Source organism: Pseudophryne corroboree, chromosome 1, assembly GCF_028390025.1.
Source record: "Pseudophryne corroboree isolate aPseCor3 chromosome 1, aPseCor3.hap2, whole genome shotgun sequence".
Lineage (NCBI taxonomy): Eukaryota > Metazoa > Chordata > Amphibia > Anura > Myobatrachidae > Pseudophryne > Pseudophryne corroboree.
In genome coordinates, this window is record NC_086444.1 from 655,490,654 (window position 1) to 655,779,011 (window position 288,358).

Sequence of the window (288,358 nt, forward strand, 5' to 3'; positions counted from 1 at the left end):
GATCACTCGACTTATTCTCCAGTACCACTGGAATTATACGGCAGTACCACTGGAATTATACGGCAGTACCACTGGATTTATACGGCAGTACCACTGGACATAAATGGCAGTATCACATACTGGACTTATACGCCAGTACCACTGGAATTTTACGGCAGGATCACTAGACTTATACACCAGTACTTCTGGAATTATATAGCAGGATCACTGGAATTATACGGCAGTGAGCGGGTTCGGTTCCTCGGAATCTGAACCCCCCCGAACTTCAGCCTTTTTACACGGGTCCGAGGCAGACTCGGATCTTCCCGCCTTGCTCGGCTAACCCGAGCGCGCCCGAACGTCATCATCCCGCTGTCGGATTCTCGCGAGGCTCGAATTCTATTGCGAGACTCGGATTCTATATAAGGAGCCGCGCGTCGCCGCCATTTTCACACGTGCATTGAGATTGATAGGGAGAGGACGTGGCTGGCGTCCTCTCCGTTTATAGTTACTGTTAGTAGTTAGTTGATCTGATTGCTGCTTAGCTTATTGTGGGGAGGATTGGGGAGAGCTGTTAGGAGGAGTACAGTCAGTGCAGAGTTTTGCTAGTTTTTTTTAATCCGTTCTCTGCCTGAAAAAAACGCTCCATACCATATCTGTGCTCAGCCTCAGTGTGCTGCATGATATATCTATGTATATCTGACTGTGCTGAGTGCTCACTGCTCACACAGCTGAATTGTGGGGGAGACTGGGGTGCAGTTATAGCAGGAGTACAGTGCACACTTTTGCTGCCAGTGTGACTGACCAGTGACCACCAGTATATTGTCTGCCTGAAAAAGTTAAACACTCCTGTGGTGTTTTTTTTTTTAATTCTATAAACGCATTCTGCTGACAGTGTCCAGCAGGTCCGTCATTCATTATATTATATAAATATTTACCTGCAGTAGTGTTATATTTTTTTTGTTCATCTCTATCATCTTTATCATCTCTATATTAGCAGACGCAGTACGGTAGTCCACGGCTGTGGCTACCTCTGTGTCGTCAGTGCTCGTCCATAATTGTATACCTACCTGTGGTGGGGTTTTCTTTTTCTATCTTCTTCATACTAGTAGTTTAGGAGTCTGCTGACAGTGTCCAGTAGGTCCGTCATTATATTATATATATACCTGCAGTAGTGATATATATATATTTTTTATATCATTATCATCTCTATACTAGCAGACGCAGTACGGTAGTCCACGGCTGTAGCTACCTCTGTGTCGTCAGTGCTCGTCCATAATTGTATACCTACCTGTGGTGGGTTTTTTTTTTTCTATCTTCTTCATACTAGTAGTTTAGGAGTCTGCTGACAGTGTCCAGCAGGTCCGTCATTATATTATATATACCTGCAGTAGTGATATATATATATATTTTTTATATCATTATCATCTCTATACTAGCAGACGCAGTACGGTAGTCCACGGCTGTAGCTACCTCTGTGTCGTCAGTCACTCGTCATCCATAAGTATACTAGTATCCATCCATCTCCATTGTTTACCTGAGGTGCCTTTTAGTTGTGCCTATTAAAATATGGAGAACAAAAATGTTGAGGTTCCAAAAATAGGGAAAGATCAAGATCCACTTCCACCTCGTGCTGAAGCTGCTGCCACTAGTCATGGCCGAGACGATGAAATGCCATCAACGTCGTCTGCCAAGGCCGATGCCCAATGTCATAGTACAGAGCATGTAAAATCCAAAACACAAAATATCAGTAAAAAAAGGACTCAAAAATCTAAAATAAAATCGTCGTCGGAGAAGCGTAAACTTGCCAATATGCCATTTACCACACGGAGTGGCAAGGAACGGCTGAGGCCCTGGCCTATGTTCATGGCTAGTGGTTCAGCTTCACATGAGGATGGAAGCACTCAGCCTCTCGCTAGAAAAATGAAAAGACTTAAGCTGGCAAAAGCACAGCAAAGAACTGTGCGTTCTTCGAAATCACAAATCCACAAGGAGAGTCCAATTGTGTCGGTTGCGATGCCTGACCTTCCCAACACTGGACGTGAAGAGCATGCGCCTTCCACCATTTGCACGCCCCCTGCAAGTGCTGGAAGGAGCACCCGCAGTCCAGTTCCTGATAGTCAGATTGAAGATGTCAGTGTTGAAGTACACCAGGATGAGGAGGATATGGGTGTTGCTGGCGCTGGGGAGGAAATTGACAAGGAGGATTCTGATGGTTTGTTTAAGTCAGGCACCCGGGGGGACACCTGTTGTCCGTGGGAGGAATATGGCCATTGACATGCCTGGTGAAAATACCAAAAAAATCAGCTCTTCGGTGTGGAAGTATTTCAACAGAAATGCGGGGCAACAGGTGTCAAGCCGTGTGTTGCCTTTGTCAAGCTGTAATAAGTAGGGGTAAGGACGTTAACCACCTCGGAACATCCTCCCTTATATGTCACCTGCAGCGCATTCATCATAAGTCAGTGACAAGTTCAAAAACTTTGGGCGACAGCGGAAGCAGTCAACTGACCAGTAAATCCCTTCCTCTTGTACCCAAGCTCACGCAAACCACCCCACCAACTCCCTCAGTGTCAATTTCCTCCTTCCCCAGGAATGCCAATAGTCCTGCAGGCCATGTCACTGGCAATTCTGACGAGTCCTCTCCTGCCTGGTATTCCTCCGATGCATCCTTGAGTGTAACGCCTACTGCTGCTGGCGCTGCTGTTGTTGCTGCTGGGAGTCGATGGTCATCCCAGAGGGGAAGTCGTAAGACCACTTTTACTACTTCCACCAAGCAATTGACTGTCCAACAGTCCTTTGCGAGGAAGATGAAATATCACAGCAGTCATCCTACTGCAAAGCGGATAACTGAGGCCTTGGCATCCTGGGCGGTGAGAAACGTGGTTCCGGTATCCATCATTACTGCAGAGCCAACTATAGACTTGATTGAGGTACTGTGTCCCCGGTACCAAATACCATCTAGGTTCCATTTCTCTAGGCAGGCGATACCGAAAATGTACACAGACCTCAGAAAAAGACTCACCAGTGTCCTAAAAAATGCAGTTGTACCCAATGTCCACTTAACCACGGACATGTGGACAAGTGGAGCAGGGCAGACTCAGGACTATATGACTGTGACAGCCCACTGGGTAGATGTATTGACTCCCGCCGCAAGAACAGCAGCGGCGGCACCAGTAGCAGCATCTCGCAAACGCCAACTCTTTCCTAGGCAGGCTACGCTTTGTATCACCGCTTTCCAGAATACGCACACAGCTAAAAACCTCTTACGGCAACTGAGGAAGATCATCGCAGAATGGCTTACCCCAATTGGACTCTCCTGTGGATTTGTGGCATCAGACAACGCCAGCAATATTTGTGTGTGCATTAAATATGGGAAAATTCCAGCACGTCCCATGTTTTGCACATACCTTGAATTTGGTGGTGCAGAATTATTTAAAAAACGAGAGGGGCGTGCAAGAGATGCTGTCGGTGGCCAGAAGAATTGCGGGACACTTTCGGCGTACAGGCACCACGTACAGAAGACTGGAGCAACACCAAAAATGCCTGAACCTGCCCTGCCATCATCTGAAGCAAGAAGTGGTAACGAGGTGGAATTCAACCCTCTATATGCTTCAGAGGTTGGAGGAGCAGCAACAGGCCATTCAAGCCTATACAACTGACCACGATATAGGAGGTGGAATGCACCTGTCTCAAGCGCAGTGGAGAATGATTTCAACGTTGTGCAAGGTTCTGCAACCTTTTGAACTTGCCACACGTGAAGTCAGTTCAGACACTGCCAGCCTGAGTCAGGTCATTCCCCTCATCAGGCTTTTGCAGAAGAAGCTGGAGACATTGAAGGAGGAGCTAACACTGAGCGATTCCGCTAGGCATGTGGGACTTGTGGATGGAGCCCTTAACTCGCTTAACAAGGATTCACGGGTGGTCAATTTGTTGAAATCAGAGCACTACATTTTGGCCACCGTGCTCGATCCTAGATTAAAAACCTACGCTGTAACTCTCTTTCCGGCAGACACAAGTCTGCAGGGGTTCAAAGAACTGCTGGTGAGAAAATTGTCAAGTCAAGCGGAACGCGACCTGTCAACATCTCCTCCTTCACATTCTCCCGCAACTGGGGGTGCAAGGAAAAGGCTCAGAATTCCGAGCCCACCCGCTGGCGGTGATGCAGGGCAGTCTGGAGCGACTGCTGATGCTGACATCTGGTCCGGACTGAAGGACCTGACAACGATTACGGACATGTCGTCTACTGTCACTGCATATGATTCTCTCACCATTGAAAGAATGGTGGAGGATTATATGAGTGACCGCATCCAAGTAGGCACGTCAGACAGTCCGTACGTATACTGGCAGGAAAAAGAGGCAATTTGGAGGCCCTTGCACAAACTGGCTTTATTCTACCTAAGTTGCCCTCCCACAAGTGTGTACTCCGAAAGAGTGTTTAGTGCCGCCGCTCACCTTGTCAGCAATCGGCGTACGAGGTTACTTCCAGAAAATGTGGAGAAGATGATGTTCATTAAAATGAATTATAATCAATTCCTCCATGGAGACATTCACCAGCAGCAATTGCCTCCACAAAGTACACAGGGAGCTGTGATGGTGGATTCCAGTGGGGACGAATTGATAATCTGTGAGGAGGGGGATGTACACGGTGATGAATCGGAGGATGATGATGAGGTGGACATCTTGCCTCTGTAGAGCCAGTTTGTGCAAGGAGAGATTAATTGCTTCTTTTTTGGTGGGGGTCCAAACCAACCCGTCATTTCAGTCACAGTCGTGTGGCAGACCCTGTCACTGAAATGATGGGTTGGTTAAAGTGTGCATGTCCTGTTTATACAACATAAGGGTGGGTGGGAGGGCCCAAGGACAATTCCATCTTGCACCTCTTTTTTCTTTAATTTTTCTTTGCGTCATGTGTTGTTTGGGGAGTGTTTTTTGGAAGGGCCATCCTGCGTGACACTGCAGTGCCACTCCTAGATGGGCCAGGTGTTTGTGTCGGCCACTAGGGTCACTTATCTTAGTCACACAGCTACCTCATTGCGCCTCTTTTTTTTCTTCTTTGCGTCATGTGCTGTTTGGGGAGTATTTTTTGGAAGGGCCATCCGGCCTGACACTGCAGTGCCACTCCTAGATGGTCCAGGTGTTTGTGTCGGCCACTAGGGTCGCTTAGCTTAGTCACACAGCTACCTCATTGCGCCTCTTTTTTTCTTTGCGTCATGTGCTGTTTAGGAAATGTTTTTTGGAAGGGCCATCCTGCGTGACACTGCAGTGCCACTCCTAGATGGGCCAGGTGTTTGTGTCGGCCACTTGGGTCGCTGAGCTTAGTCATCCAGCGACCTCGGTGCAAATTTTAGGACTAAAAATAATATTGTGAGGTGTTCAGAATAGACTGAAAATGAGTGGAAATTATGGTTATTGAGGTTAATAATACTTTGGGATCAAAATGACCCCCAAATTCTATGATTTAAGCTATTTTTTAGGGTTTTTTGAAAAAAACACCCGAATCCAAAACACACCCGAATCCGACAAAAAAATTCGGTGAGGTTTTGCCAAAACGCGTTCGAACCCAAAACACGGCCACGGAACCGAACCCAAAACCAAAACACAAAACCCGAAAAATTTCCGGTGCACATCTCTAAGTACCACTGGACATACACGGCAGTATCATTGCACTGGACTTAAACGCCAGTACCACTGGAATTATACGACAGGATCACTGGACTTATATGCCAGATAACTGGAATTTTATGGCAGGATCACTGGACTTATACGCCAGTACCACTAGAATTATACGGCAGTACCAATGGACTTATACGGCAGTATCACTGGACATATACAGCAGTATCACTGGACTGGACTTATACGCCAGTATCACTGGAATTATATGGCAGGATCACTGGATTTATACGGCAGTACTACTGGACTTATATGGCAGTATCAATGGACATATACGGCAGTATTACTGTATATATACAGCAGTACCCCAGGACATATAGCAGCAGAGGAAACCACCACTGTGACTGGACTGATGCAGCACAATACACTACCACTGAACTAATGCAGCACAACACAGCACCACTGGACTGGACTTATACAGCAGCACTGGACACAAACACTGTGACTGGACTGATGCAGCACAAGACACCACCACTAAACTGATGCAGGACACTTAGGATGGAGACACGTCCTTTCTCTACACTCTCCAATGCCGGACTGAAAATGGTGGCGAGGCGCGGCTCCTTATATGGAATCCAAACACCGCGAGAATCCGACAGCGGGATGATGACGTTTTGCCTCGTTCTGTTTTCCGAGTCAGGCGGACATACCCGAGCCTGACTCGGATTGTGGTGAAGTTTGGGTGGGTTCGATTCTAAGTGAACCGAACTCGCCCATCTCTATCCAAAACCTGATTACAATGCCCCCCTGATTCCTATTCTGGGGGTTCAAGTTCCCTTTGAGCAAATAGGCATGGACATGGTGGGTCCATTGGAAAAATGTAGCGTGGTGTGCAGGGGATTGTAGTGTAGTGATGTAGTGTGATCTAAAGGGGGATGTTTTATAGTGATGTAGTGCAGCGTATGGAGAGTATGTAGTTTAGTAATGCAGTGTAGCCAGCAGCGTCTGCTGCCCCTGGGCTGCAGCGCCATCCAAATTGTGCAGGTGGAGTTGGCCAGGACATATGAACATTCATGTGAATATGTATGTAACATATGTCCTGGCTTCCTTTCCCGGGAATCAGTGGGTGGGGCTGGCAAAGGGTGCACTGATGCCCTCTTATGGCACTGGCTACATGCCTTTGGCACTCCCACAAGACAGAAGATCTATGTGCAATAGCATTTTCACTGTCCAGTTCTCACCCTGCAACACCCATTTCACAGAAAGATAGATCCAGCCAAGATCCATACTGCTAAGAATAGGATGGAGGCATTCAGAAGTGCATAAATTTACATCTGCGCATGCACTATATGCTAACATTCAGTGGCCCATGTGCACCCTGCACCATTACCTCCCAACTTTAGAAAGGGAAGATTCGGGACCAGGTGAGCCAGTGGCCAAAAAAGGGGAGCGGCCTCTGATAGAGTGGGCAGGGCCTCGCGTCATGACCCCTGTGATCGTTTTGTGTTTGGGCAGCTCCCCGGCTCACCCCCCCACTGCACTGTTAGATGACATGCACATGGGCATGACATCTATTCAGTGATCACAGGCTGCCTTGCAGAGCAGCAGTGATTACAGGCTCTCCCCAACCCACGGGACACTGCGGACCATGGGTGGGAAAGCGGGGCAGTGTCCGCCATTGTCATTACAATGCCCCTGAGGAGAATAGGAGACAGAGGGGCAGATGTATTAACCTGGAGAAGGCATAAGGAAGGGATAAACCAGTGATAAGTGCAAGGTGATAAATGTACTAGCCAATCAGCTCCTAACTGTTAATTTACATATTGGAGCTGATTGGTTGGTGCGTTTATCACATTGCATTTATCACTGGTTTATCACTTCCTTATGCCTTCTCCGGGTTAATACATCTGCCCCAGAGAGTGAGGAGAATGAGAGACAAAAAGGGTGTCAGGGGGAGAGAGAGAGGAGCAAGAAGTGAGAGAGAGAGAGAGAGAGAGAGAGAGAGAGGGTGGGTCAGGGAGAGAGAGGGTTTCATGGAAAAAGAGGAATGAGAGAAAGAGATAGAGGGTGTCAGGGAGAAATAGAAAGGGATGAGAGAGGAAAAAGACGGCAAGGACATCAGGGAGAGAGAGGGATCGGACAGAGAGAGGGTGTCAGAGGGAAGCAAGAGAGGGAGGGGAGTGATAGGGAGTGATAGAGAGATAGATACTGTCAGAGAGAGTGAGAGAACAAGAGAGAGAGGGTGTCAGGGAGAGAGAGAGAGAGAGAGAGAGTAATAGAGTATCAGGGAGAGAAATGGTGTCAGGGGAAGAGAGTGGAAGAGAGAGAGAGAGACAGTGTCAGGAAGAGGGAGAGTGTCTGAGAGAGAGAGAGAGAAGGGGGAAGAGGAAGAGAGGGAGGGGAGCGAGAGGAAGTGAGAGAGATAAAATGTGCCGGGGAGGGAGAGAGAAAGAGGGGAGCAAGAGAGAGTAAGGGAGAGTGCCAAGAAGAGAAAGAGGGAGAGAGAGACAGAGAACGAGCTGAAGCTTATTTAGACTTGCTGTCAGACCCAGACAACCGAGTCCAGGAAGTCTGCGTCCAATGACAAAATGGGGGCGACACGCTCTTCATTATATAAAATGGACCCTGTCACCACTCCTCTCCGTCCTTGAAACACTGCAGCATGTCAGTCCAGTGAGTAGGACTGGCTTTGAGTGATATTGCAAGACCCATTCTGCACATGTGCAGGCCCAAAAACATCAGATATGTATGTACACCATCTGGGTTGCTTTCAAATCTGAATCAGACCCTAAGTACATACTGTAGATCTTCCCATAAAGGTTGGTAAGTCTACATGAACTTTTTTTAAGTTATTCCTTGTAAATGTCCCACTTTCATATTGTAATAAGTGCAATGTTATGTGTACTAATGTACAAAAATCGCATTACAATTTGAAAAAAAACCATGGCAATATAAATTTACATTTTGTCTTTCTATGAATAATTCGGCCAAACATGCACACTGCACATAAATACATTTTTAAGTATAGCTAGATCAAAACTATAACTAATACAATATTGTACTTATCTTCCAGTACTGATAGCATTGACACATAGGGGTATATGCAATTGCGGTCGAATTCCCGAAATTGTCGAATTTCGGGTCATTTTCGACCAAAAAAAAAAATCGCCTATGCAATTCAGTGCTTTCCGACCAAAAAACGGACTTTCAAAATTCGACTTTTTGAAATTCGACTTTTTGCAAATTCGACTTTTCTGCAATGATACAAGTGCTGCAATTCGACCAAAGCATATTCAATTCAAGTTTGGAAATTCGACAGCAGTGCTTTTAGACAGCAAATTCGTCATTTTCAATCCGCCACACTTTGGAGGGTGAAAACAAATAAAAAAATTTTAAACATGTTTTTTTTTGTGTTTTTTTTTGGGGGGAATAGCAGATCTATTTATATTAGAAGGGATTAGGTACTTTTTTTTTTTTTTTTTGGAGGCACAAATATTATTTATATATTTTTTAAAATATTTTTTTTTTTTTTTTAATGCTGGAACGGTGAAATCATCAAAAAAAATGGCGTGGGGTCCCCCCTCCAAAGCATAACCAGCCTCGGGCTCTTCGAGCTGGTCCTGGTTCTAAAAATGCGGGGAAAAAATTGACAGGGGATCCCCCGTATTTTTAAAACCAGCACCGGGCTCTGCGCCTGGTGCTGGTGCCAAAAATACGGGGGACAAAAAGAGTAGGGGTCCCCCGTATTTTTAACACCAGCATCGGGCTCCACTAGCTGGACAGATAATGCCACAGCCGGGGGTCACTTTTATGCCGTGCCCTGCGGCCGTGGCATTAAATATCCAACTAGTCACCCCTGGCCGGGGTACCCTGGGGGAGTGGGGACCCCTTCAATCAAGGGGTCCCCCCCCCCAGCCACCCAAGGGCCAGGGGTGAAGCCCGAGGCTGTCCCCCCCCATCCAATGGGCTGCGGATGGGGGGGCTGATAGCCTTTTGTGATAATAAAAAGATATTGTTTTTTCCAGTAGTACTACAAGTCCCAGCAAGCCTCCCCCGCAAGCTGGTACTTGGAGAACCACAAGTACCAGCATGCGGGAGAAAAACGGGTCCGCTGGTACCTGTAGTACTACTGGGAAAAAAATACCCAAATAAAAACAGGACACACACACCGTCGACAGTAAAACTTTATTTCATACGTCGACACACACATACTTACCTATGTTCACACGCCGACATCGGTCCTCTTCTCCATGTAGAATCCACGGATACCTGAAAAGAAAAGATCAATATACTCACCTCAGCCATGGTCCAGAGATAAATCCACGTACTTGGCAAAAAAACAAACCGAACACCCGCTCCATGCCGGACTGAAAGGGGTCCCATGCTGACACATGGGACACCTTTCCACGAATGAGACCTGTCAGTGACAGCTGTCACAGAAAGGTCTCTAAGCCAATCAGGAAGCGCAACTTCGTTGCGCTCACCTGATTGGCTGTGCGCTGTCTGTACTGTGACAGCACATCGCAAAGCCGCTCCATTACTTTTAATGGTGGGAACTTAGCGGCTAGCGGTAAGGTCACCCGCCGGTCAGCGGCTGACCGGCGGGTGACCCCACCGCTACCCGCAAAGTTCCCACCATTGAAAGTAATGGAGCGGCTTTGCGATGTGCTGTCACAGTACAGACAGCGCACAGCCAATCAGGTGAGCGCCACGGAAGTAGCGCTTCCTGATTGGCTGAAGGGACGTCAGTGACAGGAGTCACGTGATGTCCCGGCATTCGGGAGAAAGGGGTATGACGTGAAAGCATTGGACCCCTTTCTAGTCCGGTATGGAGCGGGTTTTTGCGTGTTTTTTTTTTTAAACAAGTACGTGGATTTTACTCTCTGGACGTGGATTTATCTCTGGACGCTGGAAGGTGAGTATAATTTTTTCACAGGTACCCTCGGATCGTCGGAGACCGTGGCAGTCGGCGTGTCAACATAGGTAAGTATGTGTGTGTCGGTAGTGTGTAATAAAGTTTTACTATCAAGGTGTGTGTGTCCTGTTTTTATTTGGGTATTTTTTCCCCAGTAGTACTACAGGTACCAGCGGACCCGTTTTTCTCCCGCATGCTGGTACTTGTGGTTCTCCAAGTACCAGCTTGCGGGGGAGGCTTGCTGGGACTTGTAGTACTGCTGGAAAAAACAATATCTTTTTATTATCACAAAAGGCTATCAGCCCCCCCATCCGCAGCCCATTGGATGGGGGGGGACAGCCTCGGGCTTCACCCCTGGCCCTTGGGTGGCTGGGGGGGGTACCCCTTGATTGAAGGGGTCCCCACTCCCCCAGGGTACCCCGGCCAGGGGTGACTAGTTGGATATTTAATGCCACGGCCGCAGGGCACGGCATAAAAGTGACCCCCGGCTGTGGCATTATCTGTCCAGCTAGTGGAGCCCGATGCTGGTGTTAAAAATACGGGGGACCCCTACTCTTTTTGTCCCCCGTATTTTTGGCACCAGCACCAGGCGCAGAGCCCGGTGCTGGTTTTAAAAATACGGGGGATCCCTGGCCAATTTTTCACCTGCATTTTTAGAACCAGGACCAGCTCGATGAGCCCGAGGCTGGTTATGCTTTGGAGGGGGGACCCCACGCCATTTTTTTTCGGGTTTTTCACGTTTTTTTACCGTTTTTTAAAATCGCGGCAAAATCCGCCAAATCGGCCGATTTTCGCCCGCGACTCTGGCGAATCCGTTTTTCATTGAATATGGTGAATTCCGGAAGCCACCTTCCGGGATTCACCTGTCGAATTGAGTCGAATTAAAAAACGGCGAAAATTGCCGCGAATTCGACCGCAATTGCATATACCCCATAGCAATATTAATTTAGTGACAATATGAATGCATGATAGTTACTGGAAAGATATGCTGTCCTTGTCCAAGTGATTGTACAGGTTTAACAGACAATTATCTGATCTTGTACAATCACATCTACTGTATCTTGTGACGTTTCTTAGTAAATGCAAACCGTTTTTCTCAGGAACTTCCTTAACCAAATGCATTGTATATAAATATATTCATGGGAAAATTCTTAGCTATTCATATCTTAGAGATAAAGTGGATAATAGGACTGGTAAATTCCACCTATATATCATGCTTATTATTACTTTAAATATTTACAATTTTTTCAACTACATTGAAAAGTACAGTGTGCAGCAGTTACATTTTCTCCTCTTTTACACTCCTTCCATTACCTGCTGCCAGTGGTATTGCAAGGTGCCAGCACACCTCGGAGACACATGGTAAAGAACTTCAAGAGGGAATCCAATTGAGAGAGAGTGGTTCCCTGTGCAGGGTCTAGCTCCGGGTTTCATGCCCAGACCTACTAAATAAACCCTTTTTCCTTGTGCGGTAAACTAGGGGTTAAGACTTTCTAACCTATTGATTCCACGGTAAATGTGGAATCTGTGGGTTTTCCAGCATGTTAAACCCTATCAGGGTGCCTTTTCCCTCTGACTTTTTCTTGCAGGTCCTGAAGCTGCAAGGAAAAGTCCATCTCTGTAGCGTAACACATGGAGTTAACCCCACTAATAGAATAATCGGTCATTACTAATTAGCCACAGGGTAAACCCAGCGACCAGGGCCGGACTGGCCATCTGACACTTTTGGCAAACGGATGATTCAAGAGCCACACCATCAAAGACAGACGGTTCAGGTCTGGATGTAGAGATGCCCTTGAAATAGAAGGTCCTATTGCTGAGGAAGTTGAAGGAGTTGCCCTACTGAAAGGCTATGTAGGTTGGAGAACCAGTGCTATCTGGGTCACGTGGGGCTTCTTGTTTGAATTTACTTATTACCCTTGGTAGATCGGATATTGGGGGAAATATGTATGGTAGATGAAAGGTCCATTGTACTGCTAGAGTATCCACGACTATTGCTTGCAGATCCTGTGACTTGGATCCATATACTGGGACCTTGTGGTTGTGACATGATGCCATATGATCCATGTCTGGCCGGCCCCACCTGTTCACTAGTAGTTGGAACAATTCTGGGTGGAGAACACATTCACCCGTGTGCACATCCTGACGACTGAGAAAGTCTGCTTCCCAGTTAAGGAGACCTGGTATGAACACTGCTGATATGGCCGGTAGATAACGTTCTGCCCACTTTAGCATTTTGGCTACTTCTTGCCTTGTCCTTTTGCTGCGAGTGCCACCTTGGTGATTGATATATGCCACTATTGTGGTGTTGTTGGATTGAATTTGTACAGGCGTGCCCTGGAAAATGCTGTGTGCCAGTGTCAATGCTTTGTATACTGCCCTCAGTTCCAGTACATTGATTGGTAACTGAGACTCTGCCAGACTCCATCTCCCTTAAACGAGTGGTGCTTGGTTACAGCTCCCCAACTGTAAAGGCTGGCATCTGTAGTAATAAGCATCCAATTTGGGAACCAGAAGGGTTAACCCCTGTCTAGGTGATTGCTGTGGAGCTACCAAGTTAATGATAGGTGAACCTCTGGAGTCAGGGTTATTATCTGCCATTTGATCTGATGAGGCTGGCCGTTCCATTTGGCTAGAAATAACCTTTGTAAAGGGCGAGAGTGAAATTGGACAAATTCTACCATGTCAAATGTAGATGCCATCAGGCCAAGGTCTTGCATTGCAGAGTGAAGTGACACCTGAGCATAGTGAAGGAACACTGTGTTTTGTCCCTTAGGTTCAATATTTTGTTCATTGGTAGAAACAGTCGTTGATTTTGAGAGTCTAGCAGGGCTCCCAGATGTACCATCCTTTGGGATGGTATGAGTGTGGACTTTGTCCAGTTGATAAGCCAACCGTGGCTTGTAGGAAAGCTATTGTTGCTTGTAATTTGCTGTGCAATACTTCCTGTGAACTGTCCAGGAGCAGTATGTCATCCCGAAAAGGAAGTATCCTGATTCCCTGACGATGCAGGTGTGCTGCCATGACTGCCATGACTTTTATAAATATTCTGTGCGCTGCAGCCAGGCCAAACGGCAGCGCCTGGAAAGGATAGTGTTGGGTTAGGATAGCAAACCTGTGGTATTGTTGATGTGACAGCACAATAGGTATATGCAAATATGCATCTTGTATGTCAAATGACACTATGAAATCCACTGACTCCATTGATAGAACTGTGGAGCATAAGGTTTCCATGCAAAACTTGGAAACTTTCACAAATCTGTTGAGAGATTTGAGATGGAGAATATGTCTGTATGTCCCATTTGGCATTGGTACAAGGGACAGGGACGAATAATAGCCCCTTCCTTTTTGAGCCTGAGGAACTGGCACTATTACTCCTGACTGGAGAAGTGATTGAAACACTTCTTGTAGTATCCAAGACTTTTCTGTGTCTGATAGAAGGCTTGTGCGAAAATACTGCTGAGGGTGACGTCCTTTGAAAGAGATGACGTACCTGTGAGAGACTATCTCTTGCACCTAAGTGTCTGAAGTGGTCTTGATCCAGACTTGTGTGAAGTGAAGAAGTTGGCCTTCCACTCTGAGGCCCCCCAGGGGGAGGCCCACCCCGTCAGGCTGTGGGTTTATCAGGTTTTGCTGGGGTTTGTCCTGCTGCCCATGGCTGCTTAGTCTTGAGCTTAGTAGACTTTGAGGCATTTGATGCCTAGGAAACGCTTGTCCTTTCGCTTTTGTTTGTGGGTGGAATGTACGAAAAATTTGAGCTTTGAAGCCGTGATGTAGGGACTGAAGGGAGAAAAGCTGTTTCGGCAGCCGCTGAAGATGCTAATATTTTGTTTAGTTCTTCTCCAAACAGAACATCTCCCGTGAAGGGTAGTACTTTCAGAGTTTTCTTGGAGTCTAAATTCGCTTTCCAAGTACATAACCAAATAATGTGTCTTGCAAGCACTGATGTTGCCAATGCTTTTACTGCTAAGTTCTAACACACCGGTTCAGATAGTGTTTCCCCAATGTAAGAAGTCGCTTTCTTGATACAATCCAAATATATTCTGCACTCTTCTGCTAGAGGCAATTCCTCCTCTATTGACTGCAACCAAGATTCAATAGCTTTTGCTGCCCATGTGGCTGCTATTGTAGGTTTATTTACAGCACCCATCAATGAAAAGATAGTCTTGAGGCAGGGGTGTATCTTCCTATTGGCCAGGATGGCACTTGCCAGGGGCGCCGGCCAAGGGGGTGCGCCGCCCGGGTGTAGAACGACATAGTAGTTCTGAGTACATCCCTTAGCAGTGCTCATCCACTGATGGACTCTCAGAAGCGTATTGCACTCTGACACTCTCTGTGACTATGGTCACAATGATGGTGAATATAGCCAGGGGCACTTTCAGGTATAGGGAGGGGCGAGGCACCTCCTCTTCCTCATCCGCTCCCCTTCTCATTGGTCCCACGTGGTCTGTCACCATACACCAGCCACTACAATCAGCACCAGTCAGCAGTGCAGCATGAGCATACCTGTACATTTTCTGCGGTACCGTAGCTGCACGGCATGGTCTATCCTGGCAGTCTGGATCACAGGTTACAAAGAGCTCTGTATGGAGAGGTATCTAGACCAGTAACTGCCTGTCCAGCTGTGTTGAGACTACATGTCCCAGCACACCTGGTCAACTGGATTTGCTGGGACATGTAGTGCCACCACACCTAGAGAGGGGTTTTTAACTGTATGTATGTGTGCATATATCCCCTCGGTGTCCCTGTCCACACCCTCTTTGTAATTCCCCCTCAGTGTACTTGCCCGCACCATCCCTGTAACTGCCGCCTCAGTGACCCTGCCCATACACTCCTGTAATTCCCTCTCAGTGTCCCTGTCCACACTCTTCCCATAATACCCCTTCAGTATCCATGCACCCTCCCTGTAATTGCCCCTCAGTGTCCTTGACCTCAGCCTCCCTGTAGCCCCTCCCTCACAATTTCACTACCTGAACCCTTCCTGTAATTCCCCCTCAGTGTCCCTGACCTCAGCCTCCCTGGGACTTCCCCCTCAGTGTCCCTGCCCACTGTTAGGCGCCGAGGGTCCGCTCGTCAGTGCGGCCCGGCGCCTAGCAACCAGGGACGCCGTACGCGGACAGCCGCCGGCTCCCTGGCAACGCTAGACGCCGGGCGCACGGAGCCGCACAGACCCTAGCAACGGGGACGCCACTGTCGGACCGCGTTCCCCGTTGCTGGGTCCAAAGTTAATTACCACACTTGTTTCCCGGCCGTGCAGTATGGCAGCTGCACGGCATGTTTGTAATTAGCCCTGTCTGGCACCTGATTGGAGGGCTTCCATTTAAAGGCACTCTCAGGACTTCTCACAGACGCCGGTAATAGCTTCCTGTTTGCTGTATCTGTTGCAGAGAGTGTTTCCAGTCCTGCTCTTTCCGGTCGTTCCTGTCCTCAGTGGTCCAGTACTCGGAAGTTGTCATCTGTTCCTGGAGTCCTGACCGAGCACCTTTAACATCCTGTGGTGTTCGTGAGTCGCGGCGTAGCCGTGTGTTGCGGCTTGACCGCTTACTATTTATTATTTGTTATATTGAGTCTCGGAGCTTTTGCGGAGGATTTCGCTCCCACAAATCCACTCTGGTATCCAGCGGTGCTGGGTAGGAGTAACGGATTAGTGGATTTTGGTTGTCCTTTTCCCTGGCGGTTTGTCCGCACATACTTCTGGTTTAAGTTTAGTTAGCTTGTAGCCCCTGGCCTGGTTGTTTAGTCAGAGGGCCCCTTGTTATCACCCTGTCTCGGATTTCCCTTTGTCTCCCATTAAGACCTGAGGGGGCATCGGAGTTGGGCAGACATAATCCGCCCTTCAAACGCGGCTGCCATGGGCTCAAGCAACCATAGTCTCGCAGGGGATTTCTGATAACACGGGCGAGACAACGGAGTTAGGGCGCCAGGGGTTACTAGGCTTTCCTGCTCCCGTAACCAGCATTCCCTTCCAGTACTCTGGCCTTTGTCATAAGATCTCCTCTGGTCAGAAGTACTGGAATCATAACACCCACACCCTCCTGTAATTCAACCTCAGTGTCCCTGCCCGTACCCTCCCCGTAATTCACCCTCAGTGTCCCCGCCCGCACACTCCTGTAATTCCCCCTCAGTGTCCCTGCCCACACCCTCCCTGCAATTGCCCCTCAGTGTCCCTGACCTCAGCCTCCCTGTAAGACCTCCACTTCATTGGCCCCACCACATAGGCAAACGCAGGGGGGGGGGGGGGTGCCCAGAAACCCCCCTCCTCTTGGCAAGTGGCTCAAATTATGAAAACAATAGCAATGGTATATAACACGATAACTAGAGCTACCACCACATAATGCAGTTTAAGGGACAGAGCAGAGCTGCTGCACATGCCCAGTGGTAGCATCTTCTTCTACCAAGTTTGCTGTGTGAATCCTCAATCAGTATACTGGACAAGAGAGTAGCTACCAGGAAGAAAAGACAGGAGCCTTACCATGAGGTGGGAGAATGTGTGCTTAAAACGTGCAGGACTGGTTCTATTATGTTTGTGTATTTATTTATTATGGTATGTTTAACCTCTTTCCTGACCACTTATTTATATTATTTAAACGTGTGATACAGACTGTACTACAGACCATTTATAGTGTTAAATATTAATACTGTATTCCATACAGTATACATTAATGTCCAGGGTCTTTACTAGGTTCTTCTACTGCTCCCCCAGACTGTCACAATTACTCCAACGTTCCACAGAGTGGGAGATTGTGTACTGCATTTGGAACCCCCCCTTTAGAAATCCTGGATTTGCCATTGTACCCGCACCCTCCCTGTAATTCTCCCTCAGTGTCCCTGACCTCAGCCTACCTGTAACTCCCCCCTCTGTGTCCCTGGGTGGTGGAGGTAGGGGGCGCCAGTTCCTTACTTTGCCAGGGGCGCTCAGACCCCTAGATACACCCCTGTCTTGAGGCAATTTTCATGCATCTCTCTGTGGCAGTGCCGTACCTAGACATTTTAGCGCTGTGTGCAAGATAGGGCATCGGCGCCCCCCCTCTGTGGAAAAAGGGGCAGTGCGTGCCGTAGGCGCACACAAAATATATAGGGGTGTGGCTTCACGGGGAAGGGGTTTGGCAACAAAATAATACCAATTCACATTACATATTATAGTAATCTCCATTATTCAAATTACGCCGCACAGTAGTGACACTACACGAGGTACAGCCCCTCTTACACATTACGGCGGACAGAGTCCCCTTTTTAAATATTACGGCAGGCAGCATCCCCTTTTACACATTACGGCAGCCAGTCCCCCTTTTACAAGTTACGGCAGACAGCTTCCCCTTTTTACACTTTACGGCAGACAGCGTCCCCTTTTTACACATTACGGCAGACAGCATCCACTTTTTACACATTACGGCAGACTGCGTCCCCCTTTTTACACATTACGGCAGACTGCGTGCCCTTTTTACACATTACGGCAGACAGCATCCCTTTTTACACATTACGGCAGACTGAGTCCCCCTTTTTACACATTACGGCAGCCAATCCCCCTTTTTACACATTACGGCAGATAGTCCCCCTTTTTACACATTACGGCAGACAGCTTCCCCTTTTTACACTTTACGGCAGACAGTGTCCCCTTTTTACACATTACGGCAGACAGCGTCCACTTTTTACACATTACGGCAGACTGCGTCCCCCTTTTTACACATTACGGCAGGATACGGGCCCTTTTTACACATTACGGCAGACAGCATCCCTTTTTACACATTACGGCAGCCAATCCCCCTTTTTACACATTACGGCAGATAGTCCCCCTTTTTACACATTACGGCAGACAGCGTCCCCCTTTTTACACATTACGGCAGACAGCGTCCCCCTTTTTACACAATACGGCAGACAGCATCCCCTTTTTATACATTAAGGCAGACAGCGCCCCCTTTTTTACACATTACGGCAGACAGCGCCCCCCTTTTTACACATTACGGCAGACAGCGCCCCCCTTTTTACACATTACAGCAGACAGCGTCCCCTTTTTTACACATTACGGCAGACAGTGTCCCCCTTTTTACACATTACGGCAGACAGCGTCCCCCTTTTTACACAATACGGCAGACAGCATCCCCTTTTTATACATTAAGGCAGACAGCGCCCCCTTTTTTACACATTAAGGCAGACAGCGCCCCCTTTTTTACACATTACGGCAGACAGCGCCCCCCTTTTTACACATTACGGCAGACAGCGTCCCCTTTTTTACACATTACGGCAGACAGTGTCCCCCTTTTTACACATTACAGCAGATTGCATCCCCTTTTCTCTGACGTTCTAAGTGGATGCTGGGACTCCGTAAGGACCATGGGGAATAGCGGCTCCGCAGGAGACTGGGCACAACTAAAAGAAAGCTTTTGGTCTAACTGGTGTGCACTGGCTCCTCCCTCTATGACCCTCCTCCAGACCTCAGTTAGAATCTTGTGCCCGGCTGAGCTGGATGCACACTAGGGGCTCTCCTGAGCTCCTAGAAAAGAAAGTATATTTTAGTTTTTTTATTTTCAGTGAGATCTGCTGGCAACAGACTCACTGCTACGAGGGACTAAGGGGAGAAGAAGCGAACCTACCTGCTTGCAGCTAGCTTGGGCTTCTTAGGCTACTGGACACCATTAGCTCCAGAGGGATCGAACACAGGGCCCGACCTCGATCGTCCGGTCTCGGAGCCGCGCCGCCGTCCCCCTTACAGAGCCAGAAGCATGAAGATGGTCCTGAAAATCGGCGGCAGAAGACTTCGGTCTTCAACAAGGTAGCGCACAGCACTGCAGCTGTGCGCCATTGCTCCTCATGCACACCTCACACTCCGGTCACTGATGGGTGCAGGGTGCTGGGGGGGGGGGGGGGGGGGCGCGCCCTGAGCAGCAATATTAATACCTTGGCTGGCAAATAATCACAATATATAGTCCCAGAGGCTATATATGTGAAAAATACCCCTGCCAGGATCCATAAAAAAGCGGGAGAAAGTCAGCCGAAAAAGGGGCGGGGCTATCTCCCTCAGCACACTGGCGCCATTTTTCCCTCACAGCTCCGCTGGAAGGATCGCTCCCAGGCTCTCCCCTGCAGTTTCAAGCTACAAAGGGTAAAAAAGAGAGGGGGGGCACTAAATTTAGGCGCAGCAGTATATATATATAAGCAGCTATAAGGGAAAATCACTCATTATAGTGTTACTGTGTTATATAGCGCTCTGGTGTGTGCTGGTATACTCTCTCTCTGTCTCCCCAAAGGGCTTCGTGGGGTCCTGTCCTCTGTCAGAGCATTCCCTGTGTGTGTGCGGTATGTCGGTACGGCTGTGTCGACATGTTTGATGAGGAGGCTTATGTGGAGGCGGAGCAGATGCCGATAAATGTGATGTCACCCCCTGCGGGGCCGACACCTAGGTGGATGGTTATGTGGAAGGAATTACGCGACAGTGTCGACTCCTTACATAAAAGGTTTGACGACATACCAAATATGGGACAGCCGGCTTCTCAGCCTGTGCCTGCCCAGGCGTCTCAAAAGCCATCAGGGGTTGTAAAACGCCCGCTACCTCAGATGGCAGACACAGATGTCGACACGGATACTGACTCCAGTGTCGACGACGATGAGACTAATGTAACTTCCAATAGGGCCACACGTTACATGATTGAGGCTATGAAAAATGTGTTGCACATTTCTGATGTTACCCGAGGAACCACAAAAAAGGGTATTATGTTTGGAGAAAAAACTACCAGTAGTTTTTCCTCCATCTGAGGAATTAAATGAAGTGTGTGAAGAAGCGTGGGCTTCCCCCGATAAGAAACTGGTAATTTCTAAAAGGTTACTAATGACGTACCCTTTCCCGCCAGAGGATAGGTCACGTTGGGAAACATCCCCTAGGGTGGATAAAGCGCTCACACGCTTGTCAAAGAAGGTGGCACTACCGTCTCCGGATACGGCCGCCCTAAAGGAGCCTGCTGATAGAAAGCAGGAGGCTATCCTGAAGTCTGTATATACACACACAGGTATTATACTGAGACCAGCTATTGCTTCAGCATGGATGTGCAGTGCTGCAGCTGCGTGGTCAGATTCCCTGTCGGAAAATATTGATACCCTAGACAGGGACACTATATTGCTAACCGTAGAGCATATTAAAGACGCAGTCTTATACATGAGAGATGCACAGAGGGATATTTGCCGGCTGGCATCTAAAATAAGTGCAATGTCCATTTCTGCCAGGAGAGGGTTATGAACTCGGCAGTGGACAGGTGATGCAGATTCTAAAAGGCACATAGAAGTTTTGCCTTATAAGGGTGAGGAGTTGTTCGGGGATGGTCTCTCGGACCTCGTTTCCACAGCTACAGCTGGGAAATCAGCTTTTTTACCCCATGTTCCCTCACAGCCAAAGAAAGCACCGTATTATCAGGTACAGTCCTTTCGGCCCCATAAGGGCAAGCGGGTTAAAGGCGCGTCCTTTCTGCCCAGAGGCAGAGGTAGAGGGAAAAAGCTGCAGCATACAGCCAGTTCCCAGGAGCAAAAGTCCTCCCCCGCTTCCTCCAAGTCCACCGCATGACGCTGGGGCTACACAGGCGGAACCAGGTACGGTGGGGGCCCGTCTCAAAAACTTCAGCAATCAGTGGGCTCGCTCACGGGTGGATCCCTGGATCCTTCAAGTAGTATCTCAGGGGTACAAGCTGGAATTCGAGATGTCTCCCCCCCGCCATTTCCTCAAAACTGCCTTGCCAACAACTCCCTCAGGCAGGGAGGCAGTGCTAGAGGCAATTCACAAGCTGTATTCCCAGCAGGTGATAGTCAAGGTGCCCCTCCTTCAAAAAGGACGGGGTTACTATTCCACAATGTTTGTGGTACCGAAACCGGACGGTTCGGTGAGACCCATTTTAAATTTGAAATCCTTGAACACATATATAAAAAAATTCAAGTTCAAGATGGAATCGCTCAGGGCGGTTATTGCAAGCCTGGACGAGGGGGATTACATGGTATCACTGGACATCAAGGATGCTTACCTGCATGTCCCCATTTACCATCCTCACCAGGAGTACCTCAGATTTGTGGTACAGGATTGTCATTACCAATTCCAGACGTTGCCGTTTGGTCTATCCACGGCTCCGAGGGTATTTACCAAGGTAATGGCCGAAATGATGATACTCCTTCGAAAAAAGGGAGTTTTAATTATCCCGTACTTGGACGATCTCCTGATAAAGGCGAGGTCCAGGGAGCAGTTATTGGTCGGGGTAGCACTATCTCGGGAGGTGCTACAACAGCACGGCTGGATTCTAAATATTCCAAAGTCACAGCTGGTCCCTACGACACGTCTACTGTTCCTGGGGATGGTTCTGGACACAGAACAGAAAAAAGTGTTTCTCCCGGAGGAGAAGGCCAAGGAGCTGTCATCTCTAGTCAGAGGCCTCCTAAAACCAAAACGGGTGTCGGTGCATCACTGCACGCGAGTCCTGGGAAAAATGGTAGCTTCCTACGAAGCAATTCCATTCGGCAGGTTCCATGCAAGAACTTCTCAGTGGGACCTGTTGGACAAGTGGTCCGGATCGCATCTTCAGATGCATCGGCTGATAACCCTGTCTCCAAGGACCAGGGTGTCTCTGCTGTGGTGGCTGCAAAGTGCTCATCTTCAAGAGGGCCGCAGATTCGGCATACAGGACTGGGTCCTAGTGACCACGGATGCCAGCCTTCGAGGCTGGGGGGCAATCACACAGGGAAGAAACTTCCAAGGACTATGGTCAAGTCAGGAGACTTCCCTACACATAAATATTCTGGAACTGAGGGCCATTTTCAATGCCCTAAGTCAGGCAAAACCCCTGCTTCAAAACCAGCCGGTACTGATCCAGTCAGACAACATCACGGCAGTCGCCCATGTAAACCGACAGGGCGGCACAAGAAGCAGGACGGCGATGGCAGTAGCCACAAGGATTCTCCGATGGGCGGAAAATCACGTGATAGCACTGTCAGCAGTGTTCATTCCGGGAGTGGACAACTGGGAAGCAGACTTCCTCAGCAGGCACGACCTCCACCCGGGAGAGTGGGGACTTCATCCAGAAGTCTTCCAACTGATTGTAAACCGTTGGGAAAGGCCACAGGTGGACATGATGGCGTCCCGCCTAAACAAAAAGCTAGAAAGATATTGCGTCAAGAGACCCTCAGGCGATAGCTGTGGACGCTCTAGTGACACCGTGGGTGTACCGGACGGTTTATGTGTTCCCTCCTCTTCCTCTCATACCCAAGGTACTGAGGATAATAAGGAGAAGAGGAGTAAGAACTAGACTCATTGTTCCGGATTGGCCAAGAAGAGCTTGGTACCCGGAACTTCAAGAAATGATCTCAGAGGACCCATGGCCTCTGCCGCTCAGACAGGACCTGCTGCAGCAGGGGCCCTGTCTGTTCCAAGACTTACCGCGGCTGCGTTTGACGGCATGGCGGTTGAACACCGGATCCTGAAGGAAAAGGGCATTCCGGAGGAAGTCATTCCTACGCTAATTAAAGCTAGGAAAGAAGTGACCGCAAACCATTATCACCGCATTTGGCGAAAATATGTTGCGTGGTGTGAGGCCAGGAAGGCCCCAACGGAGGAATTTCAGCTGGGCAGTTTTCTGCACTTCCTACAGTCAGGGGTGACTATGGGCCTAAAATTGGGTTCCATTAAGGTCCAGATTTCGGCTCTATCGATTTTCTTCCAGAGAGAACTGGCTTCACTACCTGAAGTTCAGACTTTTGTTAAGGGAGTGCTGCATATTCAGCCCCCTTTTGTGCCTCCAGTGGCACCTTGGGATCTCAACGTGGTGTTGGCTTTCCTAAAGTCACATTGGTTTGAGCCACTTAAAACCGTGGAATTGAAATATCTCACGTGGAAAGTGGTCATGCTGTTGGCCTTGGCTTCGGCCAGGCGTGTGTCAGAATTGGCGGCTTTGTCATGTAAAAGCCCTTATCTAATTTTCCATATGGATGGGGCAGAATTGAGGACTCGTCCCCAGTTTCTCCCTAAGGTGGTATCAGCCTTTCATTTGAACCAACCTATTGTGGTGCCTGCGGCTACTAAAGACTTGGAGGCTTCCAAGTTGTTGGACGTAGTCAGGGCCCTGAAAATGTATGTTTCCAGGACAGCTAGTGTCAGGAAAACTGACTCGTTGTTTATCCTGTATGCACCCAACAAGCTGGGTGCTCCTGCTTCAAAGCAGACTATTGCTCGCTGGATCTGTAGTACGATTCAGCTTGCACATTCTGCGGCTGGACTGCCGCATCCTAAATCAGTGAAAGCCCATTCCACGAGGTAGGTGGGCTCTTCTTGGGCGGCTGCCCGAGGGGTCTCGGCTTTACAACTTTGCCGAGCTGCTACTTGGTCGGGGTCAAACACATTTGCTAAATTCTACAAGTTTGACACCCTGGTAGGAGGACCTAGAGTTTGCCCATTCAGTGCTGCAGAGTCATCCGCACTCTCCCGCCCGTTTGGGAGCTTTGGTATAATCCCCATGGTCCTTACGGAGTCCCAGCATCCACTTAGGACTAGAGATGTGCACTTGAAATTTTTCGGGATTTGTGTTTTGGTTTTGGGTTCGGTTCCGCGGCCGTGTTTTGGGTTCGACCGCGTTTTGGCAAAACCTCACCAAATTTTTTTTGTCGGATTCGGGTGTGTTTTGGATTCGGGTGTTTTTTTCAAAAAACACTAAAAAACAGCTTAAATCATAGAATTTGGGGGTCATTTTGATCCCAAAGTATTATTAACCTCAAAAACCATAATTTCCACTCATTTTCAGACTATTCTGAACACCTCACACCTCACAATATTATTTTTAGTCCTAAAATTTGCACCGAGGTCGCTGGATGACTAAGCTAAGCGACCCTAGTGGCCGACACAAACACCTGGCCTATCTAGGAGTGGCACTGCAGTGTCACGCAGGATGGCCCTTCCAAAAAACACTCCCCAAACAGCACATGACGCAAAGAAAAAAAGAGGCGCAATGAGGTAGCTGTGTGAGTAAGATAAGCGTCCGTAGTGGCCGACACAAACACCTGGCCCATCTAGGAGTGGCACTGCAGTGTCACGCAGGATGGCCCTTCCAAAAAACACTCCCCAAACAGCACATGACGCAAAGAAAAAAAGAGGCACAATGAGGTAGCTGTGTGAGTAAGCTAAGCGACCCTAGTGGCCGACACAAACACCTGGCCCATCTAGGAGTGGCACTGCAGTGTCACGCAGGATGGCCCTTCCAAAAAACACTCCCCAAACAGCACATGACGCAAAGAAAAAAAGAGGCGCAATGAGGTAGCTGTGTGAGTAAGCTAAGCGACCCTAGTGGCCGACACAAACACCTGGCCCATCTAGGAGTGGCACTGCAGTGTCACGCAGGATGGCCCTTCCAAAAAACACTCCCCAAACAGCACATGACGCAAAGAAAAAAAGAGGCGCAATGAGGTAGCTGTGTGAGTAAGCTAAGCGACCCTAGTGGCCGACACAAACACCTGGCCCATCTAGGAGTGGCACTGAAGTGTCACGCAGGATGGCCCTTCCAAAAAACACTCCCCAAACAGCACATGACGCAAAGAAAAAAAGAGGCGCAATGAGGTAGCTGTGTGAGTAAGATAAGCGACCCTAGTGGCCGACACAAACACCTGGCCCATCTAGGAGTGGCACTGCAGTGTCACGCAGGATGGCCCTTCCAAAAAACACTCCCCAAACAGCACATGACGCAAAGAAAAAAAGAGGCGCAATGAGGTAGCTGTGTGAGTAAGCTAAGCGACCCTAGTGGCCGACACAAACACCTGGCCCATCTAGGAGTGGCACTGCAGTGTCACGCAGGATGGCCCTTCCAAAAAACACTCCCTAAACAGCACATGACGCAAAGAAAAAATGAGGCGCAATGAGTTAGCTGTGTGAGTAAGCTAAGCGACCCTAGTGGCCGACACAAACACCTGGCCCATCTAGGAGTGGCACTGCAGTGTCACGCAGGATGGCCCTTCCAAAAAACACTCCCCAAACAGCACATGACGCAAAGAAAAAAAGAGGCGCAATGAGGTAGCTGTGTGAGTAAGATAAGCGACCCTAGTGGCCGACACAAACACCTGGCCCATCTAGGAGTGGCACTGCAGTGTCAAGCAGGATGGCCCTTCCAAAAAACACTCCCCAAACAGCACATGACGCAAAGAAAAAAAGAGGCGCAATGAGGTAGCTGTGTGAGTAAGCTAAGCGACCCAAGTGGCCGACACAAACACCTGGCCCATCTAGGAGTGGCACTGCAGTGTCACGCAGGATGGCCCTTCCAAAAAACACTCCCCAAACAGCACATGACGCAAAGAAAAAAAGAGGCGCAATGAGGTAGCTGTGTGAGTAAGCTAAGCGACCCTAGTGGCCGACACAAACACCTGGCCCATCTAGGAGTGGCACTGCAGTGTCACGCAGGATGGCCCTTCCAAAAAACACTCCCCAAACAGCACATGACGCAAAGAAAAAAAGAGGCGCAATGAGGTAGCTGTGTGAGTAAGATAAGCGACCCTAGTGGCCGACACAAACACCTGGCCCATCTAGGAGTGGCACTGCAGTGTCACGCAGGATGGCCCTTCCAAAAAACACTCCCCAAACAGCACATGACGCAAAGAAAAAAAGAGGCGCAATGAGGTAGCTGTGTGAGTAAGCTAAGCGACCCTAGTGGCCGACACAAACACCTGGCCCATCTAGGAGTGGCACTGCAGTGTCACGCAGGATGGCCCTTCCAAAAAACACTCCCCAAACAGCACATGACGCAAAGAAAAAAAGAGGCGCAATGAGGTAGCTGTGTGAGTAAGCTAAGCGACCCTAGTGGCCGACACAAACACCTGGCCCATCTAGGAGTGGCACTGCAGTGTCACGCAGGATGGCCCTTCAAAAAAATACTCCCCAAACAGCACATGACGCAAAGAAAAATTAAAGAAAAAAGAGGTGCAAGATGGAATTGTCCTTGGGCCCTCCCACCCACCCTTATGTTGTATAAACAGGACATGCACACTTTAACCAACCCATCATTTCAGTGACAGGGTCTGCCACACGACTGTGACTGAAATGACGGGTTGGTTTGGACCCCCACCAAAAAAGAAGCAATTAATCTCTCCTTGCACAAACTGGCTCTACAGAGGCAAGATGTCCACCTCATCATCATCCTCCGATATATCACCGTGTACATCCCCCTCCTCACAGATTATCAATTCGTCCCCACTGGAATCCACCATCTCAGCTCCCTGTGTACTTTGTGGAGGCAATTGCTGCTGGTCAATGTCTCCACGGAGGAATTGATTATAATTCATTTTAATGAACATCATCTTCTCCACATTTTCTGGAAGTAACCTCGTACGCCGATTGCTGACAAGGTGAGCGGCGGCACTAAACACTCTTTCGGAGTACACACTTGTGGGAGGGCAACTTAGGTAGAATAAAGCCAGTTTGTGCAAGGGCCTCCAAATTGCCTCTTTTTCCTGCCAGTATAAGTACGGACTGTCTGACGTGCCTACTTGGATGCGGTCACTCATATAATCCTCCACCATTCTTTCAATGGGGAGAGAATCATATGCAGTGCCAGTAGACGACATGTCCGTAATCGTTGGCAGGTCCTTCAGTCCGGACCAGATGTCAGCATCAGCAGTCGCTCCAGACTGCCCTGCATCACCGCCAGCGGGTGGGCTCGGAATTCTGAGCCTTTTCCTCGCACCCCCAGTTGCGGGAGAATGTGAAGGAGGAGATGTTGACAGGTCGCGTTCCGCTTGACTTGACAATTTTCTCACCAGCAGGTCTTTGAACCCCAGCAGACTTGTGTCTGCCGGAAAGAGAGATCCAAGGTAGGTTTTAAATCTAGGATCGAGCACGGTGGCCAAAATGTAGTGATCTGATTTCAACAGATTGACCACCCGTGAATCCTTGTTAAGCGAATTAAGGGCTCCATCCACAAGTCCCACATGCCTAGCGGAATCGCTCCGTGTTAGCTCCTCCTTCAATGTCTCCAGCTTCTTCTGCAAAAGCCTGATGAGGGGAATGACCTGACTCAGGCTGGCAGTGTCTGAACTGACTTCACGTGTGGCAAGTTCAAAGGGCAGCAGAACCTTGCACAACGTTGAAATCATTCTCCACTGCGCTTGAGACAGGTGCATTCCACCTCCTATATCGTGCTCAATTGTATAGGCTTGAATGGCCTTTTGCTGCTCCTCCAACCTCTGAAGCATATATAGGGTTGAATTCCACCTCGTTACCACTTCTTGCTTCAGATGATGGCAGGGCAGGTTCAGGCGTTTTTGGTGTTGCTCCAGTCTTCTGTACGTGGTGCCTGTACGCCGAAAGTGTCCCGCAATTCTTCTGGCCACCGACAGCATCTCTTGCACGCCCCTGTCGTTTTTTAAAAAATTCTGCACCACCAAATTCAAGGTATGTGCAAAACATGGGACGTGCTGGAATTTGCCCATATTTAATGCACACACAATATTGCTGGCGTTGTCCGATGCCACAAATCCACAGGAGAGTCCAATTGGGGTTAGCCATTCCGCGATGATCTACCTCAGTTGCCGTAAGAGGTTTTCAGCTGTGTGCGTATTCTGGAAACCGGTGATACAAAGCGTAGCCTGCCTAGGAAAGAGTTGGTGTTTGCGAGATGCTGCTACTGGTGCCGCCGCTGCTGTTCTTGCGGCGGGAGTCCATACATCTACCCAGTGGGCTGTCACAGTCATATAGTCCTGACCCTGCCCTGCTCCACTTGTCCACATGTCCGTAGTTAAGTGGACATTGGGTACAACTGCATTTTTTAGGACACTGGTGAGTCTTTTTCTGACGTCCGTGTACATTCTCGGTATCGCCTGCCTAGAGAAGTGGAACCTAGATGGTATTTGGTAACGGGGGCACACTACCTCAAGAAATTGTCTAGTTCCCTGTGAACTAACGGCGGATACCGGATGCACGTCTTACACCAACATAGTTGTCAAGGCCTCAGTTATCCGCTTTGCAACAGGATGACTGCTGTGATATTTCATCTTCCTTGCAAAGGACTGTTGGACAGTCAATTGCTTGGTGGAAGTAGTAAAAGTGGTCTTACGACTTCCCCTCTGGGATGACCATCGACTCCCAGCAGCAACAACAGCAGCGCCAGCAGCAGTAGGCGTTACACGCAAGGATGCATCGGAGGAATCCCAGGCAGGAGAGGACTCGTCAGAATTGCCAGTGACATGGCCTGCAGGACTATTGGCATTCCTGGGGAAGGAGGAAATTGTCACTGAGGGAGTTGGTGGGGTGGTTTGCGTGAGCTTGGTTACAAGAGGAAGGGATTTACTGGTCAGTGGACTGCTTCCGCTGTCGCCCAAAGTTTTTGAACTTGTCACTGACTTATTATGAATGCGCTGCAGGTGACGTATAAGGGAGGATGTTCCGAGGTGGTTAACATCCTTACCCCTACTTATTACAGCTTGACAAAGGCAACACACGGCTTGACAAATGTTGTCCGCATTTCTGTTGAAATACTTCCACACCGAAGAGCTGATTTTTTTGGTATTTTCACCAGGCATGTCAATGGCCATATTCCTCCCACGGACAACAGGTGTCTCCCCGGGTGCCTGACTTAAACAAACCACCTCACCATCAGAATCCTCCTTGTCAATTTCCTCCCCAGCGCCAGCAACACCCATATCCTCCTCATCCTGGTGTACTTCAACACTGACATCTTCAATCTGACTATCAGGAACTGGACTGCGGGTGCTCCTTCCAGCACTTGCAGGGGGCGTGCAAATGGTGGAAGGCGCATGCTCTTCACGTCCAGTGTTGGGAAGGTCAGGCATCGCAACCGACACAATTGGACTCTCCTTGTGGATTTGGGATTTCGAAGAACGCACAGTTCTTTGCAGTGCTTTTGCCAGCTTGAGTCTTTTCATTTTTCTAGCGAGAGGCTGAGTGCTTCCATCCTCATGTGAAGCTGAACCACTAGCCATGAACATAGGCCAGGGCCTCAGCCGTTCCTTGCCACTCCGTGTGGTAAATGGCATATTGGCAAGTTTACGCTTCTCCGACGACAATTTTATTTTAGGTTTTGGAGTCCTTTTTTTACTGATATTTGGTGTTTTGGATTTTACATGCTCTGTACTATGACATTGGGCATCGGCCTTGGCAGACGACGTTGCTGGCATTTCATCGTCTCGGCCATGACTAGTGGCAGCAGCTTCAGCACGAGGTGGAAGTCGATCTTGATCTTTCCCTAATTTTGGAACCTCAACATTTTTGTTCTCCATATTTTAATAGGCACAACTAAAAGGCACCTCAGGTAAACAATGGAGATGGATGGATACTAGTATACTTATGGATGGACGAGCGACTGCCGACACAGAGGTAGCTACAGCCGTGGACTACCTTACTGTGTCTGCTGCTAATATAGACTGGATGATAATGAGATAAAATAAAAAAAAAAATATATATATCACACTAGTACTGCAGCCGGACAGGTATATATTATGTAATGACGGACCTGCTGGACACTGTCTGTCAGACTCAGCACTGCAGACTCCTAAAGTAAGCTACTAGTATCAAGAAGATAGAAAAAAAAAAAACGGGTAGGTGGTATACAATTATGGATGGACGAGCGACTGCCGACACAGAGGTAGCTACAGCCGTGGACTACCGTACTGTGTCTGCTGCTAATATAGACTGGATGATAATGAGATAAAATTAAAATATATATATATATCACACTAGTACTGCAGCCGGACAGGTATATATTATGTAATGACGGACCTGCTGGACACTGTCTGTCAGCACTGCAGACTCCTAAAGTAAGCTACTAGTATCAAGAAGATAGAAAAATAAAAATAAACCACGGGTAGGTGGTATACAATTATGGATGGACGAGCGACTGCCGACACAGAGGTAGCTACAGCCGTGGACTACCGTACTGTGTCTGCTGCTAATATAGACTGGATGATAATGAGATAAAATTAAAATATATATATATATCACACTAGTACTGCAGCCGGACAGGTATATATTATGTAATGACGGACCTGCTGGACACTGTCTGTCAGACTCAGCACTGCAGACTCCTAAAGTAAGCTACTAGTATCAAGAAGATAGAAAAAAAAAATAAACCACGGGTAGGTGGTATACAATTATGGATGGACGAGCGACTGCCGACACAGAGGTAGCTACAGCCGTGGACTACCGTACTGTGTCTGCTGCTAATATAGACTGGATGATAATGAGATAAAATTAAAATATATATATATATATCACACTAGTACTGCAGCCGGACAGGTATATATTATGTAATGACGGACCTGCTGGACACTGTCTGTCAGCACTGCAGACTCCTAAAGTAAGCTACTAGTATCAAGAAGATAGAGAAAAAAAAATAAACCACGGGTAGGTGGTATACAATTATGGATGGACGAGCGACTGCCGACACCGAGGTAGCTACAGCCGTGGACTACCGTACTGTGTCTGCTGCTAATATAGACTGGATGATAATGAGATAAAATTAAAATATATATATATATATCACACTAGTACTGCAGCCGGACAGGTATATATTATGTAATGACGGACCTGCTGGACACTGTCTGTCAGCACTGCAGACTCCTAAAGTAAGCTACTAGTATCAAGAAGATAGAAGAAAAAAAAACCACGGGTAGGTGGTATACAATTATGGATGGACGAGCGACTGCCGACACAGAGGTAGCTACAGCCGTGGACTACCGTACTGTGTCTGCTGCTAATATAGACTGGATGATAATGAGATAAAATTAAAATATATATATATATATATCACACTAGTACTGCAGCCGGACAGGTATATATTATGTAATGACGGACCTGCTGGACACTGTCTGTCAGCACTGCAGACTCCTAAAGTAAGCTACTAGTATCAAGAAGATAGAAAAAAAAAAATAAACCACGAGTAGGTGGTATACAATTATGGATGGACGAGCGACTGCCGACACAGAGGTAGCTACAGCCGTGGACTACCGTACTGTGTCTGCTGCTAATATAGACTGGATGATAATGAGATAAAATTAAAATATATATATATATCAAACTAGTACTGCAGCCGGACAGGTATATATTATGTAATGACGGACCTGCTGGACACTGTCTGCAGAATGCGTTTATAAAAACACCACACGACGAGTGTTTAACTTTTTCAGGCAGACAATCACAATATACTGGTGGTCAGCAGACAATCACAATACTGGTGGTCAGTGGTCACTGGTCAGTCACACTGGCAGTGGCACTCTGGCAGCAAAAGTGTGCACTGTACTTAAAATATGTACTCCTGCTATAACTGCTCCCCAGTCTCCCCCACAATTAAGCTGTGTGAGCAGTGAGCACTCAGCAGTCAGATAATGATATACAGTATATGATGCAGCACACTGGGCTGAGCACAGATATGGTATGTGTGACTGTGTCACACTGTGTATCGTTTTTTTTCAGGCAGAGAACGGATTAATTAAACTGGTGGCACTGGTCACTGGTCACACTATCAGCAGCAAGTAGTACTCCTCCTATATGCTCCCCAAAATTTGTGTCTCTCTCTCTCTAGTACTAGTCACTCTAAACGGAGAGGATGCCAGCCACGTCCTCTCCCTATCAATCTCAATGCACGTGTGAAAATGGCGGCGACGCGCGGCTCCTTATATAGAATCCGAGTCTCGCGATAGAATCCGAGCCTCGCGAGAATCCGACAGCGGGCTGATGACGTTCGGGCGCGCTCGGGTTAACCGAGCAAGGCGGGAAGATCCGAGTCGCTCGGCCCCGTGTAAAAAAAACTGAAGTTCGGGCGGGTTCGGATTCCGAGGAACCAAACCCGCTCATCTCTACTTAGGACGTCAGAGAAAATAAGATTTACTCACCGGTAAATCTATTTCTCGTAGTCCGTAGTGGATGCTGGGCGCCCATCCCAAGTGCGGATTGTCTGCAATACTTGTATATAGTTATTGTTTAACTAAAGGGTTATTGTTGAGCCATCTGTTGAGAGGCTCAGTTATTGTTCATACTGTTAACTGGGTATAGTATCACGAGTTATACGGTGTGATTGGTGTGGCTGGTACGAGTCTTACCCGGGATTCAAAATCCTTCCTTATTGTGTCAGCTCTTCCGGGCACAGTATCCTAACTGAGGTCTGGAGGAGGGTCATAGAGGGAGGAGCCAGTGCACACCAAAAGCTTTCTTTTAGTTGTGCCCAGTCTCCTGCGGAGCCGCTATTCCCCATGGTCCTTACGGAGTCCCAGCATCCACTACGGACTACGAGAACTAGATTTACCGGTGAGTAAATCTTATTTTTTACACATTACAGCATACAGAGTCCCTCCCCCTTTTACACATTAGGTAGACAGACCAATAGATAGATAGATAGATAGATAGATAGATAGATAGATAGATAGATAGACAGACAGACAGACAGAATAGAATAGATGATACTTACCATCAGCCAATTTGGCTCCCAGTGCGAGATTTAAAAATTCGCCCCCCCCTCCCCATTCACATAAAATAAATACGCCACCGCCAAAGATATAAAGAGTAAAAGCATGCGCGTGCCTGAGTTGTGCGCGCTCCCGGCAAGGGGGCATGGCCTCGTTAAAATGGGCGTGGCTTTGTTAAGATGGGCGTGGCCTCATCTGATCTCATCATCACGGCTACCACAGGATAAAAAGAAAAAAAAGTCCTCATTTATACATTACAGCAGGCATGCGACCCCATTTTACACAGCACGGCAGGCAAGTGTCCCCATTTTTCACAGCACGGTAGGCAAGTGTCCCCATTTTACACAGCACGGTAGGCAAGTGTCCCCATTTTACACATTAAGGCAGGCAAGAGTCCCCATTTTACACATTCCGGCAGACTGCGTCCCCATTTTACTCATTCCGGCGGGCAAGAGTCCCCATTTTACACAGTATGGCAGGCAAGAGTCCCCATTTTACACAGTACGGCAGGCACGTGCCCCCATTTTACACATTACAGCAGACTGCGTCCCCATTTTACACATTCCGGCAGGCAAGTGTCCCCATTTTACACATTCCGGCAGGCAAGTGTCCCTATTTTACACATTAAGGCAGGCACGTGCCCCCATTTTACACATTCCGTCAGACTGCGTTCCCATTTTACACATTCCGGCAGACAGGTGTTCCCATTTTACACAGTACGGCAGGTGGTGGTGGTGGGGGTGAGGGAGGGGGAGAAAGAGAGGGAGAGGGGCTGACCTACAATTGAAGCAGTTCTTCCCGCTCTTCAGCTGCCTCTCCCTCATCTGCGTGGCTCCGCCGCCGGCCAGCTTGGCTCCCCCTTCTCCCACCTCCCGAGTGCCCAGCTCGGGGGGCGGGTTTTCGCGGAATGACGCATTTGCGTCGTGATGTCACGACGCAAACGCGTCATTCCGCGAAACCCCGCCCCCCGAGCTGGGCACTAGGGAGGAGAGGGGAGGGGGGATTCAAAGTCCTCAAGAAGTGCCGCGGCGTGCGCAAGAAACGGCACTGCTTACCATCTCCTAGGCAGTCAGGCTCCTCGGTGCTGGCAGCTCCGGGGGTAGGGGAGAAGGAAGAGGAGGGAGGGGGAGGAGTACCTCTCCTTCAGCATTGGCTGGCCGCCGCTGCTGTGAATGCTGGGATGAGGGAAGCGCATCCCAGCATTCGCAGCAACGCCGGGCCAGCCAATGCGGAAGGAGAGGGACTGCTGCAGGGGCGCCGCTACCAATTACATAGCGCTGCTGTGGCAAACTTCTCCCCCTCCCTCCTCCTCCTTCTCCGCTGCTACCCCTCCTCCTCTGGCACAGGCGGCTTGTAACGAGTCAAATTGACTCATTACAAGCTGCTGGCCGTTGCGCCCTCAGTGCAACTGCGCTGTGTGCCAGGCCCACCTGGCACACACATAGTTACGGCACTGCACATCCTAGATCTGAATGAATGAAATATTCTTATTAAATACTTTGTTCGTTACATAGTTGAATGTGCTGACAACAAAATCACACAAAAATTATCAATGAAAATCAAATTTATTAACCCATGGAGGTCTGGATTTGGATTCACACTCAAAATGAAAGTGGAAAAACACACTACAGGCTGATCCAACTTTGATGTAATGTCCTTAAAACAAGTCAAAATGAGGCTCAGTAGTGTGTGTGGCCTCCACGTGCCTGTATGACCTCCCTACAACGCCTGGGCATGCTCCTGATGAGGTGGCGGATGGTCTCCTGAGGGATCTCCTCCCAGACCTGGACTAAAGCATCCGCCAACTCCTGGACAGTCTGTGGTGCAACGTGGCGTTGGTGGATGGAGCGAGACATGATGTCCCAGATGTGCTCAGTTGGATTCAGGTCTGGGGAACGGGCGGGCCAGTCCATAGCATCAATGCCTTCGTCTTGCAGGAACTGCTGACACACTCCAGCCACATGAGGTCTAGCATTGTCTTGCATTAGGAGGAACCCAGGGCCAACCGCACCAGCATATGGTCTCACAAGTGGTCTGAGGATCTCATCTCGGTACCTAATGGCAGTCAGGCTACCTCTGGCGAGCACATGGAGGGCTGTGCGGCCCCCCAAAGAAATGCCACCCCACACCATTACTGACCCACTGCCAAACCGGTCATGCTGGAGGATGTTGCAGGCAGTAGAACGTTCTCCTTGGCCTCTCCAGACCCTGTCACATCTGTCACATGTGCTCAGTGAGAACCTGCTTTCATCTGTGAAGAGCACAGGGCGCCAGTGGCGAATTTGCCAAACTTGGTGTTCTCTGGCAAATGCCAAACGTCCTGCACGGTGTTGGGCTGTAAGCACAACCCCCACCTGTGGACGTCGGGCCCTCATACCACCCTCATGGAGTCTGTTTCTGATCGTTTGAGTAGACACATGCACATTTGTGGCTTGCTGGAGGTCATTTTGCAGGGCACTGGCAGTGCTCCTCCTGTTCCTCCTTGCACAAAGGCGGAGGTAGCGGTCCTGCTGCTGGGTTGTTGCCCTCCTACGGCCTCCTCCACGTCTCCTGATGTACTGGCTTGTCTCCTGGTAGTGCCTCCATGCTCTGGACACTACGCTGACAGACACAGCAAACCTTCTTGCCACAGCTCGCATTGATGTGCCATCCTGCATGAGCTGCACTACCTGAGCCACTTGTGTGGGTTGTAGACTCCGTCTCATGCTACCACTAGAGTGAAAGCACTGCCAGCTTTCAAAAGTGACCAAAACATCAGCCAGAAAGCATAGGAGCTGAGAAGTGGTCTGTGGTCACCACCTGCAGAACAACTCCTTTATTGGGGGTGTCTTGCTAATTGCCTATAATTTCCACCTGTTGTCTATTCCATTTGCACAACAGCATGTGAAATTGATTGTCAATCAGTGCTGCTTCCTAAGTGGACAGTTTGATTTCACAGAAGTATGATTGACTTGGAGTTACATTGTACTGTTTAAGTGTTCCCTTTATTTTTTTGAGCAGTGTATATATATATATATATATATATATATATATATATATATATACACAGTGCATCCGGAAAGTATTCACAGCGCTTCACTTTTTCCACATTATGTTATGTTACAGCCTTATTCCAAACTGGAGTAAATTCATTTTTCCCCCCAAAATTCTACACACAATGGGGGTCATTCCGAATTGATCGTAGCTGTGCTAAATTTAGCACAGCTACGATCAGGCACTCAGAGATGTGGGGGGACGCCCAGCACAGGGCAAGTCCACACCGCATGTCAGTGCCCCCCCCCCCGCAGAAATGCAAAAGCATCGCACAGCGGCGATTCTTTTGCATCTCAGGAGTTACTCCCGGCCAGCGCAGCTCCTGTGGCTGGCCAGGAGAACCACTTCGCTGCCCCGGGTTGCAGCGGCTGCGAGTGACGTCACGCAGCTGCTATGGCCCGTCCCCCCAATGGTCTGGCCATGCCTGTGTTAGCCGGACCGCACCCCCTAAATGGCAGCTTAATGCCACCACCCAGCCCCCTCCTGCCCAGCGACCGCCTCTGCCTCAGAAGCAATTGCTAGGCAATGACGGCTGCCATGCGCCGGCGCACTATGGCATAAGCGCATGCGCAGTTCCGACCCGATTGCTGCACTGCGATAAACTGCAGCGAGCGATCGGGTCAGAATGACCCCCAATACCCCATAATGACAATGTGAAAAAAGTTTTTTTGTGATTGCAAATTTATTAAAAATAAAAAACTATGAAAACACATGTACATAAGCATTCACAGCCTTTGCAGTGAAGCTCAAAATTGAGCTCAGGTGCATCCTGATTCCACTTATCACATCCTACAGCTTAATTGGAGTCCACCGGTGGTAAATTCAGTTGATTGGACATGACTTGGAAAGGCACACATCTGTCTATATAAGGTCCCACACTTGACAGCTTATGTCTGAGCACAAACCAAGCATGAAGTCAAAGGAATTTCTCAAGGCACAAATCTGGGGAAGGGTACAGAAAAATATATGCTGCTTTGAAGGTCCCAATGAGCACAGTGGCTCCATCATTCGTAAATGGAAGAAGTTCAGAATCACCAGGACTCTTCCTAGAGCTGGATGGCCGTCTAAACTGAGTGATCGGGGGAGAAGGGTCCTAGTCAGGGAGGTGACCAAGAACCCAATGGTCACTCTGTCAGAGCTACAGCATTCCTCTGTGGGGAGAGGAGAACCTTCCAGAAGGACTACCATCTCTGCAACAATCCACCAATCAGGCCTGTATGGTAGAGTGGCCAGATGGAAGCAAAAAGCACATAGCAGTCCGCCTAGAGTATGCCAAAATGCACCTTAAGGACTCTCAGACCATGAGAAACAAAATTTTTTGGTGTAATGAGACAAAGATTGAACTCTATGGCGTGAATGCCAGGCATCATGTTTGGAGGAAACCAGGCACCGCTCATCACCAGGCCAATACCATCCCTACAGTGAAGCATGATGGTGGCAGCATCATGCTGTGGGGATGTTTTTCAGCGGCAGGAACTTGAAGACTAGTCAAGATAGAGGAAAAGATGAATGCAGCAATGTACAGAGACATCCTGGATGAAAACCTGCTCCAGAGCGCTCTTAAACATCAGACTAGGGCGACGGTTGATCTTTCAGCAGGACAACGACCCTAAGCACACAGCCAAGATATCAAAGGAGTGGCTTCAGGACAATTATGTGAATGTCCTTGAATGGCCCAGCCAGAGCCCAGAGTTGAATCTGATTGAACATCTCTGCAGAGATCTGAAAATGGCTGTGCACTGACGCTTCCCATCCAACCTGATGGAGCTTGAGAGGTGCAGCAAAGAGGAATGGGCGAAACTGCCAAAGATAGGTGTGCCAAGCTTGTGGCATCATACGCAAAAAGACTTGAGGCTGTAATTGCTGTCAAAGGTGCATCAACAAAGTATTTAGCAAATGCTGTGAATACTTATGTACATGTGATTTCTTAATTTTTTCTTTTTAATAAATTTGCAAAAATCTAAAAAAACCTTTTTCACGTTGTCAGTATGGGGCGTTGTGTGCAGAATTTTGAGGGGAAAAAAACATAAATCAGACAGCAGAACTAGCACAAGTCACATACAATGCAGATTAATACACAATAATTTTACTGCAATGAGCACTTGAATCAGCTGTTTTTGAAAGCAGGTAGGATATAAGTGTTTGTAAACACCTGGCTCCTTGGAGACGTTTTTTACAGGGAGACTGAGCCCAGCATTCCCGGAGACCTTGCTTGCTGCATGCTGAAGATGGCTGCCCTGGTCTCTGAGGGAAGGAGGGAGTGTTGTTTACAGCTTAAGGGCAGTAAATCTGCAGTAGACTGACACCCAAAGCTGGGGGAGGGGCTACAGTAACGCCTCTCCTTGCTGGTCTTACATCCCAGGTACTAAAGGCCTTTATAAATTTAGTGTATACACTAAAACATGTGCCTTATATGCTTTGGTGGTTTAGTGGAATACCTGACTTGAGCCAGTGTCCATGCCAGCGCTATGGTCCATCTCCCAGGACATGCATTGGACTTTGATTTAAATGCAGGTCTTTTAAGGTGGAAACACTCTTACCTGCCCCCATATGCCAGCTACTCAGTCCTGGGCTCCCAACAGTGAGCGGTGCTAGACGCAGTGTGCGGCCACTGCCGCAAGTACTCGCCTTGTCATTGGCCGTGCTGGAGTTTCGGCGCCAGCAGGGGGTGACGGAGCTGTAGTGCTGAAGTCTGCAGACTTAAAGCCCTGACAAGCTCAGAGAAGAAAAAAAAATGTTTAAAATTGAAATCATTGGGCTACTAAAGATGCATCCAAGCTTCCAACTGGCATCAACAAAAACTGACCTGCCTGAGCATGGAGGCGGGGTTATAAGGGAGAGGAGCTGAGCATTCTGGGAAGCCAGAAATTAGGCTGACCATACTAGCCCTTTAAACTGGGACGCTCATGAATTACAAAAGTTCTGTGGCTGATTAAAACCAGATGACATGCAGGCTTGAAGTCAGCAAGCCACAGAACCTGTGTAATTTATGAGTGTCCCAGTTTAAGGGGCTAATATGGTCAGCCTAGAAAGCTTAACTATTTGGTGCCCAGACTCTTATCCACCACCTACAACCCCGATGTTCTCCCTGTGGAGCCCTATGAATCCTTGACTAGTTCAAAGTCAGTCGCATTTGCCAAAGACAAGCTGCGACTCCCTCCTCTTGATTGCAATTCCCTCACCTTGTCGTACCTGTATAATATAAGCCTGGAATGCAGCTGGAGACATGGGTTCATACACAGTGCACGAAGGGGGACATTCCGACCCGTTCTCATGCAGCGGTTCTTCGCTATGGTGCGAACGGGTCGGAAATGCGTATGCGCGGTGTCCGCAATGCACATGCTCGTTGTTGCCCAGCGACGCAATGACCAGAAGAGAGAAAAAAGTGATCGCTAGCGTGATCGCAAGAAGATTGACAGTGGGGAGGCGTTCCGGGCGGATACTCACCGTTTTCCTGGCAGGCGTGTCCAGTCGTTTGGAGGGCGGATGTCTGACATCAATCCCGGGACCTTCGTCGCTGGATCCGTCACACAGGATAAGTAAGACTGACCCTGGTCTTGTTTTGCAGGAAACTTTTTAGCATAGCAGGGCTGCGCAAGCGATCGCAGCCCTGCTATACTAAACACCCATAGGCGGCGTCAAGTTAATCACACGAGCAGCAAAAAGTTGCTACGTGCGATCAACTCGGAATGAGGGCCGAAGTGCTAAAAATTGCAGCACACAATATAAATATATTGAAGTTAGTGGCCGGACTGTGCTGCTAATTTTCATTTAAAATCTTAAAAACATATGTGCAGACTAGAGATGAGCGGGTTCAGTTCCTCGGAATCCGAACCCCCCCGAACTTCACCCGTATTACATGGTTCCGAGGCAGACTCGAATCTTCCTGCATTGCTCGGTTAACCCGAGCGCGCCCGAACGTCATCATCCCGCTGTCGTATTCTCGCGAGATTCGTATTCTATATAAGGAGCCGCGCATCGCCGCCATTTTCACTCGTGCATTGGAGATGATAGGGACAGGACGTGCAGTGTTCTCTCAGTTGTGTTCAGTATGCAGCAAATGTCTGTGCTCAGTGTGCTGCAAATATCTGTGCTCAGTGTGCTTGCAAATATCTGTGCTCAGTGTGCTGAAAATATCTACGTTCTCTGCCCGAAAAACGCTTCATATCTGTGCTCAGTGTGCTGCAAATATCTGTGCTCAGTGTGCTTTATTGTGGGGACTGGGGACCACCAGTATTATATAGTAGGAGGACAGTGCAGAGTTTTGCTGACCAGTGACCACCAGTATTATACGTTCTCTGCCTGAAAAACGCTCCATATCTGTGCTGCATTGTAGTATATAGTAGGAGGACAGTGCAGAATTTTGCTGACCAGTGACCACCAGTATTATATCAGTATGGTACAGTAGTCCACTGCTCTACCTACCTTTGTGTCGCAAAGTATACTATCCATCCATACCTGTGGTGCATTTTAGTTGTTGTGCGCAGTATATATAGTAGGAGGACAGTGCAGAATTTTGCTGACCACCAGTATATAATATATAGTAGTACGGTACTGTAGGCCACTGCTCTACCTGCCTCTGTGTCGTCAAGTATACTATCCATCCATACCTGTGGTGCATTTTAGTTGTGCGCAGTATATATAGTAGGAGTACAGTGCATAAATTTGCTGACCACCAGTATATAATATATAGCAGTACAGTACAGTAGTCCACTGCTCTACCTACCTCTGTGTCGTCAAGTATACTATCCATCCATACCTGTGGTGCATTTTAGTTGTGCGCAGTATATATAGTAGGAGTACAATGCATAATTTTGCTGACCACCAGTATATAATATATAGCAGTACGGTACAGTAGGCCACTGCTCTACCTACCTCTGTGTCGTCAAGTATACTATCCATCCATACCTGTGGTGCATTTTAGTTGTGCGCAGTATATATAGTAGGAGTACAGTGCATAATTTTGCTGACCACCAGTATATAATATTTAGCAGTATGGTACAGTAGTCCACTGCTCTACCTACCTCTGTGTCGTCAAGTATACTATCCATCCATACCTGGGGGGCATTTTAGTTGTCCGCAGTATATATAGTTGGAGTACTGTGCATAATTTTGCTGACCACCAGTATATAATATATAGCAGTACGGTATAGTAGTCCACTGCTCTACATACCTCTTTGTCATGAAGTATACTATCCATCCATACCTGTGGTGCATTTTAGTTGTGCGCAGTATATATAGTAGAAGTACAGTGCATAATTTTGCTGACCACCAGTATATAATATATAGCAGTACTGTACAGTAGTCCACTGCTCTACCTACCTCTGTGTCGTCAAGTATACTATCCATCCATACCTGTGGTGCATTTTAGTTGTGCGCAGTATATATAGTAGGAGTACAGTGCATAATTTTGCTGACCACCAGTATATAATATTTAGCAGTATGGTACAGTAGTCCACTGCTCTACCTGCCTCTGTGTCGTCAAGTATACTATCCATCCATACCTGTGGTGCATTTTAGTTGTGCGCAGTATATATAGTAGGAGTACAGTGCATAATTTTGCTGACCACCAGTATATAATATATAGCAGTATGGTACAGTAGGCCACTGCTCTACCTACCTCTGTGTCATCAAGTATACTATCCATCCATACCTGTGGTGCATTTTAGTTGTGCACAGTATATATAGTATGAGTACAGTGCATAATTTTGCTGACCACCAGTATATAATATATAGCAGTACGGTACAGTAGGCCACTGCTCTACCTACCTCTGTGTCGTCAAGTATACTATCCATCCATACCTGTGGTGCATTTTAGTTGTGTGCAGTATATATAGTAGGAGTACAGTGCATAATTTTGCTGACCACCAGTTTATAATATATAGCAGTATGGTACAGTAGTCCACTGCTCTACCTACCTCTCTGTCATCAAGTATACTATCCATCCATACCTGTGGTGCATTTTAGTTGTGCACAGTATATATAGTAGGAGTACAGTGCATAATTTTGATGACCACCAGTATATAATATATAGCAGTACGATACAGTAGGCCACTGCTCTACTTACCTCTGTGTCGTCAAGTATACTATCCATCCATACCTGTGGTGCATTTTAGTTGTGCGCAGTATATATAGTAGGAGTACAGGCCCTCATTCCGAGTTGATCGGTCGCAAGGCGAATTTAGCAGAGTTACACACGCTAAGCCTACGCCTACTGGGAGTGAATCTTAGCTTCTTAAAATTGCGACCGATGTATTCGCAATATTGCGATTACTAACTACTTAGCAGTTTCAGAGTAGCTCCAGACTTACTCTGCCTGTGCGATCAGTTCAGTGCTTGTCGTTCCTGGTTGACGTCACAAACACACCCAGCGTTCGCCCAGGCACTCCCACCGTTTCTCCGGCCACTCCTGCGTTTTTTCCGGAAACGGTAGCGTTTTCAGCCACACGCCCCTGAAACGCCGTGTTTCCGCCCAGTAACACCCATTTCCTGTCAATCACATTACGATCGCCGGAGCGAAGAAAAAGCCGTGAGTAAAAATACTTTCTTCATAGTAAAGTTACTTGGCGCAGTCGCAGTGCGAACTTTGCGCATGCGTACTAAGCGGATTTTCACTGCGATGCGATGAAAAAGAACGAGCGAACAACTCGGAATGAGGGCCACAGTGCATAATTTTGCTGATTACCAGTATATAATATATAGCAGTATGGTACAGTAGGCCACTGCTCTACCTACCTCTGTGTCGTCAAGTATACTATCCATCCATACCTGCGGTGCATTTTAGTTGTGCGCAGTATATATAGTAGGAGTACAGTACATAATTTTGCTGACCACCAGTATATAATATATAGCAGTACGGTACAGTAGGCCACTGCTCTACCTACCTCTGTGTCGTCAAGTATACTATCCATCCATACCTGTGGTGCATTTTAGTTGTGCGCAGTATATATAGTAGGAGTACAGTGCATAATTTTGCTGACCACCAGTATATAATATATAGCAGTATGGTACAGTAGGCCACTGCTCTACCTACCTCTGTGTCGTCAAGTATACTATCCATCCATACCTGGGGTGGATTTTAGTTGTGCGCAGTATATATAGTAGGAGGACAGTGCATAATTTTGCTGACCACCAGTATATAATATATAGCAGTACGGTACAGTAGCCCATTACTATTGATATATTACTGGCATATAATTCCACACATTAAAAAATGGAGAACAAAAATGTGGAGGGTAAAATTGGGAAAGATCAAGATCCACTTCCACCTCGTGCTGAAGCTGTTGCCACTAGTCATGGCCGAGACGATGAAATGCCATCAACATCGTCTGCCAAGACCGATGCCCAATGTCATAGTAGAGAACATGTAAAATACAAAAAACAAAAGTTCAGTAAAATGACCCAAAAATCTAAATTAAAAGCGTCTGATGAGAAGCGTAAACTTGCCAATATGCCATTTACGACACGGAGTGACAAGGAACGGCTGAGGCCCTGGCCTATGTTCATGGCTAGTGGTTCAGCTTCACATGAGGATGGAAGCACTCATCCTCTCGCTAGAAAAATGAAAAGACTTAAGATGGCAAAAGCACAGCAAAGAACTGTGCGTTCTTCTAAATCACAAATCCCCAAGGAGAGTCCAATTGTGTCGGTTGCGATGCCTGACCTTCCCAACACTGGACGGGAAGAGGTGGCGCCTTCCACCATTTGCACGCCCCGTGCAAGTGCTGGAAGGAGCACTCGCAGTCCAGTTCCTGATAGTCAAATTGAAGATGTCACTGTTGAAGCACACCAGGATGAGGATATGGGTGTTGCTGGTGCTGAGGAGGAAATTGACAAGGAGGATTCTGATGGTGAGGTGGTTTGTTTAAGTCAGGCACCCGGGAAGACACCTGTTGTCCGTGGGACGAATATGGCCATTGACATGCCTGGTCAAATTACAAAAACAATCACCTCTTCGGTGTGGAGTTATTTTAACAGAAATGCGGACAACATGTGTCAAGCCGTGTGTTGCCTTTGTCAAGCTGTAATAAGTAGGGGTAAGTACGCTAAACACCTAGGAACATCCTCCCTTATACGTCACCTGGAGCGCATTCATCAGAAGCCATTGACAAGATCAAAAACTTTGGGAGACAGCGGAAGCAGTCCACTGACAACTAAATCCCTTCCTCTTGTAACCAAGCTCCTGCAAACCACACCACCAACTCCCTCAGTGTCAATTTCCTCCTTAGACAGGAAAGCCAATAGTCCTGCAGGCCATGTCACTGTCAAGTCTGACGAGTCCTCTCCTGCCTGGGATTCCTCCGATGCATCCTTGAGTGTAACGCCTATTGCTGCTGGCGCTGCTGTTGTTGCTGCTGGGAGTCGATCGTCATCCCAGAGGGGAAGTCGGAAGACCACTTGTACTACTTCCAGTAAGCGATTGACTGTCCAACAGTCCTTTGCGAGGAAGATGAAATATCACAGCAGTCATCCTGCTGCAAAGCGGATAACTCAGGACTTGGCAGCTTCGGTGGTGTTAAACGTGTGTCCGATATCCAGCGTTAATTCACAGGGAACTCGAGAATTGCTTGAGGTACTGTGTCCCCGGTACAAAATACCATCTAGGTTCCATTTCTCTAGGCAGGCGATACCGAGAATGTACACAGATGTCAGAAAAAGAGTCACCAGTGTCCTAAAAAATGCAGTTGTACCCAATGTCCACTTAACCACGGACATGTGGACAAGTTGAGCAGGGCAGACTCAGGACTATATGACTGTGACAGCCCACTGGGTAGATGTATTGCCTCCCGCAGCAAGAACAGCAGCGGCAGCACCAGTATCAGCATCTCGCAAACGCCAACTCGTTCCTAGGCAGGCTACGCTTTGTATCACCACTTTTCATAAGAGGCACACAGCTGACAACCTCTTACGGAAACTGAGGAACATCATCGCAGAATGGTTTACCCCAATTGGACTCTCCTGGGGATTTCTGACAATATTGTGCGTGCATTACATGTGGGCAAATTCCAGCACGTCCCATGTTTTGCACATACATTGAATTTGGTGGTGCAGAATTATTTAAAAAACGACAGGGGCGTGCAAGAGATGCTGTTGGTGGCCCGAAGAATTGCGGGCCACTTTCGGCATTCAGCCACCGCGTGCCGAAGACTGGAGCACCAGCAAACACTCCTGAACCTGCCCCGCCATCATCTGAAGCAAGAGGTGGTAATGAGGTGGAATTCAACCCTCTATATGCTTCAGGAGATGGAGGAGCAGCAAAAGGCCATTCAAGCCTATACAGCTACCTACGATATAGGCAAAGGAGGGGGGAATGCACCTGACTCAAGCGCAGTGGAGAATGATTTCAATGTTGTGCAAGGTTCTGCAACCCTTTGAACTTGCCACACGTGAAGTCAGTTCAGACACTGCCAGCCTGAGTCAGGTCATTCCCCTCATCAGGCTTTTGCAGAAGAAGCTGGAGAGATTGAAGGAAGAGCTAAAACAGAGTGATTCCGCTAGGCATGTGGGACTTGTGGATGGAGCCCTTAATTCGCTTAACCAGGATTCACGGGTGGTCAATCTGTTGAAATCAGAGCACTACATTTTGGCCACCGTGCTCGATCCTAGATTTAAAACCTACGTTGTATCTCTCTTTCCGGCAGACACACGTCTGCAGAGGTTCAAAGACCTGCTGGTGAGAAAATTGTCAAGTCAAGCGGAACGTGACCCGTCAACAGCTCCTCCGTCACATTCTCCCGCAACAGGGGCTGCGAGGAAAAGGCTAAGAATTCCGAGCCCACCCGCTGGCGGTGATGCAGGGCAGTCTGGAGCGAGTGCTGACATCTGGTCTGGACTGAAGGACCTGCCAACGATTACTGACATGTCGTCTACTGTCACTGCATATGATTCATTCACCATTGAAAGAATGGTGGAGGATTATATGAGTGACCGCATCCAAGTAGGCACGTCAGACAGTCCGTACGTATACTGTCAGGAAAAAGAGGCAATTTGGAGGCCCTTGCATAAACTGGCTTTATTTTACCTAAGTTGCCCCCCCTCCAGGGTGTACTCCGATAGAGTGTTTAGTGCAGCCGGTCACCTTGTCAGCAATCGGCGTACGAGGTTACTTCCACAAAATGTGGAGAAAATGATGTTCATCAAAATGAATTATAATCAATTCCTCCGTGGAGACATTCACCAGCAGCAATTGCCTCCAGAAAGTACACAGGGACCTGAGATGATGGATTCCAGTGGGGACGAATTAATAATCTGTGAGGAGGAGGATGTACACAGTGAAAGGGGTGAGGAATCGGACGATGAGGAGGAGGTGGACATCTTGCCTCTGTAGAGCCAGTTTGTGCAAGGAGAGATTGATTGCTTCTTTTTTGGTGGGGGCCCAAAACAACCAGTCATTTCAGTCACAGTCGTGTGGCAGACCCTGTCGCTGAAATGATGGGTTTGTTAAAGTGTGCATGTCCTGTTTATACAACATAAGGGTGGGTGGGAGGGCCCAAGGACAATTCCATCTTGCACCTCTTTTTTCTTTAATTTATCTTTGCATCATGTGCTGTTTGGGGACTATTTTTTAAATCTGCCATCCTGCCTGACACTGCAGTGCCACTCCTAGATGGGCCAGGTGTTTGTGTCGGCCACTTGGGTCGCTTAGCTTGGTCACACAGCGACCTTGGTGCACCTCTTTTTTTCTTTGTATCATGTGCTGTTTGGGGACTATTTTTTTAATCTGCCATCCTGTCTGACACTGCAGTGCCACTCCTAGATGGGCCAGGTGTTTGTGTCGGCCACTTGGGTCGCTTAGCTTAGTCACACAGCTACCTCATTGCACCTCTTTTTTTCTTTGCATCATGTGCTGTTTGGGGACTATTTTTTAAATCTGCCATCCTGTCTGACACTGCAGTGCCACTCCTAGATGGGCCAGGTGTTGTGTCAGCCACTTGGGTCGTTTAGCTTAGTCATCCAGCGACCTCGGTGCAAATTTTAGGACTGAAAATAATATTGTGAAGTGTGAGGTGTTCAGAATAGACTGGAAATGAGTGTAAATTATGGTTATTGAGGTTAATAATACTATGGGATCAAAATGACCCCCAAATTCTATGATTTAAGCTGTTTTTGAGGGGTTTTTGTAAAAAAAACACCCGAATCCAAAACACACCCGAATCCGACAAAAAAAATTCAGGGAGGTTTTGCCAAAATGCGTCCGAATCCAAAACACGGCCGTGGAACCGAATCCAAAACCAAAACACAAAACCAGAAAAATTTCTGGTGCACATCTCTAGTGCAGACCTCTCTGTCCACAATTATCCATGAATCATTCTCGTTGTAAAAAAAATAAATCTTTCTAGACGTGTAATTATTACAACGTAATAAATGGGTGTGTTTTTCACAGTCGAACACAAGAGTGTATGCATTAAGCCTTGCAGAGAGATAAAGTGGATGGAGATAAAGTACCAACCAATCAGCTGCTAACTGCCATAATACAGGCTGTGTTTGAAAAATGACAGGAGCTGGTTGGCTGGTACTTGATCTCCTTACACTTTATCTCTCCCCAAGACTTTGTACATAGGGGATCATTCAGACCCGGCCACATCAGATAGCGGCACACAGTGGCTACCCGGCCACAGACATTGCGGTCGCATCCCTGATGCAGAGGCGGAACTACCGCCAGTGCAACCTATGAGTTGCACTGGGCCCGCAACTGTCCAGGGGCTCAAAGCATGTAATGAGTCAAACTGACTCATTACATGCCGCTGTGTACTGCAACACGGCCGCCCGCAGCACACAGGACAGGAGAGGAGGGCAGCTGTCATGGGGGGAAGGAGGCGGAGGGAGGTGGAGAAGGGAGTCGCAGCAGCGCTGTGTTATTGGTTGAGGCGCTGCTGCTGCTGTCCCTCTGCTTCACCATAGGCTGTCTTCCGACGTTGTGAAGCGCACCCCAGCAATTCACAGCGGCGGAGAACAGCCTATGGTGAAGGACTGGGACAGCAGCAGCAGCGCCTCCACCAATAACACAGTGCTGCTGCTGCTCCCTCCTCCACCTCCCTCCTCCTCCTTCTCCCCTGCTCGGGAATCGGGATTTCTAACAGAAGCTGCACCGAGGAGCCTGAGCCAGCGGAGATAGTAAGTATAATTCTTTCTTTCTTTCTTTCTTTCTTCTTTCTTTCTTTCTTTTTTTCTTTTTCTATCTTTCTTTCCCGTAATGTGTAAAAGGGCACGCTGTCCGCCGTAAGGTGTAAAAAAGGGCACGCTGTCCGTCGTAAGGTGTAAAAAAGGGCATGCTGTCCGCCGTAAAGTGTAAAAAAGGGAATCTGTCTGCCGTAATGTGTAAAAAAGGGAATCTGTCCGCCGTAAGGTGTAAAAGGGTGTCTACCTGGTGTAGTGGTGCTACTGTGCGGCGTAATTTGAACAATGGAGACTACTGTGCACCGTTATATGAATTGGTATTATTTTGTGGCCACACCCCTTCCCCACAAAGCCACGCCCTATGTATTTTTGCGCGCACCTACGCCGCGCACTGTCCCTGTTTTGCATGCAGGAGTGGGGCTCCGATGCCGTTTCTTGCACACAGTGCTAAAATGTCTAGTTACGGCACTGTTGCTAGGTATCCATTTCTCTGGCCCTGAGCAGGTCCCCCTCACCAGATCCTCTCCAGGGGTGAGGGGGTGGACTTGGATGGGATGAGGGGGGTGGGGGCCCAAAGCATTTTGTCGCACCTGGGCCCACCGCTTGCTAGTTCTGCCACTGCCCTGATGGATGCGACTGCAATGCTTTTAACAACAGTGGGTGTTTGCGGGGTGGCGACACAACGTTGAGCGGTGGGGAAAATGGGGGCTGCTGTGACCATCTTTGGTGTGCGGGCTGCATGATGTAAAAAAAATGGCTGCCGACTGCCTGACAGCGCAGAAAGTCTTCACTGCCAGTGCTCAACCTTAGTTCTGATGCATCCTCAATTAGATTGCAGATGCATCGGGAGGCGGCCTCACACATGCTAGGTGGCCTTGTGACCATCGTGACTTTCAGTTTGCCAGCGACTGCAGCCACCATCAATTTACATCTCCCCAGTGGCTGCTAATATCTGCAGCCACTGGGTGGGAGGATCTTCTGTGCGGTCAGCGATCAGCTGTGATCGTCAGCACGGCAAACACTGGGGCCAGATGTAATGGAGTGCGAAACGGCTGGAGCTCTGAGATTCCGGCTGGACTCATACATTTTTTTAAAGCAGCAAACATTAACAAGGCAAAACCAGGTTGGTTTTTCCTTGTAAATGTTTGCTGCTTCAAAAAAGTAAGAGTTCGGCCAGAAACTTGGAGCTCTGGCCATCTCGCATTCCAGTACATCATGTCCTGGGTAAAGGTGCAAGGAAGCAGAGGGATTGGGAGGTCCTTCTGAGAGCAGCAGCTGCAGGAAGATTCTCTTCCTGCAACTGAACAAACTGTATATCCGACTGGTTGCATCACTTGCAACCAGATAGGTTAACGCACTGCCTGGTGTAGTCACAAACAATGCAACCATGCCACTTTGCAGCAGAGGTCACAGGAGTAGCAGGGAGCCCCGATGACTGGCAGCCCACACTTGAGCCCCAATCACCGGACCCTTGGTGTGAGAGGCGTGCATTATAAAGTGAGGCTTGGCTTATTAAGTGAGTTTGAAACAGTAGCAGGTGAGTTAGAATACAGCAACAGGTGAGTTTTAAAATACACCAAGTAACACACAAATTTGCAATACCATTAACATCTGATACAATGTTTGGCCTTGTGCAGTGCAATGGATGTAAAGCATTTGTTTGGAAAGAGGCAGCATGGAGACTCAGCTGCTGTCCAATCTGTGAGCAATTTTCTCTGCTGAAGGAGGAGATAGCAAAACTGCATGCTGAGATTTGTAGGATGTCTGTGTCTTTGAAGCCTCCACTGCCTCAGAGAGCCACCAGAAGACATTCTGCCTGGACTACTGTGGGCTCTCAAGGGCAGAGATTTCCAGAGGGACATAGACACCTCCCGCAAGCGGTGACACTGCAAAACTCGTATGCTACTCTTGCAGGGCTGGAAGATACAACTAATAGAGGCACTACAGAACAGGAGGATATGGGGACATCTACCAACTATAGGAACAGGAAATGGAACGGGAAAATTGAATCTCCAAAAAGGACTGCACTTCTCTTGGGAGATTCCATTATTAGAGGAATACATCTGGGAAATGCAAATGAAGTAGAGAAACAAGTAAGGTGCTTACCTGGAGCCACAGCTCCAAGGGATAAAGAGCGCATGCTAAGAATTGTGAAGGCAGCCAGAAAAGATGGGGAGGTGGATGTCATTGTCCACCTAGGGACAAATGACCTGGCAAATGCTGAACTCATGGCTGTAAAAGATGAATTTAGGAAGTTAGGGACTGCTCTGAAGCAGGTGGCAACCACTGTATCTTTTTCAGAAGTATTGCCAGTACACAGAGGGGAAGACAGAACTCATTGCATCAGAAACTTCAATGTTTGGCTAAGAACATGGTGCAATGAGGAGAGATTTGGATTTATAGGCCATAATCACACCATCTGGCAAGATAGGAGCTTATACAAAAGTGACGGCCTGCACCCATCTTCAAGGGGAACGAGAATACTAACTGAACAGTTTGGATGCTTCATCAAGAACTATTTAAACTAACAAAGGGGGGCAGTGAACCAAATAGGAATAAAGAAATCTGCTCCCCCAACACAGAGGTATTGTTTCTGCAGGCAAAGGGAATAGGAAGCATATCCACAACAACAGAAGATAATTCAGATCAAAACCAAATAAAAATAGGCAGAGAGAAGAACATAGCTAGAAACAGAAAAAGCACAAACAAAACTCTAAAAGCTATGTGTGCAAATGCTAGGAGCTTAGGAAATAAAATCCCAGAACTAACTGCAATAATGACAAGGGATGATCTAGATATTGTGGCAATTACAGAGTCATGGTACAATGAAAATCATGACTGGGACATAGCTATACCGGGATATACTTTATTTAGGAAGGACAGAATTGGAAAAATCGGAGGAGGGGTAGCAATGTATGTAAAAAATGCCATAAATACTACATTAATACAAAGTATTGAAGAAAAAACTGAGGCCCTTTGGGTGACCATAGAAACAGGGGAAAAGTTGATTATTCGTATTGGCGTGATATACAGGCCACCAGGTCAGGAAGAGGAACTTGACAAGAACCTATTGCAGGACATAACTAAAATGGCATTAAAAGGAGAGGTAATAATCATGGGAGACTTTAATCTTCCTGATGTAAACTGGGAGGTGTCTGTTGCTAGTTCCACTAGAAGTAGGAACATTTTAAATTCCCTTCAGGGAGCATCCCTCCACCAATTGGTGAGGGAGCCCACTCGGAAAGACGCAATATTAGACTTAATACTTACAAATGGAGACAGATTATCGGACGTAAAAGTGGGTGAAAACCTGGGATCCAGTGATCATCAAGCAGTATGGTTCAGCATTAAGACAGAGACTGACTCGTCCCATACAAAAACAAAGGTGTTGGATTTTAGGAAGGCTGATTTTGTAGGGATGGGAAAATGTGTAAGCGATTCTTTGGCAGAGTGGAGGAACTTGGAAACAGTGCAGGAGAGGTGGGAAACATTCAAATGTGCAATATTGAAGGCAACAGACCTTTGTATCAAAACTGTTAGGAAAAACACAAGGAAAAGGAAGCCAGTGTGGTTTGCAAAAGAAGTAGCAAATATTGTGAGAGCAAAAAAGATGGCTTTTAGGAAATATAAGCAGACACAAAATAATGAAGACAAAAAGATATATCTTGTTAGACAGAAGGAGACAAAGAAGGTAATCAGATGTGCAAAGGCACACGCTGAGGAGAAAATGGCCCAGTCAGTGGGTAAAGGAGGCAAAACTTTTTTTAGGTATATAAGCGAAAAGAGAAAAACAAAAGGCGGAATTATAAAACTAAAGACGGACACTGGGAGTCTTGTTGAAGGAGACAATTTAATAGCAGATCATCTTAATGATTATTTTTGCTCAGTATTTACTACTGAAAGAGAGGGGAAGGGGCCACAGTTAAGTTGCAGGGATATTCAGGAAAATGAAACAAGTACATTTACAGAGGAGAAGGTCCTAACAGAACTCTCAAAGCTGAAAGTGGACAAATCTATGGGGCCAGATGGGATACATCCAAGGAGATTAAAAGAACTTAAAGAGGTGCTGGTAGCACCATTGACAGAATTATTCAACCAGTCATTAGCTACAGGAGAAATTCCAGGGGACTGGAAAAGAGCAAACGTAGTCCCACTGCACAAAAGTGGAAGCAAGGAAGAGGCAAACAACTACAGACCAGTGAGTCTTACATCAGTAGTAGGGAAATTGATGGAAACACTCTTAAAAGAAAGAGTTGTAAATTATCTCAAATCCGGCAATTTACTGGATCCCAAACAGCATGGATTCACTGGGGGGAGATCATGTCAAACAAATCTTATTGACTTTTTTGATTGTGTGACTAAAGTGATGGATAAAGGTGGAGCCATGGATATAGCTTATCTAGACTTTAGTAAGGCTTTTGACACAGTTCCACATCGCAGACTGCTAAATAAACTTGAAAGTTTGGGATTGGATAGTAGGATTATTGAATGGATAAGATCTTGGTTGAAGGATAGAAAACAGAGAGTTGTGGTAAATGGAGTGCATTCACAGGAGGGAAATGTTACCAGTGGAGTACCCCAGGGATCTGTACTTGGACCAGTGCTTTTTAATATCTTTATTGGTGACATTGCAAATGGCATTAAAGGGAAAGTATGCCTTTTTGCAGATGACACAAAGGTATGCAACAGGGTAGACACACCAGGTGGGGTAAAACAAATGATTGAGGATCTAGGTAGACTAGAGGAATGGTCAAGAGTCTGGCAATTACAGTTTAATACCAAAAAATGCAAAATCATGCACTTGGGTCTCAAAAATCCTAAAGCTAAATACAGTATTAATGGCACTATACTGGAAACTACTGAGGCGGAAAGGGATCTAGGAGTCACTATTTCAGATGACTTAAAAGCAGGTAAGCAATGTAACAAGGCAATGAGGAAGGCTAGTCAGATGCTTAGCTGCATTGGGAGAGGAATCAGCAGCAGAAAGAAAGAAGTAATAATGCCACTGTATAGGTCATTAGTACGGCCTCATCTAGAATACTGTATTCAGTTCTGGAGGCCATATCTTCAAAAGGATATTAATACATTAGAAACTGTACAAAGGAGGGCAACTAAAATGGTGCATGGCCTACATCACAAAACATACCCAGAAAGACTAAGAAATCTCAATATGTATAGTTTGGAGCAGAGAAGGGAAAGGGGGGACATGATAGAAACTTTCAAATATATGAAGGGTTTTAACAAAGTCCAGGAGGGAAACATTCTCCAAATGAAGAGAAGCAATAGGACACGGGGACATGCACTGAGACTGGAGGGGGGGAGGTTCAGGGGAAATTTGCGGAAAAATTATTTCACAGAAAGGGTAGTGGACAAGTGGAATAGCCTCCCATCAGAGGTGGTAGAGGCTAAGACAGTAGAGCAATTTAAACATGCATGGGATAGACATAAGGATATCCTTACAAAGAAATAAGGATCAAATAAGGTTAGTGATAAAAAATAATATAAAAAAAAAAAAAAAAAAAATAAGGGGCAGACTAGATGGGCCAAGTGGTTCTTATCTGCCGACAAATTCTATGTTTCTATGTAACCACAAGCAGTGGTTCATTCCTGTTTGCTTTCTGTTCATGAATTTTATGTTATATTTCTGTTTGTATGCCAGGATTTCTCATGTACTTGTTTGGAAGACTCTTGTTGGCCGCCTGTGGTGAGTCTGTGTAACTGCAGCCTGTTTTCTATGTGTTAAGCCTCACCTGTCAGATAATTTGGTCACTATGTGGTGAGTCTATGTACTGCAGTCCGGCTCTTGTCTGTGTAACCTCACCTGCCAGTATTTTGGCCATTACCTTGTGCCTGGCTTCCAGCCATCCTGATTGGGGCATGCTTCCCATATTACCCAGCTATCCCTGCAGTCTAACGCTGGTGATAGAAGTTTGTTATTGTACCTGTATGTTCCAGTTCTTGGTTACCCTCCTGCAAGCTTGTTCCTGGTCCCTGTCAGCAGCTTCCTGTGGAGTCTGTCTTCCTGCCTCTGGTGTGTTCCTGCATCCAGCTTGTGTACTCCAGAGTCCAGTTTCCTGAGTCCTGTCCGAGGGATCGTTTCCTGCTGTCCTCCAAGTTGCCTTTCAGTAGAGTGGTCTGGTATCCAAAGCTTCTGGGATCCGGTCGTTTCCTGTGCACACCTGTCGTGGTGTCGTGAGTAGCGGCTCTGCCACACTTTATGGCTGTAGCCGTATTGTCTTTACCTATTTTTGGTTGTGTCATTTTTGCGGAGGTTTCCGCATTGCTGTTCTCGCCTTGTTAAGATGAGTTTGTACTTGGCAGTTAGGCTGCATGACTTGATCTGCTGTTGTTCCAGGTGGCCGCGCCGCACATAAATGACTTTGTTATTTTTTGTATCCTTCTCTGTTTTAGTCGTGTCAGTCTTAGTTAGTTCTCCCCTTGTTTTCCTTGGACCTCGTTAATGCCTTGTCTCCTATTAAGACCGGGGGGCATCGGAGTCTGGGCAGACCTAATCCGCCCATTCAAAGGTGGCTGCCGTGGGCACAAGAAGCCATAGTTTTGCAGGCGTTAATCGACCACTGGGAAGGACAATAGAGTCAGGGATTTTTGTTAGGGGAAGCTGCGTATCTCAATTCTATCGCAGGTTCACGTATCTGTACTCGGAACCCTTCTATTGCCACCCAATCTCTTGGGTTCCAAGTACGTTGAACATAACAGTGAGTATATATTTTTTTTATTTAACACAGTGCTGATCACACTGCCAGTTCCCTGTACAGCTTTCTCTACATAAACACAGGATGATTCCTTACTCACTATAAAAAAATACAAGAATTTTTTTTTCTTTACCAGGCACAGCACACTGGTTTTCAATTAGCAGACCTCTCTCACAGAGGAGTAATTTAGACTGCATTGCTGCAGCAGCAGCAATCGTAGTCTGAATTACTTTGTGGTGTGTGCTTGCGCAGTGGCCGCACTGCGCATGCGCATCCCGGGAGCCCAGTGAGATGCTATCAGCATTGACAGGCAGAGGCAGTCGCAGGGTGGGAGGTGGCGTGCCAAAGGTGTTAGAATGCCATTGGTGTGGAGTGGCCCAGATAACGGAGGCGTGTCTGGAACGTTGGGGAGGAGGACGGCGGCGGCTGCGTGATGTCACATGCAGCTGCAGTGACCCAGAACATGGAAGGTAGCTCCCTGCTACTGCACAGTAGCTGTGCAGGTAGGGAGCTGCTCACCAGGTACAAAAGCATACTGTGCGATGCTTTTGTACCTGTGCGGGGGGTGGGGGTGTTTTAGGGCCTGATATGCGGGCACACTAGCCCTGTGCTGGGCATTCCCCCGCATGTCAGAGTAAATGGTCATAGATGTGCTAAATTTAGCACATCTATGATCAACTTTGAATTACCCCCAGAGACTCCATAGTCTCTCCTTTACAAAGGCAGTGTGAGCCAGATGATCAGGCTGACAGGATTTTTTAACAAACACAGCTGAAAGCCCTAATTACCTTTATGTGATACTAATAGCTCAAAGACCTGCCTCCTCTTCTCACATACAACCATGGGACCCTTATCTGGCTTTTACCAAAAGCCAAAAGCTCTCAGCAGAACCAACACAGTATTCCTGGGGTTTTTAGGTAAAAAACCTGGGCAAATATACCTGCCTTGCACCACTATTTCAGTGACCTTGTTACACATCCCTCACCCCAGCATTTCAACCTAGTGGGCAGAACAGTTGTAGCCACTAAACAGAAGATGCAAGACAATGCATCCACATTGGCTAGTTGAGCCCTGGATCTATGTTCCACAGTAAACCTAAAGTCTTGCAAGGCTAAAAACTACCTTGTTACAATGGCATTCTGCCCTTTATCTACAGACATCCATTTTAATGGAGCATGTCCTGTCACTAGATTAAACTGTCTGCCCAAGAGGTAAAACCTCAAGGTGTCTAATACCAACCAAATGGCCAAGGCCTCTTTTTCAACAATAGCATACCTCTTCTCATGTTCATTGAGTTTTTTACTCAAATAAATGATGGGGTTTCTTGAGGGAACAGGGCTAAAATAATACTAAACCAAATCTCGGTTTTGGTACAACAGGGCACCTACCCCTGCCTCTGAGGCATCTGTCTGAACCACAAATACTTTAGAAAGTCTTTTAATCCAACTTTTATTGCCTGAATTTTATTTTCTGTCTCAGGGTTCAATTTTAACATATTTAATTGTTTACCTTTGGTAAGGTCTTATAAAGGAACTGCAGTTGTGGCAAAATGAGGAAAACAATGTTGCTTTTACCTGGTGATCCCCAAGAAGGCTCTCACCTGTTTTTTTATTTACTGTACAGGGCCAGTTTTGGATAGCCTCAAACCAATAGTCTCAATAGTTCACTTGCTTAATCAGACCTCTAACTATGGAAACTCCAAGTATTTAACCTCTTCCATTGATAAGCAGCATTTCCTTGGGTTGGCTGTTAGCCCTGTTGCACTGATTGAGTCCAACACTGCTTGGCCTCTCACTAAGTGAGATCCCAGTCTGGACTGTGGATTACCAAATCATCCAAATAGGCAACTGCATACTGCCTGTGAGGTTTCAACATTTTATCCATTTCATGTTGGAAGGTTACTCGTGCCCCATGCAACCCAAAAGGCAACATCCTATACTGAAACACCCCTTCTGGAATGGAGAGAGCTGTTTTTCCTTTTGCACTGTCAGTTTATGGGATCTGCCAGTAACCTTTCTCAGGTCCAGTGTAGTGAGATATATGGCTGTCCCTAGCCTTACTATCAACTCATCCACATGCGGCACGGGGTACGCATTAAACTTGGATACTGCATTTAACAGGAAAATCATTGCAGAAATGTAGGCTGCAATCTGGTTTTGGAATTAGAACTATGATCCTGGACCATAAACTGTTAAACTCATTGATGACACCAAGTTTTAGCATATTCTTAATCTCTTTAGATGCAGCCTCTCGCTGTGCTTCAGGAATTTGATATGGCATTATGTTGACCTTGACCCCTGGTTCGGTGACTGTCATTCTTTTCGGTGACTGTCATTCTTTATGATGGCCATTTGGTAAGGCAGCGCTGAGAACACATCCCTGTTCCTAATGAGGCATTATTTAGCCTTGTTCTTTTCAGTAGCTGACAGTGTCTTTGACATCTTTACTTCGGGAACAGTGAGTATTGAAGTTACTGGTGGGCAAGGATTAGCTGACAGACCTACCCTATCCTTCCAGGGTTTAATTAGGTTAACATGGTAAATTTGTTCAGGCTTTCTCTTGCCTGGTTGGTATACGTTATAGTTAACCTCATTCACTTTCTCCCTGATCTCAACTGGACCTTGCCATTTAGCCAAAAACTTGTTTTCCACTGTGGGTCTCAAAACAAGAACTCCATCCCCAGGGGCAAATGTACGTACATGGGCATTCTGCTTATATACTCATTGTTGAGCTTGTTGGGTCTGCTCCATATGTTCCTTAACAGTGGGCACCAGGGCTGCAATCCTGTCCTGCATCTGGGATACATGTTAAATTAAATTTTTGTAGGTTGTGGATTGCCCTTCCCATGTCTTTTTAACAACATCGAGCAACCCTCTGGGATGTCTCCCATTCAACAGATCAAAAGAAATCAAATATGGCAATATGTAATCACAGTTTTCCCATCCTTATCAACAACCTTTTTGAGCTTACCTTTTAAGGTTTTGTTGAACCTCTCTACCATTTGGGGATGATAAACTGAGGTTCTCAGATGAGTAACTTTAAATAATTAGCAGAATTTCTTCATTTTTCTAGACATAGGTGGGGTACCTTGGTCTGTCAATATTTCTTTTGGTATTCCCACCCAACTAAATACATGCACCAGCTTTCTAGCTATTGTCTTCATTGACACGCCTCCACCCCCCTGCCTCATGCCGTGAACATCTCAGCTTTGCTTGCATACTGCCATCAGGCTAACTCCCGCTTGCCTGCACCTCTTGTCTTCTGTCTGTCGCCCCTCCCCACTAGATTGTTAGCTGTTCAGAGCAGGGCCCTCTTTCCTCTTGTTATCTAAGCCCTCGTCTCAACACATTTCACTCGTAGCTCTCCCCTACTCAAAGACCATCTTTACCCTGCAAGTAAAGGCTCATCTCCATCTATGGCCACCAGTAGTACGATGATCAATCCCTCAATACTTACATCTTAGCTGTATTATGTCTTGAGAATGTGTGGTGCTCTGTTACCTGTTACCTGTACACTATTTCTGTTATTTATTTACTGTAATGCTATGTTTTGTCTCCCTATACTGTCCCTTGTACGGCGCTACGAAACACATGTGGCGCCTTATAAATAAAATGTAATAATAATAATAATATTATGCAAAAAGTTTGCCTCAGGATATCGAGTAGCATAATCCACTATTATGAGAATATAATGATGGCCCCAAGCAGACATTAACAAGGGCCCAACTAGATCCATGGCTATTTATTGGGCATAATTATTTTCATGGTTGTGTATTGAACAGTTGCTGTGTATATTTACAGGCCTGCAAAGAAACAATTGCCTAAAAACAAACAGCTGATTACAGGGCCAGGGTTTACCGCTAGGCAACCTAGGCACAGGGGGTCCCTTGGATACTGTCTGCAAGTGAGGATCAGAGATCACTAAGCTGCTATCAGCAGGGTTGGATCAGGGGATTTCCGGACTGCTAGTTGCAAGGGAGGATCAAGGCCGGTCCTCGGGCTTCCGCTCTCACAGGAGGGACAGAATGGTCAGGCCTCTCCGGGGAATAGCTGAGTTGGGGGAACTGGGGAGCACCAGCACTCTCAGTCGCCATCTCCTCTCTACCCACCCTGGAATCGTAAGTGTCGACCAAAAGCTCCCAGCCGCAGCGGTACTCCATAGTGTATAGGGAAGCAGCGCAAAATCTACATATCCCAGAATCCCTGCAACCAGCCCGCAGTGGCCGGAGATTTTGGAAGATGGAGTCTGGTCAGCGCTGTGGAGCCTCAGTCTGATCGGATAGGATGCAGACTACCAACCTGGAAAGTCTGAGGCTGCCATGTATAAGGGGAATTTTGGTGCGAAGTATAAAGTGTAGTGGGCATTACGGCATAATGCTTAAGGGGCATTATGGTGTGTGTCACAATGTGTAATTGGCATTATGGTGTGTGTCACAATGTGTAATTGGCATTATGGTGTGTGTCACAATGTGTAATTGGCATTATGGTGTGTGTCACAATGTGTAATTGGCATTATGGTGTGTGTCACAATGTGTAATTGGCATTATGGTGTGTTGCTCAGAAGCCACCATTCCCTGCAACCTGGCCAGTGTATACAACATGCATGTATATAGGGCGGAATGGAGGTGCTGCACACATACCTCCCAACATGACCATCTCCAGGAGGGAAATAATGCTCTGCCCCTGGACTTCCCTCTTAATTCATGAATGCCAGCACCTGTGGTGAAACACCTTTCTTATCCATTAAAAACAGTATACCAGCGCTGGCTGAAAATAAAAAGACGGTTTGCTAATATAAAAAGATAACAATTTATTATTACATTTAAAAACACAGGAATCGATTCCTATTACCCAACGGTATTAGCATTTGCAAATCATTGCTCCTGAGGAAGCTGGATTACACTGTTGCCAGTGAAACGCGTTGAGCCTACTCACTTACCTGGATACCATCCTCCGACGTATTTTTTTTTGGGACTCTGTTACCCTTGGCTACAAATGGACACTTCCAATCACTGAGGAAACTTCACAAACAAAGACCAGATCCACGTATACAGCTAGCAATGGACCTTTCCTAAAGCTGATGCCATCTCATTTACTTACTGTGGAATCGATAACTATTCTTGTGTTTCAGTGAATGCTATCTGGAGATTGTCCTAGCTATAAGGATACAATAAACGTCATAAAGGAGAGCCGAAATACAATATATTTTATCCAGTGAGACAACATGATTTGCAAATGCTAATACCATTGGGTAATAGGAATCGATTCCTGTGTTTTTAAATGTAATAATAAATTGTTATCTTTTTATATAAGCAAACCGTCTTTTTATTTTCAGCCAGCGCTGGTATACTGTTTCTTTTCATTCATATATATTGGAGGACCTGACCATCCTCTTACCAGCTGCTGCTGACTGCGCACTTACACATTTCTTTTATTTCTTATCCATTAACCTGTTCAACACAGGTGCTGGCAATCACAAATCAAGAAAAAAGTCCAGAAGCAGAGCAGTTTGTCACTCCTAGAGAGGGTCATGTTGGAAGGTGCTGCACAGACTTTCCTAGTATGTATGTATGTATGTATGTATGTATGTATGTATGTCTCTGTGGATCTGAATGCTCAATTATCACACAAGAGAGAGAATCCGGTAAGTGGCTTATCATGATCACTGGGCCTGTATATGTCTGAAGTACTCTATTGCACAAACTGCACTTTGTTTGGGGCAGACTATAGCTTGTTATAGTCTAATTATGCACCCTTTGTTGGATGTCAGCAATCGCTCTAAAATCAAACATTTTTTTGAAACCCCCCTCCAGAGATCCTGCATATGCCCCTAAGGTTGTATTGCACACTAATAGCATACTGCTCATTTATCAATCTGGTCTGCTTAGACCATGCCCAGCAATGTCATGCTGCTATGGAATACAGGACAATAGTGAGCGCTGAGGAAGTAGTGCATTGTCTCTGTTTAAGCAGCAATCAATCAGCAGACTAATAGGTTTCACTAGCCATTAACAAGTTAACTACATGTCTAATCTGAGCAATTGAAAAAGATCAGGTTTCATGAGGGTATGAGAAACCTGTCAGCTATTACCTGGCAAGACTAGTGGCTGTTTGTCTTAGTAGATCACTTTTCATTTGGTTAAAAGAGTCACCGAAAGAAAGTCAGACAGTGGTGTCTAGATGCAGAGATTTCAGCATCATATTATTTACTTACCTATTTCAGGTGTTAGTATATCGTTGGGACATGTCCGGAGCTCAGCTTATCGGTCCTGGCCCCTGCTTTGTGACATGAATGACATCACAATGTGGAGGGTAGGGCGGTGGTGCTACAGCAGTAAAATTCTTTTACTTTGGGTGTTTAATTGATTACCTACTGTTTTAGCCCTTAAAACGGGTATTCAACATTTGGCCCTCCAGCTGCTGTGGAACTACTCATCCCAACATGCCCTGCCACAGTTTTGCTGTTATGGCTTGCTAAAACTGTGGCAGGGCATGCTGGGATGCAGCGGCATATCAATAGTGGGTGCAGGGTGGGTGGTACACACGTGCCTCTGGGTCCTGGAAGGCCCACACTGCTTACTCTGCACCCATGTTCTTCAATACTTACCTCTTTTGAGTCCCGTGTCGGCAGTGTTACACAAATCATCAGGAAAATGGCGTGGAAGCTATTTTCTTGATGATCTGCACAAGTGCAGTGGCAAAATCGTCCAAAACTGGTGCATCGGTCATTTTCCTGCCAATTTTTCTACTGCGCATTTGTAGTAGACTCTGGTACAGCACTAGAGTCTACTCACTTGTGCTGCTGGTTAGAGAGGTGGGGGCCCTGATGGAAAGTGCACAAGGGCCCCCTCCTCCCATAATACACTCCTGCTGGAGGGCCGCATGTAAAATACCGACACAGAAGCAAAACACTGCTTTATCTGACCTCCTGGTCACAGGATGCGACCAGTCAGATAGACAGTGTGTGCAGCTGCAGGAAAGGGAAAGTTCTCTCTGCCATGGTAGGATTCAAACCCCCACAATGGCTGCAGACAATAGCAAGTGTAAATTAGTCACCCCTGTGTATCTGATGGGTGTCCCAGTATCACAATTGAAAGTCGCAATGGTTTCGATGTTCCAGATGGTTTCAACTGATGTTCTGATGTTTTTTTGGGGAAAAAACTTTTTTTTTTTTTTTTTTTAAATAAAATCATTCTGGATAAGATTAGATATATGTTCTTCACCTCATACAGTCATAAAAAAAAGCCAACAATTTCTGAGCAGTTTTTTTTTTACATTTGTCCATGGTTAAAGGAAAGAGTATATACAGGTACTGTATTTAGATATAGAGAGAGAGGCTTGCACCAATTAATCCTGTAATGTTGTAGAACTAAATTGGACAAGATTGGTGAGTGCCTATTATTCCACATTGTCGAACAATACCTATATTGATATGGACTTTCTTTGGGATTTTCCTTAAAAGTGCACCCCAGTGGGTGGCCATTGTGCTGAGGAGAGTGTAGGATATATGCAGGGCCGAATCTAGACCTTGTGGCACCCAGGGCGAAAAAATAGGGGTGTGGCTTCATGGAGAAGGGGCGTGGTCAACTATGCCCCCTGTAGCTGTGCCCTCAGTAGTTGTGCCTCCAGTACTGTGCCCCCTGTAGCTGTGCCCCCAGTAGTATTGCCCCCAGTACTGTGCCCCCTGTAGAGTTATTCCCCCAGTAGTATTGCCCCCAGTAGATTTGTGCCCCCTATTTGCGCCGCTTACAAAAAAAATTAATAAAAATAAATTAATACTCACAATCCCCGCTCCTCCATCTCCGGCCGCCGGGACAGCTCCTCGGATCTATGGGAGAGACCGTAACGTCATGATGACCACAATGCAGTGCGGTGCGCGATGACTTTATCGCGCACAGCACAGCACTGCATTTACACAGCACCGGGCGGCACCAGTAGAGGATCTTGCCACGGCGGCGGCGCCCTCCGGAAGGCGGCGCCCCGGGCAAAAATCCTGCTTATCCATAGCAAGTTCCGCTACTGGATATATGTATATCCACACACATACACATACACACACACACACACACACACACACACACACACACACACGTTTACATATCTATCTATCTATCTATCTATCTATCTATCTATCTATCTATCTATCTATCTATCTATCTATATATAACAAACAATGATAGGTGGCACTCACAGACTCGTGGAATGATGAAAAAAACTTCACCCCGTGAAGTGTTTATTAAAGCAGACAGGTAACGTTTCGGGGACACTTCCCCTTCCTCAGACAATTAATCAGTGCCAAACAGTGTATATTTATAACATAAAATGACCCCACTTACCCCACAGGAATGACTCTCAGCTGCGTGGACCACAGAGTTCCCAAGCGTCCCCTGTCCCGCACTTCCGGTATCGGCGTCTCGGCCTACCCGGAAGTGACGTCATCAGGCTTTGCCGGTCCCCATGGTAACGCGCCTAGAGCCCTGGTAAACAGAACAATGTGACAAATGACTCAATTAAAAAACATTTAAAGTAAATAAACAGTGACTAAAAACGGTACACATAGGCAAAAAGCGCTCACACGGAGCTAGAGTGTGCCAACCAGTACAATAACAAATCAAACGGTGACATATCATAGAACATGATAATAAAAGCCATTAAAACAGAACAATGTGTCCTCCGCAATTAGAGCTAATCTATAAACTAAGTGGTACCATCCCACTAGCATAAACCAATTGTATTTGAAAAACATACTAAAACATCCATAATAGCAGCCTGGCATAGATAGCTAAACAGCAGAGGGGACCCTTATATCCATCAACTAACATAAATATATATACAAGCAGTGCAGCCGCATCCACACTACTAACCAGGTGTGATGCTCATTTAATAATTAATCAAACGTGTAAAAGGGTTTGAAAACTTTTGAGACATTTAGAAAAATTCATAAAAAATTAATTAATCCCAGGGACTCATTTATCCCTCTAGGGGCCTGACAATCTAGGCGGAAAATCCACCTAGATTCTAGTTGGAGTAGTCTTTTGGCCCTGTCACCCCCCCGTCTGGAGGCTGGAACATGGTCAATGGCCCTGTATCTGAGACTCGCCAAACTGTGTTGATGTGTGGCAAAATGTCTTGCCACTGGTTGCTCACTGGTCCCTGTGTTGAGGGCTGCTCGAATAGCGGACCTATGCTGGGTTAACCGGACTTTCAGCTGGCATTCAGTTTTGCCTACGTAATAGAGCCCGCATGGGCAAACTATCACGTAGACAACAAACCGTGACGTGCAAGTTAAAGGCCACTTGATTTTTAATCGTTGGCCCGTGTGGGGATGTGGGAAAGTCTCACCAACCAGAAAAAAGGAACAGGTGGTGCAACCTAAGCATTTGAAGCAACCATTTTTCTTGCTTAAAAAATGCTTGGATGTGGTCTTGACGTCGAAACCCATCACGTTGGTTTTAACTACCAAATCTTTCAGATTCTTGCCCCTGGAGTAACTCGGCATCAATTTACTATTTTGAAAACACTTCAGATCAGGGTCTGATGTGACCATTTGCCACATCCCCCTGACTTGTTTTGACAACCCTGGGCTATTGGAATTAAATTCCGTCACCCATGGTATGGTGTCCCTAGATAGGGCTTTAGAACGACGCTTATTCGGTTTCTGAAAATTGCACAACGCTCTCTCACGTGCTTTTTTTCAGTTCTGGTAGAGAGTACCCTCTTTCGGTGAATTTCAATACCATCTCATCCAACTGTGTCTCCCGTGTAGCCGGGTTGGTGTTATTCCTGCAAACCCTCAGTAACTGAGAGTATGGCAGGCTGCGAATCATCGCTTTGGGATGAGAGCTCTCAGCCCGGAGCAGGGTATTCCTGTCAGTGAGTTTCTTATATAAAGCTGTCTCCAACTGCCCCTCCTTCAGCTGTATACATACATCCAGATAACAAATCTCTGATTTACTGGAGTTCCAGGTAAATTTAATGGGACTATCTGAGTTGTTTTGTCTAATGATAATCTCAATCAATCCCTGTATGTCATCTTTCCAAAAGATAAGGAGATCGTCAATGTAGCGGAAATATAACAGTATTGTTTCTGAAAGGCTTGTGTCTTCAAAAAACAACCCTCTCTCAACCTCCCACATGTAACAGTTGGCAAACGACGGGGCCACCGGGGACCCCATCGAGCAACCTGTAGGCTGCCTATAGAACCTCCCATTAAGCAAAAAGAAGTTGTGTGACAATGTGAAGGCCAATAACTCAATGAACAGACCCACATCTGGACCTGTGTAGAGCCTGTTTCCCGTGATCAGTCGTCTCACTGCCTCTAACCCCGCCTCGTGGGGAATACTCGTATAGAGGCTGGTGACGTCTAAAGTCACCATTGACACTTAACTAGGGACTGGTCCCAGCCCCGCTAATCGATCTAACAGCATGCTGGTATCTTTTAGATGCGAAAAGGTGTCTTGAATGCATGGCTGCAGGTAGGTATCCAGAAACACAGCTATTGGTTCACACAGAGACCCCCGGGCAGAGATGATGGGTTTTCCTGGAGGCCTCTGTGCATCCTTGTGAATCTTGGGGAGGGTGTAGAATAGTGGAACCACTGGCCATTTTGTGGACAATTTATCACTAATTACCTGTGAGATCAGCCCCTCACCCACCGCTCATTTCAACAATAAATCTAACTCCAGCTTAAAACCAGAAGTGGGATCCTGTTCCAATGATAAAGCCTACTGATATATCCTATATTAAACACGCTAAAAGGTTAAGAGACTCAGTACGCTATTGGAGTATGTGGTACCGTAAGGGTACGCACTTAGCGTAGCGGACGCTTAGCCGTGGACGAGACGCACGAGCGGCACGTTCGCTCACGGCTTAATGCGTAGAGGCAAGCACGCTATAGGCTGCCGATTAACGTAACGATACGCTATCAGCGTAGCAGACGCTCGAGACCACGAGGAGATCACAAGCGGCGCTGACGCTCACAGAGTTAAACCTTTATAACTATACCATAAATAATGTACTTATACTGTAAACCTTTGTGCAGTGTTAGGGTGTAAATGCAACACAGTGTAACCTTGTTAGTTTAAAAGCTGTATGAGCGTATGTGACGCTCTGAGAACACTTAGCAATATAATAAACACTCAAATACCGGTCTAAGGGTCTAACACCTTTTAAGGGAGAGAATGAACGTTCAATTGCAAAAGAATACACATTACAACTTATACACTACCAAACTAACATAAAATACCTCACCGAATTACTACACGTTAAAATACAATAGCGGCACAATTACATTTAAGGGGAAAGAGAGAGAAAAATGGCTTACAACAAAATAGGAGATAAATATGGTTGCAGAGAACTTACGCACAAGGGGAAACAATCGCATGCGCCTTTCTGGATATCCAGCTCCCGATTATCAGTGATGAGAACCGTTGAGAAGAGTAGAGAGCTGGCCCAGGTCGGCTTGTCTTTATATACACTACACAAAGTACAGTACAATGGTCCCTACATTCTTATTGTTCATTGGACACAGGAATCCGTCTCCGCATTATAACAAAAGGTCATAGGTTGGTTCATACAGGTGGGCTGTGACTATTTCAAACTGCTCAAGTGGGAGGGAAACTCAGGTTTCCCGCCGCATGGGTAATAAACTGCAAATATAGCAAACGTCCATAAACTTCTTATGGCCATAACTATACGCACGAGCGATTAATCCGTTTCTAACCATCACCGGAATATTGCTAATTTAATACTCTTCCGATGGATACTAAACACCACTGTGTCACCCCTGTCTGACCCTTCGTATCAAACAAAGAGGGATCTCTTTGTCTCTGAACATACTACATTAACTAAACTTTCAGATTCTATCAAAGGGACCATAATCTACAAAATACATTATATGACTAAAATATGTAACGATCGAGTCGCCCGCTAGACGCACACAAACTCTACCGTAAATGCGCATACCGTGCGCCTGAGAGTGCACGCGACTGCGAGTATACGCACGCACGGGAGGGCTCATGCACGTGCAGCGGGCACACGCATGAGGTGCATATATGGCAATGTGCAGCGTGATATTTTTCTGACTTTGACAGTCCACCCTTTGGCAGTCACCAATAACTGCCACTTCCTAAAACAGTTCAAAAAGAGAAAAATATATGTCATGTATAATACATTTCTATGATTGGGTAAGGGAGAAGAGAAGAAGGTGGGAAACCGGTATGACCTAGTGAGATAGCAGAAGCATGTGTGTATGAATCCATGTTTGGGGGGTCATGTATCATCATGCCGAACGTGTTTTAAATCAAGCTTCGAGGTATTGCGAAGTATACATTTGAATTCCTTCTTATCCCGTGGTACGGGTCTGTGGATGGGCTGTCAAACTTTACCGAGCTCTTTTCGGTTTTTGGTTGCAACAAAATGGGGGAGCACATTTTAGTTGATGATGCATGAATGGGGGGATATGTGAGTGCTGATATCTGTGCCTATATTCCCTATCGATTATGTGTGTCATTACCTGAAGGTTGTAGAGATGAAGATAAGGAGCAATTATGGTAAATGCAGTCATAAACTATGTGAGTTTAATGTACATTGGTTGATTGAAGTCTTGTCTGATGTCTTGTCTTGATGTACATGTTGACTGTAGTCTCTTTGGGCTTTTGCCAAAATGCGAGCAAAAAGCTTTCTCAATGTCCATAGACTTACAAAAGTGTTGGGCTATCGTAAAATTTTAAAATTGCTAGGGATATTGGGGGTCTATGGCATTGTCCATCAATTGTCTGTGTAAAAGGTTGTCAAATTCTTCTTCCAAGCGGATGTCTTTGTACCTTGGAGGAAAACAAAGGAGAAACGGGTGAAAGAAACGGACCGTGGAATCACATTTTCATCACAACATTGTCTCAATGGTTGGGTCGTAAATCAAATCAGTCGTTGTTATTACAGTATCTTCACTTCTTAAACTCATCACTCGGGCGCTACGTTTACACTTTGTTAAAACCCGAACGCATCTAAATATCAGACCGACCAATATGATGACACCCAGAATACACAAAAGAAATTTCCCTACATCCATGATAATACCTTGGGCCCATTCTCCTAAACCAGAGAACCAATTTCGTGGGTTCAACCATGACACCCAACCGGTCAGCTCATTACCCACAGCGGCAAGGGTGAGATTGTTTTTCCTTCGGAACTCCCATTTTAATTGCAAAATGTCATCCATCTTTTGGTCTATGACCTCGGCTGGGTCCTCAGTGCTGTTTGTAATATACGTGCAGCACTTTATTCCATACTGAGTCGCTAGGGTAACACAATACCCGCCTGTCACAGCCGTGAGATAATTGAGAATCATCCTATGCTGAACCAGTTCTGTTTTGTAGGCTTGTAACTCTCTCCCAGTATACCTGAATGTGTCATCATACATTTCAGTGATATTGTCTAATAAATTTGCAAGCGCAGATATATATTTATAATTTATCACTCCTCTGGCGGTACGAGTGATATCTAACGCGATTAGGAATTGAATCCCGGTGGATTCATGGATCAGGTCAGAGGCCGGATGCTCTATTCTTTCTATCAGGTGCCGTTTAACGATGTGTTCATAATGAGTGTGAGTATAAGGAGCTTGGGCACTGCGGTGAATATCCTTCATTTTAGTGTGGGATAAAGTCATTACCTCAGGCAGTACTTTTCCAATATAACATAACCCTTCTGAGTTTGGGGCAAGCCACTTATACGCCTTCCTCCCGCATATGAAGTATGCATCATCGGGGAGAACATATGGGACGGAGTAGGACATTACCATATTACAAATTTTCCATATGAAATCTCCTAACCCTAATTCTCCCATCTGTTTAGTACACGTATCTGTTTGTACGACATGTGCACAGTATCCTGGTGATACTTCTCCAACTCGCATGATCCTACTTCCTAAGGTGTACCTATACCGAAAGAATTTCCTATGGTCGGCTATCTGGCGTATAAGTTCTGTGTCTATGGGCAATCTGTCGGCTCTATGTGAGAATGTCATGGTTTGATTAATCCATGACACTTCCCAATTTCCCGGCTTTCGGGGATTGGAAATGTTAAAACACACTAAGGACCTATCCACATGATATTGGTGGAGCTTCAAACTAGGAGGACTAGAGATATTAAACCTCTTGTCCACCGGCCTCCCACCACTTAACTCAAGTACCTCCCCTATCGTTAAAGGAAATGGTACTAGTCCTGACTTGCTGTGACCTTGAGGTACTTGAGAGCATACCCAACAGTCTGTTTGGTTTAACACCTTACCCACTAATGAGTGATAGTCACCCAATGGATGCCGGTCCATGTTAATGTTAAAACTGGACTGACATTTCTTGAAGCACCCATCCTCAACTAAGTTATCACAATGCCTACAGATGCAATTTTCTTTAGCTAACAATCCTTTACAATGTTTACAAATAACATGGCTGCTAGATCGTTTTCCGGTACTCGCCTTTGCTCGGTGATTGTGTTGTTATTGGAAATTTACACCTCCGTCTCAGTCATCAGGAACTCATTCTGGATCCTTTCTCGACCTCACTGGTACTGTCACCGAAACAGACTGCTCTGGTCAACATCATGGTCAACAGGAAAATCCATATCACAGTCTCTTGGGGCAAGTCCATCTTACAGGAGGAGAAAAGGAGAAATTTGTAATGGGGGTACAGAAAAACAGTTTGAGGGGGAGAGAAACTTGTTACGATAATTAGTTCTCTAGTCTTGTTGTTCTTCTTGTCCTGCTGTCATCTCAAAGATACTGTCTCTCAGTCTTCCAAACGAACACTCCGGTGATACAATATTCCTTCTAGCTCAATGCTCTTTCTGTAAGGAGAATAAATCTTGCATTACCATTTATCCAACTGATGTGTGACATACCATCTATAACGTTATGAGAACATGAGAAAGAAGAGAGAGAGAGAAAAAAAAACAACAAGAGAGAGAGAATCGTTCATATATATATATATATATATATATATATATATATGCGTCACATAAATCAACAATAAACAACAACAGGAAAAAAAACATTTTTTTCAAACATTTTTCAGGAGAGAAAAAAAACATTGTCAGATCTTCCGTTCACCATCAGGCTGTCACATCCACATGTCCAATGGTATCTCTGCATAGTCTCTCCCACCAGTATTTCCATACTCCACCCTTTGCATCTGGCCAGGATACATCGATGCTGGTAGGTCATACTGGGGTTTGGTAGACTTCTGAAAAGGTCAGGTAGTCAGGTGATGTTGGAGCTGTTGTGGTGAACGTCAGAGATGGGGAAAAAGAAACATTTCACAGATACATTTCAATTTTTTTTTTTACCCGGTCATTCCTGTGTCTTCAAGGAATGACCTCCCAATTTATTAACAATAACCTCAGGCTTACCTTCAGTCCTAATGATCACCTTTCCTGACTACATATCATGGGTGTGGCCCAAAATTCTTCCTATATGATCCCTGATTATAATTTCGTGTGTCATAATTCTGCTCGTGCTCTTGTCTAGGGGGTTGATATGACTTTTGTATATTTCTTGATCTACAATCTATTGCAAAGTGTCCCTCTTTATGACAATTGTAACAAACTACCACATTTGAATTTCTCGCAGGGGTTTGGGGCTTATGCTGGAGTGGCCTTTTGGTTAGAGCCTGTATACTTACGGCCATCAGCTTATTACTCTGTGACTCCCTGTGTCTGGTGATGTTCCGATCATGATCAATAGCGGCCTCTCTTAATGTAGCCACCGAGATATTTCTCCAGTTTGGGTTGGTGGTCTGTACCCTTGTTCTCAACACCTCCTTTAAACCATTCATTAATAACTTAACCGCTACTTCTTTATGCTGTGCATTTGTTTTGATGTCTGTGATCCCCGTGTCTCTAGCCATTACTTGCAGTGCTCGATTGAAGTAGCCAGAAGTACTTTCCCTTTCTCCTTGTCTTATGGAGAGGATTTGTTCCACTTGGCAATGGCTGGGAAATATACTCCTAACTGCTGGTTGATCTGCTTAATACATTCCTGATTGTGTTCCTCCGTACGAGGTACCTCTGTGTTTAATTTACAATCAGCAATAAATTTCGCAGGGTCAACACTGGAGGGCAAACATGCCCTCAGCACTGTCCGCCAATCTTTGTTGGTGGGTTCTGTGGAGTTTCCTAGTACTTTAATAAATCTCTGACATGCAACTAGATCTCTCCTGGGATCAGGGAATTCAGACATAATTGCTCTCAATTCCATCCGGGACCAGGGACGGCGCATTGCACTGTCCCTGGCGGGAATGATTCCCTGAGCGTCAGTCTTCCCATTGGGGACTGTGATCACCCTGACAGGACTAAATTCAATTACATCATCTTGCGTTGGTTCTACAATATGAGGTACATTTGTTTGTGCATGATATATAACACCGTACGTACCTGTGGACACGACCTCACCTGACCCTCCGTTAGGGGGTTTGATTACTGCCTTTACCGAATTGGTCATGTCCACCTGGATGTCTTGTGTGATGGCTGCTGGAAAAGGTGCCGACATCGTGCTGGGCCCACTTTCTTGCTGGTGATCCTGAGGGAAGTTTAACATGGGGTGCAACTTGCATGGGTTAATAGTTGTACATTTAACAGTATTACGATTATTCTTGTTACATTTATTACAATTGTTACTTTCAGTCTTAATACAGTTACTAAGTGCATTTTTATCGTACACCATTGTGCCATTCTCTGCAGCCATAATCCTCTCCATTGCCATGTCTCTCTTCCCAAGATGAGAGTCAGATATGTAAGTTAAATTTCTTTGCATTTCACTTTCCTGTTGCCACAATTTTAAATAGTCATAATGTCTAATACGCATTTTTGAAGATTTAATCAGGCAAACTCTTCTCTTTACATTCTGTAACACTTCTGGGTTAAAAGTACCTACCCGGGGAAACTTCTCCCCGTCATGCACAGTCATCCTTTCCCATTCATTGCACAACATTTCTGTGTGATGTCCATATTTCTCACACATGATATACCTTGCCGACCCGATTGGTCAGTTTACCAAATCAACCTGAACCTCGGTTGATCGCCCCTTACCTGAACAACTGGCCCCCATCTTTGCAGGTGCTGCTTTCACTACCTCTGACTTCAAATCAGGGTCTTCGGCAATCCTTACAAAAACCAAGATGTTCGGGGTAAGGCTGCGGTGGGGGTTTTGCTTCGAAGTCCGCCCACTTAACTCCCGCCCACGCTGGCCAATACTGCAATCACTGACTCAGAGCTGCTGTACCCAACCTAGGGCCCCTATGAACCTTTATTTACTGGGGCGTGTTGGACCTTCCAGTCCCCAGCAAGTATCGGTTGTTGGAATGTCCGAATGATCAGGCTACTTCCCTTAAAATAAAAAAATTACACAAATCACGTTAACAATGTGCAAGTAGCGTTCTTATGAATATTCAAGACACGCTAATGCACACAATCACATGCGGTACAATCGTATCTGCACACAAGCAACTAATCTTATGTGCGGAACGATCAGTGGAATCGAAAATTTCGGCTGCGAATTCCTTCAGCAATGAGCTTCTTTGGCCTATATGGGTCTCGCACCAACCCTCTTCGGTTGTGCTCTCTACTTCTAGTCTGCTGTACCTGAACCTCCTGGTCCTTGACCTCCTGGTCTGTTATGTACAGCAGACTCTACTGCTCATTAATATGTTGAGACTAACAAGGGACGCCTCCCAAGCCACCCCGCGCTATCACTCTCGCTGGTGTACCTCTTTCTACTGGCCTATGGTTCCCACTTCCGTAATAAAAGAGAAATCTTATATATACACACTCTTACATTCGAACACTCTTATTTCTGTACAGAATTCCTTTCATTCAGTAATAGTCTAACCCAGAAGAATTGCAACAGAGAAAGTCTTTTTTTTTCTTTTAACTTTAAACTTTTGGATTTGAGATAGATTTGTATTATTTTCGCGTTACTTCCTTATCGCCTATTAAAACAATACTATCGTGTGGTTTGTATTATGTGGGCGTATCCGTACGCTCCGTTGCGTAATATACGCTCCGTGCGTCAACCCTTGCGTTGCGTACGCCCTGCCCTTGTAAGGACACGTGTACGCAGACCAAGTACGTCCACAGTAACACACTACACGTTTATCAATGTGAATGATCTTTAACAGTAATCATTCACTGAACACCACCCAAATCTCCCTTGTATTTCTAGGCGAGACTGTGTGCGTGCCTTTTACAATTATTCCCTTAAATATTACTTTTTATCTTTTAACTATTAATAACAACAAATGTCTCAGCACGTTATCACTAGTGTGTGGCAATCAGGAGAATGAGGTACGGACAAATAATACTAAACAAGAAATACAGGTGTGTGTGCTTATGCGTACGTTCGCAAAACAGAAACTAAACAGGTTTTAAAAGACAATAACGTACTGTTCCTACCTTCCGGTTCCGGATTCCTTCAGCACTCCTTACTAAGCGAAGCAGACGCTTATCTGGTCAGCACTACGAGGAATATTACCTCCCGCCCTTTGCTGACCGATAATGTCTGCTGAAATTACCTAGTGCAGATATGTGAAGAGCGGGCGAGTCCCCAATTGATAAAGCCTACTGATATATCCTATATTAAACACGCTAAAAGGTTAAGAGACTCAGTACGCTATTGTAGTATGTGGTACCGTAAGGGTACGCACTTAGCGTAGCGGACGCTTAGCCGTGGACGAGACGCACGAGCGGCACGTTCGCTCACGGCTTAATACGTAGAGGCAAGCACGCAATAGGCAGTCGATTAACGTAACGATACGCTATCAGCGTAGCGGACGCTCGAGACCACGAGGAGATCACAAGCGGCGCTGACGCTCACAGAGTTAAACCTTTATAACTATACCATAAATAATGTACTTATACTGTAAACCTTTGTGCAGTGTTAGGGTGTAAATGCAACACAGTGTAACCTTGTTAGTTTAAAAGCTGTATGAGCGTATGTGACGCTCTGAGAATACTTAGCAATATAATAAACACTCAAATACCGGTCTAAGGGTCTAACACCTTTTAAGGGAGAGAATGAACGTTCAATTGCAAAAGAATACACATTACAACTTATACACTACCAAACTAACATAAAATACCTCACCGAATTACTACACGTTAAAATACAATAGCGGCACAATTACATTTAAGGGGAAAGAGAGAGAAAAATGGCTTACAACAAAATAGGAGATAAATATGGTTGCAGAGAACTTACGCACAAGGGGAAACAATCGCATGCGCCTTTCTGGATATCCAGCTCCCGATTATCACAGATGAGAACCGTTGAGAAGAGTAGAGAGCTGGCCCAGGTCGGCTTGTCTTTATATACACTACACAAAGTACAGTACAATGGTCCCTACATTCTTATTGTTCATTGGACACAGGAATCCGTCTCCGCATTATAACAAAAGGTCATAGGTTGGTTCATACAGGTGGGCTGTGATTATTTCAAACTGCTCAAGTGGGAGGGAAACTCAGGTTTCCCGCCGCATGGGTAATAAACTGCAAATATAGCAAACGTCCATAAACTTCTTATGGCCATAACTATACGCACGAGCGATTAATCCGTTTCTAACCATCACCGGAATATTGCTAATTTAATACTCTTCCGATGGATACTAAACACCACTGTGTCACCCCTGTCTGACCCTTCGTATCAAACAAAGAGGTATCTCTTTGTCTCTGAACATACTACATTAACTAAACTTTCAGATTCTATGAAAGGGACCATAATCTACAAAATACATTATATGACAAAAATATGTAACGATCGAGTTGCCCGCTAGACGCACACAAACTCTACCGTAAATGCGCATACCGTGTGCCTGCGAGTGCACGCGACTGCGAGTATACGCACGCACGGGAGGGCTCATGCACGTGCAGCGGGCACACGCATGAGGTGCATATATGGCAATGTGCAGCGTGATATTTTTCTGACTTTGACACCAACAGACAATAAGTCTTACTATCACTGAGTAACCTGTCACACTCAGCTACATAGGAGGACGTGTCCTGAATAACAATCGAGCCGCCTTTATCAGCGGCTCTCAAGATGATATCAGTCCTATGCTGCAGGTCCCTTAGTGCTTGTCTTTCATAACTGGACAGGTTATGCTTCACAACTGGAGCGTTGACTCCTCTAGCATTGTCCATTAATCTGTGGAAAGTTTTAAGGGTAGCATTATTTGACTGTGGATCAAATCTAGAACGGTTCCCAAGTTTGGAAATTCGGCTAGGCAATGATGACTCAGTGTCCAAAGTAGGTTGTTTTGAAAAATGTTCCTTGATGTTTAATGCCCGTGATAATTTGAACGACTCGACCTTCCATTTGAATGGATCCACATAGTTTGTGGGGATAAATGTCAGTCCTTTACTGAGGAGTCTTTGTTCAGCATCTTTAAGGGTATATGAGGATAAGTTGAAAATTAGGTGGTTCCGTGCTTGGGTGGCCTTCCAACTGTTCTGCCTCCTCGTTTGGCCTCCCCGTCTCGTTTTGCTCTTCCCCGGGTGGAGGCCCCTGTCCGGGTGTTTACCACAAAAGGGGTCACCGTGTGTCTTGCTTCGACTCCTGCTCCCCCTACTTCGTCGTCACTTGCTGAGGTGCTTGAGAAGCGGACCCGTTGTGGTCTTCTCAAACCCCCTGCTCCTCGGCCACGTCCCCGGGCCTGATTTGCTTGACTCAGCCATGTGTAAACCCGGTGTTGGGCATAATCTGTGACCACCTTTCTATGCTTTTCTTTCTTATATTTCAGCAAGTTCTTCTTATACTCATCCAGTTGAGATTGTAATTTACTCAACCAGTCTGTAGATTTGTCGGACAACATTGTCGTCATATGCTCCTTTTCAAACTCGCTGATCTTATCTGATGTTAAGCTTAGCTCCCTGGTGGACTCCTCAATGACCAGTAAGATTAGGTCCATGGAGCATTTGTTGAGTATTGAGATCCAGCGTTTGCAGAAGGTAATATTGTGTCTGCCAATCGTAGGAACATTATGCACCCTGAACCCACGGGGTATTTGCTTCGCCCGATGGTAGTCGGACAGGGTTCGACTGTGGTAGAGAAAATCCAACTCCCTTTTCTTTAATTTAAACAATTCACGGTACACATCGGCACTGGAGTCAATGTATTCATCGGACAACGCGGTGTCCTTATGTAAAATCTTTTCAGCATCCACGTCTGAAAAGCTGAGAGTCTCGTAGTTATCACATTCTATTAAAAATGACGTGAAGTCTCCTTCACCCTCTGAGGTAGCCATCCTGTGCTTCGGCTGTCCTCAAGATGCGGATAGGCACAAAGTTCCTATATTATCAGTGTCACTAAAGTGCAGACCACATGCAGAAAAAGTGCTGATTGTGCATAATGAAAAAGATTTAAAACAGAGGGAGGTGGTCCAGTGGGAGGGTGCCCTGGGCTGGTTCAACTACCTTACCCACCGCAGCAGAGCATGGAACCGTATAAATCCAATCTGTCACACGCCAGAGGCGGCGTTCGCCGCGCTTACCCCTGCGTGCCTGCTGGTTTGTGTTGCGGCCTCCGCCTTCGGTGGGCCACGGGCTCCGGCGTCTGGCTGGCGCGGCTCCTGGCGGTTCTCCAGGGCAGGGGCGCCGCCATGACACCCAGCATCACGTGGGCGGGGAGCAGGTGACGTCATCAGACTGTTCTGCCAATCCAGCGGTGGCGGGAGATTCAAAGTCAGACGCCGGACAGAGCCTCGGTGCCTGAGTATCGTCTTTTCCGAAGTGGATGCCAGCGCTCTTGTTCCCAGCGAGAATCTCTGAAGTTGTACTCCAGTGTCTCCGGCACTTCCAGGTGCCAGTTCGCTGCACCGGTTCCAGCGTTTCCAGCAGCTGGTGTGTCTCTCTGCGGTCGAGTCACCAGTGCTCCTAGGAATCAGCGTGGGCTGCGGGCCCTAATCACCGTTCTCAAGTTCTGCGAATCATCAGCGTCCTAAACCACTGCACTTAAGTTTACAAGTCATCAGCGTCTCAGTCACCATTCACAAGCTCTACAAATCATCAGCGTCTCAGTCACCATTCACAAGTTCTACAAATCATCAGCGTCTCAGTCACCGTTCACAAGTTCTACAAATCATCAGCGTCTCAGTCACCGTTCACAAGTTCTACAAATCATCAGCGTCTTAAACCACTGCACTTAAGCTCTTCAAATCATCAGCGTCACAGTCACCGTTCTCAAGTTCTACAAGTCATCAGCGTCTCAAGCCACTGCACTTAAGCTCTTCAAATCATCAGCGTCACAGTCACCGTTCTCAAGTTCTACAAATCATCAGCGTCCCAAACCACTGCACTTAGTTCTTCAAATCACCAGCGTCCTAATCTCCGTTCACAAGTTCTTCAAGTCATCTGTGTCTTTAACCACCGTTACAAGTTCTTCAAATCACCAGTATCTTTAACATTGCTCACAAACCCTTCAATGGGCCTGGACATTCCCTCATAAGTTCCCTTTATGTTATATGACTTTGAGTTGTTCTTTCCCAGCAATAAAGCTCTTCAATATTTCACCAAACCTTACTGTCAGAGTCCTGTATGAGGAAATCCTATATCAGGTCACCCCTGTTCCGGCCCAGTTGTGGTTCCTCTTCCCAACCATCGGGAGAATCCCCGAGTTCACAACACCCTCAATCTAGGCCAGTGACAGTATACTCAGGCCCCATGGACCCGGGGAATCGGAACCCAGAGGCAAGCACCATGCAGGACCTGGTTTCCCGAGTACAGAGTCAGGAAGCAGCACAGAATCAGGTGATGCATTATCTCCAGGAATTATCTGGCCGGCTGGATCAAATCCAGACTTCTCTGGCTTCAGTGATTTCAGCTCCAGTTCCAGTATCCGCTCCAGTGGTTGTCTCTAGCAATGTTCCGTCCATGTCCGGAACCAGGTCACGCCTTCAGCTTCCTACTCCTCCTCGTTATAACGGGAACCCAAAGAATTGCCGTGGTTTCCTCAATCAGTGTGAGGTACATTTCGAACTCCTTTTACATAACTTTCCTACTGATCGGTCTAAAGTGGCATACATTATCTCTTTGCTTGAGGGTTCAGCGTTGGAGTGGGTGTCACAGTTATGGGAGCTATCAGATCCGTTGGTTTCTAGTTATACTAACTTCATCACGTCATTCCGAAGGATCTTAGATGAGCCCGGCAGGACGACCGCTGCCTCTGCTGACTTGCTCCGTGTTCGACAAGGCTCTCGTTTAGTGGGACAGTATGTGATTCATTTTCAAACCATAGCTTCAGAACTGTGCTGAAATAATGATGCCCTTCGGGCTGCTTTTTGGAATGGGCTCTCAGATCGTTTAAAGGACGAGTTGGTCACTAGAGATCTGCCAGATTCCTTGGAACAGTTGATCTCACTCTGTGTAAAGGTGGATCTTTGCATGCAGGAACGAGGTGGTGAATGTAGTCGGTCAGATCGGTCAAGATTCCGATCTCTTCCGTCTAAGCAAACAGTTATTCCGAGTCCAGACGAACCCATGCAGATTAATCGGTCTCGGCTGTCCCCAGAAGAACGTCAGCGTCGTCGTGAGGGTAGACTCTGCCTCTACTGTGGAGCTGCGGATCATTTTCTCAAGTTTTGCAAGTCTCGTCCGGGAAACGGGCAGTGCTAGCTTGTTCAGGAGAAGTCGAGCTAGGGGTTTCTTCTCAATCTTCTCCGGCAGTGGACTGTTTACTCTCCGTGTCTCTGTTTTCTGAGTCAGTAGTCAAAACCGTTAAGGCACTGTTGGACTCAGGGGTTGCGGGGAATTTTATTTCCCTTTCCAGTGCCCAGAATCTGGGCTTACAGTTACGGTCGGTTGAACGACCTATTACGATAACTGCTATTAATGGTACCCAAATTTCTAATGGTCTGATTTCAAGTTGTACAATGCCAATCAAGCTGCAAGTGGGAGCTTTGCACCAAGAACATCTGGAGTTCCTTGTGATTCGGGAGATGCCTCACGATCTCGTTCTTGGTCTTCCTTGGCTCAAGCTTCACAACCCTCACGTCGACTGGAGGTCGACACAGATAATTTCTTGGAGTCCATTTTGTCATTCAAATTGTCTCATGCCTGTCTACCCGCTCCGTGTGTCTTCCAAGTCGGATGAAGGGCTTATTCCAGAGGCTTATCGGGAGTTTTCAGATGTGTTCTCGGAACAGGCGGCCGATCAGTTACCACCGCATAGACCCTGGGACTGTCCTATTGAGCTCATTCCGGGGAAAATGCCACCTCGGGGTCGCACTTATCCTTTATCAGTACCCAAGACTCAAGCTATGTCGGAATACATCAAGTCTAATCTGCAAAAGGGATTCATCCGCCCCTCTACTTCTCCGGCGGGAGCAGGTTTCTTTTTTGTGAAGAAAAAGGACGGAGGCCTGAGGCCATGTATCGACTATCGTGGTCTAAATGATGTCACCATTAAGAATAAGTATCCTTTGCCGCTCATCACGGAGCTTTTTGATAGAGTTTGCGGAGCCCGAGTCTTCACCAAGCTCGATTTAAGGGGAGCTTATAATTTGATACGTATCCGACAGGGGGACGAATGGAAGACGGCCTTCAATACTAGGGACGGGCATTATGAGTATATGGTAATGCCGTTCGGCCTCAGCAACGCCCCCGCCGTCTTCCAGGGATTCATTAATGAAATCTTTCGGGATATGTTATACCTAAATGTAGTGGTATATTTGGATGACATTCTGATATTTTCTAAGAATCTCACTGAGCACAGAGTACAGGTTAAAGAGGTACTTCTTCGATTGCGGGAGAACCATCTATACGGCAAGATTTCCAAGTGTACCTTTGAGGTCCCCTCTATTCCATTTCTGGGTTACATCATTTCGGGCACGGAGCTGCGTATGGATCCGGAGAAACTCTCTGCCATTCGGGACTGGACTCAGCCTCTTTCCTTGAAAGCGGTGCAACGATTTCTGGGGTTCGAAAATTACTACCGGAAATTCATAAGGGGTTTCTCTACCATTGTGGTGCCTATTACTGCCCTAACCAAGAAGGGGGCTGACCCAAGCCATTGGTCCTCTGAAGCTGTAGCAGCGTTCGCTCAGTTGAAGGCAGCCTTTGTGACCGCTCCGGTACTTCAGCAACCAGACTTTTCAAAAACATTCTTTTTGGAGGTTGATGCTTCTACGGTAGGCGTTGGTGCCGTGCTTTCGCAGTATGCTCCTGTCAAAGTCGACTGTCAAAGTCGAAAAATATCATGATACATATCCTTTGTACTAACCCCTCATGCACATGCACGCTGCTCGTGCACCTGGTCCCCCGTGCGTACACATACCCACAAGTTGCGTAAGAGACGCTCTAGCGACTCGTGCGCATGATATGTGTATTTACGGCGGAGTTTGTGAGCGTGTAGCGTGCGACTCGAACGTAGCATATTTAACCCAAACAGTGCATTTTGTAAATATTGTTCCCCTAGACCATGTCAGCGAGTATGATTAGTTTAAACAGTTCCTGGACAGAGGGATTCCTCTCTGCATGATAGGAAGGGTCAGATAAAGGATGAAAGGTGGTGTCTAGTATCCAGCTGTAGGGTATTTTAAGGGTAACATTCCGGTGTTAGTTAGGAAAGGATCGCTCGCTCCTGCGTATAGTTATGTACAGAAGTAGATTATGAACATTAACTGTATTTGCTGTAAATTACACATGCGGCTGGAATCCAGAGGATACCTCCCACCAGAGCAGTTGGGGAAGGACATCGCCTACCTATTCAAATCCACCTATGACCTTTGCTGTAATGTAGAGACATATCCCCGTGTCCAATGAACAATGAGATTACAGTGACCATTGTATTGTTTTGGATGAAGTGAATAAATAGAGCTTGCAGCAGGCTTGGTCACACAAGACTCTGAAGGCTTTCTCCCTGATAGCTGAGAACTGGATCCAGGTTGCGTTTGCGAATGATTCCCCACGTATGTAAATTCTCTGTAGCCATTATTCTCTGTTATTCTGTTTAGATTTCCTTGTTAGCCTGTAGAGTATAACTTGTACCTGTTTACCCCTTTTCTCTGAATAATCCACTGTGGTGTTAGAGTCCAGTGGTTTACCACAAACAGTGTTGTGTTTTCATTTTCCTGCCTGGGATTTTAAAGTAGATTAACTTGTTTAACCTGTTTTAGATTAACCTGCATTGTTAAGGTGTATGCACTGCGGATACTTTGTATCGCCAGTGCTATTTAAGGTTTAAAGTATAAGCATATCATTACATTGTTTTATTAATAAGGTTTACAGTATTTCAATCCGTGTGTGTACGTGCCGCGTGTGCGTCGCGCCCACGGCACAGCGTCTGATACGCTAAGTGCGTATCCATACGGTACTCAGTACGCAAATAGCGTACTTAGTTCGTAGTGTGTGTAATAAGTCTAGTGGCCATAGCGGCTCCACGGTAACAGTGTATAGCTTTATGTTTTAAGATAATATTTGACATTATCACTCCAGATGGGAAGTTACATCCATGTGGTTTCCATTCCCGCAAGTTCTCTCCTGCTGAACTAAATTACACCATTGGAGACAAAGAGCTTTTGGCAATAAAATCTGCCTTGGAAGAATGGAGATATCTTTTGGAAGGTGCTAAACACCTAATTACGATTTTCACTGATCACAAGAATTTGCTGTATCTCAAGACGGCCCAGTGCTTGAATCCCCGTCAAGCTAGATGGGCGCTCTTCTTTGCCCGATTTTCGTTTGTCATTAAGTACCGGGCTGGAACTTTTAACACCAAGGCTGATGCCCTATCCCGTTCCTTAATGGCTTCGGATGAGGAGAATTCCGTTGAAAAGGCTTTGATTCTCAGTCCAGTTTCTATTTCAGCGGCTCCCACCGCGTTGGGTCCTCCTCCTGGAAGAATGTCTGTGCCCGCTAAATTTTGACCAAGATTGTTGCAGTGGGCTCCCATTTCCAAGTTTTCCGGTCATCCTGGAGTTCAAAAGATGTGGGAATTTCTACGAAGATCTTACTGGTGGGACACTATGAAGAAGGATGTTCAAGATTATGTCAACTCGTGTCCTCAATGTGCTCAGCACAAAATTCTTCGTCTGCCTCCTGCGGGGTTGCTGCACCCATTGTCTATTCCTAAGAGGCCTTGGACCCATATCTATATGGACTTTGTTACTGAACTGCCCCTCTCTAAGGGTCATAACACCGTCTGGGTGATTATTGACCATTTCTCTAAGATGGCACATTTTGTTCCGTTGACCGGGTTACCATCAGCTTCTAAGTTGGCTTTGCTATTTATCCGGGAGCACTTCCGCCTGCACGGGTTACCTCTGGAAATAGTTTCTGACCGGGGGGTACAGTTTACTACAAGATTCTGGAGAGCCCTCTGTACGGCCTTACAAATAAAACTCAAGTTTTCATCCGCTTACCATCCACAAACCAATGGGCAAACTGAACGCGTCAATCAAGATTTAGAGACTTTTCTCAGTGTCTATCTCTCCCCCTCGCAAGATAATTGGGTGGAGCTGTTGCCTTGGGCCGAGTTTGCCCATAATCATCTATACCACTCTTCGACTGGTGAGTCTCTATTTTTTATTAATTATGGATTTCATCCCCAAGTTCCAGAATTACCCATTTGTCCTCCAGAAGAAGTTCCTGCTGCAGCCTCTACTCTCCGGCACTTCAGTCAAATCTGGAGTTGAGTCCATGCTAACCTCAAGAGAGTCTCCGGCCGCTATAAGTTCTTTGCGGATAGGAAGCGACGGGCAGCTCCTCAATACAAGGTTGGTGACAGGGTATGGCTCTCTACCCGCAATCTCCGTTTAAAGGTGCCCACTATGAAGTTAGCTCCGAGGTTCATTGGTCCTTACCCCGTGTTACAAGTCCTGAATCCGGTTGTTTGCAAATTGGGATTGCCTTCCCATCTCCGGATGCCAAATTCCTTTCATGTTTCTCTTCTTCGCCCTCTTGTTTTGAACCGGTTTCATTCCAAGTCTCCAAGGCCAACCTCTGCAGAGGCTGAAGATGGTACGGACTTTGAAATCAAAGCTATTCTTGACTCTCGCTATTTTCACAATAATCTACAGTATTTGGTGGAGTGGAAAGGTTTTGGCCCGAGGAAAGGAGCTGGGGCAAGGCTACTGAAGTTACGGCTCCCCGACTGGTGCGGATCTTCCATTCCAGACATCCAACAAAACCTGGAAAGTGTCCAGGGGCCACTCCTGGAAGAGGGGGTACTGTCACACGCCAGAGGCGGCGTTCGCCGCGCTTACCCCTGCGTGCCTGCTGGTCTGTGTTGCGGCCTCCGCCTTCGGTGGGCCACGGGCACCGGCGTCTGGCTGGCGCGGCTCCCGGCGGTTCTCCAGGGCAGGGGCGCCGCCATGACACCCGGCATCACGTGGGCGGGGAGCAGGTGACGTCATCAGACTGTTCTGCCAATCCAGCGGTGGCGGGAGATTCAAAGTCAGACGCCGGACAGAGCCTCGGTGCCTGAGTATCGTCTTTTCCGAAGTGGATGCCAGCGCTCTTGTTCCCGGCGAGAATCTCTGAAGTTGTACTCCAGTGTCTCCGGCACTTCCAGGTGCCAGTTCACTGCACCGGTTCCAGCATTTCCAGCAGCTGGTGTGTCTCTCTGCGGTCGAGTCACCAGTGCTCCTAGGAATCAGCGTGGGCTGCGGGCCCTAATCACCGTTCTCAAGTTCTGCGAATCATCAGCGTCCTAAACCACTGCACTTAAGTTTACAAGTCATCAGCATCTCAGTCACCGTTCACAAGTTCTACAAATCATCAGCGTCTCAGTCACCGTTCACAAGTTCTACAAATCATCAGCATCTTAAACCACTGCACTTAAGCTCTTCAAATCATCAGCGTCACAGTCACCGTTCTCAAGTTCTACAAATCATCAGCTTCTCAAACCACTGCACTTAAGCTCTTCAAATCATCAGCGTCACAGTCACCATTCTCAAGTTCTACAAATCATCAGCGTCCCAAACCACTGCACTTAGTTCTTCAAATCACCAGCGTCCTAATCTCCGTTCACAAGTTCTTCAAGTCATCTGTGTCTTTAACCACCGTTACAAGTTCTTCAAATCACCAGTATCTTTAACATTGCTCACAAACCCTTCAATGGGCCTGGACATTCCTTCATAAGTTCCCTTTATGTTATATGACTTTGAGTTGTTCTTTCCCAGCAATAAAGCTCTTCAATATTTCACCAAACCTTACTGTCAGAGTCCTGTATGAGGAAATCCTATATCAGGTGACAAAGCTAAAAATTTATCTTATTTAAAACCCTTTAAGAGGCCTAAGAACACTGTACGCTATTGACGTATGGAGTACCGTAAGGGTACGCACGTTGCATAACAATCGCTTAGCCGTGGTCGAGATGCTCAAGCGTCACGTTCGCTCACGGCCAAGAGATCACAGGCAGGCACGCTATTGGCTGCTGACTAATGTAATGGTTCGCTATAGCGTAGCGGACGCTCGGGACCACGAGGAGATCACCAGCGGCGCAGACGCTCACAATGTTAAACCTTTATATCTAAACCATAAACAATGTAATATGCTGTAAAACCTTAGTGTAGAGATAGGGTGTAGATGCAACACAGTGTAACCTTATTAACTTAAAAGCTGTTCGAGCGTCTCCGACGCTCTGAGAATACTTAACACTATAATGAACACACAACTACCGGGCTTAGGGTCTAACGCCTTATGAATATGTTATACTTGCAAAAAGAATAATACAGTACAAGTCATACGCTACAATATAACATAGACTACCTAACCAGAAAACTACACGTGAAATACAATATCAGTACAATAACTATATAAGAGAAACGAGAGAGAAAGAGGAGAGAGAGAGAGATATGGCCCACAATAACAAGAAATACAATATGATTGCGGAGAAAACTTACGCACAAAGGGGAACGATCGCATGCGCCTCTGGACATCCAGCTCCCGATTATCAGCAATGAGAACCGTTGAAGAGTGAGCTGGATGTGATCGGCTTGTCTATTTATGCCCCACACACAATACAATTCAATGGTCCCTACAATCTCATAGTTCATTGGACACAGGAATTCCTCCTCGCATTATAACAAAAGGTCATAGGTTGATTCATACAGGTGGGCTGTGACAATTTCCAACTGCTCAGGTGGGTGGGAAACTAGGTTTCCCGCCGCATGGATAAGTAAGTGCAAATAATAGTAAATGGACATAAACTTCTTATGTCCATAACTATTCGCACGAGCGATTAATTCGCTTCAAACCAACACCGGAATATTGCTAATTAACTACTCTTCCGATGGATACTAAACACCACTGTATTACTCCTGTCTGACCCTTCGTATCAAACAAAGAGGGATTTCTCCGTCCATGAACATTCTACATTAACCAAACTTTCAGATTCTATCAAAGGGACCATAATCTACAAAATACATTATATGGTGAAAATATGTAACGAAAGAGTCGCCCGCTAGACGCATACAATCTCTACCGTAAATGCGCATACCGTGCGCCTGCGGGTGCCCGCAACAGCGAGTATGCGCACGCACGGGAGAGCGCACGCATGCGCAGCAGGGACACATATGAGGTGCAAATATGGCAGTGTGCATCGTGATATTTTTCTGACTTTGACAGTCCACCCTTTGGCAGTCAACAATAACTGCCACTTCCTAAAACATTTCAAAAAGAGAAAAATATATGTCAAGTGTAAATACATTTCCATGGTTGGGTAGGGGAGGAGAGGAGAAGGTAGGAAAAAGGGTATGACCTAGTGAGATAGCAGAAGCATGTGTGTATGAATCCGTGTTTGGGGGTCATGTATCATCGTGCCGTACGTGTTTTAAATCAAGCTTCGAGGTATTGCGAAGTATACATTTGAATTCCTTCTTATCCCGTGGTACGGGTCTGTGGATGGGCTGTCAAACTTTACCGAGCTCTTTTCGGCTGTGGTTGTAACAAAATGGGGAGCACATTTTAGTTGATGATACATGAATGGGGGAATATGTGATTGCTGATATCTGTGCCTGTATTCCCTATCGACTATGTGTGTAATTACCTGAAGGTTGTAGAGATGAAGAACAGACATAATTACGGTAAATGCAGTGGTATTCTATGTCAGGTTAATGAACATTTGTCGGTTGAAGTCTTGTTCGGTGTCTGTTGAATGCAGTCTTCTTTGTGCTTTTGCCAAAAGGCGTGTGGGCAAAAAGCTTTGTCAATGTCCATAGACTTACAAAAGTGTTGGGCTAGCGTAATTTTAAAATTTCTAGGGAAACTGGGGGTCTATGGCATAGTTCATCAAATATCTGTGTATAAGGTTGTCAAAACTTCTTCTTTAATCCATCAGTTGTCTGTATACAGGATCATCAAATTCCTCGTCAAAAGTGGGTCTTTTTACCTTGGAAAAACCAGAAAAACAGGTGAAAGAAACGGACCGTAGAAATCGCATTTTCATCACATCATTGTTTCTACATTTGGGTCATAAATCAAATCCATTGGAATTACAGTTTCCTCACTCCTTAAACTCATCACCCTGGTACTTCGTTTGCACTTCATTAAAGCCTGACCGCATCTAAATATCAAGCCAATCGTTATGATAACACCTAAGATACATAGGAGAAACTTCCCTACATCCATTATGACTCCCTGAGCCCATTCTCCTAAACCAGAGAACCAATTTCGCGGGTTCAACCATGACACCCAACTAGTCAGCTCATTACTCACAGCAGCAAGGGTGAGATTGTGTCTCCTGCGAAATTCCCATTTTAATTGGAGAATATCGTCCATCTTTTGGTCTATGACCTCGACCGGGTCCTCGGTACTATTCATTATATATGTGCAGCATTTCACGCCGTACTGCGTTGCCAGTGTGACACAATATCCACCTGTTACTGCTGTGAGATAATTGAGAACCATTCTATGCTGAACCAGTTCTGTTTTATAAGCTTGAAGTTCTCTTCCAGTATACCTAAACGTGTCATCATACATTTCTGTGATATTGTCTAACAAATTTGCGAGCGCAGATATGTATTTATAATTCAACACTCCTCTGGCGGTGCGAGTGATGTCTAACGCGATTAGAAACTGAATCCCGGTGGATTCATGGATCATGTCAGAGGCCGGATGCTCTGTTCTTTCTATCAGGTGCCGTTTAACTACGTGCTCGTAATGGGTATGAGTATAAGGAGCTTGGGCAACACGGTGTATATCTTTCATTTTGGCATGTGATACAGTCATTACTTCAGGCAGTACTTTTCCAATATAACACAATCCTTCAGAGTTTTGGGCAAGCCACTTATACGCCTTCCTCCCGCATATGAAATATGCATCATCGGGGAGAACATATGGGACGGAGTAGGACATAACCATATTACACATCTTCCATGTGAAATCTCCTAACCCTAATTCTCCCATCTGTCTAGTACACGTATCAGCTTGTACGATATGTGCACAGTATCCTGGTGATACCTCTCCAACTCTCGTAATCCTACTTCCTAGGGTATACCTATATCGGAAAGATTTTCCTCTACTGGCTATGTGGCGTATAAGCTCTGTATCTGTCGGCATTCTATCTGCTCTATATGAAAAGGTCATGGTTTGGTTACTCCATGACACTTCCCAATTTCCCAGCTTTCAGGGATTGGAAATGTTAAAACATATTAGGGATCTATCCACATGATATTGGTGGAGCTTCAAACTAGGAGGACTGGAGATATTAAACCTCCTGTCCACCGGCCTCCCACCACTTAGCTCAAGTACCTCACCTATCGTTAAAGGAAATGGTACTAGTCCTGATTTGCTATGACCTTGAGGTACTTGAGAGCATACCCAACAATCTGTTTGATTTAACACACTACCCACTAAGTAGTGATAGTCACTCAAGGGATGCCGGTCCATGTGGATATTAAAACTGGATTGGCATTTCTTGATGCACCCATCCTCAACCACATTGTCACAGAGCCTACAGATACAGTTTTCTTCAGCTATCAATCCTTCACAATTCCTTCTATGGTCTATGTTATCGGATCGTTTTCTGATACTCGCCTTTGCTTGTTGATTATGTTGTTCTCGGAAAACTACGCCTCCATCTCTGTCATCAGAACCCATTCCAGAACCTTTCTCGACCTCCATGGTACTCTCGCCGGAACAGACTGCTCTGGTCAACATCATGGTCAACAGGAAAATCCGGATCACAGTCTCTTGAGGCAAGTCCATCTTATAGGAGGAAACGAAGAAGAATGAGAAGGGGAAAAAATAATTTGAGGGAGAGGGGATGGGAAGTGGAGAAAAACAATAAAAGGGAAACGGGGGATCGACAACTGCTTTTGATCTTGTGATTCTTAATGCTCAGGTGCCGCCTCAGTCCTCCTGGAACAGACACTCCAGTGATACAACTTCCTCTACCGTCTGTTCCTTATCACGGGACCTCTCTGGATCAGCAACCTTCTTACAATGGGACGAATGAACCCAAGTCTCTCTCTCGGCAACTTTCAATGCTGTAGTGCTAGTCAATAAGACTTGGTATGGTCCTTCCCATCTGTCAATAAGGCAACCTGAGCGTAGAAAATTCCGTATCATTACATAATCCCCAGGTTCAATGTCATGACAATTACTATCTGGCAAATCAGGAATCACTAACTTCAGATTGTCATTTTGATTCCTTAGCTGTTTACTCATGTTAACCAGGTACTTTATAGTCACTTCATTGTTACACTTCAAATCATCCTGAGGGTCAATCATAACATGCGGTTGTCGACCAAACAAAATTTCAAAGGGAGACAGATTAAGAGGGGACCTGGGAGTGGTTCTGATGCTGTACAGTACAATGGGTAAAGCTTCTGGCCATGTCAATCCTGTCTCTGCCATAACTTTGCTCAGTTTATTTTTAATAGTGCTGTTCACTCTTTCCACCTTCGCACTCGCCTGTGGACGGTATGGAGTGTGCAGCTTGCTATCAATTCCCATCAACTTACACATTCCTTGGAAGACATCACCTGTAAAATGGGTACCCCTATCACTTTCAATTATTCTAGGGATACCATATCTACATACAAATTCCTGCACAATTTTCTTAGCAGTAAACATAGCGGTATTTGTGGCCGCAGGAAATGCTTCGACCCAATTTGAAAAAACATCTATACAAACAAGTACATATTTCAAATTTCGACAAGGGGGTAATTGAATAAAGTCAATCTGTATTACCTGAAAAGAACCGCCTGTAGGTGGGATATGGGATGGTTCTGTTGGTATTGCCTTTCCGATATTCTTTCTCAAGCATGTAAGGCATGACATTGCTCTCTTACTTGCATGAGATGAAAATCCTGGGGCGCACCAATATGCTCTTACCAACTTGCACATTCCTTCCTTGCCCAGATGAGTCAGCCCGTGAGTTGCCTCAGCTTTTTCCTGTGTGGAACACAAATTTTGCATTTCACACAGCTTCTGTGTGTTGATGGTATTAAATACCATCAATTGTGTGGTGTCTGTCTGTCTGGGGGTACCAGCTGCTAACTTAGCTGCTTCGTCTGCTCGGCTGTTACCAAGTGATACTGGGTCTTGGCTATATGTGTGTGCTTTACACTTGATAACAGCCACTCTGTCGGGTTCCTGTATCGCTGTTAGAAGCCTTTTGATGTGAGCTGCATGCGCTACCGGTGTACCAGCTGCCGTCATGAAATTTCTGAGGCGCCATAGGGCTCCGAAATCATGGACTACCCCGAATGCGTATCTAGAGTCGGTGTAGATATTGGCTGATTTGCCCTTAGCCAATTCACATGCTCTGGTTAGGGCGACCAGTTCAGCAACCTGGGCTGAGTGAGGTGGGCCTAGCGGTTCTGCTTCTATGGTGCCTTGGTCATCTACGACTGCGTATCCAGTACACAGGTCTCCCGAGTCTGACTGTCTGTGACAACTACCGTCCGTGTAGAAAGTTAGATCTACATCTTCCAGTGGGTTGTCACTGATATGAGAGAGCGCATAAAGATTTTAAACCATTTTTATTTCATATTAAAAAATATATAAAATTCAATTCTAACATCAATATATGCATGAACCTGCCAAAGGCCTTTGGAACAATATAATTAATGTTGCAACACACAAAAAAAAATAAAAATAAAAAAATTATACCTATCATTGATTAAAAAACCAGGTCAGTCCAAAACTAACACTTATCACCAGCTGCCACTTATTTGCATAGTGGGCTTCAGGATTCCTTATATTTCCACTTAGTGGCTGGGATATGACTTAATGTCCCGCATCAGTATATTCCAAATCCTTTATCCGCAATGTGTAAGTGTTGGTATTACTTAAATTTCATACATTAGATTGTTATTCAAAAAGTGCTGCTGCAAAATTCCCCCTTTAGTCCAAGATTTTATTCAGACTGTTGGACTTTATATAATTGTATAGCTAGGCTTGGTTTTCCCTGCAGGGAACGGACTCCCATCCAGTGACACAAGAATGGTATTGTGTCTATCACCTGAGAAATAATTGTCAGTTTTAGAGAACTATGTCTCACCTCACCGCAGCCCGGGTGTGATGTTGGTATCTTCCCTCCACAGACAGCCGTGGCTAGCAGTCAGGATTTCTTCACTAATACCGCTGTGCTCACTGGACGCAACGTGTCCGCTTGTGAGACCCCAAGCCGCTGCAGTATGCCTCCGGAGTCTCCTCTGTCGGGCTTCCCCCTGCCGGAGCTTGTAGATTCACTACGTGGTGTGATATACTGCGGCCCCCAGCTGGATAATATAGAAATGAACAATATATGAGATAGAGAGATAGAGCGTGTAAAATGGTATGAGTCCTTATATATCAGTAAAAATACTCTCTTCTTTCCCTAAAGTAAATTTATTTTTCCTTTCTTTTTGTGAGATGATATGTCTCTGTAAATATCCTCTTGATATGTATCTGAAAACAAACTATTTCCCTTTATTGTTATTTCCCCCCCCCTTTTTTCTCCTGGAGAAAATATATATTCTGAGAGGCCTTTTGTAATGGGTCATATATATATTTACAAGAATAATATCTCCCGTTATAGTGGGGATATATTATCTAAATGCAAGCTGTCTCTTTATGCGATATGTACCCAAGAAAAACGATTGAGGCTACATAAGTAATAAGCGGTATTTAATATACCAAAAAGTGTAGCTGTAAATGTGATATAATATAATGATAAGAGAGAATAGTGGACATTATAGAAACACACTTTATATTGATTGGGAATTTTTAACTAAATTGAGTCCGTAGTGGGATTAGAACCCTGAGGGATCATGATGTTAGTCTATAGCTCTCACCATTAGGCTATGCCTATTTTGAATAGCCAAGGTAGTAATTTAGATCTGTTTAACATTTAGAACGATAGAGGTGATAATGATATATTCATGTGCTGCCATTGCCAAATACTGCATAAAGAAATGTAAAGAATGTTTCTTTTGGTTTATTTTTAAAAAAAATTTTGTGTATTGCTCCTCTGAAGAGGATGTGATCAATATGTATGGTATCTCAATATATGTTTTTATATGATATAGTTCTTTTAATCCAACTAAATTGGAGTCTATCTAGCTGACCACAAAATGTATATATGCATACACACCTGTTGCACACCTGCCCCTCATGATGAATGAGAGAGATTGATTGGAGGAGATCCCTCTTAAATAGAGGTGGGTCAAGCACAGACATTTACCTTCTGATGAAACCGTTAAAATTCTATAACGGAGAAACGCGTTAAGGACACTCTGCCAAGCGTGTTTGGACACCCCCCACTAGGACGGTGAAACGGACTCCTCTGTTTGGGACCGGGAGGACCAGCAACATCACTCCTCACTGTGAAACGCTACAGACTGCCTGATCGAGCTCTGGTGAGGAGAAGTCAGACGGCTCCAGCAGGGGAAATCCAGCGGCATGCTGCCGCAGCTGGGGGCCGCAGTATATCACACCACGTAGTGAATCTACAAGCTCCGGCAGGGGGAAGCCCGACAGAGGAGACTCCGGAGGCATACTGCAGCGGCTTGGGGTCTCACAAGCGGACACGTTGCGTCCAGTGAGCACAGCGGTATTAGTGAAGAAATCCTGACTGCTAGCCACCGGGCTGCGGTGAGGTGAGACATAGTTCTCTAAAACTGACAATTATTTCTCAGGTGATAGACACAATACCATTCTTGTGTCACTGGATGGGAGTCCGTTCCCTGCAGGGAAAACCAAGCCTAGCTATACAATTATATAAAGTCCTACAGTCTGAATAAAATCTTGGACTAAAGGGGGAATTTTGCAGCAGCACTTTTTGAATAACAATCTAATGTATGAAATTTAAGTAATACCAACACTTACACATTGCGGATAAAGGATTTGGAATATACTGATGCGGGACATTAAGTCATATCCCAGCCACTAAGTGGAAATATAAGGAATCCTGAAGCCCACTATGCAAATAAGTGGCAGCTGGTGATAAGTGTTAGTTTTGGACTGACCTGGTTTTTTAATCAATGATAGGTATAATTTTTTTTTTTTTTTGTGTTGCAACATTAATTATATTGTTCCAAAGGCCTTTGGCAGGTTCATGCATATATTGATGTTAGAATTGAATTTTATATATTTTTTAATATGAAATAAAAATGGTTTAAAATCTTTATGCGCTCTCTCATATAAGTGACTGTTTGGTGTAGAATCTGGTAACATTTCAGAATACTAATTGGGAGCGGCACCTAGATTTTAAGCGGTGTGATCAGCTAAGTAAAGTGATACTGTACGGAGATTAATTTATATTATATTTTGTTTTTTATACACTTGCGCCTGAATTAATATACACGCACGAACGCAGGGGCAACTACAATTAAGTTGGGCCCTTTACGCACGTGCATGTGTATATTTGTGTCATGGTTGTCACTGATGTCAGGCCTTGCGGTAAAATTTTGGGTCAAATATTCCATACAATCATGTGTGTCCTCCTTTGTATTAAATTCTCCTTCCCCACCACTCTCATCCTCCACCCTTTGTGCCTGTCCAGGCACACCTGGGAGATATGTTGCAGGATTTAATAGAGATGAGCGGGTTCGGTTTCTTTGAATCCGAACCCGCACGAACTTCACTTTTTTTTTCACGGGTCCGAGCGACTCGGATCTTCCCGCCTTGCTCGGTTAACCCGAGCGCGCCCGAACGTCATCATGACGCTGTCGGATTCTCGCGAGACTCGGATTCTATATAAGGAGCCGTGCGTCGCCGCCATTTTCACACGTGCATTGAGATTGATAGGGAGAGGACGTGGCTGGCGTCCTCTCCATTTAGATTAGATTTAGAAGAGAGAGAGAGAGAGAGAGAGAGAGATTGCTGTGATACTGTAGATTAGAAGAGAGTGCAGACAGAGTCTAGTGACTGACGACCACAGTGACCAGTGACCACCAGAGACAGTGCAGTTGTTTGTTTTATTTAATATATCCGTTCTCTGCCTGAAAAAAACGATACACAGTCACACAGTGACTCAGTCTGTGTGCACTGCTCAGCCCAGTGTGCTGCACATCAATGTATTGTATATAAAGCTTATAATTGTGGGGGAGACTGGGGAGCACTGCAGGTTGTTATAGCAGGAGCCAGGAGTACATGATAAATAATATTATATTAAAATTAAACAGTGCACACTTTTGCTGCAGGAGTGCCACTGCCAGTGTGACTAGTGGTGACCAGTGCCTGACCACCAGTATATTAGTAGTATTGTATACTATCTCTTTATCAACCAGTCTATATTAGCAGCAGACACAGTACAGTGCGGTAGTTCACGGCTGTGGCTACCTCTGTGTCGGCACTCGGCAGGCAGTCCGTCCATCCATAATTGTATTATAATATATACCACCTAACCGTGGTTTTTTTTTCATTCTTTATACCGTCGTCATACTAGTTGTTACGAGTATACTACTATCTCTTTATCAACCAGTGTACAGTGCGGTAGTTCACGGCTGTGGCTACCTCTGTGTCGGCACTCGGCAGGCAGTCCGTCCAACCATAATTGTATTATAATATATACCACCTAACCGTGGTTTTTTTTTTCATTCTTTATACCGTCGTCATACTAGTTGTTACGAGTATACTACTATCTCTTTATCAACCAGTGTACAGTGCGGTAGTTCACGGCTGTGGCTACCTCTGTGTCGGCACTCGGCAGGCAGTCCGTCCAACCATAATTGTATTATAATATATACCACCTAACCGTGGTTTTTTTTTCATTCTTTATACCGTCGTCATACTAGTTGTTACGAGTATACTACTATCTCTTTATCAACCAGTGTACAGTGCGGTAGTTCACGGCTGTGGCTACCTCTGTGTCGGCACTCGGCAGGCAGTCCGTCCATCCATAATTGTATTATATACCACCTAACCGTGGTTTTTTTATACCACCTAACCGTGGCAGTCCGTCCATAATTGTATACTAGTATCCAATCCATCCATCTCCATTGTTTACCTGAGGTGCCTTTTAGTTCTGCCTATAAAATATGGAGAACAAAAAAGTTGAGGTTCCAAAATTAGGGAAAGATCAAGATCCACTTCCACCTCGTGCTGAAGCTGCTGCCACTAGTCATGGCCGAGACGATGAAATGCCAGCAACGTCGTCTGCCAAGGCCGATGCCCAATGTCATAGTACAGAGCATGTCAAATCCAAAACACCAAATATCAGAAAAAAAAGGACTCCAAAACCTAAAATAAAATTGTCGGAGGAGAAGCGTAAACTTGCCAATATGCCATTTACCACACGGAGTGGCAAGGAACGGCTGAGGCCCTGGCCTATGTTCATGGCTAGTGGTTCAGCTTCACATGAGGATGGAAGCACTCAGCCTCTCGCTAGAAAACTGAAAAGACTCAAGCTGGCAAAAGCACCGCAAAGAACTGTGCGTTCTTTGAAATCCCAAATCCACAAGGAGAGTCCAATTGTGTCGGTTGCGATGCCTGACCTTCCCAACACTGGACGTGAAGAGCATGCGCCTTCCACCATTTGCACGCCCCCTGCAAGTGCTGGAAGGAGCACCCGCAGTCCAGTTCCTGATAGTCAGATTGAAGATGTCAGTGTTGAAGTACACCAGGATGAGGAGGATATGGGTGTTGCTGGCGCTGGGGAGGAAATTGACCAGGAGGATTCTGATGGTGAGGTGGTTTGTTTAAGTCAGGCACCCGGGGAGACACCTGTTGTCCGTGGGAGGAATATGGCCGTTGACATGCCAGGTGAAAATACCAAAAAAATCAGCTCTTCGGTGTGGAGGTATTTCACCAGAAATGCGGACAACAGGTGTCAAGCCGTGTGTTCCCTTTGTCAAGCTGTAATAAGTAGGGGTAAGGACGTTAACCACCTCGGAACATCCTCCCTTATACGTCACCTGCAGCGCATTCATAATAAGTCAGTGACAAGTTCAAAAACTTTGGGTGACAGCGGAAGCAGTCCACTGACCAGTAAATCCCTTCCTCTTGTAACCAAGCTCACGCAAACCACCCCACCAACTCCCTCAGTGTCAATTTCCTCCTTCCCCAGGAATGCCAATAGTCCTGCAGGCCATGTCACTGGCAATTCTGACGAGTCCTCTCCTGCCTGGGATTCCTCCGATGCATCCTTGCGTGTAACGCCTACTGCTGCTGGCGCTGCTGTTGTTGCCGCTGGGAGTCGATGGTCATCCCAGAGGGGAAGTCGTAAGCCCACTTGTACTACTTCCAGTAAGCAATTGACTGTTCAACAGTCCTTTGCGAGGAAGATGAAATATCACAGCAGTCATCCTACTGCAAAGCGGATAACTGAGTCCTTGACAACTATGTTGGTGTTAGACGTGCGTCCGGTATCCGCCGTTAGTTCACAGGGAACTAGACAATTTATTGAGGCAGTGTGCCCCCGTTACCAAATACCATCTAGGTTCCACTTCTCTAGGCAGGCGATACCGAGAATGTACACGGACGTCAGAAAAAGACTCACCAGTGTCCTAAAAAATGCAGTTGTACCCAATGTCCACTTAACCACGGACATGTGGACAAGTGGAGCAGGGCAGGGTCAGGACTATATGACTGTGACAGCCCACTGGGTAGATGTATGGACTCCCGCCGCAAGAACAGCAGCGGCGGCACCAGTAGCAGCATCTCGCAAACGCCAACTCTTTCCTAGGCAGGCTACGCTTTGTATCACCGCTTTCCAGAATACGCACACAGCTGAAAACCTCTTACGGCAACTGAGGAAGATCATCGCGGAATGGCTTACCCCAATTGGACTCTCCTGTGGATTTGTGGCATCGGACAACGCCAGCAATATTGTGTGTGCATTAAATATGGGCAAATTCCAGCACGTCCCATGTTTTGCACATACCTTGAATTTGGTGGTGCAGAATTTTTTAAAAAACGACAGGGGCGTGCAAGAGATGCTGTCGGTGGCCAGAAAAATTGCGGGACACTTTCGGCGTACAGGCACCACGTACAGAAGACTGGAGCACCACCAAAAACTACTGAACCTGCCCTGCCATCATCTGAAGCAAGAAGTGGTAACGAGGTGGAATTCAACCCTCTATATGCTTCAGAGGTTGGAGGAGCAGCAAAAGGCCATTCAAGCCTATACAATTGAGCACGATATAGGAGATGGAATACACCTGTCTCAAGTGCAGTGGAGAATGATTTCAACGTTGTGCAAGGTTCTGATGCCCTTTGAACTTGCCACACGTGAAGTCAGTTCAGACACTGCCAGCCTGAGTCAGGTCATTCCCCTCATCAGGCTTTTGCAGAAGAAGCTGGAGGCATTGAAGAAGGAGCTAACACGGAGCGATTCCGCTAGGCATGTGGGACTTGTGGATGCAGCCCTTAATTCGCTTAACAAGGATTCACGGGTGGTCAATCTGTTGAAATCAGAGCACTACATTTTGGCCACCGTGCTCGATCCTAGATTTAAAGCCTACCTTGGATCTCTCTTTCCGGCAGACACAGGTCTGCTGGGGTTGAAAGACCTGCTGGTGACAAAATTGTCAAGTCAAGCGGAACGCGACCTGTCAACATCTCCTCCTTCACATTCTCCCGCAACTGGGGGTGCGAGGAAAAGGCTCAGAATTCCGAGCCCACCCGCTGGCGGTGATGCAGGGCAGTCTGGAGCGACTGCTGATGCTGACATCTGGTCCGGACTGAAGGACCTGACAACGATTACGGACATGTCGTCTACTGTCACTGCATATGATTCTCTCAACATTGATAGAATGGTGGAGGATTATATGAGTGACCGCATCCAAGTAGGCACGTCACACAGTCCGTACTTATACTGGCAGGAAAAAGAGGCAATTTGGAGGCCCTTGCACAAACTGGCTTTATTCTACCTAAGTTGCCCTCCCACAAGTGTGTACTCCGAAAGAGTGTTTAGTGCCGCCGCTCACCTTGTCAGCAATCGGCGTACGAGGTTACATCCAGAAAATGTGGAGAAGATGATGTTCATTAAAATGAATTATAATCAATTCCTCCGCGGAGACATTGACCAGCAGCAATTGCCTCCACAAAGTACACAGGGAGCTGAGATGGTGGATTCCAGTGGGGACGAATTGATAATCTGTGAGGAGGGGGATGTACACAGTGATATATCGGAGGGTGAAGATGAGGTGGACATCTTGCCTCTGTAGAGCCAGTTTGTGCAAGGAGAGATTAATTGCTTCTTTTTTGGGGGGGGTCCAAACCAACCCGTCATATCAGTCACAGTCGTGTGGCAGACCCTGTCACTGAAATGATGGGTTGGTTAAAGTGTGCATGTCCTGTTTTTGTTTATACAACATAAGGGTGGGTGGGAGGGCCCAAGGATAATTCCATCTTGCACCTCTTTTTTCTTTTCTTTTTCTTTGCATCATGTGCTGATTGGGGAGGGTTTTTTGGAAGGGACATCCTGCGTGACACTGCAGTGCCACTCCTAGATGGGCCCGGTGTTTGTGTCGGCCACTAGGGTCGCTAATCTTACTCACACAGCTACCTCATTGCGCCTCTTTTTTTCTTTGCGTCATGTGCTGTTTGGGGAGGGTTTTTTGGAAGGGACATCCTGCGTGACACTGCAGTGCCACTCCTAGATGTGCCCGGTGTTTGTGTCGGCCACTAGGGTCGCTAATCTTACTCACACAGCTACCTCATTGCGCCTCTTTTTTTCTTTGCGTCATGTGCTGTTTGGGGAGGGTTTTTTGGAAGGGACATCCTGCGTGACACTGCAGTGCCACTCCTAGATGTGCCCGGTGTTTGTGTCGGCCACTAGGGTCGCTAATCTTACTCACACAGTCAGCTACCTCATTGCGCCTCTTTTTTTCTTTGCGTCATGTGCTGTTTGGGGAGGGTTTTTTGGAAGGGCCATCCTGCGTGACACTGCAGTGCCACTCCTAGATGGGCCCGGTGTTTGTGTCGGCCACTAGGGTCGCTAATCTTACTCACACAGCTACCTCATTGCGCCTCTTTTTTTCTTTGCGTCATGTGCTGTTTGGGGAGGGTTTTTTGGAAGGGACATCCTGCGTGACACTGCAGTGCCACTCCTAGATGGGCCCGGTGTTTGTGTCGGCCACTAGGGTCGCTTATCTTACTCACACAGCGACCTCGGTGCAAATTTTAGGACTAAAAATAATATTGTGAGGTGTGAGGTATTCAGAATAGACTGAAAATGAGTGTAAATTATGGTTTTTGAGGTTAATAATACTTTGGGATCAAAATGACCCCCAAATTCTATGATTTAAGCTGTTTTTTAGTGTTTTTGGAAAAAAACACCCGAATCCAAAACACACCCGAATCCGACAAAAATAATTCGGTGAGGTTTTGCCAAAACGCGTTCGAACCCAAAACACGGCCGCGGAACCGAACCCAAAACCAAAACACAAAACCCGAAAAATTTCAGGCGCTCATCTCTAGGATTTAATGCACTGCATCTCCTTATGGTGATGTTTACGGGGGCCATTAGTGCCAATTCCCATCTTGTGAACCGCGCTGATGAGACGTGCCTGGTTTGGGCAGAATTTAGCAAAGCTGACACTGCATGTGGTGTATGAACTGTGAGGTTGTGACCTAGCACTACATCTTCGCTTTTGGTTACTAGCAATGCTATCGCAGCAACGCTTCGCAAGCATGTGGGGAGGGATCGCGCTACCGTATCTAGCTGAGCGCTATAGTATGCTACTGGCCTGCTGGCATCACCGTGCTTTTGGGTTAAGACGCCTGCCGCGCAACCAGCACTTTCTGTTCCGTACAGCTCAAAGGGTTTCCCATAGTCTGGCATACCTAATGCTGGTGCCTGCGTTAGGCACTGTTTAAGTCTCTCAAATGCCATCTCGGACTCGTCTGTATGCGAAATCCGATCAGGTTTGTTTGAGGAGACCATCTCCTGCAAAGGTAACGCCAGAATGGAAAACCCTGGGATCCAGTTACGGCAATACCCACACATTCCTAAAAATGTTCTGATCTGTTGCTGGGTTTGTGGCAGAGTCATGTCTCTAATTGCTTGAAATCTATCAGCGGTCAGGTGTCTCAGTCCTTGTGTTAGACAGTGTCCCAAATATTTTACCTTAGTTTGGCATAATTGTAACTTGTCTTTGGAAACCTTGTGTCCTGTGTCTGAAAGATGAAACAGGAGCTGTTTCGTATCCTTCAGGGATGCTTCCACTGAATCAGAACACAGTAGTAGATCATCCACGTACTGTATTAATACTGATCCACTCTCTGGTTGGAAAGACTGTAAACAATCATGCAAAGCCTGGGAAAATATACTTGGACTGTCTATGAAACCTTGTGGTAATCGAGTCCATGTGTATTGGACTCCTCTGTATGTGAATGCAAACAAATATTGGCTGTCAGGGTGCAGAGGTACCGAAAAGAAAGCGGAGCAGAGGTCAATAACAGTGAAAAATTTTGCAGTGGGAGGGATTTGCATAAGGATGACAGCTGGATTTGGCACTACGGGGAACTGACTCTCAACTATTTTGTTAATCCCCCTTAGATCCTGCACTAGCCGGTAACCCCTCCCCCCACTCTTTTTCACAGGGAAGATGGGACTATTGGCAGTGCTGGACGTTCTTACCAGAATGCCCTGTTGTAGCAAGCGCTCTATTACGGGATACACTCCTAACTCCACCTCTGGCTTCAGAGGGTATTGTGGGATTTTTGGAGCTATCCTACCATCTTTTACTTGTACAACTACCGGAGCTACGTTTGCCATTAATCCAGTGTCCTGTCCATCTTTAGTCCAAAGTGACTCTGGTATCTGGGATGTCATTTCTTCTACTTGGGATGGAGTCCTATTTGTCATAATGGTATGTGACATTAATTTTGATGGGGAGTCTAACATGTCTCGCACTTCCTGAGCGTGATTCTCAGGTATGTCCAAGAATACACCTTCAGGAGTACAATAAATGACGCACCCCATTTTACACAATAAGTCTCTTCCCAGGAGATTAGTCGGTGCCGATGCAGCCAGCAAAAAGGAATGCTTGGTATGTAAAGGCCCTACTGTAATCTCGGCTGGTTTGCTAACAGGGTAGTGCTGGACTACTCCTGTTACTCCTATGGCTGGAATTGTCTTACCAGTGGTTCTCATGCCCACTGTCGAATTTATCACTGATTTGGCTGCCCCCGTATCTACAAGAAAGTTTAATGATTTACCAGCTACATTTATTGCAATTTCGGGTTCACTTCCAAGATTTGCAATCAATTTTACTGGCTGCAGATTACAGGTATGGCCACACCCCTATTGGGTATGGTGACCTCCCTGAATCCCGCTGGCAGCAACTACTTGTGAAGGGGTTAAATGGGAACTGCCAGAAATTTGCCAGTCTCCTTTTGGGGGATATCTTTTTGTTTCCCCTGTATGTGGCTCATAACTCCGTCTCTGTGGACCCTGATCCCAATCTCGTGTGTCATGTCGTTGTCTACGGGGTTGGTATGATCTTTGTGAATTTTTCGCTCTACAGTCTCGTGCTATGTGTCCCTGTTTATGACAAAAATAACATGTTACCACATTTGACTTACCCACAGGGTTTGGTGATCTATACAAAGGCTGCTCTGTGGTCAGGGCCTGTATACTTACGGCCATTAACTTATCACCTTGTGACTCCCTGTGTCTGGTGATATTCCGGTCGTGATCAATAGCAGCCTCTCTCAAAGTAGCCACCGACAGACCTCGCCAACATGGTTGCGTGGTCTGTACCCTGGTCTTTAACGCTTCTTTTAAACCATCCATTAGCACAGATACTGCTACTTCTTGATGATTTGCATTGGTCCTAATGTCCTCTATGCCAGTGTATTTTGCCATTTCTAATAATGCCCGGTGAAAATAATCAGCAGCTGTTTCTGACTCTTTTTGTTTAATGGAAAAAATTCTATTCCATTTGGCTACAGCTGGGAAATACTCCTTTAACTGTAAATTTATTCTTTTTACATTGTCTTTGTTGTACACATCTGTAAGAGGTACATCCTGATCCAGTCCACAGTCAGCTAAAAATTGAGCTGCGTCGACATTGGAGGGTAAACATGCCCTCAGCAATACCTGCCAGTCTTTGTTATTGGGCTCTAAAGTGTTCCCTAGGTCTCTGATGTATTTCTGGCTAGCAACTAAGTCTTTTCTAGGATCAGGGAATTCAGACACTATGGTTCTTAATTCCATTCGGGAAAACGGGCTGTACATGGCAATGTTCCTGATAGGAGTGACTCCTGTAGTGTCCGTTTTCCCATTTGGAACTGCTATTACCCTCACGGGAGCAAGTTTAACAACATAATTCTGTGTAGATTCTACAGTCTGTGGTGAAATGGTTTCAGCATAGTGTATGGTGCCGTACTTACCCGTTGATACGACCTCACCTGTCCCTCCGCTAGGGGGCTTTGTTACTAATCTTATGGGTTGGGCCGTGCCTACTGTTGTTTCTGATATAGTGGCTGCTAGAGAGAGCGCCGATATTGTTGCCGATTCGTCCTCTTGATCACACTCCTGGGGAAAGTTCAAAACAGGGTACAACTTGCACGGGTTAATACTTGCATTGGTTAACTTATTAACATTATCCTTAACATTTATACAGTTGCTAAGTGCCTGTTTGTTACCCCCTGATGCGTCATTCTCCGCAACCAATTTCTCTCCTGATATGTATGGTGGCGGCGGGGCCGTGGCTACCAGTTTCCTGATAGGATTAGATCCCGCCGCCTGAGCCAATCCTCTCTGTATTTCACCCTCCTGTTGCCATAGCTGCAAATAATCATAATGTTGGATTCGTCTCTTTGTTGATTTAATGAGACATATCCTTCTCCTTAAATTCATTAACACTTCTGGGCTGAAGCTACCTACTCTTGGGAATTTCTCCCCGTCATGCATTGTCATTCTTTCCCATTCATCACATAAAACTTCTGTGTGTGAGCCGTATTTTTCACACATTACGTACCTTGCCGACCCGATTGGTCGGTTCACTAAATCAACCCGAACCGAGGTTGATCGCCCCCTTCCTGAACAACTGGCCCCCATAATTTGCAGGTGTTGCTTGCTCTACCTCTGACCTTTATATCAGGGTCTTCAGCGAACCCTTACAAAAAAACAAAATATTCAAAGATAGGTTGACGGTGGTGGTTTACCGAGTACCCCACTTACTCGCCCACGCCGACCAATACGCCCACACACTGCTTTAGCGCTGGCGTACTCGACCTAGGGCCCCTATGAACCTTTGTTTACTGGAACATGTGGGTGTGATCCGCAGAGCATTAACCCTTTCCAGTAACTGTGGGGTTGTTGGATAATTCCTGAGTGACCAGCGAACTTCCCTTTTAAAAATAAAAAATTACACAAATCACGTCAGAATGTACAAATAGTGTTTATGACCGGGTTCGTACACAAATGGTACTGGTCAGACTAACTAATGCACACAATTACGTGCGGTACAATCGTTCAGTACATAAGCAACTAATCTTATGTACGGAGCGACCAGTGGAATCGACATTCAGCAGATGCGAATTCCTTCAGCCTGAGCTTTATGGCCTATATGGGTTCCGCTCCAACCCTTCTTGGTGTTGGGCTACTTGACTCTATAGCGGACTTCCTCGTCTGCTGTACCTGGACCTCCTGGTCTGTTATGCGACCTCCTGGTCTGACCTCCTGGTCTGTTACAGTATGACCTCCTGGTCTGCTACACTCTAATGCTCTTTATATGTTTAACAAGGGATGCCTCCCTAGCCACCATGTATGTCACTTACACGTATGTACTTCACGAGAACTCGATGATTTCTGTGGTTCAATCCCCAAAATTGTAAAAACTTATATAATTGCAAACACTCACTCACCACATGTACACTTTTGTTTCTATTTCTGCGCAGAAATTTTCTTTAAACCAGATGTGTTGTAAATTTGGAGAAGGATCTGTTAGTCTAAATTTCGGACACTAAAATAAACTTGCGCTATTTATCGCCTGTTGCGCTATTTATCGCCTGTTGCGCTATTTATCGCCTGTTGAAAATCAACACTATCGTGTGACTTGAGTTACGTGGGCGTACCCAGACGCTCCGTTGCGTAATTTACACTGCGTGCGTCGGCCTTTGCGTACGCGAGTCTCAGCCCTTTGTTAGAGACACGTGTACACAAAACCAATGTCCACCGTAACACAATGTACACGTTTATCAATGTAGATGATCCTCGATCCTCTACTGAACCCCACACCAATCTCTCCTTGTACCTTTAGGTAGAGCTGCGTGTGTGCTTTACACTTTATCCCTTAATATATTACTTTTACACTTTAACTATGAAATAGCGACAAATCTCTCTTAGCACGTTTATCAATTATAAAATGGCAAACAGGAGAGTGATATATGAAAATACACGAATGAAAAAGAAATGCAGATATGTGCGTGCGTACGCAAGACAGAAATAAACAGTTTTAAAAAGACACTAGCGTGTTGTTCTTACCTCCGGTTCCGGATTCCCTCAGCACCCTTTACTAAGCGAAGCAGACGCTTATCCCGTCAGCACTGCGAAGAATATGATCTCCCGCCCTTTGCTGATGGATAATGTCTGCTGAAATTACCTAGCAGAGATATGTGAAGGACGGACGAGCCGCCAATTGACAAAGCTAAAAATTTATCTTATTTAAAACCCTTTAAGAGGCCTAAGAACACTGTACGCTATTGACGTATGGAGTACCGTAAGGGTACGCACATTGCGTAACAATCGCTTAGCCGTGGTCGAGACGCTCAAGCGTCACGTTCGCTCACGGCCAAGAGATCACAGGCAGGCACGCTATTGGCTGCTGACTAATGTAATGGTTCGCTATAGCGTAGCGGACGCTCGGGACCACGAGGAGATCACCAGCGGCGCAGACGCTCACAATGTTAAACCTTTATATCTAAACCATAAACAATGTAATATGCTGTAAAACCTTAGTGTAGAGATAGGGTGTAGATGCAACACAGTGTAACCTTATTAACTTAAAAGCTGTTCGAGCGTCACCGACGCTCTGAGAATACTTAACACTATAATGAACACACAACTACCGGGCTTAGGGTCTAACGCCTTATGAATATGTTATACTTGCAAAAAGAATAATACAGTACAAGTCATACGCTACAATATAACATAGACTACCTAACCAGAAAACTACACGTGAAATACAATATCAGTACAATAACTATATAAGAGAAACGAGAGAGAAAGAGAAGAGAGAGAGAGAGATATGGCCCACAATAACAAGAAATACAATATGATTGCGGAGAAAACTTACGCACAAAGGGGAACGATCGCATGCGCCTCTGGACATCCAGCTCCCGATTATCAGCAATGAGAACCGTTGAAGAGTGAGCTGGATGTGATCGGCTTGTCTATTTATGCCCCACACACAATACAATTCAATGGTCCCTACAATCTCATAGTTCATTGGACACAGGAATTCCTCCTCGCATTATAACAAAAGGTCATAGGTTGATTCATACAGGTGGGCTGTGACAATTTCCAACTGCTCAGGTGGGTGGGAAACTAGGTTTCCCGCCGCATGGATAAGTAAGTGCAAATAATAGTAAATGGACATAAACTTCTTATGTCCATAACTATTCGCACGAGCAATTAATTCGCTTCAAACCAACACCGGAATATTGCTAATTAACTACTCTTCCGATGGATACTAAACACCACTGTATTACTCCTGTCAGGAATCGACTCACCACTGTTATGTCGGTCCGCCGGAGCGGACTCCGTCTGGGGTCACTGCATGTTGCTGTCACCTGTCGCCCTGCTCATGGATGTCGCCGCGGGCCTGGAGGCGCCTCTGGAGTCAACGGGCGTGTGGGTGCGCCGCGTCCCTGCCGGGCCGCGGCATGGGCGCCGCCATGACAGTATTCCCCAGTGTAAGTGCGGCGGCCAATCCGGAGCTTGGCCGCACCCCCTTGTCTCACTCCAGCCAATGCCTGCCGGTCAGGGGGTATATCAGGAGCTGCTGGGTGAGTCAGAGGTTGTCCTGAACTTTGTGTCACTCCTGCGACTCGTGTGTTTGGACCTGTTATCCTGTTCCTCCGTGTTCCTGGATACTCCCCTGTGTCTCCGTGTTCCTGGATATTCTCCTGTATCTGCTACTCCGTGGAACTACAAGCACCAGCACCACAGCAATACCTTTCTGGCTTCACACCTTCCACACCTGCAGTGTGCTCCAGCCATCAGCAGTAGAGACTCCCTATCCAGGTGCATTCTAACAACTCACCTGTGATTCAGCCTGCAAGCTGATTGTGCTTTCCACCAGCACAGTGGACATTAACACCACGTCTCCTGCATTGCTACCAGGTTTGCTACTACTATTCCTATCTCTGCTGGCTCCACGTTTTAACCATTCCGGTTTCATTTCCATGCTACAAACTCTGCCATAGACTTTCAGTTTCAAACCATACTATTCCATTGCCATTACCATTGCCGTTACCATTGTCATTTCCATTGCATTCGTTTGTTTACTTTCTGCTGCATTATTATCTGGACTTTTCTGTTATTAATAAATCTACATTGTGCACATGCGCAGAAACCCAGTACAGCCTCCTCACTTCATTCCACCTACCTCCACTGACCCACTAGCGCCCCCTCCGGGGACACAAACAAAACCGTCTCTGACAACTCCTGTCTGACCCTTCGTATCAAACAAAGAGGGATTTCTCCGTCCATGAACATTCTACATTAACCAAACTTTCAGATTCTATCAAAGGGACCATAATCTACAAAATACATTATATGGTGAAAATATGTAACGAAAGAGTCGCCCGCTAGACGCATACAATCTCTACCGTAAATGCGCATACCGTGCGCCTGCGGGTGCCCGCAACAGCGAGTATGCACACGCACGGGAGAGCGCACGCATGCGCAGCAGGGACACATATGAGGTGCAAATATGGCAGTGTGCATCGTGATATTTTTCTGACTTTGACACAGGTCACCCCTGTTCCGGCCCAGTTGTGGTTCCTCTTCCCAACCATCGGGAGAATCCCCGAGTTCACAACACCCTCAATCTAGGCCAGTGACACAATCTTCACCCCGGCACTCCTCCAAATTACCTTGCTGTGGTGCACTTCCTTGTGGACATGGCAGTCCACCAACATGCAACAAACAATGATAGGTGGCACTCACAGACTCGTGGAATGAGGAAAAAAACTTCACCCCGTGAAGTGTTTATTAAAGCAGACAGGTAACATTTCGGGGACACTTCCCCTTCCTCAGACAATTAATCAGTGCCAAACAGTGTATATTTATAACATAAAATGACCCCACTTTCCCCCACAGGAATGACTCTCAGCTGCGTGGACCACGGAGTTCCCAAGCGTCCCCTGTCCCGCACTTCCGGTATCGGCGTCTCGGCCTACCCGGAAGTGACGTTATCAGGCTTTGCCGGTCCCCATGGTAACGCGCCTAGAGCCCTGGTAAACAGAACAATGTGACAAATGACTCCATTAAAAAACATTTAAAGTAAATAAACAGTGACTAAAAACGGCACACATAGGCAAAAAGCGCTCACACGGAGCTAGAGTGTGCCAATAACAAATCAAACGGTGACATTTCATAGAACATGATAATAAAAGCCATTAAAACAGAACAATGTGTCCTCCGCAATTAGAGCTAATCTATAAACTAAGTGGTACCATCCCACTAGCATAAACCAATTGTATTTGAAAAACATACTAAAACATCCCTAATAGCAGCCTGGCATAGATAGCTAAACAGCAGAGGGGACCCTTATATCCATCAACTAACATAAATATATATACAAGCAGTGCAGCCGCATCCACACTACTAACCAGGTGTGATGCTCATTTAATAATTAATCAAACGTGTAAAAGGGTTTGAAAACTTTTGAGACATTTAGAAAAATTCATAAAAAATTAATTAATCCCAGGGACTCATTTATCCCTCTAGGGGCCTGACAATCTAGGCGGAAAATCCACCTAGATTCTAGTTGGAGTAGTCTTTTGGCCCTGTCACCCCCCCGTCTGGAGGCTGGAACATGGTCAATGGCCCTGTATCTGAGACTCGCCAAACTGTGTTGATGTGTGGCAAAATGTCTTGCCACTGGTTGCTCACTGGTCCCTGTGTTGAGGGCTGCTCGAATAGCGGACCTATGCTGGGTTAACCGGACTTTCAGCTGGCATTCAGTTTTGCCTACGTAATAGAGCCCGCATGGGCAAACTATCACGTAGACAACAAACCGTGACGTGCAAGTTAAAGGCCACTTGATTTTTAATCGTTGGCCCGTGTGGGGATGTGGGAAAGTCTCACCAACCAGAAAAAAGGAACAGGTGGTGCAACCTAAGCATTTGAAGCAACCATTTTTCTTGCTTAAAAAATGCTTGGATGTGGTCTTGACGTCGAAACCCATCACGTTGGTTTTAACTACCAAATCTTTCAGATTCTTGCCCCTGGAGTAACTCGGCATCAATTTACTATTTTGAAAACACTTCAGATCAGGGTCTGATGTGACCATTTGCCACATCCCCCTGACTTGTTTTGACAACCCTGGGCTATTGGAATTAAATTCCGTCACCCATGGTATGGTGTCCCTAGATAGGGCTTTAGAACGACGCTTATTCGGTTTCTGAAAATTGCACAACGCTCTCTCACGTGCTTTTTTTCAGTTCTGGTAGAGAGTACCCTCTTTCGGTGAATTTCAATACCATCTCATCCAACTGTGTCTCCCGTGTAGCCGGGTTGGTGTTATTCCTGCAAACCCTCAGTAACTGAGAGTATGGCAGGCTGCGAATCATCGCTTTGGGATGAGAGCTCTCAGCCCGGAGCAGGGTATTCCTGTCAGTGAGTTTCTTATATAAAGCTGTCTCCAACTGCCCCTCCTTCAGCTGTATACATACATCCAGATAACAAATCTCTGATTTACTGGAGTTCCAGGTAAATTTAATGGGACTATCTGAGTTGTTTTGTCTAATGATAATCTCAATCAATCCCTGTATGTCATCTTTCCAAAAGATAAGGAGATCGTCAATGTAGCGGAAATATAACAGTATTGTTTCTGAAAGGCTTGTGTCTTCAAAAAACAACCCTCTCTCAACCTCCCACATGTAACAGTTGGCAAACGACGGGGCCACCGGGGACCCCATCGAGCAACCTGTAGGCTGCCTATAGAACCTCCCATTAAGCAAAAAGAAGTTGTGTGACAATGTGAAGGCCAATAACTCAATGAACAGACCCACATCTGGACCTGTGTAGAGCCTGTTTCCCGTGATCAGTCGTCTCACTGCCTCTAACCCCGCCTCGTGGGGAATACTCGTATAGAGGCTGGTGACGTCTAAAGTCACCATTGACACTTAACTAGGGACTGGTCCCAGCCCCGCTAATCGATCTAACAGCATGCTGGTATCTTTTAGATGCGAAAAGGTGTCTTGAATGCATGGCTGCAGGTAGGTATCCAGAAACACAGCTATTGGTTCACACAGAGACCCCCGGGCAGAGATGATGGGTTTTCCTGGAGGCCTCTGTGCATCCTTGTGAATCTTGGGGAGGGTGTAGAATAGTGGAACCACTGGCCATTTTGTGGACAATTTATCACTAATTACCTGTGAGATCAGCCCCTCACCCACCGCTCATTTCAACAATAAATCTAACTCCAGCTTAAAACCAGAAGTGGGATCCTGTTCCAATGATAAAGCCTACTGATATATCCTATATTAAACACGCTAAAAGGTTAAGAGACTCAGTACGCTATTGGAGTATGTGGTACCGTAAGGGTACGCACTTAGCGTAGCGGACGCTTAGCCGTGGACGAGACGCACGAGCGGCACGTTCGCTCACGGCTTAATGCGTAGAGGCAAGCACGCTATAGGCTGCCGATTAACGTAACGATACGCTATCAGCGTAGCAGACGCTCGAGACCACGAGGAGATCACAAGCGGCGCTGACGCTCACAGAGTTAAACCTTTATAACTATACCATAAATAATGTACTTATACTGTAAACCTTTGTGCAGTGTTAGGGTGTAAATGCAACACAGTGTAACCTTGTTAGTTTAAAAGCTGTATGAGCGTATGTGACGCTCTGAGAACACTTAGCAATATAATAAACACTCAAATACCGGTCTAAGGGTCTAACACCTTTTAAGGGAGAGAATGAACGTTCAATTGCAAAAGAATACACATTACAACTTATACACTACCAAACTAACATAAAATACCTCACCGAATTACTACACGTTAAAATACAATAGCGGCACAATTACATTTAAGGGGAAAGAGAGAGAAAAATGGCTTACAACAAAATAGGAGATAAATATGGTTGCAGAGAACTTACGCACAAGGGGAAACAATCGCATGCGCCTTTCTGGATATCCAGCTCCCGATTATCAGTGATGAGAACCGTTGAGAAGAGTAGAGAGCTGGCCCAGGTCGGCTTGTCTTTATATACACTACACAAAGTACAGTACAATGGTCCCTACATTCTTATTGTTCATTGGACACAGGAATCCGTCTCCGCATTATAACAAAAGGTCATAGGTTGGTTCATACAGGTGGGCTGTGACTATTTCAAACTGCTCAAGTGGGAGGGAAACTCAGGTTTCCCGCCGCATGGGTAATAAACTGCAAATATAGCAAACGTCCATAAACTTCTTATGGCCATAACTATACGCACGAGCGATTAATCCGTTTCTAACCATCACCGGAATATTGCTAATTTAATACTCTTCCGATGGATACTAAACACCACTGTGTCACCCCTGTCTGACCCTTCGTATCAAACAAAGAGGGATCTCTTTGTCTCTGAACATACTACATTAACTAAACTTTCAGATTCTATCAAAGGGACCATAATCTACAAAATACATTATATGACTAAAATATGTAACGATCGAGTCGCCCGCTAGACGCACACAAACTCTACCGTAAATGCGCATACCGTGCGCCTGAGAGTGCACGCGACTGCGAGTATACGCACGCACGGGAGGGCTCATGCACGTGCAGCGGGCACACGCATGAGGTGCATATATGGCAATGTGCAGCGTGATATTTTTCTGACTTTGACAGTCCACCCTTTGGCAGTCACCAATAACTGCCACTTCCTAAAACAGTTCAAAAAGAGAAAAATATATGTCATGTATAATACATTTCTATGATTGGGTAAGGGAGAAGAGAAGAAGGTGGGAAACCGGTATGACCTAGTGAGATAGCAGAAGCATGTGTGTATGAATCCATGTTTGGGGGGTCATGTATCATCATGCCGAACGTGTTTTAAATCAAGCTTCGAGGTATTGCGAAGTATACATTTGAATTCCTTCTTATCCCGTGGTACGGGTCTGTGGATGGGCTGTCAAACTTTACCGAGCTCTTTTCGGTTTTTGGTTGCAACAAAATGGGGGAGCACATTTTAGTTGATGATGCATGAATGGGGGGATATGTGAGTGCTGATATCTGTGCCTATATTCCCTATCGATTATGTGTGTCATTACCTGAAGGTTGTAGAGATGAAGATAAGGAGCAATTATGGTAAATGCAGTCATAAACTATGTGAGTTTAATGTACATTGGTTGATTGAAGTCTTGTCTGATGTCTTGTCTTGATGTACATGTTGACTGTAGTCTCTTTGGGCTTTTGCCAAAATGCGAGCAAAAAGCTTTCTCAATGTCCATAGACTTACAAAAGTGTTGGGCTATCGTAAAATTTTAAAATTGCTAGGGATATTGGGGGTCTATGGCATTGTCCATCAATTGTCTGTGTAAAAGGTTGTCAAATTCTTCTTCCAAGCGGATGTCTTTGTACCTTGGAGGAAAACAAAGGAGAAACGGGTGAAAGAAACGGACCGTGGAATCACATTTTCATCACAACATTGTCTCAATGGTTGGGTCGTAAATCAAATCAGTCGTTGTTATTACAGTATCTTCACTTCTTAAACTCATCACTCGGGCGCTACGTTTACACTTTGTTAAAACCCGAACGCATCTAAATATCAGACCGACCAATATGATGACACCCAGAATACACAAAAGAAATTTCCCTACATCCATGATAATACCTTGGGCCCATTCTCCTAAACCAGAGAACCAATTTCGTGGGTTCAACCATGACACCCAACCGGTCAGCTCATTACCCACAGCGGCAAGGGTGAGATTGTTTTTCCTTCGGAACTCCCATTTTAATTGCAAAATGTCATCCATCTTTTGGTCTATGACCTCGGCTGGGTCCTCAGTGCTGTTTGTAATATACGTGCAGCACTTTATTCCATACTGAGTCGCTAGGGTAACACAATACCCGCCTGTCACAGCCGTGAGATAATTGAGAATCATCCTATGCTGAACCAGTTCTGTTTTGTAGGCTTGTAACTCTCTCCCAGTATACCTGAATGTGTCATCATACATTTCAGTGATATTGTCTAATAAATTTGCAAGCGCAGATATATATTTATAATTTATCACTCCTCTGGCGGTACGAGTGATATCTAACGCGATTAGGAATTGAATCCCGGTGGATTCATGGATCAGGTCAGAGGCCGGATGCTCTATTCTTTCTATCAGGTGCCGTTTAACGATGTGTTCATAATGAGTGTGAGTATAAGGAGCTTGGGCACTGCGGTGAATATCCTTCATTTTAGTGTGGGATAAAGTCATTACCTCAGGCAGTACTTTTCCAATATAACATAACCCTTCTGAGTTTGGGGCAAGCCACTTATACGCCTTCCTCCCGCATATGAAGTATGCATCATCGGGGAGAACATATGGGACGGAGTAGGACATTACCATATTACAAATTTTCCATATGAAATCTCCTAACCCTAATTCTCCCATCTGTTTAGTACACGTATCTGTTTGTACGACATGTGCACAGTATCCTGGTGATACTTCTCCAACTCGCATGATCCTACTTCCTAAGGTGTACCTATACCGAAAGAATTTCCTATGGTCGGCTATCTGGCGTATAAGTTCTGTGTCTATGGGCAATCTGTCGGCTCTATGTGAGAATGTCATGGTTTGATTAATCCATGACACTTCCCAATTTCCCGGCTTTCGGGGATTGGAAATGTTAAAACACACTAAGGACCTATCCACATGATATTGGTGGAGCTTCAAACTAGGAGGACTAGAGATATTAAACCTCTTGTCCACCGGCCTCCCACCACTTAACTCAAGTACCTCCCCTATCGTTAAAGGAAATGGTACTAGTCCTGACTTGCTGTGACCTTGAGGTACTTGAGAGCATACCCAACAGTCTGTTTGGTTTAACACCTTACCCACTAATGAGTGATAGTCACCCAATGGATGCCGGTCCATGTTAATGTTAAAACTGGACTGACATTTCTTGAAGCACCCATCCTCAACTAAGTTATCACAATGCCTACAGATGCAATTTTCTTTAGCTAACAATCCTTTACAATGTTTACAAATAACATGGCTGCTAGATCGTTTTCCGGTACTCGCCTTTGCTCGGTGATTGTGTTGTTATTGGAAATTTACACCTCCGTCTCAGTCATCAGGAACTCATTCTGGATCCTTTCTCGACCTCACTGGTACTGTCACCGAAACAGACTGCTCTGGTCAACATCATGGTCAACAGGAAAATCCATATCACAGTCTCTTGGGGCAAGTCCATCTTACAGGAGGAGAAAAGGAGAAATTTGTAATGGGGGTACAGAAAAACAGTTTGAGGGGGAGAGAAACTTGTTACGATAATTAGTTCTCTAGTCTTGTTGTTCTTCTTGTCCTGCTGTCATCTCAAAGATACTGTCTCTCAGTCTTCCAAACGAACACTCCGGTGATACAATATTCCTTCTAGCTCAATGCTCTTTCTGTAAGGAGAATAAATCTTGCATTACCATTTATCCAACTGATGTGTGACATACCATCTATAACGTTATGAGAACATGAGAAAGAAGAGAGAGAGAGAAAAAAAAACAACAAGAGAGAGAGAATCGTTCATATATATATATATATATATATATATATATATGCGTCACATAAATCAACAATAAACAACAACAGGAAAAAAAACATTTTTTTCAAACATTTTTCAGGAGAGAAAAAAAACATTGTCAGATCTTCCGTTCACCATCAGGCTGTCACATCCACATGTCCAATGGTATCTCTGCATAGTCTCTCCCACCAGTATTTCCATACTCCACCCTTTGCATCTGGCCAGGATACATCGATGCTGGTAGGTCATACTGGGGTTTGGTAGACTTCTGAAAAGGTCAGGTAGTCAGGTGATGTTGGAGCTGTTGTGGTGAACGTCAGAGATGGGGAAAAAGAAACATTTCACAGATACATTTCAATTTTTTTTTTTACCCGGTCATTCCTGTGTCTTCAAGGAATGACCTCCCAATTTATTAACAATAACCTCAGGCTTACCTTCAGTCCTAATGATCACCTTTCCTGACTACATATCATGGGTGTGGCCCAAAATTCTTCCTATATGATCCCTGATTATAATTTCGTGTGTCATAATTCTGCTCGTGCTCTTGTCTAGGGGGTTGATATGACTTTTGTATATTTCTTGATCTACAATCTATTGCAAAGTGTCCCTCTTTATGACAATTGTAACAAACTACCACATTTGAATTTCTCGCAGGGGTTTGGGGCTTATGCTGGAGTGGCCTTTTGGTTAGAGCCTGTATACTTACGGCCATCAGCTTATTACTCTGTGACTCCCTGTGTCTGGTGATGTTCCGATCATGATCAATAGCGGCCTCTCTTAATGTAGCCACCGAGATATTTCTCCAGTTTGGGTTGGTGGTCTGTACCCTTGTTCTCAACACCTCCTTTAAACCATTCATTAATAACTTAACCGCTACTTCTTTATGCTGTGCATTTGTTTTGATGTCTGTGATCCCCGTGTCTCTAGCCATTACTTGCAGTGCTCGATTGAAGTAGCCAGAAGTACTTTCCCTTTCTCCTTGTCTTATGGAGAGGATTTGTTCCACTTGGCAATGGCTGGGAAATATACTCCTAACTGCTGGTTGATCTGCTTAATACATTCCTGATTGTGTTCCTCCGTACGAGGTACCTCTGTGTTTAATTTACAATCAGCAATAAATTTCGCAGGGTCAACACTGGAGGGCAAACATGCCCTCAGCACTGTCCGCCAATCTTTGTTGGTGGGTTCTGTGGAGTTTCCTAGTACTTTAATAAATCTCTGACATGCAACTAGATCTCTCCTGGGATCAGGGAATTCAGACATAATTGCTCTCAATTCCATCCGGGACCAGGGACGGCGCATTGCACTGTCCCTGGCGGGAATGATTCCCTGAGCGTCAGTCTTCCCATTGGGGACTGTGATCACCCTGACAGGACTAAATTCAATTACATCATCTTGCGTTGGTTCTACAATATGAGGTACATTTGTTTGTGCATGATATATAACACCGTACGTACCTGTGGACACGACCTCACCTGACCCTCCGTTAGGGGGTTTGATTACTGCCTTTACCGAATTGGTCATGTCCACCTGGATGTCTTGTGTGATGGCTGCTGGAAAAGGTGCCGACATCGTGCTGGGCCCACTTTCTTGCTGGTGATCCTGAGGGAAGTTTAACATGGGGTGCAACTTGCATGGGTTAATAGTTGTACATTTAACAGTATTACGATTATTCTTGTTACATTTATTACAATTGTTACTTTCAGTCTTAATACAGTTACTAAGTGCATTTTTATCGTACACCATTGTGCCATTCTCTGCAGCCATAATCCTCTCCATTGCCATGTCTCTCTTCCCAAGATGAGAGTCAGATATGTAAGTTAAATTTCTTTGCATTTCACTTTCCTGTTGCCACAATTTTAAATAGTCATAATGTCTAATACGCCTTTTTGAAGATTTAATCAGGCAAACTCTTCTCTTTACATTCTGTAACACTTCTGGGTTAAAAGTACCTACCCGGGGAAACTTCTCCCCGTCATGCACAGTCATCCTTTCCCATTCATTGCACAACATTTCTGTGTGATGTCCATATTTCTCACACATGATATACCTTGCCGACCCGATTGGTCAGTTTACCAAATCAACCTGAACCTCGGTTGATCGCCCCTTACCTGAACAACTGGCCCCCATCTTTGCAGGTGCTGCTTTCACTACCTCTGACTTCAAATCAGGGTCTTCGGCAATCCTTACAAAAACCAAGATGTTCGGGGTAAGGCTGCGGTGGGGGTTTTGCTTCGAAGTCCGCCCACTTAACTCCCGCCCACGCTGGCCAATACTGCAATCACTGACTCAGAGCTGCTGTACCCAACCTAGGGCCCCTATGAACCTTTATTTACTGGGGCGTGTTGGACCTTCCAGTCCCCAGCAAGTATCGGTTGTTGGAATGTCCGAATGATCAGGCTACTTCCCTTAAAATAAAAAAATTACACAAATCACGTTAACAATGTGCAAGTAGCGTTCTTATGAATATTCAAGACACGCTAATGCACACAATCACATGCGGTACAATCGTATCTGCACACAAGCAACTAATCTTATGTGCGGAACGATCAGTGGAATCGAAAATTTCGGCTGCGAATTCCTTCAGCAATGAGCTTCTTTGGCCTATATGGGTCTCGCACCAACCCTCTTCGGTTGTGCTCTCTACTTCTAGTCTGCTGTACCTGAACCTCCTGGTCCTTGACCTCCTGGTCTGTTATGTACAGCAGACTCTACTGCTCATTAATATGTTGAGACTAACAAGGGACGCCTCCCAAGCCACCCCGCGCTATCACTCTCGCTGGTGTACCTCTTTCTACTGGCCTATGGTTCCCACTTCCGTAATAAAAGAGAAATCTTATATATACACACTCTTACATTCGAACACTCTTATTTCTGTACAGAATTCCTTTCATTCAGTAATAGTCTAACCCAGAAGAATTGCAACAGAGAAAGTCTTTTTTTTTCTTTTAACTTTAAACTTTTGGATTTGAGATAGATTTGTATTATTTTCGCGTTACTTCCTTATCGCCTATTAAAACAATACTATCGTGTGGTTTGTATTATGTGGGCGTATCCGTACGCTCCGTTGCGTAATATACGCTCCGTGCGTCAACCCTTGCGTTGCGTACGCCCTGCCCTTGTAAGGACACGTGTACGCAGACCAAGTACGTCCACAGTAACACACTACACGTTTATCAATGTGAATGATCTTTAACAGTAATCATTCACTGAACACCACCCAAATCTCCCTTGTATTTCTAGGCGAGACTGTGTGCGTGCCTTTTACAATTATTCCCTTAAATATTACTTTTTATCTTTTAACTATTAATAACAACAAATGTCTCAGCACGTTATCACTAGTGTGTGGCAATCAGGAGAATGAGGTACGGACAAATAATACTAAACAAGAAATACAGGTGTGTGTGCTTATGCGTACGTTCGCAAAACAGAAACTAAACAGGTTTTAAAAGACAATAACGTACTGTTCCTACCTTCCGGTTCCGGATTCCTTCAGCACTCCTTACTAAGCGAAGCAGACGCTTATCTGGTCAGCACTACGAGGAATATTACCTCCCGCCCTTTGCTGACCGATAATGTCTGCTGAAATTACCTAGTGCAGATATGTGAAGAGCGGGCGAGTCCCCAATTGATAAAGCCTACTGATATATCCTATATTAAACACGCTAAAAGGTTAAGAGACTCAGTACGCTATTGTAGTATGTGGTACCGTAAGGGTACGCACTTAGCGTAGCGGACGCTTAGCCGTGGACGAGACGCACGAGCGGCACGTTCGCTCACGGCTTAATACGTAGAGGCAAGCACGCAATAGGCAGTCGATTAACGTAACGATACGCTATCAGCGTAGCGGACGCTCGAGACCACGAGGAGATCACAAGCGGCGCTGACGCTCACAGAGTTAAACCTTTATAACTATACCATAAATAATGTACTTATACTGTAAACCTTTGTGCAGTGTTAGGGTGTAAATGCAACACAGTGTAACCTTGTTAGTTTAAAAGCTGTATGAGCGTATGTGACGCTCTGAGAATACTTAGCAATATAATAAACACTCAAATACCGGTCTAAGGGTCTAACACCTTTTAAGGGAGAGAATGAACGTTCAATTGCAAAAGAATACACATTACAACTTATACACTACCAAACTAACATAAAATACCTCACCGAATTACTACACGTTAAAATACAATAGCGGCACAATTACATTTAAGGGGAAAGAGAGAGAAAAATGGCTTACAACAAAATAGGAGATAAATATGGTTGCAGAGAACTTACGCACAAGGGGAAACAATCGCATGCGCCTTTCTGGATATCCAGCTCCCGATTATCACAGATGAGAACCGTTGAGAAGAGTAGAGAGCTGGCCCAGGTCGGCTTGTCTTTATATACACTACACAAAGTACAGTACAATGGTCCCTACATTCTTATTGTTCATTGGACACAGGAATCCGTCTCCGCATTATAACAAAAGGTCATAGGTTGGTTCATACAGGTGGGCTGTGATTATTTCAAACTGCTCAAGTGGGAGGGAAACTCAGGTTTCCCGCCGCATGGGTAATAAACTGCAAATATAGCAAACGTCCATAAACTTCTTATGGCCATAACTATACGCACGAGCGATTAATCCGTTTCTAACCATCACCGGAATATTGCTAATTTAATACTCTTCCGATGGATACTAAACACCACTGTGTCACCCCTGTCTGACCCTTCGTATCAAACAAAGAGGTATCTCTTTGTCTCTGAACATACTACATTAACTAAACTTTCAGATTCTATGAAAGGGACCATAATCTACAAAATACATTATATGACAAAAATATGTAACGATCGAGTTGCCCGCTAGACGCACACAAACTCTACCGTAAATGCGCACACCGTGTGCCTGCGAGTGCACGCGACTGCGAGTATACGCACGCACGGGAGGGCTCATGCACGTGCAGCGGGCACACGCATGAGGTGCATATATGGCAATGTGCAGCGTGATATTTTTCTGACTTTGACACCAACAGACAATAAGTCTTACTATCACTGAGTAACCTGTCACACTCAGCTACATAGGAGGACGTGTCCTGAATAACAATCGAGCCGCCTTTATCAGCGGCTCTCAAGATGATATCAGTCCTATGCTGCAGGTCCCTTAGTGCTTGTCTTTCATAACTGGACAGGTTATGCTTCACAACTGGAGCGTTGACTCCTCTAGCATTGTCCATTAATCTGTGGAAAGTTTTAAGGGTAGCATTATTTGACTGTGGATCAAATCTAGAACGGTTCCCAAGTTTGGAAATTCGGCTAGGCAATGATGACTCAGTGTCCAAAGTAGGTTGTTTTGAAAAATGTTCCTTGATGTTTAATGCCCGTGATAATTTGAACGACTCGACCTTCCATTTGAATGGATCCACATAGTTTGTGGGGATAAATGTCAGTCCTTTACTGAGGAGTCTTTGTTCAGCATCTTTAAGGGTATATGAGGATAAGTTGAAAATTAGGTGGTTCCGTGCTTGGGTGGCCTTCCAACTGTTCTGCCTCCTCGTTTGGCCTCCCCGTCTCGTTTTGCTCTTCCCCGGGTGGAGGCCCCTGTCCGGGTGTTTACCACAAAAGGGGTCACCGTGTGTCTTGCTTCGACTCCTGCTCCCCCTACTTCGTCGTCACTTGCTGAGGTGCTTGAGAAGCGGACCCGTTGTGGTCTTCTCAAACCCCCTGCTCCTCGGCCACGTCCCCGGGCCTGATTTGCTTGACTCAGCCATGTGTAAACCCGGTGTTGGGCATAATCTGTGACCACCTTTCTATGCTTTTCTTTCTTATATTTCAGCAAGTTCTTCTTATACTCATCCAGTTGAGATTGTAATTTACTCAACCAGTCTGTAGATTTGTCGGACAACATTGTCGTCATATGCTCCTTTTCAAACTCGCTGATCTTATCTGATGTTAAGCTTAGCTCCCTGGTGGACTCCTCAATGACCAGTAAGATTAGGTCCATGGAGCATTTGTTGAGTATTGAGATCCAGCGTTTGCAGAAGGTAATATTGTGTCTGCCAATCGTAGGAACATTATGCACCCTGAACCCACGGGGTATTTGCTTCGCCCGATGGTAGTCGGACAGGGTTCGACTGTGGTAGAGAAAATCCAACTCCCTTTTCTTTAATTTAAACAATTCACGGTACACATCGGCACTGGAGTCAATGTATTCATCGGACAACGCGGTGTCCTTATGTAAAATCTTTTCAGCATCCACGTCTGAAAAGCTGAGAGTCTCGTAGTTATCACATTCTATTAAAAATGACGTGAAGTCTCCTTCACCCTCTGAGGTAGCCATCCTGTGCTTCGGCTGTCCTCAAGATGCGGATAGGCACAAAGTTCCTATATTATCAGTGTCACTAAAGTGCAGACCACATGCAGAAAAAGTGCTGATTGTGCATAATGAAAAAGATTTAAAACAGAGGGAGGTGGTCCAGTGGGAGGGTGCCCTGGGCTGGTTCAACTACCTTACCCACCGCAGCAGAGCATGGAACCGTATAAATCCAATCTGTCACACGCCAGAGGCGGCGTTCGCCGCGCTTACCCCTGCGTGCCTGCTGGTTTGTGTTGCGGCCTCCGCCTTCGGTGGGCCACGGGCTCCGGCGTCTGGCTGGCGCGGCTCCTGGCGGTTCTCCAGGGCAGGGGCGCCGCCATGACACCCAGCATCACGTGGGCGGGGAGCAGGTGACGTCATCAGACTGTTCTGCCAATCCAGCGGTGGCGGGAGATTCAAAGTCAGACGCCGGACAGAGCCTCGGTGCCTGAGTATCGTCTTTTCCGAAGTGGATGCCAGCGCTCTTGTTCCCAGCGAGAATCTCTGAAGTTGTACTCCAGTGTCTCCGGCACTTCCAGGTGCCAGTTCGCTGCACCGGTTCCAGCGTTTCCAGCAGCTGGTGTGTCTCTCTGCGGTCGAGTCACCAGTGCTCCTAGGAATCAGCGTGGGCTGCGGGCCCTAATCACCGTTCTCAAGTTCTGCGAATCATCAGCGTCCTAAACCACTGCACTTAAGTTTACAAGTCATCAGCGTCTCAGTCACCATTCACAAGCTCTACAAATCATCAGCGTCTCAGTCACCATTCACAAGTTCTACAAATCATCAGCGTCTCAGTCACCGTTCACAAGTTCTACAAATCATCAGCGTCTCAGTCACCGTTCACAAGTTCTACAAATCATCAGCGTCTTAAACCACTGCACTTAAGCTCTTCAAATCATCAGCGTCACAGTCACCGTTCTCAAGTTCTACAAGTCATCAGCGTCTCAAGCCACTGCACTTAAGCTCTTCAAATCATCAGCGTCACAGTCACCGTTCTCAAGTTCTACAAATCATCAGCGTCCCAAACCACTGCACTTAGTTCTTCAAATCACCAGCGTCCTAATCTCCGTTCACAAGTTCTTCAAGTCATCTGTGTCTTTAACCACCGTTACAAGTTCTTCAAATCACCAGTATCTTTAACATTGCTCACAAACCCTTCAATGGGCCTGGACATTCCCTCATAAGTTCCCTTTATGTTATATGACTTTGAGTTGTTCTTTCCCAGCAATAAAGCTCTTCAATATTTCACCAAACCTTACTGTCAGAGTCCTGTATGAGGAAATCCTATATCAGGTCACCCCTGTTCCGGCCCAGTTGTGGTTCCTCTTCCCAACCATCGGGAGAATCCCCGAGTTCACAACACCCTCAATCTAGGCCAGTGACAGTATACTCAGGCCCCATGGACCCGGGGAATCGGAACCCAGAGGCAAGCACCATGCAGGACCTGGTTTCCCGAGTACAGAGTCAGGAAGCAGCACAGAATCAGGTGATGCATTATCTCCAGGAATTATCTGGCCGGCTGGATCAAATCCAGACTTCTCTGGCTTCAGTGATTTCAGCTCCAGTTCCAGTATCCGCTCCAGTGGTTGTCTCTAGCAATGTTCCGTCCATGTCCGGAACCAGGTCACGCCTTCAGCTTCCTACTCCTCCTCGTTATAACGGGAACCCAAAGAATTGCCGTGGTTTCCTCAATCAGTGTGAGGTACATTTCGAACTCCTTTTACATAACTTTCCTACTGATCGGTCTAAAGTGGCATACATTATCTCTTTGCTTGAGGGTTCAGCGTTGGAGTGGGTGTCACAGTTATGGGAGCTATCAGATCCGTTGGTTTCTAGTTATACTAACTTCATCACGTCATTCCGAAGGATCTTAGATGAGCCCGGCAGGACGACCGCTGCCTCTGCTGACTTGCTCCGTGTTCGACAAGGCTCTCGTTTAGTGGGACAGTATGTGATTCATTTTCAAACCATAGCTTCAGAACTGTGCTGAAATAATGATGCCCTTCGGGCTGCTTTTTGGAATGGGCTCTCAGATCGTTTAAAGGACGAGTTGGTCACTAGAGATCTGCCAGATTCCTTGGAACAGTTGATCTCACTCTGTGTAAAGGTGGATCTTTGCATGCAGGAACGAGGTGGTGAATGTAGTCGGTCAGATCGGTCAAGATTCCGATCTCTTCCGTCTAAGCAAACAGTTATTCCGAGTCCAGACGAACCCATGCAGATTAATCGGTCTCGGCTGTCCCCAGAAGAACGTCAGCGTCGTCGTGAGGGTAGACTCTGCCTCTACTGTGGAGCTGCGGATCATTTTCTCAAGTTTTGCAAGTCTCGTCCGGGAAACGGGCAGTGCTAGCTTGTTCAGGAGAAGTCGAGCTAGGGGTTTCTTCTCAATCTTCTCCGGCAGTGGACTGTTTACTCTCCGTGTCTCTGTTTTCTGAGTCAGTAGTCAAAACCGTTAAGGCACTGTTGGACTCAGGGGTTGCGGGGAATTTTATTTCCCTTTCCAGTGCCCAGAATCTGGGCTTACAGTTACGGTCGGTTGAACGACCTATTACGATAACTGCTATTAATGGTACCCAAATTTCTAATGGTCTGATTTCAAGTTGTACAATGCCAATCAAGCTGCAAGTGGGAGCTTTGCACCAAGAACATCTGGAGTTCCTTGTGATTCGGGAGATGCCTCACGATCTCGTTCTTGGTCTTCCTTGGCTCAAGCTTCACAACCCTCACGTCGACTGGAGGTCGACACAGATAATTTCTTGGAGTCCATTTTGTCATTCAAATTGTCTCATGCCTGTCTACCCGCTCCGTGTGTCTTCCAAGTCGGATGAAGGGCTTATTCCAGAGGCTTATCGGGAGTTTTCAGATGTGTTCTCGGAACAGGCGGCCGATCAGTTACCACCGCATAGACCCTGGGACTGTCCTATTGAGCTCATTCCGGGGAAAATGCCACCTCGGGGTCGCACTTATCCTTTATCAGTACCCAAGACTCAAGCTATGTCGGAATACATCAAGTCTAATCTGCAAAAGGGATTCATCCGCCCCTCTACTTCTCCGGCGGGAGCAGGTTTCTTTTTTGTGAAGAAAAAGGACGGAGGCCTGAGGCCATGTATCGACTATCGTGGTCTAAATGATGTCACCATTAAGAATAAGTATCCTTTGCCGCTCATCACGGAGCTTTTTGATAGAGTTTGCGGAGCCCGAGTCTTCACCAAGCTCGATTTAAGGGGAGCTTATAATTTGATACGTATCCGACAGGGGGACGAATGGAAGACGGCCTTCAATACTAGGGACGGGCATTATGAGTATATGGTAATGCCGTTCGGCCTCAGCAACGCCCCCGCCGTCTTCCAGGGATTCATTAATGAAATCTTTCGGGATATGTTATACCTAAATGTAGTGGTATATTTGGATGACATTCTGATATTTTCTAAGAATCTCACTGAGCACAGAGTACAGGTTAAAGAGGTACTTCTTCGATTGCGGGAGAACCATCTATACGGCAAGATTTCCAAGTGTACCTTTGAGGTCCCCTCTATTCCATTTCTGGGTTACATCATTTCGGGCACGGAGCTGCGTATGGATCCGGAGAAACTCTCTGCCATTCGGGACTGGACTCAGCCTCTTTCCTTGAAAGCGGTGCAACGATTTCTGGGGTTCGAAAATTACTACCGGAAATTCATAAGGGGTTTCTCTACCATTGTGGTGCCTATTACTGCCCTAACCAAGAAGGGGGCTGACCCAAGCCATTGGTCCTCTGAAGCTGTAGCAGCGTTCGCTCAGTTGAAGGCAGCCTTTGTGACCGCTCCGGTACTTCAGCAACCAGACTTTTCAAAAACATTCTTTTTGGAGGTTGATGCTTCTACGGTAGGCGTTGGTGCCGTGCTTTCGCAGTATGCTCCTGTCAAAGTCGACTGTCAAAGTCGAAAAATATCATGATACATATCCTTTGTACTAACCCCTCATGCACATGCACGCTGCTCGTGCACCTGGTCCCCCGTGCGTACACATACCCACAAGTTGCGTAAGAGACGCTCTAGCGACTCGTGCGCATGATATGTGTATTTACGGCGGAGTTTGTGAGCGTGTAGCGTGCGACTCGAACGTAGCATATTTAACCCAAACAGTGCATTTTGTAAATATTGTTCCCCTAGACCATGTCAGCGAGTATGATTAGTTTAAACAGTTCCTGGACAGAGGGATTCCTCTCTGCATGATAGGAAGGGTCAGATAAAGGATGAAAGGTGGTGTCTAGTATCCAGCTGTAGGGTATTTTAAGGGTAACATTCCGGTGTTAGTTAGGAAAGGATCGCTCGCTCCTGCGTATAGTTATGTACAGAAGTAGATTATGAACATTAACTGTATTTGCTGTAAATTACACATGCGGCTGGAATCCAGAGGATACCTCCCACCAGAGCAGTTGGGGAAGGACATCGCCTACCTATTCAAATCCACCTATGACCTTTGCTGTAATGTAGAGACATATCCCCGTGTCCAATGAACAATGAGATTACAGTGACCATTGTATTGTTTTGGATGAAGTGAATAAATAGAGCTTGCAGCAGGCTTGGTCACACAAGACTCTGAAGGCTTTCTCCCTGATAGCTGAGAACTGGATCCAGGTTGCGTTTGCGAATGATTCCCCACGTATGTAAATTCTCTGTAGCCATTATTCTCTGTTATTCTGTTTAGATTTCCTTGTTAGCCTGTAGAGTATAACTTGTACCTGTTTACCCCTTTTCTCTGAATAATCCACTGTGGTGTTAGAGTCCAGTGGTTTACCACAAACAGTGTTGTGTTTTCATTTTCCTGCCTGGGATTTTAAAGTAGATTAACTTGTTTAACCTGTTTTAGATTAACCTGCATTGTTAAGGTGTATGCACTGCGGATACTTTGTATCGCCAGTGCTATTTAAGGTTTAAAGTATAAGCATATCATTACATTGTTTTATTAATAAGGTTTACAGTATTTCAATCCGTGTGTGTACGTGCCGCGTGTGCGTCGCGCCCACGGCACAGCGTCTGATACGCTAAGTGCGTATCCATACGGTACTCAGTACGCAAATAGCGTACTTAGTTCGTAGTGTGTGTAATAAGTCTAGTGGCCATAGCGGCTCCACGGTAACAGTGTATAGCTTTATGTTTTAAGATAATATTTGACATTATCACTCCAGATGGGAAGTTACATCCATGTGGTTTCCATTCCCGCAAGTTCTCTCCTGCTGAACTAAATTACACCATTGGAGACAAAGAGCTTTTGGCAATAAAATCTGCCTTGGAAGAATGGAGATATCTTTTGGAAGGTGCTAAACACCTAATTACGATTTTCACTGATCACAAGAATTTGCTGTATCTCAAGACGGCCCAGTGCTTGAATCCCCGTCAAGCTAGATGGGCGCTCTTCTTTGCCCGATTTTCGTTTGTCATTAAGTACCGGGCTGGAACTTTTAACACCAAGGCTGATGCCCTATCCCGTTCCTTAATGGCTTCGGATGAGGAGAATTCCGTTGAAAAGGCTTTGATTCTCAGTCCAGTTTCTATTTCAGCGGCTCCCACCGCGTTGGGTCCTCCTCCTGGAAGAATGTCTGTGCCCGCTAAATTTTGACCAAGATTGTTGCAGTGGGCTCCCATTTCCAAGTTTTCCGGTCATCCTGGAGTTCAAAAGATGTGGGAATTTCTACGAAGATCTTACTGGTGGGACACTATGAAGAAGGATGTTCAAGATTATGTCAACTCGTGTCCTCAATGTGCTCAGCACAAAATTCTTCGTCTGCCTCCTGCGGGGTTGCTGCACCCATTGTCTATTCCTAAGAGGCCTTGGACCCATATCTATATGGACTTTGTTACTGAACTGCCCCTCTCTAAGGGTCATAACACCGTCTGGGTGATTATTGACCATTTCTCTAAGATGGCACATTTTGTTCCGTTGACCGGGTTACCATCAGCTTCTAAGTTGGCTTTGCTATTTATCCGGGAGCACTTCCGCCTGCACGGGTTACCTCTGGAAATAGTTTCTGACCGGGGGGTACAGTTTACTACAAGATTCTGGAGAGCCCTCTGTACGGCCTTACAAATAAAACTCAAGTTTTCATCCGCTTACCATCCACAAACCAATGGGCAAACTGAACGCGTCAATCAAGATTTAGAGACTTTTCTCAGTGTCTATCTCTCCCCCTCGCAAGATAATTGGGTGGAGCTGTTGCCTTGGGCCGAGTTTGCCCATAATCATCTATACCACTCTTCGACTGGTGAGTCTCTATTTTTTATTAATTATGGATTTCATCCCCAAGTTCCAGAATTACCCATTTGTCCTCCAGAAGAAGTTCCTGCTGCAGCCTCTACTCTCCGGCACTTCAGTCAAATCTGGAGTTGAGTCCATGCTAACCTCAAGAGAGTCTCCGGCCGCTATAAGTTCTTTGCGGATAGGAAGCGACGGGCAGCTCCTCAATACAAGGTTGGTGACAGGGTATGGCTCTCTACCCGCAATCTCCGTTTAAAGGTGCCCACTATGAAGTTAGCTCCGAGGTTCATTGGTCCTTACCCCGTGTTACAAGTCCTGAATCCGGTTGTTTGCAAATTGGGATTGCCTTCCCATCTCCGGATGCCAAATTCCTTTCATGTTTCTCTTCTTCGCCCTCTTGTTTTGAACCGGTTTCATTCCAAGTCTCCAAGGCCAACCTCTGCAGAGGCTGAAGATGGTACGGACTTTGAAATCAAAGCTATTCTTGACTCTCGCTATTTTCACAATAATCTACAGTATTTGGTGGAGTGGAAAGGTTTTGGCCCGAGGAAAGGAGCTGGGGCAAGGCTACTGAAGTTACGGCTCCCCGACTGGTGCGGATCTTCCATTCCAGACATCCAACAAAACCTGGAAAGTGTCCAGGGGCCACTCCTGGAAGAGGGGGTACTGTCACACGCCAGAGGCGGCGTTCGCCGCGCTTACCCCTGCGTGCCTGCTGGTCTGTGTTGCGGCCTCCGCCTTCGGTGGGCCACGGGCACCGGCGTCTGGCTGGCGCGGCTCCCGGCGGTTCTCCAGGGCAGGGGCGCCGCCATGACACCCGGCATCACGTGGGCGGGGAGCAGGTGACGTCATCAGACTGTTCTGCCAATCCAGCGGTGGCGGGAGATTCAAAGTCAGACGCCGGACAGAGCCTCGGTGCCTGAGTATCGTCTTTTCCGAAGTGGATGCCAGCGCTCTTGTTCCCGGCGAGAATCTCTGAAGTTGTACTCCAGTGTCTCCGGCACTTCCAGGTGCCAGTTCACTGCACCGGTTCCAGCATTTCCAGCAGCTGGTGTGTCTCTCTGCGGTCGAGTCACCAGTGCTCCTAGGAATCAGCGTGGGCTGCGGGCCCTAATCACCGTTCTCAAGTTCTGCGAATCATCAGCGTCCTAAACCACTGCACTTAAGTTTACAAGTCATCAGCATCTCAGTCACCGTTCACAAGTTCTACAAATCATCAGCGTCTCAGTCACCGTTCACAAGTTCTACAAATCATCAGCATCTTAAACCACTGCACTTAAGCTCTTCAAATCATCAGCGTCACAGTCACCGTTCTCAAGTTCTACAAATCATCAGCTTCTCAAACCACTGCACTTAAGCTCTTCAAATCATCAGCGTCACAGTCACCATTCTCAAGTTCTACAAATCATCAGCGTCCCAAACCACTGCACTTAGTTCTTCAAATCACCAGCGTCCTAATCTCCGTTCACAAGTTCTTCAAGTCATCTGTGTCTTTAACCACCGTTACAAGTTCTTCAAATCACCAGTATCTTTAACATTGCTCACAAACCCTTCAATGGGCCTGGACATTCCTTCATAAGTTCCCTTTATGTTATATGACTTTGAGTTGTTCTTTCCCAGCAATAAAGCTCTTCAATATTTCACCAAACCTTACTGTCAGAGTCCTGTATGAGGAAATCCTATATCAGGTGACAAAGCTAAAAATTTATCTTATTTAAAACCCTTTAAGAGGCCTAAGAACACTGTACGCTATTGACGTATGGAGTACCGTAAGGGTACGCACGTTGCATAACAATCGCTTAGCCGTGGTCGAGATGCTCAAGCGTCACGTTCGCTCACGGCCAAGAGATCACAGGCAGGCACGCTATTGGCTGCTGACTAATGTAATGGTTCGCTATAGCGTAGCGGACGCTCGGGACCACGAGGAGATCACCAGCGGCGCAGACGCTCACAATGTTAAACCTTTATATCTAAACCATAAACAATGTAATATGCTGTAAAACCTTAGTGTAGAGATAGGGTGTAGATGCAACACAGTGTAACCTTATTAACTTAAAAGCTGTTCGAGCGTCTCCGACGCTCTGAGAATACTTAACACTATAATGAACACACAACTACCGGGCTTAGGGTCTAACGCCTTATGAATATGTTATACTTGCAAAAAGAATAATACAGTACAAGTCATACGCTACAATATAACATAGACTACCTAACCAGAAAACTACACGTGAAATACAATATCAGTACAATAACTATATAAGAGAAACGAGAGAGAAAGAGGAGAGAGAGAGAGATATGGCCCACAATAACAAGAAATACAATATGATTGCGGAGAAAACTTACGCACAAAGGGGAACGATCGCATGCGCCTCTGGACATCCAGCTCCCGATTATCAGCAATGAGAACCGTTGAAGAGTGAGCTGGATGTGATCGGCTTGTCTATTTATGCCCCACACACAATACAATTCAATGGTCCCTACAATCTCATAGTTCATTGGACACAGGAATTCCTCCTCGCATTATAACAAAAGGTCATAGGTTGATTCATACAGGTGGGCTGTGACAATTTCCAACTGCTCAGGTGGGTGGGAAACTAGGTTTCCCGCCGCATGGATAAGTAAGTGCAAATAATAGTAAATGGACATAAACTTCTTATGTCCATAACTATTCGCACGAGCGATTAATTCGCTTCAAACCAACACCGGAATATTGCTAATTAACTACTCTTCCGATGGATACTAAACACCACTGTATTACTCCTGTCTGACCCTTCGTATCAAACAAAGAGGGATTTCTCCGTCCATGAACATTCTACATTAACCAAACTTTCAGATTCTATCAAAGGGACCATAATCTACAAAATACATTATATGGTGAAAATATGTAACGAAAGAGTCGCCCGCTAGACGCATACAATCTCTACCGTAAATGCGCATACCGTGCGCCTGCGGGTGCCCGCAACAGCGAGTATGCGCACGCACGGGAGAGCGCACGCATGCGCAGCAGGGACACATATGAGGTGCAAATATGGCAGTGTGCATCGTGATATTTTTCTGACTTTGACAGTCCACCCTTTGGCAGTCAACAATAACTGCCACTTCCTAAAACATTTCAAAAAGAGAAAAATATATGTCAAGTGTAAATACATTTCCATGGTTGGGTAGGGGAGGAGAGGAGAAGGTAGGAAAAAGGGTATGACCTAGTGAGATAGCAGAAGCATGTGTGTATGAATCCGTGTTTGGGGGTCATGTATCATCGTGCCGTACGTGTTTTAAATCAAGCTTCGAGGTATTGCGAAGTATACATTTGAATTCCTTCTTATCCCGTGGTACGGGTCTGTGGATGGGCTGTCAAACTTTACCGAGCTCTTTTCGGCTGTGGTTGTAACAAAATGGGGAGCACATTTTAGTTGATGATACATGAATGGGGGAATATGTGATTGCTGATATCTGTGCCTGTATTCCCTATCGACTATGTGTGTAATTACCTGAAGGTTGTAGAGATGAAGAACAGACATAATTACGGTAAATGCAGTGGTATTCTATGTCAGGTTAATGAACATTTGTCGGTTGAAGTCTTGTTCGGTGTCTGTTGAATGCAGTCTTCTTTGTGCTTTTGCCAAAAGGCGTGTGGGCAAAAAGCTTTGTCAATGTCCATAGACTTACAAAAGTGTTGGGCTAGCGTAATTTTAAAATTTCTAGGGAAACTGGGGGTCTATGGCATAGTTCATCAAATATCTGTGTATAAGGTTGTCAAAACTTCTTCTTTAATCCATCAGTTGTCTGTATACAGGATCATCAAATTCCTCGTCAAAAGTGGGTCTTTTTACCTTGGAAAAACCAGAAAAACAGGTGAAAGAAACGGACCGTAGAAATCGCATTTTCATCACATCATTGTTTCTACATTTGGGTCATAAATCAAATCCATTGGAATTACAGTTTCCTCACTCCTTAAACTCATCACCCTGGTACTTCGTTTGCACTTCATTAAAGCCTGACCGCATCTAAATATCAAGCCAATCGTTATGATAACACCTAAGATACATAGGAGAAACTTCCCTACATCCATTATGACTCCCTGAGCCCATTCTCCTAAACCAGAGAACCAATTTCGCGGGTTCAACCATGACACCCAACTAGTCAGCTCATTACTCACAGCAGCAAGGGTGAGATTGTGTCTCCTGCGAAATTCCCATTTTAATTGGAGAATATCGTCCATCTTTTGGTCTATGACCTCGACCGGGTCCTCGGTACTATTCATTATATATGTGCAGCATTTCACGCCGTACTGCGTTGCCAGTGTGACACAATATCCACCTGTTACTGCTGTGAGATAATTGAGAACCATTCTATGCTGAACCAGTTCTGTTTTATAAGCTTGAAGTTCTCTTCCAGTATACCTAAACGTGTCATCATACATTTCTGTGATATTGTCTAACAAATTTGCGAGCGCAGATATGTATTTATAATTCAACACTCCTCTGGCGGTGCGAGTGATGTCTAACGCGATTAGAAACTGAATCCCGGTGGATTCATGGATCATGTCAGAGGCCGGATGCTCTGTTCTTTCTATCAGGTGCCGTTTAACTACGTGCTCGTAATGGGTATGAGTATAAGGAGCTTGGGCAACACGGTGTATATCTTTCATTTTGGCATGTGATACAGTCATTACTTCAGGCAGTACTTTTCCAATATAACACAATCCTTCAGAGTTTTGGGCAAGCCACTTATACGCCTTCCTCCCGCATATGAAATATGCATCATCGGGGAGAACATATGGGACGGAGTAGGACATAACCATATTACACATCTTCCATGTGAAATCTCCTAACCCTAATTCTCCCATCTGTCTAGTACACGTATCAGCTTGTACGATATGTGCACAGTATCCTGGTGATACCTCTCCAACTCTCGTAATCCTACTTCCTAGGGTATACCTATATCGGAAAGATTTTCCTCTACTGGCTATGTGGCGTATAAGCTCTGTATCTGTCGGCATTCTATCTGCTCTATATGAAAAGGTCATGGTTTGGTTACTCCATGACACTTCCCAATTTCCCAGCTTTCAGGGATTGGAAATGTTAAAACATATTAGGGATCTATCCACATGATATTGGTGGAGCTTCAAACTAGGAGGACTGGAGATATTAAACCTCCTGTCCACCGGCCTCCCACCACTTAGCTCAAGTACCTCACCTATCGTTAAAGGAAATGGTACTAGTCCTGATTTGCTATGACCTTGAGGTACTTGAGAGCATACCCAACAATCTGTTTGATTTAACACACTACCCACTAAGTAGTGATAGTCACTCAAGGGATGCCGGTCCATGTGGATATTAAAACTGGATTGGCATTTCTTGATGCACCCATCCTCAACCACATTGTCACAGAGCCTACAGATACAGTTTTCTTCAGCTATCAATCCTTCACAATTCCTTCTATGGTCTATGTTATCGGATCGTTTTCTGATACTCGCCTTTGCTTGTTGATTATGTTGTTCTCGGAAAACTACGCCTCCATCTCTGTCATCAGAACCCATTCCAGAACCTTTCTCGACCTCCATGGTACTCTCGCCGGAACAGACTGCTCTGGTCAACATCATGGTCAACAGGAAAATCCGGATCACAGTCTCTTGAGGCAAGTCCATCTTATAGGAGGAAACGAAGAAGAATGAGAAGGGGAAAAAATAATTTGAGGGAGAGGGGATGGGAAGTGGAGAAAAACAATAAAAGGGAAACGGGGGATCGACAACTGCTTTTGATCTTGTGATTCTTAATGCTCAGGTGCCGCCTCAGTCCTCCTGGAACAGACACTCCAGTGATACAACTTCCTCTACCGTCTGTTCCTTATCACGGGACCTCTCTGGATCAGCAACCTTCTTACAATGGGACGAATGAACCCAAGTCTCTCTCTCGGCAACTTTCAATGCTGTAGTGCTAGTCAATAAGACTTGGTATGGTCCTTCCCATCTGTCAATAAGGCAACCTGAGCGTAGAAAATTCCGTATCATTACATAATCCCCAGGTTCAATGTCATGACAATTACTATCTGGCAAATCAGGAATCACTAACTTCAGATTGTCATTTTGATTCCTTAGCTGTTTACTCATGTTAACCAGGTACTTTATAGTCACTTCATTGTTACACTTCAAATCATCCTGAGGGTCAATCATAACATGCGGTTGTCGACCAAACAAAATTTCAAAGGGAGACAGATTAAGAGGGGACCTGGGAGTGGTTCTGATGCTGTACAGTACAATGGGTAAAGCTTCTGGCCATGTCAATCCTGTCTCTGCCATAACTTTGCTCAGTTTATTTTTAATAGTGCTGTTCACTCTTTCCACCTTCGCACTCGCCTGTGGACGGTATGGAGTGTGCAGCTTGCTATCAATTCCCATCAACTTACACATTCCTTGGAAGACATCACCTGTAAAATGGGTACCCCTATCACTTTCAATTATTCTAGGGATACCATATCTACATACAAATTCCTGCACAATTTTCTTAGCAGTAAACATAGCGGTATTTGTGGCCGCAGGAAATGCTTCGACCCAATTTGAAAAAACATCTATACAAACAAGTACATATTTCAAATTTCGACAAGGGGGTAATTGAATAAAGTCAATCTGTATTACCTGAAAAGAACCGCCTGTAGGTGGGATATGGGATGGTTCTGTTGGTATTGCCTTTCCGATATTCTTTCTCAAGCATGTAAGGCATGACATTGCTCTCTTACTTGCATGAGATGAAAATCCTGGGGCGCACCAATATGCTCTTACCAACTTGCACATTCCTTCCTTGCCCAGATGAGTCAGCCCGTGAGTTGCCTCAGCTTTTTCCTGTGTGGAACACAAATTTTGCATTTCACACAGCTTCTGTGTGTTGATGGTATTAAATACCATCAATTGTGTGGTGTCTGTCTGTCTGGGGGTACCAGCTGCTAACTTAGCTGCTTCGTCTGCTCGGCTGTTACCAAGTGATACTGGGTCTTGGCTATATGTGTGTGCTTTACACTTGATAACAGCCACTCTGTCGGGTTCCTGTATCGCTGTTAGAAGCCTTTTGATGTGAGCTGCATGCGCTACCGGTGTACCAGCTGCCGTCATGAAATTTCTGAGGCGCCATAGGGCTCCGAAATCATGGACTACCCCGAATGCGTATCTAGAGTCGGTGTAGATATTGGCTGATTTGCCCTTAGCCAATTCACATGCTCTGGTTAGGGCGACCAGTTCAGCAACCTGGGCTGAGTGAGGTGGGCCTAGCGGTTCTGCTTCTATGGTGCCTTGGTCATCTACGACTGCGTATCCAGTACACAGGTCTCCCGAGTCTGACTGTCTGTGACAACTACCGTCCGTGTAGAAAGTTAGATCTACATCTTCCAGTGGGTTGTCACTGATATGAGAGAGCGCATAAAGATTTTAAACCATTTTTATTTCATATTAAAAAATATATAAAATTCAATTCTAACATCAATATATGCATGAACCTGCCAAAGGCCTTTGGAACAATATAATTAATGTTGCAACACACAAAAAAAAATAAAAATAAAAAAATTATACCTATCATTGATTAAAAAACCAGGTCAGTCCAAAACTAACACTTATCACCAGCTGCCACTTATTTGCATAGTGGGCTTCAGGATTCCTTATATTTCCACTTAGTGGCTGGGATATGACTTAATGTCCCGCATCAGTATATTCCAAATCCTTTATCCGCAATGTGTAAGTGTTGGTATTACTTAAATTTCATACATTAGATTGTTATTCAAAAAGTGCTGCTGCAAAATTCCCCCTTTAGTCCAAGATTTTATTCAGACTGTTGGACTTTATATAATTGTATAGCTAGGCTTGGTTTTCCCTGCAGGGAACGGACTCCCATCCAGTGACACAAGAATGGTATTGTGTCTATCACCTGAGAAATAATTGTCAGTTTTAGAGAACTATGTCTCACCTCACCGCAGCCCGGGTGTGATGTTGGTATCTTCCCTCCACAGACAGCCGTGGCTAGCAGTCAGGATTTCTTCACTAATACCGCTGTGCTCACTGGACGCAACGTGTCCGCTTGTGAGACCCCAAGCCGCTGCAGTATGCCTCCGGAGTCTCCTCTGTCGGGCTTCCCCCTGCCGGAGCTTGTAGATTCACTACGTGGTGTGATATACTGCGGCCCCCAGCTGGATAATATAGAAATGAACAATATATGAGATAGAGAGATAGAGCGTGTAAAATGGTATGAGTCCTTATATATCAGTAAAAATACTCTCTTCTTTCCCTAAAGTAAATTTATTTTTCCTTTCTTTTTGTGAGATGATATGTCTCTGTAAATATCCTCTTGATATGTATCTGAAAACAAACTATTTCCCTTTATTGTTATTTCCCCCCCCCTTTTTTCTCCTGGAGAAAATATATATTCTGAGAGGCCTTTTGTAATGGGTCATATATATATTTACAAGAATAATATCTCCCGTTATAGTGGGGATATATTATCTAAATGCAAGCTGTCTCTTTATGCGATATGTACCCAAGAAAAACGATTGAGGCTACATAAGTAATAAGCGGTATTTAATATACCAAAAAGTGTAGCTGTAAATGTGATATAATATAATGATAAGAGAGAATAGTGGACATTATAGAAACACACTTTATATTGATTGGGAATTTTTAACTAAATTGAGTCCGTAGTGGGATTAGAACCCTGAGGGATCATGATGTTAGTCTATAGCTCTCACCATTAGGCTATGCCTATTTTGAATAGCCAAGGTAGTAATTTAGATCTGTTTAACATTTAGAACGATAGAGGTGATAATGATATATTCATGTGCTGCCATTGCCAAATACTGCATAAAGAAATGTAAAGAATGTTTCTTTTGGTTTATTTTTAAAAAAATTTTTGTGTATTGCTCCTCTGAAGAGGATGTGATCAATATGTATGGTATCTCAATATATGTTTTTATATGATATAGTTCTTTTAATCCAACTAAATTGGAGTCTATCTAGCTGACCACAAAATGTATATATGCATACACACCTGTTGCACACCTGCCCCTCATGATGAATGAGAGAGATTGATTGGAGGAGATCCCTCTTAAATAGAGGTGGGTCAAGCACAGACATTTACCTTCTGATGAAACCGTTAAAATTCTATAACGGAGAAACGCGTTAAGGACACTCTGCCAAGCGTGTTTGGACACCCCCCACTAGGACGGTGAAACGGACTCCTCTGTTTGGGACCGGGAGGACCAGCAACATCACTCCTCACTGTGAAACGCTACAGACTGCCTGATCGAGCTCTGGTGAGGAGAAGTCAGACGGCTCCAGCAGGGGAAATCCAGCGGCATGCTGCCGCAGCTGGGGGCCGCAGTATATCACACCACGTAGTGAATCTACAAGCTCCGGCAGGGGGAAGCCCGACAGAGGAGACTCCGGAGGCATACTGCAGCGGCTTGGGGTCTCACAAGCGGACACGTTGCGTCCAGTGAGCACAGCGGTATTAGTGAAGAAATCCTGACTGCTAGCCACCGGGCTGCGGTGAGGTGAGACATAGTTCTCTAAAACTGACAATTATTTCTCAGGTGATAGACACAATACCATTCTTGTGTCACTGGATGGGAGTCCGTTCCCTGCAGGGAAAACCAAGCCTAGCTATACAATTATATAAAGTCCTACAGTCTGAATAAAATCTTGGACTAAAGGGGGAATTTTGCAGCAGCACTTTTTGAATAACAATCTAATGTATGAAATTTAAGTAATACCAACACTTACACATTGCGGATAAAGGATTTGGAATATACTGATGCGGGACATTAAGTCATATCCCAGCCACTAAGTGGAAATATAAGGAATCCTGAAGCCCACTATGCAAATAAGTGGCAGCTGGTGATAAGTGTTAGTTTTGGACTGACCTGGTTTTTTAATCAATGATAGGTATAATTTTTTTTTTTTTTTGTGTTGCAACATTAATTATATTGTTCCAAAGGCCTTTGGCAGGTTCATGCATATATTGATGTTAGAATTGAATTTTATATATTTTTTAATATGAAATAAAAATGGTTTAAAATCTTTATGCGCTCTCTCATATAAGTGACTGTTTGGTGTAGAATCTGGTAACATTTCAGAATACTAATTGGGAGCGGCACCTAGATTTTAAGCGGTGTGATCAGCTAAGTAAAGTGATACTGTACGGAGATTAATTTATATTATATTTTGTTTTTTATACACTTGCGCCTGAATTAATATACACGCACGAACGCAGGGGCAACTACAATTAAGTTGGGCCCTTTACGCACGTGCATGTGTATATTTGTGTCATGGTTGTCACTGATGTCAGGCCTTGCGGTAAAATTTTGGGTCAAATATTCCATACAATCATGTGTGTCCTCCTTTGTATTAAATTCTCCTTCCCCACCACTCTCATCCTCCACCCTTTGTGCCTGTCCAGGCACACCTGGGAGATATGTTGCAGGATTTAATAGAGATGAGCGGGTTCGGTTTCTTTGAATCCGAACCCGCACGAACTTCACTTTTTTTTTCACGGGTCCGAGCGACTCGGATCTTCCCGCCTTGCTCGGTTAACCCGAGCGCGCCCGAACGTCATCATGACGCTGTCGGATTCTCGCGAGACTCGGATTCTATATAAGGAGCCGTGCGTCGCCGCCATTTTCACACGTGCATTGAGATTGATAGGGAGAGGACGTGGCTGGCGTCCTCTCCATTTAGATTAGATTTAGAAGAGAGAGAGAGAGAGAGAGAGATTGCTGTGATACTGTAGATTAGAAGAGAGTGCAGACAGAGTTTAGTGACTGACGACCACAGTGACCAGTGACCACCAGAGACAGTGCAGTTGTTTGTTTTATTTAATATATCCGTTCTCTGCCTGAAAAAAACGATACACAGTCACACAGTGACTCAGTCTGTGTGCACTGCTCAGCCCAGTGTGCTGCACATCAATGTATTGTATATAAAGCTTATAATTGTGGGGGAGACTGGGGAGCACTGCAGGTTGTTATAGCAGGAGCCAGGAGTACATGATAAATAATATTATATTAAAATTAAACAGTGCACACTTTTGCTGCAGGAGTGCCACTGCCAGTGTGACTAGTGGTGACCAGTGCCTGACCACCAGTATATTAGTAGTATTGTATACTATCTCTTTATCAACCAGTCTATATTAGCAGCAGACACAGTACAGTGCGGTAGTTCACGGCTGTGGCTACCTCTGTGTCGGCACTCGGCAGGCAGTCCGTCCATCCATAATTGTATTATAATATATACCACCTAACCGTGGTTTTTTTTTCATTCTTTATACCGTCGTCATACTAGTTGTTACGAGTATACTACTATCTCTTTATCAACCAGTGTACAGTGCGGTAGTTCACGGCTGTGGCTACCTCTGTGTCGGCACTCGGCAGGCAGTCCGTCCAACCATAATTGTATTATAATATATACCACCTAACCGTGGTTTTTTTTTTCATTCTTTATACCGTCGTCATACTAGTTGTTACGAGTATACTACTATCTCTTTATCAACCAGTGTACAGTGCGGTAGTTCACGGCTGTGGCTACCTCTGTGTCGGCACTCGGCAGGCAGTCCGTCCAACCATAATTGTATTATAATATATACCACCTAACCGTGGTTTTTTTTTCATTCTTTATACCGTCGTCATACTAGTTGTTACGAGTATACTACTATCTCTTTATCAACCAGTGTACAGTGCGGTAGTTCACGGCTGTGGCTACCTCTGTGTCGGCACTCGGCAGGCAGTCCGTCCATCCATAATTGTATTATATACCACCTAACCGTGGTTTTTTTATACCACCTAACCGTGGCAGTCCGTCCATAATTGTATACTAGTATCCAATCCATCCATCTCCATTGTTTACCTGAGGTGCCTTTTAGTTCTGCCTATAAAATATGGAGAACAAAAAAGTTGAGGTTCCAAAATTAGGGAAAGATCAAGATCCACTTCCACCTCGTGCTGAAGCTGCTGCCACTAGTCATGGCCGAGACGATGAAATGCCAGCAACGTCGTCTGCCAAGGCCGATGCCCAATGTCATAGTACAGAGCATGTCAAATCCAAAACACCAAATATCAGAAAAAAAAGGACTCCAAAACCTAAAATAAAATTGTCGGAGGAGAAGCGTAAACTTGCCAATATGCCATTTACCACACGGAGTGGCAAGGAACGGCTGAGGCCCTGGCCTATGTTCATGGCTAGTGGTTCAGCTTCACATGAGGATGGAAGCACTCAGCCTCTCGCTAGAAAACTGAAAAGACTCAAGCTGGCAAAAGCACCGCAAAGAACTGTGCGTTCTTTGAAATCCCAAATCCACAAGGAGAGTCCAATTGTGTCGGTTGCGATGCCTGACCTTCCCAACACTGGACGTGAAGAGCATGCGCCTTCCACCATTTGCACGCCCCCTGCAAGTGCTGGAAGGAGCACCCGCAGTCCAGTTCCTGATAGTCAGATTGAAGATGTCAGTGTTGAAGTACACCAGGATGAGGAGGATATGGGTGTTGCTGGCGCTGGGGAGGAAATTGACCAGGAGGATTCTGATGGTGAGGTGGTTTGTTTAAGTCAGGCACCCGGGGAGACACCTGTTGTCCGTGGGAGGAATATGGCCGTTGACATGCCAGGTGAAAATACCAAAAAAATCAGCTCTTCGGTGTGGAGGTATTTCACCAGAAATGCGGACAACAGGTGTCAAGCCGTGTGTTCCCTTTGTCAAGCTGTAATAAGTAGGGGTAAGGACGTTAACCACCTCGGAACATCCTCCCTTATACGTCACCTGCAGCGCATTCATAATAAGTCAGTGACAAGTTCAAAAACTTTGGGTGACAGCGGAAGCAGTCCACTGACCAGTAAATCCCTTCCTCTTGTAACCAAGCTCACGCAAACCACCCCACCAACTCCCTCAGTGTCAATTTCCTCCTTCCCCAGGAATGCCAATAGTCCTGCAGGCCATGTCACTGGCAATTCTGACGAGTCCTCTCCTGCCTGGGATTCCTCCGATGCATCCTTGCGTGTAACGCCTACTGCTGCTGGCGCTGCTGTTGTTGCCGCTGGGAGTCGATGGTCATCCCAGAGGGGAAGTCGTAAGCCCACTTGTACTACTTCCAGTAAGCAATTGACTGTTCAACAGTCCTTTGCGAGGAAGATGAAATATCACAGCAGTCATCCTACTGCAAAGCGGATAACTGAGTCCTTGACAACTATGTTGGTGTTAGACGTGCGTCCGGTATCCGCCGTTAGTTCACAGGGAACTAGACAATTTATTGAGGCAGTGTGCCCCCGTTACCAAATACCATCTAGGTTCCACTTCTCTAGGCAGGCGATACCGAGAATGTACACGGACGTCAGAAAAAGACTCACCAGTGTCCTAAAAAATGCAGTTGTACCCAATGTCCACTTAACCACGGACATGTGGACAAGTGGAGCAGGGCAGGGTCAGGACTATATGACTGTGACAGCCCACTGGGTAGATGTATGGACTCCCGCCGCAAGAACAGCAGCGGCGGCACCAGTAGCAGCATCTCGCAAACGCCAACTCTTTCCTAGGCAGGCTACGCTTTGTATCACCGCTTTCCAGAATACGCACACAGCTGAAAACCTCTTACGGCAACTGAGGAAGATCATCGCGGAATGGCTTACCCCAATTGGACTCTCCTGTGGATTTGTGGCATCGGACAACGCCAGCAATATTGTGTGTGCATTAAATATGGGCAAATTCCAGCACGTCCCATGTTTTGCACATACCTTGAATTTGGTGGTGCAGAATTTTTTAAAAAACGACAGGGGCGTGCAAGAGATGCTGTCGGTGGCCAGAAAAATTGCGGGACACTTTCGGCGTACAGGCACCACGTACAGAAGACTGGAGCACCACCAAAAACTACTGAACCTGCCCTGCCATCATCTGAAGCAAGAAGTGGTAACGAGGTGGAATTCAACCCTCTATATGCTTCAGAGGTTGGAGGAGCAGCAAAAGGCCATTCAAGCCTATACAATTGAGCACGATATAGGAGATGGAATACACCTGTCTCAAGTGCAGTGGAGAATGATTTCAACGTTGTGCAAGGTTCTGATGCCCTTTGAACTTGCCACACGTGAAGTCAGTTCAGACACTGCCAGCCTGAGTCAGGTCATTCCCCTCATCAGGCTTTTGCAGAAGAAGCTGGAGGCATTGAAGAAGGAGCTAACACGGAGCGATTCCGCTAGGCATGTGGGACTTGTGGATGCAGCCCTTAATTCGCTTAACAAGGATTCACGGGTGGTCAATCTGTTGAAATCAGAGCACTACATTTTGGCCACCGTGCTCGATCCTAGATTTAAAGCCTACCTTGGATCTCTCTTTCCGGCAGACACAGGTCTGCTGGGGTTGAAAGACCTGCTGGTGACAAAATTGTCAAGTCAAGCGGAACGCGACCTGTCAACATCTCCTCCTTCACATTCTCCCGCAACTGGGGGTGCGAGGAAAAGGCTCAGAATTCCGAGCCCACCCGCTGGCGGTGATGCAGGGCAGTCTGGAGCGACTGCTGATGCTGACATCTGGTCCGGACTGAAGGACCTGACAACGATTACGGACATGTCGTCTACTGTCACTGCATATGATTCTCTCAACATTGATAGAATGGTGGAGGATTATATGAGTGACCGCATCCAAGTAGGCACGTCACACAGTCCGTACTTATACTGGCAGGAAAAAGAGGCAATTTGGAGGCCCTTGCACAAACTGGCTTTATTCTACCTAAGTTGCCCTCCCACAAGTGTGTACTCCGAAAGAGTGTTTAGTGCCGCCGCTCACCTTGTCAGCAATCGGCGTACGAGGTTACATCCAGAAAATGTGGAGAAGATGATGTTCATTAAAATGAATTATAATCAATTCCTCCGCGGAGACATTGACCAGCAGCAATTGCCTCCACAAAGTACACAGGGAGCTGAGATGGTGGATTCCAGTGGGGACGAATTGATAATCTGTGAGGAGGGGGATGTACACAGTGATATATCGGAGGGTGAAGATGAGGTGGACATCTTGCCTCTGTAGAGCCAGTTTGTGCAAGGAGAGATTAATTGCTTCTTTTTTGGGGGGGGTCCAAACCAACCCGTCATATCAGTCACAGTCGTGTGGCAGACCCTGTCACTGAAATGATGGGTTGGTTAAAGTGTGCATGTCCTGTTTTTGTTTATACAACATAAGGGTGGGTGGGAGGGCCCAAGGATAATTCCATCTTGCACCTCTTTTTTCTTTTCTTTTTCTTTGCATCATGTGCTGATTGGGGAGGGTTTTTTGGAAGGGACATCCTGCGTGACACTGCAGTGCCACTCCTAGATGGGCCCGGTGTTTGTGTCGGCCACTAGGGTCGCTAATCTTACTCACACAGCTACCTCATTGCGCCTCTTTTTTTCTTTGCGTCATGTGCTGTTTGGGGAGGGTTTTTTGGAAGGGACATCCTGCGTGACACTGCAGTGCCACTCCTAGATGTGCCCGGTGTTTGTGTCGGCCACTAGGGTCGCTAATCTTACTCACACAGCTACCTCATTGCGCCTCTTTTTTTCTTTGCGTCATGTGCTGTTTGGGGAGGGTTTTTTGGAAGGGACATCCTGCGTGACACTGCAGTGCCACTCCTAGATGTGCCCGGTGTTTGTGTCGGCCACTAGGGTCGCTAATCTTACTCACACAGTCAGCTACCTCATTGCGCCTCTTTTTTTCTTTGCGTCATGTGCTGTTTGGGGAGGGTTTTTTGGAAGGGCCATCCTGCGTGACACTGCAGTGCCACTCCTAGATGGGCCCGGTGTTTGTGTCGGCCACTAGGGTCGCTAATCTTACTCACACAGCTACCTCATTGCGCCTCTTTTTTTCTTTGCGTCATGTGCTGTTTGGGGAGGGTTTTTTGGAAGGGACATCCTGCGTGACACTGCAGTGCCACTCCTAGATGGGCCCGGTGTTTGTGTCGGCCACTAGGGTCGCTTATCTTACTCACACAGCGACCTCGGTGCAAATTTTAGGACTAAAAATAATATTGTGAGGTGTGAGGTATTCAGAATAGACTGAAAATGAGTGTAAATTATGGTTTTTGAGGTTAATAATACTTTGGGATCAAAATGACCCCCAAATTCTATGATTTAAGCTGTTTTTTAGTGTTTTTGGAAAAAAACACCCGAATCCAAAACACACCCGAATCCGACAAAAATAATTCGGTGAGGTTTTGCCAAAACGCGTTCGAACCCAAAACACGGCCGCGGAACCGAACCCAAAACCAAAACACAAAACCCGAAAAATTTCAGGCGCTCATCTCTAGGATTTAATGCACTGCATCTCCTTATGGTGATGTTTACGGGGGCCATTAGTGCCAATTCCCATCTTGTGAACCGCGCTGATGAGACGTGCCTGGTTTGGGCAGAATTTAGCAAAGCTGACACTGCATGTGGTGTATGAACTGTGAGGTTGTGACCTAGCACTACATCTTCGCTTTTGGTTACTAGCAATGCTATCGCAGCAACGCTTCGCAAGCATGTGGGGAGGGATCGCGCTACCGTATCTAGCTGAGCGCTATAGTATGCTACTGGCCTGCTGGCATCACCGTGCTTTTGGGTTAAGACGCCTGCCGCGCAACCAGCACTTTCTGTTCCGTACAGCTCAAAGGGTTTCCCATAGTCTGGCATACCTAATGCTGGTGCCTGCGTTAGGCACTGTTTAAGTCTCTCAAATGCCATCTCGGACTCGTCTGTATGCGAAATCCGATCAGGTTTGTTTGAGGAGACCATCTCCTGCAAAGGTAACGCCAGAATGGAAAACCCTGGGATCCAGTTACGGCAATACCCACACATTCCTAAAAATGTTCTGATCTGTTGCTGGGTTTGTGGCAGAGTCATGTCTCTAATTGCTTGAAATCTATCAGCGGTCAGGTGTCTCAGTCCTTGTGTTAGACAGTGTCCCAAATATTTTACCTTAGTTTGGCATAATTGTAACTTGTCTTTGGAAACCTTGTGTCCTGTGTCTGAAAGATGAAACAGGAGCTGTTTCGTATCCTTCAGGGATGCTTCCACTGAATCAGAACACAGTAGTAGATCATCCACGTACTGTATTAATACTGATCCACTCTCTGGTTGGAAAGACTGTAAACAATCATGCAAAGCCTGGGAAAATATACTTGGACTGTCTATGAAACCTTGTGGTAATCGAGTCCATGTGTATTGGACTCCTCTGTATGTGAATGCAAACAAATATTGGCTGTCAGGGTGCAGAGGTACCGAAAAGAAAGCGGAGCAGAGGTCAATAACAGTGAAAAATTTTGCAGTGGGAGGGATTTGCATAAGGATGACAGCTGGATTTGGCACTACGGGGAACTGACTCTCAACTATTTTGTTAATCCCCCTTAGATCCTGCACTAGCCGGTAACCCCTCCCCCCACTCTTTTTCACAGGGAAGATGGGACTATTGGCAGTGCTGGACGTTCTTACCAGAATGCCCTGTTGTAGCAAGCGCTCTATTACGGGATACACTCCTAACTCCACCTCTGGCTTCAGAGGGTATTGTGGGATTTTTGGAGCTATCCTACCATCTTTTACTTGTACAACTACCGGAGCTACGTTTGCCATTAATCCAGTGTCCTGTCCATCTTTAGTCCAAAGTGACTCTGGTATCTGGGATGTCATTTCTTCTACTTGGGATGGAGTCCTATTTGTCATAATGGTATGTGACATTAATTTTGATGGGGAGTCTAACATGTCTCGCACTTCCTGAGCGTGATTCTCAGGTATGTCCAAGAATACACCTTCAGGAGTACAATAAATGACGCACCCCATTTTACACAATAAGTCTCTTCCCAGGAGATTAGTCGGTGCCGATGCAGCCAGCAAAAAGGAATGCTTGGTATGTAAAGGCCCTACTGTAATCTCGGCTGGTTTGCTAACAGGGTAGTGCTGGACTACTCCTGTTACTCCTATGGCTGGAATTGTCTTACCAGTGGTTCTCATGCCCACTGTCGAATTTATCACTGATTTGGCTGCCCCCGTATCTACAAGAAAGTTTAATGATTTACCAGCTACATTTATTGCAATTTCGGGTTCACTTCCAAGATTTGCAATCAATTTTACTGGCTGCAGATTACAGGTATGGCCACACCCCTATTGGGTATGGTGACCTCCCTGAATCCCGCTGGCAGCAACTACTTGTGAAGGGGTTAAATGGGAACTGCCAGAAATTTGCCAGTCTCCTTTTGGGGGATATCTTTTTGTTTCCCCTGTATGTGGCTCATAACTCCGTCTCTGTGGACCCTGATCCCAATCTCGTGTGTCATGTCGTTGTCTACGGGGTTGGTATGATCTTTGTGAATTTTTCGCTCTACAGTCTCGTGCTATGTGTCCCTGTTTATGACAAAAATAACATGTTACCACATTTGACTTACCCACAGGGTTTGGTGATCTATACAAAGGCTGCTCTGTGGTCAGGGCCTGTATACTTACGGCCATTAACTTATCACCTTGTGACTCCCTGTGTCTGGTGATATTCCGGTCGTGATCAATAGCAGCCTCTCTCAAAGTAGCCACCGACAGACCTCGCCAACATGGTTGCGTGGTCTGTACCCTGGTCTTTAACGCTTCTTTTAAACCATCCATTAGCACAGATACTGCTACTTCTTGATGATTTGCATTGGTCCTAATGTCCTCTATGCCAGTGTATTTTGCCATTTCTAATAATGCCCGGTGAAAATAATCAGCAGCTGTTTCTGACTCTTTTTGTTTAATGGAAAAAATTCTATTCCATTTGGCTACAGCTGGGAAATACTCCTTTAACTGTAAATTTATTCTTTTTACATTGTCTTTGTTGTACACATCTGTAAGAGGTACATCCTGATCCAGTCCACAGTCAGCTAAAAATTGAGCTGCGTCGACATTGGAGGGTAAACATGCCCTCAGCAATACCTGCCAGTCTTTGTTATTGGGCTCTAAAGTGTTCCCTAGGTCTCTGATGTATTTCTGGCTAGCAACTAAGTCTTTTCTAGGATCAGGGAATTCAGACACTATGGTTCTTAATTCCATTCGGGAAAACGGGCTGTACATGGCAATGTTCCTGATAGGAGTGACTCCTGTAGTGTCCGTTTTCCCATTTGGAACTGCTATTACCCTCACGGGAGCAAGTTTAACAACATAATTCTGTGTAGATTCTACAGTCTGTGGTGAAATGGTTTCAGCATAGTGTATGGTGCCGTACTTACCCGTTGATACGACCTCACCTGTCCCTCCGCTAGGGGGCTTTGTTACTAATCTTATGGGTTGGGCCGTGCCTACTGTTGTTTCTGATATAGTGGCTGCTAGAGAGAGCGCCGATATTGTTGCCGATTCGTCCTCTTGATCACACTCCTGGGGAAAGTTCAAAACAGGGTACAACTTGCACGGGTTAATACTTGCATTGGTTAACTTATTAACATTATCCTTAACATTTATACAGTTGCTAAGTGCCTGTTTGTTACCCCCTGATGCGTCATTCTCCGCAACCAATTTCTCTCCTGATATGTATGGTGGCGGCGGGGCCGTGGCTACCAGTTTCCTGATAGGATTAGATCCCGCCGCCTGAGCCAATCCTCTCTGTATTTCACCCTCCTGTTGCCATAGCTGCAAATAATCATAATGTTGGATTCGTCTCTTTGTTGATTTAATGAGACATATCCTTCTCCTTAAATTCATTAACACTTCTGGGCTGAAGCTACCTACTCTTGGGAATTTCTCCCCGTCATGCATTGTCATTCTTTCCCATTCATCACATAAAACTTCTGTGTGTGAGCCGTATTTTTCACACATTACGTACCTTGCCGACCCGATTGGTCGGTTCACTAAATCAACCCGAACCGAGGTTGATCGCCCCCTTCCTGAACAACTGGCCCCCATAATTTGCAGGTGTTGCTTGCTCTACCTCTGACCTTTATATCAGGGTCTTCAGCGAACCCTTACAAAAAAACAAAATATTCAAAGATAGGTTGACGGTGGTGGTTTACCGAGTACCCCACTTACTCGCCCACGCCGACCAATACGCCCACACACTGCTTTAGCGCTGGCGTACTCGACCTAGGGCCCCTATGAACCTTTGTTTACTGGAACATGTGGGTGTGATCCGCAGAGCATTAACCCTTTCCAGTAACTGTGGGGTTGTTGGATAATTCCTGAGTGACCAGCGAACTTCCCTTTTAAAAATAAAAAATTACACAAATCACGTCAGAATGTACAAATAGTGTTTATGACCGGGTTCGTACACAAATGGTACTGGTCAGACTAACTAATGCACACAATTACGTGCGGTACAATCGTTCAGTACATAAGCAACTAATCTTATGTACGGAGCGACCAGTGGAATCGACATTCAGCAGATGCGAATTCCTTCAGCCTGAGCTTTATGGCCTATATGGGTTCCGCTCCAACCCTTCTTGGTGTTGGGCTACTTGACTCTATAGCGGACTTCCTCGTCTGCTGTACCTGGACCTCCTGGTCTGTTATGCGACCTCCTGGTCTGACCTCCTGGTCTGTTACAGTATGACCTCCTGGTCTGCTACACTCTAATGCTCTTTATATGTTTAACAAGGGATGCCTCCCTAGCCACCATGTATGTCACTTACACGTATGTACTTCACGAGAACTCGATGATTTCTGTGGTTCAATCCCCAAAATTGTAAAAACTTATATAATTGCAAACACTCACTCACCACATGTACACTTTTGTTTCTATTTCTGCGCAGAAATTTTCTTTAAACCAGATGTGTTGTAAATTTGGAGAAGGATCTGTTAGTCTAAATTTCGGACACTAAAATAAACTTGCGCTATTTATCGCCTGTTGCGCTATTTATCGCCTGTTGCGCTATTTATCGCCTGTTGAAAATCAACACTATCGTGTGACTTGAGTTACGTGGGCGTACCCAGACGCTCCGTTGCGTAATTTACACTGCGTGCGTCGGCCTTTGCGTACGCGAGTCTCAGCCCTTTGTTAGAGACACGTGTACACAAAACCAATGTCCACCGTAACACAATGTACACGTTTATCAATGTAGATGATCCTCGATCCTCTACTGAACCCCACACCAATCTCTCCTTGTACCTTTAGGTAGAGCTGCGTGTGTGCTTTACACTTTATCCCTTAATATATTACTTTTACACTTTAACTATGAAATAGCGACAAATCTCTCTTAGCACGTTTATCAATTATAAAATGGCAAACAGGAGAGTGATATATGAAAATACACGAATGAAAAAGAAATGCAGATATGTGCGTGCGTACGCAAGACAGAAATAAACAGTTTTAAAAAGACACTAGCGTGTTGTTCTTACCTCCGGTTCCGGATTCCCTCAGCACCCTTTACTAAGCGAAGCAGACGCTTATCCCGTCAGCACTGCGAAGAATATGATCTCCCGCCCTTTGCTGATGGATAATGTCTGCTGAAATTACCTAGCAGAGATATGTGAAGGACGGACGAGCCGCCAATTGACAAAGCTAAAAATTTATCTTATTTAAAACCCTTTAAGAGGCCTAAGAACACTGTACGCTATTGACGTATGGAGTACCGTAAGGGTACGCACATTGCGTAACAATCGCTTAGCCGTGGTCGAGACGCTCAAGCGTCACGTTCGCTCACGGCCAAGAGATCACAGGCAGGCACGCTATTGGCTGCTGACTAATGTAATGGTTCGCTATAGCGTAGCGGACGCTCGGGACCACGAGGAGATCACCAGCGGCGCAGACGCTCACAATGTTAAACCTTTATATCTAAACCATAAACAATGTAATATGCTGTAAAACCTTAGTGTAGAGATAGGGTGTAGATGCAACACAGTGTAACCTTATTAACTTAAAAGCTGTTCGAGCGTCACCGACGCTCTGAGAATACTTAACACTATAATGAACACACAACTACCGGGCTTAGGGTCTAACGCCTTATGAATATGTTATACTTGCAAAAAGAATAATACAGTACAAGTCATACGCTACAATATAACATAGACTACCTAACCAGAAAACTACACGTGAAATACAATATCAGTACAATAACTATATAAGAGAAACGAGAGAGAAAGAGAAGAGAGAGAGAGAGATATGGCCCACAATAACAAGAAATACAATATGATTGCGGAGAAAACTTACGCACAAAGGGGAACGATCGCATGCGCCTCTGGACATCCAGCTCCCGATTATCAGCAATGAGAACCGTTGAAGAGTGAGCTGGATGTGATCGGCTTGTCTATTTATGCCCCACACACAATACAATTCAATGGTCCCTACAATCTCATAGTTCATTGGACACAGGAATTCCTCCTCGCATTATAACAAAAGGTCATAGGTTGATTCATACAGGTGGGCTGTGACAATTTCCAACTGCTCAGGTGGGTGGGAAACTAGGTTTCCCGCCGCATGGATAAGTAAGTGCAAATAATAGTAAATGGACATAAACTTCTTATGTCCATAACTATTCGCACGAGCAATTAATTCGCTTCAAACCAACACCGGAATATTGCTAATTAACTACTCTTCCGATGGATACTAAACACCACTGTATTACTCCTGTCAGGAATCGACTCACCACTGTTATGTCGGTCCGCCGGAGCGGACTCCGTCTGGGGTCACTGCATGTTGCTGTCACCTGTCGCCCTGCTCATGGATGTCGCCGCGGGCCTGGAGGCGCCTCTGGAGTCAACGGGCGTGTGGGTGCGCCGCGTCCCTGCCGGGCCGCGGCATGGGCGCCGCCATGACAGTATTCCCCAGTGTAAGTGCGGCGGCCAATCCGGAGCTTGGCCGCACCCCCTTGTCTCACTCCAGCCAATGCCTGCCGGTCAGGGGGTATATCAGGAGCTGCTGGGTGAGTCAGAGGTTGTCCTGAACTTTGTGTCACTCCTGCGACTCGTGTGTTTGGACCTGTTATCCTGTTCCTCCGTGTTCCTGGATACTCCCCTGTGTCTCCGTGTTCCTGGATATTCTCCTGTATCTGCTACTCCGTGGAACTACAAGCACCAGCACCACAGCAATACCTTTCTGGCTTCACACCTTCCACACCTGCAGTGTGCTCCAGCCATCAGCAGTAGAGACTCCCTATCCAGGTGCATTCTAACAACTCACCTGTGATTCAGCCTGCAAGCTGATTGTGCTTTCCACCAGCACAGTGGACATTAACACCACGTCTCCTGCATTGCTACCAGGTTTGCTACTACTATTCCTATCTCTGCTGGCTCCACGTTTTAACCATTCCGGTTTCATTTCCATGCTACAAACTCTGCCATAGACTTTCAGTTTCAAACCATACTATTCCATTGCCATTACCATTGCCGTTACCATTGTCATTTCCATTGCATTCGTTTGTTTACTTTCTGCTGCATTATTATCTGGACTTTTCTGTTATTAATAAATCTACATTGTGCACATGCGCAGAAACCCAGTACAGCCTCCTCACTTCATTCCACCTACCTCCACTGACCCACTAGCGCCCCCTCCGGGGACACAAACAAAACCGTCTCTGACAACTCCTGTCTGACCCTTCGTATCAAACAAAGAGGGATTTCTCCGTCCATGAACATTCTACATTAACCAAACTTTCAGATTCTATCAAAGGGACCATAATCTACAAAATACATTATATGGTGAAAATATGTAACGAAAGAGTCGCCCGCTAGACGCATACAATCTCTACCGTAAATGCGCATACCGTGCGCCTGCGGGTGCCCGCAACAGCGAGTATGCACACGCACGGGAGAGCGCACGCATGCGCAGCAGGGACACATATGAGGTGCAAATATGGCAGTGTGCATCGTGATATTTTTCTGACTTTGACACAGGTCACCCCTGTTCCGGCCCAGTTGTGGTTCCTCTTCCCAACCATCGGGAGAATCCCCGAGTTCACAACACCCTCAATCTAGGCCAGTGACACAATCTTCACCCCGGCACTCCTCCAAATTACCTTGCTGTGGTGCACTTCCTTGTGGACATGGCAGTCCACCAACATGCAACAAACAATGATAGGTGGCACTCACAGACTCGTGGAATGAGGAAAAAAACTTCACCCCGTGAAGTGTTTATTAAAGCAGACAGGTAACATTTCGGGGACACTTCCCCTTCCTCAGACAATTAATCAGTGCCAAACAGTGTATATTTATAACATAAAATGACCCCACTTTCCCCCACAGGAATGACTCTCAGCTGCGTGGACCACGGAGTTCCCAAGCGTCCCCTGTCCCGCACTTCCGGTATCGGCGTCTCGGCCTACCCGGAAGTGACGTTATCAGGCTTTGCCGGTCCCCATGGTAACGCGCCTAGAGCCCTGGTAAACAGAACAATGTGACAAATGACTCCATTAAAAAACATTTAAAGTAAATAAACAGTGACTAAAAACGGCACACATAGGCAAAAAGCGCTCACACGGAGCTAGAGTGTGCCAATAACAAATCAAACGGTGACATTTCATAGAACATGATAATAAAAGCCATTAAAACAGAACAATGTGTCCTCCGCAATTAGAGCTAATCTATAAACTAAGTGGTACCATCCCACTAGCATAAACCAATTGTATTTGAAAAACATACTAAAACATCCCTAATAGCAGCCTGGCATAGATAGCTAAACAGCAGAGGGGATCCTTATATCCATCAACTAACATAAATATATATGCAAGCAGTGCAGCCGTATCCACACTACTAAGCAGGTGTGTATATATATATATATATATATATATATATATGTGTGTATGTGTGTGTGTACGAAGGAAGCGATCAGCGCCACAGATGCAGTACCAGTAAAAAAACACTAGTATTTGGACCACAGACTGTTGTCTAAATGTACACTCCCTTACTGTAAAAGGGTGTCAGCTCTAACCTTAAGTGGACTAAGCACCGGTATAAGTGCTTAAGGGGTAAAATTTGGGACAATAGAATAAGGTGATTAGGCGACCAATGGTGTTAAAGGTATCAGGAGGCTAAAAACATTATAAATATAAAAGATAAAAATTTATTGTAGAACGCAGTACTAAAAACAGAGTATCACTAGTTAAAAAAATATTAATAATAAAGTGTGCAGAATGGCATGCACCTAAAAACAAATACAACAGAGTCCAAAAAGTACACAATGGGGGAAATTTACTAAGCTCCCGATTTTGACCGAGATGCCGTTTTTTCATCAAAGTGTCATCTCGGTAATTTACTAAGCACTAATCACGGCAGTGATGAGGGCATTCGTAATTTTTTGCAAGTTCAGGTAAAAAATTACGAATGAATACACCATCGGTCAAAACGCGGCTGTTTAAGTATGAATCTCGGTCATTTACTAAGAAGTGCAAAGCAAAAAAAGAACAAACACTGCCGTGAAAAATTACAACTCGTAAAAAAGTGCTAAAAAAAAACAGACCTGCTTTTTTTATTCGTGATTGGATAGGCATGCACGGATCCATGAGATCCGTGCATGTATATCAGTGGGAAGGGGTGGGAAAGTTGTTATTTTATTAAAAAAAATTGCGTGGGGTCCCCCCTCCTAAGCATAACCAGCCTCGGGCTCTTTGAGCCGATCCTGGTTGCAGAAATATGGGGGAAAAATTGTCAGGGGTTCCCCCATATTTAAGCAACCAGCATCGGGCTCTGCGCCTGGTCCTGGTCCCAAAAATACGGGGGACAAAAAGAGTAGGGGTCCCCCGTATTTTTAAAACCAGCACCGGGCTCCACTAGCTGGACAGATAATGCCACAGCCGGGGGTCACTTTTATATAGTGCCCTGCGGCCGTGGCATCAAAAATCCAACTAGTCACTCCTGGCCGGGGTACCCTGGGGGAGTGGGGACCCCTTCAATCAAGGGGTCCCCCCCCCAGCCACCCAAGGGCCAGGGGTGAAGCCCGAGGCTGTCCCCCCCCATCCAATGGGCTGCGGATGGGGAGGCTGATAGCCTTTGTTGTCAAAGAAAAGATATTGTTTTTAGTAGCAGTACTACAAGGCCCAGCAAGCCTCCCCCGCATGCTGGTACTTGGAGAACCACAAGTACCAGCATGCGACGGAAAAACGGGCCCGCTGGTACCTGTAGTACTACTACTAAAAAAATACCCAAAAAAAGACAAGACACACACACCGTGAAAGTATAATTTTATTACATACATACACACATACATACATACTTACCTTAAGTTCCCACGCAGGTCGGTCCTCTTCTCCAGTAGAATCCAAGGGGTACCTGTTGAAGAAATGATACTCACGAGATCCAGGGGTCCAGGCTCCTCGGGAAATCCAGGGGTAATCCACGTACTTGCATAAAATAAGAAAACGGAAAGCCGAGCCACGAACTGAAAGGGGCCCCATGTTTTCACATGGGACTCCTTTCCACGAATGCCAGAAACCCACTCTGACTGATGTCTAAGTGGGTTTCTTCAGCCAATCAGGGAGTGCCACGTTGTAGCACTCTCCTGATCAGCTGTGTGCTCCTGTACTGAGTGACAGGCGGCACACGGCAGTGTTACAATGTAGCGCCTATGCGCTCCATTGTAACCAATGCTGGGTACTTTCTGCTCAGCGGTGACGTCACTTTAGGTCAACCGCAGGGCAGAAAGTTCCCAGCATTGGTTACAATGGAGCGCATAGGCGCTACATTGTAACACTGCCGTGTGCTGCCTGTCAGTGAGGACAGGAGCACACAGCTGATCAGGAGAGTGCTACAACGTGGCACTCCCTGATTGGCTGAAGAAACCCACTTAGACATCAGTCAGAGTGGGTTTCTGGCATTCGTGGAAAGGAGTCCCATGTGAAAACATGGGGCCCCTTTCAGTACGTGGCTCGGCTTTCCGTTTTCTTATTTTATGCAAGTACGTGGATTACCCCTGGATTTCCCGAGGAGCCTGGACCCCTGGATCTCGTGAGTATAATTTCTTCAACAGGTACCCCTTGGATTCTACTGGAGAAGAGGACCGACCTGCGTGGGAACTTAAGGTAAGTATGTATGTATGTGTGTATGTATGTAATAAAATTATACTTTCACGGTGTGTGTGTCTTGTCTTTTTTTGGGTATTTTTTTAGTAGTAGTACTACAGGTACCAGCGGGCCCGTTTTTCCGTCGCATGCTGGTACTTGTGGTTCTCCAAGTACCAGCATGCGGGGGAGGCTTGCTGGGCCTTGTAGTACTGCTACTAAAAACAATATCTTTTCTTTGACAACAAAGGCTATCAGCCTCCTCATCCGCAGCCCATTGGATGGGGGGGGGACAGCCTCGGGCTTCACCCCTGGCCCTTGGGTGGCTGGGGGGGGGGACCCCTTGATTGAAGGGGTCCCCACTCCCCCAGGGTACCCCGGCCAGGAGTGACTAGTTGGATTTTTGATGCCACGGCCGCAGGGCACTATATAAAAGTGACCCCCGGCTGTGGCATTATCTGTCCAGCTAGTGGAGCCCGGTGCTGGTTTTAAAAATACGGGGGACCCCTACTCTTTTTGTCCCCCGTATTTTTGGGACCAGGACCAGGCGCAGAGCCCGATGCTGGTTGCTTAAATATGGGGGAACCCCTGTCATTTTTTTCCCCATATTTCTGCAACCAGGATCGGCTCAAAGAGCCCGAGGCTGGTTATGCTTAGGAGGGGGGACCCCACGCATTTTTTTTAATTATTTTACAGTGTTTAATTAAAAAAAAAAAAAATAAGAACCCCAGCACGGATCACACAGATCCGGCCGAGATTGATTGTAAAAAAAAACGGCAGTGTTTTGCTAATCACTGCCGTAAAAATAAGTAAAAAAAAACGAATGACATCGACATCGGAAGAAAAGAAAAACCCGAATACGACAGCTTAGTAAATCCATCGTAATCAATTCAAAAAGTTGCAGTTTTACACTGTCGATGTCATTCGTGATTGAACTTTGACCTTTTTTCGGAAATTACGAATCTTAGTAAATTTACCCCAATGTCTTTCTGATAGTGGTAGCAGATAACAATACAAATGTGAATAAAAGGTAAACATGTAAATAAAAAAATAAATATATATAAATAATTCCAAAATAAATTTTAAAAGGATAAGAGATCAATATTTTAGCTTTTGAGGAGGAGTTTAGATCAAGTAGATCAAGCATGCTCACGCGGGATCGCGGATACCGGACGTGGGGCGGAAGTGATGTTAATTTGTTAGCTAATGGGCAAAACCATATGCACTGCAGATGGGGCAGATATAACATGTGCAGAGAGAGTTATATTTGGGTGGGTTATATTGTTTCTATGCAGGGTAAATACTGGCTGATTTATTTTTACACTGCAACTAAAGGCCCATACACACTAGCCGATAAAATGAACAACGTCGCTCATTTTCCCCGTCCCTGAGCAATGTCGCTCATTTTATCGCCAAGTGTGTATACTGACAGCTACGACCGATGCGCGGCCCCGCGGTTCGGCAATGATTGTCGCTGTCGGTAGGGCATGCATGCATGATCTGGACTGTCGTCCACGACCTGCATGGCATGCATGGCTGGCGGAGGCGTGACGTCACTGAGCGATATGAGCGGTCATATCGCTCAGTGTGTATGGTCGGCTGCCGACCGGCCGGCCGGCTCGGGAGGAGAAACATTAGACGACATCGCTCATAGAGCGACATCGTCTAATGTGTATGGACCCTTAGATTTCAGTTTGAACACACCCCACACAAATCTAACTCTCTCTGCACATGTTATATCTGCCCCACCTGCAGTGCACATGGTTTAGCCCATTAGCTAACCAATTTGCTGCTGAAATCAGATCTGAATTAGGCCCCTTGTCTATAGAAGCCCCCCTCATCCTGAGTTAAATTGTAAAGAGTTTATTTGGGGATATTCAAACAATATAACTTTATAGAACCTGTGCAGAGCTAAATCCTATTTCCCTACTCTAATATCTGATGTAATGACGTCACTGCAGCGGGGACCACCAGGACCAAACCAAGTGACGGGGAAGTGAGTGCGGCGGTGTTTGGTTTGTCCTGTTAATTGTTTTATTACTTAATTTGTGGGCAGTTGGAGTGTATAGTTCTAAAAGCATCATTAGGCACTGCGGCACCATTTTTTGCACTCCTGATCCTTGTGGCCCCATAAAGGTGTCCCCTTTGTCCTTCCTGATGCCAGGCCTGCTAATGGATACACTAACATGACAGTCCTCTGCAATTATTTATAATAACCCTCTATGTGGTTTATAACATAATCTAACAATAGGAAATATAAATAAAACAGCGCTTGAGGTTTGATAAAAAGATGGTCCCAGTGTAACAGTAAAAAAGTTAAATGTTTTATAACAATACATAAACAATAAAAAGCAGCAGATGTTCCAACAATGGGGGTAATTCCAAGTTGATCGCAGCAGGACATTTTTTAGCAGTTGGGCAAAACCATGGTGGTCATTCCGAGTTGTTCGCTCGCAAGTGGATTTTAGCAGATTTGCTCATGCTAAGCCGCCGCCTACTGGGAGTGAATCTTAGCATCTTAAAATTGCGAACGATGTATTCGCAATATTGCGATTACACACCTCGTAGCAGTTTCTGAGTAGCTCCAGACTTACTCGGCATCTGCGATCATTTCAGTGCTTGTCGTTCCTGGTTTGACGTCACAAACACACCCAGCGTTCGCCCAGACACTCCCCCGTTTCTCCGGCCACTCCTGCGTTTTTTCCGGAAACGGTAGCGTTTTTTCCCTCACGCCCATAAAACGGCCTGTTTCCGCCCAGTAACACCCATTTCCTGTCAATCACATTACGATCGCCAGAACGATGAAAATGCTGTGAGTAAAATTCCTAAGTGCATAGCAAATTTACATGGCGCAGTCGCAGTGCGGACATTGCGCATGCGCATTAAGCGGAAAATCGCTGCGATGCGATGATTTTTACCGAGCGAACAACTCGGAATGACCCCCCATGTGCACTGCAGGTGTGGCAGATATAACATTTGCAGAGAGAGTTAGATTTGGGTGGGTTATTTTATTTCTGTGCAGGGTTAATACTGGCTGCTTTATTTTTACACTGCAAATTAGATTGCAGATTGAACACACCACACCCAAATCTAACTCTCTCTGCACATGTTATATCTGCCTCCCCTGCAGTGCACATGGGGGTCATTCCGAGTTGTTCGCTCGCAAGCGGATTTTAGCAGATTTGCTCATGCTAAGCCGCCGCCTACTGGGAGTGAATCTTAGCATCTTAAAATTGCGAACGATGTATTCGCAATATTGCGATTACACACCTCGTAGCAGTTTCTGAGTAGCTCCAGACTTACTCGGCATCTGCGATCATTTCAGTGCTTGTCGTTCCTGGTTTGACGTCACAAACACACCCAGCGTTCGCCCAGACACTCCCCCGTTTCTCCGGCCACTCCTGCGTTTTTTCCGGAAACGGTAGCGTTTTTTCCCACACGCCCATAAAACGGCCTGTTTCCGCCCAGTAACACCCATTTCCTGTCAATCACATTACGATCGCCAGAACGATGAAAAAGCCATGAGTAAAATTCCTAACTGCATAGCAAATTTACTTGGCGCAGTTGCAGTGCGGACATTGCGCATGCACATTAAGCGGAAAATCGCTGCGATGCGAAGATTTTTACCGAGCGAACAACTCGGAATGACCCCCATGGTTTTGCCCAACTGCTGAAAAATTTCCTGCTGCGATCAACTTGGAATTACCCCCAATATCACATAGAAAGTTAAGCTCAATGACAATGTATCATGCTGTAGAACATTTTTAACAGTGATAGTATATCAGGCAGTAAAGCATAACTGGAAGAATTCAACACTAATTTACCACAGGAAAGTTAGCTAAACTAATTCTAGGGCACATGTACAGATTAATTTATCTGTGTTCATTCTGTAGTAGCCTAACTGTAGATAGCAATTAGTTTTCTGATGATAAATAAGTTTTTTGCATCAGTTGCCGTATAATACCCCTTTTTATACCAAGCTTTTGACCTGGGTTTTTGCTGGGTTAATCTGGGTCTCTGTTCGGTGTAAAAGGATTTATCTGGGTCCTGTGACCCAACCCAGTTATCTTGCAGAATTGGTCCTGGGAAGTACCCGGGTCACGGTACAGTGTAAACTGGTAAGCCCGTTATAGAAAAGGCAGTGCTTGGAGATTATTTAATCTCCAAGCACAGCCTCTGCATGCATCGGCAGTGACTTCACCAACCTGGCATATTGCCGGGTCAGTCCGCCTGTGTCAAAGAGGTCTCAGCTGAGTTGCACACGGGATGGATCTATGTACAAATCCCAGGTGTGACTTGACATTTAGGTATAAAAGCAGTATTAGCATACTAAATAGTCAAAGGTGATAATGGTGTTCCTCTTAATATAATGGACATAATAAAAAATATCCAATATATAATGGTGGCGAATAGGAACCTGACTATGGGGTTAAAAGATGAAATATCACCTTAAATAGAATCATTAATCTTATCTTGCTTTGTGATATTATTACACATCTGTGTCTTATTAATGTTTATGCAGGGTAGTAACTAGGGTGGTTCAGTGGTGCCTTCAGAGAGCGCAGATTTCCCTGGGGCCAGGACCAGCTGCAACCACGTCTGTTTGCACCCGACTCTTTCTCAGCAGTCAGCCCCTCCTTCCAGCTCCCGCACAGAGGGTTGAGGAAACATTGTGCGGTGGGAGCAGAGAGTGCAGACACAGTGGCAGACCAGGTGGAGTGAGCCAGCAGCTGACTGAGTGGCCAGTTGAGTTGCCCAAGGGAAGCTGCATAGGCAAATATAGTAAAATCCTGCAATGGAGAGAAGGGGGAAGGGGGGAGTTTGGGGGCTGGACTGACACTACAATTCAATTATAAAAAAAACGATAAATAACACTAGTCCTGTAGTGCTGCTAGGTCAGGCTTAGGCAGAGGGGTGATATTAGAATTCAACTATTAAAGAACAATAATCTTTAATTTAATAGTTGAATTATATTGCCCCTTCCTCTCTCTGCCTAAGCCTGCCCTAGCAGCAGCGTGAAATAATGTGCATAAGGGTTACTACTGTATGGCATAATGTGTAATGTAATGTGTATAAGCAGTACTGCCATGGGGCATAATGTGTATAAGTGGTACTTCTGTGTGACGTAATGTGAATAAATGGCTTTACTGTGTTGTATAATGGGTACTACTGTGTGGCATAATGTGTATAAGGGATAGGGGTACTACTGTGTGGCATAATGTGTATAAGTGGTACTACTGTGTGGCATAATGTGAATAAAGGCTCTACTGTGTTGCGTACTGTGTACAAGGAACACTACAGTGTGGCATAATGAGTATGCCACACAGTAGTGCCTGTGTGGCATAATGTGTATAAGTGGTACTACTGTGTGGCATAATGTGTATTAGTGGCACTACTGTATGGTTTATTGTGTATAAGTGGTACTACTGTGTGGCATAATGTGCATAAGAGGTACTGCTGTCTGGCATAATGTGTATAAGTGGTACTACTGTATAGAATAATGTGTATAAGGGGTACCACTGTGTGGCATAATGTGAATCAAGGTCTCTACTGTGTAGCATAATGTGTATAAGGGGTTCTGCTGTGTGGCATTATGCATATAAGGGGTACTACTGTGTGGCACAATTTGTGTAATTGGTACTACTGTGTGGCATAATGTGTATAAGTGGTACTACTGTGTGGCATAATGTGCATAAGAGGTACTGCTGTGTGGCATAATGTGTATAAGGGTTACTAATGTGTGGCATAATGTGTATAAAGGGTATTACTGTGTGACATAATGTGAATCAAAGTCTATACCAGTGACATGCGGTGGAGTGAGGCAGGTGAGGCAGATCCTTTCCTGTCATACTAATGTTTGCGTCAGAGTTTTGACTGTATAAAGTATTTGAAAAATACATAGAATATGTTTGAAATATCTTCTTTGCATTATTATTATTATTATTATTATTATTATTATTATTTTTATATCCAAAAATAGGGGTTCTACTGTGTGACATGTGTATAAGAGGTTATACTTTGTGCCATAATGATTATAAGCGGTCCTACTGTGTGGCATAATGTAAATAAGGGGCTCTACAGTATGGGATAACATGAATATGGGACACTGCTTTGTGGCGTAATGTGTATAAGGTTGCCTTACTGTGTGGTGTCATTTGAATTGGGGCTACTATTCTTTGCCAAGCCCCTTCCCCGTGAGCCTATGCCCCTTTTTGGGTATGCACTATCCCTATTTAAGAATGGTAGGGGAAGGGAGCAAGTGCTCTTTCTAGCACGGTTATGGTGCCCACACACTGCACGATATAGCTGCCGATCCGACGAATTGGAACAATATAGCAGCTATAGTGTTCTGTGTGTGGGCATGATGTCGTCCGTTACGCACCCGTGGGGTCATCCACCTGAATCGCTGTTCAAAAGATCAGCGATGCAGGTGGATAATCCAATGCAGCGCTATGCATAGGAGGGCCGACATAGCAGGCGGTCGGGCATCGAATTGCACTGTGTGGGGGCCGCCTGATATATCGGCCCTCGGATGATCCGTCGCATTGGCCGCACACGTCGTTTCATGTATGGCTACCCTAACGGCTCTGTTATGTACTGGTATTAAACAGTTAATTTATTATGTATGTATTTATTTATTTATTAACAGTTTTTTATATAGCGCAGCAAATTCCGTTGCGCTTTACAACTAGACACAATTAGAAGACAAAACTGGGCAAAAACAAACAGTCATGGGAGGTAGGAAACTTACAATTCTTGCATACCCCTGCCTTAGAACAAATGCTATAAACTTCACATTCAACATTACAAATACACATACCCATTCTGGTAGTGGACTGTAACTCTGCATCATAAAATCAACCTAGCTTGTACAGGGGCTATTGAAAGGGCTGGAGAACATGCAGATAGGACTGGGACCCAGAGTCACTGGCAGGACAGAGATAAACACAAGCTGGACGGAGAGGCAGATACACTGACAGTACTGGAAGATAGACTCATAAATCAGACTTACATACTGATACAAGCTGGGAGATAGACACACAACAGTGCTGTCACTTGCAGTGTTCTGTCTAGCAGGTTAGGCAAACATACTGAAAGTGCTCCCCTTTTTCTCTGTGGATCAGGCATCTACAGACTCCACTGAGAGGAGTCCCCTTCTTTCAGAGTTATGTGCTTGGAGAATCCTGATTATATAGATGAGATATTCGGCACACGACTGGTCTTGTTCTTCTGCTTCTTGAACTTGTCTTTGCCCTCTCCTCTTTTCATAGCCTCCCCATAGTCCAAGCTCCTGCATGATAGCGAAGGTACTGTATATTTATTTATTAACAGTTTCTTATATAGCACTGCATATTTTGTTGCGCTTTACAATTAGAACAACAGTAATAGAACAAAACTGGGTAAAAACAGACAGACATAGAGGTCGGAAGGCTCTGCCCGCAAGCTTACAATTTATAGGAAAATAGGCATTGATACACAAGAATAGATGCTACCTATTGCATAATGGTCCACCAGATTGCTAGGTTCTTAATGGGTTGTATGATATGATCACCCCGCAATGTTGGCCAAATGTCAGGAGTGTGTGAGAGTAAAGAAAGACAAGATATGTGATGTTATGTGTATTGTACAGAGAGGATGTAATTAGATAGGGAAGCACTGAAGGTTATGTGGGTGGGTCTGGAATTTGATAGGCTTGTCTGAAGAGGTGAGTTTTCAGGAAACGTTTATAGGTTTGAGGACTAGAGGGGAGTCTTATTGTGCGTGGTTGGGCATTCCACAGAGTGGGTGAAGCCCAGATAAAGTCCTGTAATTTTGAGTGTGAACAAGTAATGCGTGTGGATGAGAGACGTAGATCTTGTGCAGAGCGGAGAGGTCGGGTAGGGAGATATTTTGAGATGAGTGAAGAGATGTATGTTAGTGCTGTTTGGTTAATAGCCTTGTATGTCAGTAAAAGTATTTTATATTTAATACGGTAGAATACAGGTAACCAATGGAGGGACTGACAGAGCGGATCTGCAGACGATGAAGTCTAGCAAGGAAGATTAGCCTCACAGCTGCATTCAAAATGGATTGTAGTTGTGAGAGCCTATGTTTGGGAAGACTGGTCAGGAGACTATTACAATAATCAATGCGGGAGATAATGGGGTATATGCAATTGCGGTCGAATTCCCGAAATTGTCGAATTTCGGACTTTTTCACCCAAAAAAAAAAAATCGTCAATGCAATTCAGTACTTTCCGTCCAAAAAACGGACTTTCAAAATTCGACTTTTTGAAATTCGACTTTTGTCAAATTCGACTTTTCTGCAATGATACAAGTGCTGCAATTCGACCAAAGTATATTCAATTGAAGTTTGGAAATTCGACAACAGTGCTTTTAGACATTAAATTCGACTTTTTCAATTCGCCACACTTTGGTGGGTGAAACTAATAAAAAAAAATTTAAAACATGTTTTTTTGGTGTTTTTTTTTTATTGATAATAGCATATCTATTTATATTAGAAGGGATTAGGTACTTGGTTTGTCTTTTTTGGAGGCACAAGTATTATTTATATATTTTTAAAAATATTATTATTATTATTATTATTTTTTTAGATGGAATGGTAAAATTCTGAAAAAAAATGGCGTGGGGTCCCCCCTCCGAAGCATAACCAGCCTCGTGCTCTTCAAGCTGGTCCTGGTTCTAAAAATGCGGGGGGGAAAAATTGACAGGGGATCCCCCGTATTTTTAAAACCAGCACCGGGCTCTGCGCCTGGTGCTGGTGCAAAAAATACGGGGGACAAAAAGAGTAGGGGTCCCCCGTATTTTATACACCAGCATCGGGCTCCACTAGCTGGACAGATAATGCCACAGCCGGGGGTCACTTTTATGCAGTGCCTTGCGGCCGTGGCATTAAATATCCAACTAGTCACCCCTGGCCGGGGTACCCTGGGGGAGTGGGGACCCCTTCAATCAAGGGGTCCCCCCCCAGCCACCCAAGGGCCAGGGGTGAAGCCCGAGGCTGTCCCCCCCATCCAAGGGCTGCGGATGGGGGGCTGATAGCCTTGTCAAAATTGAAAGAATATTGTTTTTTCCAGTAGTACTACAAGTCCCAGCAAGCCTCCCCCGCAAGCTGGTACTTGGAGAACCACAAGTACCAGCATGCGGGAGAAAAACGGGCCCGCTGGTACCTGTAGTACTACTGGGAAAAAAATACCCAAATAAAAACAGGAGACACACCGTGACAAGTACAACTTTATTACACACTGCCGACACACATACATACTTACCTATGTTGACACGCCGACTGCCACAGTCTCCGACGATCCGAGGGTACCTGTGAAAAAAATTATACTCACCTGCCAGAGTCCAGAGATAAATCCACGTCCAGAGATAATCCTCGTACTTGGCAAAAAAAAAAACACGAACACACGTACCACCGGACTGAAAGGGGTCCCATGTTGACACATGGGACCCCTTTCCCCGAATGCCGGGACATCACGTGACTCCTGTCACTGAGGTCCCTTCAGCCAATCAGGAAGCGCTACTTCCGTGGCGCTCACCTGATTGGCTGTGCGCGTGTGACCTGTGGTGTGTGTCTCCTGTTTTTATTTGGGTATTTTTTTCCCTGTAGTACTACAGGTACCAGCGGGCCCGTTTTTCTCCCGCATGCTGGTACTTGTGGTTCTCCAAGTCCCAGCTTGCGGGGGAGGCTTGCTGGGACTTGTAGTACTATTGGAAAAAACAATATTCTGTCATTTTACTCAAGGCTATCAGCCTCCCATCCGCAGCCCTTGGATGGGGGGGACAGCCTCGGGCTTCACCCCTGGCCCTTGGGTGGCTGGGGGGGACACCCCTTGATTGAAGGGGTCCCCACTCCCCCAGGGTACCCCGGCCAGGGGTGACTAGTTGGATATTTAATGCCACGGCCGCAGGGCACTGTATAAAAGTGACCCCCGGCTGTGGCATTATCTGTCCAGCTAGTGGAGCCCGATGCTGGTGTAAAAAATACGGGGGACCCCTACTCTTTTTGTCCCCCGTATTTTTTGCACCAGCACCAGGCGCAGAGCCCGGTGCTGGTTTTAAAAATACGGGGGATCCCCTGTCAATTTTTCCCCCGCATTTTTAGAACCAGGACCAGCTCGAAGATCCCGAGGCTGGTTATGCTTTGGAGGGGGGACCCCACGCCATTTTTCCCCGGGTTTTTCCCGTTTTTCCCCGTTTTTTTAAATCGCGGCAAAATCCGGCAAATCGGCCGTTTTTCGCCCGCGGGACTGTCAAATCCGTTTTTCATTGAATATCGTGAATTCCGGAAGCCACCTGCCGGAATTCACCTGTCGAATTGTGTCGAATTAAAAAACGTCGATAATTTGCCGCGATTCGCCGCTAATTGCATATACCCCAATGAGAGCAAGAATTAGAGTTTTTGCTGTGTCTTGTGTAAGATATGGTCGTATTTTGGATATGTTTCTTAGATGTATGTAACACGATCTTGAGACAGATTGATTGTGGGGAACAAAGGACAGTTCAGAGTCAAGAATGAGACCTAGGCAGCGAGCTTGTGGGGTAGAGATTATTGGCGAGTTCTCAACAGTGATAGAGATATCAGGTTGGTAACTACTATTGGCCGGTGGAAATATAATTAATTCTGTTTTGGAAATATTAAGTTTGAGGTGGCGAGATGTCATCCAAGATGAAATGGCAGAAAGGCATTCAGTGACATGTGCCAATACAGATGGTGAGGAATCTGGGGAGGATAGGTAGATTTGAATATCATCCGCATACAGATGGTACTAAAATCTGAAAGAGTTGATTAGTTTGCCAAGAGATGTGGTATAGATAGAGAAAAGCAGAGGACCTAAGACTGAGCCTAGCGGTACTCCAACTGAGAGAGGTAGAGAAGAGGAGGTGGAATCAGAGAAACGAACACTGAAGGAGCGATTAGATAGGTAGGATGAGAACCAAGAAAGGGCTGTGTCCTGAATACCTAGCGATTGTAGTGTTTGTATGAGAAGGGAGTGGTCAACAGTGTCAAAAGCAGCAGAGAGATCAAGGAGAATAAGTAGTGAGTAATGGCCTTTAGATTTATCAGTGACCAAATCATTCACTACCTTAGTCAGTGCTGTCTCTGTGGAGTGTTGGGCACACAATCCTGACTGAAGGGGAGTGATGACTACAATTCCTTTCAGCAGTCAGGAGTGATTTCTGGGAGGTTTTCCAATAATTGTGCCCCTGCATTGTACCAATTCACCATTGCCTGCCAGTGGCGCACGCAGGGGGCATTTCCGAGTACCTGGAAACCCCCCCTGATGAGACAGCAGTGTCTCCGTCTCAGTAAAAGCCGTGATCGCGTACGCGACCACAACAGCGGAGCTGCTCTAGCAGAGAGCTGTGTAGCTATCTGCATAGAGAGTGTCACGGGGAGGGGGAGCTGCTGACTGCGCATGGTCAGCCATAGCAGGTCCCTCCGAAGTCCACACAGTGCCACCTGTCAGAGTCACCGTCAGCAGTGGGCGGAGGCAGTCACTGTCAGCGGTGGAGATGCAGGAGTTAGGACCTCGGCAATGATGGAAGCGGCGGATGGAGGCAGTCATCATCAGTGGCGGAGCTGCAGGACCTCGGCAATGGTGGAAGTGTGAATAGCTGTATGTATAAACCTGCGGTTTAGCGTATCAATTACTTGAAAAGTCCTGGTCTAACCCTCCCCCTACCCAACCTAACCCTCCCTTTTAGGTGCCTAACCCTAACCCTCCCCCCCCACCACAGCCTAACCCTAACCCCCCCTTCCCCCGGGTGGCACATAAACCTATCTCACCCTACCCGCACGCCCTAATCAGTCTCCCCCTGGAGCCTAACACCCCCCCTTCATGGTTGTGCCTAACCCTAACCCCCCCTCCCCGAACCCTAAACCAAACCCCCACCCCCCACACTTTAACTCTAAGTTCCCTGGGGGTCGACCCTAACTCCCCCCCATCCCTGGTATAATACACCTCACTGTGTCGACAGTCGGGATACAGAGTCATTTCCTGGCCCCTTTTGGGATTCCGGTGCGACATTCGGTTGTGTGTTGGGATTCTGGCAAGCCGTTACTTATGGCCATAACTATGCGAAGAACCTCGCTTAAAATGCAAAATTTTATTGCAATGATTATTATCAATAAATTGGTAATGTTTGAATTGTGCACCTGCAACCTTTTTCTTTGTATGCAGTTCTACTGAAAGGTCTCCGCAGGGTCGCACCTCTCATTACTGGTGTGCACCCCAGGACCCCTGTGTGTGTGTGTGTGTGTGTATGTGTATATATATATATATATATATAATGTGTGTGTGTGTATGTATGTATATGTGTTAGGTTCCTGGTGCTCAGAACAAGAGAGATGTTATGAAGCGAGTCCAGAGCACCAGGACGTAATGCTGGGAAAGGGGAATGGAAAGGGAATAGCCCCTGGCGCCCTATCTCCGTTGTCTCGCCCGTGCTGTCAGTACACTCTTGCGAGACTATGGTTGCTTGAGCCCATGGCAGCCGCGTTTGAAGGGCGGATTACGTCTGCCCAACTTCGATGCCCCCTCAGGTCTTAATGAGAGACAAAGAGTGAACCGAGACAGGGTGATAACAAGGGGCCCTCTGACTAAACAACAAGGCCAGGGGCTACTAACAAGCCTAAAACCAAAGTATGTGCGGTTTGCCGCCAAAGGAAAAGAACAACAAAGGAAATGCTGACCACACGCCGACACAATACTTTTGTGTACCGGCGGTGACAGCATAAGCAGAACCCTCTGCAGAACACCAGTGACAGAAATAATAAGGGAATACAGCGGCCTAGGCCGACGGACGCGGCAGTGCCGCTACTCACGGAACCGGTACGAATACTGGCAAACGGACAGGAACTCCCAATGCTGCTGACACATACTCTCAGAACTGGAGGACAGGCAGAATCCCAAACGACAGACCGGTGGACACCAAGAAGCCAGAAACTTGACCAGGCACAGGCAAAGGTACTGGACCTCAGGACAGGAACGCCTCACGGCAGGACACGGGGTCAGACATAGGAATCGACACAGGGACTGACACAGGAATCGACACAGGAAGCTCAGGAACTAGCAGGAACCAAGCTCAGAACTCAAGCAGACTGGAAACCCAGAAATATAACCAGCGTCTGTGAATAGCACTGAGCCAGCATATAACAGAGAGGCCTAATTAATAATCTCATGCAGCTGCCCTGTTGCATGACTCCAAACTGACAAGATGCAACTAGCACCCAGGTGAGGCTGAACACATGGGAACAAGCTGCAATTACACAGACTCACCAGCGGCAGCAACCAAGAGTACTCTTAAACAGAGCAACGGGAAATCCTGGCCTGCGAAACAACTAATAAACATAAAATACCTAACTGACATGCAAAACAGGAATTAGCCACAGCCATGGCTCATAACAGTAACCCCCCCTTGAGGAGGGGTCAAAGGACCCCAAAATACAGACTATCCAAAACAAGGGATACAAAAAAAACCTGACACACTGGTCTAACAGACACGAAAACAGAAACAAGCTGCAACCACAGCTTGTAACAGTGCCCTCCCCCTGACGGTGGCCACTGGACACAAGATAAGGAAAAAAAAAATATATATATTTTTTTTTATATCAAGGCAAGAGTCAAAAATTATTTCTTTTTCTTCTTCTTCTTTTTACAAAGCTCTTTAGGTCTGACCAAGGTAATTCCCCAAACATTGTCTGAACTGATGGTACCACCCAGCAAGGCTGCGTTCAAATCAGAGACAGGTTTCTTATCCTTGGGAGCTGAACTTTCTGGCAAAGTACTATTATTAGAAGAAGAAGTCAGAAAAGCACATCCTGCAGTCAAAACAACGGGCTGGGACTCTTGTGCCGAGTTTACAGTATTTAGTGGACTCTCAGCAGACAAGACGGGTGACTTAGAGGAACCTGAACCAATTTCTTTGGTACCATATCTTTTAATAATTGCATCACTGAATGCTGGGGGATCCTGAAGAATGGGATCTTCAGCTTTCATTAGGCTGGTCGCCCACTCAAAAGGCTCTCCTCTAAAAGAATAAATCAGATAAAGCACAATGTTCTCTGAAGTGATGCCCAGAAATGGTCTAGACAACATAATAATGTAATAGTGTTTGTAAAGCGCCAGAAATTGGGCTAAGTCCCCATCAAAGATTATGGATGTTGAGACATCAGAGTCAGGATCTGTTTCCTTCCCATCTGACTGACTGGAGTGCTTTGCTAGGACCTGGTCACTATTGACCTTACTCGAGGCTGAGACTCTCTGAACCCCACCAGGGGCAGTGACTTTCTGAACCCCACACGGGGCAGTGACTTTCTGAACCCCACCCGGGGCAGTGACTTTCTGAACCCCACCCGGGGCAGTGACTTTCTGAACCCCACCTGGGGCAGTGGCCTTCGGGAACCCCGCTGGGGCAGTGGCCTCCGGGAATCCCGCTGGGGCAGTGGCCTCCGGGAACCCCGCTGGGGTCAGCACCTTGGATTCTTTTACTGGGACCGAGCCGTCGGCCTCCCCCACTGGGACCGAGCCATCGGCCTCCCTCTCTGAGTTGATAATTATCGAAACTTCTCCCGGGACTATGACTTCCGGGACTTTTGCTGAAGCTATAACTGTTATGATTCCAGCACTCTGGTCTGAGGAGATCTTATTGCAAGGACCGGAGCACTGGAACGTAATGCTGGGAAAGGGGAATGGAAAGGGAATAGCCCCTGGCGCCCTATCTCCGTTGTCTCGCCCGTGCTGTCAGTACACTCTTGCGAGACTATGGTTGCTTGAGCCCATGGCAGCCGCGTTTGAAGGGCGGATTACGTCTGCCCAACTTCGATGCCCCCTCAGGTCTTAATGAGAGACAAAGAGTGTACCGAGACAGGGTGATAACAAGGGGCCCTCTTACTGAAACAACCAAAAGCCAGGGGCTACTAACTAGCCTAAAACTAAATGTATGTGCGGTTTGCCGCCAAAGGAAAAGAACAACAAAGGAAATGCTGACCACACGCCCACACAATACTTTTGTGTACCGGCGGTGACAGCATAAGCAGAACCCTCTGCAAAACACCAGTGACAGAAATAATAATGGAATACAGCGGCCTAGGCCGACGGACGCGGCAGAGCCGCTACTCACGGAACCGGTACGAATACTGGCAAACGGACAGGAACTCCCAATGCTGCTGACACAGACTCTAAGAACAGGAGGACAGGCAGAATCCCAAACGAAAGACCGGTGGACACCAAGAAGCCAGAAACTTGACCAGGCACAGGCAAAGGCACTGGACCTCAGGACAGGAACGCCTCACGGCAGGACACGGGATCAGACATAGGAATCGACACAGGGACTGACACAGGAATCGACACAGGAAGCTCAGGAACTAGCAGGAACCAAGCTCAGAACTCAAGCAGACTGGATACCCAGAAATATCACCAGCATCTGTGAATTGCAGTCAGCCAGCATATAACAGAGAGGCCTAATTAATAATCTCATGCAGCTGCCCTGTTGCATGACTCCAAACTGACAAGATGCAATTAGCAGCCAGGTGAGGCTGAACACATGGGAACAAGCTGCAATTACACAGACTCACCAGCGGCAGCAGACAAGAGTATTCTAAAACAGAGCAACAGGAAATCCTGGCATGCAAGACAACTTTATAAACATAAAATAGGAATGAGCCACTACCTGTGGTTCATAACAGTATCCCCTCCTTAAGGGTGAGCTCCGAGCACCCCATGACACCCACGGGGAACATGAACAGAAGTATAACATAAAATACATAACCAAAATGCAAAAATGGAAATGAGCCACAGCCGTGGCTCATAACAATAACCTTCAGCACCTCCACTAATGCTACACCTCTTAAGTTCTTTCCTGGGGAAGCGACCTCTAGACCCTTCTTAGAGGCTGCGTCTCTCGAGACCCCACTTGGGGATATTACTTCAAAGATCCCTTCTGGGGTTTTGCTTCTCGAGTTCCCTTCTAGAACTATGGTTTCAGATACCCTTTCTGGGGTTGCGCTCTTCAAGTCCCTACCTGGGGTAACAGCTTCTAAGACCCCTTCTGGTATGGAAACCTGAGCTATAATATTTGATGTCCCTCTATAAGCTAGAGCATCGGGTACCGCTCCAGCACTCTGGGCATCGGGTACCACACCAGCACTCTGGGCATCGGGTACCGCTCCAGCACTCTGGGCATCGGGTACCGCTCCAGCACTCTGGGCATCGGGTACCGCTCCAGCACTCTGGGCATCGGGTACCACTCCAGCACTCTGGGCATCGGGTACCGCTCCAGCACTCTGGGCATCGGGTACCGCACCAAGATCCTGAGCATCGGGCACCACTCCAGGACCCTGGGCAACGGGCACCACTCCAGGACCCTGGGCAACGGGCACCACTCCAGGAACCTGCAACTCTGCTTCAACAGGAACCTCAAGAGAGGAGAGAAGCATTCTCTTTTGATTCCTGAATCTATAATGGGGCTCCCTTGCCCAAGGACCCCAATTATAGGACAGAGAGCTTTTTAGTGTGGGTTGTGTGATAAGTACCTCTGCCACAGTAGAGACAGGAGTAGGTCTTGTATCCTGACTCAACTTGGCCAGAGGGCAAGACTCGTCACCACACTTTGGTTTGCGCAACTTACAGGTCTGCAGATAGTGGCCTAAACCCCCACAATATAGGCATAAGTTTATGTTTCTGCGACGCAGACGCTCCTCTTCTGAGAGCCTGGGCCGCAGAAAACTTTTAAACCTTTTCTCTTCAATTAAACCAGAGGATTCTCTTGTCACCATACTGTGAACCAGAGTCTCTTTAGAGATAGATGTACTTTCAACGACTTCTGGCAAGATGAGCAAGATTTTAGTCAGAAGGTTTTGTAGTTGCTTAAATGATTGCTGCAAAACTTCTAGTCGCTCTGGTCTCAAAGCACTGAAAGCAGAGTTCAGGGCCGAGAGAGATGCCTGTAGGGCTTGCATAGTAGACATAGGAGGATTTAAAACTAGACAAGACAAGACAAGGCAAGACTAGACAAGGCAAGACTAAATTTTTGCTAAACAAAACAAGACTGTTTTTTTTTTTGTTTTTTTTTTTAAACACCGGACTGGATTCTAAACACTGGACTGGATTCTAAACACCGGACTGGATTCTAAACACCGAATTCTAGACAGGACTGGATTCTAAACACCGGATTGGATTCTAGACTAGACACTGGACGGGGCCAAAAAAGAAAAAAAGTTGTATTTCTTTTTTGTGGTTGGGCTGGTTATAATGTTAGGTTCCTGGTGCTCAGAACAAGGGAGATGTTATGAAGTGAGTCCAGAGCACCAGGACGTAATGCTGGGAAAGGGGAATGGAAAGGGAATAGCCCCTGGCGCCCTATCTCCGTTGTCTCGCCCGTGCTGTCAGTACACTCTTGCGAGACTATGGTTGCTTGAGCCCATGGCAGCCGCGTTTGAAGGGCGGATTACGTCTGCCCAACTTCGATGCCCCCTCAGGTCTTAATGAGAGACAAAGAGTGAACCGAGACAGGGTGATAACAAGGGGCCCTCTGACTAAACAACAAGGCCAGGGGCTACTAACAAACCTAAAACCAAAGTATGTGCGGCTTGCCGCCAAAGCAAAAGAACAACAAAGGAAATGCTGACCACACGCCGACACAATACTTTTGTGTACCGGCGGTGACAGCATAAGCAGAACCCTCTGCAAAACACCAGTGACAAAAATAATAAGGGAATACAGCGGCCTAGGCTGACGGACGCGGCAGTGCCGCTACTCACGGAACCGGTACGAATACTGGCAAATGGACAGGAACTCCCAATGCTGCTGACACAGACTCTCAGAACTGGAGGACAGGCAGAACCCCAAACGACAGACCGGTGGACACCAAGAAGCCAGAAACTTGACCAGGCACAGGCAAAGGTACTGGACCTCAGGACAGGAACGCCTCACGGCAGGACACGGGGTCAGACATAGGAATCGACACAGGGACTGACACAGGAATCGACACAGGAAGCTCAGGAACTAGCAGGAACCAAGCTCAGAACTCAAGCAGACTGGAAACCCAGAAATATAACCAGCGTCTGTGAATAGCACTGAGCCAGCATATAACAGAGAGGCCTAATTAATAATCTCATGCAGCTGCCCTGTTGCATGACTCCAAACTGACAAGATGCAACTAGCACCCAGGTGAGGCTGAACACATGGGAACAAGCTGCAATTACACAGACTCACCAGCGGCAGCAACCAAGAGTACTCTTAAACAGAGCAACGGGAAATCCTGGCCTGCGAAACAACTAATAAACATAAAATAACTAACTGACATGCAAAACAGGAATGAGCCACAGCCGTGGCTCATAACAATATGTGTGTGTGTGTCTATCTATCTATCTATCTATCTATCTATCTATCTATCTATCTATCTATCACATACTGTATCCGGAAACCCCCCTTTAGAAATCCTGCATTTGCCTCTGCCTGCAACAGACAAAGGGAATATGGATGCACACATGTCTGAGTTGGAACCACACAAGCATGCCTATTTTATTAGTTTGTGTCCTTTAAGACCTGGTTGGCATGGGCACAGGCACTGTAAATAATACTATGTGGACCACAAACAGTTGCTCCTGCTTTTGTCTCCTTAATGTGAACCACAGAGTTATCACTGTTCACCAGTGTAGCAGGACTGGGAATTGCAGCGTACTGTACAATGGACAGGATTGCCATTTTTGAGAGTGTTTATCTTAGGGATGTCCAAAAAGTTACATCTCACAACATTATTCAAGTGCATTAAGAGTAAAAAGGCTGATAATATTGGGTCACCATAGTGTTGGCAGAGGATGGCTGATGTGTTGTGAGCAGGATTAAAAACATAGAAAAGGTCAGTTTTATTAGTGGGGGTACCCAGAAGTTAGTTGCCATGGGGCCTCCACAAACCTTAGTCCAGCCCAGTAGGCAGAATCATCACTAGTTGGAGTACACACATCCGTTATGTGAGTGGTGCACCTTAATCCAGCAGCAAGACGTTCCCAGTGCTAGCATTGAAGTAATAGTAGTTAGTTTGTGACGTCCTTGCTGTTGCATAAAGCCTGGCCACTGTCTGACAGATAATTTAATTGAGCCTCATCCACTGTCAACCTACCACTATTTCTCCTGCTGGGTCCACAGTAGTATCCACAGGATATACATTGGAATATGAGGTAGCGTCAGCGGAATGGCACCAACGATCAAAGCTTTCAGCCTCCCAGAATGCAATGGGCCAGTCAACTAGATCCCCGCCTCCTGGCTTAGGCAATTCAGTTTTTTGTTTGGTGCGGTAGGAGCCGGACCACGGTCTAGGGCTGCTGACTTTTTGGCAGCCTTAAGCTTTTCCTTAATTTATTTTTATAGTCTTATTTTTTTTGAGGGCTCTTTCTAAAAAGCGTCTTACACGCACCTTAGAAAGAGTCGCTCCAACAACTCTCCGCTGGGTCACGACAACGCTAAACCACGTGTACAGTGCTGTTTCGGTGGGCATCAGTTAGGATGTACTAGCAAGTCCAGCTGAAGTTAACAGGCTGTGGCTGAAGAACGGGGAGTTAGTAAGGTGTCGGCTCCGCTTAGTGGGTTAAGACGCAAGACATAATCACAACGTGTTCGGGAGGAGACTACCGAACAGTAGCTGACATGGTTGCCACTTCGGGTGCACCAGCGCTAGGCCGCAGGGATTATAGGATCCAGGGATTAGTAAAAGGCCAGGATCCTTGGGGTTGATGTCAGCAGTGGGAAGTAAGGCACTCTCCTGGTTTCCTCCGAGTTTACTGCCATGAACTGATTTCCCACTTCCGTCTGAGATGCTAGCTATCTGACGGGCCCAGTCTCAGCATAGGCGGCTGTGTCACTGGTGCATCTGTATTCAATTGGTCGTCTGTGTTCACTGATAGCGTGTGTGTTCACTTGGGCATTTGTGTTCACTATTTCAGTCTGGATCCACTTGGTGTTTGCTAATGTATTGATCGATCCCAGAAGCGGGGTTAAGTCTCCCTGTATCCCGCTCTCCTGAGGCAGGTGATACAGCACTAAGAGGTCTATTTACTAAGCCTTGGATGGAGAAAAAGTCAATGGAGATAAAGTACCAGCCAATCAACTCCTAACTGTCATTTTTCAAACACAGCCTGTTACATGTCAGTTAGGAGTGGATTGGCTGGTACTTTATCTCCTTTGACTTTATCTCCATCTAAGGCTTAGTAAATAGACCCTTAAGTCTCTACTTACCATTGGGGTACGAGTAATTGGATAAGTGTCTGAGGCATATGAGTCTGGTAAACTGTTACTGATGTTTCTTCCGCTGTGCAACTGAATACATGAAAAGTCCTATATTAGGTAATGCAGTAATATGTTTTTCCTACATACCTGAAATGTATCTGTAGTTGAATATATGCTCATATTGCTTATTATGCTAATGTATAACTTGTGACTGATTGCTAGTGCGGCTGCTGACCTTTACTATACAAATTTTTCTGTCAGTTTTACTATCGATGTATATTTGATTCTCAATGCTGGTGCAAGGCAGGGGGGATTGGATTACATATCACTTTAGCAATCTTAAAGTGAATACGGTCACTAATTGTGTAGTTAACACCATATAGGTGTGTGGTTTGTTTATCATGTCTAAGAGAGGCAAGAATGAGGAGGATACACTCTCCACAACAGCACCGACATTGATATCATGTTTATTCTGCAAGCACGGTTAACCTCTCAAGATCTGGTACAAAATGGATTATGTGCAAATTGTTATAGCTTTCACCAAATCCTCCTGTCACAACTGAAGGCTGGTGTTGGTAGCGGGAAGCCTCAGTTGTAGGGGCTGATGGGTACTTAAACTTAGGAGGAGAGATGGGACTCCTAGACATGTGCAGGAGCTACAGCACCAAAGCCCGAAGGCGTGAACACGACAACTGATGGTAACTTTAGGGTTTTTTATTAAATAATAAAAGTCATGAAAAGTGCAACAAAACAATAATTATTGGGAGAGTCTCTGGGTTCCTACTGGTTTGAGACCAGTAACTTGGAAAGTAATAGAAGGTATTTAATGATGCTTGAGAACGTTGAAGAATTAGTAGAATGATGCTAGAGATTGCAGGAACAGCACTTAGCTGTAATGTGGAATAATGTGAACAATGTGAACAGAGTTCCGCTGGAGAATAGCCACTGTTAGCCAAAGCATATACTCTGCCAACTCAGGGTGCAATAGCGGGAAAGTCAGGCTGCTCCACCGAGGGTTATCACAGGAGAAGCAGACTGCACTGCAGAAAGTTATCACAGGAGAAGCAGACTGCACCGCCGAAAGTTATCACAGGAAAAGCAGACTGCACCGCAGAGTATAGACACAGGGGAGTCAGGCTGTACTGCAGAGTATCACACAGGAGAGTCTCTAGTGAAGCTGAAGACTGGAATCACTGGAAGTCAATTGAAGCACTGACAACTTCCTGGATGCTGGGACAGGATATTTATACCCGCTGGTGAACAGGCATTGGCTGACAACTTGACACAGGCACCAGCAGCACTGCGGATTGGTGAAAGAATGACATGTGACTTTTTCCAACATGGCTGCACCCATTAACAGGAGTCTGAAGGGGAAAGAACCATGGTTCTATATCGGAGTGGGAGAAGGGACCTTGTGACGTACCTAGGGGAGGAGACACGTCACCAGGGGGAGGAGCTACGGCCAAACAGGGTACCCAAAAAGTACCCTCGCAGGCTCGCTTTGCTCGCCACGCTTCGGGCTCGGTGGCTCGCTCCGCTTCGCTCGCCACCTAATTACTAAAGGTAATAGTTGGTGGCGGGGATAGTACAGCAACTGTCCTGCTGGCCTACCTCCTCCCCCTTGTGCAGTGGCTCCTGCCCCTGACGGAAAAGGTCCCTTAGGCTACTTGGATCTTGCTTCAACCAAAGAACCATGTGCCAAACAACAATGGCGGCGGGGGAAGCAGCAGCAGAAGACTCCACGCCACACGCGCAGCGGCCACAGGGATGACAGCGGCGGCCGTGGTTCACAGAGGATGCCACACTCAGTCTCCATGCAGCAGGATTGACAGGTGCGGCGGTGACGGCCGCGACGAGGCTGAGAGCACCATACTAAGCTAAATGAAAAAACTAAGAAGCCCGCTGATCCGGCACTGCGGGTAATACAAAAATGAAATGTAAAACCAAACATAGTTATGACCCGGGCCTGGCACGCTGAGCCAATCTCAGGAGACACCTAACTGGTAGAAAATGGCGACCAGACACCCGGATCGTGACACCTCCTTAATAATCCAAGCCAGGCACAGGTCCAAGCAGAACCTCCATGGGCATCTTTTGCTCAAACATTATCCAATATAACTGGGCGGATAATGCCAGCTCCCATACCAGGGATAGGTTACCCAGTTAACCCTTGCATGCAACATTCCCCCTGGGTCTTAACAGATCGAGTCCAGGAATCTGCAGCCTTTCAACAAAAACAGGCTGAAAGGCCTGGGGAAAGTAATTCACATAGACATGAAACAACATCTTCACAGTCTACACGTTTCAGAAGAGAAAACTTTGGAGGATGAAGATGATTCCTCACAATCTAGGTCTGCATACAGAGATGAGGACGAAGGTCCCAGCTCAGTAGATATACCTGAGCTAATTAATGCTATGAAAGCCATTCTATCCTTAGAGGAGGCAGCAGAGCCTGTGTTACAATCCAAGGCACCTGTGTTTAAATGTCCCAAAATGGTCAGCACTTAATTTTCGTAGTCAGAACAGCTGATGGAAATCATGCAGGAGGCTTGGATTACACCCAGTAAGAGGGTCAGAATTCAGAAAAAAATGGAATTCTCATTACCCTCTTCTGGCTGGGGATTGTTTGAAACGGGAGGTTGCTCCCAAAGTAGATATGCATGTCATTCGATTGGTGCGTAAATCTACATTACTTCTGCCTTCAACATCATTAAATGATGTAACGGATAGAAAAATAGATGGTTTTCTAAAAACTGTTTTTTCCTTATCAGGGGCAGCTATTACGCTGGCAAGGGCTTCAGCCTGTATAGCGAAAGCAGTGGCGGCCTGGGCTGATGCAATAGGAGATGATCTGTCATTGGCCTCTAGAGAACAAAAGTCCCATATTGCACATATTAAACAGGCAGCTATTTTTTTGGAAGAAGCAGCCTTGGATATGGGTACTTCAGCATCTCAAGCATCAGCCTCAGCAGTAGCAGCATGCAGAGCTGTCTGGTGACAAACATGGAAGGCTGACTCAGAGTCCAAAAATGTGCTACAGTCTTTGCCTTTTACTGGAGATATTCTTTTTTTGTAAAGAATTAAACAATATTCTGGAGTCAGAAGCAGATTCTAAAAAAGAGAAGTTTCCTTCAACCTACAAGTCTAAACCTAGGTTTCCAGCTTTTCGGTTCTTTTGGACCCAAGGAAAAGCAATACGAAAGGGTTATGGCAAACAGTCCCAATCTGATAAGTCTGGAAAGACTAAAAAGCATTGGGCTACCAGAGGGCCTGCTTCCAAACCAGAAGATAAGCCATCAGCCTGATGGCATGGACCTCCACCTGGGGGACCCCAAGGTGGGAGGTCGACTTCTTCTATTTGCACAGACCTGGCAGCAGTCCACCACAGATGCCTGGGTGCAAGAAGCGATATCTCACGGTTATGCGTTTGCCTTCAAGAAACACCCTCTGCAAAGTTTTGTATGTACCAGCCCGTCTTCAGTGGAAATGAAGGACAAGGCTTTACAGGAGGCAGTTCAGAAGTTGCTACAATCAGGAGTGATAGTACTGGTCCCTCCTGCACAGCAAGGACAAGGTCTCTATTCCAACCTGTTTATAGTAAAGAAATCGAATGGGTCATACTGGCCCATTCTCAATCTCAAAGCTCTGAACAAGTACATTTGGGTGCCCCATTTTCACATGGAAACTTTATGTTACATTATCTTGGCCATGGAGCCGGGGGATTTTATGGTATCCCTAGATATCGAGGATGCTTACCTTCGTGTACCTATAGCACCGTCCCATCAGTGCTATCTGAGGTTTGCTTTCCTCCGGCTACACTTTCAGTTTCAGGCCCTACCATTTGGACTGGCTACAGCTCCAAGAGCATTTACCAAAATTATGGTGGTGATGGTGGCTTATCCCATACCTGAATGATTTGTTAATTCTGGGTCAATCCCAGGAAACTCTCCATTGCCATCTTTAGCTGACAATAGCTTGTTTACACAGCCGTTGCTGGCATCCTAAATTGGGCGAAATAATCCCTGGTTCCATCACAATGCATGACGCACCTGGGGGTGGTATTGAATTCCAGTCTGCAGAGAGTTTTTCTACCTCTCAACAAAATATCCGCAATACAGACCAGGATTAAGGAGCTATTACACAGTCAAAAAGTATCCATTCATGCAGCAATGCGAGTGATGCGATCTATGGTGTGAACATTCAACATGCTCAATTCCACTTGAGGCCCCTTCAATGTCTGATTCTTTCCAGATTGAATGGACTACATCAGATGATTAAAAAGTCAGACTTTGGTCCTTCCTCAGGAGGTACGGAGGTCATTAGCATGGTGGCTACAGACATCCCACCTGGACAAAGGGCGACCCTTTTGGATCTCTGAGTGGGAGGTTCTGACAATGGACGCTAGTCTTCAGGGCTGGGGAGCCATGTCAGAAAAGTGCTGCTTCCAGGGGCAGTGGACCAAGGAAAAAAGTTGCCTGCCGATAAATATATTGTAACTTTGGGCCGAATATATGGCACTCACTCAGGCAAAGGACATACTGCAAGGAAAACCGGTTCAGATTCGTTCAGACAATGTGACGGCAGTAGCAAACCTCAATCATCAGGGAGGAACTTGCAGCCAAAAGGCAATGAAGAAGGTAAGCTGCACGTTAAGGTGGGCAGAACTTCATCATCTGGCCTTGGCCGCAGTGTTCGTTCTGGGAGCCCTTAACTGATAAGCGGATTTTCTCAATCGACATGCCATTCATGCAAATGAATGGGCTTTACACCCAGAGGTCTTCCAGATTCTGGTAAGCAAGTGGGGGCTGCCGGAGATAGACTTCATGGCTTCTCGTCAGAACAACAAAGTTCCCGCATACGGGTCAAGGACAAAGGATCCCAAAGCGATCTTCATGGATGCTCTGTCAGTGAGATGGGACTTTCATCTAGCCTATGTGTTTCCACCAATTGCCCTGTTGCTGATTCGGAAGGTAAAACAAGGAAAGGGTGCCGTGATAGTAATCGCTCCGGCATGGCCCAGAAGACATTGGTACACAGATCTGCAGAGGCTGTTGGTGGATACTCTGTTTCTACTGCATCAACATCCAGATCTACTGTCTCAGGGTCCTTTTTATTACAAGCACCTGGATCGGCTGTCTTTGACGGCGTGGCTCTTGAGACATCCGTCCTGAAAGCAAAAGGTTTTACAAATAAGTGATTCAAACAATGTTTAGAGCAAGGAAACCATTCTCGGCTCGCATTCATTACCAAGTATGGCATGCTTATATTCAATAGTGCGGTGCCTGGAAGCTTGCGGTGCCTGGAAGCTTGGCTCTAGGTCTTTTAGCGTTTCTAGGGTCCTAGCATTTCTTCAGGCAGGAATGGACAAAGGTCTCCATGTGGCTTCCTTGAGTGTGCAGGTGTCAGCATTGACTGTATGGTTTCAAAAGAAAATTGCTAACCTACATGATGTCCACACTTTTTTCCGAGTACTTCACATCCAACCTCCTTTTGTTCCTCCTACATCTCCTTGGGATCTAAATTTAGTCCTGAAGGTACTTCAAGTTGCCCCATTTGAACCACTGAATAAAGTGGATTTGAAATGATTGATAGCGAAAGTTCTCTTTCTACTGGGAATTTCTTCAGCTAGAAGAGTCTCAGATTTAGGGGCGTTGTTCTATCACCCTCCTTTTCTGATTTTTCATCTAGATTGAGCGGTTCTCAGAAACAAATCTGGTTATCTTCCTAAGGTGGTCTCTAAGTTCCACCTTAATGAAGAAATTGTAGTTCTGGCATTCCAAGGGCCGGACCATTCTGCAGGAGATGCATCTTTAGATGTAGTCTGGGCTCTGAGGATCTACGTGGATCGTACCAGTGCCATCAGAAAGACAGACACTCTCTTTGTTCTCTACGGATTTCACAAGAGAGGATGGCCTGCTGACAAGCAAACACTGGTGAGGTGACTTCGGATGACTATCTCGGAAGCTTATTCTCAAGCTGATCTCCCTGTTATGGCTAATGTCTCTGCTCAGTCTACTCGAAAGATAGGTCCATATGGGGCAGCACGCCGTGGTACCCCTGTGGAGCAGATATGTAGGGCAGCCACCTGATCTTCCATCAACACATTCATTAGACATTATACCTTTGGTACCTTTGCCTCTAAAGACGCTGCATTCGGGTGAAGGATTCTCTAATCCAATCACTAAAATTGCTTTGGGACATCCCAATGCATATCCTGTGGATACTACTGTGGACCCTGCAGGAAAAATAAGTAGTTATGGTAGTCCTACCATTGATAACTCTTTTTCTTCTAATTCCACAGTATCCACAGGGATCCCACCCTGACGCACCTGATTTGAGGATCCTTATACTTACTAACCTCTTCCTTCTTGTATGGAAGTGTGTATGTGTGTTCTTCTCGCCTGATTAGGGCTCTCTATGATGCTCCTGCCTTGAGCTTTGGAAAATAACTGAATTACTGAGCCAGGAGGTGGTGATATAAGAGACTGACACGTTGTATTCTGGGAGGCTGAAAGCTTTGATCGTTGGTGCCATTCTGCTGACACTACCTCATATCCTAATGTATATCCTGTGGACTTAGGAGAAAAAGAGTTATCAACTGTTGGTCTACCATAACTTCTTATTTTTAAATTCTGCTCATCCGGTTAAAAGGAATAAAAAATCACAATACCTTAACTTACCTGTACACAAAACATAAGATATATGAGCTGTGGTTTAAGTAGAAAAACATTCTTAGCCGTGCTGGATGTGCACAGGAATATATATATCTCGTCAGGTGACCGATGGGGGCGCGGTTTGGCCATACTATGCAGGCATACTATTCTTCCCTGTTCTGAAGGAGACAGAAATTTATTTCCGGACATGTGATGCGTTCCAGCTGAAACGCATACCGGAACCATTAGTTCCTTACCAGCTGAAGTCATTTTCAGTCTGGTTTAATTTCAAATAGAGATTTTTGCCAATAGAATGTAGCATAAGAATTATCCCTATTTTACACAGGACATCTATGTTTATCAAACAGACCACTAAGCCTCGTTGTAGTAAATTTAAACATAAGTTCTATTAGTCAGCAGTAATGCAAAATGCAGCTAATTAAGGGAAATTATGTAATCACACTAGGAGTTTAAATAGCAGCCAGGGTGAGAGGCATTTCATTCTGAAATTTCCACACCCATGGTTGCAAGTTAGGAGATCCTTTATGGTGAGTGCTTCTTTCTGATACATTTGTGTTTAAAGGCTGCAGTTAAATCATTATCTTAAAATGTTTGTACTTATATGTTGCAATAGTTGAATTATCTTTTATTTTAAGATACAACTGTGGGTCCTTTTGGAAGTTCCAGTTTATTAATAATTATCTTTACTCTGGATATACCTTTTGGTATGTATATATTTTCTGTATTCTTTGCTGAGGAAAATTGTAATAGCTGATACACCTTATGCAAACCAAATTATGTCCCCTTTTTTGCCGATGCTTCCGTATCTATCTATATATATATATATATATATATATATATATATATATATATATATATATATAAAATCTTTTTCCAGTGCACTGAATCAGTACATGGTTTTAGGTATGTGCCTTTGGAGTACCTTTTTCATCTTTATTGTTTTCAGTATACCCATAAATCTTTTTTTCTCAGCCAATCATATAGTACATGGCCCATTTTCACTCTATTTTGGCAGGGTGATCCAATACTAAAGATGGAAAGGCTCTGTTTAGAGTCAAAGTGGGAAGCCACTTTTTAAGGTCCATGTTCCTTTTATATATGAAGAGCTTGCCTTTATATAAAGGTACTTTATTTCATTCCATTTATTCACAACAGTTTTTTAGTTGAAGGAAGGCACAACCCCTCACAATGAGTCTTCTTTTTACTTAGGTTGTTTTAAAAACATCTTTACTACAGAACTATTGATGTAATATTTGATCCTAACATTTCTGGTAGGTGCTCATTCAATTTCCTTTTTTTCACTTAATATTATACCCTAAGAATATCAGTTTTTTTCAAGAATTTAAAATTAGTTTCTCTATGCCCCCAAACAAGCTACCCCTGATGAAGTCAAATAGACGAAACGCATTGGGTTCTCACCTGTAGTGCTGCTCTTTTCCTTTAGGCGCAAGATAAGGATAATTTTGTGTGTGTGTGTGTATGTATGTATGTATATATATATATATATATATATATATATATATAAGGAGCTGGGTCCGCCACTCTCCTGATATCGGCTATCCAATGTAATTGCTCCGGTGCCTACCTGACAGCTGGTGCAGTCTGTCTATGTACTCAATATGTAACAAGGCGGCACTCACGAGACTGCTGATAAAGTGAACAGCGGTGCAAATTTAATCCATAAGTCAACGTTCCGGGGCTCTAACACCAAGTGCAAGTGAAAAATACAACATATTTATACCTGTTCCAGCGACATCTCCAGCTGTCCATGACGCGCCACCGCTCAGTTACCGGGTCCCTCACTTCCGGCTCGGCTTGCAATCACCTGACCGGATGTTTGAACCTCCAGGCCGACCAGCGGGGGCGCCGAGACTGTCACCTAGGTAACCACTGTAAACAAGATACAGCAAAGAAACATATTATAGTGTGTTTAAAACCAATAAAACAAGTAAAATAGTGCACAAGACATGCCATCAATCAATGCATAATAGTAAATAATCTGTGTTGTGTAAATATCAAATAATTACCTGTGGTGTATACGTCCAAATATTTGGGCGGCTATATTACAATAAAAAAACAGTTATACGTACAGTGTAGTATCTGGATGGAGGATACAGGATTCACTTTATGAGCATAGTCTGCTGTATGGGAATCTGGCATTCTTCCACTCTACACTAGTGGAGGTGTGCCACCCCCATCTATGTAGTGTAATTCCGCTATCCATTAGTCCTGTATAGGTACTAATGGTCACAATGATTGTTCATGAAAAAATCATTCAGAAAAAATTCATGAAAAATTTATAAAAAAATATTCAGGCCCACTGTCTCATTAAGTCCTCTTGGACTAAGCGTGTCAAGCAATAAGATCCACCTGGATTCTAGTTGTAATAGATGTTTGGCTCTGTCACCCCCTCTCACTGAGTAATGTGCCTGATCAATTATTCTGTACCTGAGTGTGGCTAGAGAATGTCTGGCCTGGGCAGAATGCCTAGCCACTGGTTGCTCACTTGTGCCCATTGCCAAGGCTGCCCTAATGGCCGACCCGTGTTGTGTCATCCGCATTTTAAAAATGCATTCCGTCTTTCCTACATAGTGTTGCCCACATGGACTTATTGTCACAATAAGTGCACAACAAATTTGGAATTACATGTGACAGCAACCCTGATCATTATTCGCTTTCCTGAGTAAGGGTGTTTGAAAGAATCTCCTGGAATAAGGAAGTTACTTGTGGTGCAGCCGCATCTATAACAACCCTTCCTCTGCTTGGACATACTTGGCGTTTCCATCTTATTTTTGGAGATGTCTGTTCTCACTATCAGACTTTTGATATTCGCACTACGGCTGTAGCTAGGCATTAATTTTGTATGTTTAAACATCCCTAACTCAGGGTCTGTTTGTATAATGGGCCATAATTCTTTGGCTCTTTTACTAGTAAAAGTACTAGCCATGTTAAATTGATTAACCCAGGGGAAAACATTTTCTACTGATTTGATCTCTTTGGCCTGTAGTGAACTTTTTCTGGGCTAACTGATGGCTTTCTGACGCGCCTATGTCAGTTAGTTTTTAAGATTAATCCCTGTCACGAAATTTAAGCATCATTTCATCTAACTGGCAATCTCTAATGTTCGGATCACTGTTGATCCTGCAGATGCGTAACATTTGTGAATACGGTAAGCCACAGATCGTAGCCCTGGGGTGAAAGCTGTCATATCTTAGTATGGTGTTACAATCAGTTGTTTTGGTATAAAATGAAGTACAAATCTGATCATCAACTACAGAGATGTGAACATCTAAAAAGTGAATCTCCTGATCATTTGTCACCATAGTGAGTTTAACAGGACTGTCAGCGATATTATGTGTCGTTATTATATCCTTCAACAATTGTGGTGGTCCTGTCCACAACAGGAGTAAATCATCTATATACCATAAATAGACAAATACATATTGCGTGACATCAAGATTACTTAGAAAAGATCTTTCTCCACCTCCCACATAAATGTGTTAGCGAACGATGGGGCCACACAGGACCCCATTGCACACCCTGTTAATTGTATATAAAATTGACTATCATATACAAAATAGTTATGTGTCAGGGTGAATTCCAGCAACGCTAAAAATAAATGGATTTGAAGTCCATTGTACAGAGGGTTGTTTGTAATTACATGCATCACTGCCTGTACCCCCAACTGGTGGGGGATACAGCTGTAGAGGCTGGATACATCAATGGTGGCTAAGCTGGTGTTAGATGGAACCCTGATGATACTAGAAAACTTCCTCAATAAAGAGGAAGTATCTTTTAGGTGGGTTGGCGTGTCCTGAATACAAGGCTGTAGGAAAGAATCAAGGTAAATGGCTACCGGTTCACATAAGGATCCCCTGGCAGAGATGATGGGTCTGCCAGGGGGATTCTGAATATCCTTATGTATCTTGGGGATAACGTAAAACAGTGGGGCTATGGGATGTGTTTTGGTTAAGGCTTTGTAGACCTCTGATGTGATTATGCCTACTTTCAATGCTTCAGTTAACAAACCATCCAGTTCCTTTTGGAACCTAGTGGTAGGGTCTGTGGATAATTTTGCATATGTAGAACCATCACCTAGTAGTCTACTGGTCTGTTAGCCCCTCACCTTTTAGATTGTAAGCTTGCAAGAGCAGGGACTTCTTTCCTCATGTGCCTTTCCTTTTCTTACTTACACTATCTTATACTGCATACTCCCTTTGACGGCACCTAACCCTGGGTTTTCTATACCTGACCTATTTTGTGCTGTACTGTAAGTGCTGTTTTCTTGTTTGCTAATTTTATTATGTACTGTGTAATGGGCGCTGCGGATCCCTTGTGATGCCATATAAATAAAAGATAATAATACATTCTGCCTTGTACTTATCCATGTCCATTACGACAATGGCACCGCCCTTGTCAGCTCCCCTTACAATAATGTCTTGTCTATTCCTTAGAGCAGAGGTTCCCAAACTGTGTGCCGTGGCTCCCTGGGGTGCCTCGGGACACTTGCAGGGGTGCCCTGGGTTGGTGGTCCAGGACCAATTCAAATTATTCATGGTCAATATAATAGGCAGTGCTGGTGGCTGCCGGTCATAAAATATGTGGCCAAACAGAAGCTAATCTTGTCCCTCACCACACAACTGACCCTAAGGATGACATATAAACGCGATCTACTTAATGTAATATTTCTTTCTAAATTTCTCAATAAGACATTTTTGGCCATGGGGTGCCGTTAAAAAAATTCTGATATGCGAGGGCGCCGTGATTCAAAAAAGTTTGGAAACCACTGCCTTAGAGCCTGTAATGCTTGATGTTCTCCAGCTGATAAATTCGGATATGTCCGTTTTACCTGTTCATTAGGTGCCTATTCCAACATCCTATGGAATGTCTTGATAGATGGATTTGAAGAACTAGGTTCAAACTGGGATTTGCTTTGGGTTCTCTTTATAGCAACAGGTATCAGTGTGTTAGGTCCCAAAGGCTTTGGGCTGGGCTTTTTGCCAAAAGATTCTTTAAGTTTAAGATTATGTTGTAACTTATACGTTTAAATCTTCTGGAAAAATTGTGACAGAGATCAGTTTGTTTGGGTGCACTCTATCCCATTCACAAATATGTATCTGTGATATTGGTTTAATTTTATACGTTTTTTGTTAAATATATATTTTTAAACATAAAGTACTAATAACCACGTGGAATATATCCTTTATTCATAATTTTTCATGCAGTATTATTATGGCCTGAATATTAGACCATACAAAGCGAAATATTAAAAACAGTATAGAAACAGAAAAACGTGAAGGAAAAAGTTTTCATTAGACAGATTTCTGTCTTGTGTATAAAAATAAAAAAATACATTTTTAAAACCAAAACCAAAAGGTGTGCCGCCTGTTATTACTTATGCAATTATTACACTCTTGTGATGAGTATTAACGTTCTAAGCTCCAATTATTTGTGTATATCTTATGAATGTTAACAATATATTATCCTCTTTACCATATATTACTGTACAAGATACATAACTGTACCCATATCCGAATGATATATTTTATAAAGTTCTAAATATAATACATATTCATCCCAATAAAATATAGAAAAGAGAAGTGAACACAGAGTTGATATTTCTCTCTAAACCTTAGTGTTTATAATGTGTCTACTGACTTTTATTTGTTGATACCAGTTAGTTTCAATTTGTATTACTCTATGTGCAGGAACTGGCAACAAATGTTGCTGTATAGACTTCGATTAGAATTCTTGGCAGTCTGCCCATATTTCTATACTGCCAGTATTGAACATATTGAAAATATAACTGCTTGCTATTTTTGGCCACAGTATTTTATTATTTCAATCCATGTTGCTCAGTATATCAGAGCTGGCTACAAATATTACTATAACATCAATGTCACATTGCAAGAGTACAATAGCTGGTAAAATCCAATAACAAGGAGCAGAGCCGGATTAAGAGGGCGGGGGGTACGTACCCCGGGCCCCCCTTTCCAAAAGGGCCCCCTGCCACACCATAGATCGGATCTCTCTACCTATCCGACCTGCGGTGCTGTGCTCCCCGTCTCCCGTCCTCACTGCAGCGGCAGCCGCACAGACAGGACAGCTGAGCTGAGCGACGGCTCAGCTGTCTAATAATATAGGAATGAAGCAGCCTGCGTGCCCAGCCAATGACTGAGCGGCAGGCTGCTTCATTCATACATTATTGGACAGTTGAGCCGTCGCTCAGCTCAGCTGTCTTGACTGTGTGGCCACTGCTGCAGTGGGGACGGGAGTGCAGGGCAAGAAGTCCGCCGTGTGATGCTTGGGGAGGCAAGTCTCATTAAGCTGCTACTGCTGCATGTGTATGTGTGTGTGGTGTGTGTGTGTATATATATATATATATATATATATATATATATATGGGTGGTCTTCAGTATGCCGGTGGTCGGGCTCCCGGCGACCAGCATACCGGCGCCGGGAGCCCGACAGCCGGCATACCGACACTTATTCTCCCTCGTGGGGGTCCACGACCCCCCTGGAGGGAGAATAAAATAGTGTGGCGTGCGTAGCGTGCCACCGTGCCCGTAGCGTGGCGAGCACAGCGAGCCCGCAAGGGGCTCATTTGCGCTCGCCACACTGTCGGTAAGCCGGCGGCCGGCCTCCCGGCGCCGGTATGCTGGTCGCCGGGAGGCCGGCCGCCGGCAGATCGTAGTGAACCCATATATATATATATATATATATATATATATATATACACTGCTCAAAAAAATAAGGGGAACACTTAAACAACACAATGTAACTCCAAGTCAATCACACTTCTGTGAAATCAAACTGTCCACTTAGGAAGCAACACTGATTGACAATCAACTTCACATGCTGTTGTGCAAATGGAATAGACAACAGGTGGAAATTATAGGCAATTAGCAAGACACCCCCAATAAAGGAGTTGTTCTGCAGGTGGTGACCACAGACCACTTCTCAGCTCCTATGCTTTCTGGCTGATGTTTTGGTTACTTTTGAAAGCTGGCGGTGCTTTCACTCTAGTGGTAGCATGAGACTGTGTCTACAACCCACACAAGTGGCTCAGGTAGTGCAGCTCATCCAGGATGGCACATCAATGCGAGCTGTGGCAAGAAGGTTTGCTGTGTCTGTCAGCGTAGTGCCCAGAGCATGGAGGCGCTACCAGGAGACAGGCCAGTACATCAGGAGACGTGGAGGAGGCCGTAGGAGGGCAGCAACCCAGCAGCAGGACCGCTACCTCCGCCTTTGTGCAAGGAGGAACAGGAAGAGCACTGCCAGAGCCCTGCAAAATGACCTCCAGCAAGCCACAAATATGCATGTGTCTACTCAAACAATCACAAACAGACTCCATGAGGGTGGTATGAGGGCCCGACGTCCACAGGTGGGGGTTGTGCTTACAGCCCAACACCATGCAGGACGTTTGGCATTTGCCAGAGAACACCAAGATTGGCAAATTCGCCACTGGCGAATTCACAGATGAAAGCAGGTTCTCACTGAGCACATGTGACAGACGTGACAGAGTCTGGAGACGCCAAGGAGAATGTTCTGCTGCCTGCAACATCCTCCAGCATGACCGGTTTGGCAGTGGGTCAGTAATGGTGTGGGGTGGCAATTCTTTGGGGGGCCGCACAGCCCTCCATGTGCTCGCCAGAGGTAGCCTGACTGCCATTAGGTACTGAGATGAGATCCTCAGACCCCTTGTGAGACCATATGCTGGTGCGGTTGGCCCTGGGTTCCTCCTAATGCAAGACAATGCTAGACCTCATGTGGCTGGAGTGTGTCAGCAGTTCCTGCAAGATGAAGGCATTGATGCTATGGACTGGCCCGCCCGTTCCCCAGACCTGAATCTAATTGAGCACATCTGGGACATCATGTCTCGCTCCATCCACCAACGCCACGTTGCACCACAGACTGTCCAGGAGTTGGCGGATGCTATAGTCCAGGTCTGGGAGGAGATCCCTCAGGAGACCATCTGCCACCTCATCAGGAGCATGCCCAGGCGTTGTAGGGAGGTCATACAGGCACGTGGAGGCCACACACACTACTGAGCCTCATTTTGACTTGTTTTAAGGACATCACATCATAGTTGGATCAGTCTGTAGTGTGTTTTTCCACTTTAATTTTGAGTGTGACTCCAAATCCAGACCTCCATGGGTTAATAAATTTGATTTCCATTGATAATTTTTGTGTGATTTTGTTGTCAGCACATTCAACTATGTAAAGAACAAAGTATTTTTAATAAGAATATTTCACTCATTCAGATCTAGGATGTGTTATTTTAGTGTTCCCTTTATTTTTTTGAGCAGTGTACACACACATATATATATATATTGATCTGCCTTCTCTTTATTAGGGGCCCAATTGTCTTAAGTGCCCCGGGCCTTCCATGGTCTTAATCCGGCTCTGACAAGGAGAGTGCACCTTAACTCTTATATCAATCGCTTCATGTGTGTTACACTTGATTTTCCAATCTAGTTCTGGATCAGCTCTATCCCATACTCTTACAGGTAATATTGTTAATATATAACTCCCCATACACCGTGTGGCTACTGTGTGTATATTGGGACACCTGGATGATAGGTATAATAATGATTACCGGGATATGGTTAGAATAAATGGTGAAGGAATACATTTCTCAATATTTTCATTCACACTATTAGTGCTGACTCCATCCAGTCTATTATGCAACCACAGTGTAAAATGCACTCATGAATAGGAGTAAGAGCTAGGGAGGATTGCTGGTCCGTACTAGGGGGGTCATTCCGAGTTGTTCGCTCGTTCCCGATTTTCGCAACGGAGCGATTAAGGCAAAAATGCGCATGGTTCGCAGTGCACATGCGGTTTGTATTTTCACACAAAACTTACTAGATTTACTCATGCCCGAACGAAGATTTTTCGTCGTTGAAGTGATCGTAGTGTGATTGACAGGAAGTGGGTGTTTCTGGGCGGAAACTGGACGTTTTCTGGGAGTGTGCGGAAAAACGCAGGCGTGCCAGGGAAAAACGCGGGAGTGTCTGAAGAAACGGGGGAGTGGCTGGCCGAACGCTGGGAGAGTGTGTGATGTCAAACCAGGAACGAAACTGACTGAACTGATCGCTATTTGTGAGTAACTCTCGAGCTACTCAGAAACTGCTAAGAATTTTCTATTCGCAATTCTGCAAATCTTTCGTTCGCAATTCTGCTAAGCTAAGATACACTCCCAGAGGGCGGCGGCTTAGCGTGTGCAATGCTGCTAAAAGCAGCTAGCGAGCAAACAACTCGGAATCGCCCCCTAGATTACATTCTCAATAATCATTTAATAGGTAGCGGACTGTGGCCCTCATTCCGAGTTGTTCGCTCGCAAGCTGCTTTTAGCAGCATTGCACACGCTAAGCCGCCGCCTACTGGGAGTGAATCTTAGCTTAGCAAAATTGCGAACGAAAGATTCTCAAAATTGCGAATAGACAGTTCTTAGCAGTTTCTGAGTAGCTCGAGACTTACTCTGCCACTGCGATCAGTTCAGTCAGTTTCGTTCCTGGTTTGACGTCACAAACACACCCAGCGTTCGCCCAGACACTCCCCCGTTTCTACAGACACTCCCGCGTTTTTCCCTGAAACGGCAGCGTTTTTTCGCACACTCCCATAAAACGGCCATTTTCCGCCCAGAAACACCCACTTCCTGTCAATCACACTACGATCACCAGAACGAAGAAAAAACCTCGTAATGTCGTGAGTAAAATACCTAACTTAATAGCAAATTTACTTGGCGCAGTCGCACTGCGGACATTGCGCATGCGCATTAGCGACTAATCGCTCCGTTGCGAAAAAAATTAACGAGCGATCAACTCGGAATGACCACCTATATCAGAGGATGATGAAAAGGTGGTATTGTAATACACTTCTTTTTAAAGTTTATTGTTTCCCTTGAATAATGCACTCTTGAATGATTAGTCACATCCTCAATATATAGTATACAATGATACGATCGTTTTCCTCACAGCATAATGCAGGGAAGCAATGTTCACTAAATATCTTCCAGTGACTAACATGTGTTCTGTCATTTAATATAAATTTTTTAACCATAAAAATACTGGCTTCTGACAAACAATGTAATCTAATGAGTCTTGGTGCCCTGCTTCCTTGTTAGTATATATTACTGAGCATAATAACAAGTTAGAGAGTAGCACATTTTTTATATAACACTAGGTTCTTTATCACTATATATTCTCTAGGTAGTGAGATGACATATAGGTGTACAGTACAATATATTAGTAGATCAGTTAGGAGCTATTAGAACATAACATGACCCTGGCGGCGCACGGCTACACCAATGTGCATTTCGCTCTATGTTAGAGCTTCCTCTGAGCTCTAGCATGCGGCGCCCACCTCCTGTTAAAACGTATATGGTGGAGAGACCAATGGAAATATCCCCTGTGTTCATGATTACCTTTCATTGGCGGGCGGGGGATTTTCAAACCTCCCATCCGTTTCCCCAGTTTGAGGTATAGGTAATTAGTCCTCATTCCTAATTCCTTCACCCACCACCACAGGTGAACAAATAAAGCCGTCTCCCAGTACAACAATAAGATCGTTAACCTGGGGTGCCCAGTAACATGTATAATTGCTATTTTGAGTAATTGAAAATGTAAAGACCATACATTAAACCCATGTTCCTGTTGGTCCCTACTAACCACATGAATTATAAAGTATTTATATAGAGAGATATGAATCCCTGACTTCATATTATATTAGAGAATATAATAATTCAAAATTTCCATGTACATGCAGCAAATAAATTCTTGTGCATTATATTTTAAACAATATTATATGTATAGATGATAAAAAGTGTATGCATTCATGTCAAAAATCCCTGAAAAGTATAATAAAAAGTATAATAAAAAGTTTTCATTTATCCTGTATCATTCTATCCAACATGGTGTTATCTTATGTGATTAATAACATTCTATCACTTTGATGGGAATTGTGTGCTCTGTGAAGGTGCATATCCCTTTCATTCACATATGTTGTGAATGTGCCAATGTGTATAATTAACATTATACTGTCTTAATGAAAATTATGGTGATTTTACGTGTTAAAATTATTCTAAAAAAACTTTACATGTGTATATATTCCATTACTATAATTCTGTAAGTGCAATGCTAATAGATATATGTATCTGTGGGTGTAACTGTACCCAATACATTCCCATATGTGAATTATGGGGGTAATTCTGAGTTGATCGCAGCAGGAACTTTGTTAGCAGTTGGGCAAAACCATGTGCACTGCAGGGGAGGCAGATATAACATGTGCAGAGAGAGATAGATTTGGTGGGTTATTTTGTTTCTGTGCAGAGTAAATACTGGCTGCTTTATTTTTACACTGCAATTTAGATTGCAGATTGAACACACCACACCCAAATCTAATAGGCCCTACACACTGGGCGACATCATTGCACGATATGAACGATCTCGTTCAATAATGAACGAGATAACATTCATATCGTGCAGTGTGGAGGCACCAGCGATGAACGATGCGCAGCCCCGTACTCGTTCATCGCTGGTGCCCCGTCGGCTGTGCATGCAGGCCAATATGAACGATCTCGTCCATATTTGCCTGCAGTTCCATGGAGCCGTGTGATGGGGGAGTGAAGTAAATTCACTCCCCCGTCACTGCCCCCCGCCGCCAGGTCGCCCGTCGGCCGTATCCGCCGTCGGGCAGCTCGGCGGCGGATCGGCCAATGTGTAGGGCCCATTACTCTCTCTGTACATGTTATATCTGCCTCCCCTGCAGTGCACATGGTTTTGCCCAACTGCTAACAAAGATCCTGCTGCGATCAACTCAGAATTACTCCCTATGTGCATAAACAGTGAATAGTGCATCAAAAGAAACTAAACCGTGCAAAGTGAAAACTATAAATATGAAGAAACATGCAAAAACAGGAAAATGTACTAGATTGTTAATAATTTTGTTGGTACAAATATACATAGTATTAATCTATAAGATAAATTACTTCCCCATTAGCTGCTGTACATAGATTTTATCCAGGCAAAATTCCTCTTTTAATATATATATATATATATATCAACTATACATTATGTATCCTAATTCAATATGTATTCTCATGAACTACAACCCCTAACCATGTCCGATGATATATTCTGATAATACTTAAGTATGCACTGTTCCCTTATGTGCATGTACATATATGTATATGTACATGATCAAAAGTTATTACTCCAAGTATTCATGATTCCCTGATTTAAAAGGATAAGTATACCACACAGGCATCCCCTGTGTATATGTCCATTATGCATATTTGTTTGAGTCCATGCATATCTCATTCTTACAATGATCACTCATTGGGTATATATTACTACTGTTAAGAGTATAACAAGTACACCCTAACATAGTAACTCATATTCTAGTTGTTTCAATCGCCTGGATTACTAGTTATAGGCACTGTATGAATAATGCATATGCCTTAATATCGAGTTACATGTAAGTATCTATATCTAAACATACACAGTAAGTTGTTGTTATATCAGTTCAATCAATTCTTCATGTTGACTATATAAATTTATTCTATGTTCACATGAAGGATAAATATTGGGACCTCTGATGTATATTACTCACATGGTGAATTACATATGAGTGTCAGCATCTGAACATACATGTTAAGTAGTTATTAGGTCAAGTCAATCAATTCTTCATATTGACTATGTAGTTTTATTCCATATTAACATGAAAGGTAAGTATTAGAACCAATGGTATCCATTGCTCATATGGTAAGTATATTGATACTTATATGTTAGTAACGGTAAGTATAAAGGTTGTATATTAATTATATGGTACATGATGGATAACATGTGTATATCTACATCTGGACATACACAAGAGGTTGTTATTCTACCCCTATTGGGGGTCCTAAATTATAGTATTGTTGTTCTGGATATACATGTTAGGAATTGACAGTTTTGGAAACCGATAATGGCTCTCTCGTCTGAATTATCTGAAAGGAGATAATAATTCTCATTATATCCATATTCCTTACAGGAATGCCGAGTATTGTATCTCCTCGTTCAATCCATGTGGGGTCAGGCTGTTAATCAGAAATATCTGTCTCGATTCTCTCTTTAGGAGTGCCTTCATTATGTTTCCTGCTCTCAATCCCAATTCCACTTTTTCCAGACCATATACCTTCATCTGACTTGGATCACTCCCTTGCTTTCTCATGAAGTGCCTAGCCACACTGGTAAGCTTCTTCATGTTGGAGTGATCCCTTCTTGCGTGGTTGATATTACCCACATGTTCTAAAATCCATTGCTTAGACCAGGCCTGGCCAACCTGTGGCTCTCCAGCTGTTGTAAAACTACAAGTCCCATCATGCTTTGCCACAGGTTTGCCATTAGGGAATGCTAAAACTGTGGCAGGGCATGCTGGGATGTGTAGTTTCACAACATCTGGAGAGCCACAGGTTGGCCAGGCCTGGCTTAGACTGTCTTTTAGTCATTCCTATGTAATTAAGTCCACAGGGACACGTAAGGCAGTAAATAACTCCTTGGGTCATGCAATTTATATAATCCCGGATTTTAACCAGCTTGTTGTATCTGTTGGAGTACTCCTTAGTTGTTTTAACATATTGACAGGCCTTACATTTACCACAGATGTTGCATCCCTGAACAAATGGCTCCCGTTTTCTCCTTCTGACGAAATGACTGCGGACAAGTTTATTGCGCAGATTAGATGATTTTTTCCAGCTCGTAAGGATCCTCTCTCCAATCTCCTTCTGTAGATCCTCATCCGTTCTTAGTACATGATGATATTTCTGCAGGGCATTGTTGATATCTCTCCATTCTCTACAATATGTGCTGATGAACCTAGTAGGCACAGCCTCCTTCTTTTTCTTTTTAGGAGTAAGTAGATAAGCACTGGAGATATTCCTGGTGTCTTTATACGCTTTTCGTAGCGCTTTTTCACTATATACTCTTTTCTTCAGTCGATTTTGTCATTCATTTGCTCTCTTCTTGAAAGTAGCTACATCCGAACAGTTACGTCTAATTCTAATGTACTCCCCCTTGGGGATTCCTTTTAGTGTGGCTGGGAAGTGTGAGCTGCTATGATGTAATATGCTATTAGTCGCTGTTTTTTTTACGATCACATCCGTTGTAAGTTTATCTTCTGTTTTTGTTATAATCCGATCTAGGAAGGTTATGCTCTCCTGACTGATATCAGATGTTAATTTCAAGTTAAATTCATTTTCATTGAGGATTGATATGAATTTCTCCAACTCCTCCTTTTCCCCTTCCCAGATGATCGGAATATCAGCTATAAATCTATGCCAATTTATAATGTGTTCCGTATATTTAGCATTGGTATCATTAAAGACCCACTCTTTCTCCCACCATCCTAAATATATATTCACATATGTCAGAGCACAAGTACTGCCCATAGCGGTGCCCCGCACTTGGAGGAAGTACTTGTCATCAAATAAGAAAAAGTTTTTAGTTAGTACAAAATCCAACTGTAGGAGGAAGTAATCAAAGTCCTAATGTCTACCCATACTGAGGAAATACTTGACCGCTCGTATGCCTATATCATGGCTAATGCTTGTGTATAATGCCTCGACATCACACGTGCATAGTGATAAAGCTGAATATTTATCTTACTTAAAAACCCTTTAAGAGGCCTAAGAACACTGTACGCTATTTACGTCTGGAGTACCGTAAGGGTACGCACGTTGCGTAACAATCTCTTAGCCGTAGTCGAGACGCTCAAGCGTTACATTCGCTCACGACCAAGAGATCACAGGCAGGCATGCTATAGGCTGCCGACTAGATAAAGCCAAATATGTATCCTATATATCACACTATAAAGAGGTTATGAAACACTGTACGCAACTGGCGCACGAGGTACCATAAGGGTACGCTCTTAGCGTAGCGGACGCTGTATCTGGAGCGAGCCACTCGAGCGACACAAACGCTCGCGAGAATACGCTGTTGGTATCGGGCACACTTATAGGTGAGCGACTACCGTAATGCTACGCTATCAGCGTAGCGGACGCTCGAGACCACGAGGAGATCACGAGCGGCGCAGACGCTCACAATGTTGAACCTTTATATTTAAACCATAAACAATGTATCATACAGGAAAACCTTTGTGTAGTGATAGAGTGTAGATGCAACACAGTGTAACCTTATTAACTTAAAAGCTGTTTGAGCGTCACCGACGCTCTGAGAATACTTAACACTATAAGAAATACACAACTACCGGGCTTAGGGTCTAACGCCTTATATGAATGTTATACTTGAAAAAGAATAATACAGTACAAGTCATACACTACAATATAACATAGACTAACTAACCAGATAACTACACAGGAAATACAATACAATACTATTACGTTTAAGGGAATACGAGAGAGAAAGAGGAGAAGAGAGAGAGAGAGAGAGAGATAGAGAGATACTGGCTCAGAATAACAAGAAAAACAATATGATTGCGGAGAAAACTTACGCACAAAGGGGAACGATCGCATGCGCCTCTGGACATGCAGCTCCCGATTATCAGCAATGAGAACCGTTGAAGAGTGAGCTGGATGTGATCGGCTTGTCTATTTATGCCCCACGCACAATACAATTCAATGGTCCCTACAATCTCATTGTTCATTTGACTCAGGAATTCGTCTTCGCACTATAACAAAAGGTCATAGGTTGATTCATACAGGTGGGCTGAGACCATTTCCAACTGCTCAGGTGGGTGGGAAACAAGGTTTCCCGCCGCATGGATAAGTAAGTGCAAATAATAGTAAATGGACATAAACTTCTTATGTCCATAACTATTCGCACGAGCGATTAATTCGCTTCAAACCAACACCGGAATATTGCTAATTAAATACTCTTCCGATGGATACTAAACACCACTGTATGACCCCTGTCTGACCCTTCGTATCAAACAAAGAGGGATCTCTCCGTCCATGAACATGCTATATTAACTAAACTTTCAGAATCTATCAAAGGGACCATGATCTACAAAATACATTATATAGTGAAAATATGTAATGATTGAGTCGCACGCTACGAACACATAAACTCTACCGTAAATGCACATACCGTGCGCCTGCGGGTGCCCGCAACAGCGAGTATGCGCATGCACGGGAGAGCGCACGCATGCGCAGCGCGGACCTGTATGAGGTGCAAATATGGCAGTGTGCATCGTGATATTTTTCTGACTTTGACAGTCCACCCTTTGGCAGTCAATAATAACTGCCACTTCCTAAAACATTTCAAAACGAGAAAAATATATGTCAAGTGTAAATACATTTCCATGATTGGGTAAGGGAGGAGAGGAGAAGGTAGGAAAAAGGGTATGACCTAGTGAGATAGCAGAAGCATGCGTGTATGAATCCATGTTTGGGGGGTCATGTATCATCGTGCCGTACGTGTTTTAAATCAAGCTTCGAGGTATTGCGAAGTATACATTTGAATTCCTTCTTATCCCGTGGTACGGGTCTGTGGATGGGCTGTCAAACTTTACCGAGCTCTTTTTTCGGCTGTGGTTGCAACAAAAATGGGGAAGCACATTTTAGTTGATGATACATGAATGGGGGAATATGTGATTGCTGATATCTGTGCCTGTATTCCCTATCGACTATGTGTGTCATTACCTGAAGGTTGTAGAGATAAAGAAAAAGAACACTTATGGTAAATGCAGTGGTATTCTATGTCAGGTTAATGAACATTTGTCGGTTGAAGTCTTGTTCGGTGTCTGTTGAATGCAGTCTTCTTTGTGCTTTTGCCCAAAAGGTGCGAGCAAAAAGCTTTGTCAATGTCCATAGACTTACAAAAGTGTTGGGCTAGCGTAATTTTAAAATTTCTAGGGAAACTGGGGGTCTATGGCATAGTTCATCAAATATCTGTGTATTAGGTTGTCAAAACTTCTTCTTTAATCCATCAGTTGTCTGTATACAGGATCATCAAATTCCTCGTCCAAGTGGGTCTTTTTACCTTGGAGAAAACGGAAAAACAGGTGAAAGAAACGGACCGTATAATCGCATTTTCATCACATCATTGTTTCTACCGTTGGGTCATAAATCAAATCCATTGGAATTACAATTTCCTCACTCCTTAGACTCATTACCCTGGTACTACGTTTGCACTTCATTAAAGCCTGACCGCATCTAAATATCAAGCCAATGGATATGACAACACCTAAGATACATAGAAGAAACTTCCCAACATCCATTATGACTCCTTGAGCCCATTCTCCTAAACCAGAGAACCAATTTCGCGGGTTCAACCATGACACCCAACCAGTCAGCTCATTACCTACAGCAGCAAGAGTGAGATTGTGTCTCCTGCGAAATTCCCACTTCAGTTGGAGAATATCGTCCATCTTTTGGTCTATGACCTCGACCGGGTCCTCGGTACTATTCGTTATATATGTGCAGCATTTCACGCCGTACTGCGTTGCCAGTGTGACGCAATATCCGCCTGTCACTGCCGTGAGATAATTGAGAACCATTCTATGCTGTACCAGTTCTGTTTTATAAGCTTGAAGTTCTCTTCCAGTATACCTAAACGTGTCATCATACATTTCAGTGATATTATCTAACAAATTTGCAAGCGCAGATATGTATTTATAATTCAACACTCCTCTGGCGGTGCGAGTGAAATCTAACGCGATTAGAAACTGAATCCCGGTGGATTCATGGATCATGTCAGAGGCCGGATGCTCTGTTCTTTCTATCAGGTGCCGTTTAACTACGTGCTCGTAATGAGTATGAGTATAAGGAGCTTGGGCAACACGGTGTATATCTCTCATTTTGGCATGTGATACAGTCATTACTTCAGGCAGTACTTTTCCAATATAACACAATCCTTCAGAGTTTGGGGCAAGCCACTTATACGCCTTCCTCCCGCATATGAAATATGCATCATCGGGGAGAACATATGGGACGGAGTAGGACATAACCATATTACACATCCTCCATGTGAAATCTACTACCCCTAATTCTCCCATCTGTCTAGTACATGTATCAGTTTGTACGATATGTGCACAGTATCCTGGTGATACCTCTCCAACTCTCGTAATCCTACTTCCTAGGGTATACCTATATCGGAAAGATTTTTCTCTACTGGCTATGTGGCGTATAAGCTCTGTATCTGTAGGCATTCTATCTGCTCTATATGAAAAGGTCATGGTTTGGTTACTCCATGACACTTCCCAATTTCCCGGCTTTCGGGGATTGGTAATGTTAAAACATATTAGGGATCTATCCACATGATATTGGTGGAGCTTCAAACTAGGAGGACTGGAGATATTAAACCTCCTGTCCACCGGTCTCCCACCCTTTAGCTCAAGTACCTCCCCTACCGTTAAAGGAAATGGTACTAGCCCTGATTTGCTGTGACCTTGAGGTACTTGAGAGCATACCCAACAATCTGTTTGATTTAACACACTACCCACTAAGGAGTGATAGTCACTCAATGGATGCCGGTCCATGTGGATATTAAAACTGGATTGGCATTTCTTAATGCACCCATCCTCAACTACGTTGTCACAGAGCCTACAGATACAGTTTTCTTCAGCTAACAATCCTTCACAATGTTTACAAATAACATGGCTGCTAGATCGTTTCCGGTACTCGCCTTTTGCTTGGTGGTTGTGTTGCTATTGGAAATTTACACCTCTGTCTCAGTCATCGGGATCTTTCTGGATCCTTTCTCGACCTCACTGGTACTCTCGCCGGAACAGACTGCTCTGGTCAACATCATGGTCAACAGGAAAAATCCATATCACAGTCTCTTTGGGCAAGTCCATCTTACAGGAGGAGAAAAGAAGAAATTTGTAATGGGGGTACAGAAAAACAGTTTGAGGGGGAGAGAAACTTGTTACGATAATTAGTTCTCTCGTCTTGTTGTTCCTCTTGTTCTGCTGTCATCTCAAAGGTGCTGTCTCTCAGTCTTCCAACCGAACATTCCGATGATGCAATATTCCTTCCAAACCAGCGATCTTTCTGTAAGGAGCAAAAAATCTTGCATTACAATTTGTCTAACTGAGGTGTGACATACCATCTTTAAAACATAAAAACATGAGTGAGAAGAGGGAGAGGGAAAAAAAAAACAACAAGAGAGAGAGAACCGTTCATATATGTATATATCACATAAATCAACAATAAACAACAACAGGGAAAAACATTTTTCAAACATTTTTAAAACATTGTCAGATCATCAGGCTGTCATATCTACATGTCCAATGGTTTCCTTGCGCAGTCCCGCCCACCAGCACCTCCATACTCCACCCTTTGTATCTGGCCAGGATACATTGATGTGGGTAGGTCATGCTGGGGTTTGGTAGACTTCTGCAAAGACCAAGCAGACATGCAATGTTTGAGTCCTACCAATAATCGTCAGAGATGGGGAGAGAAAAAGAAACATTTCACAAATACATTTACAACGTTTCACCCGGTCATTCCTGTGTCTTCAGGGAATGACCTCCCAATTTATTAACTGTTACCTCAGGCTTACCATCAGTCCTAATGATCACCTTTTATAGTTTGGTGTGTCATATTCATGCTCATATTCATGTCTAGGGGGTCTGACTTTATGTGGGCTGTTACAGTTACTGGCATAATGCCCTTCTCTTTTACAAAGGTAACAAACCCTGGGTTTCCTCCAAGTGTCAATGACCTGAGGTCTTGGTTGATTTGATGCCTCCTCAAACGCTCGGATGCTCATCACCATCAACCGTTTTCCCTGTACTTCCCTGATTCCTTGGATACCATGATTATGTCGTTGTCTAGGGGGCTGATGTGACTTTTGTCTACTTCCTGATCTACAATCTCTTGCAAAATGACCTTCCTTCTGGCAATTGTAACAGATTTCCACATTTAAATTTCTCGCAGGGGTTTGGGGCTTATGCTGGAGTGGTCTTGTGGTTAGGGCCTGTATACTTGTGGCCATTAACTTATCACTTTGTGACTCCCTGTGTCTGGTGATATTTCGATCATGATCAATAGCGGCCTCTCTTAATGCGGCCACTGAGATATTTCTCCAGTTTGGGTTGGTGGTCTGTACCCTTGTTCTCAATACCTCCTTTAAACCATTCATTAATACCTTAACCGCTATTTCTCTATGCTGTGCGCATGTTTTGATGTCTGTGATCTCAGTGTTCCTAGCCATTACTTGCAGTGCTCGATTGAAATAATTGGAAATACTTTCCCTTTCGTTTTGTCTTATGGAGAAGATTTCATTCCACTTGACAACGGCAGGGAAATATACTTCCAACTGTTGGTTTATCTGCTTAATACATTCCTGATTGTGTTCCTCTGTTTGAGGTACTTCTGTGTCTAATTGACAATCAGTAATAAATTTCGCAGAGTCAACACCGGAGGGCAAACATGCCCTCAGCACTGTCCGCCAATCTTTGTTGGTGGGTTCTGTTGAGTTTCCTAGTTCTTTAATGAACCTTTGACATGCGACTAGATTTTTCCTAGGATTAGGAAATTCAGACATAATTGATCTCAATTCGGTCCGGGACCATGGACAGCGCATTGCACTGTCCTGGACGGGAATGGTTCCCTGATCGTCAGTCTTCCCATTGGGGACTGTGATCACCCTGACAGGACTAAACTCAATTACATCACCTTGTTTTGGTCTTACAATATGGGGTACATTTGTTTGTGCGTGATATAAAACATTGTACGTACCTGTGGACACGACCTCACCTGACCCTCCGTTAGGGGGTTTGATTATTGCCTTTACCGATTTGGTCGCGTCCACCTGGATGTCTTGTGTGATGGCTGCTGGAAGAGGTGCCGACATCGTGTTGGGCTCACTTTCTTGTTTGTATTCCTGAGGGAAGTTTGACATGGGGTGCGACTTGCACGGGTTAACATTTGTAATTTTTACACTTTCATTTTCATAAACATTATTACATTTTACACTTTCATTCTTAATACAGTTACTAAGTGCATTTTTATCGTACACCATTGTGCCTTTCTCCGCAACCATAATCCTCTCCATTGCCATATCTCTCCTCCCAAGATGAGAGTCAGATATGTCAGTTAACTCTCTGTGCATTTCACTTTCCTGTTGCCATAATTTTAAACAATCATAACGTCTCTTTGCTGGTTTAATAAGACCTATCCTTCTCCTTAGATTTAGTAACACTTCTGGGCTAAAGCTACCTATTCTTGGGAATTTCTCCCCGTCATGTACAGTCATTCTTTCCCATTCATCACATAAAACCTCTGTGTGTGAACCGTATTTTTCAAACATTACATACCTTGCCGACCCGATTGGTCGGTTTACTAAATCAACCCGAACCGAGGTTGATCGCCCCCTACCTGAACAACTGGCCCCCATAACTTGCAGGTGTTGCTTTTCTTCAGCGAACCCTTACAAAAACCAAGATGTCCGGGGCAGGCTGGCGGTGAAGTTTACCGAGTACTCCACTCACTTCTCGCCCACGTTGGCCAGTAACACAATCACTGTATCCAGAGCTGTTGTACCCAACCTAGGGCCCCTGTGAACCTTTATTTACTGGGGCGCGTTCCCCAGCAAGTATCGGTTGTTGGATAGTTCCTGAGTGACCAGCGAACTTCCCTTAAAATAAAAAAAATTTCACAAATCACGTTAAAATGTACAAATAGCGTTTATGACCTTCGTACACAAATGGTACCGGTCAGGTTTACTAATGCACACAATTACGTGCGGTACAATCGTTCAGCACATAAGCAACTAATCTTATGTGCGGAGCGACCAGTGGAATCGAAAATTACTGCTGCGAATTCCTTCAGCCAGAGCTTTATGGTCTATATGGGTTCCGCACCAACCCTTCTTGGTGTTGTGCTACTCGTCTCTATAGCGGACTTCTTAGTCTGCTGTAACTGGACCTCCTGGTCTTGTTATAAGACCTCCTGGTCTGCTGCTACAGTGTGACCTCCTGGTCTGCTACACTCTAATGCTCAAATTTTATGTTTAACCAGGGATGCCTCCCTAGCCACCATGCACGTCACTTACATGTATGTACCTTCACGAGAACTCGATACTTTTCTTGTGGTTCAACCTCAAAATTGTATAATTGCAAACACTCACCACATGTACACTTTTGTTTCTATTTCTGCGCAGAAATTTTCTTTAAACCAGATGTGTTGTAAATTTGGAGAAGGATCTGTTAATTTAAATTTCGGATATTAAAATAGATTTGCGCTATTTATCGCGTTTTGCGCTATTTATCGCCTGTTGCGCTATTTATCGCCTGTTGCGCTATTTATCGCCTGTTGCGCTATTTATCGCCTGTTAAAAATCAACACTATCGTGTGACTTGAGTTACGTGGGCGTACCCAGACGCTCCGTTGCGTAATTTACGCTGCGTGCGTCGGCCTTTGCGTACGCGAGTCTCAGCCCTTTGTTAGAGACACGTGTACACAAAGCCAATGTCCACCGTAACACAACTAACACGTTTATCAATGTAGATGATCCTCGATCATCTACTGAGCACCACACCAATCTCTCCTTGTACCTTTAGGTAGAGTTACGTGTGCGCTTTACAATTTATCCCTTAATATATTACTTTTACACTTTTAACTATGAAATAGCGACAAATTTCTTTTAGCACGTTTATCAATTATAAAATGGCAAACAGGAGAGTGATATATGAAAATACACGAAAAAGAAATGCAGATATGCGTGTGTGCGTGCGCAAGATAGAAATAAACAGTTTTAAAAGACACTAGCGTGTTGTTCTTACCTCCGGTTCCGGATTCCCTCAGCACCGTTTACTAAGCGAAGCAGACGCTTATCCCGTCAGCACTGCGAAGAATATGATCTCCCGCCCTTTGCTGATGGATAATGTCTGCTGAAATTACCTAGCAGAGATATGTGAAGGACTGGACGAGCCCCCAATTGATAAAGCTGAATATTTATCTTACTTAAAAACCCTTTAAGAGGCCTAAGAACACTGTACGCTATTTACGTCTGGAGTACCGTAAGGGTACGCACGTTGCGTAACAATCGCTTAGCCGTAGTCGAGACGCTCAAGCGTTACGTTCGCTCACGACCAAGAGATCACAAGCAGGCATGCTATAGGCTGCCGACTAGATAAAGCCAAATATGTATCCTGTATATCACACTATAAAGAGGTTATGAAACACTGTACGCAACTGGCGCACGAGGTACCGTAAGGGTACGCTCTTAGCGTAGCGGACGCTGTATCTGGAGCGAGCCACTCGAGCGACACAAACGCTCGCGAGAATATGCTGTTGGTATCGGGCACACTTATAGGTGAGCGACTACCGTAATGCTACGCTATCAGCGTAGCGGACGCTCGAGACCACGAGGAGATCACGAGCGGCGCAGACGCTCACAATGTTGAACCTTTATATTTAAACCATAAACAATGTATCATACAGGAAAACCTTTGTGTAGTGATAGAGTGTAGATGCAACACAGTGTAACCTTATTAACTTAAAAGCTGTTTGAGCGTCACCGACGTTCTGAGAATACTTAACACTATAAGAAATACACAACTACCGGGCTTAGGGTCTAACGCCTTATATGAATGTTATACTTGAAAAAGAATAATACAGTACAAGTCATACACTACAATATAACATAGACTAACTAACCAGATAACTACACAGGAAATACAATACAATACTATTACGTTTAAGGGAATACGAGAGAGAAAGAGGAGAAGAGAGAGAGAGAGAGAGAGAGAGAGAGATACTGGCTCAGAATAACAAGAAAAACAATATGATTGCGGAGAAAACTTACGCACAAAGGGGAACGATCACATGCGCCTCTGGACATCCAGCTCCCGATTATCAGCAATGAGAACCGTTGAAGAGTGAGCTGGATGTGATCGGCTTGTCTATTTATGCCCCACGCACAATACAATTCAATGGTCCCTACAATCTCATTGTTCATTGGACTCAGGAATTCGTCTTCGCACTATAACAAAAGGTCATAGGTTGATTCATACAGGTGGGCTGAGACCATTTCCAACTGCTCAGGTGGGTGGGAAACTAGGTTTCCCGCCACATGGATAAGTAAGTGCAAATAATAGTAAATGGACATAAACTTCTTATGTCCATAACTATTCGCACGAGCGATTAATTCGCTTCAAACCAACACTGGAATATTGCTAATTAAATATTCTTCCGATGGATACTAAACACCACTGTATGACCCCTGTCTGACCCTTCGTATCAAACAAAGAGGGATCTCTCCGTCCATGAACATGCTATATTAACTAAACTTTCAGAATCTATCAAAGGGACCATGATCTACAAAATACATTATATAGTGAAAATATGTAACGATTGAGTCGCACGCTACGAACACATAAACTCTACCGTAAATGCACATACCGTGCGCCTGCGGGTGCCCGCAACAGCGAGTATGCGCACGCACGGGAGAGCGCACGCATGCGCAGCGCGGACCTGTATGAGGTGCAAATATGGCAGTGTGCATCGTGATATTTTTCTGACTTTGACAATAGCCATGTATTGGGTTGTAAATGGATGTTTTCAAGTTTGTTCAATACATCCATAGAATCTCGTATATACGAGGGTAGTTATAGTACAAAGCGCCTCAAGTTTAGATCTATAAAAATACTCGCTTTTTCGGTCAAACTATTGATGCCTGATATAATAGTTCTTCCGGGTGGACGTTCTTTGCACTTATGTACCTTGGGTAACATGTAATAGGTAGGTACTTTTAAATCATTCACTTGAAGATATTCGACTTCTGTGTTGGTGATAATCTCATCCTGTAATGCATTGCTGATAAGAGTATTATACTCCTTTAGAAAATTGGCTGTGGGGTTAAATATAAATCTCTTATAAGTTGAGGTATCCTCCAAATAAAGTTCCTTATTCCAAAGGACGATATTACCCCCTTTATCGGAGGGCTTTATGATGACATCATCCCATGTGCTGATCTCTTTGAGAGCTGCCTGTTCCTCTTTACTGATGTTGTTGTTGTTCCGACTGGTGCTCCCCCTCTCAAAAATTACATCCAATTCTTTGGACATTAGCTCTATGAATACATGCACATGCGGACAAATATACGAATTGGGAAAGAATGTGGATTTCTTTTTACCTGTAGATCTGATATTACTAGCATCCTGTCTCTCAGTTGTTTCATACTCTCCTGCTAATTCCTCCATCATAATAAGAGCTTCTCTTTCATCTTCACTCAAAGATGACAGATTCTCCTCTGTACCCTCCTCCATGGCATTGTATTCCTTTCTTTTATTGCTATGAAATTTTTTAAGGAGTAACTTTCTAGCAAATAAGTGTAGATCCTTTTGGATCTCAAATCTATCTACACTACGATCAGGTGAAAAGCTTAAACCTTTGGATAGTATTTGTGTATGTCTCGGTTCAAGTATTCTGTTGGTAAGGTTGGTGATCTGTAATTTGTCCGAAATCATGTCCTCCTGTAAGGACGCCTTATCCTCTGTGGGTATCTGTCCCACTCCCTTACTTCTTTCTTTCTTCGGGTGCTTTTTCCCTCCCCGTCTGATCTTCTTCCATCCTCCGGTCCTCGATCTCCTTCTCTCGGGTTGGGACCCTGGCCTAAAAAACGGGCTCATTGCCATCTATTGACTCCTCTAGCCCCCTCTCCTTCTGAGGACTCTAATTCAGATGAGCTATAATTTGTGGAGTTGTCATGGTTTCTTCTTTGTGATCTAAGATTCCATTTATAGACTTTGTCATGAACATAGTCATTGTTATCTCTCACAAATTTGGATCGTTTACGTTCCATCAATCCTTTCTCATATCCAGATTTATCTTATATTTCTCATACATTTCTTGGAATTCTTCTTCTTTCTCGTGTATCTTAAGCTTTTCACTGATTTTATCTATCTCAGTGGTACAAAGATCCAAAATCCGAGTGTCATGTTTGACTAGAATGATCATAAGACTCCTTGAGCATTTTAGAAGGGCCATCTCCCACTCCTTTCTAAGATCCTCCTCTAATTCAAAGGATGGGAATAGCTTCGGTCTCAGACCCCTAGGGGTCATGTCATACTTGATGTAGTTTTTGAAAGTTGATTTACTCCAATATGCTTTGGTCTGTTTATATAGTATGTTTTTTAATTCAATCAAATCATCCATCCAATGAATTGATTTACTGGAGCCCTGGGCCTCCCCAAATAGGGATCCCTGTTCCTCGTTCCATCTCTCCCTTCTATTCCCTAGGTCCTTGCTGAGGCTAAAGCTGCTCATTTTATGACCACGTGGGTAGAATAATATTTGATGTGTAATGTCTTTACCTATTACCAATATTGTAAGGTTATAGACAATGTGTTACAACATTCTGTGCTGGGAGGAAAGGGTATATAAAGAGAACCCAAACGTGTCAATCTTCCACTGGATCTTATCAAGATGGTGTGTGGGCACATATGAAAGACCTTTGTTTAACACACTGATAGTATCCTGCGAGAGTGGTTGGGAGGAAAGGTTGAAGATTAATTGTGAGTTCTTCAACCTTTCCTCCCAACCACTCTTGCAGGATACTATCAGTGTGTTAAACAAAGGTCTTTCATATGTGCCCACACACCATCTCGATAAGATACAGTGGAAGATTGACACGTATAAGTTACAACGTAATCTTAAACTTAAAGAATTTTTTGGCAAAAAGCCCAGCCCAAAGCCTTTGGAACCTAACACACTGATACCTGTTGGTATAAAGAGAACCCAAAGCAAATCCCAGTTTGTACCTAGTTCTTCAAATCCATCTATCAAGACATTCCATAGGATGCTGGAACAGGCATCTAATGAACAGGTAAAATGGACATATCCGAATTTATCAGCGGAGAACATCAAGCGTTACAGGCTCTAAGGAATAGAGAAGACATTATTGTAAGGGGAGCTGACAAGGGCGGTGCCATTGTCATAATGGACATGGATAAGTACAAGGCAGAATGTAGTAGACTACTAGGTGATGGTTCTACATATGCTAAATTATCCACAGACCCTACCACTAGGTTCCAAAAGCAACTAGATGGTTTGTTAACTGAAGCATTGTGTCAGGTCTCTGGTTTTATCTGTCCCCGGAGGGGGCACTAGTGGGTCAGTGTTGGTGTGATGTACAAAACGCGGAGGCCGAATAAAAGTCCTGCGCATATGCGCTGATGTTTATTTCAACACAGAGGTCACAGAGCAATGGTATAGCAATGGATGGTAACTTAGAACCGGCAGTAACAGAAATGAAATAATGTACGGTAACTGAATCCAAATTATTCAAAAGTCACTGGCAACACAAATGAGGATTGAAGATAACTTGATAACTGAATGCAAATGATTTGAAGAAGTATAAAGTCACTGGTAACACAAATGCAAAATAAAGATGAATTGATAACTGGATGCAAACGGTTTTGTGAATTATAACTGAAGCAGACAGAACTCCGGTATTACTAGAAAGGCACACAGTCTCTGTATCACTCAAGTTCTTATGGCCAAGCAAGGCCCAGGCAGGAGACAGTCCTAACACAGCAAGCTTGTTAATGCTGGATGCCCAGAGTTGAATGCTGTTAATTAGGTGCACAGGTTAGCAGTGAATAAACACCTGAGGAGAGTCTCTTACTGCAGATGAGCTGTAGCAGGCTGTGGCTGGAGTCTGAAGCAGGCAGGAGAAATGAAGACTGGAAGATGAGAGTAACCACGGGGAACCACTGGAGACAGGAACATGGGAACCGGGAGAACTTGACACACCAAATGTGACTCGTTGTCCGAAGCAATGTGACTGAGCCACGGACTAGAACTTATACCCCTTGCTCTGCGTTGATTGGTTGCTGGACTCTGTGTGCAAGTACATCGCTGGATTGGATGTCCGGATCAGCTGAGTGCAGGTGTCACAGCGGCGCCCATACAGGCCGGACGCCGGCACACAGCAAGCACACATGGAACACGGCTCAGGGGTACTTAGCGATACTGAAGATGACGCTCGCGATCAGCGCATCCATGCAGCCACGACTGGGGCCATGACCTCCGGAGGCCTGCACACCAGCGCGCTGGTATGTGAGACGCTGCTGAACGCTGATTCCTGACAGTACCCCCTCCTTTATGGGTGGGCACCGAACACCTTCAAGGCTTGGCAGGGAAGAGTCTATGGAAAGCTCGCACTAACCGTGGGGCGTGAACATCCGTGGCGTTGATCCAACTCCTCTCCTCAGGACCATATCCGGACCAGTCAATTAGATATTGTAAACGACCATAACGATGCAGAGAGTCCAGGATCTTCTCCACCTCGTATTCCACACCCCGATGAGTCTGTACCTTTGGAGCCGCTGGAAGAACTCTCTGGAAACGGTTGAGAATTAATGGTCTAAGGAGACAAATATTAAATGAGTTTGGAACTTTCAAATAAGAGGGCAATTTCAACTTATAAACCACTGGATTGAAGACATACTCCACTGGAAATGGACCAATAAACCGTGGAGCAAATTTCATTGAAGGGACTCTAAGACGGAGATTTCGGGTAGACAGCCAGACTTTGTCACGTGGCTTTAAACTAGGAACTGCTCGTCTTTCCAGTTGGCAAAGACTTTATACCGATGAGATACTTTCTTGAGAGATAAATGAATCTTTTTCCAAATCTGAGAAAATTGTTGAAGGACTGAGGAAGCTGCAGGCACATCTATGATGGGTAAATCTTGAAAATCCGGAACTCTAGGATGTTGACCATAAACTGTGAAGGCAGGAGTAGTGTCTGTAGAAGTATGGTAACGGCAATTATGAGCAAACTCCGCCCAAGGCAATAAATCTACCCAGTCATCCTGTGATGAAGAAATATAGAGTCTTAGGAAGGTCTCAAGCTCTTGATTTACCCTCTCTGTCTGACCATTTGTTTGAGGATGATAGGCCGTGGAGAATTTAAGTTTGACTTGCAGCGCAGCATACAGAACCCTCCAAAATTTTGCCACAAACTGAACTCCTCGATCAGATATTATTTCTGTTGGAAGTCCATGTAATCTAAAGATTTCACGAAGAAATAACTGTGCCAGATTTGGAGCAGAAGGTAACCCCATGAGTGGAACAAAGTGAGCCATTTTTGAAAATCTGTCGACCACTACCCAGATGGTATCATACTCTTTGGAGGGAGGAAGATCCGAAATAAAATCCATCGACAGATGAGACCAGGGAGGACTTGGAATGGAATTTGGTAGCAATTGGCCCGCAGGGGCCTTATGAGGAACTTTATATTGAGCACACTTAGGACAAGAAGCTATGAATTCTTGAATATCTGCTTTCATATGAGGCCACCAGTGTTATGAACCACAGGTAATGGTTCATTCCTGTTTTCCGTATTTTATGTTTATAGTTGTCTTGCAGGCCAGGAGTTCCCGTTGCTCTGGTTTAAGAAGACTCTTGTTTGCTGCCGGTGGTGAGTCTGTGTAATTGCAGCTTGTTCCCATGTGTTCAGCCTCACCTGTCTGTTAATTGCACCTCTCAGTTGTGCAGCAGGGCAGCTGCACGACATAATTAATTAGGACTCTCTGTTATATTCTGGCTCAGTGCAATACACAGACGCTGGTGATAGTTCCAGAGTTCTTGAGTTCTGAGCTAGTCCCTGCCAGTTCCTGAGCTCCTGTCTAGCAGTGTCTGTCTAGCTGCTTCCAGTGTCGGTTCCAGTGTCGGTTCCTGAGTCGGTTCCAGTGTCTGATCCTGTGTCCTGCCGTGAAGCGTTCCTGTCCAGAAGTCCTGTGGCTTTGTCTGTGCCTGGTCGAGTATCTGGCTTCTTGGTGTCCACCGGTCTGTCGTTTGGGATTCTGCCTGTCCTCCGGTTCTGAGAGTCTGTGTCGGCTACATTGGGGGTTCCTGTCCGTTTGCCAGTATTTGTACCGGTTCCGTGAGTAGCGGCTTTGCCGCGTCCGTCGGCCTAGGCCGCAGTATTCTTTGGTTCTATTTGTTACTGGTATTTTGCAGAGGGTTCTGCTTATGCTGTCACCGCCGGTACACAACAGTATTGTGTCGGCGTGTGGACAGCATTTCCTTTGTCGTTCTTTTTCTTTGGCGGCGTGCCGCACAGATATTTAGTTTTAGGGTTGTTAGTAGCCCCTAGCCTTCTGTTTGCTTTAGTTAGAGGTCCCCTTGTTATTATCCTGTCTCGGTTCACGCCTTGTCTCACTCTAAGACCTGGGGGCATCGGAGTTGGGCAGACCTAATCCGCCCTTCAAACGCGGCTGCCGTGGGCCCAAGAAACCATAGTCACTCAGGCGTGAACTGACCACGCGGGTGAGACAATGGAGGTAGGGTGCTAGGGGCTATTTCCACACCACACCTTATTTCAGCGTCACGTTCTGGTGCTCTGGACTCACTATGCAACATCTCCCTTGTTCTGAGCACCAGGAACCTAACATTATCACCAGCCATACAACAAAAAAGAAACAAACCTAAATAGTAGTTTTTTCTTTTTTGGTCCAGAGTCCTGTCTAGAATTCAGTGTGCAGAATCCAGTCCTGTCTAGAATCCAGTCCGGTGTGCAGAATCCAGTCCGGTGTGCAGAATCCAGTCTTGTCTTGTCTAGTTTAAAAACTAAAAAAAAATCCAGTCCAGTCTTGTCTTGTCTAGTCTAGTTTAGTCTTGTCTAGTTTAAAATCCTCCTATGCCAACTATGCAAGCCCTGCAGGCGTCTCTCTCAGCCCTGAACTCTGCTTTCAGTGCTTTGAAACCTGAGCGACTGGAAGTTTTGCAGCAATCCTTAAAGCAACTGCAAAACCTTCTGACTAAAATTTTGCTTATCTAGCCAGAAGTCGTTGAGCGTTCATCTACCTCTAAAGAGACTCTTGCTCACAATATGGTGACAAGAGAATCCTCAGGTTCAGTTGGAGAGAAAAAGTTTAAAAGTTTTCTGCGGCCCAGGCTCTCAGAAGAGGAGCGTCTGCGTCGCAGAAACTTAAATTTATGCCTATATTGTGGGGGTTTAGGCCACTATCTGCAGACCTGTGAGTTGCGCAAGCCAAAGTGTGGCGACAAGTCCTGCCCTCTGGCCAAGTTGAGTCAGGATACAAGACCTACTCCTGTCTCTACTGTGGCAGAGGTACTTGTCACACAACCCACACTAAAAAGCACTCTGTCCTATAATTGGGGTCCTTGGGCTTGGGAGCCCCATTATAGATTCAGAAACCAAAGGAGAATGTTTCTCTCCTCTCTTGATTTTCCTGTGGAAGCAGAGTTGCAAACCCCTGGAGTGGTGCCCGATGCCCAGGATCCTGGAGCGGTGCCCGATGCCCAGAGTCCTGGAGCGGTACCCGATGCCCAGAGTCCTGGAGCGGTACCCGATGCCCAGTGTCCTGGAGCGGTACCCGATGCCAAGTGTCCTGGAGCGGTACCCGATGCCAAGTGTCCTGGAGCGGTACCCGATGCCCAGAGTCCTGGAGCGGTACCCGATGCCCAGAGTCCTGGAGCGGTACCCGATGCCCAGAGTCCTGGAGCGGTACCCGATGCCCAGAGTCATAGATGGACATCGAATATTATAGCTCAGGTGTCAATACCAGAAGGGGTCTCAGAAGCTGTTACCCCAGGTAGGGACTTGAAAAGCGCAACTCCAGAGAAGGTGTCTAAAACCATAGTTCTAGAAAGGAACTCGAGAAGCAAAACCCCAGAAGGGATCTTTGAAGTAATATCCCCAAGTGGGGTCTCGAGAGACACAGCCCCAGAGAAGGGTTTAGAAGTCGCTTCCCAAGGAAAGGACTCAAGAGGCATAGCGTTAGTGGAGGTTCTGAAGGTTATAGCTTCAGCAAAAGTCCCGGAAGTTATAGTCCCGGGAGAAGTTTCGATAATTATCGACTCAGAGAGGGAGGCTGACGGCCCAGTCCCAGAGAGGGAGGCTGACGGCCCGGTCCCAGAGAGGGAGGCTGACGGCCCGGTCCCAGAGAGGGATGCTGACGGCCCGGTCCCAGAGAGGGAGGCTGACGGCCCGGTCCCAGAGAGGGAGGCTGACGGCCCGGTCCCAGAGAGGGAGGCTGACGGCCCGGTCCCAGAGAGGGAGGCTGACGGCCCGGTCCCAGAGAGGGAGGCTGACGGCCCGGTCCCAGAGAGGGAGGCTGACGACCCGGTCCCAGAGAGGGAGGCTGACGGCCCGGTCCCAGTGGGGTTCCCGAAGGCCACTGCCCCGGGTGGGGTTCCCGAAGGCCACTGCCCCGGGTGGGGTTCCCGAAGGCCACTGCCCCGGGTGGGGTTCCGAGGGCCACTGCCCCGGGTGGGGTTCAGAAAGTCACTGCCCCGGGTGGGGTTCCGAGGGCCACTGCCCCAGGTGGGGTTCAGAAAGTCACAGCCTCGAGTAAGGTCAGTTTTGACCAGGTCCTAGCAAAGCTCTCTAGTCAGTCAGATGGGAAGGAAGCAGATCCTGACTCTATTGATATCTCAACATCTGTAATCTTTGATGGCGACTTAGTCCAATTTCTGGCGCTCTACAAACACTATTACATCATTATGTTGTCTAGACCATTTCTGGGCATCACTTCAGAGAACCTTGTGCTCTATCTGATATATTCCTTTAGAGGGGAGCCTTTTGAGTGGGCATCCAATTTAATGAAAACTGAAGATCCCATCCTTCAGGATCCCCCGGCATTCAGTGATGCAGTTATTAAGAGATATGGTTCCAAAGAAATTGGTTCAGGTTCCTCTAGGTCACCCGTCTTATCTGCTGAGAGTTCACCGTATACTGTAAACTCGGCACAAGAGTCTCAGCCCGTTGTTTTGACTGCAGGATGTGCTTTTCTGTCTTCTTCTAATAGTAGTACTTTGCCTGAAAGTTCAGCTCCCAAGGTTTAGAAACCAATCTCTGATTTGAACCCAGCCTTGCTGGGAGGTACCATCAGTTCAGACAATGTTTGGAGAATTACCTTGGTCAGACCTCAAGAACTTTGTAAAAATAAGAAGAAGAAAAATAAATAATTATTGACTCTTGCCTTGATATATAAAAAAAAAGGATTTTTCCCCCCTTGTCTTGTGTCCAGTGGCCACCGTCAAGGGGGGGGGGGGGGGGGGGGGGGCACTGTTACAAGCTGTTGCCACAGCTTGTTTCTGTTTCTTGTCTTTGTCTGTTTGTTCCAGTGTCAGGTTTATTAATGTATACCTTGTTTTGGAAAACCTGAATATTGGGGTCCTTTGACCCCTCCTCAAGGGGGGGGGGGTGCTGTTATGAGCCATGGCTGTGGCTCATTCCTGTTTTGCATTTTGGTTATTTATTTTTTGTTATACTTCTGTTTATGTTCCCCGTGGGTGTCATGGGGTGTTCGGAGCTCACCCTTAAGGAGAGGGTACTGTTATGAACCACAGGTAGTGGTTCATTCCTGTTTTCCGTATTTTATGTTTATAGTTGTCTTGCAGGCCAGGAGTTCCCATTGCTCTGGTTTAAGAAGACTCTTGTTTGCTGCCGGTGGTGAGTCTGTGTAATTGCAGCTTGTTCCCATGTGTTCAGCCTCACCTGTCTGTTAATTGCACCTCTCAGTTGTGCAGCAGGGCAGCTGCACGACATAATTAATTAGGACTCTCTGTTATATTCTGGCTCAGTGCAATACACAGACGCTGGTGATAGTTCCAGAGTTCTTGAGTTCTGAGCTAGTCCCTGCCAGTTCCGGAGCTCCTGTCTAGCAGTGTCTGTCTAGCTGCTTCCAGTGTCGGTTCCAGTGTCCTGCCGTGAAGCGTTCCTGTCCAGAAGTCCTGTGGCTTTGTCTGTGCCTGGTCGAGTATCTGGCTTCTTGGTGTCCACCGGTCTGTCGTTTGGGATTCTGCCTGTCCTCCGGTTCTGAGAGTCTGTGTCGGCTACATTGGGGGTTCCTGTCCGTTTGCCAGTATTTGTACAAGTTCCGTGAGTAGCGGCCTTGCCGCGTCCGTCGGCCTAGGCCGCAGTATTCTTTGGTTATATTTGTTACTGGTATTTTGCAGAGGGTTCTGCTTATGCTGTCACCGCCGGTACACAACAGTATTGTGTCGGCATATGGACAGCATTTCCTTTGTTGTTCTTTTCCTTTGGCGGCGTGCCGCACATATATTTAGTTTTAGGGTTGTTAGTAGCCCCTAGCCTTCTGTTTGCTTTAGTTAGAGGTCCCCTTGTTATTATCCTGTCTCGGTTCATGCCTTGTCTCACTCTAAGACCTGGGGGCATCGGAGTTGGGCAGACCTAATCCGCCCTTCAAACGCGGCATCCGTGGGCCCAAGAAACCATAGTCACTCAGACGTGAACTGACCACACGGGTGAGACAATGGAGGTAGGGTGCTAGGGGCTATTTCCACACCACACCTTATTTCAGCACTACGTTCTGGTGCTCTGGACTCACTACGCAACATCTCCCTTGTTCTGAGCACCAGGAACCTAACAGCCAGTAGGTTTGAGATAGAAACTTAAAAGTCTTTCAGACTCCAGGGTGACCGGTAAATTTGGACGTATGAGCCCAGGACAGAAGATTTAGACGAAGCTCAGGAGAAACAAACATCTTGCCTGGAGGTGGAACTTGAGATACACTAGTAGCTGCGAATACCACTGGATTAAGGACTGGTCGAGAAGCTTCTTCTGCCGATTCCTCACTAGAGCTCATAGAGCGAGATAATGCATCTGCCTTAACATTTTGTGAGCCAGGTCTAAACAATAACTTAAAGGCAAATCGATAGAAAAATAAGGCCCACCTTGCTTGCCGAGGATTTAGACACTGCGCTGCCTTTAAGTAGAGAAGGTTCTTGTGGTCTGTGTAGATGGTAATGGGGAATCTCGCACCCTCCAACAAATACCTCCACTCTTCGAGGGCTAATTTGATTCCTAACAGCTCCTGATCACCGATGGAATAGTTCATCTCAGCGGGCAATAATCTACGAGAGAAAACCCCACAAGGGTGAGTCTTACCATCAGTGCCAACCTGGGACAGGACTACGCCAACCGTCAAGGCATCCACTTCCAGAACGAAGGCCTTGTTGACATTTGGCTGTTGTAACACAGGAGCTGAAACAAAAGCTTGTTTAATTTTATGAAAGGCAGACAGTACTTCTTCAGAGTGGGATTTCCCCCTTTCCGAGTGAGGCAGGTATTTGGAGCTATTAATGTAGAGAAACCTCTAATAAACTTTCTGTAGTAATTGGCAAAGCCGATGAAATGTTGAACTGACTTGAGTGTTGTTGGAAGGGAACAGTTCTCTATAGCCTCTAATTTAGCTGGATCCATTTGAAGGTCAGTTCCTGAAATAATGTATCCCAGAAAAGATATTGAAGAAGTTTCAAACGTGCACTTAGATAATTTACCGTAAAGATGATTCTGTCGAAGAACCTCTTTTACCTGTTGGCGATAGGAAACTAAGTCACGGGAAAATATAAAGATGTCATTGAGGTAGACTACTACACGCTTATACAGAAGATCTCTAAACACTTCGTTGACAAAGTTCTGGAATACTGCCAGGGCATTGCTCAAACCGAAGGGCATCACTAGATATTCGTAGTGGCCATCACGGGTATTGAAGGCGGTTTTCCACTTGTCGCCACTTCGGATCCTAATGAGATTATAGGCCCCGCGGAGATCTAATTTAGTGAAGATGCAGGCACCTCTGACTCTGTCGAACAACTCTGTAATAAGGGGCAAAGTGTAGCTGTTTTTAATCGTGATGTCATTTAAACCCTGATAATCGATACAGGGGCATATTCCTCCATCCTTCTTCTTGACGAAGAAGAATCCCGCACCGGCTGGAGAAGAGGACAGATGGATAAAACCCCTTTTGTAGATTTTCCTTTATATACTCACTCATTGCTTGAGTCTCTGGAACAGAAAGAGGGTAAGTGCGTCCTCTCGGTGGCTTGCTCCCTGGAACTAAATTGATGGGGCAATCCCATTCTTGATGGGGAGGAAGGACATCAGCGGCCTTTTCACTGAAGACGTCAGCGAATTCTTGATATGCCTCTGGAAGACCAGATTGAAGTTTTACACTTGAATATCCCACTGATGTACTGAAGCTAAACATGAATGAAAACAGGAAGGGCTCCATGCTGTTAGCTGTAATGTGGACCATTCAAATTGTGGATTGTGCATTGGAGCCAATGCATACCTAGTACAATCTCATAGGTAGCTTTTGGTATGACCAGGAATTCAATGAGCTCAGAATGAAGAAAGCCCAATCCCAGGACTACTGGCTTGGTTTGCTGAGTGATGGAACCTTCAGCAATACGACTTCCATCCACAGCAGTAAGATAAACTGGACGAGACAGCTTTGAGACTGGAAGATGGATTCTGTCCAATGCAGCTTGTGTGATAAAGTTCCCAGCAGCACCACAATCCACTAAAGCAGATAAAGACTGGAGACCACTCTGAATTTCCAAAGTAACAGGCAAAATGAGATCTTGGGATGAAGGAGCTTCTTGACTCCTCCTTTACAAGTTAGGACCTGGCGTTTCCCGAACGAGCATGTCCGGAACCAATGAGATGACCAGCAGCAGCACAATAGAGACACAGTCTTTCCCTTAATCTTCTTGATTGCTCCTCAGGTGTTAAGCGAAACTTATTTATCTGCATGGGTTCATCAGGAGGAATGGGTAAGGACTGTACAAGAGGCATAACTTGATGCTTGCGAAGGTCACCTCGAGAGCGTTCACTGTTTCGCTCGTGTAAACATGAATCCAATTTAACACATATGGAAATTAGGGCTTCCAGTTGCTCTGGGAGATCTCGGGTAACTAACTCATCCTTTATGTGGTCAGAAAGGCCATGCCAGAAGGCGGCAACCAATGCTTGGTTATTCCACTTCACCTCTGATGCCAATGTCTGGAACTGGATAACATAGTGACCCACAGTACGTGTTCCCTGGCAGATCTGAAGGAGGTCTGAAGAAGCGGAGGTTGTACGCCCAGGTTCATCAAAGATGCGTCAGAATGTGGCAACAAATTCTGTGTAGTTATTCAGCAGTGCATCTGCTCGCTCCCATAGCGGGGAGACCCAGTTCAAGGCGGAGCCAGACAAAAGAGAAACAATGTATGCAACCTTCGCCCTGGGTGTTGAAAAGTTCTGCGGCAGCAATTCAAAGTGGACTTCACATTGACCACGACACATCTTAGAATTACCATCAAATTTGCTTGGTGTAGGAAGATGAATGCGAGACATTGAAGCAGGAACCACTGGAGAGCTGGAATCTGAAGAACTGGAAAATGGAACAGAAACTGAAGATGACACTGGAGGAACTGGATTTGAAAAGGACTGTTGCAGGGTGTCCAATCGGGAAGACATTTCTTGTAGAAATGTAATATGTGCAGCCTCTTGACCATCCAGTCGTGACACCAAACTTTGGAGTGCCCCTGACCCCACACTCTGACCACCGTCCATGTCCATGTGCCTTGGACAATCTGTCAGATCTCTGATTTTATCTGTCCCCGGAGGGGGCACTAGTGGGTCAGTGTTGGTGTGATGTAAAAAACGCGGAGGCCAAATAAAAGTCCTGCGCATATGCGCTGATGTTAATTTCAACACACAGGTCACAGAGCAATGGTATAGCAATGGATGGTAACTTAGAACCGGCAGTAACAGAAATGAAATAATGTACGGTAACTGAATTCAAATTATTCAAAAGTCACTGGCAACACAAATGAGGATTGCAGATAACTTGATAACTGAATGCAAATGATTTGAAGAAGTATAAAGTCACTGGTAACACAAATGCAAAATAAAGATGACTTGATTACTGGATGCAAACGGTTTTCTGAATTATAACTAGAGATGAGCGGGTTCGGTTCGTCGAGATCCGAACCCCCCCAAACTTCACGTGTTTTTACACGGGTCCGAGGTAGTCACAGATCTTCACGCCTTGCTCTGTTAACCCAAATGAGGCTGAACGTCATCATCCCGCTGTCGGATTCTCGCGAGATTCGTATTCCATATAAAGAACCGCGCGTCACCGCCATTTTCACTCGTGCATTGTAGATTGAGCAGAAAGGACGTGGCTACATTCTCTGCCTGAAAAGCTCAATATCTGTGCTCAGTGTGCTGCATTGTGGTGACCACCAGTATATTATAGTAGTACAGTACAGTAGGCCATTGCTGTATCTTGCAGCTCCGTGTCAGACTCAGTTCTAGTATCCTGATCAGTGCTCAATATCTGCTGCATTATTGTGACCAGTATATAGTAGTACAGTGCTGCATTGTGGTGACCACCAGTATACAGTAGTACAGTACAGTAGGCCATTGCTGTTTCTTGCTGCTCTGTGTCACTTCTAGTATCCTGATCAGTGCTGCATTGTTGTGACCAGTATATAGTAGTACAGTGCAGCATTGTGGTGACCACCAGTATATAGTAGTACAGTACAGTAGGCCATTGCTGTATCTTGCAGCTCTGTGTCACTTCTAGTATCGATATCTGTGCTGCATTGTTGTGACCAGTATATAGTAGTACAGTGCAGCATTGTGGTGACCACCAGTATATAGTAGTACAGTACAGTAGGCCATTGCTGTATCTTGCAGCTCTATGTCACTTCTAGTATCCATATCTGTGCTGCACTGTTGTGACCAGTATATAGGAGTACAGTGCAGCATTGTGGTGACCCCCAGTATATAGAAGTACAGTACAGTACAGTAGGCCATTGCTATTGATATATTACTGGCATATAATTCCACACAATAACAAATGGAGAACAAAAATGTGGAGGGTAAAATAGGGAAAAGTCAAGATCCACTTCCACTTGTCATGGCAGAGATGATTCAATGCCATCAACGTCGCCTGCCAAGGCCGATGCCCAATGTCATAGTAGAGAGCATGTAAAATCAAAAAAACAAAAGTTCAGTAAAATGACCCAAAAATCTAAATTAAAAGCGTCTAAGGAGAAGTGTAAACTGGCCAATATGCCATTTACGACACGGAGTGGCAAGGAACGACTGAGGCCCTGGCCTATGTTCATGGCTAGTGATTCAGCTTCACATGAGGATGGACGCACTCATCCTCCCGCTAGAAAAATGAAAAAAGTTAAGCTGGCAAAAGCACAGCAAAGAACTGTGCGTTCTTCTAAATCCCAAATCCCCAAGGAGAGTCCAATTGTGTCAGTTGCGATGCCTGACCTTCCCAACACTGGACGGGAAGAGGTGGCTCCTTCCACCATTTGCACGCCCCCTGCAAGTGCTGGAAGGAGCACCCACAGTCCAGTTCCTAATATTCAAATTGAAGATGTCACTGTTGACGTACACCAGGATGAGGATATGGGTGTTGCTGGCGCTGAGGAAATTGACAAGGAGGAATCTGATGGAGAGGTGGTTTGTTTAAGTCAAGCACCCAGGGAGACACCTGTTGTCCGTGGGATGAATAAGGCCATTGACATGCATGGTCAAAATACAAAAAAAAATCACCTCTTCGGTGTGGAATTATTTCAACAGAAATGCGGACAACTGGTGTCAAGCCATATGTTGCCTTTGTCAAGCTGTAATAACTAGGGGTAAGGACGTTAACCACCTAGTAACATCCTCCCTTATACATCACCTGGAGCGCATTCATCAGAAGTCATTGACCAGTTCAAAAACTTTGGGTGACAGCGGAAGCAGTCCACTGACAAATAAATCCCTTCTTTCGCTCTTACCTAAGCTCCTGCAAACCACACCACCAGCTTCCTCAGTGTCAATTTCCTCCTTAGATAGGAACGCCAATAGTCCTACAGGCCATGTAACTGGCAAGTCTGACGAGTCCTCTCCTGACTGGGATTCCTCCGATGGATCCTTGAGTGTAATGCCTACTGCTCCTGGCTCTGCTGTTGTTGTTGCTGGGAGTCGATCATCATCCCAGAGAGGAAGTCAGAAGACCACTTGTACTACTTCCAGTAAGCAATTGACTGTCCAACAGTCCTTTGCGAGGAAGATGAAATATCACAGCAGTCATCCTGTTGCAAAGCGGATAACTCAGGCCTTGGCAGCTGTGTTGGTGTTAGACGTGCGTCCGGTATCCGCTGTTAGTTCACAGGGACATAGAGAATTTCTTGAGGTAGTGTGTCCCCGGTACCAAATGCCATCTAGGTTCCACTTCTCTAGGCAGGCGATACTGAGAATGTACACAGATGTCAGAAAGAGTCACCAGTGTCCTAAAAAATGCAGTTGTACCCAAGTTCCACTTAACCACGGACATGTGGACAAGTGGAGCAGGGCAGACTAAGGACTATATGACTGTGACAGCCCACTGGGAAGATGTATTGCCTCCCGCAGCAACAACAGCAGCGGCGGTACCAGTATCAGCATCTCGCAAACGCCAACACGTTCCTAGGCAGGCTACGCTTTGTATCACCACTTTCCATAAGAGGCACACAGCTGACAACCTCTTACGGAAACTGAGGAACATCATCGCAGATTGGCTTACCCCAATTGGACTCTCCTAAGGATTTGTGACATTGGACAACGCCACCAATATTGTGCGTGCATTACATGTGGGCAAATTCCAGCACGTCCCATGTTTTGCAATTACAATGAATTTGGTGGTGCAGAATTTTTTGTAAAACGACAGGGGCGTGCAAGAGATGCTGTCGGTGGCCCGAAGAATTGCGGGCCACTTTCAGCATTCAGCCACCGCGAGCCGAAGACTGGAGCACCCGCAAACACTCATGAACCTGCCCAGCCATCAGCTGAAGCAAGAGGTGATAACGAGGTGGAATCCAACCCTCTATATCAGCGGTGGCCAACCAGTGGCTCTTGAGCCGCATGAGGCTCTTTCTTTATTTAAATGGCAGAGCTGGCTGGAGTGACCCAGAAGGGTCCTGGCAGGAGTGACACATGGGGGGTGCTGGCAGGAGTGACATAGGAGGGTGCTAGCAGGAGTGTCACATGGGGAGCAGGGTGGAGTGACATAGGAGGGTGCTAGCAGGAGTGTCACATGGGGAGCTGGCTGGAGTGACACATGGGGGAACTTAAGTTTATTATGTGAATCTGGCCTTTTCAATTATTTTATGTGAAAGTGGCTTTTTTAATGGATCTGACTTTAATTTTTTTTATTTTATGTCGTTCTGGCTTTTTCAATGTATTTTATACCTGGGGCGTGGTCTAGCAGGCACAAGGCCACATTCCTTTTTTGCATGTGCGCCTTCGGCTCGTTGTCGGCTCTTTGACGTACCTAACAAGGTTTTTTGGCTCTTTGTCACTGACTGGTTGGCCGCCCCTGCTCTATATGCTTCAGAGGATGGAGGAGCAGCAAAAGGCCATTCAAACCTATACATCTGCCTACGATATAGGCAAAGGAGGGGGAATGCACCTGACTCAAGTGCAGTGGAGAATGATTTCAACGTTGTGCAAAGTTCTGCAACCCTTTGAACTTGCCACACGTGAAGTCAGTTCAGACACTGCCAGCATGAGTCAGGTCATTCCCCTCATTAGGCTTTTGCAGAAGCATCTAGAGAGATTGAAGGAGGAGCTAAAATGGAGCGATTCCGCTAGGCATGTGGGACTTGTGGATGGAGCCCTTAATTAGCTTAACCAGGATTCACGGGTGGTAAATCTGTTGAAATCAGAGCACTACATTTTGGCCACCGTGCTCGATCCTAGGTTTAAAGACACAAGTCTGCAGGTGTTCAAAGACCTGCTGGTGAGACACTTGTCAAGTCAAGCGGAACGTGACCCGCCAACAGCTCCTCCTTCATTTTCTACCACCGCTGGAGCTGCCAGGAAAAGGATCAGATTTTCGAAACCACACGCTGGCGGTGATGCAGGGCAGTCAGGAGCGAAAACTGACATCTGGTCCGGACTGATGGACCTGCCAACGATTACTGACATGTCGTCTATTGTCACTGCATATGATTCTGTCACCATTGAAAGAATGGTGGAGGATTATATGAGTGACAGCATCTAAGTAGGCACGTCAGACAGGTACGTATACTGGCAGGAAAAAGAGGCAATTTGGAGGCCCTTGCACAAACTGGCTTTATTTTACCTAAGTTGCCCCCCCTCCAGTGTGTACTCCGAAAGAGTGTTTAGTGCAGCCGGTCACCTTGTCAGCGATCGACGTACAAGGTTACTTCCACAAAATGTGGAGAAGATGATGTTCATCAAAATGAATTATAATCAATTCCTCCGTGGAGACATTCACCAGCAATTGCCTCTAGAAAGTACACAGGGACCTGTGATGGTGGATTCCAGTGGGGACGAATTAATACTCTGTGAGGAGGAGAATGTACACAGTAAAAGGGGTGAGGAATCGGAGGATGATGATGAGGTCGACATCTTGCCTCTGCAGAGCCAGTTTGAGCGAGGAGAGATTGAATGCTTTTTTTGGTGGGGGCCCAAACCAACCAGTCATTTCAGCCACAGTCATGTGTCGTGTGGCAGATCTTGTCGCTGAAATGATGGGTTTGTTAAAGTGTGCATGTCTTGTTTATACAACATAAGGGTGGGTGGGAGGGCCCAAGGACAATTCCATCTTGCACCTCTTTTTTTTATTATTTATCTTTGCATCATGTGATGTTTGGGGCCAATTTTTTTTAAGTGCCATCCTGTCTGACACTGCAGTGCCACTCCTAGATGGGCCAGGTGTTTGTGCCGCCCACTTGGGTCGCTTAGCTTAGTCATCCAGCGACCTTGGTGCAAATTTTAGGACTAAAAATAATATTGTGAGGTGTTCAGAATAGACTGGAAATGAGTGGAAATTATGGTTATTGAGGTTAATAATACTATAGGATCAAAATTACCCCCAAATTCTATGATTTAAGCTGTTTTTGAGGGGTTTTTGAAAAATCACCCGAACCCAAAACACATCTGAATACGACAAAAAATTTTAAGGGAGGTTTTGCCAAAACGCGTCCGACTCCAAAACACGGCCGCGGAACCAAATCCAAAACCAAAACACAAAACCCGAAAAATTTCCGGTGCACATCTCTAATTATAACTGAAGCAGACAGAACTCTGGTATTGCTAGAAAGGCACACAGTCTCTTTATCACTCAAGATCTTATGGCCAAGCAAGGCCCAGGCAGGAGACAGTACTAACACAGCAAGCTTGTTAATGCTGGATGCACAGAGTGGAATGCTGGTAATTAGGTGCACAGGTTAGGCAATGAATAAACACCTGAGGAGAGTCTCTTACTGCAGATGAGCTGTAGCAGGATGTGGCTGGAGTCTGAAGCAGGCAGGAGAAATGAAGACTGGAAGATGAGAGTAACCACGGGGAACCACTGGAGACAGGAACACTGGAACCAGGAGAACTTGATAAACCAAATGTGACTCATTGTCTGAGGCAATGTGACTGAGCCACGGACTGAAACTTATACCCCTTGCTCTGCGGTGATTGGTTGCTGGACTCTGTGTGCAAGCACAGCGCTGATTGGATGTCCAGATCAGCTGAGTGCGGGTGTCATGGCGGTGCCCATACAGGCCGGATGCCGGCACACAGCAAGCACACACGGAACATGGCTCAGGGGTACTTAGCGATACTGAAGATGATGCTTGCGGTCAGCGCATCCATGCAGCCGCGACTGGGGTCATGACCTCCGGAGGCCTGCACACCAGCGTGCTGGTAAGTGAAATGCTGCTGAACGCCGATTCCTGACACACTGAAAGTAGGCATCATCACATCAGAGGTCTACAAAGCCTTAACTAAAACACATCCCATAGCCCCTCTGTTTTAGGTCATCCCTAAGATACATAAGGATATTCAGAATCCCCCTGGCAAACCCATCATCTCTGCCAGGGGGTCCTTATGTGAACCGTGAGCCATTTACCTTGATTCTTTCCTCCAGCCTTGTATTCAGGACACGCCAACCCACCTAAAAGATACTTCCTCTTTATTGAGGACGTTTTCTAGTATCATCAGGGTTCCATCTTACACCAGCTTAGCCACCATTGATGTATCCAGCCTCTACACCTGTATCCCCCACCAGTTGGGGGTACAGGCAGTGAGGCATCTAATTACAAACAACCCTCTGTACAATGGCCCTGAAATCAATTTCTTTTTAGCGTTGCTGGAATTCACCCTGACACAACTATTTTGTATATGATAGTCAATTTAATATACAATTAACAGGGTGTGCGATGGGGTCCTGTGTGGCCCCATCGTTCGCTAACACATTTATGTGGGACGTGGAGAAAGATCTTTTTCTAAGTAATCCTCATGTCATGCAATATGTATTTGTCTATTTATGGTATATAGATTTACTCATGTGGACAGGACCACCACAATTGTTGAAGGATATAATAATGACCCATAATATAGCTGACAGTCCTGTTAAACTCACTATGGTGACAAATGATCAGGAGATTAACTTTTTAGATGTTCACATCTCTGTAGTTGATGATCAGATTTGTACTTCACTTTATACCAAAACAACTGATCGTAACACCATACTAAGATATGACAGCTTTCACCCCAGGGCTACGATCTGTGGCTTACCGTATTCACAAATGTTACGCATCTGCAGGATCAACAGTGATCCGAACATTAGAGATTGCCAGTTAGATGAAATGATGCTTACATTTCGTGACAGGGGTTACCCTTTAAAACTACTGACACAGGCGCGTCAGAAAGCCATCAGTTAGCCCCGAGAAAGTTTACCACAGGCCAAAGAGATCAAATCAGAAGAAAATGTTTTCCCCTGGGTTAATCAATTTAATATGGCTAGTACTTTTACTAGTAAAAGAGCCAAAGAATTATGGCCCATTATACAAACAGACCCTGAGTTAGGGATGTTTCAACATACAAAATGAATGCCTAGCTACAGCCGTAGTGCGAATATCAAAAGTCTGGTAGTGAGAACAGACCTCTCCAAAAATAAGACGGAGACACCAAGTATGTCCAAGCAGAGGAAGGGTTGTTACAGATGCGGCTGCACCACAAGTAACTTCCTTATTCCAGGAGATTCTTTCAAACAGCCTTACTCAGGAAAGCGAATAATGATCAGGGTTGCTCTCACATGTAATTCCAAATTTGTTGTGCACTTATTGTCATGTCCATGTGGGCAACACTATGTAGGAAAAATGGAATGCATTTTTAAAATGCGGATGACACAACACAGGTCGGCCATTAGGGCAGCCTTGGCAATAGGCACAAGTGAGCAACCAGTGGCTAGGCATTCTGCCCAGGCCAGACATTCTCTAGCCACACTCAGGTACAGAATAATTGATCAGGCACGTTACTCAGTGAGAGGGGGTGACAGAGCCAAACATCTATTACAACTAGAATCCAGGTGGATCTTATTGCTCGACACGCTTAGTCCAAGAGGACTTAATGAGACAGTGGGCCTGAATAATTTTTTATACTATTTTCATGAATTTTTTTCTGAAGGATTTTTTCATGAACAATTATTGTGACCATTAGTACCTATACAGGACTAATGGATAGCGGAATTACACTACATAGATGGGGGTGGCACACCTCCACTAGTGTAGAGTGGAAGGATGCCAGATTCCCATACAGCAGACTATGCTCATAAAGTGAATCCTGTATCCTCCATCCAGATACTACACTGTACGTATAACTGTTTTTTTATTGTAATATAGCCGCCCAAATATTTGGACGTATACACCAGGGGTAGTTATTTGGTATTACACAGATTGTTTACTATCATGCATTGATTGATGGCATGTCTTGTGCACTGTTTTACTTATTATAGTGTGTTTAAAACCAATAAAACATGTTTCTCTGCTGTATCTTGTTTACAGCGGTTACCTAGGTGACCGTCTCGGCGCCCCCGCTGGTCGGCCTGGAGGTTCAAACATCCGGTCAGGTGATTGCAAGCCGAGCCAGAAGTGAGTGACCCGGTAACCGAGCGGCGGCGTGTCAGGGACGGCTGGAGATGTCGTTGGAACAGGTATAAATATGTTGTATATTTCACTTGCACTTGTTGTTGTCCTGATGACGGGGTGTTAGAGCCCTGAAACATTGACTTATGGATTCAATTTGCACCGCTGTCCACCTTATCAGCAGTCTCGTGAGTGCCGCCTTTTTACATATCGTGTGTGTGTGTGTGTGTGTGTGTGTGTGTGTGTATGTATGTATGTATATATATATATATATAGCAGCGCAGATGTACGGCACTCACAACCATTTAGAAAGGAAGAGACAAAAGCACGTTTGCTATACAACGTTTCAAACTCTATTTGAGTTTTTCTTCAGGTAAACATACATAACATGAAACACACTCACCTTAAATCCCCTCTAAACAACATAATGCAGTTCCGTGATTGGTGGCAATTTCGAGCGCGGAAATTCCAGCCCGAATCTCTGGCCCACACAGATGACCTTGTTTTTATGGTCTGTACTGATTTCTGGCTCTTCAAACTCCCATTGAAAGTATAGAAAAAGGGGTGTGGCTTCACCACTTTACCCGTGGCCATGCCCCCTTCTCAAATTTGTACTGATTTTTATGTGTAAATTGTTGGAGGGTATGTTGCTGCAGATGCAGTGGGCCTATTTTGGGGTTTGGATCTGGAGCTGCAGCTCCATCAGCCCCATTGTTACTCCTACTCTGGGAACACACAGCAGCCAAAGGGCAGAGCCTCCCATTGGATGTAACCTGTGTGGGAGGGTGTTTCTCGCCCAATCAGCTGCGTACTGGGTGTGATAGACCTGCCACTAACCCAATGAGAGCTCCTAGCCACGCCCAGCGTTAGACACATAGACACAGAGTCACAGATCTGGGCTATTATATAGGAGATAATTATTTTATTTGGGGGAGCTGCGTATTTTGTCAGTCATGGGCCCCACAATTTCTGTTGGCAGTCCTGGTCAGGGGGATGGTGCTGACCAAACCGAGATGGCCCCTCTTTGTTAAGTGACCCAGGCCCCCCAAAGGTTTAATCCAGCCCTGTTCTTGTGGCAGCCATATTGTTAAATAAAATCGTTCAGACATATCACTTTGGGTCTGCAGCACAACCAACGGCCAATATATCTAACGATATATTGACGCATTGTGCTGTGTGTGTGGGCGGTCGGCTGAACCCGTAGCATGATGCGCTAATATATCACTTGTTGCAGATGCCAGTGGTGACTGACAGCTGAACTGGGCGGGTGTATGTAAACGCTCACCTGGTTCGTGACGTTAGTCTCGATGGATCGGGCAGTGTGTATGCTCAACACACTGCCCGGTACATCTGTAGATATACTGTATCTGCAGATCAATTGATCTACAAATATATCTACCAGCATGTACCCAGCATTAGAGTTTTTCTGAGAGTATGTGCAGTAAAGGAGTAATTAGCATAAATTACTGCTCCAGGTCCTACATGCTGAGTAGAAGACAGAATACCATATACCGCCCGCGGAACATCAATGCTGCCGCTGATAGCACCCACCACCCATGACACTGGAGTATGGGTAAGGGCCCCTGTGCATTGCTTTGCCCAGGGGCCTACACTGTTGTTAAGAATGGCCCTATCTTGTATCACTGGTCCTGGCATCCTGTAGGGACGCCAAAAGAAACTCCAGTTGTGACTACCTGCATTCACTGCAGGCGCCTAGTGGCATCCGATGACCCAGCCACATTAGACATGTGATTGTATTCTACATTAGGGGGAGGCACATTACATTCTATACTATGGGGTGGGGGAGGCACATTATATTTCTATACTATGGGGGGAGGAATATTATATTCTATGCTATGAGGAGGCCATTTCATTCTATGCTATGGGGAGGGGAGGCACATTACATTCTATACTAATGGGGAGGGGGAAGCACATTATATTCTGCACTATGGGTAGACACATTACATTCTACAATATGGGGAGGGGGTGCACATTGTATTCTATAATATGGGGATGGGAGAGGAACATTACATTCTATACTATAGGGAGGGGGAGGCATATTCTATTCTATGCTATGGGGAGGCACATTACATTCTATACTATGGATAGGGGAGGCACATTACATTCCCCACTATGGGGAAGTATATTACATTCTATACTATGGGGAGGGCGTGCACATTATATTTTATAATAGAGGGATGGGAGAGGCACATATTCTATACTAAAGGAAGGCATATCACATTGGGGGATGCAACTCTATTATATGTTATATGGAAGAGGTACATCACATTACATTCTGTATTATGAGGGAGGCACATTATATTCTATACTGTGGGGAGGAGTTACACAATACTATGACTATGCTAACAATTTTTTTTAACCCAATAATTTGTTCCTAGGGGTGGCCTGACCGCTAAATCCACCTCTGATTGACAGGATAAACAAATGTGGAGAGTATGTGTTTTTGGAAAGGGAAGAGGAAGCAAAAATGATGACCAGACAGAAATGTACAAAAAGGACGGCATGTGTGAAACTGGCAGGCTTTAACTACTGGACCACTGAGTCCACTTACTGCATCCACCACAAAGTTAAGCCCAGTCATATGCATCCAACCATACGATAAATGTTTCACTGGATGCATTCTGCTAGACAGGCACATTAAGTAGCAAATTAGTTATTTCTGTGAATCCTCTTCTGTGCTATACCAAGACTACAGAAAATAGGAAAAAAAGGTGTGCATGAGGGAGGGTAGGGAGAGGGAAGAAAAAGAGAAAGGGAGAGAGGATGGAGGAAGAGAGAGAGAGAGAGAGAGAGAGAGAGGTGTGTGCGAAAGAGGGGTAGGAAGGGAGAGAGGAGAAGGGAAATAAACCCAGGCAGAACAGGTAGTCTGCTACTAGGTTAACTGTCACTGTGGGGGCCACTCCTTCCAGGCCTACCTCAAAGTTGAACAGCCAAGGAAGGCATTCCGCACATAAATCCCATCCACTGCCAGCAGGGGTGTTTTAAGAGAGTAGGGGGCACGTGTGCAGACTCCAGGTGGGCCACCTCCTCTCCATGGTGCAAGAGACTCCGGAAACATGGCGCCTGCCATGGTCCAGAGACTATTTTCAAACTGCGCATGAGTGGTGTCCATATTTAATGGAATATTTGCCGTGACTGCAGCGCCCATCACGGGACTCTGGACCCAGGGGCCCATGTGCATTGCACACACTGCACCCATGATAGAAACACCAATGACTGCCAGTCTCTACCCATTGGCCCACCACTTCACTCCCAGCCAAGCTATGTAAGAAATAAAATGGAATAAAAAAAAAAAAAATCAGGTAGCCTCATTATGACATTGGCCTATGCCAATCTGTACCTGGGTGTACAACAGTGATCAGTGTTGGTTCTTTCCTTTTATTCTTTTAATTAAGGACCTTGTAGGTTGTCTACAAAATAGGATATCCATACTCACTGATGTCATTAAGCTTTATAGAGTTATTAACCAAAAAGAGATTCTGCTATTGCAAAGTGGAAGATGAAATGAAATGTAGTGCTAGGCTTCTAGCATGGCTGTAACCATAGTAGGTGCAAGGGGTATCATTGCTATGGGGCCCAGAGGCTTAGGAGGGACTAGACCCAGTATATAAAGTTGCATAGCAATTTCCCAGATTTTCCCGCTAAGCAATTGGGTCTGATCCATTGGCCATCCTGAATTGTGTGATACTACATTTCAGTGAGAGGACTGTGTAGTGGATGTTTTGATGGTAAGGGGACACTATAATGTGACACAATTTGAACTGGAGGCCATTGTAATGTGGCACAGTATGAACTGGAGGGCACTGTAATTGTCATAATCTGATCTGCTCATTGTAATGTGGAGTGCATTATAATATTACATAATAAGAACTGAGGCACTGTAATTTGGCACAATATGAAATGGAGGCACTATAGTGTGGCATAATATTAACATGGGCACTGTAACATGGCATATTTTGAACTGGAAGGCATTCTAATATGATCGTTAGACCAATCCTAAGTGGGGTACAGTTTTGTGAACATGACTGTAAGGGAGACATAAAAAAAACTCGGGCGTCTCCAGAGATGGCAACCTCATTAATAAAATAAGTGGAAAGGTTAAATAAAGAGAAAGAGATTAGAAAAAAGTCATGGCAGTGATGAAAAGGTTACTAACGGAATGTAAAAATGGCATGGATATCTTTCTTACAATAAATGTTAACCAGCAGAGAACATAAATAATTGATCCAGGAAATGTATCTGATTGCCATGTTCTCCCTCGGTGATAGAACTCCACTGACTTGCATTTTTTTCGACCTCATGAACTATGGGAGCTTGAGAGTTGCATGTTGGTTTGCACACTTGAGTTTGTTAGATGCAAGTTAAATACATCTGCATATAATAACAAGGGGCAGATTCATTCAGCTACAAGCTCACTATAGAGCCTTGTGATGTGCCACTGTGAGCAATTCTGGGTGTTATGGTAAATGGGCCAAGCAAAAATAAGAGCTGTATTCTAACATACCAGTACTATGATGTGCCTTCTAATTGACTTGGCTCCTTAGTGTTACATTACACTTACAGTAGAGGTTTCTCATTTGTAAATATGATTGATGCAACAGAAATGACATGAAAGTACTTGCATTGTCCATATAGAATGTGCAGGCAGAGAAAATACTTTATACAGACAAATATTCATTGCAGAAATAACGGTAACAATAATACATGCACTGCTTTGGGGCATTTTTTTTCTGTAACTTGTGTCTCCCTGCTCCTATTGTATTGCACTTGCAAATGGATGTCTGTGATCCACTCCTGGGGCCTGATTCTGATGTGGTTGGATTTGCTATCACTGCTGCTAACATACAAGAAGCAGAGATAGTTATGATATGTTAATGCATCAGGAGTCACACCTCCTGCTTGCATTAGTGATCTGTAGCGTCTAGTTTCCCTTCGTGGAAAGGACCTTTCCCATAATCCACTAAGTACACGTCCCCAACTATTTGGAATAGTAACCTGTGGCTAGCGGAGTGAGACACCGAGCCCGATGCGTGGTGATCAAAGCAAGCCCGCGAAGGTACAATGGTGCATAGACAAATCTGAATATCTAACTGAGACTGGATAAAACATTAATGTGCTGTAAGGGCAATAGAGAACTTTTGCCTTCTTTTGCTGTCACTTTCTGGTCCTTGCCACAAACAGAAAATAGACACAACCATTAGGGATCTGTGCTGCATCCTAGGACGCAACATCAGATCATATCTGACGCCATTGGCCGGCTGCATGACCCATGGGGTGACACAAGCTGACCACCACAGATCCAACAAAGAGGTTAGGAAATCTCAGTCTTTCAACTGAGATCCTGGCCCCACCCCTACCCCACAACAATGGTGACATGGCCCCTCAGTAAGCAGTCTGCTGCTGATCTGCATCTGACATCGCAGACCTGTACTGCATTGGCCTAATTCAGACCTGATCGTAGATGTGCTAAATTTAGCACATCTACGATCAGTCTTCAGACATGCGGAGGGACGCCCAGCACAGGGCTAGTCCGCCTCACATGTCAGGCCCGACCCATTACCCCCGCACAAGTACAAAAGCATTGCACAGCTGGCATTCCTGACAAATACCTCTCTCCACTCCAATCTATCCTCAGTGCTGCTGCCCGGCTCATCTTCCTCACCAAATGCACTACGTCCACCTCTCCTCTCTTACAAGCCCTTCACTGACTCTCCTTCCCTTTTAGAATCCATTTCAAGCTTCTCACACTCACTTTCAAAGCCCTCACTCCCTCCTCTCCCTGTTACATCTCTGACCTTATCTCCCTCTACACTCCCGCCCATCCTCTTCGCTCTGCTAATGCACAACGACTCTCCTGCCTACGGATTACTTCCTCCCACTCCTACCTCCAAGATTTTTCACATGCTGCTCCATTTCTCTGTAATTCCCTACCTGTCCCCCTCAGACTCTCCACCTCTCTACAAAACTTCAAATGGGCTCTCAAGACACACATCTTCACCAAACCTAGCCAAATCTCATCCTAACCCTCTGTTCCACGCTCTCTATGTACCCCATCTGTGTCACCCCTGTCTGTCTACCCCTCCCCTTTAGATTGTAAGCTCTCACGAGCAGGGCCCTCTTCCCTTGTGTGCTTATCCTTTTCTTACTTTAATACTCTTCAACTGCACCAAATCCAGCGGTTTTCTGCCACCCTGATACTTATTCCAGTGTCATCTGCTGATGTAACTATGTTTATTTACCCTGTACTTGTCCCATATTGTCATCAACTGTAAGTTGCTGTTTTCCTGTTTTTGATTATTCGTTTATGTACTCTGTAATTGGGCGCTGCGGAACCCTTGTGGCGCCATATAAATAAAGGATAATAATAATAAATACACTAACCTAATATTTGCATTTGATAATGTGTAAAAGATATCACGTTGCTTACTCAGAGAAATAAAATGCAATGTTAGTTATGAAAGTTATTGGTCATGTACAAACCACAAAATTTTCAGATCTTGAATATAACTTCTCGATTTTTGGACGTGCCTTCTTCAAATGATTTGTGCAAGGAGTTGAATAATTGCAATACCAGATGGACTAGTTAAAATTTTACTTAGATTTCCTACCTACAATAACGCTTTATGAAAGGTAGGACTTTACTGTTCATGCATCATTAAAAAGGAAAACAAATGCTTGAATGCTTAAACTAATGTACTTCTCGAGAATTACTTGCAAGCAACCAAAATCCATATATTTATTAATTAAAACATTTTGCTATTAATGAGAAATTATACATCTTTCTCATGTCCAGTTGCACGCATTACCCTCTATTACTGTAAGAAACTTTGATCATTTCCCTACACACTTCTTTGGGCTGCAAGAGAAAATTAGCTAATACTGATATGCCTTTTGCCAAATTCCTGTAAGGATTCAGGGAATCACACTGCATTGTATAACTCCCTCCCTTTTTTTTTTTACGCTATGAAAAAAAAATATCTGAAATAAAATTCTCTCTCTCTCTCTATATATATATATGTTTGGTTGGTATTATTGAAGTCACTACAGTTTAAGTGGTTAACACAGAGGGTGCTCAAGACTTACAGTCCAAGTCTTAAGGATATTCATGCTTGGGCAAAGGTGAATTAATTGTTGCCTCAATCAATTCGTTTATACTATCTGTGCATAAGCAGGTATATCCATAAAACCTGGACTGCTGGGTTGCCTTGAGGACCGCGTTTATGAACCACTGGGTTAACCTGTTGCACTATGCTTTACAAATAAAAATAGACCTACTGTATATCCACACAATAATTGAATTTGTTGTTCGAAAATAACTGAGCCATCCAAAACATTCTAATACAGGAGCATAGAAACATTGCGTTGTTGCTCATACCATTCACAAAGCCGATATACTGTACAGTACTGAGCATCTCCTAAAAAGAATATATGGGCTCATAGAAGAATGAATAACTTGTACCCTTTATTGGACATCACATCTGCATGGAAGTACCATTCCGACAAATGAATATTTAAACATAATAAAGCTTAAGTATAAGAAAAATTATTTTGGGGGCTAGTGGTCCTTTATTTTCATTTTATTTTTATATTACGAGGCTTTAGCAAACCATGCATGTAGCCTGCCTTTAAATCTTTTATTGAAGTCAAGACTACAAAAGTGGAAAAAAATAAATACAAAATATGAGATTATATTCAAGCATTCAGTTCTACTTTTCTACCTCATTTTGTGCCATCACCCACAGCTGTGAGCTGTACAGTTCGTGTGACGCCTAGAACAATCTGTACTGAAAAGGTGTTTGCGTATGAGCGAGCCCCCACCTGCAGCGTTCCTTACTGATTCTACGCAAAGCGTATTTTCACAACAGTATTCCAGCTAACCGAGGTCAAATAAATAAATGTAATACCGATTTTTATTTAAAGCTTTATGAATATAAATGTAGCACATGCCAGATACTGTATGTCTGAGTCGCAATATAGTTTGAATTACAATTTATTTATATATTTTGTTACTTGACAGCATTTGCTTTAGGATAATTCAGTGTACAGTATGAGTGACTTACCACTGCAAAAATGTGCTCATCTCTGGGGCAATTGCATGAAATATATATGATGTGAAACATTTATACCTAACCACCCGGCACATTTGTGTTATAAAGATAAACACTTTCATTTGTACATTACTAGTACTAATACTGCCCAATAAAAATGCATTTATTGGAAGATACATGATAATGGAGAGTGGTGAGGCATACTATAAATGATGTATCCGCATGTTCACTTGTTCAGCCAAATAACGTACTATAAAACATAGGTGTCACCATATTGTGTACTACACGTCAGTATAGGTTCACGGAGTAAAATAATTAGGTATGTATTAATCACAATAAAAAATATTTATAACAAGAACAGTAATTAAAAATTTAAAAAAATTAAACGGCTGTTAGGCCCACGTCCCGAAACCTTAAGTGCAGTATTGTACTTGATACCTGGCTGTATGGCTCATTATTATTATTATTATTGAGTCTTTACAGTTTTATATTATATTATTATTTTGTATTTTTTTTTATAGAGGCTAAAAGGCACTTCATTAGCTATTTTATTCATTTCAACTCATTACAAATGTGTGGTCGCGACATTAATAAAAAACAGAATTAAAGAGAATGTGATTATTATTTTACAGCTCTAGAACTTTTAAAACCTTATTTATACACAATGTAAATATTGGTCCTCCTTTTCCTCCCATAGGGAAAAATAAAAGGATGAGGAATGCTGAGCTTGTCAAATATTGCAGCTTCTAGTCCATCTTTCCACCATAAGAGCTCCTGGGCCAATGTGTGATGACACGGCGATCAGTGACTGCAGGTAGAACACTGGTACCCTGCTGTCTCCGTATCATTACACAGTAAAGAACCTCGGGAGACCTGCACCATGCGCTACAGCCAGAGTCCATGTAATGCCCTCCAGCATTGCAGCACCAGGATGATGCCCAGATCACACTGCAGACACAAATCTGTCCATGTTGCCAGAGTATGCGGCATGTCTTAGGTAGGCATTTGTGCCCGGGTGCTGCCCGTTGCTGTTGTAGCTAGACAGTGATGTGTATTGTCCTGGAGACATCCTCCCATAGAAGTCCATACTGTCAGCGCTCATCACAGGTGAGGTGGGCATGGGCAGCCTGCTGGGTGTGCCAAACAACTGTGTGTTTCCGTGTGTGTAGGAACCCTGGCTGATGGGCAGGTGGCTGTTGGGCACTGGGTAGGAATATGGCACCGGGTTGGCAGACCTGTGCAGCATGGAGGCTCCCCCGGACTGGCTGCTGTAGCCTGAGGCGGCAGCATAGGTGCAGGAGCTGGCTGTGGTGGCCGCGGCCTCTGGGCTGATAGACCTGCTCGCCTGCTGGGCATGCTCCGAGCCTCCTGAGTGGCCGATCAGGGTGTTGATGCTGAACACCCGGGACTGGCCGGTGCCGAAGGCGGGGGAGGAGGAGGGATAATACACCGAGGAATGGGGGGCGACCTGCTGGCCATAGCCCGGGCTGACAGTCATGTTGGAGTACACTGAGTTGGGGTATGATGGCCTGGCCACTTGCAGGGATGGGAACATGGCTGTGTCATGTATGTAAGCTGGGTAAGTGGTGACATCCGTCCTTTTGAATCTCTTCCTCCTCCGCAGGAAGCTCCCGCTGTCAAACATATCCTCCGCATTGGGGTCCAGCGCCCAGTAGTTGCCTTTGCCCGGTCGCCCGGGCTCCCTGGGGATCTTGATGAAGCAGTCGTTGAGGGTGAGGTTGTGCCTGATGGAGTTCTGCCACTTCTTGGAGTTGTCCCGGTAGAAGGGAAAGCGCTCCGTTATGAACTTGTAGATACCGCCCAGGGTGAGCTTCCTATCAGAGGAGTGCGCTATGGCCATGGCTATGAGAGCGATATAGCTGTAGGGCGGCTTACCCCTCTGCAGGGGTCTTTTCCTCCTCCTGCCTTTCGGGGTGTCTTCCACCTCAGACTGCCCGCTGGACACACTGGCCTCTGAGCCCTGCTCCTTCTCCACCTTCACCACTGGCATAGCAAAGCTGCTGGACTGCTGCAGGTTGGTGGAGGCGCCGGTGGCCCTGGGCGGGGACTGCTGGCTCTCTGCGGTCATCCCGCCGTACTGTGTGGTTCTCCTCTGGCCCTTACAGTCAGTAGGTAGGCTTCCTTTCACCTGGGATAAGAGACTGGCAGCAATAGGGATCAAATGTCGCTTTGTTGTATAATCCTAGGAAACAAAATACCCCAGGACCACCAGGCGAGGTAATGTGCTGTTCTGTCACCCTGGGATCCGAACACGACTACAACCTACGGGCAGAGATCACAGTCCTAAAGCTCCTTGGCTGTCTCCAACACATGGACAATTCCCTCCACACGAGTCTGCGGAGAAAATAAAAATGTGTCATAGGAATACATTGCAACACACTAACCTAGATATTGCAACATAGTGACTACAATATTTACATAATATATGTCGTGATTTATTGATTTTTTTTCATGTTCTATTGACGATCGCTGAATAAGTTCAGGAATCATTCAGTAGACAACCCGTCCTAAGCAGTCATTATTAAGATTAGCAAATAATAATATTTGGAAAAATAATAATAATAATAGTAGTAGTAGCAGGCTTATTATAAAGCGCTCAGGTTATAATTTGATAGTTCATGTGATCTTTTATTTGAATATATTAAAATTCAGAAAATGATCAAACCAGTAAGTTTACATTAGAACCTAATCAATAAACATACCTGATTCCCAACACCATACGAATATTTAAGTTATTTACATTTCGAATTAGATTTCAGTTGGTAACTTATTATATTTTATTTCCTTTGGTTTTCATTCTAGATCTGATTTATCCGCTACAAGAAACATTGCGTTCAGTAGCAGTAGATTGATAAATTAGTTGGTAATTATCAAATGAAATCATATTCTTGCAGGAAATTGGGAAGTGAAAGTAATATAATAAGTGTTACATTTCAGTCAGGTGCAGGGTATATAGGCTATAGCCAGTGTTACCTGGGAAGCAGCGCTGCTGAGAGTCCTGCACACAGAGCCGCATTCTCCCCTCGTCCTCCCTGCAGCGCCTTATATAGTGCAGCATCTATCACCTGCCAATATAGGCTGCACACCTTGCTGTCATAATAAAAGTCTCTACCCCACACGCAATCACACCTGGGGTTTCCCAGCCAGTCTGAAAAGATAAAATAAAAGTCCCCAGTACCTTTTAAACTACCACCCACCTCGCAGGCGTATTAACTCTTTCCTATACCACATTCACTGTGTAGGTGTGAGACCCAAAATAATAACGCTGCAAAACCCATGTAGAAAAATGATTGAGTGACAACACTTTTAACAGCACATCTTTGTTTCTAGCTCAAATAAAAAAACAAAACATATATATTCTATTGTAAATTGTATTATTTATGTGCAATATGTAAAATAGCACGGTTGTGTGCACTCTGGTAATTTTTTTTTCCATAGGATAAACACCTACCGAGTTTAAAATGCAACATGTGATATATACAAAATATTCAGTTGTGCACATACTATAGGAAATGGCATATTAAAATTCGAATGCAAACTTTTGAGACAAAACAATAGTTTACTACCAGTATTCGCTCAAATAAATATATATATATATATATATATATATATATATATTCTTTTGTGTAGTTGTAGAAGTTCAGTGTCTGCTTAATACACAGTAGAGCATACTTCCCTACATGACCCTTTTCAGGCTCTGTTCCATCTTAATTTATGATAGCCATCACCTGTGCTGTGAAGTCCAGGCGCAGAGTATTTTGTCCTTCCTGGAGAGGGTCATGTTGTGAGGTATAGTATAAATTATTATTATTATTATTATTATTATTATTATGATGATGATGATGATGATGATGCAGATTTAAACTGTTTTTCTTGTTCTCTAGTTTATAATCAGTTGTTGGATAATACACAGACAGCGCAGTATTCCTAACAATAATGAATAAAACAAAGTCATGTTTTAAATATGGTGATTTACATAGTGGTATTTAGCTCTGCTACCGGTAACACAATACAGCACAATAGTTGTTGGTACGTAGTGTCAGGCAGATGAAGGCATTTCTTATGTCAATATTTGGCTAAAATATACAAATCTGTTTAAATAGATGGGCCGTGCAAAAGAAATCTAAGTGCTTCTGGCAATGTGGCAACTATTATTCTTTTTATTGAATGGATTGTAATCAGCGCTTTGATTCCTCTTGCATATTATCATATAAAACTATTATATTATATAGTTAGCAAGTTAACCAAGCTTTTGGATTATACTGTAGTATTTATACCCTCAGTTTAACCAGATAATGCAGTGCGGCGGTGTAATGCTTATTACATATGTAGTTATTTACAGAAACGGTAGAACTGAGATTGCTACTACTATTTTACATTAATTGCTTTTAATTATTTTTATTGTTTTTATTTGTTGTTAGTCTACTTTACATGGTCTGACGTACACCTATAGCTTTAAGTGTGGGAAAAGCTTTAAAAGATAAAATAAAGTTCCTTTTTTTCTTATAAGGTGTTATTTATAAAGATGTGAGGGGGCGTATGAAAAAAATATATATAATTATTTCCTAACAGCATTTGCAAATCATAGCAATAAATCTACATGGTATAAACTCACTTATTTGGTGCGTAATGAATATTAAAGAAGGACTTGATAAAGCTGTAATCATTAATTATAAGCAAACTAATTTCAGAGAGAGAGAGAGAGAGAGAGAGAGAGAGAGAGAGAGAGATTTTTGGTTTTATAAAATAGGTAAATTAATTAATTAATTTATCCTCGTAATTCGCTCAAGAGTTCATATAGAAATACAATTAGTAATTGACCTAGGAATTGACTAAGTAGCACTAATAGGTATGCCGTGTTCTAGAACTACACTCGGACATAACAAGGTGAAATGGGGATGTGTTTTGCTACAACATAAGCTTACTCCAGAGTACCTTACTGTTATATTGTAAGTCCAAAACTAACGCAGCATTAGTAAAAAGGAAAATAAAGGGTTAGGAGATGAGATAGAGATACATAAAAGATTAATAACAATAAATGATAGAATTTTAGTGATGTGTAACTTTATTTTTGAAGGACCAGGCTAATGAGAAAAATCAGACATCTTGTAGCTAAGATTCTTATTGCAAAAGTTGTAAAAAATAAAATAAAATGGTATTTTAAATTATTTCCCTCCATTTAATAGCTTGAAACATTTTAATTAAAACATAAATGCAATACTGTACAAAAGGAAACAAATATGTTATTAACACTATTAACACTGATTTTTATAGCCCCAGCACAAGCAAGGCCCATTATCATAGATTACATATTGAATTTAGTCTGGACGGGATTTTATTTTATTTAGAGTTTTAAAAATTGTGGGCAAACAGTAATGAAACAAAGTGCATTAACATTAGGACAAGGCAGTCAGAGGGCGCTACTCCCACCCTTACAATTAATTTAAAACACAGCATTATTGGTAACAATGGGGCAGATGTATTAACCTGGAGAAGGCATAAGGAAGTGATAAACCAGTGATATGTGCAAGGTGATAAAGGCACCAGCCAATCAAATCCTAACTGTTAATTTACATATTGGAGCTGATTGGCTGGTGCCTTTATCACCTTGTACTTATCACTGGTTTATCACTTCCTTATGCCTTCTCCAGGTTAATACATCTGCCCCAGTGGTTCTTATTCTGGCAATATCTTGATATGAATAAAAGAGAAAACATTTAAATATAAAAATGAATGTTTCCTTACTTGTTTAGAGAGTCCATGCAGAAATGATGGAGTATGTTGTCTATAGCAAGTAAAATGTATAATAAATAAATAAATAAATAAATGTTTCTTTGTTTCCTAATTTTAGAACTGTTAGGCATTAGTTTCTTATAGTTCTTTATTTACTTAATAAAGACTTCTTCTGACTACCTGAGCAATAAAAACACAATGGAAGGTGACAACATTTTGACAGTCAGGGGCTGATTGATACCCCTTTTCCACTAGCTGTTTTTACCCGTGTTTTTGCACGGGGGCGCGCATCGACACGGATTTTTAGTAGGTGGAAACGGGTCAACACGGGTTGAGTGACCCGGGAATCCAACCCGGCTATTTACCTGGGTAGAACACGGTAATGACACGGATAGCGGTGCAGTGGAAACGGTCATTACACGTGTTTTCAGACCCGAGTAACGCTCTGAGACGCTGATTGGCTGCTTCTGGGGCACTGGAAGATGATGTCATCCCTGGGAGACACGCTGGGCACATGCAGGCACCGCAGGAGCAAACAACACTACGCTGGGCACATGCAGGCATTGAGGCAGCAAACAAAACACTCTGAAGTCGCGCTGGGTACATACAGATATTTTTATTGCAGCAGCTTCCAAACAAACAGACAATATACAGCAGCAGAAGCTCCAGCACAGCAACATGGCTAGCCATACCTGGTCAGACACAGAGATCAAAGAGCTGCTTAATATTCGGGGAGAGGAAGAAATAAGAAGGCAGGTGACTGGAACAGTTAAGGATGCTATCGTCTACAAGAACATATCCCTTATGCTGGCAGAAAGGGGCATCCAAAAAACCCAGCAACAAGTCGTTAACAAATTGAAGGCACTACGCAGACAATTCACCAAAGTACACGACCATAACCGCAAGAAAAGTGGTGCTGGGCGTATGGAATGGCCATATTATGACCTATGCTATAGTGTCTTCGGCAAAACTGCGATAACAAATCCCATAGCACTATCGTCATCCAGCTCTGCCAGTCGCCAGATGTCAGTCGACGAGGACTGTGACGAAACACAGCACAGCCTTCCCAGCTCACAATGCAGCCCATCATCCCCACTGCTTATATCGGACAGCAGTTTCGAAGACTCGACCGTCAATGATGATTCCATCAGTGCCACTATTGAGGACGTACCACAGTCTCAGGCGGAGACGTCGCAACCCCCCAAGACCACGACTTTGCGCTCAAATAGTAAGTATTACCATTACAAATACAGTTGCAGCAGTCCCTATACAGAATCTATGTAAAGGCATGGTAATGTTGCAGAGTATAGCTAGTGTGCAGGTGGGAGAAGGCCACAAACACGTATATGCTACCACTGCTATTTTTTAATAGAATCATGGTAATGTTGCAGAGTATAGCTAGTGTGCAGGTGGGAGAAGGCCACAAACACGTATATGCTACCACTGCTATTTTTATATTGTTGCTTACATTCTGTTTCATCCCCTTTACAGTCTACAACGTTCCACAGCGGAAAAAGAAACTAAACAAAACAGAACAAACGGTCAGAGCAATGACGTCCATTATCGTGGATCACCTGCGTGAGGCGGATAGTGAGCTCAATGCCCAGGAAGATGCACGGCTTGAGAGATTTCTTGCGTCAGAAAAAGAAATGCATCAAACTTTTATGAGTCAGTTAATGACCATGCATGATAGGCAGATGACATTTTTTGAACGCACGTTTGCACGTACCATAGGGAATACCACACAAACACAACAGCAAGACACAGCCTACCCACAGCACCCATATGGTCCATACAACTATGAACCTCCCTCAAATCCCCCAACACAAATCCCGCAATCCTCAGAATTTCGGGTATATAGACAACTGCCTTAGAGCAGCGGGTTATAAAACAATGTTTGTGTTTTAAGGTTCTGTTTGCACTGTATCCTCAACCCTGATACATACAAATGCAAACATTATTTTGATTTTACAGAGTGCCCTGTTAGCACTTTAAACTTTTATATTGTTACTTCAGAAAATGGGCAGTGGGATCCAGATATTGGGGCTACCTTTTTATATTGTTATCTCAGGAAATGTGCGGCAGTGTGATCCAAATATTGGGGGTAACCCGATACCTGCCAAACCAAACATTAGGGTTTTTTTTTTACAGAGTGCCCTGTTTGCACTTTACTCTTTTACCTCAGGGCAGGTGTCTTCACCATGTGGCCCTCTAGCTGTTGTGGAAACACATAGCAACACATGCTGGTACATGTTGTTCCACAACAGCTGGAGGGACACATGTTGAAGACCCCTTGCGTTATGTGGAATTTTACAGTGACATGTTTGCACTTAAATATTTTATATTGTTACCTCAGAAAATGTGCGGCAGTGTGATCCAAATATTGGGGGTAACCCGATACCTGCCAAACCAAACATTAGGGTTTTTTTTTTACAGAGTGCCCTGTTTGCACTTTACTCTTTTACCTCAGGGCAGGTGTCTTCACCATGTGGCCCTCTAGCTGTTGTGGAAACACATAGCAACACATGCTGGTACATGTTGTTCCACAACAGCTGGAGGGACACATGTTGAAGACCCCTTGCGTTATGTGGAATTTTACAGTGACATGTTTGCACTTAAATATTTTATATTGTTACCTCAGAAAATGTGTGCCAACTGTTTAAAAGAAAAAATATAATAACAACTTTTGAACCAAATTTTTATAACTGAAAATCGAAATAAACAAAAATTGTTTGCACACAAAAACTTGTCTGTCTTCTCTACTGCAACATTGTTTGAAGATTAGCTGCAATGGTGGCCCTTATGCACTCGCTGGCAGCGTCATGCCCCCCCACCAAGCCTGGTGCATCATGTACAGCGACCCCCGCCCCATGATCATGTATATTCCACTCGGGGAGAAAGTTTTCCTTTTGAATCTCACATATGTTATGGAGAATGCAGCAGGCCGCTACTATATCTGGCATTATTTTCAAGTCCACATCATTCCTCTTCATGAGGCAGCACCAGCGTCCTTTTAAACGCCCAAACGCATTCTCCACTGCCATACGGGCCGAACTTAGGGCATGGGTATATGATGTCTGTTCGGGGGATAAGTGAACATGCTGGGTGTAGCCCTTCATTAGCCAGCGCTGTAATGGGTATGCTGCATCACCAATGAGATGGACCGGGATGTCCACACCATGTACGATCACCGATTTCTGTTAATAAAACATTAATATTATTACAGGGGTAAACTTGACTATTGGTTTATGGGCAAACATTTCAGTTTAAGTAGTAAATAATCTTACCTCTCAAGGGAAAAGCCATCCACCAAGCTTGTCCTCAGCAATACTGTAAAGATCGGAGTTGGCGAGAACCCTTGCATCATGTGACCGTCCGGGCCACCCTGTGAAGACATCTGTGAAACTAAAAATAAAGGTTTATGCATTATCATAAAACAGGCCAAGCCTATTTCAAACACATTAGTGAAACAGTGCTTACCAGTATTTGTGGTCCACTACCGCTTGCAGAACAATGGAATGCCAACCCTTACGATTATAATAGTCTGCTGGGTTGTCACGGGGGGCGATGATGGGGATGTGGGTCCCATCTATGGCACCAGCACACTGTGGGTAGCCACGCTTCTTAAACCCTTTTATAGTCTCATCTAGCCGCTGTCCTTGTGGCAAGGAAATAAAGCGATGGTACATGGTATCCAGCAATGCCCGCGTGACCTGGTAGACAATCTTGCAGACCGTGCCAATCCCTACTCCAAATAAACTGGAAACTGTGCGATACTCTCCAGGGGTAGCATACCACCAGAGAGCAATCGCTAATCTCCTGGCTGGCTCAATGGGCTTACGGAACCTGGTGGTCTGCATGGTTATTGCGGGGGACAGTAGTTCCAAAACATACTCGAATGTAGCGCGAGACATCCTGAAGTTTGCCATCCACTGCTCCTCCTGATATGCTAGAATAGTCTGCATGAATGCTTCCCCATGTCTGCGATCTCTCATCCACATTCTTCGGCTTGGTGTAGAGTTCATTGTTATGAGAGAAATAACAACAGTGGATGATATACGCGCTCTCCTCCTTTTCAAATATTTGCGTCGATAGGTAGCCCTCTCTGCAAAGAATTGAGGTCTCCTTCTCCAGCTCTGCAGTAGGTAGCACAAGGTGAAAAGCTGCATCAAGCTGTCTGTAGCAGAAAGCAGCAGTAAACTGCAAACAGTCTGCGACTCCATGCTAGACACAGCTACTGCACCGGCGTCCATTGCTGCAATGCTGTGAGCAGGCCCCACCCCTCTGTTTTGGTCCTTTTGATGACATCATCTTGATGAGACAGTAAAAAGTCCATTTGTAATGACAGCAATAGGCTTTTACAGAGCTTACCCGGGTTAGGTGGAAACAGATCAGACACGGGAATAACCCGTGTCGAAGTGTAGTGGAAACGGGGGAGCCGACACGGGTTGTAGCCGTGTTAAACATCCCGGATCGGACACGGTACGTAGGTGGAAAAGGGGTATGAATAAATCAGTCATATACTGTAACTATCCAGAAATGTTACTACTGTATTCTGTAAAATAGGTTAATGTCCAGCAGCAGTATAGCCAGCATAGTTAAGGGCCCTACACACTGGCCGATTTTTTGAAAGATATGAACGATCTCGTTCATAAATGAACGAGAACTCGTTCATATCTTTCAGTGTGGAGACTCCTGCGATGAACGATGCGCGGCCCCGCGCTCGTTCATCGCTGGTCTCCCGTCGGCTGTGCATGCAGGCCAATATGGACGATCTCGTCCATATTTGCCTGCACTTCAATGCAGCCGCGTGACGGGGGGAGTGAAGAAACTTCACTCCCCCCGTCACTGCCCCCCCGCCGCCGGGTCGCTCGTCGGCCATATCCGCCGTCGGGCAGCTCGGCGGCGGGTCGGCCAGTGAGTAGTAACCAACTCCAATCACTAACCATTGCTTATGGGCATCACAAGGATGAGAGATCCCAGAGAAGCTGGGACAGATCCTGACAGTCAATTCAATACCAAACCAATTGGAAAAGGCTGAGGTTAAAAAATAGGCAAATGCCAAAACAGATTGCAAGGTTTATTGGCCAGAGACAAAGCAAGTGTTGATAACAATATATCCTAGTAAATAAGAGTTTACACCAGTGTTTATCAAACTCAGTCCTGCATATTTTCCAGATTATCTAGCTGGAGCACAAGTGTGATAGATAATTAACTAACGCAATAGCTCTACGGGTGGTACTAATTATTGCTGAGGATACCTTGAAAATGTGCACTGTAGGGTTATATGAGGACTATGAGTATGAAAAGCGCTGGCTTACACTGTATTTAGCCAAAGTCATTTTGCAGCTGTTTACACAATATTCACTATATTCAGGTATACAGTAAATAGGTTAAAAAAATAAATCTTTGGAAATGTACGTAGAAAATAAAATTCAGAATTTACAATAGAAAACTGAGACCCAAAGGTTATGGCAGGGCCCTACCAAGGGTGGTCAGATTGCGAAGGAGGTTACCAGAGGTTCCTGGTTCTCAGTTCCCTTCTAGTGACATATATTTACAAAATAGGACTATAACAGCATCTTAAAGGTAGATTAGACATGTTGTTGTATTAGATTTTAAGAAGTAATGTGGTAAAATGTAATTTCTGACATCTTAGTGGGTCCGAGTTCAGCTATGTCCTGTACAATCCTGTACAATACAGGCAAAAAGTTGGGGTCTGTGTTAAGATCGCTCAGCACACATCTCTCCCGTGAGTACCCCCCTTTAAGTTCAATATCTGATTGGAGCAAATGAAGAGGGACTCAGTTGGGACTCAGAGGGAATCAAGTTGCTGAAAGTTATGGACTTTAGTAAATTAGCCCCTGCAAATGATTGGTATCTCACAGTAGTCTGATGAGTGCTAATATTTATTTAACATGTTCTTACTGTGCTGAATAAAAGCCTCAATTATTTTCCCTCTAAATATTCATCTATCAATCAAGTAATTGCTTTGTTCCAAACAAGTCAAAATAATGCAGGTGTATTGATACATATGTCTGGTTCTAGAAGTTTAACAATAATTAAGCATTATTATTATTATTATTATTATTATTATTATTATTTAATTTATAAGGCGCCACGAGTGGTCTGCAGCATCGTACATACAGCAACAGTAGCACAGTACATGGGTTCACTACGGCTGGCCGGCGGTCGGGCTCCCGGCGACCAGCATACCGGCGCCGGGAGGCCGACCGCCGGCTTACCAACAGTGTGGCGAGCGCAAATGAGCCCCTTGCGGGCTCGCTGCGCTCGCCACGCTACGGGCACGGTGGCGCGCTACGCGCGCCACACTATTTTATTCTCCCTCTATGGGGGTCGTGGACCCCCACGAGGGAAAATAAGTGTCGGTATGCCGGCTGTCGGGCTCCCGGCGCCGGTATACTGAGCGCCGGGAGCCCGACCGCCGGTATATAGAAGACCACCCCAGTACATGGTAAATGGACCATTACATTAAATTACAGTAACCAAACATAAATGGAGCACAAGTAACTATTAGCACCACAATTCCCAGTAGACAATACAGCTGGGAAGTAAGGTGTTTGAGGAAGTAATGAGTGAAAGGGTGGAACCTGTCTCCAATAGTGATGGCACAACTAGCAGATGTAGCAAGAGCAGGGACTTCTTTCCTCATGTGCCTTTCCTTTTCTTACTTACACTTTCTTATACTCCATACTCCCTTTGATGGCACCTAACCCCGGGTTTTCTATACCTGTCCTATATTGTCTTGAACTGTAAGTGCTGTTTTCTTGTTTGCTCATTTTATTATGTACTGTGTAATGGGCGCTGCGGATCCCTTGTGGAGCCATATAAATAAAGGATAATAATAATAATAATAATAATAATAAAAATAATAATAATAATAGTGCCATTGAAAGAGATGAACGTCTATGAGCAAGAGGAATACCGGACCAAATGGCCACTGAGTAGGCATAGGGTGTCATTGAAGTGATACAGACGAGAGCTGTGAGAACAGAAGGGAGGATGACCCTGCTCCTAGGAGCTTAGAATCTAGCAGATAGGGGAGAGAGATGAAATGAAGTGTGATCATATGGATTAGGACCTGAGTGCATGAAGTAAGCGAGGTAGAGATGGCCGAGGTAGGAGGGTGGGTTGAGTGACCTGGTGACATGGTTATGTGATGGAAATAGTCCCTTTCCCAAACTTAAGTAGCTAAGTCCTTCAACACCACATCTATAAACCTTATCAGCATACAATCAACAATCTTTTGGATGCAGACAGGCATAAAATAAATAATCTTATAGCAGATGTATATACAGTAAATGTGTATGGTATGGTATATGCCTGTTTGAGAGTTTTAACTGAAAACAATGAACCTTCCGTAGAGAACCTGCATTAAAAGGGAGTCTATTGCATTGCTGCGTTGTTCTGACACTGTCAACCTTAAACAGTATAGTAATATTAGCTATTGTATTATAAAAAGAGGGGCCAACCTTTTATTTTAAATATTGATGTTTTCTTTTTCATAATGTGAGATTTTATGTGCTTATTGCTGACACTGTAGGCATCATGTTGAGTTCAATGCAAAGTGCGATCTACTGTGTATCAGAATATGGAATTTTTCTTCTGCAGATGTGCACAATGCAATACTTAATGTGCCATATGAACAGTTAGGTGCATCTTGAGCTTTTGACCACTTGTGACTTCTTATGTTTACAGATACAGATTGGGGGGAAGGAAAGGGTGTGTAAGTGTGCTCAAACTACAACGAGGATGTGTTGGTGCAAACGCAACTTGGACACAGACACTCGTATAATGCACTTGTCTAGAGAAGGGAAACACGTGGGTATTCGGCCCTAGTGAAAGTCACAAGATGATCATTTGTCACATACATATGCTTAACATGAAGAGTAGGACTTATCTTGTGATTTTATCAGCTCATTTTGACTCAGGGGGCGGGATGTACTAAGTGGAAAATGCAGTAAACTCCCTGTTTACCGCATTTTCCTGATGTACTAACTAGAGATGAGCGCCTGAAATTTTTCGGGTTTTGTGTTTTGGTTTTGGGTTCGGTTCCGCGGCCGTGTTTTGGGTTCGACCGCGTTTTGGCAAAACCTCACCGAATTTTTTTTGTCGGATTCGGGTGTGTTTTGGATTCGGGTGTTTTTTTCAAAAAACCCGAAAAAACAGCTTAAATCATAGAATTTGGGGGTCATTTTGATCCCATATTATTATTAACCTCAAAAACCATAATTTCCACTCATTTTCAGTCTATTCTGAATACCTCACAATATTATTTTTAGTCCTAAAATTTGCACCGAGGTCGCTGGATGACTAAGCTAAGCGACCCTAGTGGCCGACACAAACACCTGGCCCATCTAGGAGTGGCACTGCAGTGTCACGCAGGATGTCCCTTCCAAAAAACCCTCCCCAAACAGCACATGACGCAAAGAAAAAAAGAGGCGCAATGAGGTAGCTGTGTGAGTAAGATTAGCGACCCTAGTGGCCGACACAAACACCGGGCCCATTTAGGAGTGGCACTGCAGTGTCACGCAGGATGTCCCTTCCAAAAAACCCTCCCCAAACAGCACATGACGCAAAGAAAAAAAGAGGCGCAATGAGGTAGCTGTGTGAGTAAGATTAGCGACCCTAGTGGCCGACACAAACACCGGGCCCATCTAGGAGTGGCACTGCAGTGTCACGCAGGATGGCCCTTCCAAAAAACACTCCCCAAACAGCACATGACGCAAAGAAAAAAAGAGGCGCAATGAGGTAGCTGACTGTGTGAGTAAGATAAGCGACCCTAGTGGCCGACACAAACACCGGGCCCATTTAGGAGTGGCACTGCAGTGTCACGCAGGATGTCCCTTCCAAAAAACCCTCCCCAAACAGCACATGACGCAAAGAAAAAAAGAGGCGCAATGAGGTAGCTGTGTGAGTAAGATTAGCGACCCTAGTGGCCGACACAAACACCGGGCCCATTTAGGAGTGGCACTGCAGTGTCACGCAGGATGTCCCTTCCAAAAAACCCTCCCCAAACAGCACATGACGCAAAGAAAAAAAGAGGCGCAATGAGGTAGCTGTGTGAGTAAGATTAGCGACCCTAGTGGCCGACACAAACACCGGGCCCATCTAGGAGTGGCACTGCAGTGTCACGCAGGATGTCCCTTCCAAAAAACCCTCCCCAAACAGCACATGACGCAAAGAAAAAAAGAGGCGCAATGAGGTAGCTGTGTGAGTAAGATAAGCGACCCTAGTGGCCGACACAAACACCGGGCCCATTTAGGAGTGGCACTGCAGTGTCACGCAGGATGTCCCTTCCAAAAAACCCTCCCCAAACAGCACATGACGCAAAGAAAAAAAGAGGCGCAATGAGGTAGCTGTGTGAGTAAGATTAGCGACCGTAGTGGCCGACACAAACACCGGGCCCATTTAGGAGTGGCACTGCAGTGTCACGCAGGATGTCCCTTCCAAAAAACCCTCCCCAAACAGCACATGACGCAAAGAAAAATAAAAGAAAAAAGAGGTGCAAGATGGAATTGTCCTTGGGCCCTCCCACCCACCCTTATGTTGTATAAACAAAACAGGACATGCACACTTTAACCAACCCATCATTTCAGTGACAGGGTCTGCCACACGACTGTGACTGATATGACGGGTTGGTTTGGACCCCCCCCAAAAAAGAAGCAATTAATCTCTCCTTGCACAAACTGGCTCTACAGAGGCAAGATGTCCACCTCATCATCATCCTCCGATATATCACCGTGTACATCCCCCTCCTCACAGATTATCAATTCATCCCCACTGGAATCCACCATCTCAGCTCCCTGTGTACTTTGTGGAGGCAATTGCTGCTGGTCAATGTCTCCGCGGAGGAATTGATTATAATTCATTTTAATGAACATCATCTTCTCCACATTTTCTGGATGTAACCTCGTACGCCGATTGCTGACAAGGTGAGCGGCGGCACTAAACACTCTTTCGGAGTACACACTTGTGGGAGGGCAACTTAGGTAGAATAAAGCCAGTTTGTGCAAGGGCCTCCAAATTGCCTCTTTTTCCTGCCAGTATAAGTACGGACTGTGTGACGTGCCTACTTGGATGCGGTCACTCATATAATCCTCCACCATTCTTTCAATGTTGAGAGAATCATATGCAGTGACAGTAGACGACATGTCCGTAATCGTTGTCAGGTCCTTCAGTCCGGACCAGATGTCAGCATCAGCAGTCGCTCCAGACTGCCCTGCATCACCGCCAGCGGGTGGGCTCGGAATTCTGAGCCTTTTCCTCGCACCCCCAGTTGCGGGAGAATGTGAAGGAGGAGATGTTGACAGGTCGCGTTCCGCTTGACTTGACAATTTTCTCACCAGCAGGTCTTTCAACCCCAGCAGACTTGTGTCTGCCGGAAAGAGAGATCCAAGGTAGGTTTTAAATCTAGGATCGAGCACGGTGGCCAAAATGTAGTGCTCTGATTTCAACAGATTGACCACCCGTGAATCCTTGTTAAGCGAATTAAGGGCTCCATCCACAAGTCCCACATGCCTAGCGGAATCGCTCCGTGTTAGCTCCTCCTTCAATGTCTCCAGCTTCTTCTGCAAAAGCCTGATGAGGGGAATGACCTGACTCAGGCTGGCAGTGTCTGAACTGACTTCACGTGTGGCAAGTTCAAAGGGCATCAGAACCTTGCACAACGTTGAAATCATTCTCCACTGCACTTGAGACAGGTGCATTCCACCTCCTATATCGTGCTCAATTGTATAGGCTTGAATGGCCTTTTGCTGCTCCTCCAACCTCTGAAGCATATAGAGGGTTGAATTCCACCTCGTTACCACTTCTTGCTTCAGATGATTGCAGGGCAGGTTCAGTAGTTTTTGGTGGTGCTCCAGTCTTCTGTACGTGGTGCCTGTACGCCGAAAGTGTCCCGCAATTCTTCTGGCCACCGACAGCATCTCTTGCACGCCCCTGTCGTTTTTTAAAAAATTCTGCACCACCAAATTCAAGGTATGTGCAAAACATGGGACGTGCTGGAATTTGCCCATATTTAATGCACACACAATATTGCTGGCGTTGTCCGATGCCACAAATCCACAGGAGAGTCCAATTGGGGTAAGCCATTCTGCGATGATCTTCCTCAGTTGCCGTAAGAGGTTTTCAGCTGTGTGCGTATTCTGGAAAGCGGTGATACAAAGCGTAGCCTGCCTAGGAAAGAGTTGGCGTTTGCGAGATGCTGCTACTGGTGCCGCCGCTGCTGTTCTTGCGGCGGGAGTCCATACATCTACCCAGTGGGCTGTCACAGTCATATAGTCCTGACCCTGCCCTGCTCCACTTGTCCACATGTCCGTGGTTAAGTGGACATTGGGTACAACTGCATTTTTTAGGACACTGGTGAGTCTTTTTCTGACGTCCGTGTACATTCTCGGTATCGCCTGCCTACAGAAGTGGAACCTAGATGGTATTTGGTAACGGGGGCACACTGCCTCAATAAATTGTCTAGTTCTCTGTGAACTAACGGCGGATACCGGACGCACGTCTAACACCAACATAGTTGTCAAGGACTCAGTTATCCGCTTTGCAACAGGATGACTGCTGTGATATTTCATCTTCCTCGCAAAGGACTGTTGGACAGTCAATTGCTTACTGGAAGTAGTACAAGTGGGCTTACGACTTCCCCTCTGGGATGACCATCGACTCCCAGCAGCAACAACAGCAGCGCCAGCAGCAGTAGGCGTTACACGCAAGGATGCATCGGAGGAATCCCAGGCAGGAGAGGACTCGTCAGAATTGCCAGTGACATGGCCTGCAGGACTATTGGCATTCCTGGGGAAGGAGGAAATTGACACTGAGGGAGTTGGTGGGGTGGTTTGCGTGAGCTTGGTTACAAGAGGAAGGGATTTACTGGTCAGTGGACTGCTTCCGCTGTCGGCCCAAGTTTTTGAACTTGTCACTGACTTATTATGAATGCGCTGCAGGTGACGTATAAGGGAGGATGTTCCGAGGTGGTTAACGTCCTTACCCCTACTTATTACAGCTTGACAAAGGGAACACACGGCTTGACACCTGTTGTCCGCATTTCTGGTGAAATACTTCCACACCGAAGAGCTGATTTTTTTGGTATTTTCACCAGGCATGTCAACGGCCCTATTCCTCCCACGGACAACAGGTGTCTCCCCGGGTGCCTGACTTAAACAAACCACATCACCATCAGAATCCTCCTGGTCAATTTCCTCCCCAGCGCCAGCAACACCCATATCCTCCTCATCCTGGTGTACTTCAACACTGACATCTTCAATCTGACTATCAGGAACTGGACTGCGGGTGCTCCTTCCAGCACTTGCAGGGGGCGTGCAAATGGTGGAAGGCGCATGCTCTTCACGTCCAGTGTTGGGAAGGTCAGGCATCGCAACCGACACAATTGGACTCTCCTTGTGGATTTGGGATTTCGAAGAACGCACAGATCTTTGCGGTGCTACTGCTTTTGCCAGCTTGAGTCTTTTCATTTTTCTAGCGAGAGGCTGAGTGCCTCCATCCTCATGTGAAGCTGAACCACTAGCCATGAACATAGGCCAGGGCCTCAGCCGTTCCTTGCCACTCCGTGTGGTAAATGGCATATTGGCAAGTTTACGCTTCTCCTCCGACAATTTTATTTTAGGTTTTGGAGTCCTTTTTTTACTGATATTTGGTGTTTTGGATTTGACATGCTCTGTACTATGACATTGGGCATCGGCCTTGGCAGACGACGTTGCTGGCATTTCATCGTCTCGGCCATGACTAGTGGCAGCAGCTTCAGCACGAGGTGGAAGTGGATCTTGATCTTTCCCTAATTTTGGAACCTCAACATTTTTGTTCTCCATATTTTAATAGGCACAACTAAAAGGCACCTCAGGTAAACAATGGAGATGGATGGATACTAGTATACAATTATGGATGGACTGCTGAGTGCCGACACAGAGGTAGCTACAGCCGTGGACTACCGTACTGTACTGTGTCTGCTGCTAATATAGACTGGTTGATAAAGAGATGTAGTAGTAGTAGTATGTATGTATAAAGAAGAAAGAAAAAAAAACCACGGGTAGGTGGTATACAATTATGGACGGACTGCCCAGTGCCGACACAGAGGTAGCTACAGCCGTGGACTACCGTACTGTACTGTGTCTGCTGCTAATATAGACTGGTTGATAAAGAGATGTAGTAGTAGTATGTATGTATGTATAAAGAAGAAAGAAAAAAAAACCACGGGTAGGTGGTATACAATTATGGACGGACTGCCCAGTGCCGACACAGAGGTAGCTACAGCCGTGGACTACCGTACTGTACTGTGTCTGCTGCTAATATAGACTGGTTGATAAAGAGATGTAGTAGTAGTAGTATGTATGTATGTATAAAGAAGAAAGAAAAAAAAAACACGGGTAGGTGGTATACAATTATGGACGGACTGCCGAGTGCCGACACAGAGGTAGCTACAGCCGTGGACTACCGTACTGTACTGTGTCTGCTGCTAATATAGACTGGTTGATAAAGAGATGTAGTAGTAGTATGTATGTATAAAGAAGAAAGAAAAAAAAACCACGGGTAGGTGGTATACAATTATGGACGGACTGCCGAGTGCCGACACAGAGGTAGCTACAGCCGTGAACTACCGTACTGTGTCTGCTGCGACTGGATGATAAATAATGATATAAAAAATATATATATATCACTACTGCAGCCGGACAGGTATATATTATATAATGACGGACCTGCTGGACACTGTCTGTCAGCAGAATGAGTTTTTTATAAAATAAAAAAAAAAAACACCACACAAGTGAAGTCACACGACGAGTGTTTAACTTTTTCAGGCAATCACAATATAGTATACTATACTACTAACTATACTGGTGGTCAGTGTGGTCAGGTCACTGGTCAGTCACACTGGCAGTGGCACTCCTGCAGCAAAAGTGTGCACTGTTTAATTTTAATAATAATATGTACTCCTGGCTCCTGCTATAACCTATAACTGGCACTGCAGTGCTCCCCAGTCTCCCCCACAATTATAAGATGTGTGAGCTGAGCACAGTCAGATACGAGTGTTTAACTTTTTCAGGCAATCACAATATAGTATACTATACTACTAACTATACTGGTGGTCAGTGTGGTCAGGTCACTGGTCAGTCACACTGGCAGTGGCACTCCTGCAGCAAAAGTGTGCACTGTTTAATTTTAATAATAATATGTACTCCTGGCTCCTGCTATAACCTATAACTGGCACTGCAGTGCTCCCCAGTCTCCCCCACAATTATAAGATGTGTGAGCTGAGCACAGTCAGATATATACATAGATGATGCAGCACACTGGGCTGAGCAGTGCACACAGATATGGTATGTGACTGAGTCACTGTGTATCGTTTTTTTCAGGCAGAGAACGGATATATTAAATAAAACTGCACTGTCTGGTGGTCACTGTGGTCAGTCACTAGTAAACTCTGCACTCTCTACACAGTTCTACAGTACTCCTAATCTCCAGTAAATCAGGTCAATCTCTCTCTCTCTCTCTTCTAATCTAAATGGAGAGGACGCCAGCCACGTCCTCTCCCTATCAATCTCAATGCACGTGTGAAAATGGCGGCGACGCGCGGCTCCTTATATAGAATCCGAGTCTCGCGATAGAATCCGAGCCTCGCGAGAATCCGACAGTGTCATGATGACGTTCGGGCGCGCTCGGGTTAACCGAGCAAGGCGGGAAGATCCGAGTCGCTCGGACCCGTGAAAAAAAACATGAAGTTCGTGCGGGTTCGGATTCAGAGAAACCGAACCCGCTCATCTCTAGTACTAACCCCCGGCCGGCAGGACAGCGCCGCGGCGGGGTACGCCAGCTTTAGCTGGCGTACGTCCATAGAAGCCTATGGGCTTCTCTCGGCGGCGCTATGTGAGGGATCCGATCGGATCCCTCCCAGCATGCCCTGCGGCTGCCCCCGTCACCCCGCGCATGCGCAGACTGACTTCTGGGGCCGAATCCCGGAAGTCAGGCTGCCGCTGCGTATCGTGGAGGACAGCTTTTATCGGAAGAGCTGTCCTCCGCAATGCTGATCGCATATGTTAGTACATATGCGATCAGCATCGTGGCGATGGGCGACGATGTACATTAGTACATCCCGCCCACAATATGGTTTTTTTTTTCAGATACTGGGGTATATTTAATTAGCAGCGAAAAACCAGACTTTTCCCGTGAAACGCAATTACAGCCTATTCAATTTTCCTGGAAAATTTATCGGTGATCATTTTTTCACTAATTTCACTTCACCTACTCTGAAGCAGGTGAAAAGTTGGGAAAAGTCACTATTTTAAGGTAAAAATGTTTGGATATGGTACAGAACTCCTGGGACACCCCCCTTAATGACTAATTAGGCACGTTGAGGTTTTTAATTATTTTTAATTGGCCAATAATGACATGTCCTTTTTGGGGTGAAAAAGTACAAAGTGATGGAAATTGGGGTTCAAGGTATGGGACAGGTATATTGGTGTGCTTTATGAGTGGGACAGGTGTTTTTAGGCTTGCAGATGGGAGTAATCGGGCTGTTTTCATGTTTTTTTAAAGTACCCTAAAATATATACTTATACCCATTTTCATGTACCACAAATTTAATGAGAGCATTTATTTTGCTCAAAAAAACTTGCTTTCTATCATTTTTTTTGCATTTTTAAAAAAATGCATATAACATCCATTTCACACAATTTAAGTCCCCAAAAACTCTCTAATGCGATCTCTAACACACTTCTCTTCTGTTTTCCTACGTTAGTTTAGCATTTTTTGGGGTACAGGCGGATTTCCCCATTTTCACCTGCACTTTTCACTGCAAGAATTTTCAGGTGAAACCCGTTTGGAATTAAATAAGTCGAAAAACGGAGCGTTTTCGCGGCAATATTCGCCCGATTGCCGTGAAAAATTTTCGGGTGAAAAATTGCCGCGAATTTGCAGATAATTTAATTGTCTCCACTTATGGTTTAAGAGCAAATTGTGTCAAACTCAACATAACCCACTCAATGTTTGGTCTCTAATACCACTTTCAGATCGCAAATGACGGGTCGCACCCAGGAATTGGAAACGGGTCCTTTCCGGGTGCAACCTGGCATTGGACCCTGAGAACTGTCTTCCCGTCCTGGGCTGCCATCTGGGCAGGGACCACGGCGGCAGCAGGGGCAGGTGCGGAGGCGGTGATGGGAGATGAGATCATCTCCGTACCGCCTCTCCCTATGCTGTGAATGGGTACCAGGTCGCAACGACCCGGGTAACGCGTTCACACTGCACCTGACCCGGGAATAACGCTTCTTTATTCTGGAGTTGAATTACCGGGTCAGGTGACCTGGGAATTCGGGAGTGACCCTTTCACACCACAAAGTGACCTGCATTGACCCGGCAATATACTCGGTCGATACCGGGTTATTTGTGTGGACTGAAAGGGGTATAACTGAGAGCTGCCACTGGAGATGCAGGTGCATCTCTATTGTGTTTCTCTTATGAGTAGGAGTACTTGTTACTGCAGACTCCCAAGACACTTATTAGCTTCCTTACACATGGTAAAAATTGTTGTTTCTGGTAATGTTTATATTCTGACAATGATACTATTTATTATAGTGTTCAACTTTGCATTATAGGTACATGGATACAGTTTCCACTAACTACAGTATTGCATACCTCCCAACATGACCCTCTCCAGGAGGGACACAGTGCTCTGTTTCTGGATTTTCTCATTATTTATGATTACCAGCACCTGTGTCAAACAGGTGAATGGATAAGAAAGGTGTTTCAGCACAGGTGATGGCAATCATAAATTAAGAGGAAAGTCCAGGAGCGGAGCATTCTGTCCCTCCTGGAGAGGGTCATGTTGGGAGGTATGGTATTGCTATTTTATTGCTACTTTAACATACCTCCCAACGTGACCCATTCCAAGAGGGGCAAACTGATCCGTTCCTGGACATCCATCTTAATTTAAGATTGCCATCACCTGTGGTAAAATACCTTTCTTTATTACCTAGTTTAACACAGGTGAGGCCAATCCTAAATTAAGCGGGAAGTCCAGGAACAGAGCATTTTGTCCCTCCTGGAATGAGTCATGTCGGAAGGTGTGCTTTAAAACTGTACAAAAGAATGAAAACATGCCTATTGGTGGGGAGTGTTCTTCTCCAAAGATTTTTAGTGTACTGCTCTACATAATGGGGATATCTCTATTAGGGTTGAAGCTGAGTTGGGAGCAATGCACAAAAATAAAAATAAAAACCCAAAGAGTAAATTTGCACCAGGACAAGCCGTGTTGCAATAAAAGGGAATAAAATACTTGTTTTGCTTATTTATTTATTTCCCATTTTTGCATGCAGGGTAAATACTGGCTGCTTTTAACCACAAAGGCAGGGCAGCTTTATTTTTACTGTGCTATTTAAATTGAAATCTCTGCTCATTTTAAATCTGCCCCACCACAGTGCTTGGTGTTGCCAAGGGGTAATATTACTCCAGTTTTTTTGCTTTGTTTCCATCTTTCACTCAGCACCATAACCCATTACAATTTCTTTGGAGAGGAAAAGCGGAGTTACTCTTCTAATGGGAAATTTGTTCATTAACTATGTTATTATTGCATTCATTTCAGTGGGAATTAAGTTAAAACTGAATTAAAAATGTTAAAGGAATGTATAATAAATTTACCCTGTTAATCCAGGTGCAGCAAGTATGACAATTCTAGAAAAATAAGACTTCCAAGATCTTGTGTTCTAAAAAACTGTGAAAACCAGTTACCTATACTGTACTGATAAAGCTAAATATTTATCTTATAACATTCACTATATATTGGTAAGAGACTCAGTACGCAATGGGAGTACGGGGTACCGTAAGGGTACGCACTTAGCATAGCAGACGCTAGGCCGTGGTCGAGACGCACGAGCGGCACGTTCGCTCACGGCTTACGCTGGGTATCGAGCATGCTATAGGCGGTCCGAGTACCGTAATGCTACGCTACTAGCGTAGCGGACGCTGTGCCCACAAGAGGAACACGAGCGGCGCAGACGCTCACAGAATGACACACAGTAAACCTTGTATGCAACACAATGTAACGCTGATTAACCTCTATTATACAAAAGCCGCTTGAGCGGTTGAGATGCTCCGAATACCCTTAGAAATGTAATGATAAACACACAATACCTTGTAAGGTTCCAAAACCTTTACTAACGAGATCTTAGTATGTAAAAGGGGAAAACAATTACATCTTATACACTACAGCACTAACATAAACACCTAAACAGAAATAACAGAAATTATACAATATACAACAGTTTAACAATAACAGAGAGAGAGAGAGTATGGCAAATACAAACAGAGAACAAGTTGGTTACAGAGAAAAACTTACACACTGGGGAATGATCGCTGCGCAGTCCTGGTCACCAGCTCCATAGTTAGTCAGTGATGAAAACCTTTTGTGGAGAGTAGACTAGCTGGCCCAGACTGGCTGCCTTATATACACTGCATACAGTACACTACAAAGGGGCCTACAATCTCATTGTTCATTGGACACAGGAATCTGTCTTCACATTATAACAAAAGGTCATAGGTTGATTCAAACAGGTGGGCTGCGACTATTTCATACTGCTCAGGTGGGAGGAAATCTCAGGATTCCCGCCGCATGGATAATGAATTGCAAATACAGTAAATGTCCATAAACTTCTTATAACCATAACTATTCGCAAGAGCGATTAATCTCTTTCAAACAAACGCCGGAATGTTACTAATAATATACTCTTCGGTTAGGTACTAAACACCACTGATCAGACCCTGTCTGACCCTTCGTATCATGCAAAGAGGAATTCCTTTGTTCATGAACCAGTTACACTAAACATACTTAAAGATATTATTAAGGAGACCATAACCTACAAAATACACTATTTGGATTAACTATGTGACAATTGAGTCGCCCGCCAGACGCACACAAACTCTACCGTAAATGCACACAACACGCACTTGAGCGCATGTCCATGGAGGCGCCGTCACGCAACTGCGAATATGCGCACGCATGGGAGAGAATGTGCACGTGCAGCGGGCAAGCGCATGGGGTTAGTACAAGGCATGAGAATAACAATATTTTTCGACTTTGACAGTACACACAGGGCCTAAGTCATGTTTCTACACAATGGCCTATGTTCACACAACGGAGCAATTATCAGCCGACTGCACATGTGCAGCAATCACAATGTGCATGCATCAAGCAGCTGCTGCAATCTCGCTTGCAATGAGGGTTTAGTCACAGTGTTACAGGAAGTGGCCATTTGGAGGTGTTAACAAGGAGTGGTTGGAAAAACATAGGCATGTTATGGCCATTTTTAAGGGCATGCATCTACCATCAGCAGCAAGTTCATATGTGCAAAAACATGGCGCCTGCATCGCTACTGCCGTGTCCAGTCTGTGTAGCCATAGGGCAACCCTTATCCTTGATGTTCCTAATTTTTGCTTATAGGCTGGCAATGTGTACGCAATTGCTAAAGAGTTGCAATGGCTCTGGTGGGCGTCTCTTTTCATTTCTGGGTGGCAGCTTCACTTTCTACAATTAGCAGCTCCATAACCTAGAAAAATCAAAATTGCAAATGCAGTTGCGTACAAACGTGAACTAGGCCTATAGTAAGCAAACTTAAGGGCCCTACACATTGAACGATCCACCGCCAAGCTGCCCGATGGCAGATACGGCCGACGGGCGACCTGGCGGCGGGGGGGGGGGGGGGGGGGGGGGCAGTGACTGGGGGAGTGAAGTATCTTCACTCCCCCAGTCACACGGCTCCATAGAAGTGCAGGCAAATATGGACGAGATCCTCCATATTGGCCTGCATGCACAGCCGTTGGGGCACCAGCAATGAACGAGCGTGGGGCCGCACATTGTTCATCGCTGATGCCTCCACACTCAAAGATATGAACGGTATCTCGTTCATATCTTTCAGTATTATCGCCCAGTGTGTAGGGCCTATTACTTGCACAAAGTTTCTTCTACACATTTGTATGAAAACCTGTGATTATTTCAGAGTATATAGAGATTTAGAATTGCACAATCCTGTCTGACCGGATTTATTTTTCTGTGCTCATAAAAAAGACTGATGCACATTTGCATTTGCATATATTAATTCACAGTTCACCTGCTGTGTCTTTGCTTTTTGTAGTAAATAGATATATTTTCTAAAAAGATGACAAGCATTCCATCAAGAGAACACAACAGGATCTTAAACTTGTACAAACAGAAAGTTATGTGCTCTGCTAAATAGGATAGGACAGGGGTTCTCAAACTCGGTCCTCAGGACCCCACACAGTGCATGTTTTGCAGGTAACCCAGCAGATGCACAGGTGTATTAATTACTCACTGACACATTGTAAAAGGTCCACAGGTGGAGCTAATTATTTCACTTGCAATTCTGTGAGGAGACCTGCAAAACATGCACCGTGTGGGGTCCTGAGGACCGAGTTTGAGAACCTGTGCTCTACATCATCACTCCTAGTGTTGCAGACTAGGAAGGATCTTTGACATGGAGCAAAGGAAGGAGAGTTAGCAGCCCTGAACGACAAAGCTGTGCCCAACTAGAGATTAAAGGGTCTATCTACTAAGCCTTGACGCGGGGTGCAGGATGTAGCAAGCAATTGCGGTACATCCAGCCACTTACCACAATAATACTAATTGCATATGTACTAACATATGTGATTAGTATTGCAAAGGACAGCTCATTGCCAGAGGGGCATGGCTGACATGGTGGGAGCTGGGAGTGATCTGATAGATATAGGGTAATATATCTGATAGATATAGGGATGTAGGGTATACCCACTGACCCGAAGCCTGACGTTGCAGAGCTTTGAACACAAGGAAATGTGGTAAAACCTCGAAAACAGGGTTTTTACACCATTTTTCCTTTATTTCTCTCCAAGGATGGTATGTACTAAAGTGGACAGAGATAAAGAACCAGCTCCTGTCATTTTTCAAACACAGCCTGTAACATGGCAGTCAGGAGCTTATTGACTGGTACTTTGTCTCCATCCACTTTATCTCTCTCCAAGACAAAAGGCCAGTACACACGGCGAGCAATGTGTGCTGAGCAATCTATCACAGACCACTCAGCACACATCATTCCCCAGCTAAGCACACAGTGCGATGTGTGCTGAGCGAGTGGGGGGGCACTCATTTCACCCAGTGGAGAAATGAGCGATGTGCTAGATTGTGCCTGCATGCATGTCAATCTATCATTGGCGATAGTGAGCGATGCGCTAGATTGTACCTGCATGCATGTCAATCTACCATTGGCGATAATGAGCGATGCGCTAGATTGTACCTGCATGCATGTCAATCTACCATTGGCGATAGCGACGCACGGGGCTGTGCATCACTATCGCTGGGGGGCATACATGAGAGATCCGTGCTTAACTTCTAAGCAATCTAGTCAGATTGCTTAGAATTTAAGCACGGATCTCTCTGTGTGTACCCCCCTTTAGTACATATACCCCTAATTTGCTGGTATTGCTAGTTGTCGGAACATATCCTGGGTGAAAGTTGTGGCAGAGGGATTCCTTAAACTTTTTGGAAAATTGATTTCAGACTATAATTATTGTAAATCCCCAGGTTTGTCTGCTTGCAGAATTTCTTGAAACATTACCCTCAGCAGCTAACAATCTAATTGCTAGCCATTGTTGTGGCTTGTACAACTCTGTAGGGAAATATATATGACACACAGTGCAGAGCAAATTCTGATAGAGGTTATGCTACAGTATATGGATACTTTCATATCATTTCTGTTCTGTGTATGAAGGAATAGGTCAAGTAGGGTCTGATTCAGAGATGTGCACAAATGCTGTCGCAGCTGCGAATTTGTAGGCAGCGGATGTGTAAAAGTATGCAAATGTTGTGTATGGAGACGCCCGCTGAAGGCATCTCTGAGATGCCATTTGCGTACAAAGAAGAAACCATCAAACGTATATCAGTGAAGCATCAACCTTCTGAGGAACCCTACGGTCCGACAGCATGGCCACTGGCAGGGCGTAGAGAGCCACACCGGGCCCCGTACTGGCATGGGAGCGTTGCCTAAAAGGAAAAGGGCATGCCCCCTAAAATAGAAGAAATACAAAGGGGGGGGGGGGGGGGGGGAACTACTTCCTACCTTGCTTGCTCAGGGAATCAGATCACCCTTCCTCGGCTGTTACTATGTTTCCAGTAATATTTGGGCAGATGGCACATGTGCTCTAGAGAGCAATGAAGATGTCACTGGGAAGATGGCACCGGCCGTTGTGGGTGGACCCGCTTCCTGGATGAGGTTAAGTATACTCTGGGGGAGGGAAGGGCAGCAGACCCAGGTTCCTGCCAGGCTCCTTCAGCAAGCCTGGGCCCGGGTGATTAGTACCTGCTCCCCCCCAAGTAAGATGCCAGAGCCATTGTAACTGCATACGGGATCATAATCACAAGCTTTGACACTCCCCAGAAATGGTTGGGACATGCCTGCGTTTGTGCCATCACTTCCCATAAATGGTCCCTTACTGTCCATCATTTTTCAAATAAATCGTCTCTGTCACTGCCATCACAAGACCATTGCAGCACATGCGCAGTGTGGCTTAATTGCAGAGGCATAAAAACTCTCCACTGCGTACCTCATCAACATTATGTCCATCACTGAATCAGGCTCATTGGGGGTCATTCCGAGTTGATCGTAGCTGTGCTAAATTTAGCACAGCTACGATCAGACACTCAGACATGCAGGGGGACGCCCAGTACAGAGCTAGTCCGCCCGCATGTCAGCTATTAATAGTCTTCGGGCTAGATGTGTCATCGCTTGGAGAGAGATAAAGTATTAGCCAATCAGCTCCTAACTGACATGTCACAGGCTATGTTTGAAAAATGACAGTTAGCAGTTGGTTGGCTGGCATTTTATGACTCTCATATATATATATATATATATATATATATATATATATATATACACATACATACATACATACATACATATTCATACATTTGGTCTTGAACAAACCTTTAGTGCAAATAAGGAAAACCCTTACAAACGCCGTGTACCACCAACACTTGGCTACAATGACATGGTGACCACAGGAACTTAAGGATATGACTATAGTGTTAGCAAACATTGTTTAATAACAAAACAGGCATCCTCTTACTTTTGACATGAGGTCACAGACACTAAACACTCTTCAAGTTTATTTTGCATGTGTATTCGCTGGGCTGCTGAGTAAATGAAGCTGTCTGTTTGTTGAGCATAATTGTGTGTTGTAACAATATTTCCATATTATTGAGGGTAAATATTAGAGGGTTACACAGACCACACAGTGCCCCAGACAAATCCATACCGCCCAACATCACCCTCTCCAGGAGGGACAGAATGCTCTGCTCCTGGACTTCCCCCTGAATTTATGATTGCCGGCACCTGTGCTGTAACACCTTTCTTATCTATTCACCTGTTAAAATCAGGGGATGGCAATCACAAATTAAGAGGAAAGTCCTGAGGCAGAGCATTGTGTCCCTCCTGGAGAGGGTCATGTTGGGAGGTATGCAAATCCTTGACATATTCCGAATTTAATTGCTAATCCATCACATACTGTAACATTTTCAGGTAAGGGCACGTCACACACAAAACTGTTTCTCTATAGTTATATAGCGAAAAATGCTGATTCACACTTCACTGTCATGTGATTTAGTACTGTACCTTTCTTCTTGTGTGTATCATGATGTTTGCTGTATTTGGGATGATATAGTACCATTTCCATGTCATTGTACTTAATATGACCCAGATTTATCAAGCCTCGGAGAGTGATAAATTGAACGGTGATAAAGTACCAACCAATTAGCCCCTGTCTGTCATTTTTCAAACACAGCCTGTAACATGGCAGCTAGGAGCTGTTTGGCTGGTACTTTTATCACCATGCAATTTATCTCCAATGCTTGATTAATCTGGGACTATGGGGTCTATTTACTAAGCCTTGGATGGAGATAAAGTCGCTGGAGATAAAGTACCAGCCAATCAGCTCCTAACTGCCATTTTTCAAACACAGCCTGTTACATGTCAGTTAGGAGCTGATTGGCTGGTGCTTTATCTCCAGCGACTTTATCTCCATACAAGGCTTAGTAACCAGACCCCTAAATGCCTGGGTGCTATTTGTTTAGTGAGTTTCAAGCACATGCCCAGTTGTGGAACTTTTGAGTGGTGGGCCCCAGTGCAAAAATATACTTTGGACCCCCCTCCTCTGATTCACCCCGAATTCATAATATGCCACATGCCAGTGGGTGACAGGGAGAGGCAGATTTATGACCGGGAGATGCAGTGGATGGCAGAGACAGGCAGGGAGAGGGAAAGGGAGAGGCAGTGGGTTGAATGGAGAGGATGACAGGCGTACATTCACACAGTCCTGTACTGTGTGGAACAGAGGTGTTTCTAGAGAGGAGGGGACCCGTGTGCAGACTCCATGTGTGGGCCCCTCCTCTCCTGTAGCCGTCACCGCCACTGTTAGCGCACCCAGCACTGAGACTCTGGTACAGGGCCAGAGTATACAGCGCATGCGCAGGACTCTGAAAAATGGCCGCAGCGCTGTAGACTCTGGCACCGTGCCAGAGTCTCTAGTGCTCAGTGTGCTAGCAGCGGTGGTGACGGCTACGGGAGAGAAGGGTGACCACACAGTCAGCGATGGACACCGGAAACATGAGTATAGAAGAAATGGGTGCAGTGTGGGCCCCCTCTGGACCCAGGGGCCCGTGTGCACCGCACACACTGCTCCCATTATAGATACGCCACTGGTGTGGAGAACAGGGGGATGTACCTTTGTGGAGGTGGGTGTTGAAAGAAGAGTGTGCTACTGCACAGACTCTAGTCTTCCTGTCTACCATGGAGGCCTCATGCCCTATCCCAAAATGTCAGACAAGCTCACTATTGAGAATGTGCAGGGGCCATTTTATTTCTTTACTGTATAAGACTGTGTAGTAACATGGTGGAAGACAGAAGTCTTGTACTATGCTTCTATGAGAGACCTGGTTAACACCTGCCATAAAGCTTTCCAGCATGCCTGCAAAGTTACCCTTTGCAGTATACAATGCCCTGTCTGTTCGAGAGGCCCCCACCCCCATGCTTTCCTCAGTTCGGTACTCGGTCAGCAGGTTCTGACAGCACAAAATACCTGTGAGCTGCCTTCAATTCACAGACAGCTGTGACTCAGTTAGAATTCACAGCTGTGTGAATTAAAGGCAGTATGCGTCTGCGATCAGCAGTGCTAACAGGCAGCAGGACTCCCCTATCAGTCCCGCTCAGATGGCCAATTAATGCGGCTGCACACAAACAAGGTCAGCCCTGCCTCCCTGAGGTAAGGGGCAGGTTCCCCAGACAGTGGGGCCCACCCTGCTCCCTATGCTGAGCCAGACATCTGACTTTGTCCAAAATGTGTGTGCAGAGAAAACTGATTGCTAGCCTTGAGACAAATTTTGTGAAATGAATAAACAAACACCTGGGTGTTCTAATATCAAAAATGTATCAGCATCCACATGCAAGAAGCCATTTTTCCCTCCTCAGTCTTTGAGTAGCTCTAAGCAGTCATTAGAAATTGCGACAGGACCCTGTTCAAATAAAGCAAGCTCCAGGGTGGGACAGAACAACAGACAGAAAGGGGGTAGGTGGGATAGAACTGGGGGTGGAGCAGTAGATAGAGATGGGGGCAGAATAAGGGCAGGAAAGGCAGAGCAAGGGCAGACAGGGTGACTCAGCATGTGCTGAGTCCCTTTACTAAAGTGGCATCATGGCTTTTGGCATCAAGAACACAGAATGCCTCATGCACCTTAAAGTCTTTCCAGATTTTTTTGTTTCCAGCTTAAATAATATGCACTTATATTGTTTAGATACATTTATTCCTCTTATTTTTATTTGTTCTAAAGAATAAACATTGTGAAACTTGTTCCAATTGTAGAAAGTGAATGTTGGTGAATACTGGAAACCGTATAGGCAGTAGCGTATCTTGCTACGGGCACGCAGGATTTTTGCCCGGGGCGCCGCCGCCATCCGGAGGGCGCCGCTGCCGTAGCAAGATCCACTACTGGTGTCCCCCGGTCCTAGGTAGATGCGGTGCAGTGCGGTGCGCAATGAAGTCATCGCACACCGCACAGCATTGTGGGAGCGGCACATAGACACTAGGGGTCATATATAGATCAGAAGAGCGACGCTGATGGTCGGAGATGGAGGGCAGCAGCGTTCAGGAATCAGGAGCGGCGATGGTGAGTATTAATTAATTAATTATTTTTTTCTTTTTGTAAGCAGCACAACTCTACTGGGGGCACAAATGAGGGCACAACTCTACTGGGGGCACAAACGGGGGCACAACTCTACTGGGGGCACAACTCTACTGGGGGCACAAACGGGGACACAACCCTACAGGGGACATAAATGACTACGCCCGTTTATGAAGCAACACCCCTATTTTCGCCCGGGGTGCCACAAGGGCTAGAACAGGCCCTGAGTATAGGCAACGGGCAGGCACCTCAAACACCCACCCTGCCCTATTTTTCCACCCAGAAATCCTTATAAGAGTTACTTTAATCCATATTTTTTGGTGGGGGACTCTGGGCCTGATTCAGATGCAGTCACAGCTTCAATGGTGTTACATTTGAGTTATTATTAACATATACTGCACATGCGTCACGGCTACAGTGTGCACGCGCCAAGGTACTTTGCGATGCCACTCGCAGTGAGGAATCAGCCAGAGTGAGTGACAGGAAGAGACTGTTTGGGGGAGGTAACAGGGAGTCTGCAAAACACGTGTTTGGTAACCATTTTGGGGGCGTGTCCCAGTGTGTGACTGATCTCGTACACATAGAACATGGCAACAGCATCACACCTCCCACTGCCATTCTGCACAGCCGTGGAGGCGCTTAGGGAGTCGAAGTTACTTGCACCTGCATAGCGGTTGCAACAGAGTATGCAGTTCCTGAGAATTTTGCAATGGCTCCAGTAGGTGTATCTGGTCACTTGGGGGTGGCTGCTATACTTGTGATGCCTTGCAGTTCCGTCATTCAAAAAAAGGATGACTGCTGCATCATCACTGCAACCGCAACTGAATCGAGGGGAGGATGCAAAACACTATATATATATATATATATATATACACACTGCTCAAAAAAATAAAAGGAACACCTAAACAACACAATGTAACTCCAAGTCAATCACACTTCTGTGAAATCAAACTGTCCACTTAGGAAGCAACACTGATTGACAATCAATTTCACATGGAATAGACAACAGGTGGAAATTATAGGCAATTAGCAAGACACCCCCAATAAAAGAGTTGTTCTGCAGGTGGTGACCACAGACCACTTCTCAGCTCCTATGCTTTCTGGCTGATGTTTTGGTCACTTTTGAAAGCTGGCGGTGCTTTCACTCTAGTGGTAGCATGAGACGGAGTCTACAACCCACACAAGTGGCTCAGGTAGTGCAGCTCATCCAGGATGGCACATCAATGCGAGCTGTGGCAAGAAGGTTTGCTGTGTCTGTCAGCGTAGTGTCCAGAGCATGGAGGCGCTACCAGGAGACAGGCCAGTACATCAGGAGACGTGGAGGAGGCCGGAGGAGGGTAAGAACCCAGCAGCAGTGTTATGCACACCAGTGCCTGCAGGAAAGTACTGGTGTCAGAACTGTTATGCACTCCAGTGTCTGCAGGAATGTACTGGTGTTTGAACTGTTATGCAAAACAGATGGACTCACAGACAAACTGGGGGATATGACATAATGTACACAGAAGGTGATAGGGTAACAAAATACACACAAAGTGAACAGAGAAGCCCAGAGGCTAAGGAACTGGGTATCTCCCTTGTATTAGAACTGCTCAGATGGAAAAGCAAGATGTTGTGTTTTAATACGTAGAGAACCCGAAATGCTGTTGCTAAGGGCAACAGCAAAACCCTAAAGGGTTACCAACGGGTGTGGCAGTAAACTCCTTGGTCAGAGATGGAATGATAGACACAAGGAGAATCTCCACAATCCTAATTCTCACTTGCAGTGCACAGGTTTTAGCTTACTGCCACTAAACTGACCCCTGACACCTAGCACAGTGAGACAGGATTAGACAGGCAAGTCTTAGAATACAGCCGCAAACTTGCTAAGTTCACAGAGTAGTAACAGAACCCCAGCAAGCTAAACGACTGACTCCAGTCTTACTGCTAGGTCTGGATTGGCAGAGTGTAATACCAAATCCCCAGGCCTATTTGCAGTAAGCAACAAACAAATACAAAGCTACACAGTACTGGCTAACTTTCATGAACTGACTAACCAACAAAGATTCAGCAGCATCTGCTTTCCCTGAAAAGAGGCCTTATAAAGCAGGTGCTGTCCACGCCCCACTCAGACCTCACAGACTGTGAGCACAAAAACCAGCACCGGATCCCCTGCCGTGCACAGAGCCTATAACCACTGCACAGCAAAAGACCCGAACCGGAGTATCAGCTGCGCTCAGGTTACTCCACTAGCACTTGTCTCCCGGTTGCCATGACGACGTGGCAGCACAGGGCAGGAGACCCTAACAGTACCCCCCCTCTGACGAGGGGTCAAAGAACCCCTACCACCGGGTTTATCGGGGAACTGCGAGAAGAAAGAGCGTATCAGTCTGAGGGCATGAAGATCACAACTGCGCACCCACGACCGCTCCTCCGGGCCATACCCCTTCCAGTGCACCAAAAATGACAGCCGACCCCGAACCACCTTGGAGTCAAGAATCCTTTCAACAACAAACTCCCTCTGGCCACGTATCAGAAGAGGGGAAGGTCTTCCACTGGAAGAAGGATTACTAATCGCCCGTTTTAAAAGGGAACAATGAAATGTTTTATTGATACCCAAAGAACGGGGCAGATCTAACTGAAATGCCACCGGATTGATAACCCTGGTGATCTTATAAGGGCCGATGAACCGGGGCCCTAACTTATGAGATGGCTGTCTCAACTTCAAATTCTTGGTAGACAACCAGACGAAGTCTCCTAATTTGAAGCTGCAGGGTCTTTTCCGCTTATCAAAAACCCTTTTGGTCACTAATGACACAGACACAAGGGCTTTCTTCACTTTCCGCCAAATACCTCTAAGGACCGAAACCACAGAGGAACCACCAGGCGTGGAGTCCAGGGGGTCAAAAGAATTGGCCTTAGGATGATGCCCATACACACAAAGGAAGGGAGAGATCCCTGTAGCAGAGTGAGCCGCGTTGTTATAGGCAAACTCCGCCATGGACAGATGAGCAACCCAGTCAGTCTGACACTTGGAGACATAACACCTGAGGAACTGCTCCAAGGACTGGTTCACCCTTTCAGTCTGCCCATTAGACTGCGGATGGTAGCCTGACGACAAGCTGACAGAAATCTGGAGATCGGAACAAAATGCCCTCCAGAATTTGGCCACAAACTGGGATCCTCGGTCAGAGACCACATCAAGTGGCAACCCGTGGAGACGCACAACATGCAGCATAAATAATTCAGACTGGCGTCTGGCTGATGGCAGCCCAACCAGTGGAACGAAGTGCGCCATCTTCGAAAACCTGTCAACGACAACCCAGATGGCTGTCATCCCCGAGGATTTGGGCAAGTCCACCACAAAATCCATTGAAATGTGGGTCCATGGCTTAGATGGGATAGAGAGTGGATGTAATGGGCCAACAGGAACCCCTCTAGGAGTCTTATTTCGGGCACAGATGTCACATGCCCGAACCCACTGATCCACATCCTTAGCCACCGAGGGCCACCACACCGCCCTAGATAGCAACTCCCGAGTTCTGGCAATACCCGGGTGACCTGCCGACTTCTTGGCATGGAATTCCAGGAACACTCGCTGTCTTAACCTAGGAGGCACAAACAAAAGACCTACCGGAAGTTCTGGAGGAGCCTGCTCCTGTGCTCTAAGGACTAATGATAAGAGGTCCTGGGTAATGCCCACTTTAATACATGATGGGGAAACAATGGGCAACGGCTCCTCGGTGGTCTCCTGGATTGGAGCAAAACTCCGCGAGAGCGCATCAGCCTTGATGTTTTTTGACCCAGGGCGATATGTTATCAAAAAATTAAAGCGAGCAAAAAACAAAGCCCATCGTGCCTGCCTGGCATTGAGACGCTTCGCTGACTCTAAATATGCCAGATTCTTATGGTCAGTGAGAATTGAGACCACAAACTTAGCCCCCTCAAGCCAGTGTCTCCACTCCTCGAGTGCATCCTTAATAGCCAACAATTCCCGGTTACCCACGTCATAATTCATCTCGGCAGGCGAAAATTTACGGGAAAAGTAAGCACAGGGATGAAGGCGATTTTCAGACACTCCCATCTGAGAAAGCACTGCCCCAATACCCATCTCAGAGGCATCCACCTCCACCACAAAAGGACGCTCTGGATCTGGGTGTCGCAGCACCTTGGCCGAAACAAATGCCCTTTTGAGACGGGCAAAAGCCGCTTTAGCCTCACAAGACCAGTGAGCAACATCCGCCCCTTTCTTAGTGAGTGCCACCAAGGGCGCCACTATAGACGAAAATCCAGCGATAAATCGTCTATAAAAATTTGCAAAGCCCAGGAAACGCTGAAGCGCCTTCAAACTAGTGGGCTGCACCCAATCCAGGACTGCCTGTACCTTGGAAACCTTCTGGGGAGATAATATATCCTAGAAATGCGATTTGCTGAACTTCAAATTCGCACTTCTCCAGCTTCGCCCCAAGCCGGTGGTCTCTGAGTTTCTGGAGGACTAAGCGTACATGCTTCCGATGTTCCTCCAGGGAATGGGAGAAGATTAGGATGTCATCTAAGTATACAACTAAGAATCTATCCAAATATTCCCTGAGCACATCATTCATGAAATCCTGGAAGACTGCCGGGGCATTACAGAGCCCAAAAGGCATCACCAAATATTCATAATGCCCTGAGTGGGTATTAAAGGCAGTCTTCCATTCATCCCCCTCTCTTATTCGGATTAGATTGTACGCACCGCGTAGGTCAATCTTAGAAAAAATGGTGGCAGTACGAAGCTGGTCAAACAAGACCGAAATGAGAGGCAGTGGGTATGAGTTTTTAATCGTGATACGGTTCAATTCCCTGAAGTCGATGCAGGGTCGCAACGAACCGTCCTTTTTACCCACGAAGAAGAACCCCGACCCAACTGGAGACTGTGAAGGTCTGATAAATCCCTTAGCCAAGTTCTCCTGAATGTACTCTGCCATAGCCTGAGTCTCAGGACGTGACAGGGAGTACAACCTGCTCTTGGGAAGCTTTGCATTTGGCAACAAATCAATGGCACAGTCATAGGGGCGATGGGGAGGTAGTACCTCTGCAACTTTTTTGGAGAACACGTCCGCAAAATCTGCATAACACCCTGGCAATCCTGGCAAACTTAGCTGCGAGAGCCTGACTGGAAGGCTCAAGCAACTCCTGAAACAATCAGTACCCCAACTAAGAATCTCCCCAGAGACCCAGTCAAATTGAGGATTGTGGGCCCTTAACCAGGGTAACCCCAACACCAATGGGGCAAAAGTACAGACAGTCACATAAAAGGACAATTTTTCAGAGTGTGTGGCTCCAATAAACAAAGAAATCTGGCTAGTGCAAGAGGTAATTTTACCTTGGGATAATGGTTCCCCGTTTAACCCACAAATCTCAATTTCCGATGCCAAGGGTACTAAGGGAACAGAGTGTTTCAGGGCGAATTGGCGGTCCATAAAAACCCCGTCGGCCCCACTGTCCACAAAGGCCTCAGTCTTGACAGTTTGACCGAGGATCTTCAAGGTCACCGGAATGATAAAAGTCTTCTTGGGAAATTCTGACTTCTGGCCTGACAGGATATTTCCCATCACCCTCAGGCCCTGAAGTTTTCCGGCTTTTCTGGGCATGATACTACCACATGACCTTTATTCCCACAGTACAAACACAACCCCTGCTGTCTCCTCCGCGTCTTCTCACGCGAGGAGAGGCGGGTAGCCCCAATCTGCATAGGCTCCTCAGAAAATTCCTCAGAGTCTGAGGTTCCCTTGGGAAGGAAGGAAATCTCAGTCTCCCTTTCAAGCCTACGCTCTCTCAGCCATCTATCCACCCGGATGGATAACTGCATGAGCTGATCCAAGCTATCAGGCAAGGGATATTGTACCAGTTGGTCCTTTATCTGGTTAGAAAGACCTCTTCGGTACTGGTGTCTCAGGGCTGGGTCATTCCACTGGGTATCATGGGCCAACCTCCGAAACTCCGTACAGTAAACCTCAACTGGCCTTCGCCCTTGCTTAAGGATCGAAATCTGAGCCTCGGCTGAGGCCGTCTTGTCAGGGTCATCATACAACATGCCCAGTGCCGTAAAAAAAGCATCAACACTTTTAAGCGACGGACAGTCAGGCTGCAACCCATATGCCCAGACCTGTGGGTCTCCTTGTAGCAAGGAAATCACTATGCCCACCCGCTGAATCTCCGACCCAGAAGACTGAGGCCTAAGCCGGAAGTATAGCTTGCAGCTCTCCTTGAAACAAAAGAACTGCGAGCGATCTCCAGAAAAACGATCCGGGAGATTTACTTTCGGCTCCTTAACCCCTGCAGGTGCTGCTGCTGCGGGAGCTCCGCCTGCAGCCTGGGAGGTGTGCATTTTAATGGACAAATCATTAAATTGTCGAGTCAGGACCTGCACCTGATCGACCACCTGTTGCAACGTATTTTGAGGGGTATGCTCCATATTCCCACAAAATTTCAACAGGAGTATTAGGCTGCTGAATATGTTATGCACACCAGTGCCTGCAGGAAAGTACTGGTGTCAGAACTGTTATGCACTCCAGTGTCTGCAGGAATGTACTGGTGTTTGAACTGTTATGCAAAACAGATGGACTCACAGACAAACTGGGGGATATGACATAATGTACACAGAAGGTGATAGGGTAACAAAATACACACAAAGTGAACAGAGAAGCCCAGAGGCTAAGGAACTGGGTATCTCCCTTGTATTAGAACTGCTCAGATGGAAAAGCAAGATGTTGTGTTTTAATACGTAGAGAACCCGAAATGCTGTTGCTAAGGGCAACAGCAAAACCCTAAAGGGTTACCAACGGGTGTGGCAGTAAACTCCTTGGTCAGAGATGGAATGATAGACACAAGGAGAATCTCCACAATCCTAATTCTCACTTGCAGTGCACAGGTTTTAGCTTACTGCCACTAAACTGACCCCTGACACCTAGCACAGTGAGACAGGATTAGACAGGCAAGTCTTAGAATACAGCCGCAAACTTGCTAAGTTCACAGAGTAGTAACAGAACCCCAGCAAGCTAAACGACTGACTCCAGTCTTACTGCTAGGTCTGGATTGGCAGAGTGTAATACCAAATCCCCAGGCCTATTTGCAGTAAGCAACAAACAAATACAAAGCTACACAGTACTGGCTAACTTTCATGAACTGACTAACCAACAAAGATTCAGCAGCATCTGCTTTCCCTGAAAAGAGGCCTTATAAAGCAGGTGCTGTCCACGCCCCACTCAGACCTCACAGACTGTGAGCACAAAAACCAGCACCGGATCCCCTGCCGTGCACAGAGCCTATAACCACTGCACAGCAAAAGACCCGAACCGGAGTATCAGCTGCGCTCAGGTTACTCCACTAGCACTTGTCTCCCGGTTGCCATGACGACGTGGCAGCACAGGGCAGGAGACCCTAACAAGCAGGACCGCTACCTCCGCCTTTGTGCAAGGAGGAACAGGAGGAGCACTGCCAGAGCCCTGCAAAATGACCTCCAGCAAGCCACAAATGTTCATGTTTCTACACAAACGATCAGAAACAGACTCCATGAGGGTGGTATGAGGGTCCGACGTCCACAGGTTGGGGTTCCCCAGACCTGAATCCAATTGAGCACATCTGGGACATCATGTCTCGCTCCATCCACCAATGCCACGTTGCACCACAGACTGTCTAGGAGTTGGCGGATGCTTTAGTCCAGGTCTGGGAGAAGATCCCTCAGGAGACCATCCGCAACCTCATCAGGAGCATGCCCAGGCGTTGTAGAGAGGTCATACAGGCACGTGGAGGCCACACACACTACTGAGCCTCATTTTGACTTGTTTTAAGGACATTACATCAAAGTCGGATCAGCCTGTAGTGTGTTTTTCCACTTTAATTTTGAGTGTGACTCCAAATCAAGACCTCTATGGGTTAATAAATTTGATTTCCATTAATAATTTTTGTGTGATTTTGTTGTCAGCACATTCAACTATGTAAAGAACAAAGTATTTAATAAGAATATTTCATTCATTCAGATCTAGGATGTGTTGTTTAAGTGTTCCCTTTATTTTTTTGAGCAGTGTATATATATATATATATATATATATATATATATATATATATATATAATATTGTTTTTTTTTTAAATAAAATATTTAAATATATTATTAAAAATACTTTTTCAACTTTATTAACTTAAAGAAACACAACAAATTCTGAGCAGTTTTGTGAAAAAACAAAACAAAAAACGTCAGCTAAGTGGTTAAAGTAACCAATGTGAAATTATGTTACAATGACAGACCCCGTTTGCACTGAGCACCTCTACCAGCACAGGTATGAAATTAAATTGTTAGCAACATTTAGAAATGTGAGACTAATAAAAGAGTACCTGGATTCACTGAGCAATAAGCAAGTCTGTATTGACACAGTTTCTATTGATCAATGACAACATAACAATCGAAACACAAAGAACCAACAATCTTCTAAAGGGAGAAGAGGACACTGTGCTAACTCAGCACTTGGGCCTTGTTCTCTGGAGCAACGGTCCAGCAACGGCCCTGTCACTTATACCACTTTCACATTGCAGTGGAGGATATCACCCGGGAATTGTACACTGGTCCTTCCCAGGTGCGATCCGTGATGAGACCCCTTTCAGACTGGCAACCTGTCCCGGCAATACGCAGCGCTGACGTCATCAGGGGCGGATGAGGCAGATGTAACATGTGCAGAGAGAGTAAGATTTGGGTGGGTTATATTGTTTCTATGCAGGGTAAATACTGGCTGCTTCAATTCTACAGTACACTGCAATTTAGATTTCAGTGTGAACACCTCCTCCTAAATCTAAATCTACCTGCACACGTTACATCTGCCCAACCTGCAGAGCAACATGGTTTTGCCAAATTGCTTACTTTTTTGGTTTGCTAGTAAACTTGAATAAGACCCATAGAAAAAAAAGGTGTGTGTGGATGGGACTAGACTGCACACTCTATTACTAAAGATATTAAGAGGTGCTACCACGCTAGTTCCTACATTGCAGATCACACATTAATAATGGGTCTATTTGTAGGTAAGACCTAAATTGATTTATATAATATGATAGTATTAGAGATGTTCGGGACCCATGCAATGAAGTCACCTGGTCGTAGTGCATAGGCCTACATATTTGCGCAAATGTGCACTAAGAACTTCACTTATACGCCATGGTAATTGTGAGGGTTTATCAAAATAATTTTTACTATCAGTATTCTTAGTGCTAATGACTGTGCATCAGCATTTTTCTTCCTAAGCCCCATAGAACAATGAAGCTACAATTTAGAACTAGAGATGAGCGGGTTGGGTTCCCTGAGAATTTAACCCCCCCGAACTTCATGCTCTGAGCCGGTATCCGAGCCTGGCTTGGGACTTCCCACCAGACTCAGAAACCAGAATGAGGCAAAACTTCATCATCCCGCTGTCAGATTCTTACAGATTTTGGATTCCATATAAACAGCCGCGCGTCATCGCCATTTTCACTCTGGACTTGGAGAGTGAGGGAGACAGACCTCTGTCTCTGTGGGTGGTGGCGTCAGGTGGGGTTAGTGTGTGCTCTGTAGGGGTGATGCTGCAGTCACTGTGGTGTACCTGTGCTGTGTTGGGGGTGCTGTCTTTGCTGTCCTGGCTGTCACTGGTGTTTTATGTGCTGTTACGGGTGCTGCAGCTGTACATGGGTGTTGCTGTCCTGGCTGTCACTGTGTTGTACAGGGGGCAGGGGCACTGTCCTCCTGTATGCTGTAAAATATAGTGGCGCTGCTGTTAAAATAGCATTACACTGGCCCTGTATGCTGTAAAAATTCAGGGGTGTAGTTGTTAAAAATGTAAAGCACACTGCTCCTGTATGCTGTAAAATATAGGGGTGCTGTTGTTAAAATAACATTACACCGGCCCTGTATGCTGTAAAAATTCAGGGGTGCAGTTGTTAAAAATGAAAAGCACACTGCTCCTGTATGCTGTAAAAATATAGGGATGTTGCTGTTAAAATAACATTACACAGGCCCTGTATGCTGTAAAAATGCAGGGGTGCAGTTGTTAAAAATTAAAAGCACACTGCTCCTGTATGATGTAAACATATAGGTTTGCTGCTGTTAAAATAACATTATTATGGCCCTGTATGCTGTAAAAATTCAGGGGTGCAGTTGTTAAAAATTAAAAGCACACTGGTCTTGAATGCTGTAAAACTATACACTGGCCTTGTATGCTGTAAAAATTCAGGGGTGCAGTAAAATCAATGTGCACTGGCCCTGTATGCTGTAAAAATTCAGGGCTGCAGTGAAAATCAACGTACACTGGCCCTGTCTTGTATGCTGTAATAATTCTAGGGTGCAGTGAAAATCAATGTACACTGGCCCTGTCTTTTATGCTGTAAAATTTCAGGGGTGCAGTGAAAATAAATGTACCCTGGCCCTGTATGCTCTAAAAATTCAGGGGTGCAGTAAAATCAATGTGCACTGGCCCTGTATGCTGTAAAAATTCAGGGCTGCAGTGAAAATCAATGTAAACTGGTCCTGTCTTGTATGCTGTAATAATTCTAGGGTGCAGTGAAAATCAATGTACACTGGCCCTGTCTTTTATGCTGTAATAATTCTAGGGTGCAGTGAAAATCAATGTACACTGGCCCTGTCTTTTATGCTGTAAAATTTCAGGGGTGCAGTGAAAATAAATGTACCCTGGCCCTGTATGCTCTAAAAATTCAGGGGTGCTGTTGTTAAAATTAAAAAGTACACTGGTCCTGTATGCTGTAAAAATACAGGCGTGCAGTGAAAATAAATGTACACTGGCCCTGTCTTGTATGCAGTTAAATTACAGGGGTGTTGTGAAAATACAGGGGTGCTGGCACTGTCCGCAGTTGCGATGTCTAGTCCTGACCTTCACAACACTGTATGGGAAGAGGAGGCTCCTACCACCATATGCATGCCCCCTGCAAGTGCTGGGAGAAGTACCGCCAGTCCAGTTGCTGATATTGAGATTGAGTATGTATGTCAGTGTCACTGTAGATTACAGTGACGTGCGGTGGGGTGAGGCAGAGCCTTTCCTGTCATACTAACGTTTGTACCAGTGTTTTGACTGAATAAAGTATATGAAAAATACAAATAATTTGTTGGAAATATCTTCTTTGCATTATTCTAATAATTTTTATAGCTAAAACTCTGGAGTAAAAAGTCTATGGCAGGTGAGGCAATGCCTCACCTGGCTATCTTTTCCACACATCTCTGTTCAAAACTCACCACTTTTCCAGCAGTATATACTGCTGTACATGTGTATAATGCCCAGATGTACCCTTTGGCTCATATATTGCATGTAAATCTGGCTCTGGTGCTAGACTGTGCCCTCTAAGCCAATTTGCTCACCGCACGTCCCTGCTGTAGAAGTACACCAGGATGAGGAGGATATGGGTGTAGCTGGCGCTGCGGATGAAGTTGACGATGAGGATTCTGATGGTGATGTGGTTTGTTTGAATAAGGCACCAGTGGAGACAGTTGTTGGCCATTGGATGAAAAAGCCCATTGTCATGCCTGGGCAAAATACCTAAAATGCCACCTCTTCAGTGTAGAATTATTTCTCCACAAATCCGGACAACAGGTATCAAGCCATCTGTTGCCTTTGTCAATCCATAATAAGTAGGGGTAATGACGTTAACCACCTAGGAACATTCTCTCTTATACGTCACCTGCAGCGCATTCATCATAAGTCATTGTCAAGTTCAGAAACTTTGGGTAATAGTGTAAGCAGTACACTGGCACCTAAATGATGTGGTGTGTTTGTTGAATAGTATTTCTCTGTGAGGATAAGGATGTAAACACTGAAGGGGGGGGGGGGATCTGAGGATGAGGATGACATCTTGCCACTGTAGAGCCAGTTTGTGCAAGGAGAGATTAATTGCTTCTTTTTTGGTGGGGGCTCAAACAAACCAATCATTTCAGCCACAGTCATGTGGTAGACCCTGTCGCTGAAATGATTGGTATGTTAAAGTGTGCATGTCCTGTTTATACAACATAAGGGTGGGTGGGAGGGCCCAAGACAATTCCATCTTGCACCTCTTTTTTTCCTTTGCATTATGTGCTCTTTGGGGTCTAGTCTTTAAAACTGCCATCCTGTCTGCCAGTGCAGTGCCACTCCTAGATGGGCCAGGTGTTTGTGCCACCCACTTGTGTCGCTTAGCTTAGTCATCCAGCTACCTCGGTGCACCCTTTTGGCCTAAAAACTATAGTGAGGCATTAGGTGTTCAGAATAGACTGGAAATGAGTGGAAATGAATATTATTGAGGTTAATAATACCGTAGTATCAAAATTACCCCCAAATTCTGTGATTTTAGCTGTTTTTTCATTCTTTTTAAAAATCATCCAGATCCAAAACCAAAATCAAAACCCGAAAGGGTGGTTCTGGCAAAGCCAAACCAGATTCAAAACACGAGCGGAGATCCAGATCCAAAACCCGAAAAGTAACCGCCACACATCTCTATTTAGAATACAGAATTGGATATAAAGCAGCGAACACAGTGCATGATTAATCTCATTTCCATACATACAAACTGAAGTTCTATATGATAGATCGTCTAAAGACACAGCTGAAAAGTTTTCAAAGTCATTCTTTACATGTAAGTTATAAAATAGAATTTGCATTTAACCAAATTATGAAATAAATAAACTTTATACTTCTACCTATAAGAGTGTACATTTTGCAATAGAGAAAGAAAATGACTAACTTTGATGCCAGATGCCCCAATTATCATCCATGCATCAGTTAATCTAATTCAATCCAGTTAAAAAGAACGCCCAAGTAACGCTGATCAATAATGAGCTGCAGATCCATCATTCATGGTGTCCTGTCCGCAGATGCTCACTCAGCAGGTGATTTGTCACCGATGGAATGGGTTTTTCATGTGTTTTTGAGTAATGCATTCCTTGAAGAAAATTAGGTTCCACTATGCTCCATTTACACTGAGCACCTTGTCCCAAAAATCCGGATCAACAAAGAATCTCTTCATTTAATCACGAGACTATTGTTCATGTGCTTGAGGAACTTGTCTTATCTAGATCAATGAAGAAGGATTCTACATGCACGGTTTACATTAGAATACATGAGAAAAGTTATTCATACTCTCTAATGTATGCCAGGGGAAAATTGCAGTCCTTTTTAGCAACACATTTTTTGTTATCATTTTCTATGAGAGTAAAAGGGGCATTTAGATTATATTTGTATTCAGGCGGTACATAATGGGTTTAGCAGACATTTGCTAAGTGTATATAAATGCAGACTTCTATGCTTATAGAATATACACAAGCTGCAGTAGCCGGCTCAGCTCGGGTGGAAGTCGATGATAACGGAAGTCAGTTACCTAGGGTAATATATAGGGTGGGGTGGAGGGTGTTGGGAAATTGTGTTATACATAGAAAGGTATTGGGTGAAGATTTTCTCCTAGGCATTGTGAAATCTCCACAAAAATGAACTGGATGAAAAAAGAAATTATAGCTCTTTGACCTCCATTTATAGCTGTCCAAAGAAGACCACATTGCGCAACCTGTCTCCTTAAACTATACTGACCTCCCCACTGATGCTGTAGAAATCACTGGGAAATTGGTACCAATGCCATTTTCCAGAGTTCTGCACACGTGCGGTGGGTTATGGCACAGTGCATGCACCAGCAAGAGAGTGGGGCCCACACAGAGAAAACACATGAGCACCCTTTTCTTAAACCACCCATACAAGGAAAGTGGCATCTTAATAATGAGGGGACCTATGTGCAAGTTTATGGGGTATATGCAATTCCGGACGAATTGCGCCTTTTTTTCGTCCGTTTTAAAATTCGACTCTACTTGACAGCCGCAGCCCTCCCGCCGGGACCATGAATTCACCATATGCAATACAAAACGCATTCGACACTCCCCTTGTCGAATAACGGACCGATCGTCGAGTAGTGGGTGTCCTGGATTCGACTTCCCAACGTTTTGATCCCTTTAAAGGGCTTGTTTGCTGCGTGCTCAGCAGCCATTTTGTGAACCTGCAGAGAGGTGTGTGGAGGTGCTGCAGAGCTAGCAAATTGGTTGTTTGCTGTGGTTTTCGTTTGGACACCCAGCAGGCTTTAATCCAGGACGGACAGGAGACCTGTTACCCCAGAGGAGAGTCATTTTAGGAGCGATTTCTAAATTTTTAGGTAAGTACCACATGTGGGTCTGGTGTTGCATGTATGTGTTTGTGTAGTGGGGGTTGCCATGAGGTGTACATGGGGTGTTTGGGGTATGTCTTTGGGGTGTTTGGGGTATGTATATATATGTGTGCAGGTATGTGCATAGCTACTGCTTGTATTGCTGCATTTTTTGGGGGAGTTTTGTGTTTTGGGGTAGTTTTTCACGTTTTTTTTTCCTTCATAAAATGACTTTTTGGGTCATGCTTTTGCATTGGTGTACCTCCAGTATGTGCAGGGATGTTTTTTGTCTTGTTTGGGGTGATTTTAGTGCGTGTCGGTATCCATGTGGTCGACATGTGATGTCGTTTGTTTGCCAAAACATGTTTGTTTGCTCCTATTTTAGCACTGGTGTACCTCCAGCATGTGCAGGGATGCTTTTTGGCTTGTTTGAGGTGACTTGGAGCAAGTTTGTGTCAGCCATGCGGTCGACATGTCATGTCGTTTGTTTGCCAAACATGTTTTTTTGCTCCTATTTTAGCACTGGTGTACCTCCAGCATGTGCAGGGATGCTTTTTGGCTTGTTTGGGGTGACTTGAAGCAAGTTTGTGTCAGCTATGTGGTCGACATGTCATGTCGTTTGTTTGCCAAACATGTTTTTTTGCTCCTATTTTAGCACTGGTGTACCTCCAGCATGTGCAGGAATGGTTTTTGGCTTGTTTGGGGTGACTTGGAGCAAGTTTGTGTCAGCCATGCGGTCGACATGTCATGTCGTTTGTTTGCCAAACATGTTTTTTTGCTCCTATTTTAGCACTGGTGTACCTCCAGCATGTGCAGGAATGGTTTTTGGCTTGTTTGGGGTGACTTGGAGCAAGTTTGTGTCAGCCATGCGGTCAACATGTTATGTCGTTTGTTTGCCAAACATGTTTTTTTGCTCCTATTTTAGCACTGGTGTACCTCCAGCATGTGCAGGGATGCTTTTTGGCTTGTTTGGGGTGACTTGGAGCAAGTTTGTGTCAGCTATGTGGTCGACATGTCATGTCGTTTGTTTGCCAAACATGTTTTTTTTCTCCTATTTTAGCACTGGTGTACCTCCAGCATGTGCAGGGATGCTTTTTGGCTTGTTTGGGGTGACTGTGTGTCAGCCATTTTGTGTGTGTCAGCCATTTTGTGTTAGCACTGGTTGACCTCCAGTATGTGCAGGGGGGTGTGGTTCATCAAATCGACAGTGTCTAGGTCGACAATGTTTAGGTTGACCACTATAGGTCGACAGTCACTAGGTCGACATGGATGGAAGGTCGACAGGGTTTCTAGGTCGACATGTGCTAGGTCGACAGGTCTAAAGGTCGACATGAGTTTTTCACATTTTTTTTCTTTTTTTAAATTTTTTCATACTTAACGATCCACGTGGACTACGATTGGAACGGTAAAGTGTGCCGAGCGAAGCGGTAGCGGAGCGAAGGCACCATGCCCGAAGCATGGCGATCGACCTAGACACTGTCGATCTTCAGACCGGATCCCGTGCAGGGATGCTTGTACGGGGGTTTTGGCTTATTTGGCTGTTTTTTTTTTTATATTCTTTTTTTTTTTTAATGTGTGTTTGGTCCTGCTTGAGAACTGGGGTCCCAGCAGTATGACGTGTGGTTGCATGTAATTTTGTAATGTGTGTTAAATTTGTAAAAATATATATTTTTTCTTTTTACAACAGAGATGCCCAGGGACAAGCGGGCCCGATCCACCCCTTGCCCCCACCCCTCAGAAGAACTTTCCCTGCATAGCAACGAGGAGTGGGAGCCGACTCAGGAGGAGGATACGACCGACCAGGCATGCAGTGACCAGCCGCGGTCGTCAAGGGACTAAATGGAGAAGTCAAAGAAAAAGAAAAAGCCTAGAAAGGTAAATACTGACAACACCTGCAGACACAATAGCATCCAACTTGACACACTCTAGTTTGCGCACTGCCATGCACACCTACAGGTATCTTTGCGCACTGCCAGGGAAACTGACACTCACAGGTACATACCGATCTTAGTAAATGCATGTTTTTTTTTTTTAATCCCTAAAGGCAAGAAGCCAGCCAGAGGAGCAGTCGGAGGAGGAAGCCTCTAGTGAAGATGCAGGACCGAAGAAGCCGCGTGGACCCAGATACACTGAGGCGGAAAACTGTGCCCTAGTGGATGGCGTTTACAGGTCCTACAACGTTCTGTATGGACCAAGGGCACAGACCACAGCAGCTAAGACCAAGCGAAACATCTGGGATGCCATCGCGAGACAAGTCACTGCAGTATCTGGAAACCGCCGGAGCACCAGAAACTGCATGAAGCGGTACAGTGATTGCCGCAGACAGACCAAGAAGAAGATGGGGATTCAGCGCCGACATGAGACAACTACGGGAGGTGGTCCCGGCATTCAATCTGAAGTGGCTACCCTGGGAGAACGTTATTAAAAGGCGCATGAACCCTGCCATGGTTGAAGGAGTTCGCGGAGGTGTGGACTCTAGCCGTCCTGCTGGCTTTCCCGAGGAGGAAGAACCGCCCAGAAGACGGAAGACGGCGGGAGACAAGCAGTCCAAAAGGAGGCCTGATGGTAAGAATACTTTCAGATGAGCTGTACTAAATCTTTTTTTTTGTATTTGCTAATGTGTTTTTTTTTCCCCCCAGACACGCCTGCCCAGAGGACATCACCTGCGCGCAGGACATCGCCAGCGCGCGGACCATCACCTGCGCAGCAGGCATCGACAGCAGCGCGCTGACCATCACCTGCGCAGCAAGCATCGGGAGTGCGCAGATCATCACCTGCGCGCCACACATCGTCATCGCGCAGAAAGTCACCTGCGCGCCAGACGTCGTCAGCGCGCAGACCATCACCTGCGCGCCAGACATCAGCGCGCAGAACGTCACCTGTGCGCCAGACACCGTCGGCCACCACACCACCAGATGGGCGCCAAACTACATCTCCTGCGCGCAGGCCATCACCAGATCGTCATCTCTCCAGGAGCTCTGGGACTGTGACCGAAGAGCCTCAACAAGACACTACCCTTGTGGACCCATCACCCGAACTGTTTGAGTCTATAGGGTTAATGGATGAGACTTTTCTTGGGTTTGAAGACAGCCGTGCAGAAGTATCCAGCCGGACCCTTGAAAAGTCTCCAGAATTGAGGACAAGCGAAGCTCCTGGAGCAGCGGCACCTCAGGATGGAGAAGGTTTGTATTTACTTTTTGAGGGGAGGGGTGGGAGGGGTGGTGGGGGGGTGCACCAGTTTTGTATAGTTTATTAACTTTAATTTTTTTTTCTATTGCAAACAGAGGTGCCACGGACCAGCAGAGGACTTGCGTCAGGGATTGGTCCCTTCTACAGGCAGGATCTCCTACAGGATTCGTCAGAGGATGACGAGGTGGAAGTGCAGCAGCCTGCTGTTTCTACATCCCTGTGTAAGTAAATATCGAATTTTGAGCCTTCAAACAAATGTATGAATGTGTATAATAATTTCTAATTTTCTTTTCAGCTGCACAAATGCAATTGGTGGCAGACGTACAGGAAGGGCAGGATCCCTCAAATGTTCAGAGGGTACACACCCTGGCATCCCAGATTACTTCCCGCCAGGATACTTACACGAATGTCGTTGGAACCAGACTGGACGCCATTGAGAGGACAATGGAGAAGATGGCAAACGGTCTGGTTGAAATGCAAAAGGCTCATGCCAACAGCACGGCCAAAATTCTAAAGACCAGACGAGAAGATCACAGGGAGACTATGGACATCCTTCACATTCTGGCCACATCCATGAACCGGCTGGTGGAGAACACATCATGCCTGGCACACAGCGTTGACAACATGTCGGAGAGCCAACGACATTTGGCATCCAGCCAACAGATCATCGCAACCACACTGCAGATGATGTACGATAAGCTCCCAGAGCCAGCTCATCAACACGCTGGTGATCCACCACTTCCGCCATCACAAGCCACATGGACGCCTCCTTCCCTTCCTCCACCACCATCCTGGTATAGACGGTCACAGCTGTACCAAGGATATACAGGGATGTACCCCACCCACCAGATGCCTCCACCACAAACACCGGTCGCAACATCTACACCCGCATGGGCACCGAGGCCAAGTCATCACACTCCCCAGCCGCCCAGGGCATCGACGCCCCATCAGGAGGAAGAAGAGGATCCGGACGGACAACCACCATAAGCCCGGTCGTATTATTTTATTTACTGTTATGTTTTTCATGTATCCCTTTCTCCCCCTCCCATTAGTTTTTTTTTCTTCTTACTATTGTTTTATATGTGTCGGGCTCCCCCACCCGTGACCGGGTACTACCAAGGAGCTTTATGTCTAGGCATACATGCGCGGGCATGTATGCGGGAGCGTGTGGTAACGGATGAAAGCTCCTTGTGGCTACTTGTATGATGGGCGAAAGAGCTATTCTGATACCACTTTTTTTTTTTACCAAAAAAAATCCTTTTTGTATTGGTGTACAATAGGCTTTCACTGTTGTGTGAATTTACTATTCACTAGTGTTTATTTTTGGCTTATTTATAGGATTGGGTGGAAAATTGAAGTGGACGGCATAGTTCGTGTTGTGCGTACCAAGGTGAGTAAAGCCATGTTTCAATGTATATATTCAAGAAACTTTGGACCGCCTGCCCTTATGGAACCACACAGCCCAGCAATGGGTCATGCTGGGCTGTGTGGTTCCACAAGGGCAGGCGTGTCAAAGTGCTGACCACTGACACCACTATTCCACTTTGGACCGCCTGATTTGTGGAACCACACAGGCCAGCAATGGGTCATGCTGGGCTGTGTGGTTCCACAAGTGCAGGCGTGTCAAAGTGCTGACCACTGACACCACTATTCCACTTTGGACCGCCTGCCCTTGTGGAACCACAGAGCCCAGCAATGGGTCATGCTGGGCTGTGTGGTTCCACAAGTGCAGGCGTGTCAAAGTGCTGACCACTGACACCACTATTCCACCTTGGACCGCCTGCCCTTGTGGAACCACACAGCCCAGCAATGGGTCATGCTGGGCTGTATGGTTCCACAAGTGCAGGCGTGTGAAAGTGCTGACCACTGACACCACTATTCCACTTTGGACCGCCTGCCCTTGTGGAACCACAGAGCCCAGCAATGGGTCATGCTGGGCTGTGTGGTTCCACAAGTGCAGGCGTGTCAAAGTGCTGACCACTGACACCACTATTCCACTTTGGACCGCCTGCCCTTGTGGAACCACACAGCCCAGCAATGGGTCATGCTGGGCTGTATGGTTCCACAAATGTTCTTGGGAAAGGAATGAACATGACATCATTAGTGTCTTTACTTAATATGTTTTTTTTCACCCACAGATATCTACACAAGAAAAGAATGTAAAGAAGAACAAACTACTTTTTTGTTTTATTACATTTCATTTTTTATTTAAAAAATAAAATACAATTTTATATATTTCTTCAATAAATTCTTAAAATGAGAAGTTTTGTGTGGTTTTTATTTAAATTATTAGTAAATACAATGTAAAATATGAGATGCAGTGGTATTGTGTTAGGTAGCCCATGGTACAGCAGGGGAACTATCGTGTCCCTTTTCATCCATGAGGATTCAAGCCACTTGGGAAGGATACTCCGCAAGACCTGTGGAAGAGAATAGTATGAGGTTCCAGCTATTGGTAGTGTCACCCTTCTATGGAAAAGGAAAAGGTACAAGCAACACGACACAAGCAGGTTACAGCGGCCCCAAATGCAACCCTCCGGCACTTGCGTAACTACACATCCAAACATTCCCTGACGCAGCGTAAGCATTGCTGTCAGGGCATGATTGGATGTGCAGTTTTGCAAATGCTGGAGGGCTACACTTGGGACACGCCGGGGTGACTTGGACAGGAGGGAGTTTTGGGCAATACATCTCACCTGAGGGGGGTTGTCTGCTACATGGCGGAGGTTCAGGTCCACATCACAAGTAAGAAATAGACAAAACTGCTGGATAGCGCCTCAGATAATAAATGTAATATAAATATATAATTGTTCTGTCACCTGCGCTGCCGTAAAACACTGTGTGTGTGTTTGTTGTAAATAGATAATAAAAAGAAGAAACGCTGCGCAAAAAGTGAAAGAACAACTAACAATATCTAGTGGGGAATAATTAATAATAAGAGCTGACGTATGATAAAGGAAAGTTTATTATATTAATAACTTTAATTAAGACACTTAAAGTCTGAATATAAAATTCAATAAAAACATATAAGCAAAATTTAAATGTATCAACACCTTGATCATGAAATATGTGAGCTGCACACCTCAATCTGCTTGTTGAGAATGGGAACCACAGAGTCCGGGATTAATTTATTAGAAGTGTCCACAGTTCCAGATATACAGCCGATCAGTGTGTGGCTGATAATGAATGTCTTAGAGATTCTCACAGGCAGGTGGGTGACTGAATGAATATAGATTGGATTACCTTCTCCTAGGGCTGGTCCGTACCGAGCGTCCTCGGTATTGCGGTCCTGCGATGCCCAATGCTCGTCTGCGCGGCAAGGAGATGACTGTGTGGTAACCAGGCAACCAGCGGTAAATGGTGCAGTTTCAGCCGCGTTCTGAGAGAGGATGTCACCAGCCGTATACGGGGCAGATGCGTGGGGCCGGAAAGCCAGAAAGCTCTGCGAGCAACTCACTGCCTGATCAGTGACAGTCTCCACGATGTGCTGAGAAAAGTAGCTGACGGCCGTACATTGAGCCAAGATGTGCAGCCGATGTGGAGCCGGAATGTCTGTGGCTCAGTAGGCAGCTTGAGCCAAGATGTGAGGCCGGTATGGAACCGGGATGTTTGTGGCTCAGTAGGCAGCTTGCTACCTGTCGAAGTCAGAAAAATGTCTCAATGCACACTGCCATATTTGCACCGCACACTGGTCCGTGCTGCGCATGCGTATGCTCTCCCGTGGAAGCGCATACCCGCAATAGCGTGCACTCGCACGCGCAGTATGCGCATTTACGGTAGAGTTTATGTGATCGTAGCGTGCGACTCATTCGTTACAAAAGTTCACAATTAATGTCGTTTATAGATCATGTTCCCCTCAATAGTTTCTGTAAGTTTGGTTTAGATAGAATGTCCCTGAGCGGAGGAGTCCCTCTTTGTATTGCACGAAGGGTCTAACAGGAGTCATACAGCAGTATTTGGTACCCATCGGAAGAGTATTTAATTAGCAATATTCCGGTGTTGGTTTGGAGCGTATTAATCGCTCGTGCGAATAGTTATGAACATAAGAAGTTTATGTCCATTTCTATTATTTACCCATACTCAGGTATGCGGCGGGAAACCCAGTTTCCCACCCACCTGAGCCGTTTAAACTCAGCACAGCCCACCTGTATGAATCAACCTATGACCTTTGGTTACAGTACAGGGCCGAATTCCTGTGTCCAATAAACTGAAGGATTGTAGGACCAGGAGATTGCATTGTGTGTGGGGCATAAATAGGCAGGCCGACCACATCCAGCTCTCACTCTCTCATCAACGGTTATCTGCTGATAATCGGGAGCTGGATATCGAGGCGCAGGCGATCATACCCTTTGTGCGTAAGTTCTCTCCGTAATCATTGTCTTTCTGTGAGCCAATTCCTCTCTCTCCCTCTGTGTCTATTTCTCTCTCTCTATTTTCTCTTTTCTCTCGTAACTCCCCTAGACTAAACTTTATAGTATTGTATTGTATTGTGTTAGGCCAGGATAGTATTGTAGTTTATCCCTTAGTTAGGTGTTTGGTTAGGAAGTCTTTGTTATATTGTAGTGTATCATTTGTAATGTGTTACTCTTTTACAAGTATACTAGATATAATACAGATAATAGGCTTTGAAACCCTAAAACAGTATCTGTGTATTTACTATAGTGTTAAGTGTTCACTTGAGCGTCGGTGACGCTCAAACAGCTTTGTAGGTAGTCAGGCTACACAAAGTTGCATTTACACCCTGTACTCACATTAAAGGTATTCTGTGTGTTTCGTCGGTATAAGGTTTAATATCAAGGTATAGTGTTGTGAGCGTCTGCATCGCTGGTGACCTCCTCGTGGTCTCGAGTGTATGCTACGCCATAGCGAATCATTCCCCTAGACATAACCAATAACGTGTCCTGTGATCGCTGGGCCGTGAGCGAACGTGACGCTTGAGCGTCTCGCCTACGGCTGAGCGATCGTTACGCAAATAGCGTACCATTACGGTATTTCTTAAGTAAACAGCGTACAGTGTTCTTAGCTTCATAAGGGTTGTTTATACGACATAGGAATTTAGCATTGTCAATTGGGGGCTCGTCCGATCCTTTTCACATCTGCACTAGGTAGATCAGCAGACATTATCCCCCAGCAAAAGGGTGGGAGGTTGTCTCGCAGTTGCTGACGGGATAAGCGTCTGCTTCACTTAGGTAAAGAGTGCTGAAGGAATCCGGTAACCGGAAGTAAGAACAAAACGCTTGTCTTTTAAAAAAACTGTTTATTTGTCTTTTGTCTTGCGTACGCACGCATATATCTGCATTTCTGTTCCATTTTTCGTATATCACTATTCCTGTTTGCCAAATTTTATAGTTGATAGAAAGTGCTAAAAGGAGATTTGCTGTTATTTAATAAATAGAGGTAATAGTTAAAGAATAGAACAACACACGGCTTGTCCGAGAGACGAGGCAGCCAGTGTGCAGTGTGGATTGCGGTAGATGATCAGGGATCATCTACATTGATAAAATATATATTGTGTTACGGTGGATCCTTTGCATTGCGTACACGTGTCGCTAACAAAGACTAGCGTACGCAATCCGAAAGGCAGACGCACGCAGCGTACATTACGCAACGTAGCGTCTGGTTACGCCCACGTAGCTCAAGTTGTGATAAAGTTGAATTAGCGCAAAAGCGATAAGTAGCGCAAAAGCGATAAGTGGCGCAAAGGCGATAAGTAACGCACAGCGGTAGATAACGCGACGCGGTAAATAACGCAAATCTATTTTTGGAAAATCTGAAATTTAGTTTAACAGATCCTGCTCCTAATTGGTAACACTCTTGGCCTGAAGACAATTTCTGCGCAGAAATAGATA

The 288,358-nt window shown here is 45.4% G+C and overlaps 1 protein-coding gene across 1 annotated transcript; it reads right to left on the minus strand.

The window, feature by feature from the left end:
- Nucleotides 1-233,709: 233,709 nt before the first annotated feature.
- On the minus strand, nucleotides 233,710-236,249 carry FOXE1 (forkhead box E1). Its single transcript, XM_063914663.1, has 2 exons — nucleotides 236,173-236,249; nucleotides 233,710-235,533 (listed from the first exon to the last, which is right to left on the minus strand). Exon 2 carries the CDS (start codon nucleotides 235,265-235,267, stop codon nucleotides 234,122-234,124), a length of 1,146 nt encoding a protein of 381 aa, XP_063770733.1. The 5' UTR covers nucleotides 235,268-235,533; nucleotides 236,173-236,249; the 3' UTR covers nucleotides 233,710-234,121.
- Between the last annotated feature and the right edge of the window lie 52,109 nt (nucleotides 236,250-288,358).

What these genes read in the sequence shown, in the direction of transcription:
- FOXE1 (XM_063914663.1), bottom strand. Translation starts at nt 235,267, where the DNA reads ATGACCGCAGAGAGCCAGCAGTCCCCGCCCAGGGCCACCGGCGCCTCC.